The following is a 279,486-nucleotide window of genomic DNA, read 5'->3' as shown; positions in this document are numbered from 1 at the left end:
GCGGCGATCTACCAAGACATCCTCCGTTGGTTCCCTTATAGAAGAAGCACAACTTGTCCTTTCTAATTTTCCAGAGCGTTGCGTCAAATTGGTGCAAGGATCGATCACTGGTAGGTACTTGATCTGGTTGGAATTACTTCGTTCCTTAAGTTTCGCTGATTTGCCTTATCAAGTGATCTAAAATTAATTAGATTTATAGGTCACGCGTACCCCAATCATGCTGAACAAATTTATCCGATTGCGTTTAAGTTTAATTTGATTTTTACGTTAGTTATTCAATTTTTGTCGTTATCTTCAAATGAACTGACTTGAATTTTGATGCTTTAATCGCATATTGATTCTTCACTTTCAAGTTTCTTGAACTTCTTATAGGAATCCTCTTGTGGTAGTGGTAAAATGTTCTAGTTTTCAGCACTGTTCAGTTCAACTACTTGTTAAGGTTTTAGTTAATACTAAGCAGAGGTTAGTGTCTTATCACTTGAATAATGTGTTCCGATAGGATTGGAATACGTGCTTAATTCTGACTGCTCGCTTCCTTAGTTTAATTAACGATATTGAGAATGTAGTTTTCAATGTTAATAATATGTTCTACGTTTTATAGATATATTTTTGTATACGTCTGATTTTGGAAATAATTGTTCCAGATACACATCATATGTAAAGTTCACTTCTTCAACACAATATCAATAACACTCTCCAGAAGCTGATCTTGCTTATTTAAACGACTGTTTCTATACCAGTTTTTAGCTTGAATGTCCTTTTGATATCAACGGTGATTCTATTATGATAAGTCTCCACAAATTCTGCTTTTAGCGATTTGGCATGTAAAGTAGTAACATTAAAATCTTCTGAATTCCCAAAATTGTCCACAGATATCGTACAATGACTTCACTTGACTATATTTTCTGCTGTTGCTTCATTAAAACTGCTGAGATTTTCTTCGGAACATTGGTTCAGTGCCTCCCTGCTTTTCTTTCCGCCAAAATATCATCTAACCACAACAGTGTACTCATTAAGATGCCTCCACAGTCCTCTAAATTTCTGTGTTCAGAAATGGTAGCTTCGATGGTCCAGTCGATCCAAACTCACAAATTAGACGTTTCTACTTTCACAGAATAGTATATTTCGAACTCCAACAACGTTCTTCAAGAATCCAACAGTGGTATATGGCCAATTAGAGAATCGATACGAAAAGAAGATGGGCAAAATGTCCTCCGAGTGTATTCTCAACGACGGTAGGAAGGAACGCGCGTGAATGTGAAATGAACGGCGGCAGCCCGAAGGGGGACAACAGGGAGTAGACCAGCAAGGGTTGAGAATCGTGGCTAGTTAATCGCAGTCGGACGTTATCGCTATCGTGGCTTCAATTCGAAATTCAAATCTGATTATCTCCTCGATGCAATTAGGTGGGTCGGAAGTGGAAGGAGTGGGGGGAGAAAGGGGGAGGTTAAGTAGCACGGGGATCGTATACTCTCGAAAATTAGAATATCGAAATAATGATTATGAAGTGGTGCGTGCCCGGTCGAAACTGTGAGAAAAGGATGCGCGTCGCGAGGAGGACGATAACAGTAACAATGAAGACGAGGTGGAAACGTCCGCGATGGTTCGCGCGCCCTTCCTTCGTTCCGTAGGATAGCACGTTACGTAGAGGAAAAAGCCGAAACGATAGGAGAGTCGGCCGTATTAGAGGGGCGACCGCTCGCCGTGAGTTCTTGTGGGATTCTGTCCGCGAAATGCAGTTATCCTGGTGACTTCGCGGGGGGACAGAGAGCGTTTAGAGGGGTTGCTACCATGGTAGGGGGTTGTTGCCTGTAACTAGTATCCCCCTTTCACCCCTGTATCCGCTTCGGCAGCGAAAGCACGAGACTCTCTGTGCTTTAGCCCATTGGATGTTCGAGGGGTGCGTTGCCCAGACGACCACCAATCCTGGCCTGCGTACTGCCACTTGCTGCATCCCCACCTTTCTAACAAGATGGCGGAGTTACCAATAAAAATTCGTCCGGAAAATAACCTGTGAGCGATTTTCTTTCCACCCTGCTGTGTAGCTTTTCCAACGACTCACACAAATAAATCATCTACGTATGTGTCACCACTATCAGTTCGCAAGGGACGTCTTTTCTACTACCCTCATGGTGTTCATGTTTCTCATCCTTGCTCTCTACTTTGGACTTGTCTTCGTCATCTTTCCGCACACTCTTATCAACCGTTAACGTTACGTCCTCCTCCCCTTTTTTCTTCTTGGAATAAGTGTCTGCTTTTCCATTATCCTGCAGGCAGCTTTTTTTAATCCCTTCCTCCCATTTTCGGCATTTCATTGTAACATACACTGATACTTCTCCTAAACAATACTTTTATAAAATATCGTGTCGTTTATCTACGAAATGCATGTTATTTGATTTTATAATAAATAGGAAGGATTTATTAAGGTATTTTTAAATTATTTAGTAACTAAGTTTTCAGTAATTTGTAAATCTATGGGAAATGTGTTTCATCTATCCCTTGTGAGCGCACACGCTTTTTTCTTGCCCCTCTTCCCCTTTATCCTCAATTAAATCTCCTACACTTTTTTTCTTCTACCAACATAGCTAGAATTTTTAAAACTAATTTCCATTACTTTATTTCAACAAGCCTTGATTTGAATTCTTATAATTCTCAATTTTTAAATAACATTTAATAATTGTATTATATTTTCTATAGACTTGTACAAAATATTCGACGAATATTTTTCTGTTGTCGATTTGTTTAACACGTCGCCATCAAATTTATGTTTGTGTAAATAATACGTATTTAGTAATATATAGTAAACGAAATAATTACTGAAAATTACTACTATTTGTATTCTCTTAATCAATATATCATTTAATTTGATTAAGTTCAGAAGAAGTTGTATCTACTTCACGTAATTAACAATACGTATACTATAATACTTACATTATTTAAAGATAAATATTATTTTACTTAATGAAATAAATGTACTATAATTTCTGAATGGAAATTTTGTCTTTTATTTTCTATTTAATACTTTAAGATTTGAAACTTATGATCACACAGTATTCTATTCTATTTGATTAACTGCTGTATTACGTCACCTACATATAGTCGCTACAAACAAGTTGCTGTATAATATCGCTATTAATATATGTATGTTAAAGTACTATTTCAATGTTTATTTAAAGAACGATTAATTAAATTGATTATTCAATTGTTTACACTTTAATAAGAACGTTTAGTAATTATTATGTCATCCAAAAATCCATTGCGCACTGCAACATTTCAATTTTAAAAGCGTATCATTTTAGTAAACTACAATTTGTACAAAGAATTTATAAAAAGAAAACATTTAACACAATATCAGACAGATTTTTAGAGTTCTTTTTAATAGTTATTCCAGACTTTCTGAATCATCTAATAATATAAATGAATAATGACATATTTAATTTAATCTTGATAATTGTAAAATTATTAAAACAGTATACAACTTTGTATTTTAAACATATAATCCTTATAATATCAAACATCATCATGTAAGTTCCATATTTACGTACGCGAGAAATCTGTCACATGTAAAAATTTTCAATTTGGAATTAACAAGGTTGCAAAATACTGATTTCACTTTTTTAAATTACTCTCTACAGGATGATTCATATTTGCATATTAATACTTGAAAGGGTGAATCTACACATTAAAATCAGTAGAAAACGTCATATGAACATATTTCCTATGTACAGTAGCGCACTCTTAAATTCCAATACAATTGGGGGATCTCCATTAAAATTCTCGCGTAACAGGTTGAGATCTTGTTCCAGAAAAAAGCTGAAGCTCAAACAGGTTTTAGTAGATTTGGGTTACGCTGACCCTCGAGATAATGAGTAGTGGAGCTATCATTGAAATTCAGATGTAACAACCCTATCAGAATTTAAGCGTGCAACACTGTATCTTAGATTTTCAATTATGAATAATTAAATAAAATGTCCACAATATCCACTTTCTCTCTCAACAAATAAGTAACTCTAGTTCACAGCCAAGATGTCAATTGTTTTCTATTATTGGGCTTTTGGATATCATACTTTCTTCCAGCTTCATTAAATGAATAACTAACTGAATAATTACAGAACGACTTTCCGGAACTACTGGATGATGTGTTCCTGAGTATCAGGCTGAGCTTGTGGTTCATGCGCAATGGTGTTCCGCCTCATTTCCTTCTTGCAGTGAGAACATTCTTACCAACACCGTCGCAAGCCGATGGATAAAGCGAGATGGAACTATCGTATGGCTACCACCATCTCCTGATCCAAATCCATTTAAAATCTTGTACGCATTCCACGCAACTGAACACTGTGCACGATCTGCGAGAAATGGATTTGCGAGTACAGTACGATCTCGATTATCTGAAGTACCATGAGATTCAGACCTGAAGTATTTTCTTTTGATAACTAGCTTTATATTCCTCATTCCTTTATATTCCCTATTATTACGCTACTGTTTAAGTCTCAACCGATGTTCTACTATACTCTTAGTGTTATACCCAATATGTGCAACCCTAAATAACAGAAATTTTGTGTATATGAAGATCTGTTAGTTGAGGTTCTACTGTATTGAAAAAACATCTGGTACTTTTTCAGTGAATGGGAATGCAATTGTAAGGCATGTAATAGCGTGTGTAGATACACAAAATAAACATTTTTAATATTTTCTAGAATCATCTATAATCACGTAAAAATAATGTTCTTTATTTATTTTCGTGTAGAGATTTATTCTTGCAAGTATCGATATGCATTCTATGAATTAGCCTGTATAGCACAGTAGAGCTCTGTTAAATTATCATAATTTGGTCCTGAAAACGCGCAGTCGAGAGATCTCTAGCGTCCTTCCCTTTTAGAATTTCATAACTGATAGTTCACGCTAAGATCAGTTTTTACCTCAATGAGGAAAAAAGTGGAACAAGAATGAAAACAAACTAGTGACTAATAAGCGAGAAGCTTCATTTGAATTTTTGTAAAATAAAACTCACGAACTTTTTGTCCCTGAGGTACCTAAATAATTTGTGATGTTGAGATTTGACAGATGAGGATATCTATAAATAATAGCAATGATCAGTATTATTTTCATTATGCTTCGGATAATTGTTTATTCAAGTTTGCTTAACGCAGATCTTTATAAAGTCTGTAATGATTCTAGGTAAAATTCAGACACACAAATGTGCTCGTATGATCATATACGATAGATGTAATTGATGAAATATAATAAAATGTAGACCAATGACATAAAATACTTGATATTAATAATCAGATCTTTATAAAGTCTGTAATGATTCTAGGTGAAATTCACACACACAAATGTGCTCGTATGATCATATACGATAGATGAAATATAATAAAATGTAGACCAATGACATAAAATACTTGATATTAATAATAACTCTGATATCAGTTATTACTTTTATTCTAATTGTTATTTTACACAAATTTACGTTTAATTGATTTCGTCTCTAGCTCCGTTGTCAATTTCAAACATATTACTCACAATTTATCGTATCTCTCATCTTTAACTGAATGGCATTTCGCTTTGATTTTTGGTTCTATAATTCAATTTTACGCTCTCTGAGGATATCGACACTGGGGGATTAGAGGAAGTCCACGGATTTATTGTTTCTATGCAAGATTATTGGCAGCTATTTACTATTTACAAATTTAATAGATTGTCTCACTCTTTACATAATCCTCTTGTTTTTCGTGTTAATCTTTTCAAAAGCAATTTGAAATTTCATAATCCTACGCCACGATTCATTCACGATTACGCCAACAGCGTTACTTTAAGAATTAATTACTTCTTCTGGCTCAGTGGTCCATTTCAAGCAAATGTTGATTGATTATTATAAACGAAAGTACGCCACCAGATAAAAAATTATACTACAGCATTATCTTTGAGACAAATCTACTCGGCATCCTTTGTTCCATGCCCTAGCGAGTGAAAGGGTTGGAGAACAAGTGAGAATGAAGACGTTAGCGACAAGCTATAGATTAAATAGGTTCGGCACTACTACAGCGTTTGATATCCAACACCACGTCGACGTCATTTATAGTCTCGTTCATTCTTAAATTTTTTCATTCACTGCGACGACTACAAAGAAGTAGTTTTATCTTGAGATAAAATTAATCACATTCAAAAGCAGAAAAAGTGATCACTTTAAGAGACAGTAGTTCCTAAACGAACAAATAATACATGTATCCTATCAATAGATTCTCAAGGATAGATTCAGAATTCTCCACATGAAACGAATCCTATACAAACATTGCCTTGTAACAATAGAATATGTATTTAATTGGTGCATTTATTTACAGTGTATTAATTGTCTCAGCAAAACGTGTAAGTAAGGGGGATGAAATAGTAACACATTCCCAGTGAAGAACTTTATTTTTCAAAGTACTGAAAGAAAATACAACACGTTTTATTACTCAAAATAAATAATGTACGGATCTTCTCTTGTCTTTCATTGCCTTAATACTTAACTATTGTCCCCGAGTCTGGTAAACTCCATGTGATACATTTTTATTATTATTCTAGTTGAAGTATGAAAGGGATTATAATAAAAGTAGGCAATAGATGTCATACTTTATTTCTACATTCCAATTAGCATCATATTAATTTTAAAAGCATTCCCAATGAATAGGTTTCAATTAAAGTCTTTTTATCTTAAATTTGGATATTCGTAGTTGGTGGTATTCGAGTAGAATATAACTATTAGTTTATTGGTAACGAGTGAAATAGTTTTTAAATATAATTATACTTTAAATACTTTAATTAATTCGTTTATATTTTAGAACTGTTTTGTAAACTGCTCAAACAATGCGTTTCGAGCAGTTTTTGACGACATTCAAGCCAAGAGAGTATGTTGATCATCAAAAACGGAATATTTCCAAATGAAAACTAATCTTTAACAGCCTTAGCAAGATGAAGTGGAGCTTTGTCCTGCTAAAAAATGAAGTTACTGGTAAGTGGTGCCATTCATTCGGGCTTGAACGAATACGATAGCAGTCTCTCCAACGTAACCAATACCTATCGAGACCATTGTACTCCATCCACGTTTTTTGCGAGTAGAACCCGCAAGAGGTCCCTCACTGCTCTTCTTTATACGATAATCGCATCTTTTAATAAGGTTTAAACAAATTTTCGGTTTCTTTCTATAGACTTTACAATTTTTATAATTGAGCAATTTTGTTTTTGTGAAAGTGAAACAGTTAAAATTCGCCCTTTTCTAAGAAATATCAAAAAAATTTTAAAGCTGAGTGGCTGCATACATATTGTCTATGCGACTGGAAATGTACATAAAAAGACATTAAGAAATTTAAATAAAATTTTAAGTGTGCTATTACATTTTGTCAACCGTTTTGCATATTTCTTGATAAATATAAAAACCAACACTAAGTTTAATATTGCAATTAGATTTTATACTATTACCAGATAATGGTTATATACAGTATTGTTTCAAATTTTGAGAATTCTGAATCTCTTCCTAAGAATCTAATTACACTGTTCAACACGGGTCTGATTTTGTAAGCGTGAATAAACATTTCTTATAGATTTCGACGTGCTGATTACGAATCTGCAAACCGTTTTTTTCCAGAACGTACAGTTTTTGAAAAAATCAATTTTGAAAAAAATGACAAATTTTCAACTTTGGGATTTTTCTGTGTTTTTGCCGTAGTAGTTATTTAGTTGCTCTTTGCACGAAATGATTCTGTGGACTCTCCCGAATAAAATAATATAAATAGTTATTAGATTATAAACATCGAAATAGGTTTAAATAACAATTAAAGTGAAAAGGACACCCAAAACGCACCCATTTCTGCCGATATTTTTCACTTTATTTCAAAAAGTAAGGGTCTAGGAGAAAATTTGACTATACCACGCGATAGAGCAAACCTTTCCACTAAGGAAAGCATCAAGCGAATGTTCAAAATTATTTTTGTTTTCAATATAGAAATAAAATAGTTTGGCGAAACGCGCGGCGGCGACAGTGGTACTCAATGACGGCGGCGCGCGCCGGTGGACGCCTCGCCTATCGCCTGCCGTTCCGCGGCCCCTATACGCATTGACGTCATTGAGTACCACTGTCACCGCCACGCGTTTCGCCAAACTATTTTATTTCTATATTGAAAACAAAAATAATTTTGAACATTCGCTTGATGCTTTCCTTAGTAGAAAGGTTTGCTCTATCGCGTGTTATAGTCAAATTTTCTCCTAGACCCTTACTTTTTGAAATAAAGTGAAAAATATCAGCAAAAATGGGTGCGTTTTGGGTTTCCTTTTCACTTTAATTGTTATTTAAACCTATTTCGATGTTTATAATCTAATAACTATTTATATTATTTTATTCGGGAGAGTTCACAGAATCATTTCGTGCAAAGAGCAACTAAATAACTACTACGGCAAAAGCACAGAAAAATCCCAAAGTTGAAAATTTGTCATTTTTTTCAAAATTGATTTTTTCAAAAACTGTACGTTCTGGAAAAAAACGGTTTGCAGATTCGTAATCAGCACGTCGAAATCTATAAGAAATGTTTATTCACGCTTACAAAATCGAAAAAAAGTCAAAATTTGTTGAACAGTGTTATAGGACGTTATATTGTTTGAGATCTGAAAACATTATTTTTCAATTTTATCACATAATTTTCTAGTTTTAGATCTCCACAAACTGTACGATAAATACATAGATTTTTTATTAGATGAATTAAAATGCATTTCGTTATTTTGAACAATCGTTTACAGGTAATTTTTTAAGTCTCTTTGATATAAAAATACTAAAGGATTGAGAATAATACAGGTTTTTGTATAACCAAACAAAAACCAAAAAATGTATAGATGTATTTTATTATAATGGACACAAATACAATCTCGTAAAGATTTTCTTTTCAACGTACAATATTTCGAAATTTTGTATTAAAGGAAGTGCTCAAGATAGTTTAATTGTGTTTGATGATAAACTTCATAGTTCCGGGTTATGGATTACCAAACACGTATAAGAGTTTCTTCATCTTGGAATAATTTGGCAAACTTCTAGAATACAATTGCGAAGATCAAAACGATTAACAGGCTTAAAATGGTATTTCGGTGTTGATATTTTATTCGAACATTCTCTCTAATAAGAGCTTTTGAAGTATTTTTTGGAAAATGCTCTCTATACATTTTGCAAGTAAAAATAATTTAAATATTTGTAGATAAGTAGGCTATAGGTAATTCGAAATTCCTGTAAAACAGTAAAATAACAAAACACCATTGCATTCGTTTCGTGTTAATTAGTAAACGCGTTAGTAAACTAGTAAACTCACACTAGTGAAGTTAGGTGCTACTTATAGTATACATATACATTTAAACAAATAACTGTGTAACGCGCTATACATATTGTATTTAAATAGTTAATAGGATTATAATAAGTCAACTACAGTATGCTTATATATATTAATAATACATATATTTAACGAATAAGAAACATCTAACAACATCTGAATTTTGTGATTAATAATGAGATATGTAAATTTAAGAAAAACGAGTTTTTATGTACTAGGTAGTAAAGAAATAAAGAGAAAATATTAAAATATTTAAATTTATTATTGTTTACTCATATGAATAAATTATATAGTAAAGTGGTTTGACATGTGCTCACATACATACGAACTTTACACAGACTTCAAAGTAACACCAAACCACTGTTTGTACATGGTTGCTGTTTGGTGGGTCTACTAATTTGTACGGGGTAGATCGCTTAGATTAGATCATCTCTTTGGAATCGAAAAGCCGTCTTTACGCTCTACATGGACCATATGTAGATTGTATTTCATAAGGGTTCTCTGACTACACTACTTAATCGATTAGATGTAAAAATGAAGATAAGTGTGTTCCTTTTTTAAGAATTCTCTTTTACAGAGGGGAATACTTTTGCTGAAAAGTTATACCATTTGTACTGCTAATTAAAAGAACGTTTTATGTTATTTTCTTTGTTTACGTTTTGTCCTCATTGAATAAATTACAAAATGGCGAAAAAACATGAGATGGGTAAGTTTCATATACCATTTGAAACTTATTTGACACTTTTATACTTTGAATCATTTGATACTTGTGCTATGAATATACATATTGATAAAATATCTTGTTGCTCGTTGATTGAAATCGTGCTTCAGTTTAGCTCGGTAATCATTCTTTGTCCATATGGGAAATCCGCCCACTCATTTTCTAGTGTGACGCATGCGCACTTGCAATTTCATCTGCTTGCTAGATATATGTATGCAGCGAACTGTGTAAGAAACATGCATTTCTATTCTGTACAGATGCTCTGGACCGACTATTTATGAAACATAATGTATGTCTTTTGTATTAAGTATTTAAACAAAATACTGAAGAAACATCATCCTTACTGTGTATTCATATCACATCTCACACATTTGTCTGTTATAAACATAGTTCAAACAATACTGTTAACAATTATTCTACTAGTCAACGCGAATGTTAAGATATGTAACAATATATATTAGTGTCAAAGTTTATATGATAAGTAAACATAAATTTGTTCAATAAAATGTGAAACTTGTAGTTTACCTATTATGTCTTATTACGTTTAATTACACCAATTAGATGTAAATTTAAAAAAACTACAATTCTAACTAAATAAGTATATATTTATAAATATAGATTCAAACACGTATTTATGACTGTTTGTAATATTCTGCGAAATGTATGTATAGTTAGTTCAAGTATATTGAAGTGCAAAGTAATATTCTGAATATATTCATAGACATATGTGTAGCAAAGAAAGAATTTTAGATACAAAACAAGAAAGATGTTCTACGATATTGCGGACAAGGCATCAGTTTGTTCGTGGCTACTGTGACAGATTTCGACCACGCCCTATCGATATGGTGTGCACCCCCTTTTCAGAATATTCCTACACCCTCGAACAGTGCATCTAGAATTGACTAGCTTTGATCTGCGCATAATGCCTCGCCGAAGATCATATGAATCGTCTCTTTTCGGATGAACGACCGTCAAAGATGCCCAAGAACTTACCAGCACAAATTGTTGTACACAAATGATTAGGAAAAAAATGATAAAAGACACAAAAAAGGTTTTTACAAATACCTCAAAACAAGGAAACAATGATTTATGAGATTTTATTTAGATATAGACTTTAAATTTAATAATTATTTATAATTATTAAATATTTCTATTTCAAGAAAAGAATGGCTTTCTAAATAAAGAGCACAATATAAGATAACGTAAAAACTATAAATAATTCTTTAATGACAATTTTCCTATGTTTAAATTTGAATATGAAATTTACATTATTTTCTCGATTAAATATTCCAGCTCTAAAAAATGGCATTTAATTTGCTATAAAACGACAGGTATTTCAAGATTTCATTAGGAAATATTAATCTAATATATAAAGTACTTCTTAAAATTGTCTGAATACAATTAGACATGTTTTGTTTTATGTCAAATGCGTTAAAATAAAAAGTGAAATTTATCAACATAGAATAAAATAAATGTTCCATTCTATTCTTTTTTTCGAAGAATATAGGCGTAGTCTAGATTCTGTTTTCATAATTGGCCTATTCAATCACAAGCAATATTTTGACGTGGTTTTATCGGTGACACGTGCGGTGAGCAAATTGGCAAACACGTGCCGCTTCACTCCCTGACTTTTCGATAATAGACGCTTTTGTTCAATTTAAACTGTCCCTTAAGTGTCAAAATATCGTACCCACTATTACTAAAGATATAATCAGTACATTACTAGTTCTTTTCGATCAATGTGAAATATTGTTCAATCAAGATGCTTTATTAAAGAATAATGTAGCAATTCGTAATTCTATTGTGTGTTGATGTATTCTTCGATACAAAATCTAGAACATATAATACCTTAATTCATAAAGTAAATGTCTGATATTTCTATGAACTTATTTTTTATTTATGTATTACAAATAAGAATAGTATAATTTTTACATGTTATTTTATATTTAACATGTATATCTATATTATATGTTATTAAGCTAATAAATGATTAATATCTACAATAAGATCCATTAACTGAAATTTACATATACTGTAGATATAAAATAACTGTAGACGTATATCTCCAATACGTAAGGAGGCACTTAAATCCACAGAGTAATATTTACTCAAGGAACTGTTACATAGACTTACCAAAGAAAATGTTTTTGAAATTAATATTTTCGTAACAGAAATGAAGTATTCTGCAATACAAAATATTAAATGAAACATGTTAAAATAAAATATAAATTCAAAAAATCGTTTCTCATTCAAAAAATATGAACATAGTTATATTCTTTTATAATTTGATAAACCTTTAAAAATAGTAATTGTCTATGAATATGAGATGATTGCTCCTCCATATATCGTAGTTAAAATTTTATGTTGTAAAATGGAAAATAATGTGTTCAGTAATGTGATACGACACAGAAAATTTTTGCAGAAACACTAATTTCTCCTCACATATAAAGAATCCACAAAACAAATAAAAGCTGTTTCAAAATTCGAGTTAATCTACAATAATTAAAAAAAAGTCTTAAACATGTTAAAACGTTTAAGTAATATTATTAGTATTGAAATATTGAAATCACACTTTTTTGCAAATCCTACAAATGAAATATTTCTTTTTTACAATGTATGTTGATATTAGTATGATGTGAAAATGCAACATTCTTTGAAGTTGATCAATTTGTTATTTAAACGACTCATATGTTGCCCTCATTTTTTCAACAACAAAATCGCTCTATATAAATATATTGCAGAATATGAATCAATTTCACAATAAAGATCGATAATCAACTTCTGGAGAATAAACAGTAAGATCCCTTAAAGATATAATAATTTAAAATCTAAACCGAAATTCTGACTGATAAAAATGATAAAATAAGCTGACTTAACTCGTTGACAATGCTGCAGATATCTATATATACATATATCGACAAAAATATATAGATAGAAGTAAAAAGTCAGAATTGTAGAACTGATATTGTCGTAAACGAAGGTTAAGTTCTATTATATTATTGGGATTAGCGATTCAAACTAAGAATCTGGCAAAGACTAAATTATAAACTCAAATAAATTGGTCAAATGAAAATGAATTAGTTCCCACTGCATGTGCTTTATTATATGATATCTGGTTCGCAGACTCCTGTTGCACTAATCCCACAACAGATAATTCTACTTACCACCTCGGGTAATTTACGACGTCGCATTTCCTCTTTCATATTAACTTTATTTTTACTTCTAAAAGCTTCTCATGCACCATCTCTTCTCCTTTTTACCAAAGCGTTTGCATCACACTCATGTGACTGGCTAAAACAGATTCCTCCATCGATCTTTGTATTTCATATGATCATACAATGTTTGAATAAAAATTGTTTACCGCATCATCGCAAAACAAGTCATTTGGATATTTGTAAAACAAAAAGGAGAAAAGGAATAAAAGCTTTAGAATAAAGAGATGTATTCAGGTGCACATACTGATTTTACTGCAAAAACTTTAGGTTAGTTTTAGTTATCATCATTGAATCCAAAATAACTCTAAACTAACAATTACTTTAAATGTTTAGAGCATTCATTCAACCTAAAATGCTTTTGTTTCTTCATAAAAGGTCACTGGAATAAGTAACCAGTCCACGAATGAATTACTCTTGATTCTGTTGGCAAGTAGTCAAAAATGTTCTGCTTCTTGAAAACCTAGTCACGCAAATCTGTTCTAGATCAATTATTACATAGACTTAGGTATTCTTGATGAACTAGTGAATGGACTCGCTGACGTCTTTTCTACTTCATTTACGTACTTGTCTCAAATTTTTATCGATCAAATGTAACTAACAGTAAACAGAGAATAAGATTCGATAATAATAAACACTGACGATTGTATTTTAAAATTTGAATTATAATGAAAATTAACGTTTTTAAACTTGTGTTACTATATTCTTCATATAAGAGAAACAGGTAAACTGAAGATAAACTGAACTTATATAAAAGAAAACTAGAGAGAAGGGAAAATTACGGAATAAAAGTATAATATATGAATCTTCATTTAATGATGACAAGAATTGCCTTTTTGGTGAAAAAAGCGAAGCAAAAGATCCTGAGAACCTCCGATTCGACGTCTCGACTCTCGACGAATTCCTACCCTTAGGTTCCTCTTCTCTATCCCTCTTTGTCATCATTCTCCGCCTTCGGCTCCCCTTTCTCTCTTCCCAGTTTTCTTTTTTCCTCGCTCACGTGTTTTACCAAGGCCCTCACGGGCGGAAGCGTCACGTACCGCTCTGAAACAAAAACGTAGCGACGTCAAATCCGATTACGAAAGCTGCGAGAGCAGCTCCAGAACGCGGATGCTGCGCTAGGTTAGGTGGAGAACGCGGCGTGGGCGAATGGAGGATACCTAGAAAGTGTGCACCAAGAGAATGAGGAGTGTAGAAAGCAGAGGGTATAAGAAGAAGAGAAGCCGACAGAAAAAGGATTTTGTTAAAACCGAATAATACACATATATAGGCCAAATTAAACAAAACTATTTGCTTCAATTTATATAGAGAAGAATCATTTTCAGAAGACAAACTTTTTGTATTAGCTGCTCGATCTTTTAGAATATCTACGAAACTCTTCGTGAAACTTTTATGAGCAAAATTTATAAAGTAGTACGTGTACATTCTTAATATGTTAATACTCATATAAAGTAAGATAAACCTTTTCAATTTTCGTTTTTATTTAGTACAAGCAACATTTATCGTTATTTTATGCTTCGAGTAATTTTGTTAGATGTTATTAATTTAAGAATCTAAATGGTATTAGATTATTATACTATTAGTGTATAGTAATTTCTCTGTTTGTCACTGTATTTATATTCATTTATATTAAGGTGTGATACTACATAATAAAATAAAACAAAAGCCAAAAATGATGAAAATGTGTTTATGACTTTTTTTCAGAGATATTAGTTGTTGAGGAAACACCCAATATATGCGTGAAATGAGCCTGACTTGGGACTGTTTCTACTGACATAGCTATGTCTGACCGGAGACTTATTTTACTGGCTTTGATATGACTAGTATTTCTTTTATTTCACGTATTTTAGGTGTGTCCTTAAAAATCCATAACTCTGGAACGAAGTCTTAAACATAATTTTGTCATTTTTTATTTTAGTCGTTTTAACATGTAGAATCACCTCTTAAAATTTCTGACACCTGTTGTCGAACACTTTGTATATTAGAAAATATTCTATGGAGTTTCTGCCGCGTATCACATTACATCGTGTAAAATGTTTTCTAGTATTGTTATTGAATTATTGACTAGAGAGACAAAATATTGGGGCTGTGAAAGTTTGCTATTCATCTTTGCGTTCTCTGGATAGCAGAACATGTTTCGACAGGGACAAAGAAAGAGGGTAGGTGAACGGCTATGAGGGGTAGGGAATTGTCATGGAGGTGGGGATGGTCGAGTCAGAGTTGACTCTGCAAGTGTTTGAAGCGATAGCTCAGCCCAAATGTGTGCCCCTATGTGTATCCATACATATGTACGTCCATGGATACTTGCGTGTCTGCGTTTGTGCGTTTGTGCGTGCATGGAGGCGTACGCACGTGCGTGTGTGCGTGCATATATGCACGAAAAATCAATCACTACGTTCGACGCGTCAAGCTGTAGACAGCTATGATTCTGGGGATGTAAATAGGATAGCCGCTAACGAGGTGTTGGACTACGTTTGTAGGATGTCTTGTTATAATCTTAAGGTGAAATAAATAATTTTAATATAAAACACATGAAAAACCAGTGCACATAAATAACCATTATAAAAGATGTATCTACATGGACCTTCGACATAACCAATGCAACAGATAGAAATTTTAGGTAATACTTTATAACTTTGCGTAATCGATAATAAGACAGTGTTCAAACGATTCCATATTTTCACAAAAAGTTTCAACTCTCATGCGCATGCCCAGTTCCTTTGTTTATAGAAAAATATGTGAACACTGGATTTAGTTACTGTTATTACCAAATCAAAAAAACACCGCATCACCTGAATTAGGTGATACAAGTTTAAAACAAGATACAATAAATATAAATATGACATAGAAATGTGTCGTTTGTGCGTACAATAAGGAGAAATTGAAAAATAAATGAAAGAAGGTAAGAGAAATGCATGGTTAAAAAAGTTCACGATCAGTTATGCTATAAACGATATTAATATCTAATTATTATCAGTAAATTCTCAAAACATTGTATATTTATACACGTAGATATAATCGATATATGTGCATGCAAAGTACCTATTCGCATAATAATACAGAGACAAATTGTTCAATAATATAAGAGCAAATTAAGTGAAAATGCAGCAAAGGTGAAAACATGGCAACAGGTATTAAAATATTAAATCCAAAAAATGTATATGCAGAAACTCATGAAAAATTCATAAATTTTTAGTTCTATATGACTTGCACAATAAACATAAAAATTTGAAATACTATAAATTGTACAAATAGCACTACAGAAGAAAGTATTTTAAGTATTTTTAAGACGACACCCGTTAGAATTAGTGTTTCAACGTTGGTGGCGGAGTGATGGTCGCCAAGCCTCCATTAAAAAGTTGTTAAACGCAGCCTGACGGCGCCCTGCGGCAAATTGGAACCCCATCATAAGTCTTCCTTGTATATAATGTATATGGCTGTTAGAGCAAGCTATCTACAAGATAGCGATATCGAAGTAATTAAATATTCGACGAAGACATTTTGATCGACCTTATGGTTAAAAGTAATATCAACGTACAGATGCATGTATATTTAACTATTGTTACGATAATGACACATAACGATTCAAAGAACACTGTTATACAGTTTGTACGATGAGAATATTTAAGAAAGTAGTAAAAGTATTTTCTTTTGTTATATTTGCTTACACCTTAATATACTAATCTTTACAAATATATACTTTAAGAACTGCTGTTATAGGTACACTTTTATATTTACCAATAATAGAAAATTGTTAATATTGTAAATTAATTTTTTCATGTGCTTTGTTCTTTTGCAAAATCTATTGCTTTGTAAGATACATTTCATTTTACGAGTGATCACCAAAATAATATGTAAAATTTTATTGAATTTTATTAAACAATAACGACTAAACATTTGAATATCTTTTCGATATTTATATTCGTAAATAATTTTTAAAACTCGCGCATTCTGTTAAAAAATCACTTTCTTTATCTTCTCATCATTTTTTTTATCATGAGTATGTTTAAATTATTGAACGATGTAATAATTATAAATTGTAGTTGAAGAAACTATCGTTAGCATGAAAAGTTCTTTGTAATCTTTAAGGCTTATGTAAGTTAATAAGTTATAAGTACGGACACTTAAATTCCATTTTGTACAAATTCAGCAGTTTCAAATACTAGTAATGATTACTAATTCCAATAATCCCTATACAAGTCCAGGAAATACTTCAAATGTTTTTATATATTATCTATCTAATTGTATGTGAAATACGAGTGTTCAGAACTGTATATGTGTGCATTCAGTACCTTAGTCCATCCAAATATGACTGATTTGTACCATCACACTAATATAATTTGTCATTCGTTCTTATCTCGAATGAATCGTTCCAGCATTTATATTTAAATTGAAAATTACTGTAATTTCATTAATTTCATTGTGATATTTTCAAGACTATTTTATATTTATAAAAAAATAAGAAATAAAAAGATTATTTTTACAGTTTAGCGTCTCGAAGATGATAAATTTATTTGACATTTTCTTTTCATATCCTTCATCTTCTTCACTACTGCTTTTTCGAGAAAAAAACTTTCGAATGAGTTCAACGTTTTCTACGTAACGCTGACAGGAAACTCTTGGCCAAAGCAACGAGAGGTTCAAAATAAGAGAAAAGCTCAGCGTAAAAAGCTTCGAAGTAGTAGAGGTTCGAGAGAGGGTGGTTTAAAAGTACGTGGAATGGAAGAGGTATACCTTTATATGTATGTAAAGATTGCACATATATACTGATATTGCTGTAAAATACACCTAAAAGTACAGAGACAATAAAGTATTAAAATCTTTTTATGTGGTACAGTCAATGTCAAATACAAACGCTGAACTGAACTGAGGAAACGTAAAATTTCAGTCTGCTGGAATATGGTACGCAAAAGTGGAACCATGTGTGGCCATAATGAGACAACTTTTAAGTAAATTGTGAAAAATTGAGTGAAAGGAGCAATATTGAAAAATGTAAAAAAACAGGGGAAGCGATATTTTTACAATTTCCTCTGTTTTCGTAATTGTAACATTATTTTATGTATAGTTTACGTACTTTTGCATTCAACTGTAACTTGATCTAGTGACCCTACCCTGAAATTTGATCACAACGTCTAGAAAATGAATATGTTGACTTTGGTGGACTGCTTTTTTCCTTTAGTTAACTGATTATCAATTTCGCCAGATTAAACTTTCAAACAAATTGATTCGAAAGGACATAAGGAAATTGAACCATTATAAACTCCATTCATATAGCAAAGGGAGATCAATGTTTGTACGCGAGAAGAAAGGAGAGTGTAAAAACCACGGCAAAATCGAAAAACCGCGATGCGGGATTTTCAGTTCTTTTTACTAGCGAACGTCCCTCTTTTTACGTAAGCACAGGATAGATGGGGTCAGCTTTCAGAGTAACGTGGTTAAGAAAATATTTTTAAAATAATTGTACACTTACCTTGATGCAAGAAGCTGGGTGGAGGAGTGGCTAGTGAATCGAGTCGAAAGAGAACGACAAAAAGGGTACCAAGCTTCATAAAATCCTCCACTCTTTCCTGACCTCGGCCTCTTAGAGACGTTTAAAAAAAGGAAACAAAATAGTATAGATAAGATAGAAAAATGAATTACCTACTTACTGGCATAAATAGTAAGTATATCTCAGAAGATTATTTGATTTCTAAGAAAATTACAAAGTAATCAAATTTGTAACGATATATTTAAATCATTGATATGTTAATTATTTCATTGCATAATCCTGTTACAATTTCTTAGACAATTTGTTACTCCTTACTTAAAAAAGACTTGTATTGTTCGCGGAAATAGTTTATGTATGATTTGTTTATAAAAGGAAGATATTACATTTTACATGACAAGGATTTTCAACATATGTGTTGTTTTCCACATTCAGAATTAAAATGCAAAGATAATTCATAAATACCTAATTTTTTAGATTTTACTTCATTTGTATTCTTAACACGCAAATGTATTTTATCTATGCTTTCTGATTTTTATCATCAAAACGAGCATAGGGTGAGGCACCTAATTTTATCACCTTCAATTGTAAACTGTTTATCGCATGAAGAATGTTTCAAGCAAGTTGTGTAGCGTCCAGGATTAGAATGTAATAGTTTTTTGTTATTTTGTTGTATTTTTGCTGAGATACGGAGATCTCTTTGAATTCTTTGTAATGTGGCTTAAGCACACACAACCGACAATTTTGTCAATCTAACTAAAGACCGATTACAGACTAGATAATCCTCCTTTTTCTATTGAATACACAAGAAGACGGTCGATATATAAAATTCTATTAAGACTGTAGTTGACTTCTAGTGAGATCGACAAAATTGTCGATCGTGTATGCCTAGGGGAAATATATATATATATACACATACACGCACACATATATATGTGAATAAATTAATACGATCACCTTGAATATCTCACTTGGTTTTGGCGGTGGAGGAAATGTTAAGGGTAAATATTTGGTTCAAAGGGGTAAATATTGGGTTGATACATAAATTCATACATTATTTCTTCCTTTTTTCTCCATGAAATTGGTAATATTCATCAAAATATGTTATTATTATAACAGATGTGTTATGTAAATTACAAGTAAACTTATAGCAAATTTTCTTCATATTACAGCAAAATAGGTCTAAAACAAGCGAAAACCCTCGGCTCATATTATGGATTTGCTATAGTATGTAACGTGAGTTCACGTGATCTGACAGTAATATGTTCGCACCCTTAATCCTTCATGAAGTCAGCTGCAATGATTGCAAGACATTGGGAAAATTCTTTACAGCTTAACCTGTTAACCAGGGAATAAACTTTTGTTCAACTCGTTTTACAATGGGGACTTTTTCTTCATAGTTATATTATGACGAAAAATGTCATGCCCATTACAGTAGTAGTTCGTGTATGACGAAATATTTTGTCATACCCAATTAACAGGTTAAAGAAGGCTTGCCACAGCGCGTAATTCGACAAGTATGGCTCGGTGAGTGATTCGGCAAGCCTGTCTGGCTCTGCATAGGAAGCTAGGGCTGCTCATCCAACTCGTTTCAAGGGGTCCCTTCTTAGAAGTGGGGATAAACAAGGTGCATATAATAGTGCTACTTACAGTTAACTGTACCAAAGTTGCAGAATTGCTATGTATCGGGATAAAATGTTTTCCAGGGATGTCATAAAGTAGAAAAGTGGGAGTAACGCACAGTATGTGACTGTATTGTCTGTAGTACCCCCACTCTTTCGCTTTATGACGTCATTGGAAAACATTTTCTCCCGATATATGGCAATACTGCAAAATCGGAACAGTTATCTGCATCCTAAACATCCTTCCTGCAAAAGTTGATTGACCTCTGGAGAGCTATGCTAGCAAGTGTCCATATACACTAATATGGAGAGCTCACGGACGTGGAAATCTTATTCAGAATAAAACTGCGTATAATTTGTAATATACATACAGTGTAATAAAATCCTCATACCTTTCGTCACAATGGTTTCACTTTAAAGAAATTTCACTTTAAAGTTTTATGATAAAAAATAGGCAATATTCAATGTAGACATTTTGTGAGTTAAACTACGATTATTTAAAAACCACTGAATCGATTTAGTTCAAATTTGGCATAGCTATTTTTTACACCACTATGCAATTTTCGATATATTTATCCTTTAACAAGTCAATTTTTTAGAAAATGTCAGATATTTGAATAAATACTTTTATTTTCGAACAAAAAATTTATTAATTTTTTTGCAATAGAAAAACTCAGTATGTTCTATAAAATATTATCTAAATAAATAAAATGTTATAAAATATTAAATAAATCGCGTTTAGAATAGAACCGCCATTGAAGGTACTACTATTACTGCCGGTAATCGCGCATGCGCGTACCGCGAACGCCGGATATATAAGGGGCCGAGGAAGTAGCAAGCGGCACATTCTAGCCTTGCATCAAGTTACGAAAGCACTACGATCTTAGAGGTAACTGATAGGCCTATTCAGTAGGATTAAGACGAATAAAACTGCTTCTTTAGAGGTAATAACTGTTCTTCAAAGATTAAAAATTGATGATGCTCCTTTAAAATATTCTGTTTGTAAAACTGTTTAATGTCCAACTATTACCCCCTGGCGTACTAGGCGGACAACACATAGCTCGGTGGGGAACTGTATAGATGCGTATTTTGAGCAACGTTTTCAGATTGTGTAGGCTCCACTGCAGATCCACTGATCTCTGTAATTGGATACGATACAGAGCTTCTGAGTATTGGTTGATCGTGAGAGCTGTAGGTATTCGCCATTTTGTAAGAACTACAACATGCGCGACGCTTGTGGACGGTCATAGGTACTAAGGTTTCCAATTCACATGTATACTTGTAACGTCATTTAACAACGCTTGACACTATTTGGTATTAACCTTTCTGTAGATTAATGCTGCCTGTCATTTACAGAATTTAAATAGTGCATATTCGGGATTGTATAAATTGTACAGACAAAATGAGCATACATGTGAATTAGAAACTTAGTACCTATGACCGCCCACAAGCATCGCGCTTGTTGCATTTTAACAACGTGGTGGCAAATCTATTCCTCTCATCGAGCTAGACCTCACTTCGTATCCAAATATAGCGATCAGTGTGTAACTCTCACCTAGTTAAACCCCACACTGTATCTAGTTACAGGGATCAGTGATTGAATCTCTTCTTTTACCCTTAAAAGCAAGTGCGTTTTTCTCATTGATTCGATAAAGCAGATTCTTTCACGTGCAAGATACTCCATGTTAAGTTGATAACTTTTTTCGCACGTTTTAACAAAATTAAGGGATTCTGATAATGATTTAATATTATATGGGCTCGCGCGAAATTGCAAGGTAGCTTAAGACACTGTTTAACCTGCCTTGAAATTGAGTTAACCTTTAGAGAGCCGCGTTGGTGCAAGTATGCTCCACTTGGTCCTCTAAAAATTGAAAGCCGAGTCGACCATTATTTCTCTGTGCAATACGAGCACCCTCTCTTAGAGATAGAAGGATAGGCCTGACAGCCAAATACGTTACAACGTTGCTCAAAATACGCATCTGGCGTTGGAATCATTATTAGGAAACTGAATGGTAGATACTTATTAGCAACAGCTTATTCTCGAAGAGTCTCGAAGGCAGATAGCCGGGGCTATTGCACCTTTTGAAGGATGTATGATAGGGACTTAAGATGTGTGACCAAGAACAAGGGTCGAAAGGACGAAACAGTCCTGTTGGCAGACGATGGCTAGTGATTACGTTGAATTTTGCAGCTATCGAGTGTTATAAGATTGTTTAGAGGAGAAGAGAGTTTGAGAATGACAAGCAACCTGACGCTCTATTGCTAAAGAATAAGAAAATTCTATCTAGCCTCGAACTAAGGAAAGCTATGCCTTTTGGTAAAAAGTATGTGATGAACCCTACAGCACTTACTCCAGAACCGTCAATTGAGAACGTGTTCTAAAAAAATTGCTAACATTCTTATACTTAAAATCAGACTTTAGTGCTTCAGATAAATGATTTTATTGTGGTTTTTTACTTAAATGTAGTATATTACCTTCTTTAACTTAATAAAGAAGTTAGAAAAGATTGGGTTGTTGAATGTCTTCTGACTTTCATGTCAGTAGTGTGTTGGGTTTAAACTTCTAGCTTGCGTCCTTTTTCTAATGTTCGGAAATTGTTGCAAAATCACCTATAGTGTCAATACGATCCTGAAACGTGCTAAAGTATCGTTTAGAATCCTCGATATTCCCTCAAGCGTCATGTCTCGGATCTTTGGGCCAAATGAGATTTTACTACCGGTTTCTTTTGTTTGTTCAAAACGCTAAGTCGCGAACTTTGAGGCTCCTGACTGAATTTAGAGTTAAAAATTATATAAATTGATTTGTACTAACGAGATCTTATCAATGATACATAAATCTTACTGCACGCACTTTGAATCAGTTCACACCTTACAGAAATTAACACTGTCCATCATTTGGGTGATTCTAGATACCAAAATAGGACGAAAATCAAGAATAACGATTTAGTGCTTCAGGTTTCACTTGTTAGTTATAAGTGTTTAAAAATCTGGTAGACCTCGAACAGTGGTCTCCGCAAGGCAGTATAGCACTGACACTGATCGTAAAAACGACACTCGACATGGTCGTAGGATCCAAATTTCAGCTACAATTAATTAATATCGCGGAATAACAATAAATTTGTCCATTCCTTGCAATTTAGAGTGTAAGTCAAAACACACGCTATGAGATTTTGGAGTAGGACGTATTGTTGTTTCCACCCTCCGATCAATCTCTTGACCCAAATTCACACGCGGGAAAACTGCACACACCATCTGCTTCAGAAATTGCAAATTCTGCTCCAGAAGTCTTAGAGCAGAATTTAAAGAAAAACTGAATACACAACGGTAGTGCTCCGAAAAAGGCGAATTGGATTTGTAGAAAAAGTTCGCACGCATCACGTTCAGCGTGAAGGTCCGTCGAACAACTAACAATGAATCCCAGGCAGTGTTACGTACAAAGTAGTACAGAAGTAATTTGTGACCCAGGCATCTAATGCTGTCTCAGTTTATGACTTGGACAAGACGACCAACGAATACTTGTATGCCTGACTTAGCAAATTATCTAGACAGAACCAACATTTCGCGGCTTAGACTTAATTGGCAGACCTCCAAGAACACTGTTGATCGACAATACAAAATCATTAATTTAATTGAAAAACTGGATATTCGAGAAACATGTAAGAAATCCAAATCCGTGCAAGGGTTATCCCTAGCGTCACCGCGGACCGCCAACACGCTCAGAAGTTTATCCTATGATGAGCTTATGATAATCACTTATAAAAGTCCAAAAAGAATTTTGGAGCTGACTCTATTGAAAATAAACGTCAAATTAATTTTAGTATCTACATAGATTATATATGTTGTTTTCTGCAAATGAAGTAAAACTCCGCAGTTGTTAATTTAAAAATATGAGTATTCTATCGCCATGAAATACGATATGATATTCTACTATGTATGATATTAACTTGTATTTACGTGTCCACTGACTTCAAATTTCACTTATTTAAAAATAAGAATACTTATTTCAGTAATAAGAATTATTAAGTAATAAGAGTACGTCCAACATTCTAAAAATTTCTTCGTGAATATACCTACATATACCAATTCAAACTTATTGATAGCACTCACTTAGGAAAACATAAACTGCTGGCAACTAATACCAAAGATGTAAACGTTAAGCGAGGATGAGCTCATGTAATTCATTCCATTTTGTTTCTAGAATATCAAACCTTGAAAAACCTTTTTTACGCATTGTCTTGGTTTTTGTAGGGCTTACAGTGAAGGCAAAGGTCCTTGGGAAAGAACCAGGTATCCAACATGACGATGTTGTGGGGGATTCTCAATGAGTTTTTCGAGAAACCACAGTTAGCTTTTCAATGAACCTTTGCATCGAACATTTGTACCGATGTTTGTGATACTTGTCGACTATTCTTCCAAACCCATTTTTTTTCTTCCGGCACCCCCGTTATGTATGCGGCATTCCTCGAAATTCTGCTCCAAAATTACTAGTGGTGTATACTGTTTTCTTACGTGAGGATTTTGACAAGAAAATTAATTGGAGAATGGACATATTAGCCTTTTCTACTCCAAAATCTCATAGAAAGTGTTTTAAGTTTAGAGTAGATAAGTCAGTTTTTTAAAGTAGATAGGTTTAAATATTATTGGATTGAGTTTTCAAACACAGGGATTGTGGTTTAACATTTACGCACGGTAGAATTATGATGTGTGCATGTGCAAAGTGAACAGACAATTTATTATAACGGACGTATTAACCCTATCATAGTGAGTGTCTTGAGTTGCAGTGAGTAGACAAGTTTATTACTATTCGATGATATTAATTAATTTTAGTTGAAATCTAGATCCTATGACCGTGTCGAGTGTCGTAAAATTTCGGATCAGCTGTTCGAATCCTCAGTCCTCAGTGAGTATGTAACTCCTTACTTACGTCGGCGCTACAATGCCTTGGCAGAATGATTTGAATTCTGATCATTTTCACCAGAATTTTAAGCACTTATAAATAAGAAACGAAGTTTGAAGCACTAAATTGTTATTCCTCATTTTGTCTTATTTTGATACATAGAATCACCTCTTAAATTTATTCCATAGCATATCAATACACCCTGGATGAGTTGTCATTCGTTAATGGTCATGCCTATGTAATCATCACGATCCATCGTTTTTAATCATAAGTTATAAGCAATGATTATACAGAGTAAAGCAACGTACGTTTCAATATCTTAAGGAGTGGTAGGAGAGACCAAATGTGCTCGTTTTGCAGTAATAGAAGCTGGTATTCGTAATAGCTGGTATTCACTCATGCGCATGGAATTTCAAGCCTCAGAGTGAGGTTAGTCCCAATTGGCAATCTTTCATTCGAAGGAACATTGCATTTTTATTAATATGTAAACGCATTGCTTATCGTAAATATAGTCCAAAGATATTCATATAAATATTTACACACTTTACCTGTTTTTATCTTCAAACTATAAACATTCTACATTTCGGTAATTACAGTAATTGCATTGTATCGAATTAAAAAAAAAATCTTTTAAATATTTACAATAAATAAATTTATACATTAACGATATTAACAATATTCATGAATACTACGGTAAAACAATAGATGTGTAATTAATCTGTTCTTGTATATTGTAATTTTTCTTATTACTCATCGAAATCTTGCGCTAATTTATGTTTTCAGGTTACTTGGATAACAGAAACTATAAAAATTTGGTACTGCTTATCTGTTATTTGCAATTATTAGACAGTCAAATTGTGCGTGAATTCGGTGCGAAGTGAAATGCGAGATGGAAGGCGGTTATCTAGTAGGGATGGGGGATTTCGAGAGTCATGTTCAACCATCCGGAAGCTATGAATATATTATTTGACGGGCAGTTTCGGTAGTCTCCGATCGGATGGAGCGTCGATCATGGGTGGCGCATCCCTTTGGGCCATTTTGATGCGTCAGAATGCGACATACCTCAATCGAGTGGCTAACATAGTATGAAAAAATATTGTTAATCAGGAAGATACTCTTATGAAATGAAATTGATTTGACTGACATAGATGATAAATCAGTCTGCATGAAGTCAGAAACGTTAGTAACTTCAATCGCTATGTTGAGTGTGTCGTCAATTTTTTATACCATTTTTTATACGGTGTTTGACCTCATTATATATTCACGAATAGGTAGAGAAAGTATACATATCTATTTTTTTATTCATACAATTATAGATCCAGTTAGCCTAACTGACAAACTGGACGTAGTAACAATGAAAAATCATATGGTCTTTCATTACCTTATATCAAAATTTTGATAATTATTTATATGGTATTTGAAGTTATAAGTAATGAAATGGTAATTTTAAACTCGAAGAAAAGATGAAAACAGTTAATGTTAAGTTTATAAATATAAGAATTCTATGATTTAAAATACTTTTAAAATATAAGTACAATGTTAAAGAAACAATAAATTCAATTGTATTTGCAAATTGGTTTATGAAACAAGAAGTTATTCATCCTAGAAGAATGTATAACGCATTTCATTTCTGATCTATTGCAGTACACTCAGAAGTGTATAATTTTTATGAACGAAATGAAAAGAAAACCCATGGATACTACATTGTTAGAAATATAAATGTTTTATATTTATTTATAATAACTAAAGGTGTAGGAAGATAATATTTATGGTAATAACTTAGTAGAATGCAAATAATTAATTATAAATATCATAATTATATTTTACAAAAACATTCAGTGCAATGAATTAATTTTAAGGCGTTCTCTTATATCGTTATATACTGAAAATGTGATCAGTTATATGATTTATCAGATGGTGCGAACTGTTATGTATATTTTATAGTTTTTAAGCAAATGTAATCGAATGTAGTTATATTTTTGTATTGCCCACACTATACTAGTAAGCTATAGTAAGCTATCTATATCTATGTCTACATCTAAAATTGGTAAACTTCGCGCAAAACTTGGTTAATCACGTGACACCATTGCCGGTACAAAGTTCGTGCTAGGAATTAAGTGAAATGAGAGCAGTGATTGTCATAGCCAGTAATCGAGTCGAGTTCTTTAGAATTTTGCTATGTTTGCGTGAAGCGACCGCCTTTTTATATCAGTGCTTACGACAATCGCTGCTTTGTTTAAAAACATTTATAATTCTGTACTTGACAGACAAGCCAGCGTACATCCATTTCTTTCAAAGTTGATTTTTATACATCATCTTATTGCTTTCTCCTTAGTTTGTTAGAATACTAGAAATCTATTTACATTACGTAGTATAAGTTATTTCACGAATAATGTTAACAGATATGTGATTAAATTTGCTTTTTTACTCTTCTGAACAATTACAATAAAGAATTTTGATTGGTTTGGGTTTTGAGTACAGTATTAACAAATGAGGTTTGAATGCAATTTTTGTATTCTTAATTTTTGTTTTATTTTGCTCTCTATTTAGTAAGGGAGATCGGTACTAGTTGATTAATGGGGTAAGTTGACTAATGATGTTTTCAGTTTTTATTTTCAGTGCTACAACCTGTCGATTTCTGACGCGGCGACACCTTCATGGCGAACTAGATATTCGTTTGTTTGAGGCTAATGAATAAAAACATCATCTACCGTATAATGCACTATTTAAACAGAATTGGTCAGCTAGCCTCGGTCTCCTCTACGTGTAGAAAATATTCTTTGTAATGGTAGATTGTTAATCTTTAAATTACTGTAACTTCATAAAATGTTGTACATTAATCTTCCTGGTGTCATTTTAAGGTCCATAGGTCCAAGGTAACCGACGAGCTGATCATGAGCCAAGCAAATATTATGCATACTAGCGAAAAATCACAAATACACAATTACAAATGATAAAATACTATCAATAAATGTTTAATTTGGCTCGTGCTCAGCTCGTCGAGTGTATAAATGGATCTTTAAAGAGCGATCCGTACACATCCCTAAGTTAAATTTCCACGATGTCTCTATACCAAAAAACAGATAGAAAAATGAAGTTAATTTTTCTCTAAAAACTTGTACAAATTCAAACGACTTCAGTTTCCTTAAAAATTGTTTTTGCAATTGAAATCACCATGTATTTAAAGATTAGAGATCCACACCTACAAAAACCTTGACAGAAGTTCGTGTGCGATGTAATATTGCCGAGTTGTTCCACTTTGAACGAACTGGAATACTCGAAGTTAATTTGTATTTTGGATATTCCAATACCAGTAAGCTGACAACACGCTTTATTCCAAGTAAAACAATTCGGAAATAAAAACTCGTACACGAACTTTTATCAAAGTGCTTGTAAATCTTTAAATACATGGTAATTTCGATTGTGAAACCAATTTTTAAAGAAATTGCAGCTGTTTGAATTTTTACAATCTTTTTTTAAAAAAACTAACTTCATTTTCCCATCTAGTTTTTACTGGAGAAACTTTCGCGTGGAAATTCAATTTAAAAATGTAAAAATAGAGAATTCATCCTTTAAAATGACACCAGGAAGATTAATGTACGATTTCTTTTCATGAAGTTACAGTAATTATTAACAATACTTTCTGTACCTATTACACGTATGATCGATCATTTTGTAAATGTTCGTTCATGTGCAGCACAGTACGTTGTATATGTATATCAATAATCTAATCACCGCAAGCAGGGAAAGGTAGAATCGATCCTGGACATTGTTAATAGCATGTTGAATATACTCTGAATAGTTCGGTGGTATAATATACCGAATACGTATTTAAACAATTTTTTAAATTGTGAACAACTGTGAAAGCCAAGCTCCAGAACCACGTTCAAGAACTGTCTACTTCTACTAATTGCAAGTTCGGTGTTTAAAAATTTGATCTCCTCTCTGGTATTCCAAGTTGCCCGAAGGTCATAGCTCAGACATATCTTCATCCACTACAAGATACAATAAAAAAATATATATATTATCTTGCAGAAAAATGACACTAGGATACTCCGAGAGGAGCACATCAGAAATAACCTTTAAAACAATTATATTATTAACAATAGAAGACCTATTTAGGCGTCTTCTTAGCTGGAATACCTTGTATGAGTAAGAAAGAGCAAATTATGGCTTCGATAGTGAAAACAATAGGTACGATACAAATATGTATTATAGGAGGAAGTACCTGTTCGCTGTTGCCAAATATGAGATGATTGAATCGAGAGTCAAAGTAAATTTTTCTTCTGTAGAACAACTTCGTATCTATTTTCTTAAAGATGAAATGCTATTGATACTATTAAACAATGTGTTTTTATAACGTTGTAAGAAAAGATAATTTCTGGCAGTGTGATTTCCTGGTTCTCAAAAGAAATTTGCTTTATGCTTCCGGAAAGCTGCTATCAGAACTATGTACGAACATACATATGAGTTGCACAGGATCAACGTAGAGTATCATTCCTATCATTTGATCTCGTTTCATACGATACTTTGCTTGTCTAGTATTCTTTTCGCGAAGAAAATAAAATCCATTCGCTAAGAACAGTATATACATAACTGTATGGTTAATTAATTGGCAACTACCTGGAAAATATATTCAGTATTGTATTCTTTTCTTATTATTAAGAAAGGAGCATTTAAAACTTCATAAAAGTTCTTTCAAACACATTATTTAAGTAATGTTATCGGAAAAGATCTTAGTATATATGATCTAATATTTAATTATGTGAAATGAATACAGCGTGTTCGACGATACGTATAAAAAATTTTGAGAGATGATTCTATATACTAAAATAAGACGAAAATGAAGATAGATAAAATAGCGTACCAGGCTTCGTTTTACAATTGTTAGTTAATGAAAGCACGCTAAAGAAATACACTGAAATGTGTCTGACTTGGGGCTTATGCTATTGACTTCACTGTGGCTGACCTGCCTAATCCACGCCGATAATAAAATAAGTCTCAAGTCAGACACACTTCACAGAAATTTTAAACAGTTTTGATTTTAACACATTTTAGACTTCAGACAAAGTCTGAAACGAAGTGTTTCAGTCAAATGCAATTTTGTTAGTTTTCATTTCAGACCTATTTTAATACATAGAATCTCATATTCAAATTTCTGACACCTGTTATCGAACACCTTGTACAGTTTAGGTGATTAGATTGTCATAGACTACAATGTTTCGATACACGTACAGAGAGAAGAGGGATTGTCTTGTCTGTATTCTTCTGCTTATAAATTCGTAACGAGTAAGTATGTAATTTTGTATCACATCATGTGACTATAAATACAAAGGTACGCGCTGTTGATGGGATTCAAGAAAAGATAGGTTATAAAAAGAAGATTACATTAGGTCCAATTGGACCTGCGTTCCTTTCGCTGGACGTGTTATCTCTGCACACTATATGTAGTTTTTGAAGAATTATATGTTATGCTTACAAGCGATCATAACAATATACAATCAACACTACATACACATATACCGAATGAGCTAATAGTAAAAATTTAATACTGTGGAATTTAAAGAATCTTAAAATTGGAATTCCCGATTATGGGAATTCCCAATAGTGGAACTTACATCTATTCTTTTCAGAAGATCTCATTTTGACAAGATTAAAATACTAATAATAGCTAATTTCTATTATCAGCGAATACGTCCTTCTAATTTTAAGATTTATATGATACTTGTTTAATAGCTATCATTAATAACAATATTATAAGGATTACAGTACTGACGAATTCTTGAAAATCCTGTATGCAGCTTTTGCAGTTAGTGTTAACAAAGTAGAAATTTGTTCCTATAAGATATAATATTGTCTTATTTAAAATCTCATACTTGTTATTTTAGTAGAAATTTCTACTAATTGTATGCTATTTTTGAATAAATAAAATTACTTCAAATTTGTATTAAGATAATGTACCAAAAGGAATGGACATAATGTGGATCAAAGAAGTAAGGTATCTTTAGCGTTAAATTAACATAATTAAGTAATCCGAGTAAGTATCCGATTTAGTACAAGACAAATCCATTCCAATAAATGATATTTTAAAAAATCGGATTAATCAAATCGAATTAGTAAATATGTAATAAAATAATAAGAAACAATGCAATTTAGATAAAGAATGTTTACTGTATTAAAAAGTAGTTGAAACCGTAAAACAAGAGTTAGATTCATGATTTTTAGGTAAAGGTAAATTTACTTGTATCTGATACAGTGGGCATGTATTTTCTTGTTTCTATATCAACCTAGATATGTTCGTTACTACATGCACTATGCTTTAAGTTATTTATAAAAAATCAATTTTTGCTTGCATACACTGTATGTTTAATAAGATCAAAGTGAATTTCCAATTTATGAGTTGACCTTATGAATGTATTCCTCGCTTTAAACTCGTCGATGAAACATGTGACTACGAACGCGTAAGACACTAACACCCTTGGACACGTAATTTGTAACAAATATATACAAATTCAGAAGTATAAAGTATGGGCATAGAACTTGTAATGTTTTAATTATACTTATCACACATGACCCATTTTATATTTGGCTAATCAGCCATTCAGGTAATCATTGATTTCAATTATTGCTGATCATATAATCTACACCCTACTATGTACAATAATTTCTTACACTGTGTTGAGTTTAAATACTCCGCTACAATATACGACATTTTTCTGTTATGAGATGTCATCAACAATCCTATGAAAACAAATAAATAGTAGGTACATACATGAAAATAAAGTCCCGCATCATTTAGTACTGTTGCTCATTCAGTGGTTCATATGTCTCATAAAATATGTCACTTGTACTTAGCGTCATTATTTGAAACATCTCATTAATTGCAGACATCAATGCATTTATATAGAGATATAATTTTAAGTTTATACCCGTAAGGAAACTTTTTTCATGCATGAAATACGTTCAGGGAAAGTACATGAGTAGAGTCCCTAGATTGCTTGAAAGAAGCAAATTAGAACGTTGAAAAACGGAGGACATTTTGACGGAGTTTGGGCGCGGCTGGCCAGTTCGCAGATACCGGAAGTTTCATGGGCTGGCATCCTGTTCGCTCCCTCTTTCTTGGCTCTACATTTTAGGACTCGTCCGGAATTGAGACATTATCAAACCTGCATAAGGTGGTATTGGCAGCAATAAAAATGACAAATAGAGAGATGCAGGGAGATAAACATTTGTGTATTTACTACATCTAATAAACTACTATGTTGCTACATCTTAAGGATAAGCATAACCTAATATACAGTGGCGAGCATATAAATAGAAATATAATTTTGGCAATATACATATAATACATGTTCTAAAACTGTGGTTAAAATTTCTTTTTCTCTTTTTACATATATTAAAAGTACTTATACTTTCTACATTCGATTGTAGCATAAAGTTTTAAAAACAAATTCTATTTAATTCTTGATAAGGAAATAGGAAACTTAGAATAAAGATGTGCCTGGAGAGCAGCTAAATAGGAAAACACTTTACTTATTAAAAGTATCTCATTTTATAACATAAACAACATATTTACTATATGTAACTAATACTTCATTGGGTTACCTTTCTTTTTCATTATTTCCCCTATTTAATTGCTCTCCAAGAATATTACCGCTAACACAACTGAAACTCTACTGACTGCTCTACTGGCAGCTCTACTGACTGCTTATAAACAAGGAAATGCATCATATGTTAGTATTACATTGTAGCTTACAAACTTATACCGTGTTATATATTCACATAAGTCTTATCCTATTTCTATGTTTATCGTGCTATTTATTCATATTTATCAAATGTAGATACGATCTTAGAGGTATAATGAATTAAAAAGATCGCTGTGAAGTACATGTATAAACAACGAACAAAGAAAGAAGAAAAAATAAATTGCTCTGAGGACATTCGAGGGTGACTGTGACACGCGATAATTAAATTAGGATTAGAGTAGTCAGGACCGTAACAACAGAGCAAACTATGTACGTACATTGAAGAAAATCAGAATATATCAAAGTGTATTTGAGTGTGGTTAGCCAGCACAAGATTATGTGTCGCGGCTGTTCAAATCCCGTCGGAAGGGGTCCTCTTTTTCCTTGAGTCTTGGTAACAGTTTACATGAAATCTACAATAGCTTTTAATTCCCTTTGCTCGATTACTATAAACATGTTATATTAGAAGTAGCATTTTAAAAAGACTCTAAATAATTTACATGAGTTATCAGTAGAGCAATCTCATCAATCGATTTAGTATTTGTGATATAAGATCACTTTGTTATTTATCTTGAAAATAGTTTTGCAGAGCATATTTTTTTCAAAATAGAAGTTTGTTTAACCAACAATAAATTACAATCAGAAAACTTTTTTTATACTTTTTAAATACATATAATGTAGGCAATTTTCAGGCAAGAGATGCGTGCTGAATACATCGATTTTTGACTCATTCCTTTTTTAGTAGTTTTTATAGAATATTTATAGAATTTCAAATATCGCGATGACATACATATGTATGACCTTCAATGGATTTTGCTTTGATATCCAGTACAATGAATATCTTTTGCAGTTCGAAGAACTGCCCGCCCGTTTGCTATGCGAATAAAACATATTCCCTAGGTAGTAAACCGTTCATGCAGACATCACGATAGGAGGTCTCGCTTGTTGTAATCGGGTAGAAAATTCAATCGTGATCAGACTTTCGCATCAGTAGTTTCACTCATTGTTATTGATTCAATTTAAAATAGGTGGTCATGGATAAAAATAAAAGATTGGCTTCAGTTTTCTAGCACCCTGTAGGTCAAAAACTCTATATCAGATTATCAGGTTTATTTTCAATACAGTTGAGCACACGTACATTTTCACATTTAAGAGAAAATCACTATCGTTAAAAAATCATTACTTATAAAATCTTTTGTTTTAAAGGTTCTGTCAATTTTTAATTCTAGATATCGTGTATTTTTTAACAATTATTTTGAATAAACAGGTTTAATGCGATTAATGGCAATTTATTTTCATAAATAATAAGTATCACTTTTTATGAAGGAAAAAATGGTATACAATATACCGTTTTACTTGTTATCATATAGGAGACTATAGTAAATATAAATGTTAAATTGTTATTATTTCTCAATAAGAATGATGTAAAAAAATAATTTTCAGCCTCTTATTTTGTAATAGAAGTTTCGTAAAAAAGAAACCAGCAAACAATTATATTCCAATACTGCGTAGGTCATAGTAACTCGAACAATCCCCCAGACACAAGGAGGACATACGAAGTGTTACTAGTTCCAGTTAAGAGTGCTAATATATAAGAAAAACAAGTAATAGTTGAACCTCAAAAAGAACAGGATTAGTTAAATAGGCTTATGTAGAATATATATTTTTTATACATAAGATTACAACTTTAGACGATCATTGACAAGTGTGCTATTATTATAGTAGATACATCTCTAGACATTTACAAGCGTTCACGAATTATGGCAAATTTATAAAAGCATGCATGTACACATGTACATACTTCAGTAATGTAAAATCAGTAGCAAGTAGCAAATACTCTGATGAATGAATACAAATAACGATTTTTGAAATTCTTAAACAATTTAATTACATCCTTTTAAATAAGTTTAAATTTTAATTTGTTATTATAGAAAATTACTTACAAAGCAAACCTGTTGTATATTAATTACGAACTCCTGTTGTAAAATTTTATTTTCACTAAAATATTTGTAATTATTACGTTCACCTTAAATAGAATTCGTCGAACTTTTATTCCTTGCATTAGCAATTCATAATTCAGGTGTTAAAGTGCTAATGTGATATGTGTCTGTGGATTCTTCTCTTTGTAAATACATACATTTAAGAATTCTTCAAATGATCCTACTTTTATAGGGCACGTGCTCATAGATATTGGTATTTCAAGGTTCGTTAATACCTCACTATTCAGACGGATAGAGAGAGAACAGAGCGAAACATCTACTCCTGTACATTGTTTGCGGCTTGGAATCAATAAAAGCATAGCTTTAGGCGACGGTGGTCGTCATGGCAACGAGAGACCCATCCGTGTTCTCACCCTCTCTGTTTCTCCCTTCCTCCTTCTCACCCTCTTTCACTCTTTCAGTTCCTCTCTGAGCACGCGTACTATCTGTGCTATCCTTCTTTCTCTATTTTCGCATTTCTGTCCTTTCTATCTCTTCTACTCCTGTATTTCTCTTTGACTCTTTGGTCCTTGCACACATGCCATTCAATTTTCTATTCCTCTCCAGCCTCCATTCGCGCATATCTTTCCTACTCGTTTCGCCCATCATCCTCTACCTTTGTCCAATCTTTCACGGTTACCTTTCCTTTTTTCTAAACATTCCAGTTGTCTTTTCATACATATCTATGTATTTTCTTTTGTATCGCATATGATAAATGTACTCAGAAAGCTCTACGTACATAAGTCTAACAAATAACCTTTCTTAAAAAGACATCTTAAGTACGATTAAAAACGTGGTTGTATTATCTTGTGACTAAAAATTGGCAAGATAGATATTATATTAGCTATTACGTTCAAGGTTTCTTCTAAAGCTTTGGGCATTCCTTTTTCTAGGCTCAAACACCTCTTGTTTAGCCTGAACCATCGCCCCAATATCAACAGGAGGGGATCGAAATTTGCTAGCAGATCCTCCTAACTGTATAAAGTAAATGATATACGTAATCATGCTTACCATTTTATCCCAATTTTTAGATTTATACATAGCAGCTGCAATAACAGAACCTTCATATTCAATTTGAAGTAAATTCTCGTAAAGAGCACTTTCTCAGTAACGTTTGTAAAGCTCTTTCCTTTTACTGTAGGAAGTAAAAACTTCTTTAATACGTAAAATCTGGAAAATACTAAAACTGTTCATTTTTTTTACAATCTATATGTATCTCTTGATTCCATAGTCTCTCTCTCTAAAGACTGCACTTAACATTTGTAACCGCCTCATACGTGCAATTGAATTATATTGCTTTTCTTGTTAGTAATTTGTATAGTCTCTTTACCTAATTCCTAAGTATGCTAGTTATAAATAGTAGTCCCCACAAATACATGGTTTGACCCTTTAAGATGCATCAAACTATGTATGTACAAGTTACGTGGCTAATTAATTGCCATAGTGAGTCCCAGTATTAGTCAAGCACTGTATCGCTTACAATTCTAATCTCTTAGCGATTTACTAAGTTTATCAGGCACCGATTCGACTGCTACTGATAGATTCCAACACATAGATTCGGAAACTCCCGTCTTTGGATTCACAGTTAGTTTGATTTCAGTTCATAAGATAATAGGTATATAAATTGATTACATGTTACATGTTGCATCTACGTTAAAAAAGCTTGGAAGAAGACAACGAAAAATATGTATGGTTACTCTAACCATAAACATTTAAATTATTTTCACTGATATTGCGAGTATGACACAAAATGACATAAAAAATATTACAATGAAATTATTACTGCTTTTATGAGGTACATACTTTTATAAAATATGATTGTATATCGTGTGTAGTCCTGAGTCCTGCTGGATCAATTAGGCCCGCTACTTAGGAGTAGAATTAAACGCCCTCGCTATATCTCCTTGGGCGACAATAGATAGGTCAAGGTCTTGCATATGTTGACAATAATAAAAAAAACTCTCTCCTAAGATCAGCTTGAAAGTCATTTCAAAATGATCAGTACAGTTTTCCAGAATACTACTTCTTTCATCAAAACAAGTTCAATAATCTAGAATATCATTTCTTTAAATGACCTGGAAACAGGAAAGCTGTTATAATGAGAACGAAGAGAGCAAAACTGGCTAGAACAGAATGAATGAATCCGCTTTCTTTATCAAGGGTTCTACTAGTGATTCCGCGCCGTGTGCACAAATTTCCGGAATGGACGGCTAAGTTTATGCAAAAAGGCCTTTGTTTGTTCATTGTTGTACCTTGCATGGTCCTTAAAACCGCTTGAAAGGATCGAAATTCACTGTAAAATTCACTTCCTTCGCAAATCATAAGCTGTTTTTCCAACTGCACATAAAGTAATCTAAAAAGATGGTTCCGTTTTAGAATGATTATTCATGTTACGAAACACACCATTGTTTAATAACAATAATAACAATAAATATAATGATATCATGGCACGTTTCTGTGGCCAAATGAAACGTCGGAAACTGACTTTGTGAAACAAAGGGTGTGTACACTGCAAATCAGTGAGCTCTGGATTATCCGACTTCTTTGGAAGGCAGACATTTTTTCAATCGAAATTCGTCAGATTATCTTATATATATTTCTCTTTTCTACGCATAAATATATTTCGATGATCGAGGAAGAAATACACTTTAGCTTTCATTACGAATAGTAACATGTAAAACGTAAGAGTTTATCCACGAAAAAAATCGCTTTTGTGGCAGAAGCTAAGCAATTTCACCGTTTCATCAGGAAATATGTAGATTAAACTAATACATTATATTGTTGTGCCAAAAATAACAGTACCTACACATTGGACCTTGCGTCAAAACATTTATTAATCAATAATTATGTAAAACATTATTTACAATTTTATTGTCTGTATGTTGTTTATATTATATTTTTATTAATGCATAGTCATAAAAACGATAATATAAAAAATGGTTCATACAATATTAATTAAATTAAATGTTTACATACACACGTATTGCAACTAGATCAGAACTAGGTTCTGATTACATCAGATTTCATCACCAACTATTCAAATGTGATTCTTTTCATCATAAATGAAACACGCCATGTAATTCATGCCTCTTGAGAAGTCCTTTTGAATGTATTAAAGACAATGCTTTTCAGGGGACTTCTCATGGGACACGAATAATACCTAGTACTTACATGATAGATGACTCAAATGTGTAAGTTTTCATATCAAACAACCAAAATATGCTTCTGTTAAGGCAACTTTTTACATGTAGTCCTTCTTGTCACTATAAACGAAACCTGGTATTTCGCGTTGGAAATAATTGCAATGTAAATTTTGATTTTCGTAGTAAAAGATAATAACATACTTCATTTTGTACTAAACCGTGATATTTCGAATCACATAGAAGACAAATGTGTTCTTCTTCATGAGACAAATGAGATATGCTATTTGTTGTAACGCTCATCAGTATATAATTATACTGCTATTTCTATATGTCTTATCAATTTTATATTTAAAAGTGTCTCTTCACGCCACCTTTCAATCTTAATAATATTGCTTTTGGTAAATGTAGTCATTAAATTCATGTTTGTTAGTTATTCGGGAGAGTTAAAGGAAAATTAGTCGTGATATAATTGTTCTGGACAAAAATAATAAAGACAAATCGCCACACACATTATATCCGGTTTACAAGTTTATACACGATTAACTTTCTAAATATTAAAAATACAAAAAATGTTTAAGACAAAAGTTGTATAGCATTAAGGGGCAAATATGGTGATGACAATTATTTGACCTTGAGATGACCTTGGAGAGCCCTGTAAAGTTATGCGTAGGACTGTAATCAAAACCTACATCGAAATGAGCCAGAACCGATATATTCATAACATAACATTTTTTCGGTTCTTCATAAGTGTTTTAGTAAGAACCGATATATAGTAGTTTCAAACAATTACTTTTAGAACCACTTCAACCCCTGCAATAGGTTAGGAGTTAAGACTTACTAAACGCGATAATAAAAAAGAATTAAAGTCAAAATCAGTGACGCAGACCGGTGAAGACCTTATTTTTTCTCACATTTATCCTTCGTTTACATTGCCCCGCGTGAGCATCAATGCTGCCAACTTAATCACTTTTACACCGTATCTAGTAGCTTCCGATGTGTTTCTTTTAAAAAAATTTAATATTTTAATGTTTGATAATATTTTTTGTGATTCGCTTTGTAAATTTGGTGAATATCTGATGATATGCTATTTAAAAGTGCACCACATAAGTCTTCAGCACTTTCATACATGTCCTTCTTTTTGTTGAAAATGATGGATAAATGAGATCCGTGCAATGTGTCAGTTCTCCGATTATTTATAATGTCTCTAGCAAAGTTGGCAGTATTGTTTACAAAAAAACTTCGACTCACTGGAATACCAATCGTATCCTAGCTCAGAATAATCGTTATGATCAAGTATTTTAATTTTAATTCAATAGTACGACTTTACGATTAACCTTCTTCGCCAATTAAGAAAAAATCTGTACGTCCTTAATTTTTTATGGCAAGTGAATGTATTATCAGTTAAGAATACATTGAAGATTACCAAACTGCTGATACCTTCTTTATTAATATTAATGGGATACGATTCTAATGCAACTATTGAAATAAAAAATCCGTGAAATTCGGTTTAATACTGTAAGTGGAAAACAACAACAAGCAAATATTAAATTGCTCTGGATAGAAAAAGTAAAAATTTAAAAATGCGATAAAAGATAATAAATTTGATATCCTTGTTAATTTGCATCATGTTAGTATTGCCTCACTGAAATGCCGAAAGTTGAAAGAATCTTTCTGCTAACTTACCAGCTGTATACAGCGACTGCCTACATAACCTACCAGGTGTGCCTCTACCTTACCGATTAAGTGATATGTAGTTTGTGTAGTTTATAGTAAGTTTATAAATATACAAGTGTTTGACGATAGGTATCGCAATTTTTAAAGGACGTTTCTACACGCTAAAATAAAACGAAAATCAAGAATGATGAAATTGCGTTTGGGTCTCCATTTAAGAGTTATTAATTGTTGAGAAAATGCCTAAAATTCGTATAAAATGCGCCTGACTTGAAACTTATTCTACTGCTTATGTGTACTAGCCTGTCAGATACAGTAAAGTCAGTAGAATAAGTTCTGAGTCAGACACATTGAAGTCAGTAGAATAAGTTCTAAGTCAGAGACACCGACATCAGGAGAATAAATTTCGAATTAGGTCTAACGAAATCAGTAAAATAAATCCTGAGTCAAACATAATGAACTTAGTGAAATAAGATTTAAGTTTGACACATTTCGTGCAAATTTTAGATTTTTACTCAACAGTTAATAACTTTGATATAGAACCATAAACGCATTTTTATTATTCTCCATTTTAACATAAAGAATCATCCTTTAAACAAAACAAAATAAGTTTATAATTTAGTTTATAATTTAATTTTAAACAAAACAAGCTCTAAAATCAGTACTTGCAGTACTCAAATATAAAATTTTGATTTCACATTCACATGAAATATTTCGTATATTTTTGCTTTTTTTGCAGCGTTCTATTGTCTGAAGTAATGTACATATTCTTGTTCATACTTAATGTGTTATGAAGCCATAAACACTTAAGTAGTCTTTATATCGGAAATTGCACGATCTATGTGATTTAACACTTTATAGATTTAGTCAAAAGATAGATCAAAACAAATATTAAAGAATCAATTATGAGCCATCCTTTTGTGATGGAAACATCGGAAAAATCCCTTTTTAATGTTGATTAAGTAGAATACACTATTCCGAACAATGTGGAAACGTATAATGCAAATTAAAAATCATGTAAATACGTTATTGGAAGAATGTTAATTATATGCATACTTTGAAATACTCCTTCACTGTGTCTTTTTTCATGTAAATATATATAATAAATGTATAATAATAAATACTCTATGAATACGATTTTCTTCCAGGAAAATACGTATACATTTTTGTAATGTATACTAACATTGCGAGTTATACAAATATATATTTTATTCGGAATATGATTTCTGAAACAAAAATAAAACTAAAATTCCTGATACTGAAAAGCAAAGTAACGCGCTTCAACGAAAGGGTAGTTCTGAGCAACTCTTCAAATACGCAAACTCTATGAAGAACGTCGATAAATGTCATGCGTTTTCCCCATGAGAAGAAGCTTAGCCGAAAACACTGCTCGAAAGATTAATACAGAAGAATCAAAACACTGTTTGAATTGTATTTGGGACTCAATAATTGACTGATTGACCATACTGAATCAGGTAAGAACACATTCGTTTATAAAATTTTCGAAATAATTATGTGCTCGATTAGAGTCGTACTGACGGTATTCAGCTTTGTATTGACGCTAGGTTAGGATAGACTAACCTAACTGATCCCGAAATGGATATGGTAGTAGTTATTCTTATATCAATATTATGTATATCATGCACTGTGCTCTTATAGTTGTAGCTCTTATAAAACACATTTGTTTTATGTAGATATGTTATGGAAAAGAAGCTGCGAAATTTTTTAACTGAAGTAATGTCTGAAATTTTATAAGAGAAATGTTCGAAATGCACTCAGTGATCATTAAATCGAATTAAAAATTGGTTATTAGGTATCTGATAAGGGATATGTATTTTGTGCACTTTCTTAAAGACAACGTAATTTAATTGTAGAATGAAAATTAAGGGAAAAGAACATAAAACATAAATAACAATAGCATCGATTAATATAAAAGATTAATTTTTGCTATTTTGTATTAACCAACCGTTACTTCTTCGAACCTTATAAAGATTCCATTTAACCTTTTTTTTGTATTTATTTAATTTAATCAATTATAGTTAATAATAGCGAAGAATAAGGTGAACTACCTTATTTACAACCGATTTTTTCGCCTTCAGTTACCTTCCAGTTAAAGTTAACTGGAGTTACAGTGAATCTCATCGATTCACGGCTCCCTAGGCTAGTTACATCCTAAAAATATGAATATTGAACTGTTGCTTCAAAGAAAAAATGTTGAATATTAATATTAATAAATGATCCTTATTCAAAAATCTATCAATTCAGTTTTGGAGCAACAGTTTAATATTGTCATCTTAAGCGATGTAATATAACTAGCCTAATAGAGAATCGCAAATCAATGAGACTCTGTATCTCAATCTCTAGCTAATTTCAAGTGGGAGGTTAACGGGAAGTAGAGAAATCTCAAGCACCACTGCAAATGCAGCCAGGGGTTTGGAGGCCTACTCGCGCTGTTTGTAATGTTTGCAAGCTGCAAAAGTAGCCGCAGATGCGCTGACTATACGGCTCCACTTCTGTCACTCACCATACTGGGTCCTTCGCTGACACTTTCTGTACTTTCATTGCATTGGTATGGTAATTCGAATGGATTGTGTTTATTCGTTCAATAATACGACAAACGATATTGTCTTGAGAATTCTTCCCGGACCTATCCTCAGGGCTAGATTAAAGGTTACTGAGGTTCACGGCTGAAGTGAGGATCAGGGCTGGATAACGTGTGAGGAAAGGAGATACTAAGCTGAAATATTTCCCATTTTGCCAAAAAGTTTGGACTAAAGTAAATTTCAAAGCTTTATAGTAAATGTAATTTAAAAAAAAAAGACATTCATAAATCAAAAATCAGTTTTTTTAAAATGATTGTAGAAATTTTTTTTTATATCAAAGTGAGAATTGGAACTGTAGCCCCCCTCCGTCACACAATTTAGACTTGCTTCTCCAACAGTAATGTTTCCAAAATGAAGAAGAAAAGGAAGATACAAAGCTTCAACCAATTAAATTTTTTCTATAATTACATATGTTTGTAGATTAAAATGTCTTCATATTGAGAAGTTTTACGTTCATAAATAACATTTCTATGCACGAAGTGAAATATGGGGTATAAGTGATTTGTTTTCTGTAATCAAATGAAAGTTTTGGTATCTTTAGAGAAAGATAATATTCAAAATTCATAAAGACCTCCACTAGCCGTAAATTTAATAATAATAAATAAATGAAATTTACTTGTCGTATCAATTTGGAGTGGTATCGAGGTAAATGATCTATTTTGGAGGCACAGGGTCCTTGGAAAACTTGTGTCAGATTCTGAGAGTACACTCAAGCAATAAAACAATAAAACGATCTTATGAGTACGATCAAAAGTTAACGTCACTTTTTCTAGCGTCTATTGAACAACTATTGCTGTCCAATGAACATCAGAAATTCTTTTATTACAAGTGCAATTGCATGAAGGGAAACGTAGAAACGCGAGATTTCAGAAAATTCTTCTTAAGCTCGAAGAATAATAAAACACTAATATAATTGTGTCGTTAGAAGTTGAAAACTGATGATGCTTTTTCAGTGTGTGTTTAATAATCGTTGGCTTTATGCATTATTATTATCTTGTTGTATTTACGACTACAGTATATTCTGGAGGTTACTGAAAGAGTTATTGCAACAGGATTTCTGGCTCAGATTTTTTTTATTTCTAAAAGAAATTTAAATAAATGTCCCGCGTGAAGGTACTATTTAATTATTCAGGTATTATCAACTGTAAATTTTGTTTCTACAAAGTTAGGACGAAATTTGGTGTAGTAAAATTCAAACTTCTATATTATTGACAAAATTTAAAAGTAGCAAGATGAAATGCCTTCATATGCATAAATGACGAACAAAAGGAAATTGTCCAGTGTCATTAACAGAAACAAAAAATGGTACTGACCATTCTACCCCAATCTTCCCTATATTACATAAGTATACACGCGGCGTTTGGTTACAGGTGGGAGAAAGTTCAAGGTCTGGTTCTAGATATAAAAATGAGACGGAAATGTAGAATAATGAAATTACAGTCGAGCCTTTGTGTCTTATCTGTCTGAGTCGAGTGCCATGGAATTTCATCACAATTTTGAAAGCGAATGTCCCTTAATCCTCAAAGGACGCATCTAAATAAGGCGCAACCGAGTCATTTCTGACTCGGGCCCTAGATAACCGTTGTTCCTCTTCTGAGAGTTTAATCAATGAATCAATGATGTTAAATCATCTGTACCAGTTGCTGATTCCTTTAAGGGATAAAATTATTGTAACAGTGATTTTATTTGAAAATAGTGGAAGAGTCTTTTTATGTGCTTTTTAATGCTTAGAGTTTCAAAAATGATGTTTTAAAATACAAAAGTAAAATTCGCAAGGCTGACAAAGATACAACAGTTTTATTAAATGTATCGTAACGCTCCCAAATACGTAACTGCTTGAAACTTTAAACATGTTTTTCTCTAAACTATGCATTTGTAAGTGAGCGGATCGATAACTCATGTCAGTTACTTTTCACCTGAATTACTTCAAATTTAGGGTGGTTTACTTACTTCAAATTTTATAAATTATAGTTAGTTTTTGAATAATGTTAAAAGAAATACTGACTTTTTCGACATTTTTTTTTAAAGTTCTATTATTTTTCAACAAATTTGTCTTCTTCTTAATCCGTACGTGCAACTGAAACTATTATGTTATAGTTTAAGAAAATGAAATGATTTCACTTTTGAGAACTTGCAGTGAAAACTTACACAAACACTCGTTTTCAACACATTTTTGGAAAGCCCTCACGCTCATTCCTACTGTGCCTACAATAATTAATATTTTTCTATGAAATTTTTAGAAAAAGTAGCTCAAGAAATGTACTTTAGAAAAGTGTTATAGGTTTTTCACAAAAAGAATGTTTACTTTTTGCCGATAAAAATGTTTGAAAATAGGTGTCTTTTTAGGTGTCTTTCGCCTTAAACGCTTGTAAGTAAGAAACAGGTTCAAACACAAATTTATTATTCTTGATATTCGTCTTATTATGGTCTCTAGTAGCACAATTTTTCCCCCCATCATAGCCCAAGACCCGATGTGTACATATTTAGTTCTGTATATAGTATAAGTAAGTAAATAGATCAACACTTGTAAAGGTAATCAGACAAGTATATTATTATCTTATAGTATATTATTATCTTTATTTAATACTATAATTTAATTTAATACTCCCTATAATTTAATACTATTTTTCTATATTTGTACAAACGTTATATTACCACAATAACATTTAACATTCACGATAAGAAAACAGAGTAAGTATCAAAATTGAAAAATTTCGTTTTGTTTTTTTTATCAATTTTGGTACTTATGCTATTTTCCACAAGAACGCTTCAAGCTCTCAGTGACAGTGTATTAGTTAAGCGAACATTATTCGGTAGATACTGTACCGATTTTATAATAGAAAACGAATTTAGCTGCTTGAATAAAAATAATTTACAATACACTTTATAATACCAATGATATAATCTAGTCTTTTTATCAAAGTTTAAAAATTGTCAAAATTGGGAGGAGGAGTGTTACAATTATATAGTGCGTTACTAAATTTTCCCTATCGAAACATGTGTCTTACGATTAGTAAAATTGTTCATTAAACAAAGTATGTCGATTAAAATTTTCAAACTAATTTTCTTGCAGCGATTAAATGTTTGATATTAATGTTTAAAATTTCATTATTTGATAAAAATTATACACTAAAAACGTTACTGTTGATCGTATTCTAAAGTCAGAGATTTTTCCTTATTCTTCTACAGTACAGTGTATTTGATTTAAGATTCGTAGTAAGGTACCGAATGAACAATATGAAGCGGTCACAGATCCCCTGTAAGGCGAAACAGGTACATATGGGCACTCTTTGTGAATGGGCCAAATGATATAAATTATTTATAGATTTCGACACCAAAGCGAGGAAGGGGAGTTGAGGGTGTTCTGTTCCAACTAGGGTGCGTACCCGGGGGGTCCACTTGCATCGAAAGCCCCTTGAGGCACCCTCAACATATGCATTCTCGCTTAACAGCCATAAGCCTATATAAAATTGATTCGTAAGTACCCCGGATTCCTGGCTATCTCGCGTGCTTTTTAACACCTATCTTTCGTATATAGCATTACGTGCATAGGTGTGCAATGTAACAAGCAACAGCCGTTATTATATCTGCCTTTCTCACTCTATAAATAACATTTTTGAAGATTTATAGAAATGATTATTTCTGGTCTTAACGCATGATGCCTTCCTTGCGATTAGTTTACTATGATCATTCACATATTTCAAGATCAATAATAAAATCAGTTAATATAAGTGAACTCTCAATACAAGATTAAAGCGTTACATTTTAAAAAATTACAGTAAAAAATATTATGAAAATTACAACTTAGCTCTAATTTACTACATCAAATTCTTTTCTACAAAATAAAGCTGTATGTACAATAATGTTTTCTCATTATAGATTATATCAGCAGTTTGTAGTTTTTGAAATCAATTTATTTCTCTTTCTGCAAGTTGGGCCGTTTACAACCCAGACCATTTTTCTTTTTGAATTTTCTTTTATTTTATTTCATAAAATTAAGATTACATGTAGCAATAAAGATTATTGGATGATTTTTAAAAATCTGAAAGAGAATTTATAAATATCTTAGAATTTTTTAAAATATTATATTTCTATTTATTATAAAATAGATGATCCCGATTTCGCCAGTGCTCTCAAATTCGTCACCCATGAGAAATTCATTAATTCATAATTAAAATCGAAAAATAACACTAATGTAAGCTATGTAGACAAAATGAACTTCGTTTTATGGCGTTTCAACCAACAATTACAATAATCTGATGAATAATAAACATTTTTGTAAAACGCGAAATGATTGCATAAGATGTTCAAGATGACTTATACGAAGTCCTCTATTTAGTAAAACTTCTCTTGTCTTACATGTAAATTTGGTATTAGGGAGACAATTTTTTGAGTTTGACTTCGTAGTAAACTTTGAAAAAGAATTCTCTTAAACTAAACTGACAACCCTTTCTATTACGATATGGCAAAATCGTGTACCTCGAGTATGGCAATTTCGCCAGTTGCAGCCTTGTACTATTTTGTTTTTAACTGTAATTAAAAAACCCTTTTATAGATAATAATTTATTATAAGTCTCAGATAAGATCCTATGAAACATTCAATAATTTTTCTACATGTGTATTTAGAAATATTATATAACGGTTTATACAATAGCATTGCGAAATTGGGGTCACTTATTTATATTTGTATTTATTATTAATAAAATACAAAAACGTACAAAAAATATATAGACTCAGTTTGCAACTGGAATGAATAAAAATAAGGTTGCAGTCGGAGAGTTATGTGCAAGTAATTTATTAATATTCTGTCAAGAATATAAATAAGAATACTCGAAATTGAAAAATTTGATGAATATGTAAAACCAGTAACGAACTTGTGGCGTAAGAATACTCGTGCAAACAAAATAATATTCTTTTTAAAATACTACAGAAAAAAGTAAGCTATCTTTTATGATTTTTAAAAAATTATTCAAGTTCGTGACGAGTGATGTGTAGCAAATTCGGAAGTGGACCCAGTGTCGTACACTGTGCCCCCCGGGGTCCAATCTAAATCAATGGGCTTGTGGGTAATCGCATAATAATTACTGGGACCCCCTCTACCGCCCATCTGTCGCTACCTAAGGGCTGTTCAACCCCTAGAAGTGGAATAAGCAATACTACGGCAACATAGACGATGAACATATCCTGGCAGGTCCTATTCTTCTCCAGCACAGTGAGAGAAATATCTTGCTGTGTCATTTGTCAATCACTAAATCCCTTTAAATCTTCACATATTTTTGTCTCATGTAAAAACTATTAAAATTGTAACTTACAAGAACAGTGAAATATTATTTACAATATAAGTAGTAAAATATTTTCAAAAATTTTATCAGTTTTTCTATTATTTATTAATAGTTATGTAATAAGAGTAGAATAATTGACTCGGTACTTGATTAGTATCCAGTAGTCAATCACTTCAATAAATAATAATTTTAAAGTGCGTATATATTTACTTTGCTATTTAAAAAAAAAGGATGATATAGTGAAATATGTATCTAAACTTATTGTGTGTTCAGTTTGAGAAAGTTCAAATAACGCTTTGTTATTATTTATTGATGTTGTTAAAGAAGTCTTTCAAGAAATTAAAGATTTTACGAATTACGAGTATTTTATCTTGTATTTTACAATTATTAAGTCTGCTGTTCTCTTCGTATGTATGTATGTACTAGCATACAATACGTCTCTCTTGACCAAGTTCATATGACAGAATCATAATACATTGTATTGTTTAGTATTGAATGTTCAAAAAAATTGTGCAATTTAACCAAAACTGAAGTTCAATACATAATTCCTGTAATTCCCAACATCTGTATAGTACAGGCTGATTACTCCTATATTTTTTAGCGTGAGCGACTTCTATTTTCTATTTTAATTAATCGACTTATGCTATAACATATTTTTTAAAAACGAAAGCGCGAGAGAACAGATTTATAGATCATAATTTTTATTTCACGAAAGATGGCACAATATCACATACGAGTGATACATTATATGTATAGTATGCATCTTGTAGTTTACAGAAAGTAACACAAAACATAGAAAAAAAATAAAAGAAACGAAGAAAAAATAAAAGAAAGATAATCACTTTTTTAAAGGAAATATTCCAATTTGAATGCGTCAATTTGGGTCAATTTTTAAAATACAAAAGTACTGTATAATTGCAGACCAAAAGTTTTGAATTTTTTCTTACATGTTTAACCATTTTTCAAGATAATATAGCGTAATTTTTATGGAATGGCCTTCATTATTACTCAAATTATTACATATTTGCCTGTTATAATATTTCAATAGTGGTTTGACTGATTTTCTTAAAATTTTACGCATATGTAAAATCCTTTATCCTGCAAACTAGAATTGTGTCCATGTTTGCAATAGTCTCTTTCGGCCGTAGAAATAAACAATTCTATGACGAAAAGAAAATTTTAACTTTATATTAAAAAGATATTATATTAAAGACAACCATATAGCCTTATAATGTTTTCATCAAGAAGTATGAATAATGGAACGCAAAGAACGATGATTTCGTAATCGGCAGGTCCAAAGTTCGAATTCTCTGTTAGTTTATCGTATTTTTTTTTTTCAATTCTTATATAAAATAATTTCAGTTTTTATTTTTTATTTTTTAAACAAAAGTGCTGGAATAAAAGTTTAATAGTTAATTCTATTCTAATCTTAAAATAATATTATCAAAGCAGTATTTTGTCTGTAAAAATATGTGAATATAATGTTAAAAAATTAATCTTGTTTGATAAAGTACGCGCCTCACAAAATTTGAAATATCTTGCAAAGCTTTAATTTTATAACAACCTCTATGACAGAACATATATGCTTCAATTTAAAAATAGTAATAAGTATTTTCTTAGCCTCCTTAAGAGCCGGCTGCGTAAAATTTATCACAGTGTAAATGATTAGCACTACTGTCCCATACAATTAAAACAAAATTCGTGTAAATATCTACAATAGTTTCGAAGATAGCAGTTTATCATGTTTTATGTGCCTCGTTCTATATACCGTATTCCTGAGTTATTATATTTTAGAAAACACGTTTTATTCGAATTAAAACTAAAAAGAACAGCACTACAATAGAATCGCCATTAGAAATAGGTAACTGCGCATGCGTATACTCCGTTTGCCGAGTATATAAGGAGCTGACTGAGCAGCAAGCGAGACATTCTACCTTGACATCAGGTCGCGAATGCATGATGATTTCAGTCTATAATTGATAACTTATAATCAGTATTATCAATCGCCTGATTGGTAACATAACCTGCATTACTGTTTTATTTTGTAATTACAGCCTAGGATTATAACCTCCAAATTAAGAAAAATCGCAAAAAAATGTTTTGCGTTTAACTATAATAAGAAAATTTTGAACGAAATAAACAAAAATAAAATATTTGTATTCAAATGTTTCAGACGTACAAATGATAACTACACTTCTAATTAGTTTATGTGTCGGATTCTCTAATGGTGTTCGTGGACCGCATCATCCACCTGGTATCGCTTCTCATCATCACTACGCCCCGCAGAAAGATATTAAGATAACGCAGGATACGAAACTGCTACAAGATGCTACGTTAGTTACCTATTAAGTTTATTGCTCTACAGTAACAATTTTCGGTAAAAATTATATGTTTGTTACAATTTCGCTTTTAGGACTTGGCTGTCTAGAAATACCCGTGAATGTAGTTACGCTTTTCATTCCGGATTAGAATTATGTATAAATTCTAACAATGCTTTATTACTTCCTAACAAATTATATGCTTTTTGTACTTTATATTAAAACTTCAGAAAAATGATACCAATATATTGAAGGGACTTTCTTGATAAATATGATTTGAAACACGACTATATTTGGATTATTAATAACGATACTAAATGTAAAAAAAGGACTTGCACAATTTTTAACCCAGTTTATTAAATATAGTTAATTTTATATATTTAGTATCATTTCATGATAATAAGTGATTATATTCGTGATCATATGACAATAATAGGAACGTTGAACTTTAGGGTCAATACTATAAATTATTGCTCGAGAAATCTTAAACTCATATTATTTCACATTATAGCGTAATAAACCCTAAAGGATTGAGCTAAAGAAATTTTCGAAGTGTCCTTTATTGCATGTTCAAAGTCATCAACTTTGATTAAATTAACCTGAATTGTGCCAAGCGTTTTTTTCACGTACTTCGTTATATATGTACAAATCTTATTTTTTATAATTGCCAATTAGAATATGTTTATGAATTATAATATACAGGATGTTAAAATATGCTCGATTATCAGAAAAAGAGACTTGAGACATGCAAGATATCCGACACTGTTTTGCTCGATAACCTAACGCTAAATGTATATTTTGCGTGTCTCAAGATTGTCTATCAAATCAGATATTTTTTTCTATTCTTAAAAGCAAGTGACTTGGCAGACCACTATATGCCAAATTGATTCCTTTTTTAAATCGACACGGCGACACGATGCGATATTAAGGGGTAAAAGATTTAAAAATGTTTAGTGAAAAAGAAAGATAGGATAGAGAAGAATATAGAAACAATACCAGTGGAAAAGGCAGTCTTCAGGTTTGCCCGGGTCTTACCGCTAAATATGCCTCATGATGACTAGGTTAATACAAGCCTTGATATACAGTAAAAGAAAGAACAGGAAAATGGAAATTTGAAAATGTAAATGTTAAGGAATAGAACAGGAACGTAGGAAATTGAAACAATGAAAATAAAAAAGAAATGGAATAATGTGAATAACGAAATGGAAAGACGTAGTGACAGTATATTATACGACCACAAGGATTACAAAAATCTCTCAATTTAAGAGAATATTTGGAAAAATATTCGAGACTAATGAAGAAACCAAGTAAGTATTGCTTTAATCAGATATATTTAATCGTATTACCGAAAAGGTAAGTATTGTATCCTATTAAAATACTGTATATTTATAAAACCACTTTATTTTACATCCTTGAGCACAATTTTATTGTCATTGCATTAAATTTGGTTTTATATTTTTAAAAAGATGACAATTTGCCTCGTACTTTGAAACCCCCAATATTATCAAAGCCTTTTTCCCTTTCCTTCGTCCTGCCGTTTCTTCCCATACTCACCACCATTTCTTGAGGCTCATCACTCTTTCGTGTTGCAGTTCCTTTTTAACAGATGTACACACGTATACCAAGCATTCTTTACTTTTTCAGCGATCTTTTGGGTAGATCTTTTGAGGTGTGTGTCTAATTAAAAAACAGCTAAAAAACCAAAGGGTGCCAGGCCTAAAGAAGTGCTTGTGGGAGTGGGAAAATTCATTCCCTGTCTCAAAGCAAGCCGACATTAACTTACACAATAGAAATGTTAGCTTACAAACTTTCATGTTTCATAATGATCCCTTGAAAAAACACCGCTCATCGTGTGCCAAGTGTGTTTTTCGAAAGGTGAATACAGAAAATATGCTGTTTCAAAATATATGTTTATCAGTGAATATACAAGGAATTCGTTAATACCACTAACTAAGGTAAGAGTAGACCTATACTACTTTCTCTATGTGGAGGACGTAAAAGAATATATCTCGTGATTATGCTTGGTCCATTCTACATCCTCGATTTGGTGGAAATCAATGTAAATATGCTGCCACAAAAGTGACTTTGAATGGATTTTTCAGGGTCAAAAAAATTAATTTGCGTTTTCATTGCAGCACATTCTACTCGCCACGAGTATAAACAAGTTGACAAACTTGTCAAAGAAACTACGAGTCAGAACTCTACCATCTTCTTGAAAAATGATGAAGTTTCATTCAATTTTATTTCTCAATAACTCTTTTTGTACAGATGTATAAGTACAATACGATCTGTATGAAAAGACCAATACCATTACAGCTACCTTGTTTTCTCATTCTGCGGAATACCTGGAATCACGGTTTGTATAAAGAAACCAATATCACTTGTACAAATTTTCAAATAACAAACTCTGAAAAACTGCTACAAAATTTCAAAAGACCTATTTTATTGTAATAAGAATGTAACATATGTTTCACATGTAAACAATTGAAGTGCAAAAAATAAAGCAGTTGTTATCCTTCCAAGTTCTCTTTCTACCACACAAGTTTTTCCTCTACCTCAACCATTCTTATTCCATGGAAGACGCATTTTCTAGTATGACCCTTCTTGAATTGTAAGAAATATATGTACTGTGCATGCTTCACTTGATGGCACACGGTCCCACTCTGTCCACATTCTTTCCGCATACCGTCAAGTAAGCACAGTAGATATTAAAAATATATTAATTATAAATGCTTTTTATTTTACAAACGCTTGAGATAAATGTACCGTTTTATGCTACCTATAGATTAATGATACATAAATTAAAACATGAGTACATTCCCATGTGTTCCAATACTCGTGTCCCATGCACCAGACTATATGTATTATGTATATTCATAGATTGAAACATGCACATGAAAGGAGTATCAGAAAATGTGGGACATTTTTGGGAGGCAAATTCTACACACAAAATCCATAAAAAAAGTTCATGTGCACACATGTCCAGGAACACTTAGTTTTTTAATTCTACGCTATTTTATATTGCATACAGTGTGATATTTTCTTTAAGATTTATGATTGTACGCCACTCGTTCAAGGGGCCAGGATATTGTAGTGACTCAAACGTTTTAGTTTTCGTTTACGCTAGCGAATGCTAGTGATGCTAACCAGATGTTGGTTAGCAAGCAATGGCTTGGGTAGCAACATGTCCTTGTCGTCCTAGACGTTGCAAGGGAAACTTTCTTTTTCCTTGTAACGTTTGGAAAAACCCAACACGTGTTTTACGAGGACCCTTTGGTCAAGAGGTTCTAGAGACCTCAGTCGAGTCTTGATCGCCTATGCGAAAAGTTCACGGTTTGGTTCGTACCGTACGCTTGTACAGTATAGTTTTTTATGAGTTGAATTTTAATAAATTTTATTACTGTTACGCAAACAAGGGTATTATTACGTACACCCGCGACGAATCCCAAAATATCTTTGGAGTTATTAGAATCTTAAAGGGGCTAGCACACCGCGTAAACAAAAAATGGGCTAGCGTGTTACAGAATATACAATGGCGTATAACTAAAAAACTACGTGTTTCTGGGCATACGCTATCGTGCATAAGTATGTAGACACTTTCATATTATAGGAAATGCATAAAATACACTTCAACTAAAATTCTTTAAATTTTAGCTACAGACCTTATCTCAGACAATTATTGTATAAGGCTTACAAATACTGATGAGAATATCATTTGATATCCGTTATTATAAGTAAAAGAGTATATGTCATGCATATTCAATAACGAGAAAGTGTTCAAATACTTATGCACGTTAGAGTACATGCACATGAACTTTCTTCATTGTCTACATATCTAGAACGAACCCTGTAGAAATGTCCCACATTTTCTGATACATCCTGTATAACGCCTCAAGCATTTTAAATAATGACCTACTAATCTCTTAGGCCATAGGAAATACACTAATTACGCGTATCAGGGTGTATACGACTGTACGTAAGTTAGAAATTTTGACATTAGTGTCGCCATCCCTGTTTATCATGACTAGAAAAATTGAGGTTCTTGCAGGATATTGTGTTTAGTCTTCGTCGATTTTAATTGGTTTTTTAAGGATTTACTTCTTAATTTAACGACAACAACCTTAGAGGAAAGAAAAGTAATCCAATACGCGTACCAGTACTGTACAAATTTAATTTTAATAAAATTTGTAAGACTAATCTTTCACAAATTATCCCCAAGAAAAATAAGCCGAAACAAAGCAACGTTCTTTCTACATCTTTTTTTCCTCTAAGGCAATAACTGAAGAATATATCGAAAAAAGATGTATTTTAAAATAACAGTGTACTTTAGGCGCCTGTATCATAAACCCAGGCACTGTTAATTTCTAACCCCTATTGTTGTTAGTTTTGAATTATGTAATATTATACAGGGTGTCTCAAAGCTGGTGTTAGAAGTGGAAAGAGGGTAATTCTACATGAAAAAGTAAGTTGAAAATGTACAATAGAATTTTATAATACTGTGATTCATTTCTGAGAAAATTGCCTTTGAATTTTAATCGAGTACGAATGTACCGAAGTACAGTTTTAGACATTTTAGGAGTAAAGAGGGAACAGAAAATGTTCCTAGTTTACAGTAGAGAAAGCCAAAGGTCAGACCGAGAGTATTCCCATTACCCTGTATACTCTTCAAGCATCCAAAACTATGCTTAGGTACACTTTCACTCGATTAAAATTTGGAGTCAATTTTCTCAAAAACGAAGCACGATATCAAAAAATTTTATTCTGTATTTTCGATTTGTTTTTACATGTAGAATCGTCTCCCTTCCGCTTGTATCATCAATTATGAGACACTCTGTAGAAACGGAAACTATAGACACATAATTTTCAGGCACTTAAAAGAAGATATGGGATCTATGGCAGACCACCTGGATTTTTCTAATATGACTAAAGAGGAAATAGAATTCCACTACTTTAAGTATGTTCACAATTCTACCATTATACTACATATTTATAATTATTTATTTATTATACTACATATTTATAAGAATTTATAATTCAAGTTTTTTATTACAATAATTGCATGTGTGCATGTATAATATGAATTCAAAAACTTTTCTGTACACTCAGTTTAATTAATTCGTTCCACCCATGGTTCCACCCTAGGTACGAATAATGACAGAGATTTTCTCTAATTTGAACTAGATTCAAGCGATATACAAAAACATGTGATGCAAATAGTACTGATAATAGCTTCATTCGCCAGTGATATGAATCGAAGTATATGTATTTTGTTCTATTTGTAATACAAACATACATGAATGTATTTAATTAACAACATAAGTTACATTTTCAAAAATGATGATAATAATTCAATAGAAATACTTATAATTCGGATATACAACTTATTGCAAGATACTAAGAAATCTCCTTATTTCACATGTGTTACTATAGCGCGTAAACTAACAAGGGACATTACTATAGTGTCATCTTCCGATTTTGATGATACTTGATACATGAGTGGTGCATCGAAAAATATTAAACACGTATTTTTTTAGCTACTGATATTCATGTGTAGGAGGTGAAAATCACCCATAAATTTGGGCTGAAAAATACATTTTCGTAAATATCTCGAATTTCGTTTACTACTTCTTTTTCTACTTACATTAGTTTTCGAGATATTTACGAAAATGTATTTCCCTCCCCACCTTTGTGAGTGATTTTCAGTGATGTTCCTTGTAAAGCTGGGTCTACAGTACATGTTACATAACACAGTTAACTCGTCAGAAATCAGAAAAGAGAACTGTTATATTTATGCATACTTTCTGTTTTCTAAAAGGTTATACAATTTTTTTATATAAAATGTAGTGTGGACCCAGCTTTAGACAAACTACTTAAAGAAAAAATCTTTATCGCACTTCCGCGTACCTTGGGTGAAACGACTCAATTAGATTGTAGAGAGTAGATAATTAATGAACCGCTTTTGTATTTATTATAATATTCTTATTATTAACAAAATTATTATCATTACTGTATTATTTCTAGAGTTCATGATGTTGATAATAATGACAAATTGGATGGTTTAGAAATTCTTAATGCTATTCAACATACATTTCATGAAACTGAGGTCTCTGATGGTGAACACAAAAGTAAAACTGAAAGAATAAAACATGTTACATATGAAGACGATTTTCCATGGATTATAGGTATTTAAATTTACTATTTGTAATAAACATTCTGAGTTATTTACATAGGATAATAGGTTTATATTATTAAGCATATAATGTTGTAAATTAGACAGATTGCATCAAGAATAGGTTTAAATATTTTAAGGGGTGGTACAGTACTCTAAGTGGATCACAGAATGTCATAATGCAGTGCCCGATCCGCTTTTCTTTCGCAGTTAAAATACCTTAAAATTAGCATTAAAATTAGCATAACTCATTCAATAGAGGAAGGTTCAATCTAGCCCGGTCTGGTCATGATTTCGCTCAGAACAACCTCTAAATTAGCTAGAAATGCTTAGATTTCATGGCTGTGAATTTGTCGATTTTCGGTTTACTTTGAACACTCATATTACTGAACATCAGCAGAATCTGATTAAATCATGACCAGAGCGGGCTAGATTGAACCTTCCTCTCTCGAATGAGCCCTTTCCCAGCTCAAAATCTTTCAATATAAGGACGTAAAGCGTCAGGGCGTAAACATTTGTTTTTGCCTAATTTTGTCGGTAATGTCACCGCCCTGACATATTCAATCCTAGACCCTTAAAGATAGAAAAAGAAATCCGTTCGGCTACATGGTCCGAAAACGTTACTCAAAATATGAATGTAGCGTTGGGACCCTGCCGAACCATGTGCCGGCTGCCTGGCACGCCTCAGGGCTTGACTTTAAAAAATCGAACTATAAGTAAAATAAGAATTCGGATGATAAATAAGAAGTTTTAACACTTTATAGCTCAGAATATGAAAATGGAAAAATACAGCATAAATTCAGTTCAAGTAAATTTGATAACAATCTATATGATAATCTGATAACAAACTAGGAAAATATGGTTTCAATCTGAAACGACTGGGCCGTTCTTTTGAAAAATGATGCTAAACTTTTCTTAATTTTTTAACTGCGTTTATTCCTGATATACAAGGTGTTTCTAAGTATGTAGGACGTTTTTAGAGAATAGATTCTAGATACGAAGACAATGAACAAAGTCCTACCACTCATTCTACCCCACCGGCCCACCGGTGGTTTTTAAATGGAAATTGGTGTACAGATACATTTTTATAAACGCTTAGTTTTTTAGTTGTACGCTATTTGATTTTGCGTAAAACGTTAACCCAGAACACATAAAAAATAAAAAAAAATGTGGAACGCTTTTATCAAGTAAATTCTAGACACAAAGACAATAAAAAGTTCAAATGTACGTATGACCGACAACGCATAGTTTTTTAAATAGATACACACAATTTTGTATTGTGTCAAACACTGACCCATTACTTACCTGCACGGTATGCTATGCCCTTTAAGATCCTACTAGGCCCAGAGATATTTCGACCTTTTACCTGAATAGCATAAATAACCTTTTCCATAAAGTCATGAATCTTAAAGAGAGTTTCTCACCGTACGCAATGTAAAATAGCGTATAACTAAAAAAACTAAGTGTCTCTGGATATATATCCAGATATATATATGCCCACATGAACATTTTTCATTGCTTCGTGTCTAGAATCTACCCTCCAAAAATGTCCCACGCGCGAAACCACTCGTATACTCGTAAGTATCTTACTGGTACAAACTATACAGAACTATTCCTTAGCACGCGAAATATATTGAAATTCGTTATGGAATAATTCAGATAAGTTGCGGACTATTGTGATATTCAATGACTGGTTGAAGATTTCAGCGATAAAAATTAGATAAAACCACTCCTTACTCAACACCGAGTAGATATTTCATTAACAACAATGTAAACTTCGTAGGAATGATTATGATACTTAACCAATATTTAGCGCTGCATGCTACGAAATTATAGTATTCTCTCGATAAATGTGAAACCCTCAGGTCCGAGATTCACATTTATCGCGTAGGTGCTACATTCTTTATACATAGTTTGTCGAACATAGAAAGACACAGCTAGTCGACGAAAGAGAGGGACTGAGAGCCGAGGTAGTTTGGCGGAGATTAAGGATCGTGTATCGGTGAGACAATGCAACAACAAACATTTTTTATTTTTTGTTCTTTTTTAATACAATTTTTTTGTCATATTCGCAATATTTTTCTGATTAAAATAATACCAAACATGATACAATTTGGGTCATATTTATTTATACTATACATATAATATTAAAAAGTCATTAAAAAAAAAGTCTTTTTCGATTACGTAACCAGATTGTGAAGTGATATACGTAGGGAATAATGTGTTTGTATATATATATATAGAATAAAATACTTTTTACTTGGGAAAGTCTGTAGCTTTTACACTTCTTACAGTAATGATGCTCGTACAAGAACAACTCGACATGTCCTTTCACACGAACACTTTTTATTATTAGCGTTTTGCTAAAAGTCTTTGCCCAGTATGTTTGTACATATTGGGACCTTTAATTTTCCGAGGGGGAGTGTGACACCATAGAGAAAATCTGGCAGCCAGCAACGTTTTATTGTATGGTCTATTCAATGGCCTGAAAGCCAACAAGACGTTGCAACTAGCTCAAAATTTTTTCTACGCACATCAGTTGTCACAGATACAAACATCCCTGTTTATATTTAGGAGGCACAAAGTTTAGTCACATTACATACGTACCAGAAGTAATATTATTTTAAACTTTATTAACAACTTCTGCGTTTCTAACTTATTAACAGCAATAGTAAAAGATAATAAATTATGATTTTATAAGTAAATAGAATTCGAGTTATATCACATATGGTATTATTTTAATCAGAAAAATGTCACGAATGTATTAAAAAAATTGCGTCTAAAAAGAACCAAAATAAAATAATTTTGCCACGGCATTAGTGTCGTCTCACACGAATATTCACTCCCGAAAACTATTTAGACTGTTCAGTGATCGAATCTTTATACTGCTATTGCCGCCGCATTAATCGCTTGTCTGGTTCCAAAGATAATTACCTTAATGGTGGGGATAAAACTTTCACACTTAACGCATAAAACTTTTTCACATTTATCAAAAGAATACTGTACTGGAACGCAATTCACGGTTAGGGTATGGATCTTTAGGTTGTCCTCTTACAGAGACATTTGATGTCTTAAGCGTCCAGGTATTAGAACACTTATCTTAGATAGAATAATCATTATTTAAAGGCTGATATTATGTGCATGTACAATGAAGACTAATTGCTACTATTTCTATTTCTGAAGAATTGATAGATAAAGCATTGGAGGAGGACGATTTGGACAACGACGGATATCTGGAGTACACGGAATACGTACTTGGAAGGCAAAGGGCCCACATTGCTAAAGCAAAGAGAAATCAGGCAAGAACTAATAAGGAGCAGAGTCTCGAAAACTGAAATCTTTTTTTGTGAAGAAATAAATTACTACGAAAAATTTGTGCAATGCAAAAATTTATACATAAAATGCATATTTGAAAAGAAGAGGTCCACTTTTTTCCTTTTTTTAATCGATTTATTTATAACAACTTTCTTCTTTTACTGAAATGTATGAATTTTTATGTATTTTTTAATACAGTAAATTTAAATTACTAATTCAGAAGTTTTATTTAGAAATAAATATTTATTTTATAATTTCATGCAGTATACCTACATATAATTTTATACCTGCGTAATCAGTGACATAACTGAAAGGATGGCAACATTAAATGAACAAAGTAAGTAAGGAATATAAAGTAAAATTTATTCATAACACATTTTTCTTAAAAATTTTTCGCTTTAATATAGGTACAATCACGAATGTTCGTTAAACATTTACCTACAATAATATATTAATATTGTCAGCTCATCAAGATCACGTTGTAGTCCTTACCTTTATTTCATTTATCAACTAACCAAGATTTTCCTACTCATACAATTCCTAATTCTAAGTATTCTGTAACCGTAACCGTCCTCCTATCAACTCCTTTAAAAGATTAATCCTTCAATGGTTGTAGAGCTTTCTGAATGTTGCCGAAATTGCTCACATCAATCAAGTCAATGGTTTTTCAGAGAAACTCAAACAAATCTTTTAGACATACCTTCTAAAATTTTAAATTATGAAAATTCCCTCACACCGTATCAATTCAAATGAAACCCCTGGGCAAGATGGTACTTCGACTGAGAGATTGTGTATTAAAAAAATTATTATTTATTTTATAAACGTGAATAAAGAAGTGAGCGAAACCGTCGTATTAAAAAGTCTCATGGTTTCTTTGTAAAAAATTCTCAAAAAGCTCCCTGCTTTTCGTCCTCTTAACTAGAAGACCCTCTTAAGAATCTAATACCTTAAAATCGAACTAAAAATTCTCTAGTTTGAAATCTTGTAGATATATTGAGGAGCAATAGAGAAAAATAGTCTCAATACATTTTGTTGCTTCTCCAACAGTTTAACTTTTATAAAACTTAAAAAACCCGGGATGTTTATTGAAAAAAGCATAAGTAACGCACCCAAATGTAGTGCAGATCAAAAGACTATCGATAGTCAGGTGTTCAAGATGATCCAAAATCCAATAACCGAGAAAGTAAAGACCGTCTCGGAGAAGGTTGTCAGTCCATCCCCACCACTCATGGTGTGAATATTTACTCGGTGCACACGTCTTTACCGAGACTCTTGATACAAAGGACTAAGAAACTTTGTCACAAGTCATAGTACTGAATATCAACAATATGTGGCGTCTTTCTCTCGCTTTAAAAGTAAGGTTTGTTGTAATATATATAATATGTATATCAGAGTTAAGCTATAAATGCACAGCCCTTCCAAAAATTGGTAATATGGATATGATTTACACTGAGTATTGCAAAATACACCACTATCAGGTGTATTTAACTTTAATTTATAACAAATATGGATTTTAATACCTGCTTTTCTTAAAAGCAGTGTGGTACTTTCGTTTGAGATTGGAACGTGCGGTTCCATTCACGGGAATAAGCCTAATGTTTAAATATATTAGGTTTTATTCCCCAAATTTTTATTTCAATAAACAATATCCTCTTGTACATATTAACGTAATCATAATCTCTTATGTATTATTATTATTATTATTATATCACCTGCCATTAGGGCAAATAAAAATATAGGCATTAAATTCATACTTAATTCCTTTTTCATATTATAGGTGACGATTAACGTAGTAAATACTAGTATTATATATACAGGGTGTTCCAAACAAGACGTGGGAGGCCTTAAGTGGAGATTCCTAGGGTGATTATAAAAAACTGTTTCCTTTGCAAAAATCTCCTCTGAAGCTTTGTTAATGAGTTATTAACGAAAAACATCGACCAATCAGAGAGTGCGAATAGCGTTCACTCAACCGACCAATGACGGTGCACAAGTTACGCGTAGCGTTTGTTCTCGCCGTGTTCGAGCCTTGTACAACAAGAAATTCAAGATATCTACGTTTTGCCTAATTTTTCTTAAACTATTAGATGATAAATTATGAAAACAGTCAGGGACACGTTAGTTATCGCGACACAAATTATGAAATTTATTCTGATTTTGAAATTAATTACTCAAGTTGTAAAGAATGAGAAACGAGAGGAAAAATTGAAAAATGTCGATTTTGTATTGTAGCAATACCGGAATAATAATCATATTAATTCAGCAGACAAATATTACTAATACTATTGCTCTCAACGTTTTTCATATTCTTCATTTTGATACATCACAGTAAAAAAAATAAAAAGTAATATTTCCGTAGTTTTTACGGATTCTACACCATTGTTATGCGTATTAAAACATTGGAAATCGTGTCAAAATGTTTGTTTCCTAAGGAATGTAAAACTAACCCATAAATGTCATGTGTTGCAAAATGTAATCCGTAAAAACTACGTAACCAGCGATTTTTATTTCTTTAACTATGGCGTACTAAACCAAAAACTGGCCAAAAAATTCTAGATAAGAGAATAAGTAGACATGCAATTGTTATCTTTGAAACTCACCCATTCGGGGAGAAATTCGCCTGCTGCTTGAACACTTGCTCCACTAGGTCACGCTGTCGATCCCGATCGTTGAGGGATAAAGCAGTAGTAGCGTAGGTCCTACTAATCGTAGGTATACAACGCCACAGAAATACACCTTACGTTTATAACATTTCGACGTCGCTAATACTAATCACTTCATTAAAGGAAGTACTTGATCTCCTAACCATTGATAACCACGGAACGCTCCGAATTAAAAACCTCACGGTCGTGGAGTATTCTGGAACGAGATCATTCCTACGTTTAGAAACAGTGAAACCCTGAAATGTTTCGCGGTACATCCGTTCTGCGAATTCCGTGTTGTCTCGGCACTGCGTAGCAAAAGAAAAGGTTGTACCCTTCGGCGGCGGAAATCATGATCGATACTGACGATTGTTTCCGAAGTCTCTTTCCTCCTGCCCTCGCATCGTTCTAGATGCGACTTCTTAGGGGTGTCACTTTGTCAAAATACTCAAATTCGATTTGTCAGTTGGCATGACCGAAGGAGGGTCTTTCTCGGCCAGACTGTTTTCGTGGAGGTGGTAGTCTCTTCTTCAAGTCGAAGAAGTCGCAAACAAATTCATAAGAAAAAGCAAAGGCATATCAGATCAGTGTAGGAGACGGTAACGAGTGTCTCGCAGATGTGGTCGTTTATGATCACAGGTATTGCCCTAGAAGTTCGAAGAAGCCATCGGTACCATTGAACATTTTTACAAAGGAAAATGTTGTTTAGAATCACCTCTACAATCCCCTTTTAACGGTTCCTACACTTTGTTTGGAACACCCTGTATTTTGAATATTAAAGTTTTACAAAAAGATTTTTTAATATCACAATAAACTTTTATTTTTGAAAACATAACATGATAATACACGTACAGCGGTAATTCAAATTGTAATTCGAATTTTAATAAAAATAATTTATATTAATTTATATTAATAACTAATAATATTATTCATAATATTACTATTAATACTATTCCTGGTGAACCTGTCGATGTATGACGCCGTCACTGATTTTGATGACCTACAAATATGTTCTAAAGGACAGTATTCTGAACAACTTTTTCCTATACATATATTAGGCGATCAGCTTTAGTTTCCGAGATATTCGTGAAAAACCACTGCTATTACCACATTGAATTTCATCTTCATGTATACGTGCGTGACAACGTATGCGTCAGCGCACCTGGAACGCTTGGCTGTTTTTTCCGAAAACGCAGCACGGTGCGACGCAGTACAGCAGCCTACAAAGTTGCATGTAAGTGGTGTATTCGCCAAAAATATACCTTAAAAAGACAATTACATTTTACAACGATTAAAGAGCTAGATCAGAATTAGGTCTGGGTTAGTGATAAATATGCAGATTAGGGTACGATATGTGAGAAAAATCTCAAAAACGAGGTGAGGACGTGGCGTGAAATCGGGACTGAACACACAGACGGGTATTCATTGAACAATTTCCGAGTATAATATACTCGAACACAGATTCAAAGGTACGCGAAAGGCTTCTACGTCGATCTATCCGACTCGAAAGGTTGATTCCAAGTGCGTCCTCGCAAGAAGGTCTGTCCATATCTCCCGCGACGCCGCTAAGGGATGGCCTGACCTCCGTGAGTTTTTCCCGCGAGGGTCCTGGTCACTGTTGCTAACCAGCTGAACGGTAGGCCGCTGCTGGCTGAGGCCCTCGAAGCTTCTCGAAGCTTCTCGAATATTACGGCGCATATCCGAGTTTTCTCACAGATACGAACAAATTTCTACCTGAAGTAGACTAAACATATTGAAAGTTATACTTTGTTACACGTTTCTCCGTTGCGCGCTTAGCACACAAAAACATACAGTGGGTGTAGAAAGTGTTCGTATACCAACTAATTTCGAATAATTTATCGTGAAATTGTATTCTCGAAAATCTGTAGAACAGATACAGTGCAAAAAAAATTAGTTGGTTGAATAATTTGTGAAGTTATAAAAAAAAAAAAAAAAAAAAAACGAAATATCGTTCGAAATATAAGAGCAATAAGTATTCGTACAGTTCTGATTTCGAACTATCTGCAAGTGAGTTTTTAATATAAACATATTACATGATTGTTTACTAGTTATGATTGGCATCGTCAGTATGTTTGAAAACGTTGTCAGCATCAGTCGAGCTCGAGACCGTATACTATTCGAAACTGTCATTGAAAATGGAACGAAAACGTAGGGAAAGTACGGTAGAAGAAAGAAAAATTATTATTAATTTGCATAATCAGTGCAAAAGTTTATCGGAAATTTCGCGGATTATAAACCGACCTCGCTCAACTATACTTTGTATAGTTGATAGACACGAATTACAAAAGAAATTGCAAAATAACTCAAGAAGTGGACGTCCTCGTAAAATTAACCAACATGCCGGACAAGCGATCATTAGAATGGTAAACCAAGATCCAAGGATAAGTGCAATAAAAATAGCTGAGCACCTTAGAGATAATTTGGATATTGATCTCTCGGTCAATACTGTACGTAGTTTTTTGCGGAGTCAAGGGTACCACGGTCGGGTAGTCCGTAAAAAATATTTGGCGAGTGAAGCAAATAGGAAGAAAAGATTGGAGTTCGCAAATAATAATACCACATCAATGGAGTGCTGGAATCGAGTGATCTTTACAGACGAGAGTAAATTTAATATTTTCGAGTCTGATAAACGAAGGAAAGTCTGATATAAAGGAAAAACTGTACTGTATGGAGAAGAAAAACTGAAGAACTGAGACCACAACATTTACGATCTATAGTAAAACATCCGTACTCGTTTGGGGTTGCATGAGTGCAGCTGGTGTTGGAAAATTAGAATTTATTGATGGAATAATGAACCTCCGGGTTTATATTGACATTTTGAAACGGAATCTTTAAAGATAATTTTATCTGTATGCACGATAATGATTCAAAGCATACGGCGTACAATACGAGGCTGTAGGTATTACATAATATGCCAGCATATGTAAAAACTCCACCACAATCTCCTGATATTAACCCCATCGAACATCTATGGGGCTACTTGGAACATCCACTATCCTCTAAAGAAGATTTAAAAAAGAGCTCTTATGGAAGAATGGAATAAGATCTCACCTAGCATAACAGCGAAATTAGTAAATTCAATGCCAAGAAGAGTCGTAGCAATTATAAAATCAAAAGGAAATCCTACTTTTTTATTGCCAAACAAATTTAATTTCCACGTTTTTCTCATGAATTTCTAATCACTTTTAAAAAATGTAGCAGCTGTACGAATACTCATTGCTCTTATATTTCGGTCAATATTTTATTTTTTTCTTGATAACTTTGCAAATTATTCAACCAACTAATTTTTTTGCACTGTATCTGTTCTAGAGATTTCCAAGAATATGTATAAACTCGTTGTTTATAAAAAAGTAGTTAATAAAGTACAATTTCACAATGTATTATTCGAAATTAGTCGGTGTACGTACACTTTCTACACCCACTGTACAACATCCCTCTTTTCCATGGCAGACCACCGAGCGTAGACAGTATTTTCCAAGTTGAACCTTTACTTTCCAAGTAGTGGGGGGTTTTGCCCCCAACCCCCGACCAAGGACTCATTCAGCAGACCAAGGACTCATTCATCAAAACCGGCCCGGCGGTTTTTCACAAATATCTTAGAAACTAAAGCCGACCACGTAGTATGTGCATAGGAAAAAGTTGTTCAGAATGTTGTCCCTTATAACATATTTCAAGTTCATCGAACTCGGTGAGGGCGTCACACATCGACAGGTTAACCCTATTCTTATCCGCATTTTTATCTGCAGAGTTTGAGAAAGAATTTCGCATTATGCTTGTAGGTTTAAATTTCTACAATTAATTTTCTGAAATTAATGAGTCTATTCGGTTAGCTTAAAATAATACGTTATGTAGTGATAGAATGATTAGAGCATTGCACATTTATGTTTCTATTCATCCCATGGGTTAAAAATACATATAGGTACGATTTCAGTAAATAAAATAAAGATTATGGAATGATTATGACGTTCTCTACATACAATTTTCACTGAATATTTAAAATGTTTAATGTCGATACTACATTTTTACCATGATAAAAGAAATAAGTTTAGAAAGTAACAAATGACAACTCATATCATCGTTTCATTGTTATTCATGAGCACTCTACAAGAATGGCTACCATTTAAACATCGGGTTGTACCTTTTTCAATGCATATAAAGTATTTTAAGAATGAGAAAATAAATGATATCCTCAATAATAATCTAACGAGTTATTTACCCTTATGTAAGATTTTGTTTCTATTCACTCCATTTCACGGTACATTACACGTGGTACGTTAGGTACTATAATAAAAATAGCAATAAACAAATTAGTATAATAACCAAGCAAGGAAACCGAAGGACGGTTTCAGCTTACAATTAATGGCAGTGACAACACGGAAGAAACAATAGAACCTTTGTATCTGCGTGCCACTTCAATTTGTAGGGTTCAAATAAAGCTGTGAACTTTTTTAAATAAAAGTTATTTATTGAACTTTTAACTTTTTAATTATTCCTTTTCTGTTTTAAGACAATTTTGCACTTTAATACTTTGATTCTTATATAAAAGTCCAATTTTAACAGTTATTTTGTATTTGATTAAAGTAAAATACGAAAGAAATTATTTTTTTTAATTAATATTGTATAATTAGCATTATTTGAAGAATTGAAAGAAGAGTTAATTTTGTTATATATTTAAATAACAGGTACATCTTTTATTTTTTTTATAGTAATAGAATAAAATGTATATACTTACTACTGTATAATAATAATCATTAACCATTAAGAACAAATATATTTATTATATACAAGACAAAAGGGATAGTAAAAGACAACATTTGTAAAGGATTTGTAAAAAAAAAAAACAATTTGTAAAAGACAAAAGTAACAAATGATACGTAGATATTAAAAAAATAAGATAAACTTATGTATCCCACCACAACAAATTTGCTGGCCAAAACTGAAAATTAAAACTTTTTCGAAGCTAAGTAATTCCTAAGTTCTTGTTTAACTGGAACTTTTTTCTACTTTTGAGAAAATAAAAGTTTCAGTGAATACACTTAATTTCATAACTGTTTTCTTGGGATAAAAAAAAATTACTATTATCTTATAACTACTTCAAAATTGTATCAGTTTCATTTGATCCCTGCTAATTTATCGCTTTAAACAGTGCAGATATCTTGAAAAAAGTTTTTCGCGAATTGTATCGTACAATTTTAGTTATTATTTCTTTTTGTATCTGACATTTGAATTGATTTATTTGTATACTTATTTTTTAATGCAAACATGTTAGATGTTCAAGGATGTGAAGGATATTTACAAGTTAATTATTTATTAACTTGTACGTTAAATACAATACCTTTATTCTCTGAAATTTCCATGTAATGAGACACGCAGTCGATTTATATCCGACAAATTTCTTCGAAAAATGTACAAAAACGCCCTCAAATGAATAGGTAGTGGTGCAGTGACGATCCTTCAGGCTTAGGTTAATTACCGAGAAAGTAATAAAAGTAACGCTGACACAATTAGTCGAAAAATATCGAGTTTCCGACAAATACATATACCCATATATATATACATACTAATGTTGTATTATTTTTATTTTATTAAAATGAGTAATTATGAAAATGTCGATTTTTACGTTAATTCAATTTAAGAAACAATATGTACTATTATGTTATATGTTAATATTACATATTAACTATATGTAATATTGTGTCTAGAGTCCCCGAAAATATAACCCACACACTACTATGAATAAGAGTAATAAATAAGATTCGTTAAAGTAGGAACTAAATGTTTATTTTTTGAAAAACTGTTACAATTTCGCCGACCCTATTTTACATTGTTGCGTTAATATTGTGTAAATATTATATTATTACAAGGAAATGTTTATATGTGACTAAGTACATCATTCGGCGCACTTAAACAATTATGAATTTATACATACATGAATACCTACTTAGCGAAAACATGTATGCTATTTTTTTGTCCGTGAAACGTTTTATTTTCAAATTAAATAACAAACAACGTTTCGTTAATAATTTTTTCATAAGTTTTTCGAAAAGGTAACGGTTGGTTTTGTCCCTGGGTAGCGGGAAACGACAACACCAGCGCACCTAGGTAGAAAAAGTGTTACGCACACTTAAACGATTTGGACTGCGCTGATATTCTCCCTTTCACTTTCTCTTATTCAGAGGCTCTCGTATAAGAGAAAGAGGGAGAGTGTTGGTGCGACCAAAATCGTCTAAGCTGGAATAAGGATGGGAGTTGGGAACTGCTGTGGACAAAGAGTCGACGGTTGATCATAGTAGGAGACGTGGGGGTAAACTGTTTGGCTTGGTTTGGCTTTGGCTCAAGTTCAACTCTCAAGCATCGTTGTCAGCGTAGCGTTGTAAACAGTGAAGAGCTAACGACGAATATTTACCATAGAGGCGTAGCGTGGATGCGATGAAGAGCCGAAAGCACGTGTTGTGACTACTTTAAATTTAACGATTTTTAGTAATAACAGTGTCAGTTAATTACTAAATTTAATTGAGATTATTAAAATCTTCAAACAACTGAACAACTTTTACGGTAAGTTTTGAGATTTTCTAATGCATGAAAACAGGTAACGAAACCTAACCTTACATTATGCCGGTCATATTTGAAACGTTTTCGCGTTGATAACGCTTTTGTTATAATTAATATATGTTTTTATATTTAGTAATATAAAATATTTTTAGTATTCAGTTTTGTGTATAATATTAGTAAGTTTATAATATAATAGTGCATCAAGATTAATGAATTTTTTCACTTATTAAAAAGTATCATTCTATTTAATCGTTTTGCAGATGCTTAAGTATTCTGAACCAATATCAGCATTTGCTATGTATGCTATGAAACGTAAAAATGCAGAGTTATCTTCAAATTCAAAGAAGTTAAAGAAAAAGCATATTCTCTCTGAAAAAAGAATAGCTCTAAGAAGTTGTACGAAGCAGGATATGCAACAAAAATTGAAAGAAGCATCTAAACATGAAAGTATCAATAATACAAAAAAAGTTTGTATAAATAAAGTACAAAATGGGAAAAGGAAAGCTAAAGTCGTACCTAAAAAAATTACATTGAATTGTAATTTAAAAGAAATAAAACCTAAGTCCAAATTGAAAAATAGTCTGTTAACATTAAATGCAGGCGTTGCAAAAATAAAACAGATTAAAAGAAAGCAAAATAAGAATAGAAAATTGTTGAAAGAAGTAAACCAACAATTTATCAATCATGATGCGAAAACAACTGAAGAAAATCACGAAAATCCTTTGAATACAAGTCGTTCAATGTTTGAGTGGTTAATACATCCTATGAAGATAGAAGACTTTTTTACGTAAGTATAAAATATGTATTTCACTGAAATAAACATGTATGGTTTAATTTCTTTAACCATTGTTAGACTACTTGATATGCAAAGAAAAATTGAAGCGAAATATTCATATAGAGTGTTTAATGCAATATAGTGAAATAGTTTTTAAAGAAGTAATATTATGAAAGAAATGTTTTTATAAAAATGGCTTATTATGGATGGTGACATTATGTGGTATAAATATTTTTTCTGTACCTGACATATAATAGAGGAGATTTCAGGGTCAATTTCATTTCTATAAAAGAAACACATTTTTTATTTTGGAATCCTACTCTATGTCAAAATACATACAACTTTTACCTCAGACATTTCTTTGCACAACTTCTATTTCTTAAAATATTCAGAGAAGCAAGTACTCAGCTACTGATTTTGCAATAACATTAAACTTGAATTCTATCAATTTAAAAGAAAAAAATTGGAATTTTTTCATAATTTCGTATCAACTTAAGTAACAATAAATATTAACCATCTTGAAAGAGATGTTTAAAAAAAAGTAACATTGTTTATTGTTCATTAAGATGTTCAAAAATGATTACAATTATTAAAAATAACAATTTTTCTCTCTTGTACTTTATTTTAAAAATTGCTAAAAGTCAAGTTAAAAGTGATTGACGAACTAATAGTTTATTAACTGTTTCTTCTAATACTTTAAAAGATAGGACTTACATAAGACAATAGTTTAAACAAAAGTTGTTAGTATTTAACTGCGATACACTAATTATTCCAAAGTTATTTTCATGCTTGGATAGTTACATTCAATTGTTTGAATAGTGTGCTCCTGTTTCTTCGTATAAGACCTATGAAGAGAAGTGTTAGATGTTAGGTGTTAGACATTAAATATAATAAAGTTTTACAGAGGGTATCCTATACAACAGAAACAAGCTACATCTGTAAACCATTTATAGATAGCAAAAAATGGAATAAAGTTAAGTTGAATAGTTCAAAATGTAGCATGTTCTGATATTAACGCTGGAACTATATCAGGAACAGATCCTGTAATGTCTATTTTTAACAATGTGTAAAAATTACAAATGTCTGAAAATTATGCAATTTACAGAAATAATATTTATTCATATATTTCTATTGTGTAATTCAGCACTAACTGAGAAAAAAATAAAGTTTGTAAAGGATAAAAATGTGTATAAGGAATAATAATCATACCAGTCATTTTAACAGGTCTAGTAGTTTTAGTGTTAAGTTTATACATTTTTATGCATTAATGCATTGAAGCAATTCAACAATACATTTTATATTGTACTCTATACTTCAGAATGCACTAAACTGTGTATTTTTTTCTCTAAAAGAAAATATTATAGGACTTCTATCTTAAAGTAACTAGTGTAGAAATAATTGTAGCTTAATATTTGCTTAAATATATTTTTGCATATTTGCACAGTACTACTTAAATAAATCATGCCTTAAAGAATGTAAAGAAAAAGAAGGCAAAGAAAATGCTTAGAATGTATTAGAGGATTGTTCAAACATTTCTTATATGTAGTGTCAGATTTCAACAACATTTTTAACATACTAGGTATACCAAGTATATGTTGTAATATTTTAAAGGGTAGTAAGGGAGTTCAAATGGGACACAAAGTGTCCAATCTATCGTCATTTTGCAATAATAATACCTTCCTTAAAGTTAACATACTTATGTGCTAAACTAACAATCAACGGGTTCTGTAACTTTAGCAAAAAAGTAGAGACTTTTTTTGATATATTAAGATATATTTTATGCATTTCTTATAATCTAATTTTTATAAAGTTTTAAATATTCAAAATCTGTTTTCTACAAACATCTTAAATTTTTGAAGTTTTATAGAAGTTAAACCATAAGATATACAATAAAATCTATTAAGACCTTTTTACTATATTTCTGTTCCTTAATGTATTCATGAGATTGAAGAATTCTGTGATTGTTAGTTTAGCATATAGATATGTTAATTTCAAGGCATTATTATTGCAAAATGGAGGCAGATCTGATATTATGCCATAAAATATTTTGTGTTCCATTTGAGATCTTCTACCATTCTTTAAAATATTTTAATGTATATTTGTTACATTTTGTATATAAATTCATTTTGGTAAGTAATAAATGGATTAGAGAAACTTTAAATTGTCATAACTTCTAGACCAGTAATGTTAAGGCATAAGCCTTTTTTTATACTTTCTTACAGAGAATAAAAGATTGCTTTAATTAGTAAATTTAAAAGTACAGAGTACAATATAACATATAAATACAATTCAATTGTGTAGATGTACTGATGTATAAAAACGTGTGAAATTAATATCGCTAAATGCTCCATTCTAATCTGTTTAACATTGTTTCGTGACATTTTTTTCTATCTATAACCACTTTCAACGGTTTCCTGTAGGTATATTAAATACAAAATCAATTATTAAATTTTGTTGATGAGAAAAAGTTGACATACTATTAATCTATAAAGAATGGTTTAAAAATGCTAAACATACAGCATGTTTGTACAGGATTTTTAAAAGAAAGTATAGTGGCTAAGGGTTACTTTACCGAAATTTCTCTGGAATAGTTGGTCGTCGCTATCCCCACCACTTCTTGAAAGTGACTTCGCTAAATGTCTTCAGCGTGACAAATTTAAAGTAAATAAGCTTGACCGTCCTGAACGAGACCCTTTACTTATTATGTTGTATATCAGTATCTCACTTGTATTCATTCTATATTACTCTACTTATTTACCCATTTTGGGACGAACGACTCGGGGAAAGAAAATATTTGGGAATTCCTAGAAGTAGACCTCCCGAGGTAGTTAGTCAGATCTGGTTCCGAACCATGGCCAACTAACGCGGAACCACTGTACTATACAGAGTGTTTCGAATATCTTGCATATCTTAATATCATTATTATTTCTACTAATATAAAAAATGTCAGAATATTGTTCAGTTCTATATACTTTATTCTTTTTGTTTTAGAAAAAATTGGGAGAAAACACCTGTCTACATAAAAAGGAATTGTCCACGTTATTACAAATTTCTCATAAATACACCAATGTTAGATAAAATATTACGAGACTCTTATATTATCTTTACCAAAAATCTTGATATTACGTCATATGAAAATGGTGTAAGAGAAACACATAATCCTGTTGGTCGAGCAATTCCAAGTGTTGTGTGGGATTATTATATGAATGGATGTTCCATTAGAATGTTGAATCCTCAAACATATATACCAAAATTACATTCATTAAATGGTAAGTGTTTATACAAATTTTATAAATAACTATTAACACAGAAACGTAAGATTACACGTACATCTGATGTTGTGGGGTGTGTCATAACTTTACTCGTGGTATAAGGAGTAAAGTAGTGATTCTACATGATAAAGTATCTCAAAGATATCGAATAAAATTTATTGATACCATGTTTCGTTTTCGAAAACATTGGATTTTAATCGAGGATAAGAGTACTGAAGTGCACTTTAAGATATTCCAAGAGTAGACGAGGAAAGAGGAATGTTTTAAGTTTACAGAAGGAGATAATTTAGGCGATGTGATTTTTTGATCGATTTCGTAATTTTGCTGTGAATCAATAGCGCAATGTACACACGATTTTGTATCGTCACCGAAAATTTCAATTTTCACGTGTATATTTACTTCCTTTGTTTATTTATACAAAAATATGTGGACGCTTTCAGTTACTACAAATACGGTAAAATTACTGAATCAGTAAAGAAAACTACATCATTTGAACTAAAAGTAAAAAAACTCGATGATCAAACTGTAAATGTTCTTCCGCGTAAGTTACGTTTATATTAGGCAACATTTAGGTTGATCAACTAGGCTACTCGACCAAAAGTTAACTAATGTAAACGTAGTTTTATACCGTGTACTCTTTAAGCACCCAAACCTGTACTTCCATAAATTTGCACTGAATCGTAATTTGAAAACAAAACATCAGAAAATTTTGTTCTATATTTTCGCCTCATTTTTTCGTGTAGAATCACCTTTCCTCGTGTATCATCAGTTCTGTGTTGCTTGAAAGTAATAAAAATAATGAATCTTAATATATACAATGAGTACACTCGAACTTCAAAATCTCGATGAATTTGACTTTATCGGCATTCTATCCAGCAGATTCAAAATATAAAATCCTAAAAGGGGTTTGAGCGTACGGTCTTTCGTTTTCGAATAATAAATTAAAAGCTGGTTAAAGTTAAAATATGCTGTAAAATACATATTTTTACCAAAAAATAAGTTACTGTTTTGTCTTTACGTGAGTTTTGAGCTTTGGTATCGATTACATTTAGCGCGTCTTTGTTCTGCATTGTACATAGACATAAAAAATTAGAGTAGGCACGAGAGAGAGGAAGCGGTATCTCAGCTGTATCATATGATTATTTTTATTGAAAAAGACGAGAATAGGATATTTTCTTTCGTTATAATTTATTTGTCCATCATTAAATCGGTATCACTTACTTTTTACACATTTCGACGAAATCAAACTGTGTCCGATCCAGATAGTTGCAGTAATTTATCTTATTCATTTCTCGCCCTTTATTTAATTTTCTGTTTTATGTCATTAACTACGTCTGCTTATTATTTCAATATGGAAATAGCAAATATGTAATTTGTGTATAGCCTTGCCAATCAAAGCACTTATATAGCATGTTTATATACAGGAAAGTATCCCGATTGTTGTCTTGAATTTAGGAAGATCGATTTTTCAGATTAATTTTTCTAAACAGAATGACGGGTGTCTTTTACAATTAGATGCTGTGTCATATCGGGAATGATTATATATGTGGTTTTATTATGGTGGGTTACATATGCATTATTCAATTAACGTAAGGAAACATTTCAGTTAATTTTTCAAGAAGAGGTGGATAGGGAAACAAGGTTGTTGTTGACTATTATATTTGAGGTTCGTAAGGGGTGCCATTCCTTGCGTAGGTGTGTTTATTCCTTGGGAGAAATCTAAGAGACTTTAGGGTACAAATTAGCTGGTATTTATTCTCGTTAGTAAAGTTAGATCAGTCCAATCAACGTGGGTCACGGATACGTTTCAACCTTAAAAGCTGCATCTTATTAGTTAAGAAGTAACAAGATTTAGCTTGCTACAATGTACACTATCGTGCATCAGTATTTGGACACTCATATCATGGAAATGCATAAAGTACTCTTCAACTAAAATTCTCTAATATAGTTTTAACTATAGACTTTATCGCAGACGAGTATTGCATAAAGTTTATAAATACTGATGAGAATAACATTTGATATCAGTATAAATACTGTATTTCATGCATTTTCAATAATGTGAAAGTGTCCAAATACTAATGCACAGTAATCTATATTTGCAATCTCATATATACGGAGAGAACTGGCGGCAACGATTTAAATGGGAGCGTGTTTTGTGTTCTAAACAAGGATAAGTTGTTATGCTGTAATATATTGCGGGGATGCTGTCTGTAACTTGTGACTTGTCGCTGTTACGTATTTGAGGAATTAGCGATATGTAAAATAGTATAAGTACACAAGTGGAAAACTGTTGCTTACAAATGAAAGAGTTCAAACAAATTTACAGTTTTCTACATTTAAAAATATTTACGTTTTTTATTAAAAAAGAATTTATATTTTTGCATTTCATAAAACCAATGAATCTTGTAAATTTTTTAACAATAACTTCAACGTGTTGATTTGAATTATATTCTTATTTTTAGCTACGCTTCAAGAATTTTTTGGCTGTTTCGTTGGTGCAAACTCATATTTAACACCGCCCAATAGTCAAGGTTTTGCACCCCATTATGATGATATTGAAGCTTTCATATTACAAGTTGAAGGTAAAAAAAGATGGAAGTTGTATAAACCAAGAAGTGAAAATGAGTATTTGCCAAGATATTCTTCAGAAAATTTTACGCAGTCTGACCTTGGTACGCCAATATTAGATACAGTTGTAAATGCGGGAGATTTGTTATATTTTCCGCGAGGAACAATTCATCAGGGTGAAACAATTGATGATACACATAGCCTCCATATAACATTGAGCGTTTATCAGAAGAATAGTTGGGGAGACTACATAGAAAAATTGCTCCCAGATGCTTTGAAAACTGCTATAGAAACAGATACCGAATTTCGGAGAGGACTACCTCTTGATTATTTAAGACACACTGGTTTTGTACATTCTGAGAACCAATGTGATTCGAAAAAGGAATTCGTAAAAACTATTAAACATCTATTTAATAAATTAATAGAGTACATCGACGTAGACAAAACTGCAGATTTAATGGCAAGAGATCACATTCACGATTTTCTACCACCTGTTTTGTCTGAAACTGAACAAGAATGCTCGATTATTCAAGATGGTGAACAGATGACTGCAAATGGAGTTGTTGAAAATCGAGTAGAAATAGAGCCTGACACAAGAATACGATTAGTAAGATCTCACTGCGCACGGTATGATTTATCACATTTTATTATCATTCATTCATTATTGATGTATTAATTATTTATGTCTTCAGTAATTCGGTCTGTGATAAAACTCAAAAATGACGTATATAATCGTGCTTAAGGTTTCGTTTACGAAAAAGACATATAATGCGTTTGACATGGAACTTTAATTTACCAGTGTGTATTAATTATATCAGGTGGCAGGGGTCCTAGTGCCGTAATAACTCAGAAACGAAGCTTTATATGCAACTTTGTCATTCTTGTTTTTTAATTTATTTTGTCATTTTGACAGAAGCACTACTTAAAATTTCTGCTACCTGTTTTCGAACACCGTTTATACGGATGTTGTAACATTGAAGTGCTATTGATATATTCGTTTTGAATATGTTTATTGTGTTTCACGCATTATCTTTAACAGGTATAATAAAGTAAGTAAGTAGTTTAGCCTTATAAAGTAAGGCTAAAATCAAGTATAATGAAATTGAAACTGAATTTTCGTTTGATAATCATAAGCGTTTAACAATGGTTAAAATTCATATTTTTTTAAGCGCAAAATAACCTGTGTTGTATAAACGCAGTTTTTCTTTAATTATTTCACAATTTCGGACCTCGATACATGTATTTCTATACGTGATAATTTATTTTTGATACTATAGTATGCACTAAAAACTATTTGAATCAAGAACTCTAGTCTGACTTCAATATGATAGAAACAATTCTATTATATAATAGTAAAAAATTATGAACAATCAAATGGGAAAGTAACTATTTATGAAATAGACCTCAGCACGCGGACAAAAATTTGCATGAACATTCGTGACGACCGGATCCTTCGGATCTCATAGATGCAAAACGCTCACTTTTTCGGTACTTAATACTGTGTGCCACATATTTATTTTACAAGGGATACTACTGAGGCGTCTAGTGCTAATTTTTATTTATTTATTTATGAGTGAAATCGCTTTAGTGCACAAGATAATGGACAAAATAAAAAAAATCATAACGTAACATAAAGTAAAGATATCAGGTAATTTCTCGTTATTTACTTATTTATTTATTTCATTTTTATTTTTAAGAGATACATACTTTTTTATCATTGCCTAATCTCAATTTTAAGGGATGAAACAATCCCCCAAAGCTTGAAAACCATCATTTCACCAATGTGTTATTTTGCCTTCATAGACATTAAATATTTCGAAAACAAATTGTATTTCAGGGAAAGTACGGTCTATAAGATAAAGTGTCGTTTAATTCATGCCAAAACTAACGACCTATGAATGGGGGGAGATCTTAAAAAGTTGAATGTGTTAGGAATCGTGGAAGTGATTAGCTCGATTCTTATTTAATATTATAGAATCACAATGTTACCGTTATTGAAATTTGTGATCATAGAATTTTTTATATACGGAAACGAAATAGCCTTTTCTCTGCGCCAAATGCCCTGTCTGGCGAACTGCCTCAAACGAAGCGCAGCGAGAGCTGTTTCACAAACAGAGAGAATCACGGTCAGGGAGGCCAAACTCCCATAGGTCATTCCATACCAAATCGATCACCTTTTGACCTTGATGTCAGGGATTTTGTTTAGGATTGAGTGTGGTGTGGTCCACGTGAAGTCGTGAGGAGTTGAGTCGTCATTTTGCTATTCTTGAATTTGTTTACAAGATACAGGCCGTCAAGGTTTTCGGCTTATTTTGGCAAGGTTATCGGTATTTTGCTTATTTTCGTGAAACCAGGATGTACTTAGGAATTTTTATATTGGGAACTATTTGTCGTATTGAGTTGATTCTTTTTTCATTGGAAATTCTTGTTGTAATATGGAAAATTATAAACAAACTTGTCTTTTGCAAATTTTCCTTCGAGGATCGGGGGTAAAAAATTAAATTTTAAAAAAAAACCATATTCCTTGAACTTTAGTGTACAAACCGAAAGCATTTCCGACGACACCTTTCGAAGTCTTTTTGTACAACGGTTACGTCCCATTCGATTAAAAGGATTACAATACCACTGACGCATTGTCTCCGAAAACTCACTCACTACTTTACGATAAGAATAAGAAGTGCACAACTGGGAAATCTTTCGCAGACTAAAAGCTTAAAGAATTAGACAACTCCCCACTATCAAGTTAGTTATACCTGGAAAATACGTGTAATTGTGCTGACGCCTGTATTGCTTTTATATTTTGAAAATATCTACCTAGCTGGCAATAAATTGAAAAGAGGGTATTGAAGGAAAACATTATGTGCCAAAAGACTTTTTGGATACAGCTCATGTTTAAATACGTATAAGAGAGAATATAAAACCACCCTTCGTTTGTTTTTACAATTCAGCAGGGTCGCTTACTTGAAGCAGCCGCGTACCGCTATCTGTAACAGCTCACTGCAGAGTTAGTTTTACGAGTTCCATTTTCGGCAATAACTTGTTTTGTAGGCCTAAGTTTAAGAGATATATTTCTTCTTCTTCTTTTTCTTCTTCTTCTTCTTCTACTTTGTTTTCCCCAACCCTCGATCCTCGAAGGGAAATTTTCAAAAGAAAAGTTTGTTTATAGTTTTACATATTACAAAAAGGTTTCCAATCAACTCAATGTGACAAATAGTTCCCGAGATAAAAATTCCTACCTATACCCCCGTTTCACGGAAACAGGCAACAACTGAAAACTTTGACCACTTATATTTTAAAAAACAAAGTGAGAACAGCAAAATGATGACTTAACTCCCCATAATTTTATGTGGACTACATCATACTCAATTTTGAATAGAATCCCTGACATCAAGGTCAAAAAGTGATTCTTTTGGCGTGGAAATGACCCCCATGTTAAAATTTGAAGTAACGTTTGTAACACCGAGTACCGTTTCGGGGAAAATTAAAATGTGTGAATGTGTGAACAAACACGTATGAGTGTATATATGTATACGCACTGAGTATTTTAAATAAAAATAACTAATAGTGAGGCAAACCAGGGTACCTGAGAAACGCAATTTAAAAGTTTTTCGTTAAAATTGTGAAAATTTGTTAAAATTGCACTGAAAACCTATTAAATTACGTCTGCACCTGCCTTGATTTAGCTCTTAAATTATACAAATGTAATAAAAATAACAAATTAGAAGTGAAAATGCACAACATAGGTATGTACATTAGGGTGGTCCTTAGTTATAAGAGTCAAAAAATTTATAAAAATTTTTTCCCGGTCTTACCCCCTTAAATTATAAGACTTGGCAAGAAAATGACATGTGCAAAATTTCAAAGTGATCGTACAGAGGGAACGCGTGCCGTATTTGAGTTAAAATTTTGAGTTTTTAATGATTTCACCTAAATTTTGAACATACTAGTTTTTCGCTATTTTAGAAGTATTGATGAGTATTTTTTAGTAAAGATAACATTTATTACATGTATAATAATAATATTTAGATATTATTTCCAAAAAGTTTATGAAATTTTTGAATTTTATTTCCAAAGTTAGGACATGACGCAGACTCTAAGCCACTTCACACAGCTAGGTGTGTCATAATCTATAATATTTATTTACAAAAATCTTATTATTTGTATAGTTATCAATAAAACTTATATGAAATACGTAATATATGCATTAAAACTTAATTTATAGATGCATACAGAAAAGAGTACATAGAAAAATCACTTAATACAACTTAAAATAATACATATTTAACAAAAGTCTTTTAGTAAACCAGATTTCGTTGCATCCGGGTAACATTGTCGGTACTCTTCTAATATTTGCAATACATTTTGTTTGTGTTCTTCGTTTTTTGTTAGTAGATCATTGTATTCCGATATTAATTTCACGCCCCGTTCCGCAATGTCGTTGACTATTTTCAAATTTCTAACAACTTCTAGTGCTGCTCTATACGACTCGTTTTCCCAGTTCGACTGGTCTGTTTGTAGAAAGTCCGTAGAAATATTAGATCTAGTAAACAAATTTCGACTTTCTGCTGAAATTAAGTGTTCTATACTGAGATTCATATAATTATCCATATCCTTCAGAACAACTCGTTTGAATGATATTTCTCCTCTATCATTTTTTAAATTCTCAACCATTGCCTTCTTCTTTTCGAAAGATAGACTTTCGTCAAAAAATGACAATGCCGCAGGTTCTGGCGTTATGTACCACAAATGGTCTCCAAATTTTTGTAGTCCTATTCGACCCACGCTTTCATCATTTTTTGTGTAGTCGTACAATTGTTGTAAGAGTCGTAAATCTTGATTTGGAGCTAGTGCCGGAATGGGTGCATTAAACCATGCTTCAGTATATAAATTGGCCATAAATAAACATAAATCCTTAATGCCTAACAGTTCGTCGCCAGTTAATAAAAATTCTTCACGGAATAAATATATTTTTAATGCGTATATTGCTTTAGCCATCCATCTGGCATGGTGAAAAGCTTCAGGAATATGAAAATAATTTCCTCTCGGACAAGTTCCGCCAAGGAAAATAATCATGAGTTCGAGAAGCTCTACATAATCACCTCTTGGTTGCTTCTGTTGAAGAGTATTCCAGCAGAAGTCCAATTTTAATTGTACCTCCTGGAGCTTTTTGCGAACATAAATATCTGCTACAGATGATTGAAAATTCGAATGGTTAATTTTTGGCTAAGCTTTCTGAAATTTTTTAAATAGGGACATTTCAGGCGCTGAAGATTTATACATTTTTTGACGACATGGAAAGTATAATAAATCTCGCCCAACCATCTGCTCTAAAATAACACAGACACCTTGAAATCGTCCCATATTTGTCGACGTTGTGCCGCAACAGATAGCTTGTACCTTATCTACTAGTTCCCAATCTTCTAATATATGGAATATTGATGCAGCTTCTTCCTTTACCAGTACCTTTTACTACAGGAACTCCCAAGAGTTTTTCTTTTTGTTCACATGAAATAATAACCGGCAATCTTTCCACTTGTTCTCTTGCAGTCAAAGAGGGTAGCATTTTTCTACTATACGAGGTGTGTTCAAAAAGTATCGCGAATTTTGTGTTTTTTCAAAAATTATTTATTTATTCATGAATACCTATTTTGTCCCCTTCAAAGTAATCCCCATGAGATATTATACACTTGTGCCAACGGTTTTTCCAATCTTCGAAGCACTTCAAAAAATCATTTTTTTTTTATCTTTTTCAGCTCCTCCTTCGATGCCGTCTTTATCTCGTCAAGCGTAGCGTAACGTCGTCCTTTCATGGGCCTCTTCAGTTTAGGGAACAAGAAAAAGTCACAGGGGGCCAGATCTGGGGAATACGGTGGCTGCGGCATCATTAGTGTGTTGTTTTTGGCCAAAAAGTCGCGCACAAGCAACGATGTGTGAGCAGGGGCGTTATCGTGGTGCAAAAGCCAATTTTTGTTCTTCCACAAATCCGGGCGTTTCTGGCGGATTGCTTCGCGCAAATTGCGCATAACTTGCAGGTAATATTCCTTATTGACCGTTCTACCCTGTGGCAAGAACTCATGATGCACCACGCCCCTGCAATCGAAGAAAACTGTCAGCAAAACTTTCACATTCGACCGAACTTGGTGCGTTTTTTTCGGTCTTGGTTCGTGCGGCAGCTTCCATTGAGATGATTGAGCTTTGGTTTCCACGTCATAACCATAAACCCACGATTCGTCACCAGTTATGACCCTCTGGAGCAAATTTGGGTCGTCGCGGACAGAGTCCAACATCTCATTAGCAATGTTCATGCGATGCTGTTTTTGGTCGCAATTGAGCAATTTTGGTACGAATTTCGCGGCGACCCGTCTCATGCCCAAATCATTGATAAAAATCGAATGGCACGAGCCAATCGATATGTTTAGATCCTCAGCAACTTCTCTAACGGTGATTCGACGATTGGCCAATATCATTTTCTCCACTTCATTAATTTTTTCGTCTGTTGTTGAAGTGCTCGGGCGTCCGGCACGCTCTTCGTCGTTCACATCTTCTCGGCCTTCTGAGAACATTTTGTACCACCGATAAACGTTGCTTCGGTCCAAGGTAGCTTCTCCGTATGCCACAGTCAACATTCGGAATGCATCCGCGCACTTAATTTCGTTTTTCACACAAAATTTGATACAGGTTCTTTGATCCATTTTTTTTAATAGGTAAAAATCGAAGACGATCCAAAACACGTGCAAGCAAAGCAGCTGTCAACAATTAAGTGAACATTCAAAATGGCCGAGCTTGTCGGCATAAGTGAGAGACATGAGTACCAACATAAAGCCACAAAAAGATCGAAATTCGAATATACGTAACCCGCGAAAATTCAAAATTCGCGATACTTTTTGAACACACCTCGTATGTCACATGTTCTGACTGTGGAATAAAATTTCTATCTTCATGATGTCTATTAGCGGCGAACCTCGGATAATATGTAGTATCGTAAACTTTCACACTCCCGACAGCATTGATAGATCTACTGATCTGATCAGGGAACACAACTTTTCATCTCCACAGTTGAATGAAATCGCTTGAGTTTTCAAACTTATGATAACGATTATGTGATAACGTTATCATTGTCTTGCCGCGTTGACAGAACTGTAATTTTGCCTCAAACATAGCTAAAGAAACTCTATACATTTGATAGATATTACCACGCGCTGGTATATTGCGTAAACCAATCATTGCCAAGAAAATAGAAGCTGAGCCAAATCCAATACTTCGTGTTGTAATACATAATGAAATTGCTTTGAGTCTGTGGATGGCTTCTAAGCGTTCAGCGGCAGTCTGTTCGTTCTTCACACCTGGTACAAGGCGCTCCCGTAATGCTTTTGCTAACTCTTGGTCGAGAATGGCGCCTCTTTCGCGTCTCAAACTATCAACCCTTTTTCGCTGGAAAGCTTTCCGCGCGGGTGATTGACGATATTGAGAAGGACAAGGTTGTTCAATCTCCTGAGCGAGGATAGGGATAGCATCCCTACTCGTTGGAGTCTTAACGGCTCCACCGAACATGTTAATAGTCCAACTATTAACACTATCAAATATAGTGTTCAACATTAATAAAAGTTCGGCGGTGGCTGTTGCTTCTGTCGGCATCCTCCTAAATTTATAAGCACTTTCCGTTTGGGAAATGCTCATAAGATCTATTACGGTAGCTACTGAGTAGGAAAAAACCTGTGTGCAATACCGAACTTTCATTTTTTTAATTTTGTTCGAAACTACATGATGTTCTGTGACCTTATCTAAATTCCCAAATGCAGCTCTACTATGATCAATGTAGTAGGCATCTTCAATGTGGGACCATTTTGCAACTTTCTCTGTGCCATCATCTGCGAAATAACGCAGATCCTTTGTTAATAAATTATTACGTAGACATTTTAACAAATGAGGTGGATCAAACAGTGGTACTATTTTCTGATTGTGAACCACTATCAGTCCATCGTAGGCAGTCGAGTCGCAGTTCCTTTTCGTGTCCCTTGATCACATACCGAAGCGACCACTACTAAACCGATGTCATTGCATTTCCGAACTATGGACTTGAATGTACATGCAATCGATTCCCATGAAGCGGTCCCCGTACAAAAAGAATACAACACTGTTTGTTTCCACGGTTTCTCTCCATGTATTCCTTTTAACATGACAACCTGAACATGGATCAGCAATTTCATCTTTTCTGCAAAAACCAAAATCAACTAAGCCTTCTACAAGATCGGCTTTTACGTTGTAGTGAAGCCCAGGACTAAGATTCATTTCGTCAAATAGTAACACGCAATACTTGTCCTGATAATTTTCAAAATTTTGAACTAATTTTTCGATATTGTTGAAGACAGTATCACAAATTCCAGGATTTAGATGTATTTTGCAGTTGATGAAAACAACGAGACAATTACGTTGTAATTCTTCTTGTCCATTTGAGACAGTTGTGTTTCCCTCGTCGCTATCGTTAATACATTACCGCATGCGCTAATCCATTGTAGCCAACGCTGATGATCGTTGACCTTGTTAGGGAAAGCTCTACGCTTTAGGATTCCCAGAGTGCAGTCTCGAACCTCACACTTTTTATGCTCCATTTATACACCAAGTATATACAAGGTGTGATTAATTTGATCTTTTTTTGTTTGAGTTAAAATACAGGGGTATATAATACAGTAGTATTAAAAATAGTTTTTGTGAAAGGTATACTGTAGCGGCAACAATAGAATTAAAAGCGATACTTGTTAGAGCTACTTCGAAAATTTTGCTTACCCGAAATTCCGGCACACGATATATTAAGGTTTTTTGGGGAGATCATAACTTACATGATTGAATACAAGTTTTAATTAAACAAACCTGTTGTTAAAGTCCGCGTCCTTTTATTCCCACGATCCCACGACGATTTCCCCTATGATGATTCCACGTTGATCCTTAATATTTTTCTTATTAGTTGCTGATGCTCCTCTGGGCTGATCTCTACAAATCATTCGGGCTTCTCAACTGCTCCAATTTCAGTAATTTCCCACTAGCGCCAGCTGACGTTAAATTCCGCCAATTCCAGTAATTCCCGCACTGTATAGTCAACTGTAGTTGCTATGCGCCATATAGTGCCGTGCAGCGATACCGGGAGAACTAAAACACGACTTCAACTCCGTATAATGACTTAAATTAATCGTAATTATGAAATATTATAAAAGGTGTGAAACTAAGTTCGCGTGTATGCCTTAAAATTCTACAATACGTATAATGGAAAAAATATATAAAACTAATAGTTGAAGTCAATTGCAATTAACTAAATATTACGAACGCAATAAAGAGGGTTATACATGAGTAGAGTAGCTATCGTAGAAAAGGAGCGCATTAGGCGAAAAAAGGAGATGGTTACATACATGGTGTAGAAAATGGTAACTCACAGTTTCCATAGACTGAGGAATGTTTCCCTTTGCCCTTACTGCCAATGTCGCTACGCAAAGGACATTGACGAAAGTCGAATAAAGTTTATTCCGTTTCTTAGTCTTTATGTCCGGCGACGTGAAAAACGATCTCTCAACATCGGTATTCGAATTGGGGAGCAATCTAATTGAATTAACTAATCTACATAAACATGGATATTTACTACAGCCTTGATCATTTGGGGTTAACATAATCGTTTTCCAGAAATTGTCAAAATCCATATTTACAAATTTTTGCTGACCCTCATTTGCGAAGTCCAGATGCAATTCTGACCATTCTTTTTGCAAACCGTTTTCGTCGAAACCGCCGAACTTTTGTGCAATAAAGAGAACACTTCTGAAGGAAGTGTCTCTGCTAGTAAAATCTAAAGCTGAATGAGGACTAAAAACATAAAGTTTGCTAAGAAATTCGTCATCGATTGGTAATCGATCACGAATTTCATTAGCAGCCACGACGTAAAATTTTAAACAAACTGTACGAACGGTTTCGACGATATCGGGTTTGCCTTCCTCGATCAACCCGCGGAGGAAGTTATCACAATCCGGACCTACATTAACGTGATGAAGTGCGATCTGATTATCGCCTCGCGAAAAATCTATTAATTTTGCTAAACCCATGTGCTTCAAAAGTGCGGGTTTTAAAAAATTACTTGCTATATTATACAAAAGAGTTTCCGCAGTCTTTTGAAGCAAATGAATTCTTGTTTCTCGAGCTTGAAAAAATAAATTAAAATTATTAAAAAACTCGAGAACATATTTTAAAAAAAGCAGATATGCTTTCGCTTCTGGATTTCGCATTGAGATCAACAGATATTCTCCAGACTTTGATTTTTCATTTAAGACTAACTCTTGCAAAAAATGTAACACATTGTCCCAATTTTCTAGAAGTGTAACTACGGATGAATGATGTGACAGCCATCACGTAGTACACAACTTTAAAATTTTGCGGTCGGAATTTTGGAAACATTGTTGAAAATCGCGAAAAATGGCCGAACGTTTGGGACTACTATAAATAAACGTCGCGACTTTGCGAAGAAGTTCTTCGCAGACCTCGGGAATGGTAGCACATGCTGCACGCACTACCAATGCCGAGGAATAACATACACACGGCATGGTAAAAAACGAATTACCGCGAATTTGTGCAAGGTTAGTCTTAAATGACGAGTGTCGTCCTATCATGACAGGTGCGTTGTCACAAGATAGGGCGACAATGTTTTCGAACGGAATTTGTCTTTTCCACATAGCATGCTTGAATGTGCTAAATAATTTTTCCGCGCTACAATCCTTCGCGTCGAGATTCATCAATTCGACTAATTCCGTTCGAATATCCATAGTCTGGGGATCGACATACCGAACAAGAAACGTCATCCACTTTTCATTCGTAATGTCTGAAGTTTCATCTATAAATACTGAGAATTTATTGTTCTGTAAAATACTACTAAGACGTTCTGTTTCTCGAGGACACAGAACGTTCGATATAATGCTACTACACTTTGTTCGACCGAACGTCATTTTTTCCAAAACATCGGGATCTTTCCCGACGTCTTGGAAAAACTGAAGAATCGCTTCTGCCGATTGATGCGAAATATTTCTGTCGGCGATGAGGGCCGCAAAACGAATCTCCGCAGATTTCTTTCGATCAAGAAATGACAAAGGTGATTCTTCAGATTGCGTACTGATATCGTTACTTGACCTCACATATATTCCATTATTTTTACAGTTTTTGATGTGGCATTTAGAATCGGCATGACGTCTAATTTGCGATATACCGCAAGCAAATGATTTATTGCAAACCGAACAAAAACACGAAAAAGGATCCTCGAGGACTTTATGCAACCAAGGCTTGAAATCTTCGATATCAAGCCATTGAGGCATAAAAGTCTTTTTTCTCGAGTCCTTAACATCCATACATATTCGCGAACTTTTTTTCGACAAAAAGTATTTACGTCTCGCAGATTCCGTATGCCTTTTAACGGTCGACAAACCACGGAAAACACGTGAATTGCTTCCACTAGGTTTCTCGAACGTATCCATCTCACCGCAAAAAGCATGAAATAGTAGAAATATACAAGCTATATACACAAGCAAGAAAAGTAAGCTCTAATTCGCGGAAAGGGGGAATTAAAGGGAAACTACAAAATTAGTCTGTGTAAAAAGTTTTACTTACCTAATACAACACACAACAAATGTCACGAATCACAAAACACGCAACGATTAGCCATCGATCTGATCTAACCGTTAACTGTCACGTAGTGCGATCACCCCACTGGGTGCTTCACCACGTGAAACAAAAGAAACGCGATCGCGAATCGCGCAGCATCGTACTTTTCGAATAGATCATTGCATTTACGTGATAATTTCAAAATTTACTCGCTAATATATACAAGAATTTAAAAGAATATTTAGAAGTTCGCAAACGCGTGCAACGTCAACTGTTTAAAGTTTTGTTCACGCGACGAACTTTCGTATAAATGCTCCCCCGACATTAATTCTATATGTCTGTCATCGACAGGCATGGTGCGGCTAGTTTCATTTCTACCTTTCAGGGCTGTCCGCACCACACAGATTGAATTTAATAAGATAGAACCCATTTTATTGCGTTTTTTACATTTAAAACAAATATTTTTGTCGGGGAGCATCAAAAATATCCTTTCGGGCTCAGCATTCGAGTGTGGAAGACATCTGATGATATTTAATAAAGATTTGAGAGTTGGAAAAAGAAGATCTTTAAACGGGGTTTCTTGTTTACAGATGTCTATCTACGTATCGTCGAAAGACATTTTGGCCCACGCGTCTTTTTGGGATTGAGAAGTGCCGCAATACAAAAAATTCCATTCTTTTGGAATTCCGCGGTCTTAAAATTTCCGAATTTATGAGCGACAGCTACAAGATTCCAAAAAGTTATAAATCTGTCGCTATTGGAGAAAGCATTGATCGGTTTAAAAACCGTCAACTGCATTAGAAGAATATCGTCATGAGGAAGACGATTTCTAATTTCATTGCTTACAGTGATATAAAACTGTAAGCAATTTTTGCGGAAGGACTGCACCTCAACTTCCGATAAACCGTTATTATTAAATGCCTCTTCCAAAAATTCTGCGCATTGAGTACCAAGATCCACTTGATTTAGTCAAACTTGGTTGGATTTTGATGAGAAATCTACCTGCCTCACTAAATGAAGGTGTTGTAAAAGCAGAGGTTGCAGAAACCTGTGCAAGAAGAATTGAAGCAGCCTTGCTGAAGAGAGCTGCAACTCTTGAACCATTGTTTTCCTACTTTGGAAGGAGGCATTGAAACCGTTCAATACATTTAGAACAAAATCTAAGAAGTAAAAATATGCTTTTAAGTCGTATCTGCTAAGCAATGAGAGGAATTTTTTAGCGGCTTCGGACTTTTCTGAAAACGCCTGTTCGGAAAAAAATCGGACTAAATCGTCCCAGATGAGCAAAAATCTTCGAACACACTGGTGTCTGACAAGCCACCGTGTCTCAGATAATTTGATCAATTTCAAGGGAGAGTTTTCATGACTCTCATAAAGCTGACGAAAAATTGCAGCTCGTTTGGGACTGCTATTTATAAAAGATACTACACCCCGAAGTAATTCGTCACATTCCTCAGGAAGTGTAGCACAAGCAGTACTTGCCGCCAAGGCTACAGAATGGCAAACACACGGCAGTGTAACGACATTAGGATTTTTCTCAAGTAGCTTTGACTTGAAAGAAGAATATCTACCTGTCATAACGAACGCGTTGTCACTGCTAAAGGCCGCGATGTTTCTCAGTAGAATTTGCTTTCTCGGCAACTGATTTTCAAAGGACTTGAAAATCTTTTCCGCTGAACAGTCACTGGCATCCAGATGAATTAGCTGCAATAATTCTGTCTGGCTCGACATATCTCACCGCTAATGACAGTCTCTTATCATTTCTTTTTCATAAACAGAATTCTTCGTCAGGTTTCTTCGTCATAAACAGAAAATTTTGTATGTCGTACATTGTCGTTAATGCGTTCCGTTTCGCGAACGGATAACACGTTATTTATAATTTGTCTGCACTTTGTGCGACCAACTTTCATGCCCTGCAACACGTCCAGTTCTTTGGCTATATCCTGCATAAGCAGAAGAAAATCAGACGCGACCGATAATGCGATATTATGCTCGTCGAAAAAGGCCGCGTATCTAATTTCAGCAATTTTAATTTTTTCGCCGAGCGTAAATGAAGAAGTACTTCCCTCAAAGTCGGTTTGGCTTTCTGATGCAGGATCTTCAATGTTATTTAACATTTTCTGCATATTTTGAATATGCACCTGCCTAACTGAGTGCTTACGTATTTCTGAAAGCCCACAATCGAAGATCTTCTTGCAAGTTTTACAGAAAAGCTTGGAGTTGTCTGAAGGAACTTCATCTAGCCAAACCTTAAAACTTTCGTCAACGTCATACCAGTAACGCTTAAACCTATTTTTGTATTTTTTAGCGAATCCACTATCTATTATCACAAAGGTACAATTCCCTAACTGGTGATGTCCCCTTAAACCGAAACGCGATACATCAAAATACGTCTAATACCCGCTATACTAATCCCACACAATAAACAAAATACAAAAGACAATACACGACGAAACAACACTGCATATACGCGGTGAAAGTTACTTGTGTAGCGGTTATGGGAAGAAAATATCTTGCTGCTACCACTGGTATAGAGAATCGTGTTTGATTATGTTACCGTTCTATAATATCAGTCGTTCTGGATGCAGTCTTTCTTCTAATGAAAGTTTCTATTTCTCCTTCTTGATTTCATCGAGAAACGTACTCGAGCACCTCCTCACGCGTACAATCGATCAGTTCAGGTTTGTTCGTCTTAACGAACAATTTACAACCCAGTCCACCGATGTTAACTTGTAACGCATTGTAGCACTTTTCTTTTGTAAATCACGTGGAGGAATGTCCTACCGCACACCCTGTTGAGGCTCCCAGGGTGGTGTGGAGCTCTCACTCACTAAAACCTCCACGGGATCCTCTTCTAACTTCCCTGGTCAGATGGGTAGTTAGTACTAGGTTTCCTCAATTCTTCGCCCCATGTGACTTTTCTTGGATCTTTTTTCTTCACTTCAGTGTTTTAGTTCTGTTAGTGCACTTCTTGTTTCTATTACATTATGTAGTTTTCTTCCTGAATTAGAATTTGTCTTAAAGCTTGTCGTTTACTCTTCCATTAATATTTCCTTACTCTTATATTTTGATTCGTGTTAGGTTTTCGTTTCTATTATCCGTTTAGTCGATGGTAGTGATCTGTCATTTGGGTTCTGTTATAATGATTTGCTAGTTTCGTTATGGTTTTTAGCTTCTAAGTGTCTTCTAAGTTTATGTATTTTTTTGGAAGTTATTATTTAATTTCACGGTTTACTGTTATTTATATTTTAGTTAATTTAGTTGCATTACTTCTAAACTCTTCTAACCCCTTTAGATTACATTCACTAGTAAGGACTCTTATTGTACTAATATTGTTGTAATACAATATATCACGTTTATTGTTTCACAATCTCTCTAGCACGTGTGTAGTACGTGTCCCAACAGATGTATACACACTGTGAATGGCGAAACTGTCTGCATTTCAGTTATGTTTTTACAGTTCCAGTAGCTTTTCAGGACAAATTTTCGTTGTTCAAAGTTTAGTCTCTGACTAGCCAGTATTTTAAATTGATTTCGCGTAAAAAAGAATTAGTTATTCAAAGTGTGTGTACATTTTTTTGGTACACCCTGTACGATTTTTGTGAAACTATATGGAATTATACAAAAAATTAAAGTACAATACATTTAACAGAGTGAAAAAGTTTTATCATAAGAATAGAAAAATATAGAAACAAGAATACATGTGCGAATAAAATGCTTTTTGTTAATTGGTGTCTTTTTCTAGATGGTAATAAAATTTCTTGAATTAGAATATTTCCATACGCATACAATCGTATATCTATATATTTTGTACAAATTGATGAAATTAATACTAATCTATGTGGCCTTTCAAAAATATCTATATTTTCGCACTCAAGATTCGCAAATAGAGTATTATCCAACGCAAATTTACGTTTTACTGACTATAAAATAGATAGTCCAATATTAGTTGATCTGTGTTTTTTAAAATTCTTTGTATAGAATTGAATTTGCTTTTCAGCTTCTACAACAATTCTACAGGGTGTCCTAAACTATGGGACAAGCCGAAACATGCATACTCTTCATGCAAACTCTTCATGCAAATAGAAATCGAAAAGTTCTGTACCATTTTGCACTCTGGAGCTTCGTTTTTGAGATATCGGTGGTTGAAATTCAGGTGTCGGACTTCCGGGGCGCGCTGTTCAAATCCCAGTCACATGCGACAACACATGCGAGTTCGGACGCGAGAAGTACGTGTTGGTGAACATACACATTCGTATACTACTGATGGTATTGCTGCGAAATACACCTCCATTATATGAACCGAACAATTAATTAACTTCCACACTAATTATTGTTCATAACAAGCGTTCGAATACATCTCCTATCAATATCAATACACTTTTGAAATCTTAGTAATGAATCGTGTACATCAGCTCACACTCCCTCCAGTTTAATTTCATCGAAGACATTATGCATTCTTTCAATATCGACCCTGTAAACCTTTTGCTTTACATACCCCCACAAAAAAGCCTAAGGAGTGACGTCAAAGACCACCGTGGCAACTATGTCATTGGACCTAACAGAAAAAGACTCTGTATTATTTGTTATGTCGTTTTCAGTTTTCATACTATCTATTCTATTTCTTTCGATGCATGCTGACTTTCTTGTTTGGAGTATAACCGTAGCGCTTAGCGCGTACCCAACACTACCGCGGTCGCTCGGCTGGTAAACTCGCGCTATCATTGGCTGATGTTTTTTGTTAATAACTCGTTAACGAAGCCTCATCTAACATTTTCGCTAAGGAAAAAGTTGTTTCAAATCAGCCCCTAAATCACCTCTTTCAAGGAACTACAACATTTTTGTTAGAATAACTATAATATAGTAGGAGTCTTTAAGCTTAATCCAATAAGTTGAGCACTCCAACGTAGCAGAAACCAATCTGGATAACGAACCATGTACCTATAAAAATAAAAACAAGAATACATCTGAAAATGAATTAGAAACGGATCAAGCACCAATTAGCGAGATACAAACAGATACCGATGATGAACCCTTAAGTGTTAAATCCACCCAGATGTAGTTTTACATCAGAATGAATTTGCAATTTTTCGATCCTAGAATAGGTTCGGATGCAATGGAAAGCAACATAATGGTTATATTTACGTTCCGGACAACCTAGGCTTCCATTTGAGACATTGCTCAACTGGATCGGACAGTTAGGTTCGCCGAATTCGACATCAGAAGCATAAATGTCAGAATGAATTAGCAGTTTTTCGATCCTAGGATAGGTTCATATGCAATGGAAAGTGGGGACATTGTTTGGCTCTCTCGAGTGAAAGACATTACTGTGAAAGGTTCCTCATTTTTCAGGGTGAAATGATGGAGAAATAGTTATATGTGGCACAAACTTGTGAGCGATAGTACTGATATATTTTTTCGCGATAACTAAGACACTTAAAAGAATTTTTTAAAGTGTTATTTGTACTAGTGCAAGCTAGGTTAGTCTCTGACGATAAACGTTGAACTTATATGTAAAATATATAATCATCTAATATCTATATATAATTATGTAATATATAATTATCTTATATAAGTATATTAGAGCTATCGGATTTCAGATTAGATATAAGGAAACGTCGTTTTCACTCCCTGTATATATAAGAAATCTAGCTTACGGAACTTAGGATAAGAGTATAAATATAAATTTAAACTCAGATACAAACGAACAACAAATTGAAAGTTAGTTTGAAATTTATACGATAGAACTTAATAGATAATAAGAAATAAACTTACATCAAAGGTTAATAAGGAAGTAACTAGTAAAGTTAGATAAGGTCCATAATTATATAAAATAATATTTATTTCAATCAATAAAATAAATCATTAATCTTATAATAAAATTAAATTAATCATTAGTCATTAAACGCCTTCTGTGTACTAGCAAGATTTCCACCCATTTTGGTAAAGATCAAAGTAAGAAAAGAACTTCATGAAATAAAAGAAAAAGATAAAGCTAGAAATAGTAAAATTAAAAATTTAGCCAGAGTAACAAGGAACGATAATAAATTAAGATGTTACAAACCTCGTTATTACGAAGAAGCACACACAGATGAATTAGTTAATACGAAATTAAAAGAATGTTACGTATCTAGCCTTACGCAAGGGAAAGGAGAAAATGAACAAGACCTGGAAAAAGAAATCAAATTAATTAATCTGAAACAGGAATCTGGACTAAAAGGCTGATTAAAGATATTGAGAAATGGGTTACAAGAAAGCACGGGAATTTAGATTTTTATACCACGCAAATATTTACAGGTCATAGTTACTATAGCCCATATAGGAAAAAGATAGGTAAAAGCCAAACCGGTCTCTTCTGGTACGGCTGTCAAACACGAGACGATGCGCAACACGCTGTCCTTTACTGTAAGAAATGGAAAGATCAAAGGCAAAAATTAATCAGAGTCTAGAAATTAATGTACAATGCGAGCCTGATAAGACAGTTGCAATTATCCAAGACCATAATAAATGGAACGCCTTCCAAAGTTTCTGTCCAGAAGTACTGAATAAAAGACAGGGCGATGAAAGACTAATACAAACGACTGAAAGAGAAAACACTACAATATGATAATCTGTTGTACTCTAAGAATAAGATACATACCATCTGTGGATAACAAGTTAAAAGTAAAACCCTCAGGAAGATAAATATAATATAATTTAACAGAAGCGAACCCAAACCTGAAACAGGAAAGGAATATTAACCGAATTAAAATATAGATAATAATTTACGCTTAATTAAAACTAGAGAGATTGTGAAACAATAAACGTGATATACTGTATTACAACAATATTAGTACAATAAGAGTCCTTCCTAGTGAATGTAATCTAATGGGGTTAGAAGAGTTTAGAAGCAATGCAACTAAATTAACTAAAATATAAATAATAGTAAACCGTGGAATTAAATAATAACCAAAATAAATGGAAGCATTCCAAAGTTTCTGTCCAGAAGTACTGAATAAAAAACAGGACGATGAAAGACTAATACAAACGACTGAAAGAGAAAACACTACAATATGATAATCTGTTGTACTCTAAGAATGAGATACATACTATCTATGGATAACAAGTTAAAAGTAAAACCCTCAGGAAGATAAATATAATATAATTTAACAGAAGCAAACTCAAACCTGAAACAGGAAAGGAATATTAACCGAATTAAAATATAGATAATAATTTACGCTTAATTAAAACTAGAGAGATTGTGAAACAATAAACGTGATATACTGTATTACAACAATATTAGTACAATAAGAGTCCTTACTAGTGAATGTAATCTAAAGAGGTTAGAAGAGTTTAGAAGGAATGCAACTAAATTAACTAAAATATAAATAATAGTAAACCGTGAACTTAAATAATAACTTACAAAGAAATATATAAACTTTGAAAAAAAATACGAAACTAGCAAATCATTATAACAGAATCCAAACAAATGACAGATCACTACCTTCGACTAAACGGATAATATAAACGATAACCTAGCACCGCACAACCCAGGCTTTGAGTTTTTTTTGAAGTGTTATTTGTTAATAAGTAATATTTTTGTGCTACTAGGGGATGATCATTTTCCTCTGGCCAGACCTAGCCAACTGTAAAAGTTTTTTTAAATACAAAAATGAAATTACAAACCTTCATAAAATAAATAATACTTAGAACAATACAAAACTAACTTACCTTTCCTTTTGGATTTCTTGTAAAAACAGCATTAGATGAACTCGGTGATTCATCCATTTCGATGAAACAGATGATATCACAAAAGTAATACAAATATAAACGAAATAATACACTAAAATACTAATAATGAAATGAAAAAAAAAAACTAATATATAGAATAAAACAATAATATATACAGTATATGGCCCACGAAATCCTGGACAGTTGATTATTTGGTAACCTAGTAAAGATACGAAAAAAGTTTTTATATGAAATTTGTTGTTGTATTAAACTCACACCACTTACTGAACGAAAGAATATAATTTATTCTTTTACATTCACTCATACACAAAAAACGTGGTACTCGCGCTCGAGACCGTACAGCACCTTCCAGCATTCGCGCACGCTGCTCACGCTACTTCCGCCGTGCTCATCCTGCGCCATCTTCATGGCAGAATGGCAGAGTGGCGGAATGTTTGAATTATACTTCTTTTTCTGCTCAACAAAATTGAATGGCAAGAGGGGGGCTGATTTATTGGCCGTAACAATTTTTTTTATCATTATTGCTTACAGAGATATGAAAGTTAAGTTTGGTTTTTTAAATGGGATTATATATTTTTTGTTTGATCAAAAGATAATACGTTTCAAGACGAATTCAGCAAACGTTAGTGTATACATTTTTTTTCAAATAGTTTTTAAGATGTTACGCGTAAAAGTTTACTGATTTTCGGTACAAGAAAATCTACGAAACCAGGAACCACAGTAGGACGTCTCGATTCTCGATCACACTTAAAATGCTACGGGTTAAACCGTGCCTCTTGAAACCGATACGTAGAGACTGGGGTAGGAACGGAAGGCCTAAATTCTACACGATGAAATTCTAGCCCGAAGCATCCCTCTTTATATATTTCTAATTTATTGTGTTGTGATTATTTTTTATTGACTCAGCCGAAAGGCGGAATTTGCAATACGTTTCTGACGCTACGATTCGCATCTGCGTCCAGTGCACATATTGCGAAGACAATGAAAAAACATGCAGTAGATCATACGTATATCGAAAACCGTCGTGTGCGTTTGAGCGCAGGTTTGAGCAAGTCGCAAGTGTCAAACGTATGTAGGAAATGCCACCTTAACCAGTGCTTTGTTGATTACAGTGCCTTTTTTGGCTATTTACAAAGGGCAAAAGCCAGTGTCGCTCCAGACAGATCATCATTTACTTCTGCAGACTCAATGCCAATGTCTGTGGTCGTCACACCTTTTCTTCTCTTTGATAACCTTTTTTATTTATTTTATTTTTAATTTTTCTGCATCTCTTTGTAGTTTGTAATTCAATACTGTAAAAAAATTCTTTCGTGTTCCCTGATTCAGTACCAGTACTAGGGTATCAACAGGAACGCTAAACGTAAGACCCTAAAGCAAATAAATGACATTTAAGTATACGAGTCACTTTATAACTTACTACCTTTATATACTACCGCCAAGGTAGTATCTCTGAATATCAGACTCTTAACGTATTTACATATGGTATTGCCATTATGAGTATATTTCTTACATAATCGTTTGTTTTTGGTGAATGAAAATGATAATGAAAAAGCTCGTAAACTGAGTGGATACAAGTTCCTAGACACCATTCTATTTTTTTATTCCGCATATAACGTACAAATATTTTTAGTGGAGAATTTTTTAAAATAGCAAAGATTCTTACTCAATTAAATTCCTATCGTCTAATTTGCATACCACGTCTCTCAAAGAGACCACAGTTTTCCACAAGCGTTTTACTCGTTGCTTTAACACTCGAATTTAACGTTCGTATTGCAAACACTATGCAAAACTCTGTCGATAGAAAATAGTTTCTTTGTATGATTTGAAGCCAGCTTAGAATAGGTACGGTCAATATGCGCTATATTTACGGTGCGTGAGGATTAATGTTCATACTAACTGGTACACTTATATCCGATATCCCTGTATGAAAACTTATCAATTTTAACATGATGAAGAATATGAATCGTATATGTGACTTACGTCTGTTTCTTTTGTAAATTCATTGAGACCGTTAGGTTCAAATATTCCTGTACACACACAGTTTTATGCTCATGTTCTATGATAACGTTTTCATCTACAGGAATTACATGTAGTATATAATTAACACGTTCGTCGCCCAGCGCGATTCGGTTGAGTTTCTCGTCGGGCCCAACTGAAAATTCTATGAACTTTTCAACAGGAATGCCTCCGCGGAAGCATACTCGACATTCAGATATGGGTGACGTGGCGACGAACGTGTTAAGTGAAAAATTATTTATAATTTCCACGCAAATGATTGAAATATTGTCTAATAAAGATCTGTATACTAGTATACTAGATGTACATGCAACTTCATGCTCATATTTGATGAAAATATTGGCATTGGCGAAAACCACAGTAAATGTAAAATTGGTCATAATTTCCATAAAAGTTGTTGAAGTGTTATTTAGTAAATGCTATATACACAAGATATATGGTATTGTGGTATAAACAAAGTTGACACACTATCCTTTTTCAACTTGACACAATCGAATTTTTCTCTAAACAATCTGATATAAATGAAATGCCTAGAACGCACTGCAGCGCCAGCTTTGGGATAGTAGTTCTTTTTGCCAATCTGAGTGAGCCACAGATGCAACTACTTCACAGCTTTTGGTAATCTAAGCAAGAATGTATTATTCAGTTACGAAACTATGTTTTTGTATATTTTTCTTTTTGTTTTTGTACTTCATACCGTATGTTGCATTCGACGTTCTCCTCATTGAGAGTATTTGTTCACATAGCTTGAAACATGCTCGTGAAATTATTAAAATTATTAAACATTATAAGCATTAGAACGGGAAAACAGAGCGTGTTAGAAACTGCGTCAAATGCTCTACTTTAGGTTTAAGTCTTTAGCTGATAATTACTTATGAAAGAATGCGCTCTTCTTTTTTACAACTTCCGATACTTAACCACATTTTTGTACTTATTTTTTCATCGTACCGAATTCACTGTATACCTAACAACGTTGCTGCTAACAAGTAACGCGTAAATTTTACGATAAATCCTAGTTGGATAGCTATAAGACAAAGAACTCCAAAAACATTTGCACACTACGTTGTCTCGAAGAAGAAAAATGAAATTATTTTTTTTCATTACAAAGAATTTAAAAGAACACTATAAAAGCCATAAAATGCAAAAACGCATTTCCTACTTCTTACTGAAGAGTTGGTACAAGTGTAATAGTATCAGCGCTACCTGAGTACTGTTCTTTGAACTTGACTGCCTACAACACTTATGCTGTCCATACCCAGAAAATGTGCCAGTAGTACCTCAGTCGCTATTCAGGAAGCACGGGTGTTTATTCTTCAAACATGTCAGCCTTATAGATTCATAACAGCTACATGCTTATGCCGCATCCAGTATATATCGCAACGTCCACCGCAAATCCGTGAGAGGTCGTGCTCATACACCTGGTGGGACCGCTGTCACATTTCAGCAAAATTAACACCATACTGTTAGTGATTGCAAAATAAATTCACGAAGTGGATCGAACTACAACCACTTCGCCAAGAAACCCTTCCCGCAATAACATAAGGGCTTCCGAAAAACAATGGTACTAGAACGCGGATGCGCCTGTTAAATCTTCACGGATAATGGAAAGCAATTTAAAACTAGAAACTTCATAACGTTCCTACGAAGTTATGCCATTAACTACTGGAAAACATCACCATATACCTCGCAGCGCAGTTCTGTTGAAGATCAAATCATCAAAACCATGATCGCGTAATTCGTGGAAGCAAATCAAATCACTGCTCCAGGGGTTCGTGACTTACTGAACTGGCTTTTGTATACATGGTTCTACACTATTTGACAGGACTAACATCAGCCTTTCTAAACTAAGGGCAGAAGCTGACAACACCGAGCGGCTACTGGATGGGCACTGGGAAGATGGACAGGGTGAAACAGAGATCTGTATACAATGAATGCTTTGACCGACTGAAAGACGTCATAGAATTTGTATACCGGGCGACGACGTAAGCCTTCGAAAAGCAGAGCAAATAATACAACCTGCGTCGTTGAAAGCAACAGTTGAAGATAAGCGAAGATATAATGCTGCAGAAGTATCGGCTCTCGTTCATGTAATACCACTTCAACGCAAAACCAGTACAAAAATTTGCAGGTCCTTACAAGATAAGAGAACGCTTCGATCTCAGTATGGTATTTTTCCAGAGTCCACACGGTTCACACTAAGCTGTGCTTTCCGAGCGAGATGAACGCCACGCTACTTTCAAAAAGAGAATAGTAAGTTGCCTTAGAACTTACAGAATATTCAGTGTACAGAAGGACCAATGGACAAAGTACAGTTGATAGGTAGATCTTCGGCAAAAGGGGACCACTATCAAGAGTCTGGCCTTCTCCACAGCGACCAGAGACAAAGATCATGCCTCTATTAGACGTGGCAGCGGATAAAGTAACAAAAATGCAACCGCTAGCCATGCAGCGTTAGGCGGCTAACGTCAATCGCCACCAACGCCGAACAAATATTTTCGGTCATTAGTACCGAGCAACAGTAGCCGGCTAAATAGCTTAGCCAGCAGCAAACCAACAACACCGACCGTCTCTATCAGCCGACCGTCACAGACTATGCAGCACTGATCACAATCGTCAATCAACCATCGATTATCTTGGTTACAACACGCTCAAACGTTATTCAAACAACAGCCGATCTGCCATCTGACCGCCGTCAACCGTTCCAACATCGCACAACATTGATTAGCAACCAGCTAGCACTCTATTGTGGGCTACAAAACGGCAATCAGCAGAGCAAAGTGCGGTACCAAAGAACGTACAACTGTTAATGAAATAATACCGACATACATCAGCACCATCAACACAGATATTGACCGAACTTAGTTACGACAATGGGCACCCAAACATCCATCAACGAAACCTCCCAAAATAATATCTGCTGAAAGGAAGGGAACAGAATGGGTTACACTCTAAAAACCCAGAGAGCTTCGAATGTGTCGAAAAATGTGTGTAAAGGGTAGACCAGACTCAATAACCTTACCGAGAGAAAGGGTATTCAAAACAAAAAGATTAAGGCCTGACCAACTATGGAGTATATAAGTAAGAATAGGATTAAGTTTCTATAGATTTTAAGACGTAACATAAATGTTAGCATATATGAGTATTGGTAGACAAAGAGGAATGTACAGTCAGTGATGGAACGTCACCCGCAACTGGTGCTTGTCTTCTCAGTGAGGCCTTGCTGGTGATCGGCGGTATGACTATAGAAAAATTCCCTATGGTCTCCTATGCGAGACGTATGCAACTCACGCGATAGTCGACGTGTTCATAATAGGCTATAAGATTAGTTTAAGGCAATAGACATAGTACATAGTACATATAATAGTACATAATATAATATAGAGAGGGCGTGAACTCACTCGCGTGCACTCCAACACCGTACCGCCATTCTCGTGAGTTAATTAACGCCGCCACCGCTAGGCGGCTACCGTGTGATCCGTAATTCCCACAACAAGATTCACGACTCTGCGAATATGTATATATAGTTTCTCCGAACATGAGACATTTTCGGAAGACATGTTCTTAACACATACATCCAAAAACGCTTTTTTTTTTAGTTATATAATATTCGGTTTTGCGTAAAATGGTGGCTTAAATCCTGCAAAAGATAACAAAAAAATGAAACGCTTGTGGAAAGTAGGTTCTAGATACAAAAATAATGAAAAACTCCAGTAAACGGGATACCTTAAAGATATCTTCAAGATTTCATGTAAAAAAATCTTTAAAAAGCTTTAAACCTTAGCATTTAGCATCTTCAGGAACAAATTATTGTAAATATTACTCGATGAAAACATCAAAACCAATGCTTGTAGAGCTTGTTACTTTGTCATCATCAATGATTCTTTGTTTTGTATCAGCTTTAAAACTTCGTGGGTGTTGCGATATTAATAATGACTGTGATTGTAATTTGTACTGAATTATGTATTTCAGGTATATTTTTATATAAAATGAGTGCATGTAAAAAGATTTGTGCACACCTCTTGAAAAATATTTGTCACATGTCGAAAGAAATGCAGATGATGTATGTTTCAAGACCGTATTTAAAACAATGCATTTAAAAATATCTTTATTAAAGAGAACTTGACTATCGAAGTTAAAGACATTATTAAATTAAACTATTAAAGACATCGAAATATCATTCTTTAAAGATATCGTCAAGATATCGAAACAGTTCAAGAGTCTCTTAAAGACATCTTTAAGAAGATAAAAAGACGATATCTCTTTAGATGTCCTGTGTTTACTGGGAAGTTCAGATGTTGTTTAGTTATATGCTATTTTATATTACGTAAAACACTTGCTCATTACTGTGCAGAACTGGAAAGGTTGCATCTAGGTCCTTTGCTGAATCTTACCTTCCGTGTAGAGTTCCTTTAATTACCGGGTAATTAGTAATAATGAAGACATAAGAAGGAATCAAAATATTCCTCTGTTTTGTGTTCTTATGACTCTGAATACTCACTTAACTGACTGAGAGGTTTGGCGACCTTGGTGGCTATGGTATTGGTCCACCACGACCTTTCCACTTATCGAGAAGAACTCTATCTAACCAATTTATGACTTTCGCAGAGTAGTATGGTGCAGCACCGTCCAGTATTTAGAAATTGTAAATATTCTTTGTCCTGTCACTGTTCTTTGGAACAATTAGTAGTTCAGAAAATCGCATAAAAAAACATTTAGAAAAATTATTATTAGATTGCTTTTCAAAATTTCAGTTAAGTTTTGGGAAAACTAGATTTTCGAGCACGCTTGGACAATGCTTGGCAAACTAGCAGTTTGTTCTTTATGTCTGCAGTGTCTGCACTAGTTCAGTCTAATGCAGAAAGATGAACTGACAAGTGCAGCTGTGCAGTGCACAGAGAGAAAGAAAACGCTATAGTACAGAATGGTGCAGAGAATGCTGTAAAACAAAAATGCTGCAAGAGTTAATTCTGAGTCAAATTTTCGATTCTTCAGATGAAGAGGAAATGGTACTTTTACCACCACCTGCACCGATAATAATTGAAGAAGACAATTACAACGGTATTATATGGAGCTTTAATATTGTTGAGAGTTTATTTTCTAAACTATACTTTCATACAGTACTTAAAATTCAACTCCTCCTGTAAACATGTAACAATCTATTGGTGTTTTTATTTCAAAAACTTGTAAAAGCGATGTGCAAATATCATTATTAAAAGACCTGATAAGCAATGCGCAAATATCACTATTAAAAAACTTGATTAAAAATATAGTCAACATTTGTCTATGTTAATAATAATAATGATAATAATGATACGTAATGAAACTTTCATAACATTTTTCATACCTTCACAAATGCAGGTTATATAACCATTTTCATCGATAATTACATTTCCTTTTTCATCTCTGCGAATGCTTGCCATTTTACTGTTCAATGACATCTTTACAGCCTTGTCCTTCGGGCAAGTCCTCGTTTTCCCCACTCTAAGAATTAGAATTATGAATTTGAATTTTCGCGGCTTACATGAACTTACTAGCTTTGCACTGCCTGCATTAACTCCAGACACAGTGCAACCAGTTCACTGCACTACTGCACTGCACTGACATAAAGAACAGCGTTCTCTGCACTAATTCTGTAGAAAAAAACGCCTTTAATCTGCATTACTCTGCACTTTCTGCACCAGTTTAGTCAGTACAGACATAAAGAACAGACCTTAGAAATATCAATAGGGAGTCTGGACGTCGCTGTTCGTATCAAAGATGAGAGCGAGGAATCGTTCAGAAGTGTGCGCTATTCTGTCATAACGCTTCGCATTTTCGAGAACGAACATTTGCACAAATAGGTTGATCCGAACATTGAGAAAAATCGGAGCGTGAAATTTCTAAAACAAGGATACGTCGATTCATCCAGAATTTTGAAGAATTCGGCTCCTGTTTCTTGCCTCGTTTTTTTAACCCTTTCGCTACGGAGTGCTTGTGACAAAATGTGATTGCTATGAACGGAACGCATTACTGAGTAGTTGACACCGAGGTACGGAATGCTACGAAGTAGAAGTGGTTTTTTGTTCTCTAAATTTTACAATGTTATTTATTCTGTTGTTTTATTTTATAATAATAAACTATTTGGGGCATGCAGCATTGCCAAGTACTCGATTAACAAAAGTATCTCGTATAAAATATGAAATAAAAGTATATATGGTATGAACGTACGATGTGTGTTCAAAAAGTATCGCGAATTTTGTGTTTTTTCAAAAATTATTTATTTATTCATGAATACCTATTTTGTCCCCTTCAAAGTAGTCCCCAAGGCAGCCGGAGTCCCCACTGCCGGAGCCGGATGTGGAAGATGTACCAGTCCCGAAAAACGTGAGGCATGCTGCGACATGGTGGCACGGTGGATGAGCGCTTACCGCTGACCGTCCAGAGGCCCGTGTGTTCCACCACCAGCGTTTAGAAAACAAATTCGAAAAGAATTTTCTATGTTCTTCTTGACTGAGGGGGGAAAAGTACCATGGAAAAATAATTATTAAATTTCAATTAGTTGTTGCATTTTAATAATCAATTCAGGTTTCGATATGGTTTGTGCTGTTTCATCACGCTTGGACCACGACCTTTTTCGACTAATATTGTTGTAGACAATCCATTTTTCATCACCAGTGATAATTCGTTTCAAAAAAGGATCGATTGCATTACGTTTGAAATGCGTATCTCAAATATTGATTCATTGTGTTCAGTGAATTTCTTTCAATTCATAGAAATCCAAACCCGGAACCCAAATATCGAGCTTTTCAACAAGTCCAAGACATCTTATGTGATTTTCAATTGTTGTGTGTGATATATTTAACCTTTTTACAATCTCTCACACAGCTATATGACGATTCGATTATGGTTTTCATTTTGTTATCATCAACTTCAGAAGGTCGACCAGATATGACCATTGGTCATCTTTACTTTTTTTATGTTGTTATCATCATTAATGGTATTTAAAGCTGTCATCCATCCGTTTTTCGACATCATTCATAATTCTAGAATCAAAAAAGATCAATGGTACCGCTTCTAGTGCCAAATAACATAAATGGTTACAAAATTTTTTTAATGCTACGCAACTTATGTTTTCATTAATTGCGTTATATGCATATAAGTTTTGTAAAAACTCAATATTTTGCTTAGAAACTGCTGCAGCAAACTGGACTTTGGATCCATGCTTTCAAATATAATTTTACATTAACAATACAAATACCACGGATTCGATTTTCTTCATTCTTTGTTAAGATAAATTCGTCTCGAAATATTGGGTATGGGAATAAGTTTCCGCCCTTTTTCAAACAAAGTTAATATTTATTTAAACAATGAAATATTACATCATATTATGCGAAATATGCACCATTGGAAGCGACAACTTTTCCCCATTTTTCAGACAGCATACGGATTCCTCGAAGAAAAAAATCAAGTTCTTTCGACTCGACCCATTCATTGAGCCATTTCTCGATACTTTCGTAAGAAGTAAACCGCTCTCCAGTAAGGGCTGACTGCACAGATCGGAATAGATGGTAATCCGAAGGTGCAATATCTGGGGAGTACGGCGAGTGGGATAAGACTCCCCAATTCACTCCTTCCAAATATTTTTTCACAGGTTGAGCAACGTGTGGCCTAGCGTTGTCATGCAGCAAAATGAGTTTATCATGTCTACCGTCCCATTCCGGCCGTTTTTCTTCCAAAGCTCGATTCAAACGTGTTGGCTGCAGTCGGTAATGATCGCCAGTGATTGTTTCGGTCGGTTTAAGGAGTTCATGGAGTTCATACTATTGCCATTAATTCTATTTTCAAAGCATTTTCAGATACAGCTTCACCTTTTGACTGTAGCCATTCCATAATATTCGCTTTTGACCAACTCTTTGTTGGGCACTTTTCTTCCTTCGCTGAGTGGTACGATGCATTATTCATCACGATGACAATTTTCGTGACAATTTTCTTCTAATTTTGGTAAAATTCCTTTAAACCAGTCAAAGGTTTAAAAAAAAGGCTCACTGTTCATCTCGTCATGGAAATCGACGCTGTGTTTCCTCGACTCGAAGCATAGTAAACCTCCAGATTATAGCGGGCGTTTGACGTTAAATGAAACCATTCACACTACACCGACGGTGATCGGCTCCATTCGTCCGTTCACACTACACTTGTGCCGGTAGGTCATGCAGTTCTGTAGAATTAACTAACTGCAGATCCTGCAGTATCGTTACTAACACAACTAATAGAATTATTTTCGTATTTGTTTATAAAATTGTGTAGAATACACATTCATAAAATTATATAATCTGCTGGCGAAAGTGCAGGTAACAGATCCTCGTAGGCACACTGCATTTATGACACTTGACTAACTGTTGTATGACAAATAAAAAACAAGGCGATGAAAGACTAATACAAACGACTGAAAGAGAAAACACTACAATATGATAATCTATTGTACTCTAAGAATAAGATACATACCATCTATAGATAACAAGTTAAAAGTAAAACCCTCAAGAAGATAAATATAATATAATTTAACAGAAGCACACTCAAACCTGAAACAGGAAAAAATATTAACCTAATTAAAATATAGATAACAATTTACATTTAATTACAAATAGAGAGATTGTGAAACAATAAACTCATATATTGTATTACAACAATATTAGTACAATAAGAGTCCTTCCTAGTGAATGTAATCTAAAGAGGTTAGAACAGTTTAGAAGCAATGCAACTAAATTAACTAAAATATAAATAATAGTAAACCGTGGAATTAAATAATAACCAAAATAAATGGAAGCCTTCCAAAGTTTCTGTCCAGAAGTACTGAATAAAAAACAGGGCGATGAAAGACTAATACAAACGACTGAAAGAGAAAACACTACAATATGATAATCTGTTGTACTCTAAGAATAAGATACATAGCATGTATGGATAACAAGTTAAAAGTAAAACCCTCAGGAAGATAAATATAATATAATTTAACAGAAGCAAACTCAAACCTGAAACAGGAAAAAATATTAACCCAATTAAAATGTAGATAATAATTTACGCTTAATTAAAACTAGAGAGATTGTGAAACAATAAACTGATATATTGTATTACAACAATATTAGTACAATAAGAGTCCTTCCTAGTGAATGTAATCTAAAGAGGTTAGAAGAGTTTAGAAGCAATGCAACTAAATTAACTAAAATATAAATAATAGTAAACCGTGAAATTAAATAATAACTTACAAAGAAATATATAAACTTTGAAGACGCTATCAAAACTAAAAACCATAAATGACGAAATTAACAAATCATTATAACAGAATCCAAACAAATGACAGATCACTACCTTCGACTAAACGGATAATAGAAACGATAACCTAACACTGGACAACCCAGGCTTCAGCTTAAGACGTTGCCCAACTAGATCGGGCAATTTGAGGCCGCAGAAATCGACTACGGAAGCGTAAAATTCAGAATGAATTAGCAGTTTTTCGATCATAGGATAGGTTCAGATGCAATGGAAAGTGGGGACGTTGTTTGACTCTCGCGAGTGAAAGACGTTACTGTGAAAGGTTCCTCATTTTTCAGGGTGAAATGATGGAGAAACAGTTATACGTATCATAGGATCGAAATACTGCTTATTTGTTCTCAATTTTATGCTTCTCAAGTCGATTTCTACGGCCCTGATTGTCCGATCTGGTTGAGCAGCGTCTGAATCAGAAGTCTTACTTCTGATCGATTGAAACGTAAATATAAAATGTATAATGTGAATGCCGATATTGCTTGTGTCAGCGGTGACTATTACTGTAAAGATAGTTAGTTAATTGCTGCGTCAAACAAAAACCGGTAACACAAACAGTATCGGCTAACCTCCCTTAAATGCCCATAATTTTTTAATTACTCTCATATATTTATTTGTGATAGAATATTAGCAGGTTAATAAGTAGATTAAACCTAATCAAACCTAATCTGTTGATGAAGGACTAGTGGATCAACGGTTTGAAGACAATCCACCTCTAACCACTCTAGAACTCCATTTCTCGGAGTATACGCTCTGCCATGTCCTGAGGACGCAGCTCCCTGATCCTACGTTTACAGGGATCCCTTATGGCAGCCAGATGGGCTGTGAGCACTCCCTCAACTGTGACTCCAAAGTGGTTGGTGTATTCTGACCGCATCTGGTTTGTCATTACGTTCGAGTTATAAGAGGCGAGATAGTAGGACCAAATTAAGTCAAGGAGAGTGACTTCATCCCTTACGTGCAAAGCATTGTCCACTAAAATCGCTAGAAGCACAGACTGAGGGTGCAAGTTAACCCTCTCCTGTTGATTAGCAAGATACTATATTTTATTTTCACACGTGGTTGCTGCGTGAGCTCACGGACCAGAGGCTGACCACCAAGACAGTCAAGATAGAGGGCGCAACGATCAACATATAAAAAGGCTCATTTCCAACTCGCGCGTTAAAATGAGACGGTGCTCCATCATGCATGAACCACATGTTTCTTCTTACGTCTAAACTGCTGTCCTCTAGTAGAGAAGGTAAACTGTCCTTTAAAAATTGTTCATAATCCTGCCCTGTTAAGTGACGTGGCAAAATGTACGGACCTACTACTTTATTATCCAGGACTCCAAGCCACACATCAATACGAAATTGCACTTGATGATTATTTGCAGTAATCGTGTGGGGGTATTCGTCGGCCCACGTATGCATGTTTTTAAAATTAATTAAACGTTCGCGCGTAAAACTGGCTTCGTCAGTGAATAGTATCCTTTGAAAGATACTATTGCCTTGTTGCCACTTTTCTTGCATAATTCTACAAAATGTGACCCGACGAGGATAGTCCACTTCTAACAATCCTTGCACACGCTATCAATGATAAGGGTGTAATCTCTGCTTTTTTAGGTAATTGTTTAGGATTAGGGCCTCCACACCAATTTTTTTTTTGCGCCGTTGCTACATTGTAGATTTTGATGTCTAGATTAAGAATAGGAAAGAAAAAATTGTCGCTCGCTTCTCGTTTTTGAGATATAAATGTTTATATTATGGTGCAAGCGCCACCGTATCAGATATACAGTACTGGCAGAATGGAGCTCATGCTCATGCGCATGCGCGGGTTCTGCGGAGTCATGGAATGCTAGCAAAAATAGTTTACCGCAATGGCAGGATATTCGATGACTCAGATGATGAATAATCCTTGGCTATTACTTCAAGATTTAATTGGAAATGCGAGTGAGTGGCCCTTGTTTATTCGGCAAACATTTTGGAACAGAAATCTCAATGATCGCAGCAGAATGATCATTGTAAATTTCTGTTACCGTAATGGAGTTGCCAAAGACATCCTCCATGAGGTATTACAATTTACTTTAAAAGAGAACTACAGGACAAGAAGGCGATGTGAAATAGAGGCTCGGTATAAATATTTGACCGATGTAACATATGGAGAAGAAAGAAGGAAGCGTCGTGTGTATTCCTATTCGGTGTTTCATAAGAGAATGTTTTACTTAAATTGGGATTCATATCTACTTTTAAACCTAGCATCAATGAAAGTGCTTCTTCTAGGAACATATAAACGTATACCGTAACATGCAGTATATGTAAAGTATGTAATATCTGTTCTCTGAGTAATCGTTACTACGTTCAGATTTGGTGGTCCTGAAAAGGGCCGTTTTGCAAATATTCTTCATAATAATATACTAATTGATGTTTTTAATTTGCGCCACTTGTACTGGCACCTTCGACTGCATCTGCCGGTTGATTATTCGGTGCATATACCAGGGTGTCCCAAAACTATGGGACAAGCCGAGACATGCATATTCTTCGTGCAAATAGAAATCGAAAATTCCATGGTATGAACTGAACAGTTACTTAACTTCTTCACTAATTATAAGTCATAATAAATGTTCGAACACATCCCCTTGTCTATCAACACACTTTTGAAATCTTCTTAATAATGATTCCTGTACACTAGCACACACTCCGTCCAGTTTAATTTCGTCAAAGGCATTTTGTATTCTGTCACGCAGCATGTCGACACTTTCAATCTCGACCCCGTAAACTTTTTGTTTCACGTACTCCCACAAAAAAATGTCTAAGGGAGTGAGGTCGGGAGACCTTGGTGGCCATGCCACTGGACCTAATCGTTCGATCCAACGATCTTGGTATGTATTATTTAAAAATTCACGAACACTTCGTCCAAAATGAGCTGGTGCTCCATCCTGTTAGAAAAGCATAGTATTCCTTACAGCTAATGGAATATTTTCCAATAGCAAAGGCAGCTCATTTTGTAAAAACTCCAAGTACGTCCTGGCTGTTAATGTCTCCGGGAGAACAACTGGACCCACAATGTCATTACCTACTATTCCTGTCCAGACGTTAAGTTTCCATCGATAATGGAAATTAGTGGACCTTGTCTCATGTGGATTTTCATAACTCCAAACATGAGTATTGCTTGTATTAAAAGCACCAGATCTCGTAAAAGTGCTTTCGTCTGTCCATAGAATTCTTTGCAAGATATTCTCATCTTCTTCGTGTTTCTACAGTAACCATCTGCAGAAAATCATTCTCGCCGGTAGGTCAGCAGGTTATAGAGACTGCACACGATACATGTGGTATGGATCTTGTCCTTCGTCTTGTAAAATTCGATGCACAGTCGAGCGTGGTATCCCAATTAATCTTTCCATCTGTCGTACACTCGTTTGGGGGTTTTCCTCCGTGACTTCATTCAATTAGGAAGTATGCTTTCCCATTCGATGAAATTTCTCTCGACACGCGTTGCGAGTCACCAGAGGCCCACTTAGGCCCAGAGACCTAGTTCTTTAACAGCTCGAAGCCTCATCGAATCCCGATCACTGACCTTAAAAGGGATGGGCTATTGTTACATTTTATTATTATTTTACAAAATATAAAACCGCATATAACCAACAAACTAAGCTTTTCCAAGAATATTGCATATGAAGTTTTCGGTTTATTTTCTTGTCTTCTACCTACATCTCCGAGTTTTCCCACGATTTTAGAAACAACCTGTATAATATAAAAAAGTGTAAAATGTGAATTATGCATAGAATGGATCGAAATTAGTGGTATAAAATTAGAGTACAAGATCAGGCAGATTCCAGAGCCCAAAATAACATGAAAATAAAGAATAACAAAATTCAATTGGTTCGTTTTAAAAAAAAGTGCATTTTTGAGGGTCAATTGAACGTGTGAGAGTGTCTAAATTCTCGTGGAAAAACTCAGCGTCTTTGGATGTGGTTTTCGAGAAACAACCAAATCTAATTTTATTTCATTCAGTCAAATTCTCAAATACTCGACAGGCTTTCAAATACTTTATTTTCATTTCGTTTTGAGTTATGGAAGCTCCCTGACCTCGCTTTTACCACTAATTTTAGCCTTCCCTCTATAAATAAACATGAATATGGCAATAAAAAATATTTAAAAGATCATGTTGCACAATTAATTCGATCAAAAATTGTACGAAATCGATGAATTATAAGTTTTGTAATTACTTTCTTTTTTGAAATATCTAACTAGTTCTATATAAATTGAAATTGCTACCGTAATTTGTTCGTGTATATATTGAAAATTGTAAATTGTATAATTATCTCTCTTATAGATTAATCAAAGAGGACCACACGTTTAAATTATATTATTCGACTGAAAATTCTAAAGAATATCATGAATATGAACCGCAATATCTAGAAGTTAATGAGGAATTTATACCTGCAATACGAGAAATAATATTACGATATCCTGAATTTATACGTGTAGAAGACTTACCTATCGATGGTGAAGATAATAAGGTAATTTAAAAAAATATATTGTATGAAATATTATTTCAATGCAAGAGACCAATTAAAAATATTTCTCTTTAACAGATACAAATAGTTAAAGATCTTTGGGAAAAATGTCTTCTTGTCACAGACAATCCGTTATGTACCTTGGAATAATTTTGGAATAATTGTACATTTTTGAATGACGTGTAAAAAACAGCCAATGACATAATAAACGTTAACATTTTAGTTTTCATATACTTTGACTGTTCCAATGGTTATGTGCAAATGATGTATATTTACATATTCTATGCATATTAATAATAATAGTGTGCCTGCTTCTGTTAAAAAAAGAGCCGAATGAATGAATTAGAGGTAGTTGTAATAACGACAGATCTTTTACGTATGAGAACATGCTATAAATTTTAGCAAAAATGTTGGCAATGTAGGAATTTACGTAATAATATATATTGCTTGTATAACTACATATCATTACCAGTCCTACACAAAATCGAATTATTTAACTTCGACAGTTAAATAAGGTTGAGTTGTTCGTAATAAACGAAGTTCCCAAAATATTTTTTCTATTTTAATGATGTATAAAGTGTTAAACTGATAGATATAATTTTTGGACTAAAGTCAAGGTGATTCTCCTCGCGCTTGTCTTCCCTAAACGTTGTTTCATGCACTACATAACCATACGATACATTAGTGAGAAATGTGTATTACGCGATTGTCACGGCTCATGGTACTCGTAATAGTTCTTCCGAAGTCAGGATGCGTGCATCCCTTAGGAACCAATCGTTTAGGTCAGGGATCAACAAACTTGTTTTGAAAAGGGCTAGATCGTAAAATTTTTAGGCTCAGCGGACCAGCTGGCAAATTCGAAGATATTTACATGGGTAATTCTACTCATAGAGCAAGAAAAATGAAACAGATTCTGTTGAGTTACAATGAAAAATAACTAGTTGATAGCACTGTGTATTAGATGTCTGTAATGGTCGAGTACGTTATTGCATCACCGTTCTCTATTGTAACAAGTTACAAGTATGTTTAACAATCACTCATTATTTTATTAATAAGTTCAAATGTATTCTTATGAATACATACATATACAGGGTGTCCCACATAAGGTGGCGGAGCCGAAAAGGGGAGATTCCTGAGGTGATTCTAAACAACCTTTTCCTTTACAAAAATGTTCTCTGAAGTTTTGTTAACGAGTTATTAATGAAAAACATCGACCAATCAGAAAGCGCGGATAGCGAGCGCTCGGCCGTTCAGTGACAGGGCACAAGCTACGCGTAGTGTTTCCTACTCGCTGTGCTCGAATCTTGTACAAGAAACTCAAGATCTCAATGTTATTGCCCAATTTCTCTTAAACTATTAGATGGAAAATTATGAAAAAAATCAGGGACACGTCAGCTATTCCGACACATATTATGGAATTTTTTCAAATTTTTAAATTAACTATCCAAGTTGTAAAAAATAAAAAACGAGGAAGAAGAATATAAAAATGCCGATTTAGTAAAGTAATGCTATAGTAAGATAATAAAAAACAATGTTTCCGTAGTTCCTACAGATTGTACATTATTTTACTGGGTATCAAAACATTGAAAATTGTACAAAAATACTTATTGCATAAGGAATGAACGAAAGTTGGACATATTAGTTGCTGCAATCGGTAAAAAGTACGGACACATAAGTTTTCATTTTTTTAATTATGGCGCAACGAATAATAATTAATAATAATTATTATTATTATCGGTAAAACTTACCCATTCGGAGAAGAATTCACTTGCTACTTGTACACTTGTTCCACCGGGTCACTGCACCGATCCCGGTCGTTGGTGGATGATGGCCGGTAACGTACAGCACAAAGTCTGCTGATCGCAGGTATACTACACCGCACGGAGCCACCTTGCATTTATGACACTTCGCGGTCACTAACACTGATCACTTCACCAAACAAGCACTTGACCTCTTAACGACCGACAACCGCGGAACACACCGAATTAAATACCAGAATTTTAATCTGGAACGAGATCGTTCCTACGTTTAAAAAATATGTGGCCCTGAAAAGGGCCGATTGATTATCAGAGCAGGTGTTCGAATTGGCCTCCTTCGGCCTCTTGCAGGGCGCGGAGGCGACGCACCATATTATTGTGAACTTTTTCCAGAGTTTCTGTAGAAATGTTGGCCACCGCCGCGTGGATTTTCGCCACCAGTTCTTCGGGGGTCTGTACCGGCTGACGGTACACCGCATTTTTTAAATATCCCCAGAAGAAAAAATCCAACGGATTGATATCCGGTGACCGCGGGGGCCACGCGACAGGTCCGCCGCGTCCAATCCACCTGTCCTGGAAGGTTTCAGTCAGATAGGCCCGAACTTGTGCATCATAATGGGCTGGCGCTCCATCGTGTTGATAATACATGTTCCTCCGAACCTCTAATGGAACATCCTCCAAGAGATCCGGAAGAACATGTTGTAGGAACGCCTTATACGCGCCCCCATCGAGCCTATCAGGTAAAAGATAAGGCCCGATGATTTGAGTGCCACAAATTCCGGCCCATACGTTGACGGACCAGCGGACTTGCGTATCGCACACGCGAATCGCGTGTGGATTCTCGTCGCTCCACAAGTGGCTGTTGTGGGCATTGAAGCACCCTTCTTTCGTAAAAAGTGCTTCGTCCGTCCACAATATTTCCATATAAATACAATCTTATATCTATGTATTTTGTACAAATTGTAGCAATTAATATTAATTTATGCGGCCTTTCGAAAATATCTGTGTTTTCGCAGTCAAGATTAGCGATTAGAGAATTATCTAACGCAAATTTACGTTTGACTGACTGTACAATAGATATGCCAATATCAGTTCAGCTAAGTTTCTTAAAATTCTTTGTGTGGAACTGAATTTGTTTTTCAGTTTCTACAACAATTCCATATATGGAATTCGAAGGTGCATATAAGACCCCCCCCCCCCCCCCCCCCTGTTACAATGATCTAGAAATTTAGAAGCTTCTGAACTATGGCTATAATTGTGTTCTGTATTTGTATGCAATGAAATATTACTTGCACAAAATGGACATTTTAAAACATTAACTATCTTCCTAACAATATAGCCTGCTATATAATATAAAATATTATTTTTTAATTCCATTATTGCTGGACTGAGTAATGGCTCAAATTCAGGTATATGCTCTATTGTGTTGTCCATATTACCCTCTTCATCTGTTAACATATTGTGCTCTTCTAACTCAGGAAAAATGTTACTATTTTCGGCTAACTCTTGAAAAGCTTTAGCAGCTAAAACAGCAGGGAAATTCTGTTCTACGGGAGGTTTCTCGGAATTTATATTACATGCCCTTCGAAAAAGGGATTCTATGGTCATACAAATTTGCTCAACACTCAGCGACGATACAATTAAAAAATTACGCGTAATTGCTTTAATATATGATGTTGGGTTTTTTTTGTGTACAGAAATGTTACTTTTATCTATTTCCTTACACGTAAGTAAACATTCAATGCAATTTATTTTGTTGTTTTTTTAAAGACAAAATTACCCAGCCAGCGATATATCCAATTGCTTGCTGGGAAAATTCACTTATATCTGGGGACTGTGCCCATGTGAAATTTAAAAATTCTGTAATTTCGGTGATATAACCAATATGTTGTACATGTTCACTGAGCCCGTACTTTTCCTGTATTTTCAAATTATGTACCTGGTCATATACTTTTAAATCGTACCTATCTATTCTTGCACGTTTCTTTTTTTTTTTTTTTTTTTTTTTTTTTTTGGTTCACTTGAAACATTTAATATTTTAGTATTGTCTAATGCCTTTACGTTTCCTGTGTTAATAGAAATGTCATGTCGCACAAGCAGTCGCTTGTACGCGGAAACAAACTGTGAAGCTGTTGGATTTGGGCACCACCCACTTCTACGAGGGTGGATTGAAAATGAAGCAGCCTGAGTAGGAAAAAAACCTTTTTTTTTTTCAAAAAACAATTTATTTCTCAACATAGTCTCCTTCTAGCTCGATACACTTAATAAGACGATTCTCCAACTTTTTTATACCATCTGAATAATACGATTTCTGGAACCCTTCAAAATACGCATTAGTTTCGGCAATCACTTCTTCATTTGAGGTGAATCTTTTTCCTGCGAGCCATTTTTTCAAATTTGGAAACAGGAAAAAGTCACTAGGGGCTAAATCTGGACTATAAGGTGGATGATCAACCAGTTGGAAGTGTATTTCACGTAATTTTATCATCGTATCTAATGCTGTGTGAACCGGTGCATTGTCTTGGAGAAAGAGCACTTTTTTCCTCTGCAAATGTGGTCGTTTTTCCTTGATTGCGTCAACCAATTGATCTAATAATGCACGATAATACTCTCCTGTGATTGTGGATCCTTTTTCAAGGTAGTCGATGAGCAATATTCCATGTGCATCCCAAAATACAGTGGCCATAACCTTGCCAGCCGATTTCACTGTCTTCGCCTTCTTCGGAGCACTTCCCCACCAGCTTCCACCCATTCTTTCGATTGATTTTTGGTTTCAGGTGTGTAGTGGTGGACCCAAGTTTCATCAACAGTTATTAATCGACGCCAAAAATCGACAGGATTACGCTTTATCATGTCCAAACACCGCTGTGAAGTGGTTTGTCGAACTCGTTTTTGTTCGACACTAAGCAAACGCGGCACCCATCTTGCCGAAAGCTTTTTCATATGCAAATTTTCATGCAAGATGTTGTACACACGTTCATATGAAATGTTTACCATGTCAACAATCTCACGCAGCTTGATCCGGCGATCATTCATAACGATATCGAGGATTTTTTTGATATTTTCTTCAGTAACCACCTCTTTTGGCCTTCCTGTTGATGGTACTGTTACAGTGCTTGTCCGGCCGCGTTTAAATTCTCCAATCCAATATTTTACCATGGAATATGACGGAGCAGACTCGCCATAATGTTTATCGAGCTTTTCTTTGGTTTCTTTCGCCGTTTTCCCTTTCAAATAATAGTGTTTAATCACTGCACGAAATTCACTTTTCTCCATTTTTCAAAAAACACAAAAGTTGTCTGCTTCAAACGACTACAGCAACTGAACTAATCGACGAATTTGGGTGAAATTTTGACGGGTGCCGTTTGACAGATTGAAGTTTTTGAAAAAAAAAATTATTTTTGTTTGTGCTGCTATATACCGTTAGGCCGCTTCATTTTCAATCCATCCTCGTACTTATGATCCGAGAAGGAGATGTCGTTGCTCACTCTCCAACCTTTTACCTTACCGGCTAGGCTTTGCGAGCACATCGTCACGTCTAAGACTTCCTTCCTGGTGGCTGTTTCAAATGTGTGCCTGTTCCCCCTATTCAGTGTCACCAATCCATTTGCTAAAATAAACTCCATTAGTTCCTCACCTTTTGTGTCTGTTACCGTGCTTCCCCATCGTTTATGTTTGGCGTTTACGTCTCCACCAATCAGTACTTCCGCTCCTTTATCCTGCGCAAATTCCATAAAACTCTGAACCGCAGCCCCTGGCCTCTTCTCTTTCGCGTTCCATGGTGCATATATTGATACAGCATAAATTGTTCTATCTTCCTGTCCTTCCTCTTCCTTGATTCCTATACTCACCACCGTTATATCTCTTGTGTTATGTTGCCTTATCGTGCTTGTATTTAAGCCCTTCCTAGTTAATATACACGTACGCGATTGTTTATTATTCAACGCCCATACTTTACCAACCAATCCCAGTCCTCTTATACCTCCATGTGCTGTCCATGGTTCTTGGATTAGCGCCACGTCAATCCTGTCCCTGGCCATGGTCCTTACTAGTGCTGCTGACGCTGCCTCGCTGTGGTGGAGGTTAATCTGAATAAATCTTAGGGACATAATTGACGGTCTCTTTACAGAGCTCGAAGCACGGCGGCCTGTCGCGTCCCTTCGCACTCGCTTGCCTGGATGTCACGATAAGGCACTGCGCACACAAAACAAAAGAGTCCAAGCTCGAGTGATTCTGTCACATTCAGTGTTCAGAGTTCAATAGAAGAAACGCAATGAGTATTCACAGAGAAAGAACAAATAGTCCAGAGAATGTTCGCTGATGCTAGCGATGTCACTACACAACAACAACACACTATCGTTCATACGCAAATACTCGACAGAAATACTTCGGATGCTCGTGGTATGCTTTCGCGTCTGAAGACTGGTCAGCACTGATCGGCGCCTCCACCGCTGCCTCCGGCGGAGGCCGTGCTCTCTACCCCCCTCTCTATTCTCCAGGTGTCGAACTCTCCCGAGGGTGCACACGACACTGGTACCACCCTTTCTCCGAGGAGCCGCCATTTTGAACATACCCTGACTGTTCTCGTTCGTCGCTTTCCCTCCACCCACGCCGACGAAGAACGTGGCGTAGAGGGGACGAGACGAGGTAGCCAAGCCACGTGTATAGGAAGATGAAGTCGAAAATGTCCCGTTGCCAGGCGTGATTTTGCCCGAGAGAGAGAGAGTGTTAATGATGCCTCGTGAAAAATAAACCGATCGTTCCTTCGTATTTTTAGCTTGAGAAATTTTTCTTTTTCGACCTCGCCATTGTTCCACCAGCCCTTCAGTCCACCCTCCCCCTCCTACCCCATGTTCTATTCCATGTCCCAGGACAGGCGAACAATTCTTAACGGCAAACAGATGACTAGTTTCAACAATCGGGCGGGTGACGACGAAGAGCACGTGGCCACCCTTACACGATTGTCTCGTAAACTTTTCCTTGCCGTTCTCGAAAATTCCTCCACTCAAAGAAAAAGGAAAGTCTCCTCGAATGTTCTCTTCATTATTTCTCGCACGTGTTTTCGGACATGTGCAGTCCTTCACGAGCGTGAAACTTCGAACGGACTTTACAACTTTCCCTGTTCTTTGTTTAGATTTTTCCTTTCTTTCAGTCTTAGTCCTTGAGAAAATACGCGTACCCTTCGACTTATTCCGCACATCTGGTCAACATTCTATCGTCCCTACATTTTATCGTTTTACGATTCGTTTTTCCCCGACGCCTTAAACATCTCTTCTACCACCCCTGACTCTCGGAATTTTTACGAATTTCTACCCGTTTCAGTTCCTTGATCCTTGGACAAAAATATCGTTACCAACAGCTAGAGGAGAGGAGGGACTCGACAGAGTCGCTCGGGAGAAAAAGAGAAGAAAAATAATACTTTGTCGCAATCGCGCGAGGCTCCCCGAAAATCACTTCTCTTCCGAGAAGAAATCGTTTTGGGGCAGCCCCCGTACACGCGAGTATCGAAAAAACTTATATATCTCACGGGGAGCCTTATTTCCACTCTCCCCGCGAATCCCTCTCACACTTGGTGGAGGGCCTGTCGACTAGATGAAAAGGAATCGCTTATATTTTGTGAGACTCAAACGAGAAAGAGTAACACCATAAAATTCTTACACGAAACAACACCTCAGCCTCTGAGCGTGCGTACGTACGCGTTCACCCATCCCAGGGTGATGCCTCGGTGCATGCCGCTTAACCACGGCTACCCTCAGCGCTCGCCTCGAGCCCTGCAAACCGACTCGGCCCCCGTGCTTCACTGGCTCTACCTGACCGACTATCGACTAGAATCTTATTCGTACTTGAAGAAATTCTCTCATATTATGTTTTATCTCTACTGGTCCCTAATTATGTGTTCAATTTTTTCCTTTCTTTTCTCGGCGACTTCTAACTTCAATTTCTGCGACTCGTATCACCTTCGAAGGGTAACCGTACGGGTATTCGATGTCCCACCCTTCCATTCCCTGTGTACTTCAGTTTTCCCCCCCGCCTACAGAGTATTGAATTTGAAATTTTTTAATCTGTTTCAGTATTGTCCTATTTTCGAGTGCGCGGCCGTTCGTCTTTTCCTCCTTTCCTTCGTCCGCCCGCGCTGTCTTCCTATTCCCGTCCGAGAATCCCCTTACGGCGCTACCCTCGATACCGTCGCGCCTCCCTTCGGCCCTCGTTACAACATTTCCGCACGCGTCGGTATATTCGGTTTCCCGCTAGTGATTGACCATCGTGTAATTTACCGACTCTATCTATCCTTTCTCGCGCTGACGGTCCTTTTCTCTCACGCTTCGTCTCTCTCTTTCTCTCTACCCCTCTTGCTTTGTCACGCGACGCTACCTGTCTTCCCGCCTCGATCACGCGTCTCTACCGCGATTCCCTAACCTCTTCCGTCAGTGACAGTTCTCCTCGTATGCCGCGTATCGCCAGTCTTCCCTTACATTAGACTCTATCGGTTATCATTCGTTCCTACGATTCTACCCCGTCGTGTCTTGCGATTGATGTGTATGCAGGCCAACGCAAGTGCGACGTTAATCGTTCGACGAAACCACAGTGCGTGAGTTTCTGTTTTAAAATTTTTCAGGTTCCTGGTCCACCGAGGGGATTCGCAGAGCATCCTCCCCCCAGCTGAACTGTCGACCAGGTAGGGTAATTGTTTTACTTTTACTCTATCGAACGTACGTCGCAGTCGCGTCCGCGTGCACATTTCGACGCGTTTCCTCGGCGCGACGCATACCTCGCGCTATTCCGTACGTGTTCGTTTCCTAACCGCGCTCTCTTCCCGATTGACTCGTCTCATAATTCTGTACCATTTTACAACGCTTACTTTTATTCATTTTCTATTCCTAATTCCGCCTGTCCCGCTCATGCCTTTATTCTCTAGTTTTCATTCCCTCACTTCTCCGTGTCTCGAAAATAATTTCCTAATCGTTTCGCGTTTATTATCTTATTCTTTACGTACCGACGAGTGTTCGCCCCTTGACCTTTCCGTATACCGAGTACCGTTACTTTTTCGACCGTCCCTGCCCCTGTATTGTCTACCGATCTCCCTTTTTACGATCCGTATTTTCCGTTCTTAACTTTCAGTTATCTGACTACGATTTACGATTCCTACTTTCCCCGCGTGACTAATGGCTGTACCTCGCATGTTTATTTTTCCCGACAATTACTTTTCCTTTTGCCGAACCTCTATCGTCGCCACTTCACCTTTTTTATTTATTTATTCGACCGTTGCTTGTATTTTCGAACCGTCCTAAGTCTATCGTATCGTCTTTTCTACTTCGCGTCTCATTAGCTTCGTTCATAAATATACCCATCCCCCTTCCATATTCTGACCGATTCTTTTGATGACTTTTCCCTCCCCCTCCCCCCATCTTCCAGTTGATGCGTACATATTCTCACTTGAATTTTCCATGCAAATATCAAAATCAAAGTCAAACTCAAACTCTCACTCTCACTGCAAATCACGCCAAACTCACAATAATTTCTCGTGTTCCCCTCCCCCTCAGCGTGTCGTTCGCCCGGTTTCTTAACACCGTGGCGATCGATTCAATCGAACAAATTAACTCATCGACTAATATTTTCTCCCGTGAGAGTGCTTCACCCCGTGCCCTCTCTTTCTTCCATCGGTTGAGCTCTCTCCTCTCCCCGCTCGTAACCGACGGAAGTTCGCAACTCTACTGTCTCTATAGTTTTACAAACGACCTTCGGAACAAAGAGATGGGCAACGTCTCTATTCGCGTGCCTTCGGGCACCAATATGAGTCTGCCCCCCAGCCTCCCTGTCCTCAGGAGCTCTACTTCGCGCATCTATATATTATTTTCTTTTCTATACGTTGCATTGATTGATGAATCAGATTTTCGTGCAAAGTTACCGCGTCCTCGAGATCATTTCCAGAACAGCGCCCTATCTTTCTAACACGTTAGGCAGCGTAGTATGGTTTCGCCATCCCTTCAATGTCTCGTGGTTTTGTTTTACTTTTCTGCAAGTTATTCTACACTCTGCTCTACTTTTCCTTTCGCTGAGAAGGAACGTCGCACCAGCTTGAAAAATGCAGGAAAAGTGATTCCCGTGAAAGACTCGAGCTTCCCTCGTTCCAATACCTCAGGAGCTTTATCTGTATTTTTACGAAGATATTCTTATCTTCCTTTCTGTTTCAGCGAGAGCCATTGAAGACGACTCTCACCCCAGCTCACACTCAGTCTCGGAACTTCCTTACTCGAGTCCGCCCGAAAATCACCTCTCCCTCGTAAAGGGGAAATCGTCCAGAATGAAAAGAAATAAATGGAAGCAATGAAAGAAACGAAGCAATCGGGAAATGAAGAAAGGCCTTCCTCGGGGACCCCGTCATGCGATCCGACTCGGCAATAGCACGAGCGGATAAGTCTTGATCGCACTGTCCCCTTGGCAGGCGGGCGTGTACGGGTGTGTCGCGGTTCTGGTTGGCGGATGAGTGTGATGTCGGTTGGCTCTACCGCGGCGAGTGTTCGAGAAGAGATGCACGAGGAGGCTGTCGTCGCGTGATGTGTGTCGCGGCGCGGTTGAGATTGACGTCGCGCCCCCCTGTCGCTGCGCCCCGCGCCGTCGGCGAGTAGCCCGGTGGGCGTCGTCCCCGCGTGACTCTACGGCAAGTGGGTGGGCGAGAACTCTACCGCGTGCTTCTACAGGCTAGCCCCTCTGCCATCCGCGGATCCAGTGATCGAGACTCTCATCATCGAGGTGTGCGCCTTCTTTTGTAAGAGGACGACGCCAGTTAGTGTTTGCGAGAGGGAGAAATCCATCCTCTCTTGCGAGCGAGTCCACGAGATCGTCTCAGAAGCAGCGCCCTATCTCTCTAACCCTTTCGGGCAGTGCAGTATGGTTTCGCCCTCCTTCGACGTCTCGCGGTTCTGTATTCTACGGTCTATCCCGGGATCATCTCCGAAGCGACGCCCTATCATGTTAGCCCGTTCGGTCAGTGCTGTATGGTATCGTCACCCTTCGACGTCCCGCGACGGGTAGGAAATGAAATTGAAGCTACGCTACTCTTTCGAAAATATTTTTGCCGACAGAACGCTTCGCGCTGGAAATAGTGAAATGTCGTCTATGTGGTGTCGCGTGAATTTTCTCTCGGTGGTATTCTTTGTTTCGCCATTCCTCTCCGCGGGTGATTCGAGTTTTTCTCCTCCGAGACACCGCGGGCCCTACTACTATCTCTACTCGGAAGTCAACGCGTCTACGTTCTTTTCCCCTTCCGTTTTTCTAGCTTTTCCAGCAAGAGAGAGAGAGCCGTGTAAGACGACTCTCCCCTAGGCCCGTGGCGTCTTCGTCGAGGATTCGTCTGAGGCTCCCCCGCGGCTCGATTCGACTATCGACCGTTTGATCGCGAAAACTAATATTAATCTAACACAGAAATAGAAGAACCCGCGTGGAGGGATGGATGGGCTCGAGAACTATCGCGTGTCTGTATCGTTGTTGCCCCCCCCCCCCCCCCCCCCCCCCCTGGTATCTTTAACTGTTCCGTTGAATCGCACGTTCCCGACTCATCGTTCGCGAAGTGACTCTGTTCTCCTACGCACCGCGCACTCGTCCCAATCGCGATCTCGTAGTTTTACTCAAGGTATTCGGCTCTTTTGTAAATTCTTTTTTTTTTTCTCGTAGGTGTACCGACGAGAGAGAGAGAGAGAGAGAGAGGGGGGGGGGGGGGGGGGGGGGGGGGGGGGGGGGAGAGATCGAGAGGGAGAGAGGGAGAGAGGGAGAGAGAGAGAGAGACAAATGGGGAGACGCAGAAGAAGAAGAAGAGGATGCTGACAATGATAGTAATAATGATAATAGCTTTGCAGAGGACGAGGCGTTAAGGAGACGAAGAATGCTCCTCCTCGTCCGCGAGAGAAAGTCACTGAAGGCGACTCCCTCGTTTTTCTTCGCGTTAATCGTTGAGATTGGTAAGTGGTCCTACCTTCACGGAGCTTGAAGCACGGCGGCCTGTCGCGTCCCCTCGCACTCGCTTGCCTGGACCTCGCGGTAATCACTGCGCACACAAATACAAAGAGTCCAAGCTCGAGTAATTCCGTCACCTTAAGTGTTCAGAGTTTTAAGAAAATAGAAGACGAATGCAATAGCGTCCAAATGAATTCGCTTCGCTGTTCGCGCCGCTAGCTATGTCACTACACACACACGACAAACACTTAGCGTTCATACACGAAGGACTCGGAAGTCGAAATACTTTGGATGCTCGGGATGCTTTCACGTCGGAAGACTGGTCAGCACTCTAACCCAGACCTAACCCACACCTAAACTGTCCAATAAATTTCCTCCATTATAATCTATGTGATTACAATTCTATGCTACGTGATGAGCATTGAAATCTCCAACTATTATGAAATGCCCTAACTGTTTTAATTTTCCAATTAGTTTTCTCCATTTAGTTACATTTAGTTTATTCCTTGGAGATCTGTAACAAGTTACCAGGTTAATTTTCTCTTTGAGGTTACATATCTGGATGCCACAACATTCATCATTAAAATCTTCACTAATTATATCCTCTACTATTTTGTATTTTAAATATTTGGCGACTATTATTAATATTTCACCTCCTCTCATATTTATCCTGTCTTTCGTTTGTTGGATTCCGGATTAGGAATAATACAACACTCTTTCGAAATTTCAGTATTGTTTAGTATTGTTACTAATCCTCGACTATTATCAGCATCAAAACGGGGATGAAGAAACACATTGATATTCTTGACCTCCTGATGAAGCTAGCTGCAATGCTGACGAAACGTTGGGAAAATAATTCCAGAAGAATACGGCTTACACTCGAAAGCCTCAACAATGAGAACTGTATGATGCCGGGCCGTGAAAGCCTCAAATCTCTGATCGATAAAGTGATTAGTAAATCCTTTGAAATCTTTCCCTTTTTCCATTTCAGCGTACTCGCTATGGTCCAGGTGCATATGCCAGGAGCGGGGCCCCCGGGGCAAAGCGCTCCTCTCCGGCGACGATCTGTATTCCCTTGGTATCGTGGAGACTTCCCCAGGACTTCCTATGGCTCCTGCCACCTGAGCAACGATCTCCTGGCTCGCTTCCACCCTCGCCTTTCTCTTGAGCCGTTGTAGAAGAGCAGCGCCGCGGAACCATCCCTCAGCTCGTAATTGGCAGATTTTCCTTTGGCTCCTCTGGTCCTCCGCGGAGGCGGCAAGTCCCTCAACTCCGAGGGTGGATGGCCCATGTACCATCCGGTGTAGATACGGCGCACAGTGGGGTATTTGCCCCGTAAATGCGGTCAAAATTCAATTTTAAAAATTGTTCGTAAATTGTAAAATTTTTGTGTCTTGAGTTAGTCGAATATCTAAGGAACAATATAGTAATGTTCGTTTTTTCATTCGTGTATCCATAAGACACTGTGATTTGTCCGAAGTTAACATTCTGGTAACACGCTTTCTTTTCTCACGAAGTTCGCCTATTAGTAATATCAACTTATTTACATGAATTAAATAGATTTTTGTTTGGTAAAAGTTTTTTCAGCTAAGTCTACGCTACACTTTTAAGGAAATTTTACTTGTGTGCCAAATATATTTTTATAATTATTAGTATTTGAAGATAAAGATGGTTCAGTAATTTTATTTATGATTCTAAGACTTTGTCAATGATTTTGTTATAGTTATGGGTACGGCCCGGTGTTCATTTTGGTGTCATTGTGTTCTATGAAGCGGGTCTACTAATTCTTGCAGCTTTATGTCTGCAGAAGTGTCACTTACGATAAAGGCTTCTTGAACAGGATAGCAATTTTTCTTAGCCTTCTATAATACAGAATATGATGGAAAAAGTTTTTTATCTATTGTACGGACAACTTCGTATTCTTGTCTGGATAAATTTGCTTGCACAAATATAAATAGGGCTTTTAAAATCGAGGACTGTTTTGTTTCTGTTTGTTGATCTGTAGAAAAAAGATCCCTGCACTTGTTTGCATATGACGGGCAGTTTGTGACATCCCGAAGTACTATGGAAGCGTCCACTTGACCACAAGACCTTAACTTCGACCCTGCAGCAAATGTCAATTCCTCAGTGCTAATAGTTTTTCGGATATCTTCTGTTTTTCTTCTTTTGCTTCGCTCAGACAATTCTGTAAAAGACTTACGTCGACGTCCTGGCTGGGATGATGTTGTGGGTATTTCAAATGTTCCTTGAAGCCAGTTTAAATTTAATCGCTGCAACCAACGCGATGTTAATATGTTTTCGTTCACGTTTGATCCAGCCAACAATTTCATCTCCCTTAACAATTCTGAAGGTTTCCTTCCGTTTAATTCTACTCCTGATACTGATTGACGAAACTGCGCTTCTCCGGAAGACGCCAGACGGCTGATTAGTGCGTCTTCTATTGTTTTATAAGAGTCCTCACTTTCTAGACCCGAAATTACATCGGCGATTATTCTTGTGATGCTGTTATCTAAGTGTCTAAGTACTGCTACACTTTTTACTGCATCAGATCTAATCGAATACGCCGCGAATTCTTTTTCCTTTTTCAAAGCCTGGTATCATGCCGCCAAAACATAGGTAGCCTTACGCTGCGAAAATCGCTGGCGTTCACTTTCTTACTCTCTTTAGCTTCTTCCATCTTATGTTCCTTAATTTAACAGGTTTCGGCACCAATTTGTGGCGGATATTTTTAAATGGAAGGGTATTATTAACAGAAGCGTCGTTTTCGTGTCAACACGTGTTCTGTAACTATCATTTCTATCATTCCAAACATTTTCATACTGCAATTTTCTTCTTAAACCTTAAACTGTAGACTTAACCTAGAACATGAAAGTACTGACTAACTTATACTGTAATATTGCACGAGTAGAGTACTGTCACACTAGTGTGGGGTTGTTAGAAACCGTGCTCTCCCACAAAAAATAATTCTTTCGCGATTTTCAGGATGGAATAAAATGCGCCTTTTTCTCTTTTCACTGAATGTACTCAACACGTGTATCAGGAGTCTTGGTAGAGACTCGCACCATGTACGTTCACACCACGAGTGGTGGGGATGACTGGCGAGAGGCTCTCGCCGAGACTATCTATACACGAGTGAAAAATGAGGTGATGTTGAAACTTTGAGCTTCTTTAAAAGTATCTTAGAAGATGTTTTTTTCATGGAAATTGATTAATTATAACTCTGTGAACCTTCATCTACGTACTGATGCAAATATTAGTGAAATTAATGTATGGATTATCGAAAAAATTGCATATTAAGCGGCTCGTGTGCCGAAAAACGTTTAGTGAATTCTAGTAAAATGTCTGTGAGAACTATATTACTAGCATTGTTAGAGAGAGAAAGATAGATTTATGTAAATTTGCGCGAACGAGGAAGATGCCAAATACGATTTTTGTAGTTCTAAATCAATTTAACACAAAAATGTAGTATTATCATTTATTATTGCATAATAAATTTTCATTTATTTGATAAAAACGTTTTATTTCGTTTGATTATAATATATAATATATTTTATATTTACTTTACTATTATATTTCACAAGTACTACTATATAATAGTTCAATAATTTACAAATATTTATCAGGTATTACTAATACTTCACTATATACTATAATAAATATTGAAATGTATCAGCGATGATAGTAACTGGTAAGTATTAAAAACTGCAATTACAGAAGTTGATGACATGTCTAAACCCGTATTTTTTCCTACAACTTCGAAGAGTTCCTTATAATTTGCTACTCGTCTATTAATTTCAGGTAAGTTTCTCACCCTCTCGTATTCCTGCGTGTATCTGTAAAAGCATTTAAACATTAATTTCTATTTCTAACAATATTGTAAGTGATGTTGGAACAATAGCAGGTTTGCCCCTTTGCATATACAATCTTATTGGTTAATTTATTATATTCGAATTAAACTAGATATATATACGTATAAAAAATAAATTTCTCCTATGTCAAACTAACAATTTGATTAGTTTCATGATTAGTAATTTTTCAATTTAAAATCTGTTCACGTGCATTTTATAGAATTGATCAATAAAAAAGAAATTAATTAGAATAACAGTATACATATTAATTTTCATTAATTGAAATTTGTAAAAGTTGGAGAATAAATTGGTATGGTATTTAAGATTATATTTTAATGGAATTCAAAGGATTCTTATGAAATTGCATAAAGAAAAATAGTGTATGTAGAATACAAAAGAAAATTTAAAGAAGATCAAGGACAGTGATAACATTTTAATTTTAAAACACAAAATTCAGAATTCAGAAATTCAAAATTATGAAAAAAAAAACTTCCTACAAAATATCTCTATGTGATGTTCAATAGTATATATGTATTGTGTAACATAACTTATACAGGGTGTCCCAAAAATGTTGGAGTTCCTTAAAAGGGGTACTTCGGGGGATGATTTGAAACAACTGTTTCCTTAGCGAAAATGTTCTTCGAGGCTTCGTTAACGAGATATTGTGCGGGATTGATCTCTTAACGTCTGCAGCACCATCCATCGACGTCTCTCCTCCCGCACCCTCCAACCTGCACGGCGCCATCGGCGTGGGGGTTCTGTAATTAATAAATAAGCTTATCGATAAGATGCTTTTTATATGGAATGTCATGTAACTGATGGTGCAAGCAGAAGAAAAATGGTGATTGTACATGAAAAACTCGATTAAAAATATACAACGATATTTTTTTATACGAGGTTTTGTTTCCGAAAAGTATGTCTTTGAAAACACGCGACAAATTTTTAAAACCATTTTTTCCCGGAAACAGCCTCGAATAAAAGAATTTCATTCTCTATTTTAATTCAGTTTTTTTCATGTAAAACCACCACCTTTCCGTCTGTACCATTAGTTATAATATGACAGCCCTATATTTTTATTTTTGTCTCTTTTACGATAATATTATATTTTCTATTAAAGTATGTCTATTACTTACGATTTTCTTGGTCTGAATTTGTTTCGGATTCTGGCTGCGGTTGTGGCTGAGGTTGTGGCTGTAGTTGTAGCTGAGGTTGTGGCTGCGGTTATGGCTGAGGTTGTGGCTGCAGTTGTAGCTGAGGTTGTGGCTGCGGTTATGGCTGCGGCTGTAGTCGTGGCTGTAGTCGTGGCTGTAGTCGTGGCTGTGGCCGTGACTGCGGTTGTGACTGCGGTTGTGACTGTGGTTCTGACTGCGTTTGCGACTGCATCGAAGGTGACAGTTCTGCTATTTTTATTTTATTAATTAAAAAAACTCATTATTTTATTTTTATCATATTTTTTTTATTATTTTTTGCTGTATTATATTATTTTATTTGTCTTATATTTGTACTTAATAATAGTAATAACACTTACTAAATTCTGTTTCCAAAAACTCCACTTCGTCCAACATGTGGTCCTGAAAAAATGAAAAACAAATTAATTAGAATAACAGTATGTATATTAGCTTTCATTAATTAAAATCAAACAGTTCCGTTACTTTTACTTACATCGTTATTGTTGTCAATGTCCATGGTTTCTGTTTTTGCGTATTTTGAACCAGAAGTCCCGGTATTAATTTAATGAAAATTTGAAATCAAAAAAGTAAAAAATTAATAAAACAATAATAATATAATATGATATAAATGAAATAAGTATCATTGATTATGTTGGAGAAAGGCGTTTATTATAATAGAAAAACTTATTCTAATACACAATACTGTCTGTATGTTCTATAATGCTAATAATATATGAAATAACTCGCACGCGATGCACGTGGCTACGCATATCGTATCCGCCATAACCGAACAGAACGGAAACGCACAAAAAAACAAAGACGCGGAAATTAACCATGCGCTACCAGCGCCGTTCGTTAGAGTGGGCAGAACAATCCTTCACATTATATAATTTAAGTTTTCTTCGAAAAAATGTATAAAATTGGTGATACATACCTTTTGACCTCTTCGATCGTTTTGCGTCTACTGATTATCGTGATTCTTCGCATTATTTAGAGAATTGGCGGGATGATGGGATCCAGCATCGCGGCTGCCTTTCCTCCCATTGTCTTCAGTGAAAGATGCATTATGTTGACCGCATCTTTCTCCTGGTTGCGTTTCGAACTGGAACCTCTACGTTGCAGCTTCGTTGTTCCGTCCGTGTCCGTCAAAATTTTTAAATCCAAATGCACTAATACATTTTTTCTGATGATTAAATCGTAAGACATCACTGTGTTAGGTACTACCAGCAGGTCCAACTTCACAGACACATCCTCGGATTGTATTAATGCTGTTGTACGGCCAGTCGTGTCAATTGTAGCATTTCCCACTCCTCGTACTTCGCTAAATAATTCTATTTTACAGTTCACCTTTTTAGCTACCGAGTCCTTGACTAACGAACATGTTGCATCGTTATCAATTAAACACAATGTCACGAGAGTGTTTCGTGACAAGACTGGTGTCAGTTTATGTCCCACGGAATAACATGCATTAGCCTCTGGTTTAGTTTTGTCCTCAGGCTTCATGATGCTGTTGTTATAAGAAGCTCGTTGTTTAAACCAACAGTGTGATTCCTCATGACCACGCTTTGAGCAAAATCCGCAGACAATGGTCTTTTTTATAGGCTCCGGATTGTCTTCAGCCCTCGGTTTCTTGGGGCAATGGGCTATTATGTGGTCTGTCTCATTACATCTAACATCACCAAACATCGCTTTAGGAGTCATGCACAAATTGACAAACATCGTTTTAGGAGTCATGCACAAATTGAAAAATTAAACTTAAAATGTACTTGGCGTGCGCCTTTTGCGAAGAAAATGTTTTTATCAGGCCCTACAGGGATTAGGAGAGACTAGAAGGATTATAATTTCTATATAGTACATCAAGAGTTTCGGTAGAAAGTCTAGGTTTAGAAAGACTAAGTCAGCATTCTAGAACTGCATTTTTAACAGAGTTTGATGAAATTAGTGGGAGTCTGTATACGTGTGTAATGAATGCACACGCACACATATTTCGTTTTGCAACAATATAACTGATATACAGGTACTATTTAAATTTGTTCAAAAACTTGCTTACTCTTAATTAAACTATTGTGGACTATGATTTCGATGTAAAAGGGCCCGCCAAGTACATTTTAAGTTTAATTTTTCAATTTGTGCATGACTCCTAAAGCGCTGTCTCTCTTGCAAATTTTTTAGAGCGCACATTGTGTATGATTCCTAAAGTGATACTTATGTGGCAAATTTTTTAGAGCGTACATTGAAGTATTCACATAAACTATAAAAAGTTAATGTACTTAGCTTTATTATTTGATTTCGATACTTTGTAAAATCGGAATAATCACGATTTCTGCAAATGTACTGGGTGTACATTTTTACACCGACGATGTTTTTGCTGGGATATACCGATAGTGTTTTTGTTAGGATACATTGGCTACGTTTTTGTTGGGGTCGAAATAATCACGATTTTTGTGAATGTACTTGGCGCATATTTTTACACTGACAGTGTTTTTGTTGGGATATACCTTTACATTTTATCCGCTATACTAGCGGCATAACTAAAGCCATCTAACGGCAAAAATATGAAAGCCAGAAAACCACCTATCGACAAAAATGTGAAAGAAGTATCCCCATCGGACAAAAAATTACGTAAAATTAATATCTTGATATCTCAGTTCTTTTCATCTCAATTTACGTATGTGAGGGCTTATTTTACGCGCGCGGTAATACTTAATAATGTGGAAATCGTTAAAACTTATTACACACTTACTCAAAAGAATGAATTGTTATCAAAGTTTTTGGACATTTTTGTCGGAGAAAGTATACACTGCTAGCGTCACGCGCCACTCAACTACTTGGCACGAGACGCTGCCGCGTCTCCTTGTTGAGAACAAAAAGAAGTATAATTCAAACATTCCGCCACTCTGCCATTCTGCCATGAAGATAAGCACGGCGGAAGTAGCGTATACAGCGTGCGCGAATGAAGGAAGGTGTTGTACGGTCTCGAGCCCGAGTACCACGTTTTTGTGTATGAGTCAATGTAAAAGAATAAATTATATTCTTTCGTTCAGTAAGTGATGTCAGTTTAATACAACAACACTCCTGATATACACTTCTACTTGGTACTTAAATACTTACTAATACTACACACTATATTTACAACACTTATTAAATACAATTACACACACGTGATGTATTTAAATCGCTCGTTATGTATTGCGCTTTCTACAAAATACACTTTTTGGAGCAGTGTGACGCCCACTCGCTTACTGTAGGCTTCCAAGAGATATTTTTAATTAATATGATAAATATAATCAGGAAACTCAGTAAAGCCTTGCACCAAGTAATGCAGTAAAAGTGCGCGTGAGATGACGTCCCTTTTTCGCTACGAAGAATCGGCCAATTTTGAGCATGAAAACTATGTAAAGAACATTTGTCGGCACAAATGTAAATTTAATAAGTTATATATTTATGGGTTATGTCATTATTATATACCTACAGTTTATAAAACAACAGCGCGATCTCTGCGACATCTACGTTCTGTAACATTTACGTTTAAAATAACATGTTTTAGATATGTAAAAAGAGTTATATAAAATTATGTTTCGTGTGACTTCAAGATGACTTTCTCAAATCTGTTCATGAGTAGTGTTGCTACTATGTTCTATTTACATAGCAAGTTACATAACATATAACGCTCATATTACGTAGCATTTACATATTATGTTGTGAGTGAAACAATTATGTTCTCAGTTTTATCATATCTTCATATTGTAACGAGATAGTATTCGAGTGTAGATAGCGATAAGTAAACTAGCGTAAAGTCGCGCGGCGATGCGACACGACGATGTGACAATCCAGGTAAAAAGGATCTGTTGGATATCAAGGTTTTGTCCATTCTAGTTTTCTTTTATGTTCTCATGTTGGCAAGCCTGTTGTTCACGTGTGGCGCTGTGTATGGCTGTGGCGTGGTCATTTTTATATAAAGAGTGTGATATTTTTGTTTTATTATTATCGTTAAGTAAAACGTTGTTTTACTTGTTACCAAAGATTGTTTCTGTTTTCTTATTGTCACGGCCGTGTACTTTGGGTAACGCCTAATAAATAGGTATTGTTGTTTTGTCACGAAAATTCAATTTCAATAGGATCCGCTCGCGTACAAAGGTAGCGCGCTGCACCCTCATTGGTTGACGCTAGGTGCAAAAATAGGTATAAAAGGCGGCAATTAACACAAAAACGAGATTCTTAACAGAGCAGACGTGGAGCACGGCACTCCGGTCAACTAAACATAGGCCAAAACCAATCCTCCCTAGAGGAAGACATCACTACGCACGGCACCTCTAGGTTTCTGTAACCCAAAATCGTACAAGCAGGTGTAGAGACGGCTCTTGTGCGATTTCCCTTCCATAAGCAACCTATCCTCAACCAAAATCGGGATCATACTTGTCGCGTCACGGACGTTCTTTTACCTGGAAAAAGCGAAAGACTAAAAAAATATTCTTTTCTGAATCGAACTCATTAAAGTTAAGTGATTTGTGTATAAACCAAGTGTAAAATGTTTGTTTAGGTGTTTCTGTTTTTTTTTAATAAACTGTGTTAAAAAGTGTGTACAATATTTTATTGTTGCTTTTGTAGTATCAATAGATTGTTCGTAGTACTTACCCTTAGTAGAGCATACTAATATATGTACAACAACTTTCCAACAATAAATATTGATAATTTATTATTGTGTATACAAAAATATTTTGAGTGGCAAAATATATTAATTTTAGCGAAGCAAAAATATCAGATTATAATTTTGGATGGAACGAAAGGCATCGTACTAATATATAAAACAAAATAAAAGTGGTATACAGGTTTGATGTAATTAGAGTCAGTATAATACGTAAACTGATGGGTACAATAATATACATAAAAATACCGTATAGTGATGGATATGGTCAAAAACAAGATGGTGGACAAAACGGTATACATGGTGGCGGACACATCGGAATACATGGTGATGGGCATGGTGGACATGGCGGACATATTGGTATACATGGCGGGCATGGTGAACAACATAATGGAACACATGGTGGTGGGCATGGTGGTGGGCATGGTGGTGGACATAATGGAACACATGGTGGCGGACATGGCGGACATGGCGGACATGGTGGGCATGGTGAACAACATAACGGTACACATGGTGGACACGGTGGTGGGCATGGTGGCGGACATGGCGGTGGGCATGGAGAGCATGGCGGACATGGGGAACATGGAGGGCATGGCGAACACGGCGGGCATGGCGAACACGGTGGGCATGGCGAACACGGTGGGCATGGCGAACACGGTGGGCATGGCGAACACGGCGGGCATGGCGAGCATGGCACACATGGCGGGCATGGCGGGCATGGCGAGCATGGCACACATGGCGGGCATGGCGGACATGGCGAACATGGAGGGCATGGTGAACACGGCGGACATGGCGAGCATGGCGGGCACGGTGAACAACATAACGGTACACATGGAGGTGGACACGGTGGCGGGCATGGTGGCGGGCATGGTGGTGGACACGGTGGCGGGCATGGTGGTGGGCATAGTGGTGGGCATGGTGGTGGACATGGTACGCAGCAATTGTAAGAAATACAGGGTGGTGTGCAGTATGTAACACAGGGCGAGCAACACTGTGGTTGAACGCAAACAGGCGGACAAGGACTTGGACACTTGATTGGTGGACATGTACTACCTTGATTACAGACTAATCTACAATATGCAGCTAAAGCAGCTTCTCTTGCTTGATCAGCACAGTAAAACTTTTTCAAAGCTACTTCTGCATCGCCTAAATCAGTTAGTTTCAGTAGCGCATTGCGACCTGGACCACACACAGGATACAATTTCGTCATGCATTCCGGTCTTCCCATGCAATCCCACATCATGCATCTGTCTTGTAAACCGTTCCTTTTGATACATTCGCATCTGTATATGATACTTGCTCGAAAGTCGAAACTTTTACAACATTTTACTGGTATCTGAAATTTAAAATAAATAAAGGAGATTTTTGTTAATTGCAGGATAATATAATTAAAGATGATTCTTAATTTATTATTGTGCTTATATAAAATAGTTTAGGTATTTTGTAAATAAATTAGGCAATTTTAATATCAAGATCGATATGTAGTGCGCAGTCCCCCTTGAAAATTATTGGGATTTTACGTTTTTCAGAGTATTCATTGTTATGTCTCTGTTACTTTATTTGAATTTACCCTAACAAATTAATAGAATTGTGAATAAACAAGGAAATACGTACTCCATATCAGTAATAAACTATAAATTGAGGAGCTGCTCAGAATATAGGAAAACAGTGTTTTAAGCATGACTCTTGAGCTTTAAAATTCAAAGTTGAAATTTTCTTTAATTTATAGAGCCGTGATATTAATAAAGACTCGATTCATGATATTAATAAGACCAATTCTAAATGAATCTTTTTGTTAACATCAAATGAAATAACAGCAAAAACAATTGTTTTACTAGCGCTAAAAAACGAAACGAGCTATAACTCTATTTCAAATGAAGTTAAGAAAAACGATACAGGAAAATTTTGCACTGCTTTACATGTTCTGTCATACTACTGTAAAGTATTTTTCATAGACGTATCGGTGTATTGTACTTTTTCTATAATCTAACTCTACGATTTTCTTACATAAATTAATTCCTCGTGTTAATTTGCATATACAGGGTGTCCGTCCATAAATGTCCAAACAAATATCTCGTAAATGGTTGAAATTACAAAAAAGTTAAATAAAAGAAATTTACGTGGCTTTAAGTCAACCACAAGATGAACGAAAATTATTTTTTTTATTCGTAACCTTTTCCTAGTTATGACGATCAACTTAGGTTTTTAAATGGATATATATAATGTTCTTTATATACATAATTGGTAGAGGTCACTTGCAATCAAAATGGTATCTTGTTAAAAATTGCTACTACGCATCGTTTAAAAGATAATCGGCATCTTAAATAATGAAATAGTAATTGTGGTACTGCATCCTTGAGTTAAGTTTGAAATGTTAATGAATTTAAGAAAGTAAATTTTCTCAGCAAATACGTAGAACGACCAAATCCTGTAAAACTATCGGTAAAAATAAAAAGGCGAATTAAAAGTTTTGACAACTTTAAAGAAATCCAGCTTGCGATTGATGGTGTAGAAGAAAACGACGCTCGATCTAGAGAACGCACTGCCATAGAAGAGCAATACGACGACCTACTCACAGCAGCAAAGATCTTAAATTCTAATAGGAACAACGCGCCTCAAAATTGCATAACTCCAGCCTCAACATATGTAAGAACACCCGGCGTAAAAGTTCCCGATATCTATGTACCTTGCTTCGATAGCAAGCAAGGTACGCAGTATAGAAAGAACTTTTTTATATTTTTAAGATATTTAAACTGTATATAGCATTATTTCACAAATACTGCAGTTGTTTTGTACAAATTTTAATTCGTAAATGGATATCTTAAAAATATATTTGAATTTTTGAATGTTTGTAAAATACTGTTATATGCAATTTAAATATTTAAAAGAAGAAAGAAAAAGTTGTTTCCAGACTAGGTATCGAACCTGAGACATGTCACTTACAATCAAACTATCATTCGCAATTTGTATACTTTAAGTCAATTCTGGGTGTTCGTTAGCCCAATATAGTTTCGCGTAATTTGTACGATCCGTGTCGTCTGCGATGCATCGATACGTGGACTTGTACACGAGGTATCATTAATGCCGTGCATCGTGTTTCCGCGTTACGCAACGCGTTATAATTATTAGTTTAAGACTGTCAATAAAGACTTGTTACGAACATTCATTCGATTGATTATTCCACGTACCGCAATCAAAGACACGCACTTCTCGAACGAGAAAGGTTATGAGAGGATTCTGCCGTACCAACAGCTGTGCTCCCATAGCCTTTCTAATTAGGCGTCACCTGGTTCACACATGCTCAACTAAATGTGTCATATGTTTTACTCGATTTTATTGATAATCCAGCAAAGAGCAATAATGAAGCATCAGTCTACATCCTGACACTTTTTGTCGTTATTGGAGAAGATTTTGAGCTGGACAATAGTTCATTTGAAAGAAAAAAGTTCAATACAGCGCGATCTGGCATGATTTCGTTCAAGACATTCTTTAAATTACATAAAAATGCTTAAATTCCGCAGCTGTGAATGATCGATTATTGCATTATTTTGTAACCCTCGTATTACTAAATATCAGCAGAATCTCGTTAAATTATAACTAGACCACGCTGCATTGAACCTTTTTCTTTCGAATGAACCCTTTCCTAGCTCAAAAACTTCTCACATAATGACGAAAAGTGTCAGGACGTAAACCCCTTGATTTTGCCTAATTTTGTCGGTAATGTCGAGCCCTGATGTATCTGGATTTACTCCTTGGAGGAGGTAGACTAGGATATGGCAGAGATGTGACATTACCGACAAAATTTGGCAAAATATGGGTTTACGGGATCTAACTTTTCGTCATATGGGAAGCTTTCGAGCTGGGAAAGGGTTCATTCGAAGAAAAAAAAAGTTCAATGAAGCATAGTCAACTAGTGATTTAACGAAGTTCGGCTAATATTTAGTAATACGAATGTTATAAAATAGAGTAAAAATCGACCACTCACAATCGTGGATCCAAGCACTTTTATATAATTTAGAGAGTGTTTTGAACGAAATCATGACAACGCTCCATTGAACTTTTCTCTTTCGAATGAACCCTTTTCTAGCTCAAAAGCTTCTCATATAAGGACGAAAAGTTAGTTCCCGTAAACCCATGTCTCAGCATTACTTTTTTGTTAGGTTATCGGTAAAACAGAGTAAAATATGTGACAAGTTTAGTTGGGCTTATGCACACGAAGCGGCGCCTAATTAAGAAGGCTGCCGATGTGTAATCGAACTCCATAATACCCAAATTAGCGACATGAATTATTGAAAATGTCCCCCTCCATTACACACACTACCGAATCAGCTGCGTATACGTAAACTCAATATTTCGGTCCACTTCAGACAGCTTCGAAAAGTAAAAAAAGAAGGCGAATTCAAAATGAAGCTTACTCTCTCGCTCGTAAAACTCAAACGCTATCCAAATTGCGGGCAAGCGATGCGAGCCAACTTACAGTTAGAAGGATACTCTTCAGTATGATCCTCAGAAAGTTGTATGAAATTCTGAGAAATGAAACAATGACATTTTGTGAAATATCTCGTGCTAATGCATATTTTTTGGTAACAATTAAAATAAATTTATGCACAGACTGTAGCAAGATTTATGGTACAACCGGGAAAGCATATGTGTATAAAATAATGACATTAGCACCGCTTATCCTTTCATACATGTATGAAACTCGGGGGTAGTCAAATACACATATATAGAACGAATCTTTAAATTCAATTTTCCCGAAAACTAAGTACCTTATACAAAGATTATGTTCTTTACTTTCAGTTTCTCCCAATCACCTTCTCTTCAGTTGAATCATACGCTCTGTCATATCCTATATATTGAGAAGTTACTAGTATTCTCAAAGTAAGCGGTTGGGTAATTGCGAATAATAGTTTGATCGTGATAGGTCCCAGATTCGATACTTAATCTGGAAAGAACTCTTTCTTTTTTTAAATATTTAAATTGCGTATAACAGTATTTTACAAACATCGTAATTTCGTTTTCATTCGTTATTAATTATTAATAAAAAGATTTGAACTTTTTTCTAGACATAGCTACCCAAGAGCCTTCATTCAAAATGCTATTATTAATTTCCAAAGATATGTATATAGACTTGTTTTGAGTGTTCATAACAAAAAATGTATAGAGATATTCCACAAAATATCATCACTCCTAGCCTCATCCCTAAAAATTTTATAAAAATCCCTGGGGATCTCATCAATAGCGGATTTACGCACAAGCGGTCACCTCAGAACCCGTAAGACAAGATCCCGAAAAATGTCTACGCATGCATTATTTTACCAGAAATTCTGTACGTGCAACAATGCAATTGAATAAAGTACCATTAACAATAACTAGTAAAAATTAATGCTATTCCTGTAACGAAAACTGTAACGCCAGATACCGACTTGGAAATCTCGAAAAGTCACGTGACTAGACTATTTCCTTAAAATATTAATCCGACCCTGAATGAAGTGTTACAAATAACATAGTGTATGTTAAATATTATGATAGAAATAATCTATATAGTCTTCTGTATAATTATTATTGATTAAATAAATGGTTAATCATTTATGTGATTAATAATTATAATAATTCATGTATTAATAATTATAAATGATTAATCATTTATTTAATTACGATGACTAAATATTTATAACATATGCGCCCTGTTAAGACAAGATTAGGAGAGTCTACCAAATTTAGCGACATTACCATAATTTTAAAGATAATGACTACATAAGAAATTATATAACATTGTTTCTCTCATAACATTCAACATTCAACATACGGCAAAAGCCGAGTTAGACATCTAAATGCAACAATTCTGCCGCTTGCAAATAAAGTACATAGGGTGTTCGACAAAAATAAAGCATATAGGTGTCAGAAGTTTTAAAGAATGATTCTACACATTAAAATAAAACGAAAATAAAAAATGATGGAAACGTGTTTAAGATTTCAATTATTAATTAAGTTATTAATTATTAACGTAAGAAGGTGCCTAAAAATACACATGAAATGTGTCTGATTTGGGACTTATTCTATTGTAAACGTGCACTAGTCAGATCAGATACAACGAAATCAGTACAATAAATATTTAGTTAAACACATTCTAAACAAATGTTAGACATTTTCACAATTAATGACTCTGGAAAGAAACTTTAAGCTTAAGTTTGTTATTTTCGATTTTCGTTCTATTTTAACATGTAGAATCACGTCTTAAAATTTCTAACACCTGTTGTCGAACACCGTGTATCTATACGTAAATATTATTATTTAACCCATAAATACCTATAATGGAATAGAAATCTGCAGTAAAGCATCATTAATTAACAAATTTACACTTACACAACAAGGATCGCAAGGATTGCAAGGTGAAATAGGACAAACAACAGGAGGTGGGCAAAACGGTTCGTCCCATTCGCATGGTTTCCTGGAATATCCATATAGCTTGTAAATTCATCTATACTTATTTGGTTGAAAGTGAAACTTACTTCTTTTCCATAGAGCTGATCAAACATTTTAGCTGTGCTAATAATTCACGCCTTTTGTCACAGTTGGGATTTTTTCCATCACACGGCATTTTTACGAATGATTAAATTTAAATGATCATATACAAAAATTTTGAATTTAGATGTTTTTAAAAATATGGGATATGTATGTTTTTTTATATTTTCATAGCGCAGATTGTGTAGTTTTCACCCAATGAATTTATTATAAAACATAAAACTAAAATCAGTAAGTTCAAGACGAATGTATAATCTGAATATATATGTATTTAGAAATAACAATTGAAAACCAATTTTATTCAAATTCATTTATTTAAAATTTTGCACAGGATCAATTATCAAAATTTGTAGTATTTACGCCATTTAATTCATTACATTTTACAAAACAAAAATTACAGTTGAAACAGTCAAGAAAGTCAATGTAAAAAAATAGCCATAATGTCGTGTGGAGGAAGTCCCTGTTCCACTCCACCTTGTTATGCACCATGCCAGTATCGATCACCATCCTGTCCATCGTGTGTATCTTATTCATCTTGTCCGTCACCTTGCATGGCTTGTCCGCCACCATGTAAAATTACAATATGTACTCCACCAGTGCCGTGCGGACCTTGCCCGCCGAAATGTGTTCCGTATTGCCCTACACCATGCACAACAAGATGTTTAAGCAGGGTTGCAACACGTCCTCTAAAATGGACCATATTTTTTTAAGATTGTCCGCTCGGCACAAAGTAGCAACAAATCATTTTACTGTGACCACACTTCAGTGTTTGTTGTTCTGCTTCTTTAACTTGCAATATTTAATTCAAATATATTTTAACTTTCAACAAATGAATAATACACTATGATTGGAAAAGAAAATCATAAAGAACCTACATGAATAAGATTTTACCAAACAATAATAATGAATGAATAATGCATGTGTTAATAGTAGAATACACGTAAAAGTTATCAACTAATTTTGTTAAACAGATTCTACAAGGTCACTATACCTTCAGCACCTATTCCACCATCAAAAATGTATATTCCTAAACGACCTTGCTGCAGAACTGATTGTTATCATGTCTCTGGACCAGCTTGTTGCTTGTATTTATATTGGCGTTTGCCATGTAAAGCAGATTGTTTTGAAGTATAAAAATGTTTAACTAGTAATTTTAATAAAGAAAAATAAATTTATTGTATTAAATAGTAATACGATACAATCGATAAATTATATAATCTGAATGTCTGTATTTTATATTTGCAATAAATTCACATTGTCTTTCGTGTTGTAAACTTTTTCATTATTTATTGTCACAAAATAAATTTTTTCTAAGAAATGAACTGGTGATAAACTTTTTCCTCAAAATATATATTATATTGTACTCAAATATATGTACAAGTGTTTACTGCTCCTGAATATTGTTAAGGAACAAATTTAAAAGTGTTACTACCAGTTTGTAATAAAATGCCTTGTTCATTTAACTTTGAAATGAATTGAGAAAAATTCTTTGTTGCAAACTTTCCTGTTAATGCAATTTCACGTAGACTTTCCATGGTAAATGTTTTTTGTCTATCAAAAAATGTTTCCTTTCTTAGTAATTGTATAAATCCATCAAGCTTTAAAATAAAATTGCATCATTATTTCACCAACCTTTACATTTTATAGACACATACAAAAGAAATTACTAGACTTACTTTTCCAGTAGTTCTTCTATTATTCCCTACTACCTGCCAACAACTGATTTTATCAAATGTATATCGTAGAAGTTCTATTACATCAGCAGCGTCTACTTCAGTTGCTTCTGTGCGTAATTCTAACTTTGCTCTAGCCTGTATATTAACATTACAGATTCTAAAATACTTGGGATTGGAATTATAAATCAATAAAAATATAAAAATATCGTACTTCAGTTAATCTTATCATAGCTTCTAACTTTCTGTTATAAATACACAAACCACCGCATTTATCTTTTCTCTTTCGGAGCTCTAAGTAATAATCTTGTAACATTGCTGCTGCTTCTTTAGTTAATTTAGGCTTAACGTATCGTCGTGCATATGAGATATACTTTTGAAGCACTGACTGTGGAAGAGCACTTATATTTTCATTTACAGAAGACGCAAGTCTGCTTCTATAAAATTATTTGTTTTAGTATCAATACTAATAATTTTACTAGAATTAATACTTTAAAGTTACCTCAACGAAGATCCATCTATGATTGATGTATCTGTATGTTGATGAATATTTATTTGTGCTTTATTGATTATATTTTTGCGAGTGTGATATAACATAACATGTTTACATAATAAATCATCTTCATGCTATGCCAAAGAAAACATTTAATATTACTGGACTGTTATCAAACTATTTCAAGGACAGTTACTTTTATTCTTCCTAAAATAACATGTAGGTATATGTACCTCATTTGGTTCATCAATCAATAAAAATATTAAATCAAAACGTGATAATAGAGGTGGAGTCATTTTCAAATTTTTTATTAGTGTTTTACTTCTATTAAATCGACCATTAATTGGATTGGCAGCTGCAAGAATTGAAGTTCTAGTGGGAAGAGAACAAACTATTCCTGACTTTGCAACGCTTACACATTGCTGTTCCATGGATTCTAATAATGCCTATAGTTGAAAAGAAGTAAAGAACTTTTTAAACACGGATCTTTAGAAACTTTAAAAATAATTATTTTTAAATATATTACCGCATACTGCTTAGACATTTTGTCGAATTCATCAATGCAACAACAACCTTTATCAGCCAAAACTAATGCACCTGGTTCTAAAGTAAAGTTGCTAGTTTTACTACCTTTTGTAAGCGTTATTGTCAGTCCAGAAGATGTACTCGTATTTCCACAAACATATACACCTATAAAAATTACAATAATAAGATATTTAAACTTATGTTTTAATTGTAACATTATACCTTTCATAGCTACTTTTGAACATGCTTGTAACATCTGTGACTTTCCAAGACCTGGGTCACCAACAAGTAATGTATGTATACTATCTCGCTTTGAATGTTCTGGATTTCCACCAAATAAACTTAATAATAATCCAGCTTTAATCATTTCATGACCATATATAGTTGGACAAAGGGAATGCACCAGAAGTGGAAAAATATTTGATGTATTATATATTTTCTATTATACAATTAATGAAAAATATAAATTTAATGATAAGAACAACAATTTTTAACTTATAATGAAACAACAATACATTTCATACCTGTATTGTTATATAGTCTCTCATCGACATTTCATTATCCATACTATTTCTACTTTGAAATCTCTGTTTATTATTAATTATAGTAACAGCTTCCATATATAAACTAAATGAAACTTTTTTACGTGATTTAGTGTTACTGGCTCCCTACATTAGATTACAAGAAAAAGATTTTTAGACAAATTGAAACTTCAACTATTACTTCAGAATTTCTTCACGAATTTGATAAAACATTCAAATACATATTTAAAAATGAAATAGTACATATTTATAAAATATTCATTATAAATATATAATGTATATGATTAAAAACAGTAAAATAGTAAATACAAAGAAATAGTAATTATATCTATATTTATTATAAAAAGGAAAATAGTTAAATATAAAAATAACTTATGAATTTCCTTAAAAATGTCAAGTAATTATATTTTTAAATTACAAAATGTATAATTAACTAAACCTGAAGTAATAATTACACTCCAAATTTTTATGCACTTATAAAAATTTGAAATATCCAAAAAGTTATAGAATACGTATAACATTCAAAAAGATAGAAAATTTGAAAAAAAGGGGAAATTATAGAATTTGAAAGATGAAACAAGTTTTTATTTAGATTCTATTTCTTTAAATGTGTTTATGAAAGTATTAAATTACATAAAAATCCGCAATCTAGTAATATAATAATTTAATGTAATTAACAAAATAGACAATTAAAATATTACAGTTTAAACTGAATAAAATAAGAAGATTCCATTTCTAAGCATTTAATTAATAAACTTAATGCATGCATTTTATATTTTACTATTTAAGAACAATAATAATATTATTCAGAACTGTTTCTGTACAGATTCCAATGAAATTGGAGATGGAAGATTTAAAAAAAGCCTAAAATCTTAAATTTCAAATTTCGAATTTCGATTTTTAATTTTTCACAAGAGTAAACGTTTGTTACCTGCCCTAAAATTTAAATGAAATTGATATAAGGCAGTTCTGATCCTCTCTGTCTTACAGGTATATTAAACAGTTTTACAATATGTCATTAGTTTTGTACTAAATACAAAAAAAATTAGAGCAATTTTTTTCATAAAAATCAAATTTTGTAATAACATATAGTTCAACAATGTATTCCTAAGTGATATTATTATAATATTTACATTAATTGAATGTACTTATTAGAGAAAACTGCTAGGAAAAGAAGCAAATTTATAATATTTGTTATACTGTTTAAACATATTAAGGACTTATTATGACTTACCTTTATGATTCCTGTTACAGTAATATCATCCCCAGGTATGCAAGTATTAACTAAATAATCCATTAATTCGACATCAAATACTCTAGGCATACCGCCTCTATTATTCTATAGTACACAAAGTAGATAATATGAATCATAACATAGTTTTATAAAAACTGAAATAAATTTGAGAAGTTTATAATAGTAAGATTTTAAATGAAAAAAAATAGAAACCTGGTCATCGTTTAAAAATTCTTGTATTTTAAGCGTTTGAAAAAAAACAGTTTTCATTTGTGGTGCATCTAGTATTGCACGAAATTTAGATGTTCCACATAGACTACATTTTTTTGGGACAGTATAAATTCCTTGTGGCTGTTTAACGATTTTTTGTAAATTACATTTACGGCACACAAATACAGTCCATTCTGCAATATGTTTCACATGACCCACTCGTATTACAGAACCTCTAACAGACACTAGCTTGCCTGATAAATAACAGTAAATAGTTAAAAATAAAATTATTTGAATACTCAACAAATGGTATGTACGTACCATAAAAATTTGTTTTCAGATCTTGTAAACATACAACTGATTCACAATTCAATATTTTTAATCTTACAGTAGATAGTGAATTTATAATTGACATAGGGCTTGTTAAATTTGTTTTTGGTACTGTACCCAATATTTTCTAAAAGAATTAATTCAGTAATCACATATATTACTTTATAAAAAATCACAGTCAATAAAATATACCTGATGAATAGCAAGTTTAAAACAATTCAATGTATGTTCTGGATTTTCAAAAATACTTTGCTTGAAATCGTACCATTCATTTAAAAATGTTGTATCATTGTATAGTTCACACATATCGATTGTAAACACCATTCCATTCTCTAAATTTTCCAATGAAAATAAACATAATAAATGATGATGTCTATCTAGAAAATTCTCTATTGCTTGAACTTTTTTAACAGTTTCAGAATCTTGTTTATATTCTGAAAAACGAAAACATATTTTCATTTAATTTAATAATTTTATGTATTAATTCCTTAACATTATTACAAATATTGGTAACAGTTAAAAGCTTAAAATATAAAGAATTTATTTACCTTCATCAAAAAATAATTTCCATCCATAATAAGGAATAGTAAGGTTTATATGAGTATCATACGCATCCAACAAATTATATGCTTCAATAGGATCAACATGTTGAAATGTTATTCCAGTATCTTTATGGTTATTATTTTTACGCTCTGCAAAATTTTTATTTTGTATATAGAATATTTAACTTATATAAGAAATATTTCCATAAATTTTCCATGTTAAAACATTGTATGTAAGATACGTTTAGCGTACTTTTATAGATTACAATAAGAAAGTTATAACTTATAATATTAAACGCAAAAATTATACATATAAGTTTACAAACAAATTAAACCTACTCACTATAAAACTTTGTCGATTTCCCTTTATTTGAATATGGTTTTTTCTTGGAAGGATCTGTTGTTTTATCGCTCATAATTATAAAAATTTATTATTATGACAAATATAGCGGATTCTTCTCACATTTCCACTCTAAACTACAACGGCGGGAAAAGTTTCCCTCCCTCACATTTCAAATCATAGTAATTACAACACAACAAGAATGATAACCACTGATCTGTATACAAGATGCCTCTACATGTATACATTTTTGGCAAGGAAGTTCTAATGTTGCGACACATGTTGTAACATCCGTCGCAGCATTACTTTATTTTACAGAAAAAGGTCACACGAGCAACATTTGTCGAATTTTACATCCCTGTAATGCCAACAATGCGTTAAGTAGCAAAACAAACGCTCGTGTAATATAACACGTATCCATCAAATTTGACATCTGTTGTAGCATTCGCATTTTCAATGCTCATGTGATCCCGACTTAAGTGTGGTGACTATTTGAACTACGCCACCTTTAAGAATTGCGCCACCTGAGCGAAGTAGGTAGCACGTATGGAAAGGTAATATGTTGTATATTGTATAACTACATACTTCAAAGTACTTCGTAAATTAACGAAAATATGACGTAATTTTTCTCATCGCTTTAGTGAGGTGATTAATAGTGCATGTAAAAATGCCACTCTGGAATTTTATTCGTGATATATTTGGTGGAAGGAGTTCAGAGGAACCAAAAGCTGAAGGGTAAATGTTTCGTAATAACATTTGTTTATTCGCTTGTATTCCATGATGATTATTTTGACACTTTGTGGTTATAGCTTTCATGTTTATTGCATTGCAATAAAATCCATTGTTATTTTAATTTTGTTTCGATGTTGAATATTTCAGATTTTTTGACTATCGAAGAGAGTATGATAGAGATAATTTCAGAAATCCAATTTGGCAAAATGATGAGGATGATGATGACATTGATGATTTCAGGTGACATACACTTCACCTTTTGTACATCTGATATTATTTTATGTTTCAAGATTTTGTCATTTTTATGTATGATTTATAGGCATTCTAGGAGAGGCATGCAGTTTCCTATATACAGTGATCCATTAGAAATTACAAAATATTTCGAATCACAGATGGATAACATATTAAAAACTTTTATGTTTGGATTTAACGACAGAGGTACATTTTTTATGTATATATGCATAGATACATACAGGGTATAACAAATATATAGGGTAAGGCAGTATTAAATGGTATTAAATGATGTACAATCTGGATATAATTTTATGCATTAATGCATCGATTCAATTACATCTTTTTTATTAAATGAAGCCCTATAATTTTTATTTCATTATTCGATGCAATTTTTTAATCTTTACAAAAGATATTAAAATACTTATGTTCTAAAGTCAGTAGTTAAAAAATTATTACAGTTAAAAGTTTGTTAAATGATTTCTTTGTATCTGAACATTTTTGTTGAAATATTTTTGTGTACTGTTATGCATTAAATTAAACTATGCATTACAATACTTGTAAACATGAATTCATTGCTAGTATCAACTATTGAAGATTAATGTAAGCTAGCATTTCTATTGTTAATAAGGCTTAAGAGCCATGAATAATGTATGTATTAGTGTATTAAAGAAATGATTAATGCAGACAACAGATGAATATGGACCTTCACTGCTAGACAGTGCTGTTTTAAAGTATTTCAACGTATACTTGTTACACCCTGTTATTGCCTAAAAATTGTTAACGTGTTTACTACAGTTATATGCCTAGCTTATGGAGCAAAGTAAAAGTTTATATACAGAATGTTCTGGACACAAGATATTTTTATACACGCACAGGTTCAGGTGCCATTACATTGAACAAAAAGTTACATTTTAGTTGCAGCATTCACATGACTGTTATATTTTGAAATATATCAAAATAATTTTTAAATAATTCTAGGTTTTGATTCATCTGTGAATGTATTTCCGTTTGCACCTCCCCAAAAAGAGAGTTTACGAGATAGAATGTTAAAATCTGGTGACAGTAATTTTAACCAACCCGAACAAAAAAGGGATACAGATCTTGACGGAAAGTTAGTAAAAAATTGTATTAGAACAATTGTTAAATTAAATATTTTGAACTGCTTCAAATATGTTTATTTATTTTGATAGAATTACAGCCAATAACTTCTCTAATATTTGGGACAAATGTAGTGAACCACAACCTATAATTGGAAAATCTATAATTGGAAAATCTATAATAAAGGAATTTATTCGAAGACACGATGGAACAATAGAACAAAAGCAAATTTTTAGAGACAGTGAAGGAAATGAGGAAGTAAGTATATCTCAACAGATTGGTGACAAAATACATACTGTTATCACAAAGAAGGACAAGAATGGAGTGGAAACTAAAACAGAAAAATTCATTAATATGGATGAAAGTGAGTAAATTGTACATAAAATCAATAAAATATATAATAAGTATATTAAATTATACACAGAGTGTAAACAATATACGTGATAATATTTTAAGGGCTGGTAAGGGAGCTCAAATGGAACCAAAATGTTCTCTGACATGCAACAATAATGCCTTAAAGTTATCGTACCTATATTCTAAACTAACAATCAGAGAATTTTGTAATTTTTTAGATACATTGAGAGGCAGAAATAGAACAAAAAATATTTTATATATTTTGTTGTATCTTTTCTAGTTTTATTTTTATAAAGCTTTAAAAATTCGAGATCCATTTCCTACCAAAATCTCGGATTTTTAAAACCATTTCAGCTCTCCTATCACCCTTTAAAATATTACCACATATATTGTTTACACCCTGTATATTGTAATTTAAACGTTAATTATTTATATATATAATAGGTTAATCTAATATATAAATACAATTACTTGAATTTTAGGTGAATTAATAGGAAACAAATGGTTACCATCAAATAAGAATAATAAGAATTCTAATACAGACTTAAATTATTTTCCATGGGAAAAATTTTTTAAGCCAGATCCAAAATTATAATGAGGTTTAATAACTAAAGTTTAATAGTTTTTCACATAGATAACAAATATTACCAAATAAAATATTTCTTTAAATAAGGAAGTGAAATTTAGGATCTACATCATATTACAATATATAATAAACCTACTTTATTGTTAAATATTATTTTGGGTTATTACTTTAGTCAATATTATGTATGTTTATATTCACAAGTATATAATTTTAAGAAAACTTACAAAAATTTAATTAAATCTTTGAATGTTTACTGAAATAAAAAAATATTGTAAAAATCAATGTCTACTATTTTTATTATTTATATTACTAATACTTACTATAAATAATATCAAAATGTATTTTTTTCTACTTAATTCTTATTTTTAAAAGAATTCTCGTAAATAAGACAATAAGTTTTATAAAGTATTGATACCTTATACTTTTACCGAATTATCAACTGAGGATCGATCACGGACTTTAAATCTATAATATTGATACATCGATACTAGTAGCGACAATGACGCATATATACTACATGAATAGACTTTAATATGTATGCTTGTCAAATGATATCAAAAAGTGAAAAGAGAATGATAATTTTCGACCTCTCAAAGTAAAGTTTACCAATTTGTAGAAATAATTCGAAAGTTTTAATTGCTGTTTTTTAAAAGGTAAATTCTTTTAAAATTCTTTTAAAATAGTAGTTAACCTATAATCTGAATCATAGTAGTAGTTATAAACATATTCCCTAGTTTAAAGGTTTTAAATTATTTATTTTATAGGAAGATATTTTAAATCAAATTTAAATGGTGCTAAAAAGGAGATAATAAAAGAATATATAATAAAGAAAATTTGTCCTTTGTCGTTTCTTTTTATTGTAATGTAAAGGTTAGTATGTATGTTATATTTTGTGTTTCACTTCAAAATTTTATGATGTGAATTAAATATAAAATTATATACTCAGTAACACTAATTAAAATTTAAATTCAGTCATTCAAGTCATATAATCATTTGACAATTTTGAAAAGAAATTTACGGTTACAAAACTATAGATAAAATGATTTATTATATATTATGATGGAAATGCTACATATACAAAGTTTAACACATATATTTCATGTGAAGATCCAAAATGTAACAAAATTTCTATAACAAAATGACATGTATGTCTGTATTTTATAGTAATATCACATTAGCATTGATAGCATGATTTTGAGACAAAGAGTACCTTATATACAGAGTGTAACATAATATGGGAGACCCATTTTAAAAGCTGATTATACACTTAAAAAAGATGAAGAAAGTTCACATAAATATATGTTCTATCTTTCTTCGTCTATGACACGTAATGAATTTTGTAAGCAGATGCTCTGCCACATTATAGCAGAGTAGCTAGACAATTTTTAAATGAACGCTTCCTAAATAAACGAATTAGACAAGGAGGCTCTATTGCATGACCTCCTTCCTTAGCTTTGAATCCATTGGATTTTTACTGGTGGGGATATTTAAAATCAGTTGGGTACACAACATCTATTGAAAACATTGAAATACTAAGGTTTATAATAGAGCAAGCTTTTCAAGAAGTTCAGGAAACATTGAAATTCATTCAGAAGGTAATTAGACTTACGACAAAATATCTACAAACTTGCCTTGAAATGCTAGGTGGTTATTTTGAGCATCTCTTATAATTAGGTAACACAAAATCAGTGTAAAAAATATATGAAGAGAGACAGAGTACATGTTTATGTGAACTTTTTCTTTTTAGATGTATAATTCAGCTTCCGAAGTGGGTTTCACATATTACATTATACCCTGTATATTGGTGACCAATATAGTGGAAAATGTGACTATTAGTTTAATACAATATTTCATCGTTATATTCTCATTGGTACTTTGCTGTATTTTAAAGTTATTCAGTGTGAAAGAATTTTATTATAGTACATTGTTAATCACAAGTTTTGGTAAGACCAAAGTGGAATGTGTTAAGCATGAATTGATCTCAAAAGCATGTCCTACAATACTCTTGTCAGCTAACAGTAAGTTTATGTTGAGGAAACATTGTACATACGTATATTAGATTTAAAGTATCAATACTGCCAACAAAAACAAACATGATATTTTGCGTTTCATCTGAACTTCTTTAACACTTTTGAAAATATTTCAACATAGATTTGTTACACCCTGTGTCTATTGGGTATTTGTCAAAATAAAATGAAAATCAAGAATAACTGAATTGTATATCCATGTGTACTCAAGCTTCTATTTGTTAATTACAAGCATTCAAAAATTGGTAAAATCTATTTAAAATTCAATAAATGGAATGGCAGCACTGGCAACAACTGCTTTTTTTCAAATGCTTAGAATTAGACTGCGAGTCTTTATGCATTTATGGGAAATTTCAATACACTAAGACCTACAGAATTTATATAATATAGGAAAATGCACAAAATATCCAAAGTTAAGTACATTTATTTTATAGTACTTGAAGGCTCAAATGAATCTTTACTTACGTTTCACTTCTCTAAATGTATTTAGATGTCTGCAATTTACTTATAATTAATAAATGAAAGGTCACACAGCTTCGTGTTTAAAAGAAGTGATATTTTCAAGAACTCTTAAATTTTAGTTTCAAAGTTTTTTATTTAATTTTCTGTATGCTATTTAAAAAATTAAATGTGATTGGTACTAATAATGAGGAAAAGTACAGTATATCCACCTATAATACTAGTTTATAGTCAATAAAGTGAAAGTTTCATTTGAAACATTTTTTCATAAAATAGGAACTAAAGTTTTTCAAAAACTAACTTACTATTTATATGTAAAATGTAATTTTAACACATTAAATCTCTGTTTATAGATTGAAACAATTACACAATGATGATACAATTTGAAGTGGAGAAGATAATCAAGAAGTGATAATAAAGGATTTAAAAAAATAAACATTTTTTTAACCCATTATAAGCTAAAAATAATGAATAACATTTCTGGACAATTTCGTAAATCAGTATGGGATCCCTTTCTTATAATATCTCAAATAGTTGCTGTCCAAAGCATTATGTATTTTTGCCTTGGATTATGGATTTGGATCACTGCTTCGTTTTTTGGATCAACAAAATCATTAGATTATGCTTTTCACTATAAGGAAATACATGTACGTGACTTTGCTGGTCGACTTGTTATAATTATCTTCATTGTAAATGCATTAGTTGGAGCTTTTGCATTATGGTGGTTAGTACAAAGAACAAAACAATGTATGGATTTTGCATGTACAGCACATCTTATACATTTGTTGTGTTGTTGGATATACAATGCAAGTTTTCCTTCAACCTTTAGTTGGTGGTGTTTAAATATCGTATCACTAAGTATAATGTGTGTTTGTGGGGAATTTCTCTGTATGAAGACTGAATTGCAAGCAATACCATTAGGTATGAATAACCACAAGACAGCTTTGTAACATACATATTTCTATACAAATATTATTTATATTTGATTATAAAGTTATAAATAAATTATTAAATTTAGTAGATACTACCATTTTTAAAAATTAAATAGTCTAAATATTTTTTAAGTATTTCAGTATATTTACATGATTTATCATTTAATTACACACTACTTGTATCATAGTCTGTTACTCAATGATCTTTGTAAAATCGCAAACCACAATATCCACATGCATGGTTGCCAGGTTTATCCTAGAGAAACAAACAAGTTATATGTAAAATAAAATAAATATGTACATATTAGTATTATTGTTTTTAATACATACTAAGTTGATGTAGACTTTAGGATGTCCTAAAGGTCCACCACCACCATCACATGCTACAATTTTCTCCTGTACAGGTGAAGGTGGAACTTCATCTATTAACTTAATAGCCCAATTGTCATTAACTTCTTTTGGTCTATCTACAAATCTTACATTACGATAATCATTTTCATCATATAACTATAACATAAAAATATATGTTAACAGATAAGAAATTTGTATTGTGCAATTACAATTAATAAAAGATTAAATTTGTGTTATTTTTTTACCTGGCCAGTATGTGTCACTTTTTTACTAGAACTCGAAGTTACATCATGCACATTACGTACTATTATATACGGAAAATTAGTTTTAAAAGTTTGAATTGATGTTCCAAAACATCCAACGACTTTTTTACACGCCATGTTTCCTGTTTACACTGTAGTTTCTCCTTGAAGTGGCGTATTGATTACGTTGTTGCACTCATGAACCTAAAGGACGAAGCCTAAACCGTAATTCACTGTAATTTCAGAGGCGAAGTAAAAGTTCTGCGCAGAATATCGAGGAACGATTTTCAACCATCTTGTACGGCAAAAGTAGTACTGCCATCTATCTCGCGTCGCGGCAAACAAAACGCAAAAAATTTAAAAAGAAATTCCAGTCTAGGAAGCTACAAAAAAGGTCATTTTTAAGATGTTTTTCTGTAACAAACTAAACAAGATGACAATTTGTGGTTTTCGGCATTTTATTATGTATCTTTTGAGCCTTGTCAAAAATCGTATACATCCTTTTTTATTGTACGAAGTACATATTAAGAGCTTCCGTACCGCGTTCCATAGTAGTTTTCTAAAAATTTTCTTTTCTCTATTCTTAACTCTATGAAATCGAAGATATTTGTTCCTCCAATTCGAAAAATAGTTTTTAGAAAAAAACGAGTATAAAGTTGAGCCGCTGATAGTGAGCGGCTGTTGCTTAAAAGCCTATAACTTTAATACTTTTTAAAATTTTGAGATATCCTTTTAACTATATTTTTGAAATATCACAGAAGTGAAAAGTCTAAAAAATCGAATTTTTGAAAGTTCTAGACTAGAACTTCCTCTTAAATTTTATTTGCGAATTGTGTATCAACATCGATGAAGTATAGGATAAACTTATCATTCAATGTATTTCTGTATCACATGATCGGGACATTGACGAAGTATATTTCGTCTCTGGTATCAATCTTGTCTGTAGGTACAAACATTCCTGTTAAATTTTGTTGTGCAAGATTGTTTTATATGTATATTCGCAAAGACTTTTATCCAGATAGCACAGAAATGTCTTACAGACATCCAGTAAAGTCCTAAAAAATGTCTACAAAACATGTTTGTGATGTCGGAAATTATAAATCAGTATGTCTTTAAGATGTCTTATGAACGTAAATTTAAGACATCGTTACGACACACGCTCTCGGACATATTTAAGACGTCTAAATTACATCGTAAGATGTAATTGCCCTAAAAGGGACATAAAATAGACATCTTTAAGACAGTGCGTGCTATTTAGGTGTAAGTAATACAATTTTGATAGGGATGGAGTTAATGGAATGAATTAAATATAATTAATACGTTCAGATGTACGCGGTCCAAGAACAAAAAATTCCATGGGTAGAACGAAATACTTTGTCATCTTTATTAATGACCATTCAAGAAGGGTGACTGTTTATTTCATGAAACACAAAAGTGAAGTTGTTGAAAAATTTATTAATTTTAAAGAATTAGTAGAAAATCTGTTAAGTAAAGAAATAAAAATTTGATACCCTTGAAATATGTTGTCAAGGTCATAAAAAATATGTATATTCATACATCCAATACCATTTAAGTTTAAAACGGATCAGAGTGAGCTTTAATGATCTTTACCTTGATACACATATGTTATCAAGCACATTCTCTTGACAAGTAACTCCCGAAAGACTTTAATAGTTGTTAATTATTTGTTAAAAAATATTTTTCATTCTTTCGGATCAGTGAAATGCGAAAGTAAAATATAGAACATCCTGTCGACGGCCAAAATTATAATATAACCAAAAACTACCATGACTTTCACATGACCTTGAGTTTAGAAAATCATAAAAATTGGGTAGGCGATGTAAATAATGAAACACTATAATATGTAGTAAGATCTGTGAAAAGGAAAATTTGTTTGAACAAGTATAGAAGGTGTTGTCCTTCGATTTTATTACATTAAACTTCTGGATTTCTTTTTTTAGGGTGCGATTAAATCAATAGTTCGACATTTTCACATAGTAAAATATAAAAGAACGTATTAGAACTGCTAATATCAGTGACCAAGTTATAAGGAGAGCTAGGGAATCGTTTATTAATAATTTATACAGGATGTTCGACAACAAGTGTTAGAAATTGTAAGGGGTAGTTCAACATATTAAAATAAGTCGAAGTTTAAAAATGATAAAAGTACGTTTGAAGCCTCATTTCAGAAGAGAACGTGTAAAATTTACGCGAAATGTCCCGGACTTAGGATTTATTTTACTGATTTTGCTGTGTTTGATCGGACTAATACACATCGGCAATAGAAGAAGTTTTAAGTCAGACACAGGTCACACGAATTTTACGCGTTTCCTTAACAAGAAATAACTCTAAAATGGAACCTTAAACACAGTTTTATCATTCTCGATTTTCGTTTTATTTTGTCATGTAGGATTGCATCTTTAAATTTCTAGCATCTGTTGTCGAACACCCTGTAGAAATATACTAAAGCTGAAGTAGTATACTATACTAATGAACTCTTCATTAATCTTTTTATCATAGTATTTTACTATTTACATAATATACCACATTTTTATGAATTTAACACGTCTAGGTCTTGTGAAAGTCATAGTATTATAGGTCGTTGAATTTGTTTTGACCTTGTCTAATATGTTGCGATTAAAAAAATATATAGTTCCATCTAAAAAATATCGATGACCTTGAAATCTTGATAAAAACTTTTTGCCCATTATAATATTTGTCTTTTCAAAACAAACAATGTTTTTCTGTAACATTGTTTCATATTATAAAAAATGAAAAAGATATTTCAGGTGGTCAAGTTAGGTGGAACACCCTGTATACATATGCATACTGCTTACACCCCGTATACAAAGTATTTGACTAAAGGTGGAGAAAAATTCAGAAATTGATTCTGGACAACCAAATGAGACGAAAGCCAAGAATATAAAAAAATTGCAACTTAGCCTTCGTTTATTACTTATAAACGTTTAAACACTATTGTTAAAATCCGCCTGGAAATCGACTTGACAGCGTTCACCCTTCACCTACTACAACGCGAAACTCGTGATAGGGGTCAGGCCATGGGGAAGCAATGATTAGCATCGCCACTGTGCGCGTCGATTGTCGTAGACGGATTGAAATGGAATTTTTTCCATCGCAGCTGTATAAGGCGAGTGCGTCTTTTACCTGTTTAGTAGTTGACAGCCACTGTTTTTTAAATGCTTATAATCAATAAATAGAAACTCAAACGTGATTTTGTTATTCTTGATTTTTATCTTATTTTGATGTGTAAAATAATCGCTTAAGTTTTCTTTTACCTATAACTGAACACCTCTGTATAGATTTAGTTTTAATTTATTAAAAATACAAACATTCATTGGTATTATCTCAATAGAATAAATAAAAGAAAGTTTATATTTTATTTATTATAAATCAGTTTATACAGGTTTACAAAATTAATACATCTGGAACTTAAAATAACAATGGATGTTCATAATATCGGAATTGTTACTATTTTGGGAGCATTTGGAGCTGCAACTGGAGCTATTTCAGCTGTTATCGTTTATGCAATTTGTGTTAACCACAGACGTTTATCTCCTATTTTAGGCAGAAGACCCCTCAATTGGTATGTATTTTTATATAATTATATAGTATTCAGATATCTGATTAAATAAGTTAATATATAAATTTTAATATTTGTATTTACTTCAGGTTTGAAAAAGATTTATTGAATAGAGTAGAAACACAAGAATCATTGAAAGATGACTTTATTGGTTCAAAGTCTCATGTTATTTCAGATCAAAAGAACAATATTTTAGAGCAAACTGATAATAACTTTGACAATGAAAAATGGTCATTTAATTATACATATGATAGCATTACAAATGAATCACCTAGAGGAGGTGAATATCTCTTGTACATGAGTAAAAAGAATTTTTTTTTGTTAACTATACTTAATAAATTATTAATGTCACGATATTTTTCAGAATCTGATGACATTTCTGTGTCATCTATTAGCTCTTTTGTACCCCCTCTACCAGAAGGAGCCGTAGTTGCATTAGAAAAACACATGGTAATAGTAAAAACACCACCAAACGTAGCTGATGCATGTTTCAAAATCAATAATACTGAAATTAGCACACTTTCAGATTATAAGGTATAACAATTTTTTAAATATTTAGCATTATATAAGCAATTATACAGTTATATTTTAATTTTTTATGTATTTAAGATGTGTCCTTCATTATCAACTTCTTCATCTGAAGAAAACAAAGGTGAATTAAACATAGGTTTAATGTATGACACAAGTACTAGTATTCTTACTGTCAGACTTGTTGAGGTAATTTTTTATAATATGTTTGCCTTTTAAATATTTTTAAAAATTAGTGAACTGAAAAACTATAAAAATGTTTTTCTTTGTAAAGGCACGTAATCTTTGTGCAAGAGAATTAAGTGGCACTGCAAATCCTTATGCTAAGATACGTTTGCTACCTGATCAAAATAATGTATGGCAAACTAAAATACATAGACGGACTTTGGATCCTGGTAAGTTAAGGAGAAACTAGTAATAGTAGTTAAAAAATAAGTACATTATGAATTTTAATCTAATTTGTAATTTTAACTATGATTAATAGTATTTGATGAGGACTTCGTTTTTGAAATTACACCTGAGTTATCACTAGCTGCGAAAACATTGGAAATTTTACTTTATGATTTTGATGCATTCGCCAGACATTACAATTTGGGTTACGTGCAACTTCATTTATCTTCAGTGATTAATCTCTTACATTCAACCTTCACCTTTATTACAATACCAATTCTTTATTATGACGCCGAAAGTGAGATTAAAGTACCACTTCAAGGGAAGCTTATGGTTTCTCTATCGTACCAAAAACCTATAGAAAAATTAATAATTATTCTTGTCAGAGCAAAAAATTTATCTCGTGTTAATAACTCAACGAATACAAGTTTGTATGTAGAAGTAAGTATAGACCATCTATATATTTATAATATAAATAATTTAATTTATAGATTTCTTAAATATATCAATTTTTTAGGTGAAAATTATGCAAGATGGCGAATGTACTCATAAAAAAAGATCTAGTACACAACATGATACAAATCCTGTTTGGAATGATATTGTAGACTTTGATATTCATGATAAGCTATTATCTAAATGTATCATAGAATTTTCTATTTTACAAGGAAATGGAGAACTTGTAGCTAAATGTGAAGTATCTAACAAACATCAAAAAGACCTTTTTCATCGTGTATTGGCAGGAAAAGGTGCATCTGCACAATGGTTACCATTATTTAAACCAAAAATTTATTCTGATGATCGTATTAAATTCAAACACTAAAGATTTTATGAAATACTCCCTTACTCCAAAATCAGTAAAATAAGATCGCACATTTTAACTAAGGAAAGATCGACTAAAAATTAAGATTATTGATCTTAATTAATCATTTCATGGTGAAATTATTATCACAATGAGCACATGTCTGGACATATGTATATTAATGTATATTATTTACAAATGTACTTAATATTAAAATTTTGATAAACCAAAACAGTGTCTTAATAACTGGAAATAAAACTTCCTAATGTATGATTTATGCATGTAACTTTTTCATATGTACAAAATTTTACATCAGTACAATGTTTTGTTATGTAAATTCGCGGTAGCGTTCGTAAATTTCTTGGAGATCCATACGATTGAAAAAGTACTCTAAACAGCTGGGAATACCCTTTCTAATGGGTCTTCACTCATTCAAGGTGTTAAGACTTTAAGACACGCCTTTCCACTTTAGGCAAAAAGGCAAATCGATTTTAAGTATCTAATAAATAACAATGTAGGTAAAAATTTTGGTGTAACAGAACATAATAGATAATAAATTGAAATAAACAAATTAGAGTAAACTGGAATGAACACTCGAGAATGTCGAAATTTCACCAATATGATGTAAAAACCGATAACCGTTCTACTACCTGCGGTTTATGATTTGAATTTTGCGTTTCTTGGATATCGTATTAGAAGAAAGAATCCGTTTTCTTTTTACGTAATTACTATTCTTCGTGGATACGGTAGCAGAAGATATTTTTTAAAGGGTGTGCTTTATCTTAAAGGGCGTAATTTTTTCTGTTCCCAAAACATGGAAAAGAATTAATTCAATAAGTATGTAAGTACCTCCATCATTTTCTTTATCCTTACCACCAACTTCAATTGTAAATCTTTTGTTGACAACTCCTTGTAGTACGATAGAATAATAATAGTGCAAATAATTGAAATAGTAATAACCGAAGTTTGGCAGAAATCTAATTTGACAATGCACAAGCCAATGTGTAGCTATGATCATGTTAACATGTATGTATATACAACATTATATGTACATAGATATATTTCAATTTGTTTAAAGTGCTCAATAATTAAAGTTACTTTTAAAGAAACAAAGAATTATTAGGTCTTATTTTGAAGTTATTTTATGATAAAGCGGTTCAGCGTTGCAACCGAAAAAATCGTTCGAAGGTATGTAACACAATACAAATAGGTATCGATAGTTTTTCTCGAGTTCGAATGAGTATCGATATTTTCATTCAATAATTCAATACAGGTATTGCCATGGCATTGCTCGTGTATTTTACGCTACGCATGTTGCAGTTAATTGTTAGATGACAAAAACATAAAGTAATCAATCATTAACTATGCATATACATGCATATATACATAATTATTATAAGTGAATTAATACATCAATAAAAGAGAAAGAAAAATGGTGCAATTAGTTATTATTATATTATAGTTACTGATTAATACTTCAACTTCTTTTTCGATAATCGATTGCTACAAAATTTGAAATATAATTCATGTAATAAGTGGATATATTTGAGAAAGGTTAATAAGTTTTTATAAAATGTTATTAGTACTTTGATTGGTAGTACCTAATTTTTTATACTTCACAATCCATACTTATCATTTGATAGTATCAAACTTTGCTGTCATTAGTTTCAAAGATATATAGAAAAAGTTGCTTTCTTACAAGTTGTGACATTGCTTTTAATATTAAGAGAGAAATTGAATAGATTTTCTGTTATCAATGAACAAGTAAAAGGCTATCAGTATCAGCAGAATTTTCTAGGAGAATCTGATTGGCTAATTATTAAATACAATAGATTTGAAAAGTATGACTATAATAAAAAATTTGATGCTGTTTACATAAAATATTATTTATTTACAAATAGTATAGGAGTAGTTGAATATAATTATGGGAATTATGCTTAGAATATTTACCTGTTAATAAAAGCATTATTAATAAATAATATATATATTTAATAACAGCTATAGACTTAAATAAGCAAGTTATAATATCTTTTTTGGAAACTTTTAACAAAAAGTATACTTAAAATAAGATTTCTAATTAATAATTTTCATTAGCTAGGAAATAGAATAATTTCATTTAACACTACTGTAAGAATAGTTTATTAACAAATATGGACAAATATTTAATTACTGGCAAAATTGGAGAAGGAGCACATGGAGTAGTATTAAAAGCATATGATATTGTAGCAGAGAAAAATGTTGCACTAAAAAGATTACTTCTGAAAAATATTAAAAATGGTATATCTACATCTATTATACGTGAAATAAAAATTTTGCAGCAACTAAAGCATTGTAATGTATGTTTATTTTGTTTTTTATACGAATAAATTTATAAGATTGAAAATATAGATTATACAAAAATGAATTTCATATAAAGAAATCATTTCATTACAGGTAATAGAATTGTTGGATGCATTTCCCATTGGTTTAGACTTTATAATGGTTTTTGAATATATGCCAACAGGTTTATGGGAAATAATAAAAGATAATGAAATATCTTTAACATCAGTTCAAGTAAAGACATATACAAAGATGATTTTAGAGGGTGTTGCATATATCCATGGGAAAAATATAATACACAGGGTATATTACTACATAATATGTAATATTTACATTAAAAAGTTAAAATAATATTCTAAATTAATAAATTTCTTTTATGATTATTTAATAATGGATTTTTAGGATTTGAAACCTGCAAATTTATTGATTAATGAAAAAGGAATTTTAAAGATTGCTGATTTTGGCCTTGGAAGACTAATGTGGAAAAATAAGTTAAGACCGTATTCTCATCAAATTGCTACAAGATGGTATAGAGCCCCTGAGTTATTATATGGAGCACGATATTATACATCAGCTATTGATATGTGGTCCATTGGTTGTATTTTTGGTGAACTTCTCAATAAATCACCACTATTTCCAGTATGATTTAACATAAAATTGACCATTTTTAACTATTTAATGTGATCTTACAATATTTCTTGCAAAAATTTAAATTTTCTAAGAAATATAAAATTCTAGGGAGAAACTGATATTGAACAATTAGTTATAGTACTAAAATATTTAGGATCACCTACACCAGAAACATGGCCAGAATTAAGTACATTACCAGACTTTAATAAAATCACGTTTCCATATCACAAAGGAATAACATGGGAAGATATTATAGAAGATGCAGAAGATGAAGCTATTGATCTTATTAGTAAAATCCTTATTTATAATTCCTCAAATCGTCTAACAGCTAATGAAGTAAGTATGAAAATAGATACAATCATTGAAATTAATAACTGTAAATAAAATATTTTTTTATTTTAGGCATTACATCATTTATATTTTCACACTAAACCTTATCCCAGTTTGCAAAGTGTAATAAAACCAATAAATAGTCATCGTAATGAAATAAAGCAAAAGGAAATTGATACAAACATACAAGCTACTGTACTCTTTGAAAATTTATTAACCATTGCTTAATGTATATCTAATTTTTGTAAGACAATTCTGTAACTTTGAAAAGATGATATTTCTGTTAAAAAAAATACATACAACACAGACATTAATATTTTTGTTCAGTGAACAAAATGTGAAATGACGAAATGTGAAGTGAAATGACCCAGACTTCAACATTTGAGAAAAATATCTTCAAGTCATCGCTTATAATGGCTTTAGGTATGCCGTTCACTGTCAGTTTCAATTATTTTCTGTAACTTCTTACGATTACATCGCTATAAACGCGTTAATATGCATTTGATAATTGTTAAAGGTGAGCCTATAATAAAGACCAATACAAATTACCGATTTTTCAATTTCATAATAAAAAAAAGGAATTGAATCGTCTTTTATTTATTAACTTTAAGTCTTTCTAAAGAAAATTTGTAGGGGCCTCATCTAGTCAAAAGGGCTCGTTGAGAATTATGTTTGTCGAAGGAAGATCGTAAGACTTCACAATAGTGCCTCTATTGCTTGCGGTCAATATACCACGAGCATTGCAGTTTCTTGTGCATTGAATGCTAAACATTGTACTGGTTGCTTCAATAAATTTTGTAATGTATATAATTAAACAATCAAACGAACTTACTTCTTAGTGAAGTTATTAGTGTAGTTAAAGAGTTAAAGTATTACTTTGGAAACTGATCGAGGCTTGGGGCTGTATCTGGCCAATTTTGAAGGCTGATAGATATTCTAAAACAGCAATGCTCAAGTACCTACGAGACGAGTGCGAGCGGCCAACAATGTCTGGAATTGCTCGTGAGTTGTTTCAAGGCCGACTTCAGCAACAGAGAGGGGAGCCGTCCAAACTACTCTAAGACCGTTTCTCAAAGAGTGGGGGAGCCGTTCGTGAACGATTTCGAACATTGCCAAGCACCCGCGGACACTATTCCCGAGTGCCGTTCGTCGTCCGCTATGTCATTGTCGGAAGATCAGTGGTACTTGATTGACGGAATCTATCGCGGTACTTTCTTTCTACGTCTCTGTTGATAGATGAAACAGTTTTCGAACCAGCATTAATATCTTATTATTTCCATGCAAGTTGAAACATCATCCCAAGGGTAGTTAAGTTTAATGGCAGGCAAGTTATTGGGAGAGCTTTCTTAAAAAGAGATGTACCATAGAGATGCTTTATATCACGCTACCATCATTAGCAAACACCACAATAAAATAATACTTACATCATAAGAGAAAGACTACATGCCGCGACATGTAAGTCGCGAACATACAGCTCGGGAACTAGGGTTGCCAGGGCATTCCTTGCTGAGAGAGGAAAGCAAATCCATTGCACATCTCACACCTTCTAAATACTCTACGGTAAACTTCCACTCTCGATGAGGAATTCCCTGAGAACTCTGTCGGGAACAAACCTACTTAAAGTTTGTTTAGTAGGTTGTCGAACTCATTCAACTGAACAAAACAACAGAAAATCAATGAAATCCAATGGAATCATTGGATCCTCATCAAGTCACTAGTACTGGATGTCTGACCAGAAGTGTCATTTGATTCTTCCAAACCGTGGATGATAATGTTGGAGGCTCGCTCTTGCCTCATGGAAATTTCTTGAATAATCTCTTCGGTAGTGGTTCCGATAGTCTACGAAATGAGAAGAAAAGTAAAAGAATGTGGTATAAAGCAAGGAAAAGTTAACACTGTATCAATAATTGCACACGAGATACTAGTAAATGCTTGAAAGGCCTAACGAAGCAGTTCAAACACCGATATCCTCGACGAGTCAATGTACAAATTTGAAGACAGTAGAAGTAGGTGGAAACACGTCTATCGCTCTTGACTGCCAGCTAATATCTTAATTTTTGATAGCTTTTTCGTTATTTGTTAATGTTAATTACGCTGTAAAAATAATTCTTGTGCTGAAGTTAATATAGAAATCAATAATTAAATTAACTATCATCGACACTTTACGCTGGTATGTGAGGATTTTATACCATGTAAACAACAGTTTGACAAAATTGAGAAATTCTGTGGCTATATATTTTAGTCTATATTTTTAAAATTATTTTCAAAAATGTCGAATTAAAAATATACAAAACAATATTAAAACATACTCAGGATTTTTATTAAATAAAAATTGTACAAATCCTTTTCAGTAATAATTTTTTATTAATTATAACATTCTTATAACTCATTCATTTTTATAAAATGCAAGAAATCTTCTAAAAACGTCGTTATTATAGCCTTTAAGTGTCGGTTTTCCACATTCATACTGAGCCATGTCATATAATTTTATTGATGGGGTCGACCACCAAAAGTTTCTTATTCCCTGTGTACCATCAAGCATTAAAGTATTAAGTTGATATACAGAAAAATGAAAAGTTTGTCCATCAGATTGTATACATTGCACAACAACTGGTTCAGGTAATTCTTTCACATTTAAACCAAACTTTTGTCGAGCATAAGCTACAGCTGCAGTAAATGCTTTTATCATTGCACGTGCATGAATTTGACTTTCAGTAGTTGGCAACTCTGTTAAATTCTTAACTTCTTCAGGATCATAATTTAAAAATATGGTATGGACATTCATCAGCGCAGAGTTTGCATTAATTGCTATAATATAAAGTACAAATTAAATTTTGAAGCTATGTTTGACGTAAACACTTTCACGGCCGGGCGTTTCAGGCAATAAATAGTAATTATACCTTTTTATTATTTATAAACATTTGTTATTAAGGTAAATTATACTTACTATTAAAGACGAATTTAACACCCGTCGTGAAAGTGGTAAAACAAAAACTTACGGTATATATCCTCAGTTTTATAAGTATTTGTCTGGGTTAAACCAATAGTATGATGTAATGGATAAATACTAGGCATATCAAGTTCATTAAATGCATTTGCATCTGCTATTGGAGTTAATGGCTTTAAAGATGTCATCAATAGATCCATTTTTAATTCAAACTGTAGACGCTCCATTTCTTTATCTAAAATTTAAGAGAACTCAATTTTCACCAATATTTATTATATATAGATGTAGTATACATACATAATAAGGTGAGATAATAAAATATTTATGACCCTTAAAATTTTTTTCCGTAAGATATGTTCCGGAATTTTGAATATCTACATTCATTACTACGTGTATGTAAAATATATTAAACAAAAATGTAGATATTGCATGGATCAACTATACTTTATAATTCTTTCTCTCTAACGATATATACCTATGCACATAGACATAACTCCATCATGAACCACTGATCGATTTTGCGCAGTTCTTAATCCAACTAGGGACTCACACAGTTGTAAAAATTTTCTTGACAAATTATACCTATAATGAGTTTCTGATTTTAATATAGAAATATAAATTTACAGAAGTATAATATAAGTAAAACAAACAGTATGGACTTACACTTTTTTTGTACTTGTTATTCCATATGCTCTAGGAAATATCCAACTGGGTCTATCGGGATCTTTTAGTTTTGGTAGTACTACTTGTTGCGCATCATATATAGTAGATGAGTATACAATTCTAAAGCAAAAGCAATTCTAAATTAAATCAAATTAATATTTGTTTTAAATAAAATATGTACTATACAGTAACAAATACATATTTAAATATTTTAAACAGTAGTAGTAGAAGAGTTCACAAATAAATTACAATATTCTATAGCAAAATATTCATTTTATGTCTTCTTTGGAGTAATAATGTCTTAAGAGTATAGAAGGTGAACAAAAAAAGGATTCATAATTTTTAGAGTACAGAGTACTCACCAAATAGAGTAGAAAAGTCCTAATAAACATGGGTTGAAAAACTAATATTTTCAAAACTATAAACAATTTTTTGTTTTCATTTAAGTGAGTGACATTCTCTCTTCAACAGCTATTGAATATAAAACACAGGATTATTTTATTACGAGACGTGTCATAAACAAATGTTAGTTACATGTCTAGTTAACTATAGTACGTGTTGTGTAAAAAACAACGAAAATATAGAATACAATTTTTTGATATTATGCTCTATTTTCGAAAAAATGGACTGAATATTAACCGAATACAAGTGTACAAGTACAGTTTTACATCTTTGAAGGGTAAGCGGGAAAAGGGGAATACTTCTAACTTATGTACAGAAGACAATCAGTGATCAGACCAACAGTGTTCCCCCACTCTATGTATATTCATCAAACACCCAAAACCCTACTTTCATATGCTTATGGTTTGTACTTATATCTCATCACAAACTCAAACTCAATTTCCTTAAAAACGAAGCGTGATACCAAGAAAATTTATTCTATATTTCATCTTATTTTTCCATGTAAAATTATCATCATCCCTTTCTCCTTTTATACTACTACTTCTGGGACGCCCCGGAGGGCAAACATAGTGTTCTTCCTACGACTTTTTTATGATGGCACTATCTTTGAGTCTTCAAATCGGAGGATGAGCTATTATATTGCTGCAGGGTCGCAAATCGTGCTGCGGGAATCGCGAGTTGCGCGGTAGCCGCCTAGCGGCGACAACGGTAATTGTCTCACGGCGTGATGTGACGATAGTCATGCATAAAGACCTAATGTGAGTAAAGTATCCCCTACACGGAGGGTTGCTTTGAAATTCTTGGCCGAGAAAGTAGTAGTGTTAAAGTAGTAGAGATGAAATTAGGTTTTGCATTGATCACTGGACAGTAGAACTGGTAAGAACAGCTGCATCGTATTGCTAGAGCCATACGTCCCTACCAGTCCCAATGGTTCCCTCACTAGTACTTCCGAGAGTTCCGAGTTAGCGGTAGAAAGCAGTAATTCGTTAGTAATTTCGTGCATGTGAACATGTGGATAGTTTGCTTTTTCCTCACGCCCAGAAATTTCAGAGCAACCCTGTCTATACTATGAGACCTGCCTGAAGGTACGTCACAAGTAAGTTACAACGTGTAGGAAACACTTAAAGAGTTCGCGTCTTTTTCTATAGTATGATCCTCTCGTTTAGGGACTCAAAGACGGCACTGTCGCAAAAATATCACAATGAGAACACAATGTTTGTACATACGATTTGTCGATTTTCAGTTAAGAAACTTTCTTAACTAGAAGTGGTACTTTCTTACGTTATTACTGATCTTAAGTCACAATTTAGTTTCTCTGCGATGTTTTCTTTGAGTCCTCTAGTAAGATGATTACTCTGTATATTTGTTACACCGCAATATTTCCCTAGTATGAGATTTTCATTTTTTGTTTCGTCAAGCTCATTACTTCAATAAGAGTTATATTCTGTATATCGTAACTTTTATTTAAGCCCTAATAAAACTTGTATGTTTAGAAAACTAAATTAATTTTTTAACTCTCACTATTATATAAATTATAGTTAACTAATATTATAAAAATAAAATTATTACTATTTAAACTAAACGTATCAATGTATGGATACCTTTTTGAATATACTACACTTGTACAATTATATTAACAGTTACTATACCTTTTTACTAAATTATCTACACGTTCTGAGATGTCAGTTTCCAGATTTTTTATTTTTTCTGGCATTTCATTGTCAATTTGTACTGTTTTTGTTAATAAACATGCTTGTGGCACACCTTCTTGAAGAAGATTGTGGTCTTTATATGTCAAGCAACTTTCTTTCTTCCAATCTGGGTCTACATTACTGCCAAATATTTCTGTCAAATCAATCCTAGTATAAAGTAAGGGAATATTAAGAATACTGAAGTATTTTTTAACAAAAATAAAATAATATTATATGTATAATAAAAAATAATACTTTGTTCTTTCTTGTTTTGGTTGGATAATTTGTACTGCATCTTGTACGGTGAAACCCATAGATGTCAAAATTTGTTCTGCTTTAGTTATTATTACAGGTCTTTCTCGATGATGTTGCCAAAGAGACCGCATTGCTCTACCCAAATGTTGTTTGTGTAATACTTCAGTAAATTTCATTGTGGCACACCTGAAAAATGATTACGATTATAAACTTTTAAAAGTAACTATTATATTATAATAAATTTGATTATTATTTAGAAGTTTGTTCTCCTCATAAACTTCGATGACCTTGAAATATGTAGTGAAGGTTACCATTCTGAACAACTTTTTGCTATACATGATACCGCCGCTCGGCTGTAGTTTTCGACATATTCGCAAAAATGTTCTTAATATTCTATATTGCATTTCTAAGATTTGATATAAGTTTGGGATGTGTTTAGAGTAGAGCTGCCCAAGTGAGGACTCGCGAGCTCTGTGGGCTCTCCCACTCCCACTTTCGTCGTCAAAAACACCACACGATGCCAAGATGGTCAACATGATATATTAATGGCTCTGTTTATAAGAAAGTTCAAATACTACGAGCGACGTATGGGTTAGTAGAGTAACAGGACGATTGGAAGGGGAAGCAGGTAGGTGAGATGCCCCTACGCTGGACAGCACTGGTTTAGAATAGGTTTGAGTTGGATTTGGGCAAGAATTAACAAAAATAGTCATTCGTATAAAAATTTACTCTATATTATTTTATGATATGATGTGAGTTGTATAATGAGTTTTACACGTTAACAAATAATAAGCTTTATTAAAGTATTAACGCTTATATTATGTAATTTATCGCAAAACAAATACTGAACTACCACGTAAAAATCGAACTGAGCTCATCGACGATCAGGATTGTTTTACTGTTCTTAGGCGCCTCGAAGATCAAGGGTCCTTGCAGATCCACATGTTTCGTTTTTTCCGAACGTTCCAAAGGATAAAAAGAAAATTTCCCTTGAAACGTTTAGGACGGCAACGTGTTGACACACAAGGCCTTGCACATTTACTATGCGTCTGGTTTCTATTCCTTCGTAGAATAACACAATATATAGAAAACAAGTATGAAAACTTCTTATAAACGTATACATAGAAAATGATAGTAAAATTTACGCTGTTTTACATTAAAAATGTATATACCACGCTAATCGCCGCATAATTCTCTTTTACATTCAGATGTGACCGATGAAGCCCATGAGCTTTTCGAAGGTCGAATGATTGCTTGTCTCAACATCAGGTTAAATTCGGTCTTCCCTGCTTGTAGTCGATCCGGTGCAAGTCACCTTGGTTTGCTATCCATAGGTGATCTGGGAGTGGTTTCAATGTAGTGCTCAATATTATGCTTAATGTTTTCTCACTCAAAAACAACTGGTCTAATTAGATCGAGGTATTCAGTAAGAAGCTGATAATACACTGAATTATTAATAATAGTTTTAATCGACGAGATGTTTTTATCGACTGACTGATCGATCACAAATAAGTTAGTCGTGGTATCAAGCAAACGCTTATTGCTTGGATTTGCCAACAGATTATAATGTGATAGCAAGTCCATGCCAATAATAGGTCTATCAATATCAGCCACTACAACACGTCAAATGAAATCACGTCGCAGTGAAAAATTTTAATTCATTGCTGTGGTGCCATACGTTGCAATGCGAGTACCATTAGTTACATAAAGTTCGTGATCGCACTTATGCAAACATCCACTCACTTGTGCTTAGAATATCGGTCCGTAACAAAAATACGGCCTGTTTTGGAACCATCGGATCCTGCCGCCTTAACATGCGACGGTCCTACTTATTTTCCGGCTTGCTTTCTGGCTTGTTGCCCGTCCAATTACAAGGGGAAACATATTTGATAGCTCTATCACCAAAATTATGATGATACCAGCAAAGATCCCGAATACCGCTACCATCTCGACGATTTTTACTGGAAGACCGTCCCCGAAATTGACGCCGCGCAGGTGATCTCTATCACTGTCTTCGGGAATCATGTGTAATTGCATAAACTTGAATGCGCATTTACTTCAATTCCTCCCGTAAGAGTTCCGCCTCTGAAGTATGAGAGGTAGCAACAATTCTTGTTCTGTCGACCGGTATCTCATGGACCCAATCCACGATCTCCACTAATTTAGCTTCTTCTTTCTCTGATAGAGCTGCTAATACTAACTGCGTCTTGACTCGAAGACGATTCTTCCAAATTTGAATCAAGAATTCATCGTTAACAGCTAAACCTGCCAAACCTTGCAAATGACGCCAAAATTGTGTAGGTGTCCGATCGCCGATTTCTTCTGTTTCCAATAATTTACGAACTAGTGTCGTGTCCGAATTTAATAACCGTTTAATACGCTCACTTTTAATAGCCTCATACTTATTACACTGGTGGATTGCAAATTATATCTTTCACCTCTTCTGCGTATTTTCTATCTAGCTGAGAGACTACATAACCGAATTTTGTCTCATCTTTTGTAATCTGGCCAATAGTAAACTGAGCCCCTAATTGTTGAAACCACAAGGCTACCTTCTGTGGTCGAAAGGTTGGAATTCGGATTGGCACAATAATCACATTCATTAGATCGCGAAGCACATCATTTTCATCAATCGACACTTTTGGGACCGGAACTTTCATCGTATTTTGTGCTTTTTACTAACGTTTACACTAGCACAAATACAACCCACAGTATCCTATTTTATACCGATCACGTCGGAGTCACCATATTATTATTAGTAGAACATGGAAATATTTCATCTATCCTGATCATCCCAAATTCCAACCCAAAATATGTTTGGGTTAGGTCCTGGATTAGGTCAATTATCGTATTCTACCACACTTCGATCAGTGGTGGAACAAAGCATGAAGTAGGCTCACTTATCATATGATATAGGTGTTCTCCGAGCATAGTTACTTCGGGGAATATCTGTGTCACATAGGGAAAGAGGTGACAAGGATTTGTCACCAATGCGAAGGAGACCAGGGCACGACATTCTGCAGCTCACGACGGGTAACTTCTAGCATGTGCTGTAGAACGCCGTGTCCTGGTACAGGAAGTAGGCCCTAACCATTCGCTGGGTGTAATAGTTGGGAGAATGGTCACTACCAACCCGCCAGCAAACAAAGAGCGAGACAGTCATCACTGCTCGGCTCCAGCCACTCGTGACAAAATCGTGAAAATGGTGACCCGATGCCAGTCTGGCCCACTAACGGATTTCTCCTGTTCTTGAGGATAGAACCGGCTACGGACCATTGCAGGGCCACTGGCGATTTGACCGGGGCTCGAGTCACCACGTATAGGGGTCCGAGATGATCGGTAAATCTCCACTCTCTTCTTGAAGAGAATGCGTCAGGGAGGAGGACATCTTCCCCTCTTGCACAAGAGAAGGAATGTCATTTTCCTCTCTCGAGACCGTGCCTGGTGCACTCAACGTGTAGGAGACACCGTGAAGGCTTCCGAGTAGTCGGTAAAAGTCCGACAGTTCATTAGAAAAATGTAGCTCATCTGTTTATATTTTATTTACATTCTAAATCTACATTTACGTTTACAATGTTGCTGTTTATCTATTTATTAAGACTATAAAACGTGTACACTTTTATTGTAACGCCTTGTTTAACAAGGGTGTTCCAATGAAAAAGACAGCAGAAGGATTTATGGGGTCTAGGGACATAGAGTCGACAGTAAGTCAAATTGAGGAAGTCTCACATATAAATCGCTCTCCCAAATATATTATATATATTACACAATCATTCAGCCTGAATCACAACCTTACAAAACGTTTGCTCACTCTCTCATCACTTGCACACTCTTAGGCACTCTGCCGTATTTTCAGCTCATGGCGGCGATTATATTCCCACGGTGTGATGAATCTTGCTGCAAGAACCCAGATCACGTGATAGCCGCCATGCGGCCGCGACGGAAATTAGCCTCACAGATCTTGCAGCGCGAGCGCGACAGTGAAGTACGCGCGAATGGGGAATTCCCATCCTTTTCCTATATTTAAGTTACACATTACAAATGCCAGAAAAATACTAGGCGTGTTACGAAAACATTGTGAGAAAAGTGCCCATTTTCATTCGTTCATTCATATCAACAAATATATTGTCTGATTTATCGACTACAATCTATTTTTACAGCCAAAACTCAAAAATTGTAACAGTTATGAAACAACTAATTGTATAATTTAGCACTACCCGGCACAATCATGGCTTTGCTCTAAGCGATATTTTGGGACTAAGGAGTGAGGAGGGGTCCGTTTAACCCCACTTCTGTCCACCATAGATTTCGCTCTCTACACGATTCATTGTCGATCTTCGTCACTGCTTACAGACAATACATGTAATGGCAGGTTGACGTGTAGGACCCCTGTACTGAAGTGGATCTCTACACACCAATTGGACCAACAATCTATTGCGTAGCCTATTTCTCACATGAGCACTGTATTCAGCCAACCATGTTCTATGGTGGAATTGCGCATTTTTCTGTGGATCTGTTGGTTACCGGAACAGTTTCATTTATGGTTTCTTAGTGCACAAAGGGTTAAACTAAAATTATTTTGCTTTAGTAAACCTATATCTTCATCATAAGTACTCGAAAGCTCATTCTCATGAATTTGCTAGTTCAAGAGTTATAATTTTTTTAATGCTTTGCATTATATTTTGAACAGCTAATCAACAAAATCAACAATTTTTAAAATTTTTAAAAATCCTTAGAGATACCTTTAAATATTGCTAAAGACTACATATATCAAAATTTCAACAAAATCTGAGATGATACTTTAAAAAGTATCAGATTTTTTAAAAAATAATTTATTTACAATTAACATACCTAAAAGTTACTTATATCCAGTATTAATTAACAGAAAATATATATCAACAAGTCAAAGCCACACCTGTTGTATCTCATATTTATCTGATTTTGCAGCTTCGAATTTTCATTTATATTGATCCTTGCATAATTTTCTTAACCAAAAGGAAATCAAAAATTCAGAAAACTATAACAACGCCTTAGAAGAATTTTTCATCAAAAAGATGAAAACTTTTTCATTGATAAATTAATGAAGCTGTTTGAGATACAGTTGTTGTCAAACAAAAATGTCTTTAACCTTCTTTAAGAGATGCAAGACCTTTTAACTAATCTAATACATACATAAAACCTTCTAATATTCTTTTTATATTATTGCCTTTGTATTAATTTTAAACTTATCACTACCATAAGTAACACTTTAATAACTGCTATAAGATCTACACAATCTTCTTTTAGTGATTAGTATCAATCATTTCATTCATGTTTGCTTAGATTTAATTCATAAGTGAAATATTTATTAAATTGTTTATATTTACATTACTTAGCAATCGTGTTTCTCACATTAATCTTGTATTACAATTTGCAATCTCAAAAACAGTCTGTGATTCATTAATATGAATCCAAATAACTAATTTTAATAGAATAGGATGCATTGAGTATTTTGATGATAACAAAAAAATTCTATTACGTTTGAAATAATGTAATAAAAACTGTGAGTTTTATGAAAATGAAATTTGTAAACAATCTTGTTGTCTGGAAAAGGTAGTTCAATATAAACTGGGAAACAAAATTATTTTATTTAAACAGTCCAAGCGATCTTGCTATAACTTCAAGAGCAATGAAACTTTCTTGTTTACAAAATATTCAGATCTGTAAAAATACTGAAGATTTTGTTCAAAGATATACAGGTATCAATGTATTGAGATCAATGTAAAATTAAGTATACTTACGCTTCAAGTCAACAGGTGTAGAATCCCAATTTTATAACATTAACTTTCACAATATTTTCGTTTCTCTTAAAGCACAATATAATGTAAGAAAATATTAAAATCTTCACTGATCATACATATACGACGGCATATACACTGCTGAACAAAACACTTAACCACCTAACCTAATCATGATCTGTCTTATCCTTTCAAGCTTTGATTATCAGTATTCCCATCTATAACATCAGATTCTATGGCATAACCGCCAGATCTACCAAGTTACGAGCATGTTGTGTATATTCCTATCTATGATACGATATCTCATAGTGCAGTTCTATGGATTTAGGAATATCTAGAAATACATTCCTAGATCCAATATATTTCTAGATATTCCTAGATCCATAGAATTTTGGTATTGTAGATCGGAATACTGTTTTTTGAAGTATGTTCTTAGTATCCCCAGGTAGGGCAAGAATTGGATGGTCAAGTATTTTGCTCAACTGTGTACACAATTGGTCAAAAGTTTGGAATCATTTTATAAATTAGGAAAAATAAATCTATTTAAACATAGAATTTAAATAAAGATCAATAATTGTATTAGTTTATTCGTTCGTTCAAAAACCGAAAGTATTGCAGTTATGATTGAAAACTTTAACTTTAAGTTAAATATATTTTATCATAGAGTATAACTTTAATGAGAATTAGTAAGTAATATCAAACTTTTGGTTTGTGGTGTATGTGCATAAAGCAATGCACATGCACAACACATTTATGGTCCCTACATTCAGTTTGTCTAGTGATTTGCATATTATAAGATTCCTACCTTTGACGTATGAAAAGATGGTGACCTACTGATAAAGAAGTTCTGTGATAACGAAAATTGTGAGTGTTTAAAGAACTTTTTTTAACGCGAAAATATTTATAATATAAGTAAAAGGCGATGCACTGGTGTTGAATGTATTTGAAACAATCCATTTTAAGTGTGTCCGTATGTATTGCAATGCATTCGTTCATTTGTCAAGTACTTTGCTGCTCAGTCGTCTAGAAAAGTGGTAATAACATGACTTTAATTTGATACCAGTAATATTGCAGTAATGTGTTATTTAATAATGATTTTGTCATTCTAATTTTGTAGTGTAATACTATTTGTCTGTTTATTTTTACGAAAAAGTAGCTTTAATATAGAGCTTTCCATTTTAGAAATTTACAGTGGTATAGCAAAATTCAATTATCAATATGATTTAAATAATTTCCTTACACAATATTGATTAATGGAGAACAATATTTCTAATTTTCTGCAATTATATTTTTAATATCCAATTACCTTATATAAAATAAGTACATTACATATTGTAGGTAAAAGAAATATGAGAATAATAAAAAAATTATGAATTCTCAAAGATTACCGCATTGAATTTTCACAATGTCTCATTGTGAAGAAGATATGTTATCATCTGGTTTTCACCAACTAAGTATTACAAGTAAGTAACTTATAATTTGCATTAAATGATTAAAGCGTACAAAAGGATATTCAACAATTTATTCTAATACTTTATAATTCTTCCCTAAAAAATTATATTAAACCATCAGTAATATTATAAAAAATATTCCAATATATTAATAAAACATCTAAAACTATATTAATAAAATTGTTTATATTTTAGTTGAAGGTGCTATATTAACAAGTTCAACTTTTCTGAAACCTAATCCTTATATTGAATTTTCTGTTGATGATAAAAGTCCACGAAAGACAGAAGTTTCAAAGTCGACATATCAACCAAAATGGAATGAGAAATTTACAATACTTGTAACACCACATTCCCAATTACACTTTCGTCTATTAGATCATAGTACATTTCGAAAAGATACATTAATAGGAGAGAAAAGAATAAATCTCTCCCAAGTACTATCTCATTATAATGGGAAATTAGAAAATGTAGAAGTAACCTTCGACTTAATGAGTGAAAATAAACATGATTCTCAATTGTGTAAAGTTGGAGAGCTGATTACAGTATTCGATGGGTTGAAAATTAGTATGCCAAATGTACCATCATTAAATATTAATGAACCATTATGTCAGACACAATGTATATCTTCTGATGGTAAGAAATTTGACTTTAACATATACTAATTTTTGAATATTTTTATGAAACAAAACTCATTATTCGTAATAATTAAATCAAAAAACAAATTTTACTGTCAAATGAAGTGTATGTAATGTAATTGTTTATATTTTATATAACTTCTACCATAATATTTATGTAGTACTTACATACCGATTAATAAATATTTTTCACTTATATGTAAATAATTACGTTTTAGGTATCTTGAATAACGATACTCCTAGTAATCGAAGTATTCTCAATGGAGGAATACGAGCACGTATGAGATTACATGGACCTGAAAGTATCGCATCAAACTCTTTGTCAAATGGACATGCGGTATCACCCGCAGATAAAACTATTATCTCCTTATCTGGTCGTCACACAGCTTCTTTGCTAGATGGCCGTCAAATACCACGAATAGAACATGTATCCACATCTGGAACAACAGATGGACGAATTGGTGCATGTGCAGAACAGTTTTCAAAAATTTCTGTTTCTGAAGGCCGTAGTAATATCTCACCCATAGAACAATCAATACTGCCTGGAACAGTTGGTATAGCTCGAGCAGACCAGATAGGTGTAACTAATGTAGATGTACGGTCACATAATAGAACAGATCTGCCTGCTTCAATTGGACGTGCTACTCGAGCAGAACAGTTAATGACTACTCCACATTCAGATAGTTTTGGAACCTTGAGATCAGATCAATTAAGTACTCCTTTGGTAGATGGATGTGTAATTGCCAGAGTAGATCAACCTACAACTTCTACTTTGACAAGTAATCAAGGAAATTCTCAGGCAGAACAAGCTGCAGGTTTTACATTGCCAGATGGAACTTGTATTTCTCATCCAGAGCAATCTGTAGTATTTCCAAACAGTCAAAACAATTCAGAACAATCTACAACAGTACCTATGGTAGAAGGACGTAGAATTCCTTGTTCTGAACAATCTGTGTCAAATATTCGCCCAAATTCTCGTGTGGTACAGCGTGTAGCTTCTTTAACAGGGCAAACTGCTGTAATACCTAGTCAATCAACTTCTCAAGCTGGATCTTCAATTATTCTCGCAGAAATTGAGCCTACGAATCATTCAGAAGATCCTTTACCACCTGGTTGGGAAATGAGATACGATACTTATGGAAGAAGGTTGTACTACTTTAAAAATGTTATATTTTTAATAAATGTATCATATTTTTTCTTATTTCTTTTGTATGCTTTTAATTAGGTATTATGTTGACCATAATACCAGAAGTACCTCTTGGGAAAGACCACAGCCTGTGCCACCAGGATGGGAAGTTCGTCGTGATCCAAGAGGTAGAATCTACTATGTGGATCATAATACAAGAAGTACAACATGGCAGAGGCCAAATACAGAAAGGTTACAACATTTTCAACACTGGCAAGGTGAAAGACAGCATGTGGTACAACAAGGTAACCAACGGTTTCTTTATCCTCAAGTAAGTAATAAATACTTTATGGTATAAGAATAAATACTACGCAGAATGTTCGACCATTGGTGAAGGAAAATTTAAAAGGTGATTCCAAATGTCAAAATAAAACCAAAATCGAGAATAACAAAATTATGGTAGAGCCTTTAGTTGGTAATTATAAATGTTTATAAAATGATAAAATCGGTCAGTAACTCAGCAAACCATGTAATGCCAACGCGAAGTGAAGAAGCAGGGATTATCATAGTTATTACTCTGGCTAAGTGAGTGTTATAAAATTTTATTGCAGTTATATGAAACAAACTTTTCCTTACATCAATGGCAATGATAGCCACTACTTCTTCCGAATATTTATATTTAATAAATGAAGGCTCAAATACATTGTTTTTACTCTCGATTTTTATCTTACTTTGATGTTTCAAGTAGATCTTCAGTTTTCTCCTATCGGTTGTTAAACACTCTGCGTATGTACTGTTATTGTTTATAGTTTCCTTTCAATATTGAAAATACAGGAGTTAATTTTAATATATACAGGCACACAGTGGTCAAACAGCTATAGCTGGACCTTCAACGTCAACTGACGATGACGATGCTCTGGGGCCATTGCCTGCTGGCTGGGAAAGACGGCAACAACCAGAAGGAAGAGTTTATTACGTGAATCATAAAAATCGTACTACTCAGTGGGAAGATCCAAGAACTCAAGGACAAGAAACTGGAATCGATGAACCACCATTACCAGATGGTTGGGAAATAAGATTAACTGAAGATGGAGTTCAATATTTTGTAGATCATAATACAAGAACAACTACGTTTCAAGATCCAAGACCTGGAGCGCCTAAAGGGTTTGTACAGTTTTCTTAAATATTCATTTTTCTTGTAATTCTTTTTTCTTCCTACTTTTTAATATATCGCTCGTTATTATGTTATTACTGTTTAGTCCAAAAGGCATTTATCGTGTACCAAGAGCATATGAAAGATCATTTCGATGGAAATTATCGCAGTTCCGTTTCTTGTGTCAAACCAATGCATTGCCAAATCACATAAAAATTAGTGTTAATCGACAAACATTATTTGAAGATTCTTATCACCAAATAATGAATGCAGAAGCTTTTGCATTAAGACGCAGGTTATATATAATATTTAAAGGAGAGGAAGGATTGGATTATGGGGGTGTATCAAGGTAAAAGTCAAGAAATCGATACAATTATTTCTTATTTAAAAAATTCTAATATTGAATTTTGATTTCAGAGAATGGTTTTTCCTACTTAGCCATGAAGTATTAAATCCAATGTACTGCCTATTTGAATATGCTAATAAAAGTAATTATAGCTTGCAAATCAATCCAGCATCATACGTCAACCCTGATCATCTACAGTATTTTAAATTCATTGGAAGGTTTATAGCAATGGTACATTACTAGTAATTTCTATCTCCGAACTTATTATTTTTACTATTGCATTAATATAATGAACGTTTATAGGCGCTTTATCACGGACGATTTATTTATAGTGGATTCACTATGCCATTTTACAAACGTATGTTAAATAAGAAATTAGTAATGAAAGATATAGAATCTATTGATCCAGAATTTTATAAATCTTTGGTATGGATAAAAGAAAACAATATTGAGGAATGTGGCCTCGAATTATATTATAGTGTTGACTTTGAAATCCTGGGCCAAGTAATACACCATGAGTTAAAAGACGGTGGTGACAAAATCAGGGTGATTGAAGACAACAAAGAAGAGTATATCAGGTATTACTATTAATATTTATTGAGGTTTAATATTGTAAGAAAAAACGATTCATGATTTATTACTGTTAAATAGATTGATGACAGAATGGAGAATGACAAGGGGTATAGAGGACCAAACTAAAGCTTTTTTAGAAGGTTTTAATTCCGTTGTGCCACTAGAATGGTTGAAGTATTTTGATGAACGCGAATTAGAACTCATGCTTTGTGGTATGCAAGAAATAGACGTCGAAGACTGGCAACGTAATACAATTTATAGACATTATACACGAAATAGTAAACAAATTTTATGGTTCTGGCAGGTTTGTACATGTGAATATAAATTTGATAAAGAAATATAAATGTTACTTACTTCATTTTTTCCTATTTTAGTTTGTAACGAGAACAGATAGCGAAAAACGCGCCCGATTATTACAATTTGTAACGGGTACATGTAGAGTACCTGTTGGAGGGTTCGCAGAATTAATGGGTAAATGTCATATGCTAATAAATACGAATAAATTATGTTTTATATTTGTCAGTGTTTATTTTTATTTTATAGGGAGCAATGGTCCTCAAAGGTTTTGTATAGAAAAAGTGGGAAAAGATACCTGGCTACCGAGATCACATACATGTTTCAATAGATTAGATTTACCACCATATAAGAGTTATGAACAGCTAGTTGAAAAATTAAATTATGCAATCGAAGAAACAGAAGGTTTTGGTCAAGAATAATCACAGCTGTTGATAAGTGGTATATCCAATTGTATGTGAGATAAAATTTAGCGTAATGGTACAAGATTATATTTTCGTTTATTTTATTTTCAATAATAATATGTTTTTTTAGTATCATTTTCATAGAGTTTATGAATACAATAATTAAAGTATACTAAAAATACGGTTAATTCCATGTAAAATTATTCTAGCAATTTTAGTTGAAAATATTTTACTTAATTTTTTATTTCTTTTAATTTCCAAACTACAATTAAAAATTGTAAACTTATAGAAAATATCAGTGAAATATATTTAAATCATATGTAACACTTAAAAATCTTTTATATGACCAAAATAAATGTAATTATTTTCTCTTAATTATCTAATTTTAGGATTTTTTAAATTTGTTTTATACAAATTAATAATGTTAAGAAGTTCTTATTTGTTTATAAGCTATATTTCTTAAATTTATATAAGTGCATCTTATTGTGTATAATATATAAAAATATTAATTTTATATTATTTTAATAATATTCATCAGAATATTTTAATTGAAATGATTCATTGATATTTTCTATGATATGTTCAGGATTTTGCCTAACTATACAAAAATTATAATAAATATTGTACATACTGAATTATTAATATGATGGTGTATATTATGAACAATTAACAATTTCATGTTTTATCCTATTTATCTAATCATAATATATTAGTTTCTTTTGTACATATCGTACAATAAATATTTACTTAATTGTTACAAAACTATTCATTAAAATGGTAAAATTATTGTGTGTATCTTATAGTAATTCCAATACTTTATACCATGAATTAGATTCGTGTTTGTTATTACAGATTTTAGTACGATGTATTCTTCTTGTCCTTTCAATGATTCTAAGATAAATCCTGAAGTAACTTAATATCTGTGATATCAAACATGTTTAATTCTTAGGATTATAAACATGGAATCTGTTAATTTGTTTATGGGTAATTTGTGTGGTATATACACACATGTATATATAAATAATTAACATACACACCAGATACATGCAACATAAAATTGTATATGTGTATACACAAATTAAATACATGAACTGCATATTACAACACCAATTTAATATTTGCAAATGAAAATATGAAAGATATACATGTTCTATTTAAAAGATTAAATAAATTTAATGATTCGTTTACACGTTTTTTTTTTTTTAATTTATAAACAGTTGTATCATATTTTGTGTAGTATGTCTTTTAATTAAATTTTATTATTTCATTAATAATATATACTGTCAATGTCGTTTTTAGTATTAAGTTTGAAAAAAATATCACTAATTCTTTTAATTAAATATAAAACTTTAAATTTTACTTTGCTGCTATAAAATTGTAAAAGTTCTTGCATATGTGACATAAAAATAACAGAGAATTTACTTATCCGTTTTAAAACTTCTATCGCAAACGAGGTATTGGGTAAACCTTACGATCAACACTACCTTTTGCTCTGTGGCTTTGGGATTCACAAGCGCAAGTGAATACTCGGCTATCCACTTAACTCGAAAAATCAGTGAGAATACACGAAATTAAATAGCAGCAGGGCCACGTGTATCCCTACTTCTTACTATTACCGCAGATGGGGAATAGACAAGTATAGAATAGACTAAACATTTTGGACAAGCAATGCCTTTTTTTCTCATGTTATGAGGCCTATCATGAACCCCACTATCATTTTTGCGTCACGTCTATCGTTAGTAGCTATGCATGAAATAAACGATTGATAAGAATTAAAGATACAATAACGATGAGAAATTAAATACAGGGTATCATTCTGACGTGTTAGTTTTAATTTAGAACACGTTATTTAGGAAGTTAAATGGTCGATAAATTGTCCCCAAAACCTAAAATTTGTTTCTTTTAATTATTCATGTTTTCTAATTATTTTAGAACTCTTTAATAAATTATTTTTTGATATGAGTACATATGAACTTCTTGAAAAAAATGTACATCCTATCTATTATTATTTTTTATATTTTATTACATTTATAATTGAATCTCTAATCATTCACAGTTTACGACAAAGTTTATAATTGGGATAAAATAAATAGTATAAACTTGTTTTAAAAAATTGTTAATATGTTTATCTTAAGAATAAACTTTTAAAAATATTCACGTATTACTTTTTATAAATGAAATACTTATTTAGAAAAGGAAAAATTTAATGAAAGAGAAATTATAGAGATTGAGAATTTCTTTGAGAGTACAACATTCGATTTTCATACGAGCTGCTGTAAAAAAAATTCAGAGTTGTTAGACATTAATACTGCGCAAGTTTTTTGAACAGTGAAGAGTTAATGTTTATATATAATTCTGAGATTTTTTTTGGAACAATGCATTTTTAATATATGCACATTTCATGCGAAATACTTACCTAGATGTTAATACAACGTTACAGCCTTCCAAAAATTTTTTTAGACAAGTATAAAAGTAATGTAAATAAGAAAAAAACACGAAGAAATCGTTTGTATCATTGATAAGGAAAAATCATAAGATAAATATTAGTAATATAATTGTACGAGTGCTTATAGAGAATGCAAGACAACTTCACGCCGTCCACGTGTGACTCGCGTTGCTCTGAAAGTTGCCTAAAATTCTTAATAATTTTCATTTATGTATCAGTTTATCTTACTTTGGTTAGTATTAATGACTGAGGTACTTAGAACCATCGTTGTGAGATTCGACACGTGTATACGAGACGTTACAAAAAACGCTTGACAACAATTAGGAAAAACTTGAAAAGATGATTTTAAACACTAAAATAAGATGAAAATCAAGAATAACAAAATTCCATTCAAACCATCATTCATTGCAACTGACGTAATAAGAAACTCACTTTACAAAATGCGGTGAAACTTAATACAGATTCTCTCTTCTACCGCAATTACTCTATTCTAAACGTACACCTTTGTTTCGAAGTCTAAAATTACTTCTTAAATTCTCTCGCACCTGTTGACGAATGCCATATATATGTATGAAAAATATTAAATTATCTTATCCGTAATGATAAAGGCTAAAATATATAAAAGTTCGGTACTTCAGTTGGAAAATATTTTATTCATTGTACAATATAACTGTACAAAAAATGGTTGGACCGACAAATTGTGATCCTTTATTTTAGTCAAATAAACCTGTAACAAAAAATTATAATTAAAATGAATTCATGTATCGCATGATACAATGTAACTAAAACAACGTTCTCATTCTTAAATATCGTCATGTAAGATCTCAGTAGCTAATACATAATATAATAATCATTGAACAGCACACATCATTGTTTAATATAATTAATAAGTCTCTAATATTATATTTACCAAAGCCCATATCATCGTCTGATTCTTCTTCAGGTTCTTCCTTTTTCTTCTCTTCCTTAGCAGGTGCAGCTTCTGCAGCAGCAGGTGTTGCAGAAGTTGGGGCTTTAAAATATAAAAGAACAATAAGGAAACACTTCTATATATTATGTACATTTATATATAAAATATAGATGCTATACAGGATATTGAAAAACCAAGTACTGAATTTTTACGAGGTAATAAGACAAGCTAATAAAGTATTTTTAGATATTGAATTATGAACTGAAGGTAGATAATTATTTGTATAAGCACCTAAAGGTCAAGTTGTATATGATATGAATAGTTTAGAAATTATTTATTTTAAAAACAGAGTATTATCATTTTTCTTTCTGGATTCTTCAAAACTTGAATTTTGTTTACTGGACACTATAACTATTCAGTTGTATATATGAATTTCACAATACTTATACATCTACAAGATTATAGCTCACAATATTTAAGTTTCTACAACAATCATTATATATTTTCTACTCATAATCTAAAAATATTTGCTCAGTTTTTCATATCTAATTTTTTTTTTTTTTTGTTTTTAGTTGTTGCATAAAAGAATACAAGTTATATATATATACATATAACCGATAACATTTTTTATACTGTTTTCTTTTTCCTCTTTTGCTGACCACTTTAACAATTAATGATGCATAAGTGGTGGATGTAGAGGAATTTAAAAAATTAAATGTATAGAATACAGAATTTTCAGCCTTTCAATGTTGTAATCGTTAATTAATTTAGCTGAAATTGCAGATTTATTTTACTAAAACATAATATTATATTAGTTCTTAATCTAATGATTACATAAAATTAGAAAAATGTTGGACTGTTTTTATTTACTGACATTGAAAGGCATACAAAAATCATGTAATCTATAGTAATTAAATTTTATATTGCCCTCTTTATTTTTGGGCTAATAAGTATACATAAATATAAAAGAATTAATCTTGTTAACTTTATGAGCTTTTAATCTGTCAAATCATGTATACAGAATGTCCCTCACAGTTAAATCAAGCCCTAGTTGTAAAAGTGAATGGTTTCAAGTGATGCATTACATGATTCATATGTTTGATCCAGAAATAGATGCATTTTAAAAATTTCAAGATCACCTCTATCTTTTAAAATAGGGTTACATATTTTATGTACCAATCAATGTGTTCTTTGATTGTCTATAAAACTGTAGTAAGATATTCATCTCATTAAGTTAAAATATTTTTTAAACTATTTCATTTTCAACCACATAAAAAGGTATTAAAGTAATTGAATAGATGTATAAAGACATAATTTCATTAAAAGAAAAGGTGACTTTGAAGTTTTTAAAACATCTATGCTTCTAAAACAAACACATCCATCATGTGATACAACACTCAGAATTATTTAATTTCGCCTAATGAAATTTTCATCTATCTTCTACTGTTTTAAAGCTTTGTTCAGTTAATGCACTGTATAACAAGTTTGCTTCAAATGGGTAAGCACACAAATTTCGTTGTCTTAATGTTATACTTTTTACATGTTACTGTTCTCTATTAGTATTAGAGTGTTCACATATTTCACTACAATATTATACATATTAGCAACAATTGAAACAATGAAATTTATAATATCATGAGCATTTCATAAATGAAATTATGCTTTTACAAGAATTGTTCTTAAAGAGTATATCATTTTGAAAGAATAATTTATTGAGACATACTAAACAATAACTCATCTTATGGAAAACTTATGGAAAAAAGAGAAATTCAGATATTTACCCATTTAGCAATGCTAGTTAATAGAGATTGCTTTTTTTGTTACAGTATTTTAATGATATGTACTGAATGTGTGATGTTTGGCCTTTTTTCAAATAGTACCAAAAACTATTTAAAACTTTTTTACATTGAATCTATGAGATTGAATGCTCATGCAGACAACTTGATTAAAATTTGAAGATTCAAGAATATTCTTTATAAGTAGACTAGGTATGATTACTAATCATAATTTTATAATTAATAAATATTACTTTAAGTTAACTTATTATTTCACTTATTAAAGTAATTAACAAATTCTTTTCACTCAAAATTTAGCTGTGGCCACTATAAACTCTGTTCTGAGTAAACAGTAAGTTACAATAGAACTAAAGTAACTGAATTAAAATATAAATGTTAAAATTTACAACCTGCTGCTGGTGCTGCTCCAACACCTGATCCAATGTTTGTAATTAGATCTTTTACATTAACACCTTCAAGTGCTTTTGCAAAGAGTCCAGGCCAATAAGATTCTACGTCCACGTTAGCGGCTTTCAAAATTGTTTGAATCTTCTCGCCCTAAATAACAAATAAACATTAATAAAATTATTTGTAATACATCTAAATATTTATCACAAATCTTTCCCATTATACGAATGCTTTTAATATTAAAAATAGCGAAGACCAAACTACGTAAATAGTATTCAAAGCGTGTAGTATTATACACAACACATACTTACAGTTACAGCAATATCGTCGTCGACAAGAATTAATGCCGAATAAACGCAAGCCAGCTCAGCCTTGGTACCCATTTTTCTTGTTTATATATTTTATATTAAAGCTGGATGAGTAGCAATAACGGTGCAAGTCGCTGATACAGCCTTAGCTCCGCAGAAGAGAACAAGCACCCAACTTTACTCAATCCAATGGAAAGGAAAAGAGAACCCACACGCCGGAAATTACGTATTTCCTATACCTTCAAGACGCATTTTCAATAGACTGACGAAACTTATGCCGTACTACATGAGTCAGACTACAGTTCGCAAAAATATTCTTTAACGCAAAATTATTAAATTACATCTCAAAATATATTCCTTTTATCTATTTATATTGTTACTATTATATATTTCACAACATATAAATTGATATCTAATGGATAAATATGGCTAACAAGTAGACACGTGTGTGTCCAGCTTAAAAATATATCTAAGAAATCGTCTCATGAAATAACTACCTTGATTTTATATTGCGTTGTGGTTACGTTAATATATTTATCAATAATAAGAGTATTATAGAAAGTATTATACAAAGTATATTATATTTTGAAGGATGAGATTTATACAAAAAGCAAATATACAACACATATTGTATAATGTGTGTATATGTTACATGTGTATAGGTCAACCACACAAACTTGAGAATTGTCACGAGCTGTACAATCGAAAACTATACATAGAAGAGTGATACTGATATGAAATTCTCATGGCCACAAGTGATTTGCGCATATTTTCCATTTTTCTACAAAAGTGCAAAACTAGATTCAATTGTTTGCGTTATTTTTATATAGTAATATTTCCTAAAATTTCTTTCTACTAAAATGTATACAATCAACGTAATCTCTTTTGTTCTTAAATAGTTGAATAACAATAAAGTCGAGTCGAGAATATTATCGCAATACATGTGTTATATATCTTTATTACTGTTGATATACTTATTATTATATGTATATATTACAAAGAATGTTACCACCTACAGTAACTCGTTATTTATCCTAAGAAAAGTTATTTTATGTATAATATAGTGTGTTCAATGATATTCGTAGTACATAAACGTTTTCCTTTTCTCAGTTTCATTATTTTGTGTAATCCACTTGGAAAAGTCTTAGAGAACGCATCGAGTTGCTATATTTTAACTAGTGAAAATTTTGTACAAAGAAAAATTTGTGAAAGAAGTGGTGGATAGTTTATTTCTGAAAGTTAAGGAAATTGGGAAAGGTAGGATGTTTCAATACCCACGTTAAAACATCCTGTTGCTTCATCTTCTTCCTTAATTCTTACAATCCAAAATTACTGACCGTAGACTATTCTATTCTAATGGTTCCCTGCATAGATAGAAATTTATTCTACACAAAAATACTACGACCCCTCCTATTTACAAATTGAAGTATATTTTGCGTAAAATAATACGTTAATAATTTTAAAGCTACGATGAAACAAATGCTTAACCGCGACAGCTACAAAATCACGAATTCAAGCATGATTCAAGCGAATGAGAACCCAATCGGTGATAGTCACGTGATCCTTATTACGTGATAGTTCGTTTGGGTAAGGTTAGTCAGAACTCAAGTTTGCGTGGTCCTACCTATACAGACGCATATATTTCTTTATATAAATAGAGAATGCCAGTTTTCATGAAAATTAGAAGAGGGCGCTAGATGTTAAGAAATTTAATGAATAACTTATGCGCACATATGTACTCGATTTCTCACAGTGATATCGAGGTGGTACGAGCCGACGTTGCTCGTGAGTCGTAAGGTGCGAATTGATTAGTGGTGTAGTGTGCGTAACTGTGCCAGTGATTCTAGTGATTCTGCAGACATATTATAGATCGACGGAGGATTCGTGTTCGTTTCGACTCAGAAGAATGCGTGTCAAGACGATGAAGCGCAGAATTCCTCGTTCTATGCCTGCATCTTATTCTTACGGGAACTAGTACGGCAAATGTTTTCTTGCGATACGTTGCTATGTACTATGTAGTACCGGTGTAAATGAAGCGGCGGCGTATAGCGTGGTCGCGTGGTAAAGGAATACCGCCTGTGGGGGCGATGGGAATGGCGCGCAAATGTTGCGTGCGTAGCTGTGAGGGCGATGTACAAGAAGCGCGTGCTAAAGGCTTGCCGCTTCACAAGTTTCCGAAAGATATCGGCTTGAGGAGCAAGTGGTTAGCGAGTGGCGGATTCGAAGCGAGCTTTAAGCCCTCTCCGGGTCAGGTTGTCTGCCACAAACATTTTAAACGGGCAGATTACGAAGCCGCCAAAGGACATAAATTACTTCTTCGTAAAGGTAGTGTTCCTTCTGTTTTTGCAGACTATGATAATCATCCAGGTACGTACAGTACGATGCAAATATGATTTTTCTATTTTTCGGTAACTGGGATTTTTAATGCGATAGGGAACTATTCAACTATCTTTATGTATTTTCTATAGGATACTCTACTTCACTTTTGATTTATTCTTTCTCTTTTGTTAATTCGGAATGTTTAGCTTTACATATCGCATTTTATTTGTTTGTACTTGAGTTCGAAATTACGGATTACAAAAATTCATCTTTGTTTTTTATTTTGAAAGTCTTGTTGTTTTTACAGTGAAGCCTGAAATGATATTTGTAATTTATATTGTTTATATTAATACACGATTTTAAACAATATAAAATTTGATATATACGTATCAATACATACAATTCTGTATTATTTTATTTCATATTATTTCCAATTAACGTGTAATCTATCTGCTTGTTATGAACGTGCATAGGTCTATATATTCCTTCTTTGAGAATTTATGTATATATATGTTTTATACGATAATAGTTTCATAGTTTTCATAAAAAATGTAGCAGAGAATTATAGCGTTATTATTCTATTTATGAGTATTTTGTAAATAAATATTATAGAATATAATTGAAACATGTAGGGTGTTTCTGAACATGTGAGACATTTTTTAAGGGCAGTACTAGGTACAGAGAAAATGCAAAGGGTTTCTGTGAAGAGTAATTCTTTTACTTGTGCATCTAAAGACAATACCGTTACTTAAACAGTGTACCTAAAGACAATACCATTGCCTAAATAGTGCAGTGGTAATTCTATGTCTGTATAATATGATCTGTCGAAAGATCTTTCATAGGCATATAAGTGGCTAATTTTATCCCTATGGAAATGGTTGTGCGCATGTATTCGTGAAATGAAAATTAAAGTTCATTGACAAAACATATATGTATAGACATAGAGTTATCGCTATATTTACTTTGGGTCCACCAATGAAAGAAGTACTCTTGTACATATTATATCCTTGCATAAAAAGTGACACAACTCAGAAAAGTATGTTTATGAAAATATACTTTGCATTATACTACTATACTGTAGTAATTTGTAAACTATGTTTCTTGAGTTGTGTCATTTTTTAAGTGAGACTGTGATATATTTCTGGAAATACTTATTTTTTTATTTATATGCTATTTTCTATTGCATACAGTGTGATATTCTCTTTAAGATCCATGACGATGTCCTACTCATTTATAAAGCTGAGATATCTCTTTAGGCCTAGCAGAACCTTGAAGGGGATAGCACACTGTACAAGCAAATACTGGGTTAGTATTTTATGCAATATAAAATATTGAATGACTGAAAAACTAAATGTTTCTAGATATATGTACACATGAACCTTTTTCATCGTCTTTATATCTAGAACCTACCTTCAAAAAGTGTTCCACATGTTCAGAAACACACTGTATTTATGATGAACCTTTTAATTGATTATAACTTATTATAATGTATATATAATATATAACTAGATTTTTTTATTTTATAGATCCTGTAATTATGTCTGTAAAGTCATCAACTTCTTATGCACAAGAAGACTTAGATCTTATTAATTCTGAGATATTAAACTTGGAACAATCTATTTCACCACTATTGTCTGAGGCAAGAACACCAAAAAGTGATAGTTATGGAGAAACATGTTCTTCACGACCAGAATCAACTGATTCTGTCAATTTATTGGACTCGACAGAATTACTTGACAATGGATACAAAGGAGTACCTTTAAAAGAAAGTATCATTCCTTCATCAATAAAACAAGAGAAAAATGAACCTTCAGAAATGGAAGTAAACACAGTGGCAGTACAATTAGGAATTGTAGAATCAGATGTTGCAATAAAAAATATACAGAAAGATTTGATCATAAAAGATGAGCTAAAAAATATTAAAATGGAAGACGAGAAAGTATTTGATAAGCCAGAGGAATTAAAAACGAAAATTCTAAATCGAGATGGCCTAATGTTTTTTCCTGGAGCTAAATTAGAAGCAAAAGATTTTAATGAAAAATGGTAAATTTATAAGGAAGAAATTGGTTAAACATATTTGTTACAATAAATGTTAAGAAAGTTTATAAGAATATATATTTATTATTGTTGTATCATAGGTATTCAGCTAAAGTAGTTGAAACTGATTGGGAGGAGAGAGAAGTCTTAATACACTTCGACAAATGGAGTTCAAGATTTGATGAGTGGATACCTATGGACAGCTCTAGATTACGTGTGTTACAAAGACAGTCAAAGTGAGTAGAGAATTTAGGATTTATTAATTATTAGTTTATGCATGCTTATAAAAAGTGAATTTAATTCAATAAAAAGAGAAATTAATAAAAAGTTCTACTATTAATCTGTAGCTGGATTTATTTATATTAAGATATATTTTGTGTAACTTGAATTTCTGTCTTTCTTTTTTTAAGCGAACAAACTTGGGACCTGCCATCTCCGTAAGTGGATATTGCATAATTATCAAATAGGTGAAAAATTTGTAGTATCTGTAATATTCTTTAATGCTTATCTATTAATGAGTTCTTTCATTGTTCAAAATGGTAGTCATCAAAAATTCTTTTTTTGTCATTCTTTCTTTCAATACATGTTTATAATTCTACAACTTCAAGTTATTATATATGCTATTTCTATCTTTACAAAACATTTGAAATATAAGTAGTAAGAAGAAGGGAACATTTTTCTTAAAGGCTATATAATTTTGTGTAGTTATCCATTTAAATTTCACTTCTGAATTATATATATTTTTAGTAATATCATTAAGGTTGTTAATTGTGGCTATAATATATTAATACTCAATGTTCTGTTGAGTATTAAAAAAAGAGTGTTTTGAAGAATTCAAATTTGCAACATCTCCTTTTTTTCGTACTTTAAAAGTAAATATTAGTATAAAACAAAGTATATCAATACATGATTGATATCATGTAAAATATAAAATTGGTACTATGACTATAATTTTCATAAGGTCACATATAGATTAAAGTACAATTAGGATAAATGTGTATAAATATAACATTTCTGTAACAATTTAATATTATAAAACAAAATAGTTAAGCAGAAAAAATTGAAAAAAAAAAAAAAAAATTGTTCTTCTAATGTGTGATATTAATCGTAATGGCCGCCAATATTTTTTCGCGTGTGATAACAAATGGATTTAATGTCTTCAGGGAAACAAAAATGAAAGACTTTTCAGTGGGAGAAAAGATACTGGCTACATGGGCTGATGGCAGAAAATATCCAGCCAAAGTAAATGCAGTATTAGGCAATGGTAAGCGACCTAACCTGAACTGCGCGTGTGTGAGAGAAATAGACTGTTCCCATTTAGTTTGACGTTTCCTACTACTGGGACGATATTTGTTATAAAAAATTAGTGCCTTCTTAATGTAAAATCAATTATTTTTACAGACAAATACGATGTACTCTTTGATGATGGATACGCAAAAACTGTTAAATCGTCGAAAATGACAAAAATTGCTACGACGTCCACAAAGGTATAAATTTTGTTTATGAGGTTATGTTTTACTATGATTAATATGGAGTTCTACAAATTATATTTATCTTCATCCATTTGTTATATTTCTAGTAGATTATAATAAAAACAAATTTTCCTCTGTATCTTGTTCGTTTGTTTAAATATTGAAGGAAATCCTAATTAAATATAATTTCTATGACCTTATAGTTATTTGCATTTTAAAAATATGTATTGAAACATTTTGATATTTATTGATCAAACATCTAACAATGTAATTTTAATTTAATGAGCTGAAATGTATTATTTGATACATTTTTGTTTTAATTTTTCATATAATTTTTTAACAGTTTTCATATTATGGAAATGAGAATAATAAATAAAATAACTTCAATGTTTTGTTTTCAATATAATAATAAATTAATTAAACATAGATAGCAATTTATTTAAATGATTAATTTAATTAATTCTATATTTTAATAGCAACCCAATCAAACCGAAGAATATATAGGAAGCAAGCAGGAAAGAAGAGATAAGAAAAGGAAGCATACAGTAATGGAGTTGTTTCATACACATTCTAGGAAAAGAATAAAAAACGAAACGGATAAATTAGTGAAAAAAGAAGGAACTACAGTTAATGAAAATGAAGAATCCTTTACGGAAAACAAAGTGGAAAAAGTGGAATTAGATGGTACCTTGTTTGGTCCATGTTATGATCCAGGCACAGATTTACTACGAGGATTTGATACTAATGTATCAAGAATGAAAACCTATACCAAGAAAAATAAGAAAGAAGTATCCAAAAATGATATAGATCAAGAGCAAGATGTGGGTCCTGAGTGGATAGATGGAGAGCCTCAAGGAACTGAATCGTATATAGTAGATGGAAATGACGGTATATAACAGGAACTTTTATTTTACGTCTATTGCATATATATATATATATTCATCTTTTTTATGAATACGTATTTATGTTTATAGGACCACGTCGTTCCATAATAGTTGCAGATAAAAGGTTACCACCAGGTTGGCAAAAACATTTTACTCAAAGGAAAGCTGGCACATCTGCTGGAAAATGGGATGTCTTGTTTCTTCACAAATCAAGTGGGAAAAAGTTCAGGTCAAGAAACGATATTAGGGCATTTATGGAAACACAAGGACAGTTTGATTTCGACCCTGACAAATTTGATTTTTGTATTCATCGGAAGAAGAAAAGCCATGCACAAAGAGTAAAACCGGACGTTGTTGTAGATACGCCAAAGAAAATTAAAACTTTATTACCTAAAATGAAAGCAACGCCTGTGATAGATTCTTCAGTACCCATATCAACAATTGCACCTGTTACAAGTTTGGTGTCTACAACAACAATAACAACAACAACAACAGCAGCAACATCTATTACAGATGGAGGTAAGATACTATGTTCCTTTTCTCCTTTTTCTGCTTTTATTTAACTACAAACAATATTTGTTATTTCGTTAAATTTTTTTCATGCTCATACATTAGGACTGATTTATTGTAAGTGTTCAACGATTTAAGACATTTTAATTGAAATTAACTATATTTTAGTAAATAAGTATACAAAATGTTTTATTTTTTATGAGAAACTTCAATATCTCTGGTATTATTAACATATTTAATCTAGTACACAATCGTTTTAAATATTTTTAAACCAGTAGATCAAGACAAATTGAATGTACTAAAGATATTATAAAATATATGATTTAAGGGGGTATCGTATAGTTTGATATGGTGACTACTACAGTAGCAAGACAATTTTTTCTTGATAGCCTATTTGTATCCAAACACTGTATATGCAGGGAGAATCGAGTGCATATGTGTATTTTAGATAAAAATGGAAACAATTTTAAAAGTTGTTTCAACATTATTAATGTTTGTTTTATAGATTCTATTTTTAGTCATAATAAAAAATATTAAGGTATGCTTATCAGCTTATAATATTACATTGAAACAGTCTCAAGGACAGTACAGAATATAATAGACTATTTGAAGAGATAAAGAAAACAGAAAGAAATTTCAAAGTGATCAGTTGTTTTAAACAGTACCCATAGATTTTTTAAACTCTTATAAAGGGCAAAAAGATAAATTCAATAAGTATAATGACGTTTTATTCGGATTGTCTAAGTTAAAAGTATTAAAAATCTTAAAATAACTTGTACTCATATCTTCGTGAAACGCCATCATAATTTTTAAAAGATGTTGGACTGAATGTTAGGCAGTGTATGTGGTTGCATCATGTTGATGGCAGTTCAGCATATTCGAAATTTGCAAGAATAATATTAGATATTTAGATTTTTACTAGCCGTTGGATTAGACGACAAGGAACTGTGGAATCCATTTGTTAAATCTCATTGAATTAAATTTTTATTTATAAAGTAAATTAACAAATACGCTTTGTGCAGACAAACCTAAAAATATCGAACAGCCATCATTTTAATCATCTGAAACTGTAAGAAGTGTCAATGAAATATACATGTATCTTTAAATTTTTCTTTTAATAATAGCTATTCTTAAGTCATGTGTAAACTGGGATGCAATCGCCGCAAACAGACGACAGGAACAATATTCGTCCTTTTTTTCTCTAATGGTATAGAAAAAGAAAAAATTTTGTCTTCGCCTGTTTTCAGTAATCATATCTCAGTTTATTTTGATCTTTATATTTCAACATGCTATTTTTAGGAAATATTATTTATCTACAGATTGAAATATTTTCGATTTAGTTGCTAAATCGAGCGACACGAGCGATATTGTGACGCGCGATCGTGTCTTTCCTTGTTTTTTCAGTTGAAAATATCAGAAACATATAATAACGTGGAAAAAAATCGTTCGTTCGCATTGAACCTAAAATAATGAAAATAGAACATTTAGAACTTTACATAAAGTAAAGTGTACTGTTCAAAGTTCAACTTCATACTGTTCAATCAATTTTTAAGAAAATTTCTATATTATTTTGTAATTCTTCTAATGAATAAGAAATTCAACTTAAGACACTAATAATTACCAAATACTATAGAAATTTTCTTAAAAATTGATTGGGCAGTATGAAGTTGAACTTTGAACAGTAGACTTTACTTTAAGCAGTTTTTTCTTATACCCTTAAATACAAAAATTGATTGATACTCTTTTCACTAAGTTAACGTAAAGTCATTAAAAAAGTTAATTGATTAACACTAACATCAATGTATATTTGCAAATGATACATAGATTTGTCTTAAAGATTTTTCTTTTATATTATTGATAACATTTGATGCATTTGTGATTGTATGACAAAATAATAAATAATATGTTTTCATTTTGAAGATATTGGAATTTGTATTTTTAAATATTAATTCTATATAAATTTGTGCCTGATTATATTCTTGTTTCTAAGACAAAGTCTCTTTTAATTGAACTTATTTTTGGAAAAATTCCATCTCTTAGATCTTATTTAAAATATAAAATTAATTTCTTTAAAAATATAATTTAGTTTTTAAATGTTTTGCTTCGTAACTGCAAATATACAGTCATATGCTGCTAAAATCTTCTGTTGTACACTGTAAATTAATATTCTGAAAAATAATTACATAGTATAAAATCAAACGAGGAAAATAGGTTGTGAACAATACATGTTCCATTTAATAATTATGAAAATTTAATGAGCATTGCATTAAAAACTCTATTTTTTTAATTCCTTTGTGACTAGTGGAACATAGATGTCCCACTCAATATTTTTTGGTCCGTCAATGGGTCTACTTAACAATAAAAAATAAAAATAGAAGATTCTTAAGAAAAATTATTTGGTCACAAAAGGATTAATACCTTCTATCATTTTTAAGCAACCAATAATACATATGAAAATGTAGGTATTACTCGTAATTTATAAATGTGAATTTATTGTCACAATGTTATTTATATAATTAGGATTGATTATGATAATAATATTGTTTATTTTAACTCATTTTCCTTTTTTTACTAATAGCAATGTTACACATTTCTGCTTGTAATTTCATTGAAATGAAGTGTGAAATATGTATATGATTTCTGGCTTGATATTTCATTGCATACTTATTTATTGAAAAATTGCATTTACTTCTTAGTTATAGATATTTTCATAACAATTAAATGTTTTAATAATTTGTTAAAATTATCCAACATTTGAGTGTATGTAAGTAATAGACTTATGTTAACAATTTCTACGTAGGATAATATAGAAAAACAATAGTTCATAAATGAAGTTTCTAAATTAACTAAAAGTTGTAAAATGATTTAACATGAATTTAATATTTTTATGATTATGAGTTGCTTCATAAATGAAGTTTCTAAATTAACTAAAAGTTGTAAAATGATTTAACATGAATTTAATATTTTTATGATTATGAGTTGCATAGTATTATTGGTTGCTAAATTTATTTTGATGTTTTAGTAAAACTTCTGTTCTGTACTATAATTTTATTGCATTGAATAGTGTAACTTCTTCAGTCAATTTTTTATACATAATACTAACAGAGATATTTAAGGTTCTCATGACCAATGGAGTGTGCGTGATGTATTTGAATATGTTATAATTATATTGTGCTTTATTATTAAGTATTGATAAAATCGTTTCTACTTTTCATTTGGAAACAGCTGTTTTTATCGGTGGTCTTCGTGTAGAAATGGAAGATAGTGCATATAAATGTCCAAAACAAGGATGCACTAAAACGTTTAGAAAAGAAAACCTATTACAAATGCATATAAAACATTATCATCCAGAATATTCAAAATTCTTGGGATCTACACCAAATGTTGCAGACTTAGCATATGCAAGAACAATTGGAGAATCTGTTGAAGATATTATTCCTAGGAAGTCAAATAGTTTATTAGACAAATATAAGTTTAGTAAGAAAAGATCTGTTCAAGACAAGTCAGTGTGCGTTGCATCGCCATTAACGAATTCTGTTCCACCTACATCTCCAACAGTGTCTTTGCCAACAGTCACAGAAATGGAGGATGAAGTAGACCAAGTGGAGAAATGTAACGATGCACAAACAGAAGATATTAAAATAGAAAGAGTATCTCCAGTTTCTAGTCATAGTGTAGATATGGATGACAATGAAATTGAGAGAAAACGAGATGAAACATGTGCAATGTCGCCTGGAACATTATTTGATATGAAAGTTAGAGAAGAAAAAACACAGAGTGGCATTAAAACTCTTTTCCCAGTAAGACCAGCATCATCAGAAATACAAAGGATTGACAGAGCTAAATCTTTAGACGAAGGTATTCATTTGGATAAAGCAAAAGGTCAGAGGAAACGACAATTATCAGAATATAATTCTGATGTATCAAATAGGGGTAAAAGACGACACGGTAATGATATATTCCATATTTGTGAATTCCTTGGGAAATTAAAAATATATAATGTTCCTTTGTGATAGGTATTCAAGACCTTCCGGATGAATTTGGTGATTTAGATGACAGTGCTATGGATGCTGAAGAACCACTTGCTCTCATGTATAGATACAGTCGCAGAAAATCAGATTCAAGAAGCGATGAAAATAGTCAAAGTAGTAAGCCTTCTTTACACACAATTTGTAAATTCTAAAGTGCAATTTTACTACAGATTTGTTATACTTAAGTTTTGTGTATAAATCATTTGTTTATTTGCCATACGAAATAGGTAGTGTTCTGCTTCTTTATTATTCTATTATTCTCTAGGTCAACTAACCGATAGTCGCCTTGAAAAAGGTGATCTCTTGAAAGGGGATATTGCTAAAAGAGGTACTAATAATGGTGGGGAAGGTACATTCTATATTTGTTTTAACTTCATTTTGTTTTATTAAATATTTATTTATATTGAGTTCATATAAATGTTTCTTTTCCATTCAAAACATGCTTTTTCGTTGTTTTAATTTTGCTGTTTGAATAATACTTAATTTACAATATTTCAACTTTGAAAAATGCATAAGGATGTATAAAAGTTTAATTCTTTTCTTCAAAAATTCATACATTTAATTTGCAGAGAATGAAGGAGTTATGATGATGATTAATGGAGAAATGATAAAAGTGGAACAACTACGTAGAGAAGAAATAATAAATTGTACTTGCGGGTTCATGGAAGAAGATGGGTTAATGATACAATGTGACCTTTGCCTGTGTTGGCAACATGGTCATTGCAATGCAATAGAAAAAGAGAAAGATGTACCCGAAAAATATATTTGTTACATTTGTCAGAATCCATATCGACAACGAATGTCGAAAAAGTATTTCCATGATCAAGATTGGATAAAGGAAGGAAAATTACCAACATTACCTAATCGAACAAAAAATCAGTACACGATCAATCGAAGAACAGCCATGTTAAAGCGATCTTACGATTTAGTAGCTGCTCTCTTACAAATACAACAAGTTCTGCATAGTTTAAGAGTAAAAATTAATGTAGCTCAGTAAGTATTAAAAATAATATGAATATTGATCATATACAAATAAATTTATTAAACGAAAAAATTTGATTTTAGAAAAAAAGATCATCCAAAATTATATCTTTGGGCGAAAAATTGGGAGAAAATAAAGATACAAAAGCCAGATATAACGCCAATTCCAGTTATGGAAATTACAAAAGTCGTCAAAGAACCTGAAGATAGTGTAATTGATATATCCCGTCGACTTGATCTGAAGTTGGAAACGAAATTCGCTTCAAAAGATGATCAAGACGAAAAATCAATTGCTTCAGATTCAGAGTTAATGAAAATTTTAGAAGAAGACAATACTATTTCAGATGAAATGAAAATGAATTATAAGAAAGAAGATGATCAAAACAAAAGTCACATTCTTCTTGATGCTCTTACAAAAAATAATACTGTAGAAGAAAAATATAAAGCTTCAATGACATCGAGCGTCAAACCAGATACAGGTAACGGAACAAATAAATATATCTTTAAACAAGGAAAAGATAACAACTTGAACATTTCTTATATCTAGATTTATTGTCTAATCAAACGACTGTGACTGAAAGTGATTTGCCTGCGTCAACCATATCAGTGAATCCAATGCGTGAGGAATTAAACGAATGTGAAGTATCAACGCCATTACAACCTTTTATACCACAACCTGAAGCACCGATTGATCCAGGGGAATGTCGCATGCGATTACTAGAACATATTGAGCATTTTCAGAACCATATAGATGCAAGATTAACATCTATCGAGGCACAAGTTTGTGGTATGTATCATTATTTAATTGTAGCAATGAATGTTACAGCTTAATATTTAATACATAATGTTTAACATGTAATTGCAGCTTTAGAAGCTATGGATCCTGAAGATGTGCCTAGTCCTGATGTGCAACCTCGAACTAAACAAACAGTTCAAATGCTTCTTCGAGACTTGAATACAGTACGAAAACTAGCTGCTTTGTGTTAAGTAGCTATGCCGATGAGAATTACAACACGATATTTAATTCATAGCATCGACAGTTTACGGTGCAATAGAAAAGCGATATTTCGTAATACATAGTCGCCCCTTATAACATATGTATAACAAAATGCTGAGTTGAGTGATCCGTTGTACCATAAAACTATTTGCTTCTACTTAACCGTGATTACGACTGAACGGATTATTAATATTATTTATAATTATGTTATTGTTACAACAGAATGAAATATTTTTTCAAGTAAATACAATAGTGTGGTACCCTTTCTGTAAACGTTAACCAAATGAAAACTAATACTATATAAAGAATGTAATTCTCTAGGGTTTTAGAAATTATGATATTACATATATAAAATATATTTATTTATTAAAATAAACTTCTCACTTTTCTTAACATTTCCCTGCCTCCCCTATTACCACCAAAAAAGTAGAACAAAAATAACTGAACTTTTTATGCTTAAAATGTACCTTGATAAATTTTATTTTAAAATACCCTATGTAATGAAATTAATTTTAGTATTGAGTGTTCAAAGCGAAGATGTAACGAGTCAAAATAGTATATATTAATTTGAATCATGATTATGATTGAAAAATTGGGCAATTTGATAGAAGGTTGATTTTTAGTTGATCTTTGACAAGTGTAAAAAAGGGAAGGGGATACATGGGGATACTCGCCGCCATCATGGTCTAGCCTGGCTAGTGACGTCAGAAGTAGCGGTGTACAATCTTGCCGTATAAGAAAAACAAAGACGGTGAAAATATTTGTTCTGCATAAAGAAGAGAGAAAAGAAAAGTATGTGTGCGCACGCTTAAGAACGAAGAAGACAGAGCAAGATGAGAGAGTGCAAAGGAGGGAGAAAAGAGGCGTGCAGCAAACAGTGAGACAGGACGTAGAACGGCCGCCACCGTTGTGTTTGGGCTCGGCTCGGTTTGGTTGTGCCGCTTCCGTTATGACGATATAATAATCCAGCGCGTAGCGCTGTGACCGAGTAATAAATTGTTCGTGATTATGCGTAATTGACGTAATCGTATTTTATGAAAAACCACGAAGAAACGTGATGGAGGTGTATATCTTTTTTCAATTTAATTGGTAGACTGACCCTTCGTTGATCGTTTCTTATACGCCATGTGCCATTATTCCGCGTGTGTTTCCTCTTTCTGGATTATTCTCGGTTAAGTTTCTGTAAAAATAGTGTGCAAGATCGTTCCAACAGGAATTACTACTGCTGATCTGTGCATCGTATTAGTGCAATAGTGAAAAGATACTTTTCTCTTTTTCTATTTTATATATTTTTGTCCGGTTTCTACCGAGAAAGTCAGAACGAGAAGAACAGAAGTAGGGAAGGAGATAGGCGGTGGATTCGGTGAGCCCGAGCAGGAGAGATAACGTGAGGAGCGCAAGTGGCGTATCAAGATGGCGCATAATTTGGCACCAAGCGTCAACTGTTCGCTCGACGACATTGATCTAAACGCTTTGAAGGTGTGTAAATATGATACATGCATTTCATTGAACTTACTTAGCTACACCTTATACTTGACACTTGTTCATTTTCAATATGATGCTTTCCTTCGACTCCAGACGAGAGTAATGCTCGGTAATTAACCTCGTAAGACAGATGATGACTATTTCTTCTTACGTTAATAGAGCGACGAATGGGAGGAATAATTTCTCTTTCATTGTTTTTATCATTCGTTATGCATTAAATGAAGTTAAAAATAGTTAGGCACGTCACAAATGCGATTTATATTTTATCGGCGATGTCTCTCGGAAATAATTCATGAAAATTGTCAAAGTCATTGATACACTATTGTGAATAGGCGTTCCCATGTAAACGTTTATTCAAGATTGTTTATCGTGAACATAATGCACAGTATAATATTAGACAGGAGATACGTAATTACATTATTGTAGTTATTTTCTTTTGTGTATTGTGTCCAAAACTTGAGTTTATTGGACTTTTCAATAAGTAGTATATTTAAAGTATTTCTTAGTATTCTTTAATATTTGTTTCTACTCTGTTTTTAAGAAAAATGTGTATATAAGCCAACAGAAAATTATATGAGATATCTTACATGACACGTTCCTGTTTTTACTTTTAACGTAGCTACATTAATTTTGATTAAGTTTAACCAAACATTTGATCTATTAGAATAGTTTGAATTATATTAATTTAATGCTAATGAATTGTATATTTATACAATCCATTTAAAATATTGAAAAATATTAAACTCTATGACGACAGAAAAATGAAATATTCAATTTAAATGTTATAGTTTACGAGGTTAATAAGAGTTCAATACTAGCTTTTAGACCATAATAATCAATTAGTTAAATATATTGTTTTCAATTAAATTACTGCTGCTTTGTATGTAAGTATATTTAACAATTAAGTTGTATTTTGAGTAATTTTGGTTGACTGATAGATGTACATGTATGAATTAAATATATGTAGAGTGTTAACAATATAAATAGCAATATTTTAAAAAGCTTATCTAAAAAGTAAGAAAACTTAAATAGGACACAAAGTGTTCTATGATATTATGTCTGATCATTTTGCAGTGATAGTACCTTTAAGTTAACATGTCTATATGTTAAACTAATAATCAGTAGATTCTGTAATTTTACAGATGCATTGAAGAGTAGCACTTCAACAAAAATGTCTTAATACATTTTGTGGTGTCTCTTAGAGTTTAACTTTTATGAAGCTTTAAAAATCTGAAACGTTCGATCGAAATGCATTTTACAATTTTAAAGCTTTATGAAAGTTAAATTGTAAGAGATGTAACAAACTGTATTAAGATTTTTATGCTCTATTTTTGCTCTTCAATGCATCTATAAAATCACAAAATCACAAAATCCTTCAGTTGTTAGTTTAGTATGTAGGTATGATGTTAACTTTAAAGCATTATTATTGCAAAATGGAAGTAGATCTGACATCATGTCATAGAACATTTTGTGTTCTATTTGAACACCTTATGTATTTTACATATTTTTAATATACATTTAATCATATATAACATTTACGTGTTGTTTCTAATTTAAAGTTGCATCAATATTTTAATTTTATAGGAACCTGCAGGTATCTTTGAGTTGATTGAAGTGGTTGGCAATGGGACATATGGACAAGTTTATAAAGTAAGTGGATAAACAAATATTGCAAATATCGTTTTTATATTTTATCAGCTTCAACACAGATAAATTAAATGTAGAATCATATGATGTCGAAAGCTATCATTTGAAATTCTGATAATCCATTAGGTATATTAAAATGCAAATACAATCGCCTTTTTATTTTTACATATGTTATACATTCAATTGTAGATCATTAGATGAGTGTGTGCCCGTCCGTAGCGTATGTATATGCACATGCGTGCGCACGCGAGTGTCTCGATGCATATACAGGATTGGGCGTAATTCGTGATGTGCATTTGAAAAAGAATGCATTTCGTGTACAAAAAGAAATGAAAATTAGGCAATAGCTTTTTCATTTTAGAAGATCTAATTATTAAGCAAAATTGACATTATTATTATCATCATCATTATTATTAACGGGACAAACTTATTTTATACAAAAATATTACAGTAATGTACAATTAATTGTATGATCAAGGAACCAGAAATATTAAACATTATACTGGTATTGCGCTCCTTCATTGATGAGCGATTCCGTACAAATTTTTCTAAGAGATATTATAGACTGATGTATTTAATATGTTTATTAAAATTCAGTTTATCTAGCATGTTTATTTATTACTTATCGCTTCTCTCCGTGCCTTAGTATTCGTATGGCGTATAAAATAACAGTATTTCGATCATACGTCTTTTAATTTACTGATAAGGAATACTCAACTGTGGCATTTGTAGGTAATGAAAATTTATTTCAGTTTAAATGCATAGAGAAAGAATTGTTAAAATAAGCAGCAGTGAAACCATTTTACATTTTTTTGGAACCTTTTTTTATACTGTATCACCTTTCATATAAACTCAAGAGATTTTTGTATTTAATATTTTTTATATTTCTAATAGTTTTCTACTTATGTAACTAAATAAATATTTGACCCTATTGTGAAAGGGTTATTGTTTCAATCGTAAAACGTATATGTCGAATATTTTCACATAATGTACTATTATACCAGAATTTATTTCATAGTTGAATGATACTTATAATAAGGGATCAAAGTGATTTTTGTAAGGGTCTTTCCACGGAAAATTGGACACTTTTTGGAGTATCATTTGGAGTATCGATAATTGTGAAATCAACTGCTTAGTGCTAACTTTTTTCAAAAAATTACAATTCATAAACTAGAAGAATGAGTTTTCAGGTATTTACAATAAAGACATAGGGATATTAAATAAATATTATTTCAGTTTAAGAAAAGTTCTTCAAATCATTTTTTGAGATTATTTTACAATTGCGATTTTAGGTATATTAGCAGAAATATATTATATTAGCTATTTGTTCCGTTTATAGAGAAATTTTCAAACACCACGAGCACTTTAAAATTGACCATATGAAAATTGATTGAAGTTCACGCTGCGTCGCGTGAGTGCAGTGTCCGCGACCCGGTTGGGCTGCACTAGTGGCTAGGCGACTATACCTGCCATTATTAACCTGTTAGCTGTGTATGACGAGCATACCAGTCACGAAGAAATGGCAATTTTTTGGTTTTATAACGAGTATACTCGTCAAGCAAAAACAGTAACTACTATTTGCTATTGAAATTAAAACTGCAATGAAAGCTAAAGCATATTCGTAAATCTCAGATATTTTCGAATATTTTGAGGCGAGAACGAAGTAACAAATAAACAAAAAATTAAAAAATTACTTGAAAATAAACTGCACACTCTGTGCTCGATAAAATACTTATAAATTTTTTGAGCATACATTTTTACTCTTTTTTCTCTCAATTTTCTATCTGTTATCTCGTCGGGTATTTGTTCTATTTTTTGTGAATTCAAATTCCTTCCAGAGAAGATAAAAAAGTTTCTTACTGTCAGAGGCGCACCTAGGTATTAAGAAGCTTAATCATCCTTTGCAGTGTTTCAAAAATAATATTTGAAAAGAATCTAGATATTGGTGCTCAACATGCGAGATCCCACTATGTGTCGTACCTTGTTTGAAACGGTATCATTCTGCAAAAAGACGTTAAATTCTTAATTTATCATATTTTACAAGTATTTGATTTTCCTTGTTTGTTCCCCTTGCAATAAGGAAATTATGCATATTTAACATCAATGAATTTGAGCGATAAAATTATCGATTTTACAAAAAAGTCACCAGCAATTTCATTGTAATTTCGTTCAATTTGGCGGTAGTTGCATATACTTTGAGTTTCACAAGTATATTCGTTATCTCTTTATTTTGCGATACAACGTAGATAGGGTTGAGGTGACACGAATGGGACATTGTAAATATCGCAAAAATGATAAATTTTCTTATGACGAAATTATATTTCTTTTGAAGCCATTTGTTCAGTTATACGTAATTTGAAGTTACTGCCAGGTCATGAGAATATAACGGCAACGGGCGATCAACTTTTTTCGTGCTTCAAATAAAAATTTTTATTTTCTCGAAACGTCTTGTGAAGTATTGAATAGTGATATAAAGAGGAAGGTACCGTTTTTAAAGTAATAATTAAACAAGTTAAATTTCCAACGATGTTATATTCATGAATGGGTCATATAAGGAATCTTAGTTATTACGGTACTGTTACCCAAACTGAATTATTTTTTAGTTTTGTTATTAAGATTTTTAGATTATGGATTATTTTTTATTAAAGGAATGATCTCCTGTTTTTGAATTTTAACGTTTATTTTTTATTTCTAAAATATATAAATTTAATGTACGACTTAGTGCAGTAAGATTCTAATATTTATGTAATTTAAGAAAAAATAATAATTATAAAATTAATGATAATATTATTTTGTTTTATTACACTGTCCCATTCAATGCAACTCATTTCTGAACAGGACAAAATGCACTTTTTAAAAAGTAACAAATAAAGTTGGTAAATGAGGCAAAAAACTCACTGGTACTGTGTATTATTATAGTATATTAAGTGATCTTTTTAATAGCATAAATTAGAATTAGAAAGGGCGTTTACTTTTCTTGCTAATTTGTCTGAAATAAAAGTGTCTCGTTCAGCCACCTCTGTCTACATATTTTTAAAATAGATATAGACTTCTAGAGAATCTGTGATTGCTGCTAGATATAATATGTTTAATAAATATTTAGGACTGATAGAAAAAGTTCAAAGTTGTATCAAACAGAACTAGTTCTCGAGTGTTCAGCTCACTAAGCGCTTTATATTCTAGGGTCGCGTGCGTCATTTCATTTTATAATAAAATAGAACAGAAATTGTTAACTAGTATTGTATTACCCTATTGTGAGTTAACAAAAACGCTAAGTTTTACTTAAAATATGGAAAGTTTTGAATATTATTCTTACGTTTAAAATATTATAAAGCTTTTCAAAAAGTAATTTACGAAATCTAACTTAGAAAGGAAATGTTTCGCATACTATCGAGCAAAATTTTATTAAAATTTTTCCTAGATTTATTTATTCGAACGTATTATCCTAACTCATTCATTTCATCCTTAACTATTAACATGGAGTCTGGCAGACTTCACGTGATATATTTTTATTATTGCTCTCATTTAAATATCAGAGACTTTATAATGAAAATTGGAAGTATATGCCACACCTCGTTTCCATGTTCCAATTAACACCATATTAAGTTTAAATACATTTAGTATTAATAGATTTTAATTAGACTCTTTGTATCTTAAAATTGAGTGTCTGTAGTTAAGGATTAATAAGAAAAATGAACTTCCCTTTGTGGCGTTTTATAAGTTTGGAACTTGTTTTATAAGTTGAAATTTTACCACGGAAAATACGTTGATAAACTTCAAGAATGTTGTTTTTCATTATCAAATAGAACATTCAAATTGAATGGAGTAGATCATTGATAGATATCAATTAACTAAGGCGGTCTAACCCTTTAACCTTTAACTATAAATTGTACATACAAAATACGCACTACCAATGAAAAATAAGTAGTTTGTATTAATCATGTGTGGAAAGTAATTTAACGAGAGGCAAAGTAAGTAATAAGCAAAATTTTGAAAAACAGAAAATATAGACTTAGAACACAGTTTGATATTTTTGATTGTTTATGTCTTTCGGGAGCTTTTTTGATATATTTTCTACTAATTTATTAACTTTCTACTTCAGTAATTATATTTTTAACAAGCAATCTCTATATTGCTCAACTATATTTCTATTCAAATAGTCCTATACAAAATTTTTTCCGGTAAAAATGCTTTGTAATTGTACACATATATTTAGAATCATGGTCCTGTTGTAAGATAAATAAGTCCCGAATATTCATTTTTTTAGTTGATTGAAATTTTCAACAAAGAGTTTGAAATTTTCTCTCACATTCCTTCATACAAACAGTGACGGATTATACACAAGGGGCGTGAGGTGCGCACTTGAAGGAGAGTCAAAATTGACAAAAAATGTATTCCCTGTTGGCATAGTTGAAAATTTGGACTATGATAAAAGGTTATTAACAATTTTGCAAAATGAAAATCCAGGAAAAGTGTTATTTAAATTACTTACTTTATGTTAGAAAATAAATAAAAAAATTTTACATAAGAGTATTTTTGTATTAATTACTTTTTCGCTTTAAAATAAAACCTTTTTAATACATAATAGCCCTCTTTGTCTTAGTATTAGGAATTTCAATTTAATATTGCGCCTCAGACTCCACTATAGTTTAATACGTTGTTACTAGTCTTCTCGTATTTGAACGAACTTCAAACTTCGACGTTTGAACGTTTTTCCAAAAATATATTGTTTTATTCAGAAATTGTTTAGTGAATGCTAAAAGTCTCTCATATTTACTAATAAATAGTAGCTTTCTTGCTGATTGGCCATGAAATCTTGTTTCTTTTATTCGTATACGAATTTACATCTCTTAGGTCTGTAATTCAGACTGTTTGAACACCTCTCTTTCTATAATATGATCATGTCTTACTACAGTTTTCCATCGACGTGCTGATCTTGGAAGATTTTCTACAATGTTGTTGTTTTTTAGACGTTTTGCTATCTTCCTAAAATCTGGCGTAATTTTTCTAAAAGTGTCTCCTTTCTTTTATCTATTAAACATTTGTGATCTAGCATGTGTAAGTTCACAAATTTTTAACATTCTAAAATAATATTGCTTCTGAAATATACAAATGTAAATTTAAAATGATACAATTAATATTATAAAATGGAAAAAGGATGATTTAAAGTTAATTTTTAAATTAGAACTTGTCAACTTATTTTCGTTACGGTAGTAAATAACTTGTTAACAACATACATTTGTCTGTTATATTAAAAACAAATTTCGACTGTTCGTATCATTTTAATAAACGCTGATGAAGTATTTTAAATAAACGAAAACTGCACGCATTTTGTTCTTAACAAAGTAAAGTCTAAAATAGACATTTTGAAACGTGTCAGCATAATTTTTACTGTAACTATCGATCGACTATGTTGACCATATACAATTATAAATTTCAGCGTATATCCATGTTGATAATAAAAAATGGCAAAAAAATAATATATATAATTACACATATTCAAGAGTATAAACACAACATATGTTTACTTGCACATATTAAAAGATAACTCGCAACAAAATTCTAAATAACTAATTAGATATTTTTTTTTAACAAAAAATGTAATAGTAGGGTCATTTTAGTGCAACAAAATTGAACGTACACGTGTAATTAACAATGTTATTTATAAGCTTATGATATTCTAACTTAGCTTTTTAATATTTTGTGGCATAACCTTTTGTATTAATATCGGCTTGTAAGCATCGTGGAATGAATCGAATACATTTCTTAACAAAAAAAAAAATAGTATAGATAGAAGAAACGTGTTTTGCCCTTAAACACAATGGCGGACAAAAAAGTTTAAGTAAGATATTGCTAACTTTGGTGAACCTGCAGATTAGTCACACCACCACCGATTTCGATGATCTTTTGATATATTGTAAGTTCATCATTCTGAGTAACCTCTTTTTATACATATAATAGGCGGTGTTGCTACTACTACATTAAATTCTGGTTATACATATGCGTCACTATGCGGTGTGCCAGTAGCTTTTCTGCTGTTTCTACAAATATAGCACGGGCCCGACAACTAATATTATAAGGGATGGACTATTTAACTTTAACTATCGAATTCGAGCATTGTTTTCAAAACCTTTACTTAGTAGAATAAGTTGACCCAGTGGACAAGTCCAAAACAAAATCCCCTAGGCGATCCAACTTCTCCTATAAGGACTCAGTGGGTCTAAGTTGAGTCAGTGGGCAAAGGTAACCTAAATCTATCTTGCATTCTATGTTTCAGAGATAGTTCAGTGTGCGTTACCTTTTTCCACTGGGTCCTTATAAGGTGTAGGGTCTGGGAGATTTTTTTTTATTTTTGATTTGCTCACTGATTACATATTATATATGTAGGAAAAAGTTGTTAAAAATCTCGTCGTCTATAGTATATTTAAAGATTATCGAAATTGGTGGTGATGTGATTAGTCTGCAGATTCACCCTAACTTTTATAATAGATATTTTATTTTATATTGATAAGATTTGTCCGTTTTGGGATATCTTCACATTCTGTATAACATACGGTGCATGTACCAGCACTTGAACGTGTAAAGAAGTTGTTTAACTTATATAGATTATATAGATTATAATCTTATCATTTGACTCTTGTTTCTATTATTTAGAAATAGTATGAATCATCCTTTCAAAGAAATAGTAATAAAGCGTAAAAGAATTGATTTATGTAGCAACAAAATTAAATTAATCAAGTTATAACATAGCTGTTATGGCTCAGCGCTTAAACAAGTGCTTTTTTAAAAATTTTATTTCAATCTATGTGTAACATATAACGAGCTACAAAATCTTTGTCGAATAAAAAATTTATTTTGCGTATTTAACTGAACCCCAAAGAAGTTTATGCTTTTTTAAATGTTAATTGTTAATATAGCCATTCAAATGACGAATTTGTTACTTCCTTCAAAAACTATTTTTTTGTTTTCCGTATTTAGCGTTTACAGAGCTTTTATTATGATAATAACATTTAATATTTTGAATATCAATAAACAAGTTTATTGTAAGTCGAAATCCAGTAAATGTTTACGTACAAGGACATGTTTAACGACTGGAACATTTACCTCAAATGCTGAATAATTTCATTCTGTAAAATTAGTGTTTCGTCGTTCTTGCTTTTTAAACTTCCTTTTGTTTGCCATTCTATGTGTATTTGTATTAATTTTTCCGCTATTCTTCATTACCAACATATGTATATGCTCAATTTTGTGAATAACTATATATTCATGTAAATGTAAATATTTGATGGTGCGTTGGTCAAGTATGCAGAGGAGGATATGGTTCTTTTCACACCTGTACTTTAAATCGGAGAAGACAATGATTCACCTTGAAAAAAATTCTCGGCGATGTCGTCCTTGGATGGACAACCGAGCGTGAAAAACAGTCGTATATAAAAGGTCGAGAATCTCAACCGGAAGGATGTGAAATGTATATTATGCGTTATTGAGACTTATGAATAAATGACCTTGTAGTTTTACGTTGCACTTATCATCAGTATTGTCATTAATGGGTTCTTTATAGAATAGATTTCAGTAAGTGAGTAAAGTTCATTTTTTGGCTTCACCGACTTAGAAAAGAGAACCTGACTTTATGAGAATATTTTCAGTCACCCATTTACTTTCATCCACTTCTCTCACAAAACGACACACTTATTCTATTTTTTTATGTTCTACTTCTATATCATATCTATTCTATCTATTAATTATTCTATTCTAAATTTAAAAGAACTTTTTTCATTAATACATTTCCTACTTCTTTTATTGCTATTACTTCGTCCATTTTCTTAACTATTTTATTATTTTCTCGTTTACTCTCCCTGCTAGTGCCTTTTTTATTTTAAATTCCAATCTTTCAATTTCAGTACAGTCCTCTGTTAGGTGTTCTAATGTTCTCTGCCTAATTAATAAGTCCTTTATATGAAGAAGTGTTATTCAACGTTTTTCTGAAATATATATTGTGTTTTACCACTTATTTTGATACACAACGAAAGTAAAAGATGTATAAAATATTCTGTTACTGTTGTTATTAGTCAAATTCATGTTCATTTATAGCGATCACAGGTTGTAGCATAATTACCTGTTTGCTAGTTGCAAGTTAGGTTATGTGCGATACACGTAACGATGTATTTACAGATTCAATAACGCAGTGCAAACATTTTTTCCCCCTAGATTACTTGTGTAGTGTTACTAGTGCCTTCGAATTAAAATTGTTTAAAAAAGAAGAATTTTTATTAAACATGTGATACTTTCTTTTTATTCTTAGATGTAGATAAGTAAACTGAAATTCTATGATGCCACAAAAAAGTTCTTCTTCATGACTCTTACAGTTCCAGCTGTTGGAGTGGACTGAAAATAAAAAAACTTTTAAAGTAGCTCTTAGCCAACTATGCTAGTTAAATGAGAATTCGTTGCTAAACGATGAATATAAAAATGATATGATGCTATATAAATTATAATTTTTAATACTATTCAGATTTATTGAAAAAAGTTAAACGTTGATATAAATGATTGTCATGTGAAAATGGGATATTCAATTGACTGGTGTTTAGCTACAAATCACTAACTTCATTACAATCGATAGAAAAAATTTTTACGTAAATCTCTTTTTTCACTAGCAATTACGAAAGTATTATACAGACAGATTTATTGAAATTAATACATTCGCTTCATAACATTTCGATGTAACTTTAGAGTTCAAACATAAAAATAGTCAAGGTGTTAACATGCATTAACTTTTATTAATGATTTGTCGATAACTATGCGGTAAATTGATTCCGTATTTTACACAAGGGTGTCTTCTAGACCAAATTGGTTTTGTTCAAAATTTGGACGAAGTCCTGAATTTTTACGTTTAGCTAAGAACTACCTCAATCTGTATGGTGACTATTGCAGATTGCAGGTATCAGAATAGTTTGAAAATCATGAAAGAGAGAGAAATATAGCTGTGTTAAAAAACTGTGTTTATTTAGCAAAAAAATGGTCAGTTTCTTGGCTGCCTAAATTCGAAATAATTTTAAATCGAAAAAGTTTTGGTAGGTGTGAAAATAACACATCTACTGAATATTGAATATACTTATAAAGCCTGAAGTGAATTGGTTAAACCGTTAAGGAGTCATCGTAGTACCTATTGAGAACAGCTGTTTTATGGCGGTGTGCTAAAACTCTTAATATATCTGTTTTTTGCTTGACAAAAATTTAAAAATAATTTAAAAATGCTAATAAATAGTCCCATTAAGTTTCGGGATGATATGTTGTATAATTTTTGCAAAAAAGGTTCTCGAGAATTGTTTTATTTTCGGACCGCTACAGGATGGTTTCATACATAGAAAAAATAATTTCTCAGTTTATGTATAAACGTTCTTTTGTTATAAATGATTTTAATCATTTACAATTAGGTATGATTAACTGTGCTGATTTTAATCTATCATTTAGATTAAATGATAATAACTAATAACTAATTGATATTGTCTTTAGCTTGTATACTTTGAAATATTTGTTTGTATTGAAAATAGTACTTTATTGATTTGAAAATGAGATGATGTTACTGTTACTTTTATGTATCTGAATGAGCTTGTACACGACTTAAAATATAGGATTTTGCGAAGAACAATCATTTTGACTAACTTTCATACTAACAAATTCTAAAAAAGAAAAGAAAAAGAAATACGTGATCACCCCTTGGTTTTGCATAGAAAATATTCTATACAATATGTCTATAACAATGTTCAACAGGAAAATCTTATACATGTCCACAAAAAAAAGAGTATCCTGTTTTAAATATTAAGAGACATGTCCTGGATTTCAGTATGATTTTATCGTGCATGTCGTAACTAGCATAGATGCAATGAACTCATAATCAGTCAATAATTAAGCCTCTCATTTGTCACATTGGTTAACTCCACAAAACAACAATATTTATCTTTATTTCAAGTATAAAAAGTTAAGTCTCAATCAACTGTTTTGGCGCTAACATTTTAAAAAGTTCAAAAAGTGAAGTTAATCACTTTGGCCTAGCTTACATAGCGAATTCAAACAATTGATCTCTAAAGAATCATCTACTACATTTTGAATCTGAGGAACAGTTAGTTGCTAATCGCTGTTTACTAGAAGAGCGGTTTAACTTCTATTGACTTGTAAATCAGCTACCTCTGAGATAGTGATGTTCACACAATTTCTAGATTGGAATTTGAGGTCAGGATTTCGTACGTTTGACGTATGCGATGCAAGCCCTCAGTCTCCCAAGGAGCATTAACTACCGTTTTAAATCGCTGAGAACAGTTGCTGCCTGTTAGAAGAGCGGTCTAATTCCTTCTGGATAGGTATATCAGCTACCTTGCGAGATTTTCGTACTTACACAACGTGATGTCAGAATAGAATCCGTCGTTTGGTGCTTGTGCAGTTCCTTTTAAACTTGAAAATGAGGATGGATGCATGCGCAGTACCTTATGTTTAAAGGGCCCTCTGGATTTAGAGAACGTAAAACAAAGGGGTTTTGGGAATTTTTTTCAACAATTTTTCAATTGTTTTCAACATATTCTTTTGAATTTTCGAGTATTTCTACATTTACTATTCAACAATACGTTAAAAGAATTAGTTTAAAATGTTTATTATAGGTTTAGTTTTATGAGTGGTACATGGGGATCCTTTCAAAAAAGGAAACCTTGGCGCTAGCTTAGCTCAGGATGGCCTGACACAAAAAACCAAAAGAATTTATTGAGAGGAGAAGAAGGGAACAAACCTCAAATTTGCTAAAAATTGAAAATTCACAAAATGCCCGCAGCTTAAATTATCGCATTTTTCAAAAATGACATGTTTGACCATTTTCAAAGACAAAAGTCTTCTTAATGTTTATCTTTCTCTAATTTCGACATTCTTAACATGAATTATTATGAAATATATAATATTTTATAAAATATACAATTTAAAGACAATAAAAAATATAGAATGACGAAAGTTATATGGATGTACTCAAGTTTGCAATCGGTTTATAACATAATGGATATATTTTGGAGAAAAGATAATGGACATGACATTGAGGATCCATACCAGTATAATTCCAAATTTTGAAAATTTGAGTTAATTCTATTTATCCAATTTTAAAGATTTCATCTAACTGTCTTCAAAGGTAATTAAAATATAGGGTGTCCAAGTTGAAGCAGGCCACCTAAATACTTCTTCTGTTTTTACTAACATGAAGTTTTAAAAAACTAAAAAAATGATCCTACACAAAAGATTATTCTTTCACGATATTTTTCCTTCGAAGTCATTCAAATTATGACATGGACGATTTTCGTGCCATTAAAAACAGGAGATATTAGGTGGTCTGCTTCAGCGTGGACACCCTGTATAGCTTCATTCGTTACCGAGAAACGGCAGTACTCTTCTTTGTCATTAAACAAAGAGAATAAATCGTTCAGAACGAGTGGTGTAAGTCCACCCTACGCTCTTCTGTTCTGAATCGATATTGACTCAATATTCTGAGCACGTGCTTAAGTCGTTCAACATGCAATCTTTAACGTTAATAACTAACGAATTATGAGATTATGTAGCGTATAGTGATCATAGTAACGATGATCCAGACTATTATTCTTGAGAAAGTAATAGGTATTAATGTTATGTTGAAAAATTTAAATGCAGAAGATGATGAGATTTACGGACATTTATACATACTTAGGAGACGGTCATTGTAAGCGTAAAAGAAAGAAGAAAGTATAAATAGTTGTCACAAAGAAATTTGGAAATTCTGGAGTTTCAAATTCTGGAATTTGTTTCAGGATTTTTCTTTATAAAAAATAAATAAGATGCCAATCTGTGGTTTTTGACATTTTATTATACAAACATATTTTGAACATATAAAGAGTTGTATAACCTTTCATTTAATCTAAATATTAACAGCGTCCGTGTATTATAGTAGAGGTCAAAAAATTCTTTTTGAACAGTGGGACATCTAGCTCCTTGACTGTAAATTCGAATAAAAAAATCGTTTTTATACTACATGAAATTTTTCAGCCAGCGAACTTTGAAAGTAAAAATGTTTTTTATCACTTTTTGATACATTAAAGTTAAACATAATACTAATTAATACGATATAGCTTCGCGAAAAAAAATTAACAAAAAAGCTTCATTTCTGAAAAAGTCCACTATGCTTACTAATTAAAATATTTAAAAACATAGTAATATCAGTCAGCATTTCTCAAACTTCTTTGCCCCAAAGTAAACATTTAGTTTGATTTCATTTATTTTTCGTTATGCTCTAGAGATCAATTTTTATAGCAATGAAATACAATTTTAATGGTTTAAATTGTAAGTAGGTTAAAGTTTTATCTTAAACAAGTTAAAATTATAATGGCACAAAATTAAAGAGGAGCTTTTATTGCAAATACGTTATAATTTAATGTGATGAGCGAATTGCGTCATAGTATGTAACACCATGCAGATAACGCAAAAAGGAAGGAGTGGGTTGTCATAATGATAAAAGAGCTACGGTGTAATGGTAGCTTAGGGTTGCAAACGAGCAGTTCCTAATGTTAAGCTTTGTTCATTTTTGCCATAACTTATTTCAACTCTTTTTGCGTTCGCTTGTGGAACCCCTGTAGATATAAGATAGAGTTCTAGGATTCTGCAGAAAAGGTACAGCTTGAGAAATGCTGTGAGTCAATCTTAACCCTGGAATGATACGCTGGAGTCCTTCAAGGCATCAGAGATATATTGACTTCTGTTATTATACTGCAAAATGATTGAAAACAATAAAGTTTTTTAATTTCTTTTAAATTATACATTTAAATGAATGTTAGTAAGTTTTTACAGAATTTTCTTTTATATATTCAAAATATGTGAAAATCACGCCAAAACCTGAAAGACCCAGTGTGCTGTGTGGCAATAAAAAATACAGTGTACTATTTTAGAGTTAATCGACTAATTCGTTTCCAGATAGTATAGAATCCTTTTTTGTACTGCTGTTTTCAGACATCGATACATTCTTACATTTTCCTGAACTTATACTGCCCAACTATGAGGAAAAGCAGTATCTACTAAAAATATTTTACTTCTAATTTACACATAGAACAAGACGTACAATGTTCAAAAATATTCAAAAAAGCAAAAAACTTAATTTCATATTTTTCTGCAGTTTCTGCCTTCCTCCATAGTTGGGTAGCAGGTATAGACGTACTTTTGCACACGGAAAGAAAAATGATGGCGGAGAAGTATGCAAGCAGTGGATTCAAGACGATCGTCATCACATAGAGTGTACACACGCTATTCTACCGTGGTGGCGGAGTCGTATCGGCAAAATATCATGTCTACGCTATGACGACTATCGCTTGGCTCCATTGGTTGCGTACTTCTCTGCTGCCATTTTTCTTTCTGTGTACCTAAACGAAATTGAGATTCAATATTCTTGGAAACGAAGCACAATATCACAAAACTTTACTATCAAAAAATTATTAGCTTTTCGCTTGTACTACCACTTCTGTGACACCCTCTATACATAGCAGAAGAAAGGAATAAAAAAGGATGGAGAGAAACATAAGTGATAAATCTCTATCTAACACCATAATTGCTTGAAGTGTTATATTACATAATAAAGTTTCTCCAGGAATAAATGCATATTATGTTTACATTCGTTTTATCGTGTTGTAATTATTATCCAGTGATTCGTGCACCTGGAACAAATCATCTCTGTTTTAATTGAAATTAGAAAATGCTAAAAGAATAACAGACGCCTTCTAAGTTGGAGATGGCTTAATACTTTGAAAATTATTGTGTATTCATAACTGAACATATCTGCTTTTTTAGAAAATATATTAAAAATATTCTAATGTATGTTTGTAATTTTTTTTTGGCAAAATGTTGATTGGTGGGTACGTATTAGTCTCTGTACACAATAGATTGGGCGTAACTCAACGAACAAAAATCCAGAAGCGATAAGCATGAAAATGGTACATTGTAATCAAGGTATTCTTCCACCGTGATTAATCCAGTACTAATACATATTTTTAATTTAAAAAATTTTGTATTAAAATGCAATAGAAAAACTATTACATGTAGCGATTGAAAAATAAAAACTGTAAAAACTATGACTCTTGTGAAAGTGTCCATAGGAATTTCCTAAGATCACAGTTCGGTATGTAACAACGTGGACACCATTTTCAATAATTGTCAAATGAAAAGGAATTACTTCGTCTTATTCTGGCACCTCGTAGTATGATCCTTACAAAATATACTGACAAATAGAAATGTTTAAAAACGTGAATAAAAATAATCTAAATTTAAAATTAAAATTCAAATCTGTTAACTTGAAATTCGATCAAGTATAAGGGCAGTCGGTAAACTTTCGAAATTACTTTTCTAAGAAACAAAGTTATGTATGAAAAAATTGTTGTTTATGTCTTTCGTCCAGTTTTCATGTAGGTTATGTGAACACCATAGTAGAAAATCATTACAAGTCACGTTTTCGAGCTTTTACAGAAAAGTAATTTTAAATTTCAATTATTACCGAGCTTGTTGTTATTTGGTTTTGAGGTTAAATATTTTTTTCATTCTTTTGAAAAATTCAAGATACTGATTGTCATCATGTTAGTAATTTTTTTTCAGCTAATTACTCTAGTAAATACATATACTTATTTAACGTTGGTGGCTCAGCGGTAAAACGTTCAACACTCACATATTTACTTAACAAAGTGATTTACAGAATTTTATATTAACTTCGTTAAAAATAGCCTAATGTACATAGTGTTTAGTATCATTTTAAGATGTTAGAAGTATAGATAGTATCACTTTCATAATGATACGACAGTAAATACCTAATGAGTTTGACTTTCCGAAAGAATGCAACTGTCGAATTGCAACGTCATTCCAAGTTCATTAATATACTGCATTTGAACCTCGCTCGGTGTGACTACAGTCACTCGGGTGTTGAGTCATTTTAATGCTGTCTTAGAACTATTTGATCACTGTTTTAATGTTCAAGGTTATCTGAAGATCGTATCTTAGACATGTTCAAGTATATCTTTTCATCTACCATAAAATGCAATGGAAAAATGTTTAAGAAAAATGTTGACTTTAGTGTTTGACGCCATTCAAATTGTATTTTAAACATTTTCCATTTTGTTAAAAATAACATTAGAATTTTGTTTTCATTTGAAAAGATATTTAGTAATTTTTTTTACTCTCAGTGAATTGTACTTGAGATTTCTACGCAACACCTTTTTCTACTGTAGAAAGGATTATGTACGTAGGCACTGACGCTTTGATTCTTGTATCTGTTTTCCAAATAGTTGGCAATCAGCTTGGTTAGACGTATAGAGCGATCCCAGATGAGACTCAGGCGCTAAATCGTTTCGAATGCTTTATTTAGATCGAATAGGAAACATCTCAATAATCCTGTTGTTGTTGAGCTTAACAAAAAATCTACTCTGGTACCTTAATTAATTGATATGTGCTGGAGTGTTTAGGTCGAAATCTGAATTTTTTATTGGAAATTACATTATTCTCTCTTAGGTGTATTTGAAACGATCTTGTAGGAAGTAGCATAAGTGCCAAAACTGAATAATTTTGTTTCTTATTTAAAAAATGTTCTATGTAGTATACTATCATTTTTTAACAAAAAGCAAAATTTTTCAGTTTTGACACTTACTAATTTTCACGAGAACGTTATAATTGTATTTACTGTTAGAATGTGTTATTCAAATACATTCTTGACTATACTTATCGCCAAAGAGCTAATTGAACTGCAATTTTCCGGGTGATTGCAAATTTGCTTGATCTTCTAATTGAAATGACTTTGGCGATTTCCCAGTAATGAGAAATGTAGGCATGAAATTAGCCAAATATGAAATGATAATTTTTTTTGGACATTTCTATGAATTTTGGCGCGATTGTTTACTTTTAATATGAAGTTTTTGGATAATGTTAAACATCTACATATACAGAAGCAAAAAGAATTGTTATGTAAGGAGTTCGAGTTTGTTATAAGTAGTTCTGAAAGTTTATGAGTGGTTATTTGAAAGTAACATGAGACGGATTTCAGTTTCATTCAAGTCTGTATGTCATGCTTGATTTTAATGGTTAGAGAGAAAATGTTTGGGAATTTATGTTCAGTTGCTTCATATGTATTCCATATGGAGTTGTCTTGAACTTTTAGCATTTACAATTTTTCCTGTCATGTGTTCTTGACGTACATATTCGATATTTTTTGATGTTGAGTTTCTTTAAAGATAGTAACATGGTGATCCTTTATTTTCTAGGGCCGACACACTAAAACTGGTCAGTTGGCAGCCATCAAAGTTATGGACGTCACGGAAGTAAGTACATTGGTTGTAAATGTAAGGCGCGATCCACATCAGCGATATTTTGACGCACGATCTCGTTGCGACCATATGTTTGTCTTCGTCGTTTGTGATTGGGAAAGCAGAGGAAAATATGATCGCAACGAGATCGTGCATCAAAATATCAATCGTGTGTATTGGCCCTAAATTAAACGTGATTCAACTGTTTACGAACGCAACTGTCTGATATTCTCATCGAAGGTATTAACAAAAATGTAGAACAATCTCATAGGATATGTTGCAGATGTAAATATAAAGAAAACAGTATACGTATATATACATACAATAAGAGTTAAAGGTGAGCATATATCGTGAAACAGAGATGGGCAAAAAATTATTCAGATGTAAAATAAAACACATTTTATCTTTATTTGTTATTGTAGCTGCAGATAATTTCAGTATTTATCTGTAATTTTTATTCGTGCGAAGTTGACTCTCATTAATCATGACCTCCAGTTAGTACTGAAATCTCAAAGCAACACAAAATGTAAGCCATAATATTATGGTGCTTCATACGTGAAAGCATTTATTTGTATAATGTACGAACTGACAACGTCGCATAGAGAAAGATGACCAAATTATTCAAAATCACGGTAGAAATAACAAATAAAAACTAACGAATAAAAGTTACAAATAAAAATGAGAATCAACTCGGCACGAATAAAAGTTAGGATAACAAATAAAGATATAATGTGTTTTGTTTTATTTTGCATTTAAATAATCTTTTGATCATCTCTGTCGCGTAAGCACAGAATTTATTCAATAAATCTTACATGTATTAAAGTGTTCATAATGCCACTAAGCCTTAAATAAAATACTATACACAAATAGTATACGAACTTCATTTTCATAAGGTGTATGCTTTTGACTCTTACTGACAATAAGATTTTCTGGTAACGTTTCGAATGCACTAATATTTTTATGGTAAGTTGATATCGACAGATACTAACAAGGAACTGTCTAAAGTGATAATATTCGATCTTGATGAAACTTGTCAGATTTATAGAGTAGCTGAAAATATTCATTACGTATTTTTTTATTGGCTATTGCACATGTCAATGAAAATCGTTCCCAAAGATGGCAGTGGAAAACATATTTCTCCTAATGTCTCAGAAATCACTGGATATAGAAAGAAATCTCGAAATTAGTCAATTCTGTATTTTGAAACGATAAACCCATCGAAGTATGCAACCATTTTTTGAAAATATCTATTTGTCTGAAGAATAGACTGAAGATTGACATGTTTCTGATCATTTTTGAGGTAAAATGTTTTCAATTATTTCACAAATTTGGAAGTGGATACTTTAGACCAAAATACAAGATATGGATATTTTTCGATTAAAAGTTTTTGCATTGTAAAAGAAATAATTGCGTTCATAGTTTATTTGCGTTTCGTTTACAATTAGCTTGGAACATATTATTTTAAGAAATAATAATTTTATGCTATCTCGATTATTTAATTTTGTCATGTGTCAATAATTTTTATAAAATAATAAAAAAACCATAGCTTAAGATGACCGACGAAGTGGTGTTTTCATCTTGAAGCGTGTGAAAGACTCAAAGTGCAAATAACCGTTGTATCGACTAATGCATTAGATAAAAATAGTTTATTGAATGGTTTCTGTTGTTAGTAATTGTTTATAAATGAGGTAACTTCTTTCTAGTTATAATTTTATAATAGTATGTTGCAAATTAATATTGTCTAATTGTAAGAATTAAAACCATAAATAAAGAAATAATATGCGTTACAATTAAGAAATATACTTTTAGAACTTATTCTCTTTCCCAGGTGTGCTTTTTACTATTTTATAAAAATTAATAACACAGGATAAAACTGAATTATTAAATTACAATGAAGATGTATAATTTTTGTAGTAATAATTTGTTCTTGGGTAGTTTCACACGAAATACAGATAAGGTATGAACACCACTACTTCTTTTTCAACGCAAAAATTCGAAATTCCAAAATATCCGTATTTTGGTGCACTTATAGTATGCACATGCAAATTTATGAAAAAAATGGGAAACAATCTGGAAACATTATTCTAAGAATGACCAAAAATTGTCATATATTTTAAACATATAGATATTTTTAAAATCCATTTGCACAGATGAATTCGACATTTAACAATACTTAATTAATTAATCAAAATTTCTTTCTACACCCAACGGCTTCCGACGAAATATGTTTTTCATTTTCAATTTTGGGAGCGGTTTTCACGCCCTTAACATGTATAAAAACCAATAAAAAAATACTAAATGAATATTTTCGGCTACTCTATGAACCTGACAAATTTTATCAAAGTCGAAAATTATCACTTCGTGTAGTTTCCTTGCAAGTGTTTGTCGATAACTACTTAGTAAAGAAATATATTAGTGGTTTCTTATAAGCTTACTTCACAAAGTGTATTTTTAAAAAGATATGGCGTAATTGTAGGAATGTAAGGTAAGAAAAAAATGTATCACTTTTGATATGGATTAAAAAATAAAAGTTTTTCATGTAATTTTTTGTACACAAAAATTAACTAATTTATCATATAAGTTTCAAGAGTAAAGATAAGTAAAATAAATATGAATATTAATATTGGTATTAAATAAACAAACATTGTATTTTATATGTGATTCCTGTGGTAATTGGTCATAGTCCTTAATAATAAAAGTAATAGTATTAAAAAGAAATGAATTTTTAAAAGAAGCCAATAATAAAAAATCAAGAATTTAAAAATATAATAACACAAATCTTCAATGAATACATTAAAAACTCAAATAGAAAGTAATAAAATACAAAGTAAATAAAACTCAAGCTCAGAATGGACTTTGAAAGTTTGGAGTCATTTTCTGTCATGCGGAGAGTTGTTATTGTACCGATGAGCATGTGCTTGAACCATTTTTTATCGTACATATATAAATAATTTTGGAAAGCAATTCTTCTGAGACTGACTTGGAGAAGCGAAAAGAAGAATATCAGATAAAAATATCAAAAAAAAATATCAGAAAAAATATCAGAATTATGTCATTTTATTAAACGTTTAAACTATTGGGAACCATTGACGGAGTGGGTTTATGTATTTTTTTTTACATAAAACTGTATGGAGAAAAAAAACCAAAGAACTAACTAGTAGATTCTAGACTAGAATTTATGTAGTAAAATATTATGGTAAGGGAGGTAGTGATAGTGTGTGATTGCATGGCAATAAGTGAAGTCGTAAAACTTACTTTTATCTGTGTATCTATGTATTATTGTACAAGTCTGAAAATTGATAAATCCTAAGCTTTACCAGTAAATCCTAGCATTTACCATAGAAACTTGCCAAATCAGTTCGTTAAATGCTAGATTTTTCTGGTAAAATCTAGGATTTACCAATTTTTGGACTGTTACAGTAACACAAACTAAGCAAACTAAGCAAATGAATAACTGAAATGAAATGGTGAAACTAGCTCGGACTACAAATGGGTAATGAAATGAATTAAGATAATTTTCTTAACGTAAAAATGTCCTATATTATTTTTGTATTTGGAAATGCTTAGCGAATTTAGTAGCAGTTAGACGATAATTATGATGACCTTCATCTACGACTAATAACATATCAACACTCATATCACAGTTAGTCATTTTAAATATTTCGTCCACGAGGAAGACGGAAATACTGAAACTATTTGTTTATCTTCCTAGCAAATTTAAACATTATTAACAAAATGTTCAAAAAAAATCATTTCTTTTATCACCACTTAGAGCTAAAAAGTAATGTTTGTAAACAGAATTGAGGTAGCTCAGAATAGTCAAAATACTTGTCATTAAACATAATTCTTAGAATCAATTTTAATTTTCACTATAACTTTTTAACTATGTATAAAAAGAAGTAATGGTTCAAGTAAATGTTATGCACTTTTATCAGAGCTATTCGAATAACAAAAAAGGATACAACTGTCCACTTAGAAAATGTAGACTTTCGTTTTTCCCTAACAGTCTCCGCCAAAAACTTGAACTGAACTGTTGAATTTAAAGACAAAACAATGTGGTTGTTATCTTCATTAGTTTCTGAGAAAACAACTTGTATCGCTTTATTTGGGGCATCCTGTGCAATGCAATCTTGAACGATGATGATTCAGAACCGTCACCTTGTCTCGAGATGAGTAGTCTATTTAGGTTTAATGTTCTTTCTTTCGAAATAACTGAGAAGAATTGAATATAAGCGATAGCTCGTAAGCAACAGTCAGTACTGCTAGCATTATCTGTCATAAAATAGATAAAATATGATGCTTTATACATATTCACTCATTCCCAATTTTCCTTCTTGACCACAGAATACGATAATGTGAAAAGTATACTGTACTCTGTATAAACTAATAATTTGAGGTTTTAGCTATTATCTTTTATCTGAGAAGTAAATTTTGCATCTTCTAGTTTCCTGCTTCACTGAATTTTATAAGGTTTAAAGATTTAAGATTAGAGGATTGTAAAGAAGATAGGAATAGACACGAAGTAACTCAGGATTATTATTGGTTTATAATTTATAATTGGTTTATAATTTGTTGTTATGCAATAGTAAAATAGTCAAAATTACCTCGAGAATAGTGTTAATACTTTTAGAGATATCAAAACTAAATGTTTATCGAATACTGACATACTTCTGTTAGTTACACGGTGTTTACGATGTCATCAATGTATTAAATACACATAGATAAAACAAATTATTGTGATAAGTAATTCACTATAAAATATATTATGCAATTTGATAACTTCTATTGGAAAAAAAAAGATAAATTACTCCTTTTATTTTTTGTGTATCTTTGGTTTCATATTTGTGTCATGTATTTTATTAGCTTTTTATTTTTTATATTTTTTACCAATTTATCTATAATATTTATGAATAAACTTGATATATTTTTTCTGATTTCACTTTCAGTACTTTTGCTATTTCTTTTTTTTGGACTTTTCTTTCTTTATTAATTGAATTTCTAATCTAATTTTCTTCTTTAATTATTTTTCCTCCTTAATTTGTAATTTCCTGTGTACATTCGCTTCTTTATGTTCTTGCCAAGTTCTGAAGTCGAGTTTGTTTGCCCAGAAGAAATAGTCTCTGAGAACTTCACGTACTTTATTGTGCATACAAGGAGATCTTTATTCGTGAAGTGTATTTTGTAGATCACATGTTTGTATTTTTACAAATATCAAACAGCTGTCGATTGAACCTGTTTTACTTGTAAAGGTCGGATTATATTCAATCTTTTCTTTTGTATCCTTCAAATTATTATTTGCTGCAGATTCTAAATTATAATTATTCTAAACGTTTTCACAGTCTTTACAAGTTTCGTTATTATTTATCATTAACTTAATTCATGTAGTGTATTATCTGGCATATGAGAATAATTTTCAACTACAATAACAGTCGTGTTCTTATCTACAATGTGTTTATTTATCTGGAAATGTGTAAATATCTGATTGGATATGATACAGAAAAATGTTTCAGATAAATGTTGTATGGTATCAAGAGGATTATCATTTAAACGCTTAATTATAGAACCATTAAGAAAATTGTTATTAATCTCCTATTCTAATACATTTGGAATAGAATTTATTAAATTGCATTATATCATTTTTTATATTATATCAAATGTATTGTATAAAATGTAGCAACACATCAAACTTCAGTTAAATTTTCATGTTTGCAATTTATCATTGGCAAAGAAATTTTGTACATATAATCCTTATTAATCTTTTGTTGTCAAACCTATTCTATAACAGAAGATTGTCAGACTTGAATCATCTAGACCCGGTTTAATTTGTAAACAGCTGCTGTTGAAAAAGTAACAGTGATATTCGATCGAAACAATTTTGGATTATAGTTTTAATATTGTAGTATTTATGTGTCTCGTTGATAAAAAATTAACAAATGAAGTGATATGTTCAAAAAAAATTTAGAATTGTAAGTTTTGAGATAATATAGACTTGTGGAAAAAATGATAACTTTTTCATATCTTAATCGGTGTAGTTAAAAATGTAGATTGTAGTTATCAAAGTGTGCTGTAGTTTAAGAAAAGATGTAAGTAGATTTTTAGTGCACATTTCAAAGAAAATATTTATCTTACGTATTGAAAAACAGAAATTTTTGAATAAGAAAAGTGGTGTAATTATATTCACAACGAAATTAAAATTTATTAGCAGAAATAGTACTAAATGTTTTTTCTCTTTAATTATTGATATGGATTGTTTTAATTTAGACAATCCAAAACGAGTTTATAACACGCGTAAAATGTTTCTAACTAGGGACTTATTGTATTGACTTCAGTATGTCTGACCTTAGCCATGCATGTTTCACTGCATTCACTTTTTGCTCTTAGATGAATCAACAACCCTTTTCTGCTCCTTTGAGTGGATTAAACTTATCATCAGTTATTTGTTGTTGCATCGATTACTATTACAAAATAAGTGATAAATTCTATTTGTTTATGCATAGTTATGAAATTGCTTTATAAATAATAATTATTTTACTGCTATACAAAAAAATTATTGAATGACCGAAATAAGAGCAGTGAACAAAGTCGATATGGTTGTAAACACTGTTTAATGGATGATAAAGGGTGAAACAGAGTCACACATACCAGTTTTACGTGATGCATTGCGTTTAAAACATTTGTTATTTGTTTAAAGATTTATACAAAATTATATCATTGGCAAAATTTCATTGATAATTAATTGTAAGCGTGTTATAATATGATAAATTTTTTATTATCACACTGCAAAAGATAATTATCTAATTCATTTTCTGAGAAAACACTATGTACTAACCCCCATTGCACAAATATATCGTTTATAAAAAAAATGGTTATAAATGTCAGGTTATAAGTATAGCATTTGTAATGCTGATTTTCATAAGTGCTATCATTGAAATTAATATTTTACTATCATAAAAAAAATCATTAAATGTTATAGTATTTTAAATTAATTTTGTATAATATAATACTTACATAATGTTACTTTGTATTTCAGGATGAAGAGGAAGAAATCAAATTAGAGATAAATGTATTAAAACGAGTGAGTAATTTTCATTAAATTTATTCTAATAAAGTAGTATTGTATTGTTGAAACTAATACGGGACTGCGTCGTTCATATTGCAGTATTCAAATCACAGAAATATAGCAACGTATTATGGTGCCTTCGTGAAGAAGTCATCTCCTGGAAAAGATGATCAGTTGTGGTTGGTTATGGAATATTGCGGAGCTGGCTCCGTTACGGACCTTGTCAAATCGACTAAAGGTCAGAGTTTGAAAGAGGAATGGATTGCGTATATATCCCGAGAGATATTGAGAGGGCTTAGTTATCTTCACAGCAATAAAGTTATTCACAGGGATATAAAAGGACAGAACGTCCTGTTAACCGATAATGCTGAAGTTAAGTTAGGTATGTGTTTCATTTACTATTTACATATAATAATTCTTTATATATTCGTTTTTGTAATATGTATTAGGCCTGCTCAAGTTGTTCCTCTTTGAAGCACTTCTGGGCTAGCAAGAGTAAAGAGCGTTTAGAAGCGTGCAAATGTTTATCGAGTATTGATTTACACAATTGATTTAGTCAATTCGTTCTTATATTAAAGTTATACTAAAACACGAAATAAAATCTTTTACCTACAGATTTTTGTAAAAAAGAAAAATACGACAGTAAACGGGTAAAATTTGGAATAGGGACATCAGGATATTTTATCAATACAAGGGACTGTCCTGGGAAAAGAGGGACGAATGGAAACCTCAGTTTACATATAAGAACTTGATTATCAAATCGCTTTTACTCTTGTGAATTCAGCAGTTATGTAGGCTTGATGTAAATACATAGAAGCCAAAGAAAAAAATCCTCTTTCCATTTGAATTTTTATATTCGTATCGTTTTTATCCATGAATTGGTCGACTATGCTCAAATTGCTTATGTACTGTATACGGCTGGTAAGTTGGCAGTTAGGATAGCGCTAAAATCCATGTTTGTTGCCGCTACAAGCATTGATTAGTAGATATGACTGATTCAGCTAAATAAAGAAAGTCTACGTGGCCCGACTATATGATTATGGCTGAGTGGGCTGACTTATTTTGCTAGAATCAATTAGATAAGCATTTATTCCGTTTGTTAACTTACCATTTATATACATCATGCTATTGTGCGGCATCTTCCATTTTGCTCGTTTCTGTTCCTCCTTTTATCTGGGTACAGGCTCCCGGAACAAAATTGTTTGTTGTATGTTATAGTTGATTTTGGCGTTAGTGCACAGTTAGACAGGACAATAGGTAGAAGAAATACATTTATTGGTACGCCATATTGGATGGCTCCAGAAGTAATAGCTTGTGATGAAAATCCGGATGCCACATATGATAATAGAAGTGATCTTTGGTCACTTGGGATTACTGCTTTAGAAATGGCTGAATCGCAGCCACCGCTTTGTGATCTTCATCCAATGCGAGTAAGTATTCAACATATTTTCGAATTTCTCTTCCATTGTGTAATACTGGGCAGGCCAAAAGTTGCTTTCTGATTTCTTTTAACTCCAAACTTTTTTAAAAATAGATGGAGACACAAAATTTAATTAGGAAATTACTTATTAACCGAAATAGTTCTTTTTATAGTAGTTTTCTTTTAGTTACGGAAAATAACATCCATTAAATAGTTGTCAGGGCAGCTATCACTTCGTCTAGAATCACCAATTGATCCTATCTCTTTAAATTTAGCCATCAACGCTCGAATGCAGGGTGCAAACGGAGCATTTGTAGTCTTAAAATCACGAGAAATTTTTCTCTGAGTAAAAATAATTGAACAATTATTCTTAAAATAAATTTCTACAATACAGCAGTACATGCTTAAATTCCAACATAGTTGTTGCACCTAAATTCCAATAATCCAACCCTACTACTCATTATTTTGAGGATTAGCGTAATCCAAATGTGGTGAAACATATGCAAACTCGAACTTTGTTCTGAAGTCAAATTTGGATCTATTATGCGAGAATTTCTACGTCGACCTCTATCTCTATAGAAATTTACGCGTGCACTACTGTATCTATGTGTTGTTGAGGTGTATATTTTTCCATCATAAAGTTTTTGAATTAAATTTTATTTCTGAAAAAGAAAAAGTACAAAAGTTATTAGGAACAGAGCATACGATTTTTTGAAATGAGAAAGTGATTTTTTAGCTTACACTGTATTACCGTCTTAAAAGAATAATATTTAATTTTTGCAATTTACGTTTAATTCACATAAAAGGCCCTCTTTCTAATACCACGTAATCCGCCACCAAGACTCAAATCGAAAAAGTGGGCGAAGAAATTCCACGGTTTTATCGAAACAGTTTTAGTAAAAGATTATCATCAACGGCCATATACAGAGCAGCTTCTTAAACATCCTTTTATCCGGGACCAACCGACTGAAAGACAAGTGAGGATACAACTCAAAGATCATATTGATCGTTGTAAAAAGCGTAAACAAGAAAAAGGTATCATCGTTGTTTAAGAATCTCATAAATAAATTGTAAACAAATTGTTCCTATGTTCTTTCTTTTATTGCAGAGAGAGATGATTATCGATATAGTGGTAGTGAAAATGAAGAAGACGAGCCAGCATTGGCCGGCGAACCTTCATCCATTGTTCAAGCTCCTGGTGGAGATACTTTACGTAGGAATTTCCAACAAATTCAAGAAGGTAGAACTTTAACTCAAGAAGTAGCTCCTCAGCCATCTGCTGCTAAAGAGAAGGCGAGTAGTAGATCTCAAAGAGATATACCAGAACCTGGGCCACCCGCGAGACCTGCCATTCCTCATAGGCTAATAGGTGTGTTTGATAGAATATCGATATTTGATTTCGTTTTTACTTTTATATATCTCAATTTGGTAATAAAACTATCATATTGAAACAGAGTATTTTTGCTTGTGAATTTCATAGTTATTTTCTATGTTTTGTAGTAGTTCCAGATCCACAACCGCCATCTCGGCCATTACCTCCGACTCCCAGAGATGATCCACGACAGTCACATAAAGTTTCTACACCACCTTCTAATCATCAGCCACCTGTCCTTGGAGGTGCTAGCGGGAACTCTAGCGGTCAAGCTGCGTCCCAGAGGAACAGCCACGTGTTTAAACCCATGGTAGGTTTCTTCAAATCTATATATAAAAAAAGAATTACATCTGTTTTTTTTCTTTCAATTTCTTATTCGGTATTTACTTCATGCTAACAGAAACTAATACATGTAGTCAGAAAACTATAATGGGTTTTGCGAATTGCAGAAAGGCACATAAGTTTGTTTTAATTCGCCATCTTATGATTTCTTACCAACTTTTCGTATTGTCTGTCACTCTCATTCTGTTACATCTGTGTATACTTGATCTTCTTTGCTACATTTTTGTAATTGAAATTGCACGCTGAATTTCTTTCTATTTTGCTCCTATTGTGTTACGCAAATAGACGCTCAGATACAATTGTACAACTACTTTTTCTTGATATACGCACATGCAATACATCTATGTTGTCGGTGTACACGTATGTACATACATGTGCACGCGGAAACGCACAAACACAGACAGACAGACACACGCGAGCACGCGAAATACTCAAATACTCTAAAATCATTCGGTTTTTATTTTTTTTTCATGTTCACACGTACCGTAGCTGCCGCCAAGGAGGCCAGAGGTAAGAACACAACACTTATTTTTCTTACATGTTACACTTTCGACCCACATTTATACATACGATCACAATTATTTTTCTTTTCACACAAAGCAATGCTAATCACATACATGGGTCATTTACAAAATAATACTACATGAACTATGCAGCAAATCTTCTATTAACATATGTCTTAATTTCACGTATGATGGTAATCAGTCTAAAATGTTCTAGTATGCTTGCAGGCGCCTAAAACTCTGCTGCCAATAATAGAATGGCATTATGATTTTATTTGATCTCATATGATGCTTTGTCAAATGTCCTTACATGTAAAATGGCACATCATACAAATTGTGGCATACTTTATAATATAAAGCTTTCAAATTTTTGAATTAATTAAGTATGTGTATATACAAATTAGCATCTTCTCATATGCACTAATGATCTTATAACAAATTTCACTTTTATTTATTTTGTTCATACCGAATTGCTAAGAAACTAGCGTATTTCACTCAATATGGGAGGCTGTCAGTAACGTCTTTTCCGTTTTCTGAATTTATAAACCTAAATAAGACAGTACAATTCGTTCGACTAAATTTATAGATTCTACTGCACATACTTAGCCAAACAGTGGAAGTGTATTCTTCATTCTACAGGTTGTAACAAGTATATATTTCAATATTTTAAGGTGTAGTAGCATACTCCAATTGCATCACAAAATGTCCTACAACATAAAAATTAAACTATGAGGGATACAGCAAAATGTATTAAAACTTTTTTCTTCTACTGTTCCTTCCTAATGTATCTGTAAAAGTATTCAATTCTCCGACTGTTAGCTTACCGTATGGACATGTTAATTTTAAAGTATTATTACTGCAAAACAAAAGCAGATCAAATACTATGTTATAGGACATTTTGTGATTTAATTGGGGTATTCTACCACTCCTTAAAATATTTCAATATATACTTGTTACAATCTGTATATTTAAGAAAACTATTCGATACGGATTTTCATGCAGATACGAAATAATGTATACTTGTTCCAATACATGCGTATAGTTTTTGATTTATTGATATTGTATGGTATAGTCTGTACCTCAAGCAAACGTCCATTATAGTTTATAACTTTATATATACGCATATATACAGTTTTCTCGAAAACATTGAACAAAAAATTTTATTTTATACTATTTTCATATTATTATTTTTTTTATATAATGAATCACTTGGTGCTCGCCTGTATACAGGGTGTTTCAACAGATATTATCACCTCGATTTACATCATTATTAGGATATGTAGCTAAAAATGTTTCAGATAGTGTTGAAAGGTTTCAAAACAGACACATTCTGATGTTACTAGTTTTTTTATGTGTACGCGTACAGGGTACATGAAGATATTAACCTATTCATGACCTCCTATTTAATGTTAGCCTTGTTTACAATTGTAGTCCACTATGTTGTAAAGTGCAAACTTTTAAGAGAAGTTCAACTATGTTTTTATGTAAAATTTAGCCGCTTTTGGATATTTTAATTTACATTAAAATCAAAATATTTCCTAAACTGATGATTTTTAGTCATAAATAGGTTAATACTTTTTTGTAAAGAATACCAAGCTGTATTGATTGGTGCGATAAAAAATATATGATCTCATTTAAAAAAAGACATTAATGTCCTCCATATGTCCTATGCACGTCCACCAACAAAAAAATTCATAACATCAGAATGTGTCCCTTTTGAAAGCTTTCAACTCTATCTGAATTATTTTTGGTTGTGTATCATAATAATGATGTAAATCGAGATGGTAATATCTGGTGAACCACCCTGTATAACTTCAGGGCTCATTCTGTATAGGTTGTCTCGTAATACGTAGGACCTATGTCAAAATTGATTTTGCATCTGAAAACAACAAAAAAGCTCATATAAACATGTGTCCTGTTTTGTCCTTGTTTATAAGATATAACGAGTGTTCTCTTTTGTTATTTGTTATCCAATTACCTTTATAAAACATGTTTGAAATGACTATCTTAATATCGAGACAAGCTCATAGACATCTTGGAATTAATTTACTCACTCTTTTAAGCGTTTTGCTTTACTTACGATTAAATTTCAATTCTAATGTACCTCATAAAAAAAAAGAGAAGAAATAGTATCATAAAATAGTATATTCAGTTACTGAGATGCAATTCAAGTTTCGGAGCGTACATTCTTAGGTTATCCACTTGCTGAGACATGTGACATCTTATGCATCCAGGTATTGGGACATTTAGCTTACACACCGATCTATACTGTCGTCGTCTAAAGCTGTTATCGATCAAAATTTTTGTCGGTCAAATCTGGAATCGATGAATTGTTGTCAATGAAAGTAAGTGTCGGAAAAAACTGGATCAATGATTTCAATGGGTTTCATTTTTACATTGGAGTACAACAATGCTTTTATAGACAGAATGCATTGAATTGATCCACAAAGTATTAGGATAGAATGTCTACAGTCATCAAATGCCCATATGAAAGATATCAAATATAGTTTGTAAATAGGTCGGAAAGAGTAGAACTTAATAAGAACGTTTATATGAATTTTTTTTTTTATTTCAAAAGCTGAATCAATCCTTGAAGTAGGTTCCACATAGTATTAGACATTCTATAAAAGTATAGAATTAATTCTGTAGACTTCTGGTAATCGTCAGTTGAATATCTTATGAGTTTTGTCGTTGTTTTTGCCCAGCTCTATTAACCTTTCCTTCAATCTTGAGATTTACTTGGGTAAATAGTGTATCACAAGGTTCTTAGTGTTTTGTAAGGTACTGTAAAATAGGATACATACACATCATTATTCTCGCCTTCATGTTAAGGCTCGTTGAAAGAGATAAGACAGGCATTAATATTAATATAGGTCATTCGCTAATACAGAATACATTCTTTGTCTTTTGCTCTATTTGTATATAAAAGTTATTAATATTTTGGCAACGCTTGCTTGATGAGAATACAATCAACTTAATGTAAACGATATTGCATTCCATTTACAATAACAGTAATGTACATATGTACATAGCACAATGGTGCTCGCTTAGCTATCCTGATTCTTGGTCATAAGAAGACTGCAACCCCTTCAGAATATCGATTTAAAGTTGGTGGCAACCAAACAGGCCGATGAAGGCTACTTCCTACTCCTGTAATTGTCTTTCCTCCACGTTGCCCTGCGTGAGCTTGCATGTTAGTGTTGTTTCGATACAAGTTCGATGGAGATTCAAATTCCCTTGAAACTATTTTTTCAATTTACCTTCTCCTTGACTTCGAAAAGGTAAATTTAAGCTGCTAAGGCGTAAACTTAGAAATAAATTTCTTTCATTCCTTGTACATGTAAGTGATTGAAAGTAATGAACTTTTATTGAGGCAATACTGTACGACGACATATACGACATATGAAGGAGCGTGAAGGGAAGACACATCTGAGAGATAAAGGTAGTTTTCATCGACCTACCTGCCTGGCTGTCATTTTAGTCCTTATTTTGCCTCCAGTGTCCGAACCATGTCGGTTCCGTGAAAGTTGAACTTTTCTCACCACGATATCTCTTTTTCCACTGAAAGGTCTCTTGAAATCTGTCGAAGAAGACCATTTTTTTATCTTTTGGGTACTCGAGTCAGATCCTCTTACAGCGAGGGTTCCAAACACCTCACATATAAATACAAAGATAGCAACAGGTCTTTCATTAGTGAAAGTGGTGACTTCTATATTTCTCATTGGGTTTTCACAGGAATTTCTCCAATTGATTCTTGCTGTTTTTCTGATGAAAGTGATTCTAAATATGATATAACTCTAAATATTTTCAGTATTTATAATAAAAAGAGAACTTGAATTTTTTGCGATATATGGCGAATTACCGAATGTATGTTATTAATGATAAATGTTAGTGACGAATGGAGCGGGGGTATATGTTTCAACAGGTACTTACATGCGGAAGTCGGAATGCATGAGCCACTTGCAGTTCCAAAGTAATTATGAATTATATCTACTCTTATAACTAAAATACAGGGCGCTAAAGTAATTAAAAGAAAATGTTAGAAGAAGAAAAATGGTTCAATGAGTATGATATTTGTAGGACAATATTTTTCGTACGTACAATAACGAAATTGTACATTTTTGCACTGAAACATTATCTTTATTCGACATAAAAAAATATACAGATAAATTCGCAAAAAATTACAGTATTGTACGAATTAACGTAAACTCAGGTATTTTACTGAATTACTGTGCTGTACATAAAATTAATTTTAGGTAAGGATGCAATATGTTATGTTGATTGTTCAGAAAAATGTGTTCACTTTTGATATAAATGAGTTTTTATACTCATATTGACATGGAATGAGTTAATGTTTGTCATGTGTAAAAGTCCCAAAGAATCTCTATGTTCACATTAATTCGCACAATACTGTATTAGTTGAAACGCTTCCATGTTACATTTTATACATTTCATATAACGTTTATTATTTTTATTATTTATTCGGAAACAGGATGAAGTGTCAATAGAGTATAAAAATGGGAAATCAATATAGGTACAAGAATACCAGTCAAATGGCTAACAGACGTGTTACATAGCTTTATAATATTCTCAATAATAAATTTTTACAAGAAATCTTCCATTCAAAAAGTTGAAGTGGCCACAGAGTATGTTCATGTTTTGATATAGATGCGCGATTTAAAGACTCCGAGTTACTAAATGTAGTAGAGTATCTCTCAGCTTCCTTGAGGGTGCAATAAAATGTATTAACAAGAGAAGTTGCTGGCAACTAACAAAATCATTGATTAGCGTGAATAAGAACATTAAATCAGCAACAGTTTTCTTTGATTCAAGAGGTCGTATATTAATTTTATTCATTATTCATGTATCATGATCTTATAAGGGCCATTCTTTGATCCAATTTGAAAGCTTCTAATTGTTTTTATAACTGAATGAAAGTGATTTCCGATTATTATTACACACTAAAACCTTATCTGTTCCATTGATTCTTTACAGAATTTATAAGATGTGAATATACTCTGCTCTTTAAATAAACTTGTAGGAAAAAGTTAAAATATTAGAGTACCTTTACCAATGAATTGTTTGCCATATTGTTTTTTTGGCATCGACATCCGAAACAAAATGACAAATTGTTATACTCTTTGATCCATTCATCTTCATTATATGGTATTTTTTTTTAACAGCTCTGAAAACGGAGATATAATTTTAAACCATGGTATATACTTTCCTACTGATATGGAACGGACACTGAACCGTTACAGAACGATAGGTGTGAATCTAACCAAAGCGTATGACTAGTAACAGACGAAAAAAATGTACAAATAAGATCTTCGGTTTATCAATTTAACTGAAACAGTTCGAACAGTTGTCTGTTTCGATATTCTGTTCGAAGAATGTTATAGAGTCAAATACAGGGTAATTTAGGATAACTGGTAATAATTTCAGAGATCATAAATTAAAATTTATTTAATGAATTTTAATGAAACTATTTTTATTAATTAATATTACCGATAGAATACAATGTTTTATAAAATATGTTCGAAATGACTACCTTTACAGTTAATACAAAGCATCAAGATGCTTTTTAACTATGATCACACACTGTTCTACGGTTATTTCACTCCAAGCTTTCTTCAAGGCATTTTAAGTTGCTCCATAGTAGCGTGCCTTGAAGAAGAGATTTTTTACTCCAGGATCGACTACACAGAATAGTCCATGGCATTAATATCAGGAGAGTTTAAAAGTTGAGCATCTTTGTCCAGAAACTCCAAAAACAACTTTTTATAGATCTGCATTGAAGATTTTGCCTTATTGTGCAGGTGCTCAGTATTGTTGAAGTATCCAAGGGCTACTCTGTGTTGTTGATTCTGCAAAAAGGCACTTCTTCTTTAGAGTATGTTACTGTGAAACAACTTAAAAAGTCTTTAGAGAAAGCTTGGAATTAAATGACTGGAAAAGTAGTCGAAAACTTTAGAAAGCATCTTGATAATTGTGTTAATTGTAAAGGTGATCATCTTGAACATGATTTGTAAAACATTGTATTCTATCAATAATATTAATTATTAAAAATAGCTTCATTAAAATCCGTTAGTATTTCGTGAAATTATATGCTTTGTAGTTATTCCCAGTTATTTTAGACCATCCTGTAGTCGAGATTCGTGTAATTGCACCGAGTCGAACCTCTAGCCGGAGCAATTGAGCGAGGCATATTGCAGTTTCACAAAAAGCAGACGAGAGAGAAAGTGTAATTAAGGAAATAAAAAAGCCTCTTGATTTCAATAAGCAGATTATAAATCTGTTCTTAAAGTAGCTTCGTGTAACTAATAGGGCCCATTTTCTATTAATACAAAGAGCAAAGGTGGTTTTGTACACGTTGCATTATTTCTATCTGGCATAACGCTCTTATACTGCCAAATATTCATTACAAATATATCAAATATGTAAATTGAATATTTATTGTGTCGAATAGGTTTTCCTCGGTAGGTTATATTTTGTATCGCTTTGCCTTGTTTGGCTGTTTGGTGGCGGTCGTAAATAAAGTTTTGGAGGTATCTCGGAACAGTGACTAACGGGGTTGTGCGTGTGTGCGTGTGGGTGGTAGGACTTGGACATGCTGGCAGCTCAACTCAACGAGCTTGGTGTGTCACAGGGCCCAGAGGCCCCGCCAAGGCCGAACAGGCAACATAAGGGCCCTGCTGCATCGTCAACATCGAATTCTGTTCAGCCTGCAAGCAGCAACGATCAAAACAACAAACAGATGCCGCAGTCTTCCAGTATTCTTGATCAAGTAAGCGTTATAATATCATACGAAACATGGCTCAGATAAAGTTCCACACTTTCTACTTTTAGTCTTTGTAGGGTAGTGTCTACACTGCATGAGTCATTTTATTGTAAACATTTCAATATTTTATATTCGATACAAGTTTTGCAGAATTATTCAAAATGTCAAGTGACAAAAAATCGAGTTCACAGAAATTCAGCAAGAATGCGACGAAAGCATCTTCAAAAACAAACTCGAGCAAAGTTTATCTGATTGAATCTTCATTATTTTTCTGTTTCAAAATCTGAAAAAGAAATAATCTCAAAATAATTTTAGTTCTTGCGGGGTGTTACTAGTCATAGTATAGAATATCTGATTACTTATTGTTAGTTATTTTAGTTAGCATAATAGTTAATTTGAAAATAAGGCAGTTATATGTCAAAAATGAAATAATCACAGAATAAAATAATAGGTCACTTGGAACTAGACTACTAAAATATTATTTAAAATGATTCCATATCTGGTCAGAAATCGTTGTTTAAGTTATTCTAATTCACACGAAACTCACATAGAATTGTGAAGGTATTATTTAGAGTTTACCTCAGAAATACAGTACTTGTGTATGACACTGGTATATCACACTCATACTGTGTATGACAAATACTTCTTAATCACCACAATAGCATAACTAGAAACTTCTTGAAGTGTAAGCTTATAAGCTAAATTTCAATCCAGAGGCACATGTTGTATGTCATTTTTCGATGCTACTTGTGTTACGTATATTGTATATTTAATGGTCATCATATTTAGTGAAAATTTCTGTTTCTAATGGTTGAATGTAATTTGGAGTTGTACTTGCAATTTAAAGTTTTTACCCTGAATACAAGTATGAAATATACATATAGTTTACATAGAATGTAGACAATATATGTCTCTACATTGTAACTATAGTATAATAGACTGCGGGTGTTTATGTAAAATCACGTTTTCATAAATACGACTAAAGAAATGGAACTTAGGTACAGATCTTGTTTGCTCTCAAAAAATAATATTATAACGTGTACTTTAACTATTTTGTATGCTTTCACAAATTATGTGAACTCTCTATTATTTTGCAAAATTAAATTTTAGGGAAACTCAAATGTAACACGAAATGTTCTATGATATTGTATTTGATTTGTCTCCATCTTGACGTATTATAATAAAATATAGCTACAAGGTTGTATGCAAAGTTGGCATTTTGAAAGAAAGCTGTAGTTAGACTTTGGTTCGAGATACCTTAAATGCTCGTATCTTATGTTATTAGTCATTCTTCACATGATCCTCTGATTTTACGGATACATTGGAAAGCACACTAATAAAGCAGAAATTTAACAGAACACATTCTGTTGTGTCGTCCACGATTTAATCATTATCGAGCTTCAAAAATCAAAACTGTTCCTAGAGACGAGATTTGTTGCTCTGTACGAGTGTTAGATCTGAAACTATAATCTACAGATAGTCAGACTTGTCTATTACAATTACAAATGTTTATTTATGTAAATATTAATATAATTATTAATATGTAAATATTTATTAAAATCTTAACATGCTTAGGTGGAAGCTCGATTTTGTAGATTCTTTTTTACTCTTTGGTGAGTAAAGCTGCTATAAATGTGTTAAAAAGCAGTTGACGTCTTGCGTAGTTTTTAAAGTATGAAAACATTTTGATTGCATTATGTAGTACAGGTATTTGGCTATACATGGATGCAATCTTAAAAAGTGATTTTAGACGTGAAAATAAAATGGATATAAAATGCGCTGAAATTGCGTTTAAGCTTTTTGCTGGGTCGAGAAATTTAGAACACAGTGTTCTAAGTCGCAACGTTGCCAATTTTTAGCTTTTCATCTAGGGGGAAAAAATATAAAAAAATATTAAAAAATCTGGATTTTTTGAACATACCTTTAAAAAATGATTTGGAAAAATATATTATTTATTATTGAGTCTGCGGCATAGTTTATTAAAATATAAGTCCTACATTGACAAATCTACATTTAGTAAAACAAAAGATCATCCTCCTCAACTTCATCAAAGATTAAAGTAATATTGTATATTGTATGTGAACGCCTTTTTTATGTAAAATTTAGGTAAAGGGGAACTCCCATTAACACTGTACGTTACTGGATTATTAATTTTTCCTATGAAGTGAGTGATACTTCTTTCTTCTACACTGCTTCTTCATCTCGGAGTTTTACATCTTTCTTTATTTAGCGAAACTGATCAAAGTGCTTTTTAGTAAATTGGAGTGCAATTTGGACAGGGATGAATTATACCAAATTCTGCTCCATCTGAACCAATCTACTTTTAGCTTGAACATTGTTCAATAAAATTGACAGTTTCGAAGATGTTCGCTATTCATACATTAAAATGGATCACTATGTATCTTGCTATTTATTTATTTTTTTTTTGTGAGATACAGTTAAACGTTTATTTTTATCATTTTTTATGTTTTTCAGGATCAATATATTATGATATGTGTACATATTAAAATATATTTTGCATAAATGAGACAGTACATTTTTAAATGTGCAGATAGATAGATATAGTATCTTAAGATTAAATTAGAATATTATTTTTAATGTAATTAATTATATTAGTATTGAATCGAACGTATTTGTTTCTTTTCCAGGCTTTATCTGTTGAGAGTGACAGTGATGATGACCTCGAAGATGCAGGAGGAAATAATACAAGGAATGATGGCACACTACTTGCGAGTGATCCACCGAAACCTTTGTGAGTAGAAACCAAAGTTTACTAGTATTGAAAAATTAGAAAGCAGTTAGTATCAAATCAATATGCAGTATATTTTGTAATCAAAGGTATAAAATAGATAAAGTGAATGTAGAATAAGAATTAAGTTTAAAATATAAAATAAAATTGCAAAATAAAATAGGAAATAAAATATTTATATAAAATATTTATATTTATATAATAATAAATATATTTATATTTATATAATAATAAATATAAATATAAATATTATATATATAATAAAATATTTACATTTATATAAATAAAATATTTATATAATTTCGTTCATAATTTAATTCGTATAACTTCGATTTACTCTTTTACGCAGAATTACCATTTTTTCCTATGTACTATGAATTACAAAATATCCTGTAGACAGTGTTCCTTAAATCACCTAGTAATTGTTCCCTCGGTTACACTGATAAGGGTTACAATCACCCTTAACAATGTTTTTCAACTTGAATTATAAATTTTCATTCACAATACGTTTAGAAATGTTAAATAATCTTTGGCATCACTTTAAGAATGACCACATTAAAGATTAAAGAAAAACTATTTGCAGAAGAAGTATTTATGTTACAATTTTAGTACAGTAAAAAAAAGTTATCGTAAAGTTATTTTGTTTATTATACAAATATCTATTGGGTATTTATACAAAGAAGGCATATGTGAGTGTCCTAAATGTCATTTACATCATATAATTAAAATCTATGTTAATATCTATTATGTGTATGTTTTGAATATTCAACTAATCGTAAGACTCCCAGCCTCTTTTATAAAATAATCCTAATACTACTGTTTTGCTTACTTAAAATGTGACAAGTTTTGCTACCGGACGCTATACGCCTAGAAACAAAAGGTAAATGCCAAGTTCTTTATTTTTTATCGCATCTTTATCTTTTTAAATTAGACTATATTTAATAAAGTTATCTTTATAGATTCATAGATCACATTGCATCATATTCATGTCCTAGTTTTTATGATTCCCTATTGCTGAACCTCCGAAATTCATAAAACGTTGTGAATTGGAACCAACAAGTGTACGATATTCCTCTACTTCCCTGGTTAGAAGATACCTGGAATTATCAAGTGATTCGGGGAACACTGCATTTTGAAAAATATTTGTGTTTTAATACTACTAGTATTATAGTATTACTAATAACAATAACATAATAATCATAAGTAGAATTGGTAACGTATTACTCCTTTAAGCAAGAAGAAAATATTAACTAGTCGAAAGAAGTTATTTATATCCTTTTAAAATATCTTGTACAATTGGCATTTAAAATTGAATATATCCAGATATAAACCCTTTTATTTCTTATGTATATTTTGCTATAATAAATTGCTAAAATTTGTCACAAAGCTAAAATCTATTTACTACGTTTAAAGGATTGAGAAATACATGTACTGTTGTTCGAAAAAATATAGCAAGTTTGGAAAAGCAGCGGAAGCTCTAAAGTTTAGAGTTCTGAGGTTTCGGAAGAAAGGCGGAACCAACAATTATCTAGTATAAACGTATATTTATAATGTTTTACCTGCTTTAAATATTTCTGAAAATGTAACAATCGAAAAGAAATTCGGTTAGAATCACTTGTAATACATGGTATTGATCAAGAACAATTTTTGTGATCAAAAATAGTTTCAAAATGTTATTTTACGTCATTGATCTCGAACTGTGTTGAACTAATGGGGTACTGTTGCAGAATGTCTTGTTGTTAGAACTGCTGGTAGAATCGGAACAGTAGTGATTCTACATGTAGTAATGAACAAAAAATATAAGATATAATTGTTTCATCTTGTATTGCATCTCATTTTCCAGAAAACTGACTTTGAATTTCAGTTGAGTACGTTTACATTAATTTATAGTTGTTTGTGCTTAAAGGGTGAGGGGTAGGTGTGAGGTGAAGGGATCTATTGATCCAAATTCGAATTTACTTTACAAAAATGCCTGATTATTCTTGAAACCTCAGGAACCATCTCCTGAACTTTGAACAGTACTTACCCTATGAGTTGTGGAAGCCCTGTAGAAAGGACAGTGCTAGACTTTGATAGTTGAAAGTATCAAGTTCTACATTCCAAAAAAAATAAATTAAACATGAATTATAGATTCCTATGACATTATGCCTGTAGCAATAATAATCCATATACTCCTATCACAGTTCGAGTTACGCCTTCATTTGTAGTTAGTTCATTCAGTAATTTTTTCATTATCAATTTACCACCTGCATTTGTTTTGAACTCTTATCCTTTCAGAAATATTTAAAATTAAATAAAACATTATAAATGTAGTATTTTTTCCGTATAAGTATGTACATTGTTTGAAAACAATAAAGGTGGGTCTACGCTACGTGTTATATAACTTAATTTATATAAACAAATTTATATAACTTTTCAGAGAAAAGGAAAGAGAAATGTTATACGTATGTCTCTTTTCTGTTTTCTAAAAAGTTATATAACTTTGTTATATAACATATAGTGTAGACCCACCTTAACGTTGCTAAGTTTGTGCTATTTCATAAATTTAACGAAGAAAGTTTTAAGTGATTTAATACTTATGATTATTTAGTTATTTTGTACATATCGCTTTGAAAATAGTTGTACTAATACCATTCCGTTTCATCTTTCATTATATTTCAACCCATTGCTTCGCATCGTCGTCTTCGTCGCATCGTCACACAACGTACGCAACGCATTCTGTCCACCTCATGTGCCATCACGTCTCTCCACATTTGTACATTCGTTGCTGCAGACCCGAATTTTCTCCTTTCAGACCTTCTACAGAAGCTTCGACGACGTCGACGCACAATGCCCAGAATTCGCACCACGAAGGTAAGCTCAAAGGTAGGACATCACAAACGAGTTTTCTTCTTTTGCATCTGCTTTACAAAATACGGAAGCATGACTTCTTTTCTTAGTTTAATTAACATGGACTTCTTGTAAGCCTTATTTAAGTAATTTTACGATTTTTAGTTATTCTAAGAACAATAAAAAATTTTTAACACGTTGATCGCTACGCTGAATTCATTAAAAGTTTTACTATTTAGACAGTGATTACAATTTGAAAAAAGATTATTTTTAATTAGTTTTTGTATGTAGGTATTCTATAATGTTGTCCTTCTTTTGGTTAACTGTTGCTATAATTTTTTGTTAATATCATTCATCATTGTCTACATATGTTAATATTACTTGCAATTATATAAAAATTGTCACATATAGATGATACATGACAGTCAATGCATTAAGAAATGTAATCTTGATCAAATTATGTAGTAGCTGTGTTTGTAAAACCTGTGCAATTTATATGGACAAACGACAATATTATGCCAGATATATCTAGTAAAACTAACTAGATTACGAGGTAGTGATTTATAATTAAAAAAAACGGTAATCATTAAGCTAAAATAGGACACGATGAAGATGTACAAAATTTTTTTTCAGTGCAGAGTTACTTCTGCGGGATGACGTTATTCTTTAAAGTTATCCCATTTTTTTCTTTTCTAAATATAGCTTTTGTCGTAATAGTACGAGATAAATCATAGTTTCAAATGTAAATATTATTCAACTTTCTAAAATTATAATAGTTATTTGTTCCAGTGATATTCCTGTTATTGTATGTGCTTGCTAACCCTTGGATCAACAAAGATCTAAAATGTAACCCTTATTGACTACTAAAATATCGAAAAATCGTTACAAAAATAATGATTTTTGTAATGATTATTTTATTCATTAAATTGACTTCTATTTGTGATGGGATTACTACAATCTAACTTTGGTATAAGTATCAGTAATAAAATTCTTGTATTCTTCCGATAAAAATGATTTTAAACATAACACCATTCGGATTATTTTCAGTCATTCGTAAAACGCTGTTTGAAACACCCCAATTAACATTCTCTATAGCGTTTTGAAAATCTGTAATATTTATATAATTTTGCTGTTCTAACTGTAGGCGTTGTTATCGAAAGAACAAAAGAACTCTTATGTTTGTAAAAAGTAAATCATCTTTTTATAATTCACACGTGGAAAATGAATAATGAATCGTACAAACATAGAACAACCATTTAAAAGAACCCCCTTAGATGGCAATAAATAGCAGGAAATAGCAGTTCACATATGAGATACGTGTGCAGGGATAAAATACAGCATGATACAGTATCCAGCTTAATACAGGATGAAAAGAAAAAAAGGTTTATAACTTTTAGGGTAGATAGTATTCACCAAACAAATAAGTTTTAATAAATATGGCTCGAAGAATTAGTAGTTTCAAAGTTATAAACAACTTCTTGTTTCCGTTTGAGTGATTTGCCAGCGCCAAGGCCTGTCGTATCGTATAGAAATTATAGAAGATCTTATTCCAAAATACCACAGGATTATCTTGTTTAAAATATTTTGTATCCAGAAAATATAGAAATGATAAAATAATTCATTATTTCCATGCAATACAGACGCTGTTGAAGCGAGCAAGTTATTCACTTAAGCGGAAATAAAAAATTGTTTATAACTTTGTAACTATTACTTTTTCGATTTCTTTTACCCATTTGATTAAGATTTTTTGTGTTCCGCATGACGAGTATTTATTCACCATAAAACTTATGAACTTTTTTTCTTTTCACTCTGTATATCGCTGAGTGTCAATCATTTTCATTTTAATTATGATTTCAATGCAATATAATGTGCTGCCTATCTAAGTAAAGAAGTCATTTTCCTAAAAATAATAAATAAGGTAAATGTCCCAGCAACTGACCATGTCTCGATACATGGATACTAACGCTAATAAGTTTAAACTTAAATTCTGATAAAAAAAATAGTACTACTAATAAAAAACAAAAAATATTATCATAAAACTGTATATGCAGTTACAGGAATACAATTCAAGTTCTGGGATATGTATATTATTTTTTAAGTATTGGGACATTTACATTAAATTTGTACTTAAGCATTGCTGCAATAATAACATAACTCAAACAATAACTGGTTTTGAATTATTGTTATAACGCTTTTTACACGAAGCGAAGTTACTGCCTCATTTGTAAAAAAATTGTAATTTTTGAGTTATGTCATTGTTGCAGCAAATACACAATATATTATTATTATATTGTATTACTAAGTTGGCGACGAAATTCACAATTTTACGTTTGATGACTTTCTTTTTTTAATCATAATCAGCTATTTGTTGATTATACTTGTTAGTATGTTTACGTGTTATACAAAATCTCTGATCTTTACAATTATTTTAATATATAAATTGTTGTTTGTTAAGCCTAAATCATTTTGTTTAAGAAAATGTGAAAGTCGCAAACCTGGTTCTTAACTTTTTTTTTTATTTACTTGGAAGGTGTAAAAAGTCAAAATATTATTTTCAGGCGGCGCACCAAATCGGCCACTTCCACCAACCCCTGACGAGGAAGAATCAGGAGATCGTACACTAGTCATGAAACGTGTAAGTATTTTATTTGTGCATGTAATGCAAGTTAATGTTCAGTTTTTAGTCATATTGTTTTCGTGTGTTATGTAAAATTCATCGACTTGTATTAATAATGGAATGAATCGATATACGTATCTATATACTGACTGGATGTAAGTTTCTCTTTCACGATATCCAATTATGTTTGAATAACGCAATTGATGTTATTTGATAAAATTTCATAAAATCAAGATTCAAGTTAAGTACAAACAAAAGAAGGAAAAAAATACAAGCGATTGCATGATATATTCGTTCTTTTTATGTATTAATTTGTATGCTTATTAATATCCAGAAATAAGTCAATAATATTTGTTTATCTGTATTTCATTAATTCATTACAAGTTTGTATTGTAACTGAATTTTATGCAATTTCGAGACACTATGGTGCGTCTTATGTACATTTGTTGTTATATGATACATTTGTCCATAGTTGTCTAACAAGAAGAATGTACGTCGTCGTACATTCTGTTGCTACGGTGGTGAAACTTGAATGAAATGTTACGATAATGCAGAAAAAGTAAAATTTTACTGAGGAAAAGTAGTATGGCTAATTTATGTGCAATGAAACATCCGATTAAGATGGTCTCAAAGCAATTCAGTAAAACTTTGCAAAAATGGAGTAACTATGACTGTATGATAGGCATCAAACTTGTTCAATAGTTCCGCGATTGAACTGATTAATTATGAGATCACCTCCGTTGCAAACATAATTATATCAATTTTATCATTGTATTGCACTTTCATCACAGCTACTTCACCTTATGTGTATCGCAGCACGCCTTTTTTCTTGTTTTTGTATGGTTTTTTTTTTGTCATCATATGATTATCCTCGTGCGCGCTCCCTAGAAACTTAGTCAGATGTCAGATGATCGCACTACGGCTATGAACAACCGGCATTCCGAGGCATACGAGCAGCTTCTCTTGAAAGAGTGGGATTTCACCCGCTTCTTCCAAGGTTTTAACGAAAGGTTGGATAAAACGAAACAAGAGCATCTGTCGGACACGCCTGATAGAAATAAATCTGGTAGCGAAGACTTGTCTTCATCGTCTGCTGAGAGAACACTGAAGAGGCAGGAACAAATATCTCGTAGGAAGCACGAAAATCAGCAACAACAGCACCATAAAAAGCAGCAACAATTAAAGCCAGTGCACAGACGGCAAGAAAGCGATTCGAAACTCGGCAATACATCGAGCGCATTTGCACGCGCTTTTCGCCGTGAAAACTCAGACTTTTTCCCTTCCGCGAGACACTCGGCATATCTGCAGAAGTCGGACTCTTCAAGGTCGAGTATATTCGCAAGCGGTAATCGTCGCGGAAGCGAGATCAGTGTTGCCGGTATCGCTGGTAAAAAGAGCAATGCCATCAGTACTGGTGAACCAGTCCTCACAGACTTTTCTTTTGACCGTGATGGTCTTCAGAGGCCTAGAAGAGAAAAGACCGAGAGCGAGATTGTTTTCGGTAGTAGGCACGAGGCCAGAAAGTTCGACTTTGGGCGTGATAAAGACGACACTACGAGGAGACGCAGTTGTAGACCATCAGATGCGGTTTCAGCCGCGGTTGACGAAGCAGGAACTATAAAATCTACGGCCAGTACAACGGCTAGCGAGTACAGCCCCATTGTCACTCAGGTCAGTCCCCCCTACAAGCCCTGCCTGTGTGCTTGCCTGAGAAATACCTACCGCATCACCTGTTTTCTATACCTTCAGTCTGTACCCTTCATCAATTTTAAATTCCATCTCATGAATATCCATGTCCTCGAGGTGTCTGTTGGTATATTGTCATATTCGAATCTGTTCTCTAGAAAGATATCAAATTATATAGTTTGGATCATGAATTATATATTTTCAAGTTTTTTGAATTATAGCATAAAACAATTTTATTAAATATTCGGAAGTATATGCATTAAATGTTTGTTCTCACTGTTCTGGAAAACTTCATTCAGTGATTGAATATATAGAATTGGACACTTAAGAAACGAAGCATTAGTAGTAACTAGTGAAATTTATTACAGCTGAGCCAGTTATAAAGTATTGAGAGGAGAATATTGACAGACATCTTTTTCATTGAAACCTTATTTCCATTTTCCGACATATCTAACAGCATACGAAAATCAGTATAGAAAGCTAGTCAGCTACGCTCGAATTTTAGGCGCATTTCCCAGTTATCTACCCTGTCTTCATTGTTTTTTTCACATTTACAGACATAAGTAGGATCAATAAATAAGTATTAGTGCTATCAGTATTATTATTGTCTTTTCTACTGTCTTACTAGAGCATTCTTCCAGACAAAGATGCATACAATATTATAGAGAAACATTTCAATATTATTATACTTTCGTATAGTGAAGTAAACAATATGTTATCACAGTAATATGTTTTTATTATCATAATTAAAGGAGTAATAAACTTTTATCCAGTTAACACAATTTCTCATACTACTTGTTTAGATTTAGGGTAAACAAATATCGTTTTGAAACTATTATAATATATGCATTTAATCATACATATTATACATGATTTGTTATAGTTCTTCTTACATCTTTACGATCCTTGTAATTTTTACTAAATTTCAACAATAGATTTGTTACTTTCTCTTTACTACTTCCTTCATGAAGTGTTATATTCAATATCAAATTTTCAGTACCTAATGGCATTTGGATTTTTCTTATTTAATTTAGTTGTACATTTATAGTTTTTTTTTAAGATTTTTGAAAACAATCAACTTTAATATGAACATACATATGTAGCAAAATGCGTATTGATATTCGATATCTAATAAACAAGAAAGGTATCTAGATACCCTTTGGACTCTTGCTTAATAAGGAAATTTATGATATGGTTATTAAATATGTAATGTACCCTGTAACTTGTAGAATCATTAAGAAATACACCTGTTTAAATTATAAAACAGTATAGTGAAATATTTAATACATAGATATAATTAGTGAAATTATCTTACAGGAAAAATGCCTAACGATTTTGTAATTAAACTTTAATATGCAGCTATGAATGGTTAAAACTGTTTTGAAGTAATGTTTACTATTATAATACCGTTGCAACTAGTACTTCTTGCTTCTACTGCTGCAACTGCTATTACTGATGTTACTATTATTGTTAATATCATTATAACCATCACTTTTACTTCTACTTCTACTTTATGTGTTAATATTACTATTAGTTTTATCTATTATATTACTATTGCTACTACTATTATTGCTACTTTCTACTGCTATCAGAACTTCTATTACTGCTATCACCACCATCATCATTATTACTATTATTGTTGTAACACAACAAATATAATTTCATATCTCTGAGTTTTATTTAGATTGAATTGAAATAGTTTATTTTAATTTAACTTCTGAGAAAGTAAATAAATATGTACTAATTTACAGGAGAATTAATATACTAGAAAGCAATTGAATTTAAAATTTATAGTTGAAAGTAAACAAGATTATTGGGCATTCTAGATTGCATTTATGCGTAAGCATAAAGATTGTCACTTTCTTAGTACTAATAAATCCTTTAATTTTTTATTATAGTATGTATAGGTGAACATACGAAAATATTAAGTAAACCTTAGTTTAGAAATTATCGTGCTTCTGATATTAAAATAAAAAAACTGTATACCGCATATATCCTACATATAATTTGATAAAATTGAAAACATATTTGTGATAGCAATGATTCTTTGTAATGAGAAATATTAACTACGATTATAATTGAAAGAGTAAACAATGGTATAACTTCAAAAGCTTAAAAAAATTAAGTAATAGATCAATACATGTTTCTGAAATTTGTATTATTTTAATTAATTGATTTGGTATCTGTCTATGTATAATCTATATCATATTCCTATCAAGTGACGAACGTCTTACATTCTAATGTTCTTCATAGAATGTATAGTTAGAAGAGCGTAGGTAGCATTGCTTCCAATTTTAGGAAGTTTAGATACAGAGTATTCAACAAGATGTCTTAGAAATTTTAAGTACTAGTCCTATGAGCGAAAATGAGATGAAAATCAAGAATGACAAAATTGCATTTAAGATTCCGTTTCCAAATGATGAATTCTTAATTATTGTCAGGAGTATTTAAACGGAGTTTTAAATACAATTTCATCATCCTTATAAGTCTTTATTTTGACATGTAGAACTACTTAAATTTCTGACACTCGTTGTGGAACACTTTGTAAAAAAGCTAAGATTGACTATCTGCGGTTTGAATAGGGAATTTATCATTATAACACCAATACCATCACTAACACTATTACCATGAAGTTCACCACTAACATCACTACTGTTACCGTTCTTACAATTGTGTTTCTTTTGAAACTAATCCTCCCTTTCTTTCCGAGTGATACATCTTACTTATCATGCAAAGAAAGCCAGGCCATAATTCTTCAAGGATATTCTATTATCACTGCAAATTCCGAACATAAAAGAAGAACTAACCGCATGGAAGTAATTAAGGATATATTCGTCTTGTTTCTACGTAATATCGTCATGTGTGGGGAAAACTGCTACTGTTGATGGTTCCAATAGAGCATTACAAGATTTGGACGAAAGTGACTAAAATTTGAAAAAGCTTATCCTTGAAAGATGTCCTTCTCATTGTCAGACTCAGTACAGGTTCAAGTATTTCAATATACGTCTTGTATATAGGTGTTTTGAGCTAAACGTTAGTTATATAAATGTATCAAACTTTTATTTGTCCGTAAAATGTTTGAATATAGAGAATATTTTGATAATTGGAGAAAGAAGTAATAAACATTTATTTATGGATAAATGTACTTTTGTTAAATTTAGTTAATATTTACATTTGTATGTTTTCTTATTATGTATATAAACAAATGTGCAGTTTAATGATTATTATATTTTTCAGAGGATTTAAAGGGTCTTTCTCGTTTCTATATCTTAAAATGAAGTAATCTTTATGTTTTTCCCAAAACTTAAATATCAGTTACGCACTATTCAAAGTTTCAGAGTAGCTGTATTAACATATTAGATAGATGTTTGTTTTATACATTTAAAATAAAAAATCTATGTACATCATTACCTTGAACAAAGGAACAGTTTCACAGTAAAATGAATTCCAATAGCGGAGTGTACTTAGAAGACAAAGACGAATGTCATGCAATAAGTAAAGAGATACAAATTCTAGTTCAAGTAACTCGAAATGCAAATAAGAAATACAATGCTTTTAGAACCATAAGTGCGCATTCTTGTAAATTTTTAAAATAATTGTTTATTATTTCAATATGCGATTGAAATCTATGTCTACTTGACACGTAGAACATTTTTTTAACAAAAACCAAAATTTTTCAATTTTGGCACTTACGCTACTTTCCACAAGAACGCTTCAAATTCTATCATTCAGTTAACAATTATATAAGTCCTCTTGAAAACTATACTTTAGGAGGACAGCGTTCTTTTATAAAATTGTTTGTTTTCAAAAGTGTTAAATCGCGAGAAATTTACTAGTACTGAAACAATATGCTAAAAGTTGCATGAATCGTGCAAATTTTTGCAAGTGGGGGTGTATTAATTCTGTAGTATTCAAAGGGATGTTACTGATATGCATACATAAACTTATTCTTGATAACAGACGAATTACGGTAACAAAAAATGACTCAAAATTGTAATATATCGTAATGTACTATTTGAAAAGAATGTGTAGTCTATGATACAGAGAAAACGATGAAGTTTACAGAGAAAAGGATTGTTGTTTCTTACTGCACAACCAATACAGTAGAACTCTATTTATTCGACATGATGGGGGGCGAGGCTGTTCCAATAACTGAATCTGGCGGATAAGAGGAGTCCACTGAAATCATTAAAAAATTAGCGTGGGAGATTTCGATAGTGTAAAATGTTCCGTGAAATCGTTTATATTTAAATTTGAGTTTATATTTCAATATAAAAACTTTTATGGAACATCTTGTATAGATCTCGCTTCGTCAAATTTCTTTCTGTTCGGAGTCATGAAAGAGTCAAAACTGTATCAGACAACATGATAAACAATTCTTGGTTACTGGAATAAGTTATAAAAAAGCTAGTAGAATAATTGGGCAAGTGTGTATTAGTGTAACAAGAGATTATATCGGAAAATGGATAAATTATAACATTCGTTTGATAAACCATATTAAAACAGTTTGTGTTTTTACTTATTGAATGACCTTCGTAGGCACTATTCGTGTCTCATGGGACACGTACAGTGCGTTTGATACATTTCTCATTTGTAAACTAGAAGTATGACAAAGTAACACATTTGAAAGATGCAATCACAAGAACGAAAATAATCGTTTTCTTTCTCTTTTACAATTAACAATGAAGTTTTCAATACGTTACAATTCGTTACAATAGTTGTAGTTCACTTCTTAAAAATGTGTTTAGTTTATTTATGGAAATTTTAAACTAAATTCCATAAATAAATTTCAGGAAGTTCTGAGTTGTTGTTCAACGAGTAATTTGAAAAATACGATACACAGAACAAAGGCTATCAAGTTTATAAATGTTAATCACACTTATTACTAGTTACAATACATATACGGTTGAATTTTACAATTTTTAAGTAATATCCTTAAGGCTTCAAAAATTTGGAAAATGTAAAAGAAACGAAGAAGATCCTTAAAATTCATCTGGCTTTTGTTATTATCTATTCTAAAAATTAACCCTTTAATGCATGGTTTTCTCGTAACGTTACAAGAAGTGCTTGTAACTGTCACGGGCGTGAGTGTTAAGGGGTTAACATAAACAAAATATATTAAATTGTTTTGTAAAATTAAATTTCTGTTAATGGTTTTATATACCTATATTTCTTGTAATTGAGTTCAACATGAGAAAGTCGACATGCTTTTTTGTTGATATTTGACAACATAACGATAGTGTACTCATTGCTTTATTTCTCTCAAGTGTTTTATGTTTACGTAAAATGTAATTAAAGAGAGAACTTTTACACTTTGTTTTGTTGCATGTTTATATAAAAGTTTTCTGGTATCAAAAGAGTGTTAGAGTGGAATACTAAACTTCGTATTAATAATGTACACTACTTCCTGAAACATGCTTTTTGTTTCGAATAATTTTCTTTCGCCTTGCGAGAAAAAAAAGAACAGGAAACAGAGGAAGAAATAATTAATTGTTGATATGGAATGAATGCGTGTGTCCTGTGTTAACAGATTTTAATATCGTCTGCTTGAAAATTGCACGGCTATGAATGAAGAACATTCCAAGAGAAAAAGACATCTGCAAGCAACAATACTCACAGAGAGATAAAATATTGAAAGAAAAAGAAGTGCGACAGTAGAACCAGGATAGCATCGAAAAATACTAAACTGAGAGAAACGAAGAAAAATATATACATTTATATGTATATATACATATATATGTATACATGTATTTTATATATCTTACTGTTTATTTTTTAATTGAATATACTTTATATATATTTTTTAAATGGATACATACATTATGCATATATTTATATTATTAAATATAATAATATATGTTTTTAGATCGTTAAACTATCATTTTGCATGACGCTTATGACGTATATGTATAATATGTGTGATGTATACGTAATATAGAAGTGTTAGCACACTGATAATACAATTAGAGAAGGGGTGATTATATGAAAAAATGAGTGAAAAATGTAAAATAATATTTTTCGACGCTGGAATTCATTAGATGGCAATGCTTATGTATATATTTAATGGAGTATTTGGTAATAAATTATGTACACGTTGTATGTTCACATTATTTGAAGTGGTAATATGAGTTTTCCGAAAGTGTCGATGAAAACTGATTTTAAAATTGTATAAAATACGCGTACACTTCGTTAGTTCAAAGCTGTGTTTTCGAAAATGAAACCTCATTCAATTGTGGTCTACTTTTTGCACAAACAATTAAGTATTTCGCTTGGAATTGTAGCGACTATTCATTATATGCACGCATGCTTAACGGATAATGTGAATTGAACTTCAATCAAAGATGAAGATTTATGTCCAAAGATATTATTGTACATTTGTGAGTAATTTTTTCTGTCTAAGATCAACCCACTTCGTAGTCTTGTATTACCAGTTCGCTAACACGTCATACAATATAATGTGTAATGTTATGCTGTAGCATGTGCAAGGCTACATGTGTGTCAAATGCTTCATTTTATGTGTTTTTGCTCATGTTGCGTATCTACTAGTTCTTGTCTTTCACCATTATTCGTAACAGTGGCTGAATGTTTTTACATCGTTTATAAAAAATTAATACTTTAAAATAGAATTATTTATATTGCATAACGTAATATACATGTATATGTTTTTTTTGCTGTGTTTGTTTTATTTATTTACTAAATCAGTGGTAATAATTTATTCTTTAAATGTATGGTAACGTTATGTGTTTATCACCGATACTTAACGGTAGGTGTCCACTTTTTGGTTACGCATTAAATGGATACCTTAAGAGTCCCTGGACCGACCTACTCCGATTGAAATAAATGCACGAGCATTTATGTATAGTTACTTAATATTTAATTTTCGAGTAAATTTTCAATTATTGTTGCGCTTTAAGTTTGAATAGCTATTTTCCATGTCACTCTATAAAATATCTGTTTGTTTTATGGGTATGTCGATTGTAATTAAATGAGCTAGTCACAAATACAACACTGGAAGTCATCAAACGAAGAACGTAACCAACATTAACTTTATAAGACAAAATAATGTTTATATATTAGAAATGAATGCACAATGCGGTATTCACGTAAGAAACTTTATGTTTTACCATGTTGCACGCTTTATTATTTTTGTGTACGTTAGAAAGTAATTGATGTTACCCATTATTAGCCTTTCTCATTACTTTGGCAAATGTATACTAACAAGTAATTATTTACGAAGCAATTCTCCTTGCCAATTTCAATGACATGTGAAGAAATGTGTTGAAATATGCCATTAAGTTCAACATCCTGAGTAATTTTGTTCCATACTTATAACTGCCGCTCGACTTTAGTTTTAGAGATATTCGTAAAATTATTTTCAATATTATGTAAAGTATTCTTTTAAGTCTTGAGATACTTCTCCGTTAGATTTGGGTTAGGTTTAGTTTAAATCAGTATTGCCAGATTTTAGGACAAAATATCTTTCAGTTGTGACGTAGTCAAGTAATATACGGTACCCACTCTTCCAATCTATGAGTGGAAGACATTTGGTCCTGGTATCTGGTAATACTATAGTTTAGATTTAGGTTTGTATTCATTTAAAAAAGAAGTTTTACAATTTGGAATGATATTAACTTGTTATGTTGGCTAGCACCATTATGTCTATTTGTTGAAAATGTTAGAACTATTTCATTGACGCTGAATATCGATAGCTAATTGTAATCTATAAAAGAAATTTCATTGATCCGAATAGTGGTGTATATACTCAAAATTTGGAGCATGTTTAGTTGGAAATTAGAACTAATATTGGAATCCATGAATTGAAGAACATTAGGTACAAGCCTTCAGATAATCTCAAAACTATGTCTGGATCCTAGAGCTAAATTGTATCAACTCACATAGAAGATAAGTAGACTTAATACACTCTGGCCTTGGGATCCAGATACATAAAATACACGGAATAACATATTGATATTAAATATATCAAAATGTGGTTTTCGGGTTTATATTGTTCTTTAATTCACTGATTCATTTCATGTTATGGAACTCGTAAACAACATTATGCTGGGTAAGGTAAGTGTCCCAATACGTGGACGCTTGAGATGACAAATGTCCCAGTGAGTAGATAAACTTTTTATGTATTTTTATATCGTCAAGAACTCAGTTCCTGATCAGTTAAAAAGAAGAAGCGTGGTTTTTCTAACGTATTCATGAAAAAATTCACAAATCTAAAAAAATGTATTTATTCATACACATAAATCTACGTGTCATCTTCAATTTGTTATTGAAAAAAGTGCGAAAATAATAATAATTAAATCATAATTTAGTTTTTAAAGTAAAGTATAATATATATAGCAATAGCTGATCACTTAAATTATCTCTCACTACCAGCTATTAAATTTCACGTATAAATGTCAAAAGAGGTAACAAATATTTACTAATTTTTTGAAATAATTTTAATCTAAATAATATCTAAATACTAAACTGATCAGAAATTGGGTTCTGATTAGCAACTAGGTCCTTGGCGGTACCTGCCTCGGCACTTGAATTGTGTCCCAGTAGCTGAATATATTATTTTTGGTTTTTATGAGCTACGTTGGAATTCAAGTTTAAAATTAAATAAAATTGGTGTTGGTATCAAGCACTGGCACATAGTTGACTATTGGGACATTTACCTTATATAACGAAATTTTTGTTTCGTTGGCCATATGAGTGTGGTGCCGTATAACTATACAATATAAAGTTTAATATTGTGTGTAATGACTCCTGGTTTTTAAACCGACCAAAACTGAACCCAAACCCTAAAATTATACAAGATACAGTATTATAAATTCCGTTTCGTATATCTCGGAGACTAAAGCCGAGCGGCAGTTATATGAGAAGCGAAAATTATTCAAAGCATTACCATTGATATCATACCTCAAAGTCACTGAAATCGGTGAAGAAGGCCTCTTTTTTAAATAATTACTGCGTATTATTATATGTGTTGCGTAGAAGATTGATAGAACGATATTTTAATTAATCCACATTTTGCATGAATTCATTTCATTTGCGTTTTGCACTGTATTACATTTACGTGTAAGTTGTTTTGTCCTATCGTGTGTATATGCGAAATACCAAATGTACATCATATTTTTAGGCCATCGCTACATATATCCGTGAAATTATTTACATTTTATCTAGTACCTATTCTTTTACTTGCTTCTTCACATAATCTTTAGTTTCTTTTCGCGTTTGTTCGTTCTTTGCTTGTGTCTTTGGTTTTCCAATGGTATTCTATTATTCTCGTTGTCTTTCATTTTACAGTGTTCCCTTCCCTTTTGTTTTATAATCCTTTACGTCTTTTTTGATTTTTTACATTGTCCGTTTACAAGTTATTTCCTTAAGTTGCGCATACCTGGCGGAATTAAGATCTGAATGTGTCAATAGAGATGCAAAGTTATTCGTTTAAAACATGAGTGAGCTTAATAATTGAAAAGATGAAGAAAATTCAACATGAAACGATAAAAGAAGGGATGAAAAAATTGTACAGTGATGCAACATTTTAAATAGTAAAACGAGATACTTTATCGAATGAGATATTTGATAATTTCATGTTTGACCATTTCTTATTAATCATTTAATATAATCCAAGATACACATATTTATAGCGATATGAAATATGACATAATTGTACAAACAATTATTATGATTATTATAATCTTCAATCACAATGATAGCCCAAGAAACAGATTTAGATCTTAATCCACTGGTAAATGTTCTTAACTGTTTGGCATGATTCACGACATACAAACAATCTTTTTAAGTATTGATCGGTTGCTTTACAGAATCGAGAAAGCGGTGATCGCCCAAGAGGTGGAGGTAGCGGTGGCGACTTTCAAAGATCAGATTCGTCTCCTGGTTCACGACCGAGTTCTGTTCTACCTGATCTTCTAACTTCATCGCCGAGTCAACGGCAAGACAAATCAACAAGTGAGGAGGTTAGATACACTTTCATTTATTCACTTCTATATTTTCATTTATACACTTCAACAAATTTACACATGTTTAATTACATTTAACATATTTAATATCACTTGGATTTCTGGTAATCCTGGTGAGATGATTAGAATATTGGAAAATTATCAATGTGCTTACTCAAGCAAAAGATAATGCAAAGTAAGCATAAATGTGACGTTGTTGAATAGCTATATTTATCCTATTTTCGTCTTAATGATTTTTAATACTTTCTTATATACTTTTATCTTAATACCATCTAAAGTTTGGTTAATGTTGTGTTTATGCTAAAATTAATAGGCAAAGTGAGATTTTTCAAAACATTTTTCAGAGTATTGCTACTTTTTTATACGATTTATTGTAGCCTGAGGTATAAGTTTTGTTTAGATTTTTTTTTATAATTGATACAACTATCTCACAATCGTTCTAATCGATTCCTTTATTTTTTGTTTTGTCATGCATTCTTTTCTTCTTGTAGTTGTAAGAAACATGTTAGAATTATTACTTTCTATTGATATTGCATTTAGTTAGAATATTATTGGTTGCTTTTAAACTTGCGAGGAAAATGTCTAAAGTGGTGTCACTATTTTCAGTAAACTTTCATTACTGAATTTATTACAAAAAAATGGGATTGTGTTACGTAATTTTCTGTTTTAAAAAATAAAATATCCGATTATGTATTGATTATTTTGTTCAGACTTTCAAATTGATATGACAGGCTCAATACCAATATAAAACTGATACGAAGTTGCATCAGAAGGAATATAAAATTAATATAGTAACAGGTTACAGAACCGTAACTAGAATCGATATTGGCTAGAACCTTTTTTCTACTCATAACAATTATAACATCATTTTGATTCTTCACTTCATAACTGGGTTCATAACTGTTTCAGTCAGAACCTTTATATAAGAGATATTAATAGTTATTTGGGGAACATTTCAATCCCTAAATTTGAAGCTATCTTTCGAGGTGACTCCATCTGAGATTGAATCTAAAATGGTATTACTCGATTCGTTGTATACAAAAATAGCTGCACGCTCGTAGGCTAGTGAAATACCTATGGACTTGATTATTGCCCTTTATACTTTTCCGCCCAAATTTGCTTATGTTTCTATACATTATTGGCATATCTGTATTTTTAATGTATTACTATTAATAATTAAATAACGTGACAATACTATAAAAACGGCATTTGTTATACCACTGCCGTTCACACAGTATTATTTCTTTAGATGTTGTATAGCTAAGAAGCAATATGGGTATAATGAGTAGTCATGACGAAAATATTGCTGCTCAAGAGATCATTTTTACTTTTGCGATGGAGAAACAGCAATTAATGTACATATTTCAGATTCTTAGCGCGATGCAGTAACTCGTTGGATACATTTTAAGTATAATGTGAATGATGACAATGATTACATCGTTCTCTCTATGTAAAGGTGAATTTAGACTTTACACTTTAGATCTTCATCGTGGATGATTCATCCACAGTGAGAGGTGTAAAGCTTGTTTTCAGCTGCATTTCATCCAAAATCAACAGTGAACGAAGTACAGCGAGTTTCTACTTTCGATCAATTCAGGGATGCCAGGCAAGCAGAACTTTCTGACGTCACTAGTAACAGAGGGAATAGGACTCATTCCCCTATTTCTACTTTTATTCCCCTATCTACATTATTCGTTCGTAGGGAAGCGGTAATCACAATTTGAAACTTTTCTGAAAGTATCCAGACACAAATGAATAGCTGCAGTTAGCCAATTGGATTTTATTTAAAAACTAGTAAAATTCAAGTATTAAACTGGTGTAAATACTTCAGCCTTCATCTTTCACATTGACTGTGAATGAATCATTTGCAATGCAGATCCAAAATAAAGAAGTGTAAATTCGCCTTTAGTCTTGTCAATCGCTAAAAAGCTGTAGTCGCTGCAGAAATAAGTGCGCGATTTGTATTATTTTTCATTACCAATGTAAACATTTTGTAAATATAATCACTTTAAGAGCTTTCGTTGCGACCCATAATTTTTTTGAAATTTTTGACTTTCATGAGAAGTAGATTATGGTAAGACATAAAATTTGACCTTGACTTTCAAGGTGAAGGACAATTTTTTTAAAACTTTCTCCAGTAGATATTCACCAATTGAGAAGTGTAGAAATCCCTATGTGGAAGTCGTGACATATAATTCTATTTATTTTGATCAGCGAAGCGTATTGATAGAGACATATTACAGTAGCGTTACATTTAATTGCAAAAAGAATATAACAGTTATTTATATTTATATATACCCATACCTATTGCTGTATGAGCTTGTTGATTCCTAATGAGCTACGTAAATGAAAGTCTGCATTTTAAAGAAAAATGCGGACATAAAAGCTAAAAATCGGACTAAGCCTTAGTAATTGCAAGTATCAAATTGCTATTTTATCAATTCTTTGTGGGTTTTTAAATGAAAATTACATCAAATACGATACGATTGAAATGATTTATAGTAGAGTTATAATAAATACAAAGAATAATTTACACAATTTCAAGTCAACTTTGTTAGAAGTGATTCTATTTAAGATAAATGTACCAGTAGCTGACTATGTCCCAGTAGCTGACTATGTCCCAGCATTTGAACACTAACACCATTTTTATTTTAATTCTAAATTTAAATTCTAACGTAAATATTGTAAAAAGACAAAAACTTGTGTCGTGAAATAGTACATTTAGCTGTACTGGAAAGCAATTCAAATATTGGGGCATGCATTTTTAGACTGTCAGCTGACTGGGATATTTGGTATCTTAATCTCCGTATCCATTTGTTGCGTATCATTTAATGATACGGTATGGTAACGGTATATAATTTTATTCTCTATTTTCCTTACGTATGCTAAAGGAAAAAATTATGCACCATTACACCGTATCGTAGCATTGAATAATACGCAACAGTGATACGATACGCGGATGCGTAACAAATAGATACGCAGCTTTAAGCATCCACGTATTAGGATATTTACCTTATACACATAATATTCGGTATTATTTGATTCAGGAGAATTTAATCGAGATTCTATCTACTTAGATTTTTAATCTAAAGATTCTATTCTCGCGACGATACAGTGCGTAATAATTAAGTTGATATTTTATGACATAGTCATAAACTTTCATAAATGCACGTGCCGCTCAACGACGACAGATGCCAGTGCAATTAGCTGAGACATTCAGTATTACGTACTGAAAATCTACAGTTCTCATTAAATCTTTTTTAAACTAATATCGCTAAGTCTCTCTATAAAAACGACAGCAGACATAATTATTCGTTCACATTACTCCATCTGACTGAACTTATAAAATGTCTTCTAGTGACGTCATAGAGTAAAAGAGTGAGTACAGTCGCACTGTATCTGACTGCATTGCATGCGATACACCTACTCTTCTACTTTATGACATCACTAGAAGACATTTTATCTCGGAATCTGGCAATGCTGTGTTCACTTAAGATTTTCTGTAAGTAACAGTGAATGTTTCACCTGGTTGCACCGACCTCATTCAGATCATGTGATACTTAACGAAAACATGAAGTATTTTTCTAATATTAGCATGCCCCCCAGACGACTATATCGGTATTTCAATGTAAATAACTTGGGCTAAAATTCAAACTTAATTTTCTCGAAAACTAAGCACGATTCCAAAAAATTTATTGAACAATATGAAGAATCTATCGGTGTCGCCTGCATATTTATAAGCCGACAAATAAGGAACATAATAGTAAATTTATCGAATATTGAAAGCTGTATTTTAAAAGAAAGAAACATTTCTCTTTCAAAATATGGAATATCAAATAACTTAATGCAACTGTTAGTTCTGAGGCACGGTGGTATAGATGGTAGATTTGGAAACAGGGGCGATTTTCAGTGGCGAGGGAAGGCATCTTATTTAGAAGTTTTCTTAGCACTATGTAGAAGTTGTAGAGGGCGTTAAGGTACAGACGCAATTTAGTACGTATGCGTACTTGTTCGTATTTTGTTGATGGGGATAACGCTCGTAAGCCATAATTCCAGCAAATACTGGCTATTATTTGACTCTATTCGAACGCGTATAAATCATTTTAATTGCCATCAATGCTAATAATAAATAAATTATACAAATTATTAAAAAACACGCATTTAATATTGAATACTTAAACAATTTTTGTGTTTCGAGTTCTCCACCCCGTCGTGGAACTTACATCATCTATATCTCGGAAATGTTCATAATAACGTTCCTGTGTGAGCATAAAAGTCAGGAAGTAGTTAACAAAATAATAATAATGGATTTAAATCTTCAACGCTAATTACAATCTGAAATTCTGCAGTTTTTATGTAATATAATACATATAACCCATTACTTTGTCAAGACTCAAGGAATTATGTAATGTTTCAAAAAGTAATTTTAGGAATTGACGAAAATTAATGGAGATTCAACCAGTAAGTAGTTGAATAGATAATCATCACTTTTGCTTTTCTATAATTGCAACAGATGTGATTAATTTGATAAAAATAAGTATAAAATAAGATGTGTTAAGTAGAATAAAGATTATTTTAAATAAAATAAATACATAAGATTTTTTATACACAGTATTAGTTGGATTAGTTTACATTATTTAAAAAATATTTCTTATTCACAAACTTAGTAAGTAATTCAATTATTTTCAGTTTCAATTTATTATATAATGTTTTTCATTTACTGTATTGCTAGAGCGATATGTGGAATGAAAATCACAAATTTTATATCAGCGTACCGAGTTTTCACCTGCACTTCAACGCCCTCTATACCTTCTACATCAGCGATGCTCAAGTACCTATGAGTGGAGATGGGACTATTAATACAGATATAAATAAATATCAATAATATCGAAATGTTATTGATGATTTGATACATTGATAATATCGATGAGATATCGTTGAGGTGAATAACCGCAGGAGGAACTGAAAGTATTATTAAGACAAGAACACAATAAAACAAACAAAATATAGCAGCAAAACGCTACAATAAAAATATAACAATTCACAATGTATTATTACAATCACTCTCCTTCTAGTCGCTCTGTTTGTAAAACTCTGATATTGACTCATTCGCTGTTTTTTGAAGACTAATTCTGCAGCTTTGACTTCATTTTAGAATTAGATAAACACGCAATTCAGTAAACTCAGATTTTCAATATACAACTGACAATGAGCAACAGGAACAATATTTTAGCAATGGATGTATGCAGATACATAAATAGCAGCGTATAGATTAATAGAGTAGTGAAAAATGTAAAATGTAAAATTGATTACAAAACAAAGCTGCATTAGTAAAGTATGAACTAATTCAAAAAATATGTATGTATATACATATACATTTCTCGAATACAAATATAAAAAACGTGTTTCGTTTTACTTCTGTTAACATTAATGTAATACTCTCTATTCGTTTGATCTTAACGATATTATCGATATATGGGTGAGTATCGTTAAGATATCGATAAAGTATCAATAATCCCTGCTCTACTTACGAGGCAAACGTAAGCAGGCGAAAATGCCCGAAATCGCTCGCAAGCAGTTCCAAGGCCAACTTCAGTAGCAGAGAGGGGAGTCGTCGAAACTACTCTATAGCCATTCCGCAAGGAGGGGGAAGCCTCTCGGGCTGAGTCACTCGCTCGCGACTTTGAGCATTGCTAAAACGCCTGGGTACACTTTTCTTGAGTATTACTGCTCTACATAGTACTACGAAAACTTCTAAGTAAGATGATTTCCCCGACCACAGATCTTTCCAGACCTGTCTGTCTTTCCAGACCTGACCCAGGCAGGTCTAGAAGAACCTGTGTATATGTAGGAGGACTGCTAGGAAATTCTTCATCAGCGGAGAAAATTAGACTATATCACCGATGTGTGACGTTTTAGGGAGCAGATAGGATCACAGCCGACTCTAGTACATGCTGTACGAAAAACAGCAACTGCGGGAGTCCGATTTTGCACTTGATAGAAAGAGTACGCAGCATTGTGTGTCTCTATCTATCCAGTGCAAAATCGAACTCTCGCAGTGTTGCTGTTTATCGTTCAACATGGCTAGTACTAGAGTCGGCTGTGACAGGGTATAAGTTAGAGTCAGTGGTGGGGAACTGGGACTGAGGATCAATATTGCGACATGCTGGGACAAAATGTCTTCTAGTAACGTTATAGAGTAGAAGAGTAGTGGGTCTATTGCACGGTATTTGACTCTTCTACTTTTTGATGTTTCACTGGAAGATCTTTTATCCTGGCACATCGTAATACTGCTGGGGATTGTTAAGACGCTTCCCCCCAATTCCAATTGCTTACCTATGAGTCCAACTTGTTCCCTCTCTAGTCTCTACCTCACAGATCGGGGACGTAGTCTAATTCTCTACGCCGATGAAGAATTTCCTGGTAACTCTTGATATACGACCGTGTCCTGGGGCAGTTGAAATATTTGAAACTCGACCTGAATGAAAGTCACATATTCTAATACTTCACTCAGTTCGAATATTCAAGTTGTATGAAAGATCGGTTCGTTTTCCCATATATTCAGATAGGTTTAAACGATGCATATCGTGAACTACTTTCTACGCCTTTTTATAATGCGTAAAAATCCGCGAAAGCAATCGTATTGCGTTTGTCACCGTGACTAATTCAGAATTCTGTTGTGTGTTGTGGGACACGTGGGAGCTCTAATCCGAAGGGCAGGGCTCTTTCTACTGACCATCCCAATCCCCATACTAATTGCAATGTAAGTATTCATTTATCCGTTTATAATTCAGTGTTATTTCCGTTTCCACTTATAAGGGTATTTCTGTTTACAGAGGAAAGAAAATACAACAAATATCCTTTCTTTACCTTTTTAACTTAACCGGCCGATACCATAGCTAAGAGATCTATAAGTTTTATTACTTATCCGTCGCTGTCGTGCTTCGCACCTGGTTTGTCTTACAGATCTGAACATTTTTGCTATTGCATTCTTTTAACATAGTTTGTGTGAACATTTTTTTACGAATAATATGCTCCTTTTGTTGATACCATTCAACTACAATTAAATAATAGTATTCTAAATCGCTTAAGAGGATACATATCTTTAGGGCCCCAAGGAAAAGAATATTTTCAAGAATTTATTACAAGAAAACCACTGAATGAATTGATTTAATTTTGCTTGTTGGAAAAGGGTTTCATACAGATTATTTAAGAAATTTATCTGGACTATATGTCAGCAAACATGGCCAAGAAATTAAATTACGCATATGCGTTCGGAATGTACTATCGATATGATAAGTCTGTCAATTTTCGATACTTTTTTATGAAATTTGATGTACATATAGCTAGTAGGGTTATCTTTGGTACATAGGGCTGTTTTTATGATCCTATAATGTCTCAGGTTTTTGTGAACAAAAAGAGAAAATCTGAGAAATCTGAGAAAATTTTTACATAAGATGTCACTTTCTCATTTAAAATTCCGCAATTTTGGTAATTTTTCCAAATCTAGAAATTTAAGCAATCTAAGAAAATACCGTTTTTGTCAGATCGAACGACTGTAAGCCTAAATTTTGCCAACAGTGAAGTTTGCACTGTACGCATGTGCAGAAATGAATTTCTTGGCCATTTTTACTGATATATAATTTAAAAAATGTTTTTCAATAATCTATAATGAAACCTCTTTCCAATAAAAAAAGATTAAATCAATTCACTAAGTGGTTTTTCATTGTAGTAAATTCTTGAAACTGTTCTTTTTTTCGCAAACCTAGAAGTATATATGTGGCCCCTTAAATGCGTTTAGTATTCTTCTAATTTTCACTTTATATGTATGTTCACTTAGTTCATTTGATTTTGACTACATAAATATAAATGTGAAACGTAAGGGATTACATCGCTTTGGCCGCCTGAAAAGGAAAACCAATTTTGCAATTTTTCATGGAAAACGTACACGTTGTCATGATGCTAAGGTTTCTATGTTAGTTGACAAGGTTTCTCCTGTGCGTTTTATTTGAAATTGGCAGCTCAAATATGGCATTAAACTAGGTATTTGTCTTTGTCTTATAGGAATTTTAGGAAATGTTACGATTTCGTCGACAGGGTGTTTGAAGGAGACAAAAGAGAAATATTGAATATTTTCTGTATTTTTTTTTATAAATATATATATATATATATATATATATATATATATATATATATATATATATATATTTTAGAGAAGATTCTAAAAAAATACATTCTGCCTATATTTTTCCTCAACCACCACATATTTTTTTCGACGATTGTTATGATTTTAAAAAAAGTATTCGATTGATTGATCTAAAATTCTTACTATACTGTATGTATATTGAAAAAATATCGCTTTATTGCTTAAGGAATGAGAAAAGCGATACGTTATACTTATATTAGTTTATTACAAAAAATTCGAGTCATTATTCAGAGTAAAATCGACCATTTAGTTTTGACAAAACATTTTTTTTCCCAATATTTTTGTTTTTTATTATTCTTCATCACACGATAACTACACATATTGTATAAAATAAAAGCCATCTTACTTTACTGTTTTACATGAACTAGGGGAACAATGTTACGTCAACTAGTGAAATTGGGACATAGCTGTTACGAAAAAATATGGGCGAAAAGTTTAATAAAAGCTTGTCTAAAAAAATCTATAATTACTTGAACATATAATGAAAATATGCAGAAAGACTAGAAATCATTTAGCATATCATTTCACCAGTAAACAATTAAAAAGAACATCGATTGTTTAGTATGAGAAAAAGAAATTCTCTCCTTCATGAAGATTCCCCATCCTACTATTGCTAAGTATTTTTCTGTAATATTTAAATTAATCGCTTTTTGGCGTAAATTGGTTAATTCTTTTTGTAAGGAATAGTGGACTGTATCGAATACATTAACTACGTTAATGTTCATAAGTTAACCTTTTTAAGTTCTCTAGATACTTACAATAATAAAAAAACTACATCGTAATCACATCATCAATGATCTTAGGGATCAGATGTACATTTCATAATATAAAGTCGTGTGTCATTTTCACCGTCAAGTCCAAAGATAATGTTCATTGATTCTCTGTTATGGGCGCCTGTGCTTATAGTGTATTTCTAAAAATAAAATTTGCAGATAAAGTTTTAACTTGACTATTGAGCTGCAAGACATAACAAAAATTCATATATCGATTATTTTTGGAAGTTTTCACATGAACTTAAATGGACAGCATTCTAAAAACATTATACTTTAAGAAGAAATATAGCTACAGAAATAGATTTTTGAAACTCGATGTACAGGTTTATCCCCTTAATCGATCATTTACTATAAACAGGTGTATAGAGGCAATCCTGGATATTTGTATAGGTGTGCATTTTTAATTTCGTAGTCAGAATCAAATAAGCTGGGCATACATATATTGTGTCTGTAATATAAACATATAGATGTTCGATAACATAATTTTATAAATCATTTTGCATAATTCCTTCTAAGGTAATGTATGTAAAAGTTTTACGAAAGTCGTTTGTATATCATACAAAAAATATGAGAAACATACTTTCAGGTGTAAATTTACAAATCGGATTAATTTAGTAAAAACTCTATTAAACATTTTACTTAAAATACTTACTGCCTTTGAAATTGAAGATGGAAAGTCTTCTTTATTTAATTCTATTTTTAATAAATAGAAGATATAAAATGTTAATATACATAGATGGGGAAATCATACTATTAGTATTTTTAAATAAAAATATATGAAGTCATTTGAGTCACAACAAAAGTAAAACGTGCTGTCTACACTGACAGCTGTTACTATAGATACAATTCTTTTTTAGTAAATTTATTCTTATTTAGCGTCTCGAGTATCGCGAGTGATTGTGATCAGTAAAGTTAAGACAGGATCGCGTGGTCAGACTACATTACACAAGAATAACTACAAAATGTCACAAGTTATTGAGTTGTGAGTATGATGGATTTGACATCTGTGGCACATTAAGTGTTACTTTTCAATGACTTCAAATTTATGTATACAGTTTCAGACAAGAATCTTCAGATCTTGTTCAATAGCTGTGGTTTTACACTTGCGTTCTATTTATGTCTCTACTAATGTCAACATCGTTTAAAAGAATATAGTATTTTTGCAGTAAATACTTATAAAGATTTCTCACTTTTTAAAGCAGAACTCTTTGATTACGAATTTCTCAGGTAAAAATTATTTTGTGCTAAGTACTTGTAACCAATTTTTACATTTCCTGATCTGTAAATTCACCCCTGAAAAATTGTCTCCATTAATTTGTTTAAACCTTGTACTTATATAAAAAAGACTCTTAAGTAATATCAGAGTATGAGTTCACTTTCTGATAGTCTGAAAATTTACAACATCCAAGGCAAATTATTTGGGGCTGGAGTGCTCTCCTTAGTTCCAAGTATTGAGGGAAGGGTCTATAGCGGACTAGACATCATCGCGAATGTAAATGACTAGGAAGAACTGTAGTAGTGTGCATGTCAGACCCTCTCTATAAGTTAGGGCTTTGTACTTTGTATTTAAAGTTTCACATATGGCCTTCACTAATTCCAATGAAATTCAGCAGAATGGTAGAACTGTGTATAACTTACAATAAGTGTATAAAGTAATTGTAGCTGCAGATATCGAGTAAATTTCGAGAAAGTGTAAAGTTTGAGAAAACTGTATAGTCCAATATATTCGAATAAGGGACTGCTTATTTCAATAGAGGCTGTGGCGCAGTGGCAAGCATAGGAGTCATTTAATTTTTTATACCACATTCGTGTCCCATCGTGGAATCTTTTTGTTCTTAGAACAATTACTTCAAATATTATGGAAATGTCAATTATTTGATGTAAATACGAATTTAATCATATCTTCAATTCATATAATCAGTTTTCCAATTTTCTAATAAAACTTTTTACTTGTCGATAAAAGTATTTGTCATATGATTAACAATAGGAGTTATTATCCTGTTCTACTTGTCGAGTATATTTTAGGAGAATAAAGTTGATATCTACAACTATAATAATAGTTAGTCTTATTTTTGGTGTTACCATTCTGTCGAATTTTATTAAAATCATTCGAGGTTACATGTGAGACTTCCCCTGTAAAAGAGTTAAGATAGACACATTAATATCATGTCATGTTTTACATATTCTGTAAGAAATTCTTCCATTTTTCAGCTCACCACTTTCACACGTAACAATACAACAAATTTGAAACAATCACATGAAATTGCATAATAACATGTAACATGATATTAATGCGTTTTTATCTTTAGTTTTTATATTCCGATAGCTAAAATTGTCCTGAGGTATGAAAGTGCGTTTTAAACTGAATACATCTGGTTTACAGTGTTCAACGTTTATCAAATAGTACTGCAGCAACGTATTTTAGGAAAATATAAGCAACTAAAAATATGATAAAAATAAATCTCATACTATCGAATGAATTGAAAATATTACAGTAATAAATTCATATCTCCTTATTGGTACATATAACTTCATGTACAGTAACGCATGCTTCAATTCCAATAGAGTCATTTCATTTAAATTCCAATGATTGTTTGGCGAAAACAGTGAATAGACATAGCATGGGTAGGTGAGAATGACCTCTTGTCCAATTTTTTTAAAGAAGATCCCTGAGGCACAGTGCGTACTTTGAGCAACCTTATCAGATTCTGTAGCAGCTTGGAACTCTTCTGTAACCTGTTCTAGGTTTGAGTTGTATAAAGTCAAGTTGGCTACTATTTCTATAACATGAATTCTTTTAAATCGGCAACACTCTTGTTAACTGCCACTGAAAGAACCTGAGATGACTCTAGGAAAAAGAAAAGATGCATACGCCAGACAAAGATAAGAAATAAGTGAGGATCAGTGAGAACTCATGACTAGTCAAATCGTAATTAATTGGTTATGTCCTAAGGAATATAGAAAGTGCGTGTTCTATTCGAGAAATACCACTCAAGAGTCAGAGAAACAACACCACAGCTTTAGAGCCCCAGCCATCAGAGATGTTCTGTAAAAAATCAGACAATAATGTTTCGACCAATGACAACTGTGTCTGTGCACTTCAAAGGCATGTCGCACACATTACAATAAAATGTTTACTTATAAAAATTTCAATAAATCTTATGTTATTTCAATATTTATTTCAATTTTAAATCTTATGTTATTAAAAGTGGTATCAATGAATTGGCGACGTTTTCACGATGAAAGTAAATCCAAACAAGATACATATATCAAACTGTAGTTTTAATTCGATTCAAAAATACCCTCTTAGTGCTTGTTCTTAATCATTTCTAATAACACAACATTCTGAAATTTTTGCAAATTACTGAGGTAAAGTACATAGCAGTAATAAACCAATAAAATAATTTCTAGGAGCAAACGTTTGCTTACGTCCAAACATTGATTATTGCTTGCAAAATTAATTCAACGTACCTTTGTCATGTTTGGACTCAAGTTTACTAGAAAAATCTTATCGATTCATTGGTACTGTTTTTATAAAGATAAAATGAGAATAATAAGAAGATAAATTTTTGCAAGTGGAATACTTGCGCCTTTCTTGATTGATTTTGTTAGTACTTTTTCCTTGTCAAGTGGTTCGAATATTGTTAGAATGTTCGACGCTGTTCTAGTTATCAACGATAGAATATTAATCGATACCTGTTACATGAGACTTACAATGCAGATCCTCGACTCTGTTGGAATTTAAGCGTGCGCATCTTTGTCATAATCTACATAATATTAAATTGTTGAACTTGTAATCACAAGTAATTAAAATATTTAGGAGAGAAGCAAATCAGTATTAAAATTATAATCATATTTATACCGCTGACTTACTGTTATTTGTGACTATGTATTTTGTATATCTATATACTTATAAATAGGTATATATAAAATCAGCACATTATACAGGGTGTTCATTTGAAAACTTTAAATCAAAATATCTCGAAAACAACACATTTTTGGGAAAAATGTTAAATACAACAGTTACTCGATTTCAAGGGAGAAATACAACTATTCTAATTATTTCTTTTTCGATGAACGCTGTGAAAGTTGTTTGAAGGGTAACTTTGTTTTTTTAAATGAAAACCTATATTTTTGTTTACAGATTTTTTTTCTATGCGAAAAAAGAAGCAACTTTTGTATGAAACATTCTTTAATGAGATTTTATCTTAAAAAGGTATTTAATAATCTAATGATTTTTTCAATTATGATATTTCGAAAATAAACAATGGAAAATTAAACCATAAATATAAACGAAACTTCTTTATAATTTGTTACAACCAAATGATGATAAATGAATAACAAATTATAAAGAAATTTCGTTTATATTTATAGTTCAATTTTCCATCGTTTATTTTTGAAATACCATAACTGAAAAAAGTCGTTAGTTTATTAAATACATTTCAAAGATAAAATCTGATTAAAAAATGTTTCATACAACATTGCTTCTTTTTTTATATAGAATAAAAATCTGTAAATAAAAATATAGGTTTCCATTGAAAAAAACCAATGTTACCCTTCAATTAACCTTCAAAGCGTTCACCAAAAGAGGAATAATTAGAATAATTGTATTTCCCCCTTAAATGTATTGTTTTTGAGATATTTAATGTTTTCAAATGAACACCCTGTATACAGTAACATAAAGGTGTCCGTTATGTTTTCAAATAATAACAATTATGAAGATGAAACGCGACCTGTTTTATTTCTCATACGGACCCAATAAGAGGTGAACATATTCATCCAAAACGTACGGCCGGTTAAGTGCTAACTTTTAATCTTTTAACCGCGTAATGCACGTGGAATGTCAATTTCTTGTATGCGATTCCTTTTACCCTCCTTTTGGTTTCTGGACTCTTTTCTTGATGTCGCGCAATAAACGATGTTTTTAGCGCGGACACGCGCACACATCCCACACACATGCGCCGCATCGTTTTCTTAGTTTTACATATGATATGTGATTTGTTTGGGGAATACCTAAAAACTGCAAAATGCAAATTCCATAACAACTTTATAATCGCTTGGATTTACACTGAATAACAGATTGTACATGTTATTGATAATACGCATACTGTATTTATGGGTTTTTGCAAACTTTGTAGCATTTACAGAATGTATTAGCGTTACAGCTTATTCAATTATATTCTTTTCACATAATATTGAACTAGTTTCTATGAACTAGTTAATACGAGGTACTCTATATAAGTGCTTTTGTTACTTTGGTAAACAACGTTTGTGTACCATAATTCGTGCATGAATCTTTTATTGGTCTTGATGCATGCCTTTCTATACATTTTTTTTATTTTTCCCTCTTCTCTTGATTCTCTTTAGTTAATATCTATAAGTAGTCGTGTTGGATTTGGTTATTTCGTATTACTAAGTAATGTAACACCATTATTCCCTTATACTTTTATGTGTATTATAGCCCTTATAGATGTGACTTCAATCTCGGTGTTTTTTGTTGCAGTATCGACAAGCTGTTAAATCTCCTCCTCCATTTGCACTTCAACAGAAACAGAGATCTTTCCTTACTTTTGGATTTGGGGCTGGACCAGCCAGGAGAGAATCCCATGTGAACGTTAACGTGACGCCCACGAGTCATGATCTTGCGTCTGATACACCCGAAATACGGAAATATAAGAAACGCTTCAATAGTGAAATACTTTGTGCTGCGCTTTGGGGTACGTATGTAAGAATATAACTGACAGAAACTGTATGTCTAAACTAACAAAGAAGATCTCAAGGTGTAATGCTGATTTCTTTATGAGCTTTCGCTTAATGGTAGACCTTGAGAAACTGAAGCAATGATGTTTAGCTCTGCGAATAGCGGATCAATAGTTTGTGAGATATTCAATATTAAAATTACCAGCTTTGTTTAACTTGTGCAGTGTGACCATATTTATTAGAAGTGATCGTGGCGTTGTCGGTGAGGCGTCGGTTTGCAAATTTTTCTTTTATTGCGGGTGGGAATCTCGCTAACCTTAGAACAACATCCTTCTATTTTTCGGCGTAAGTAACACTGTGCGGACGACCCCCCACCCCCTGATATCTTAATATTTAAAATAATATTTATTATTTTCGAAGAATTCTTTTCTCATCTTCTTTGGGCATCTTAAAAAAATATAACTGCACGGTCTGATTTCTGTTTACAGAAAAAGAAATAAAATTTTTAAGTTGTTTCAAAGTGCATGCTAGGTTAAATACGTATATGATCTATACAGAGTGTAAACAATATCCATACGTAACAATATTTTAAAGCACAGACATTGTTAAGGTAAATACATTCAAATAGGATGATGACCTAGATGTTTCAACTGTTTGACAAAGGGGTGTATGTTTCGAAAGATTCTTAAGAACTTCATAAACAGCGCATTTGTAACTGTTGTAAACAAATCAGATTCCCACAGGATTGGAGTTCGTGCCGTAGCAGTAGAATAGGGTTGCTCTGAAATTGTTGGCAATGAGGAGGAATTTGTATCAGAATAGCAGAGAAGAAACTGGGATCAAGGTTGCAAGGAAATTCTTCAGTAGGATAGAGAATTATACTACACGATCTGTGATGTAGTACAGAGTCTAAGTAGGGATTAGGGTATAAGTTGAAGTTGTAGGGAGATTGGGGATTGTCAAGCATCTACGTCCCCTGAAGTTCCCCTCTACTGACTCCAACTTGTTCTCTCTCTATTCCCTACTACGTCGCAAACCGGTGACGTAGTCTAATTCTTTACGCCGATGAAAAATTTCTTGCCAACCTTGACTGGGACTGCTAGGGACCAGGAATGGCATGAAACCTGCTACTCGGTGACGTCATGAGATACAAAGGGAACTTTTCCAATGGGGTGGGAATTTTTAGTAATTATTGTTGGTGAGGTTGGTAAGGCAAGCCTCACCTCATTCAAAAAGATCCCTTTCTGCCTCGTGATGTCACCTGCCAGCAAGTTTGATACCATTTTTACTAGGGACAGTTACATAGTGTTGCTAGATGATGCGTCCTCACCAGTCTCAATGGTCCCCGCACTAATGGTAGGGGACAATAAAGAATTCGTTGATTATTTTTGGCGATTTTGGATGTGTGGGGCGTGAGGCTGTTCACTTTCTCCTCATGCCCAAAAATTTCAAAGCAACCCTGCAGTAGAATATTACCTCGATTCGAGTCCACAGCTTGGAGAAAAAGGCGAAACAGTATTGTGAGTTGGATGGTACTCAGTCTGTTTTTTTTCTTTATCGCGATAGGTGTGGCAGACTAAAGAGAAGTGGAAGGTCCGCGACAGGTATAGGGTATAGTACTTTACTAACAAGAAGAGCCGTGGCAGGAATGCAACTCTATTGGTCTAGTGCAATCCTGCTGCTGAGTGACGTCGCGAGGTACAAAGGGAACTTTTCGAATGGGGTGGAGATTCTTAGCAATCGGAATTTAGTGGGTTAATTACTATCTCATTTGAATAATTTCCTTTTTGTCCCGTGACATCGTTGGACAGCAGATGTTACACCATCTTTGGTTCTGAGGTTCTTCTTGCTAGCGCAGCATAGCACAAATCATTTTCTCCATCTCCTGTTACAAACACGCTGCTGATGCTGTGTCGAGCGAAATTTTGAATTTGCAGCTGACAGCATCGCGTCAAATTGTCACCAAAGTAGTGGGGATAGTGACAGAATTGTATCAAGAGCTAAAAAGTGGCCTCGTATTGAGGTAACACTGTAATATCGATAATTAAATAAGTGTTATGACAAACTGTTGCCGTGACTTTAATAGGATTGCTACTGGTATATGAAGCAAGCGTGAGGTCTGGACATAGTGTAAAGTTTATGGCCTAGGCCTCAAGTTTGCTTGGTATATCTATACAGTAAGGGATTCCAAGTCTTTTTGTAACTGAATCATTTTAAACGATTGACTGCTGGAGTGTCTCATAGACTACGCTTTATCAGTGTGCGTTCTTTGCTCTCTTTCATATGAACATCTCCAATTTTTAAAGTTTAATAAAAATTAAATCGTAAAAATGTATTAGTATCACAATATGTGTTCAATATGTAAAATTACAGATTTCTCTGACTGTTAATTTGACGTCTAGATATGTTAAAAAATAGAGACAGATTGAATGTTATGCCATGGCGCATGTTGTATTCGATTTATACCTTTAATATACATTAATTTATACCTTTAATTATACACCCTTACCAATCTTTAAAATATTTGTATGTTTTGTTTACACCCTGAGCAAATACATATGTGGTACTAATTATGAGGAGCTTTCTTAAACACTATTTGATTATAAGAAATATTTAATACAAAGGCATTTATAAAATGTCTATGGACGATATATGAATGCACAACAATTCTATGCATCATATCAGAAGAGAATCATTGACCTCTGGATCATGTCGTAAAACAATTTTACATAGTTATAATTTTATTTATCTGCAGTATATGTCCCAGGTAGTAAATGTGAAGTTAAAGCTACAGTTAAATATAGTATTTTCAAAAGAACTATGTACAGATTTATTGTAAATAGTAAATCACCATGTACTGAAAGAAAAACGAAAATGTTTCGAAAAAATTGCGTACAAGGGATTTGAACTAGGAATAAAAGAAAAAAAAATTTAATCGCAACCCGACGCCTACAAACCTTACGGCCACTACTTTTAGCAAATGTAATCACACATTGCAAACTAAGCAGTACATACCTATAATTTTCGTATTAAATGTCTTATAACTGGTAACTATTTTCTCCTAAAATTGAGTGTCATTAGCTTCAGGTTTTCGTTTTGCTATTCTGCAAAAATTCATAAAAAATTCTGCAATACCTAAACCTTGGAACCCTTTCTTATAAGACTCGCATAATTGTACTACTCGTAAGTTCGACCTAACTAATTGTTTTTGAAACATGCACCTGTTGTATATTTACGACTATATATAGGGCGTGTTGATCTCTCGAGAGCTAGGCAAGCAAGTGTCGAATACTTGGAGAACAAAGTAGCAGTAAAAGTTCAAGAATTAACTAACCATTACTAACCGCAAATTTTTATACAAATATCATGAATCAATTTCTATTGTTCTCTTGATTAAAATTCTATGAAATACTACCTAAATGGAATTATTTTTAACACAAATTTGCGAGAAATCGTTTTGTTCATAGAATTTTGTCATAAATAATCCAAATCGTATCATATTTGGTAGTCTTTTATTGGGACAACAGAAGGAATTGATTAATGGCACTTGCTTCAAAATTTAACAATAAACGTGGAACTTTGACATTTTCGATTCCTAAGATGTAAAGCTATCCGTTTTATGGAGTTTTTTTTCTCGCACATTAAAAACTTTGAACAGATTCTAAAGTGTACATGTACAGGTTCGCGTAATTGCACCCGTTCGAATCCATAGTTGTAGCAATTATGCGAGACTTGCTGTATTTATTTTTTCATCTACACCTTTTGTATATATTAATTTGTATATTTATTGACTTTTTAATAGGAGTTAATCTTTTAATTGGTACGGAGAATGGCCTTATGCTATTAGATAGAAGTGGTCAAGGTAAAGTTTATCAGCTAATAAGCAGAAGAAGATTTCAACAGATGGAAGTTCTGGAAGGTCAAAACATTTTGGTTACAATTAGTGGAAAAAAGAATCGCGTACGCGTATACTATCTTTCTTGGCTTAAAAGTAAGATTCTACGGACTGATGGGCATAGTGATGTAAGTATTATAGTTTTCATATAATACATTATGTAGCAGAACATATTTCATTTATTTTGATTTTCACTTTGTAGCAAGTGGAACGACGCAATGGTTGGATTAACGTTGGTGATCTTCAAGGCGCAGTACATTTTAAGATCGTTAAGTACGAGAGAATAAAGTTTCTTGTTATCGCGCTGAAAGATTCCATAGAAATTTACGCCTGGGCGCCAAAACCGTACCATAAATTTATGGCATTTAAATCTTTCGGTGAACTCGCCCACCGGCCACTCCTTGTAGATCTAACTATAGAAGAAGGCACAAGGCTGAAAGTTATTTATGGTAGCGCTGATGGTTTTCACGCTGTCGATTTGGATTCCGCTACGGTTTACGATATTTATCTACCAAAACACGTAAGGAAGATAAAATACAAAATTATTTGATAATGTTACATAATTATATAACATATTTGATTTTTAATTGCAGACTCAGGGCCCTATTTGTCCACACTGCATTGTTGCATTGCCCAATAGTAATGGCATGCAGTTATTGTTGTGTTATGATAACGAAGGTGTATATGTAAACACATACGGTAGAGTTTCTAAGACAATGGTTCTTCAGTGGGGTGAAATGCCCACAAGTGTTGCTTACATTGGTACAGGACAAATTATGGGCTGGGGTAACAAAGCGATTGAGATTAGGAGCGTAGAAAGTGGACACCTTGATGGTGTGTTTATGCACAAGAAAGCTCAACGGCTCAAGTTCCTTTGTGAGCGTAATGATAAGGTAAGTGGAAGTTCATACAGTGTAAAGCTAGAAAGAAGTCCTACTGACGGTATACAGATATGATTGATCGTAATATAACCTCTTATCTCTGATCTACATACTTTTTCTTGTATCAAGTAAATAACCGTGTTCTTTTATTTTGATAGCTTAGTACCTATGTGTATTAATAGGAGTTCGAATCTCAAGTTCGAAGCGATTCGAAGTTTTTCAAGATTATGAAGAATCGATTCACTTCGAATATGATTCGAAGCTTAAAATTCTTGAAAGTCTTGAAAGACTTTTCGAATTTTTTAAACTTTCTTTAATAATTTATATTAATTGCACTGCTTAGGTAAAAGTACATACTAGAAATGCTTTTGAAATATTGAATTATGATCCAGCTCTCAAGATTTATCGAGATTTTCCTCTTTTCTCCTTTTCTTCTTTACATGCCTCATAGTTTTCCCACAGGATCATATGTCATATATAGTTTCCCTTCAGAAAATCACAGTCTATAGTTTTCCTTCAAAAAATCACAGATTATAGTTCTTTTCTAGAATCACATGCACTATAAGTTTCGTCTAGAGCATCACAGTCCATAGTTTTCTCCTAGAATTTCGGTCTCACCATTTTCTCCCAAAATCGTTCCTTTACATATTTCTCTCCTAGAATCTTTCCTTTGTTTAGCTCTCGAAGCATATTGAATGTTTTAAAACATTTAAAACTATCAAGACTTGTAAGCATCAAAGCCTCCAAAACTTTCAAAACTCAACACATATGCAACTTTAAGATTTAAGACTTATTAAGACTTTCACGACTTCTAACCTTTGAGATATGTTCGAAGTGATTCCAATTTTTATCACTAATTTGTAGGTGGAGCGATACAAACAGAGCCACGCGATACACCCCTTTTGTCCTTGTACTGTTTCACGAGAGACTTCTTTCCAGTTCCATAGAACGAATAGTTTCCATAGAACGAATGAATAGAATTTGTATATCCTCCGTGCATTTGCTATGTACCCTTTTTATGTTATAGGTATTTTTCTCGTCAGCAAAAGGCGGAAGTTCGTGCCAGATTTACTTCATGACATTAAATAAACCTGGCATGGCTAACTGGTGATCTCCAATGAGGCCAAGTCTGGCCCTACAGTTATCTTCGCGAATAACACAAAATCTACCACGTGTATCAGAATATTCATCTTTGGTGTTCATGATAACTCAGTTTTCACTGCCAGGATTTGAAAATGCTATGGAAAATAGAAAATATTCGCATTGCAGTCAACATCGTCATCAGTATAATCTTCAGTTTTATTATAGCCGTCGTCATCGTCATCATCATCAATATAATCAACATCATCATCACCGTCATCATCATCCTCATCATCATCATCACCATCATCATCACCACCATCATCGCCATCATCATCATCATCGTCGTCATCATCGTCACCATCATCCTCACCACCATCACCATCATCACAACCACTACTACTATGACCAGCATGTTTCTGAACAAAATCATTATAATCAGCATCAATATTTTTGCTCTAGTAATTGTATCGTAATTCAAAAACATGAAACCTACGGCGAGAAATCCCGACAGTATCTGCAACAGATGTTGCAAAGTACACGAGGGACATTAGTATTTGTAAATTTTCTTGTAAAAAAATTTCTGTGCTTAATTAACTGTTTACCCCGTGTAATACAGTTTGTGAAAGCACATAAAGATTTTTTCAAAATATGGTTCCTTCCTCACACTGCATCTCATTTCATAGAGGAAACAATGTAGACACGAAACGTGCACAAAATTCTACTGTCCTTTTGTAATAAGATTTCGTATGAATTTCATCATTATTTCAATTTCTACTGTTATACATTTCTTTTTATCCTTGGAAGACCCATTCATACCGAAAGAAACGTTATATAATGAAGTTTCGAAAATAAAGAAAAATGGGTCATAAATCGAATACTTAATTCGAATCAACAAACAATATCATCAATAAGTACACATACACGATGAGTTATTAGTAATCTATAATAGAATCATTGTACCGTACTGTTACTATGGATGCAACAAAAAAATCGTGCAATATCGGTGCTTTGATCTGTATAAACAAGAAGACCTTCCGAAATAAGTTTTTACTGAGTGGTTGAACTTTTTTATGATAATAAAAGTAACGTAAAAATATCTTGGTAACTCTAAGTGCAGATATGCCAGCAAAATGCGGTGTGAATGAATGTGCAATTTTCATTGACAAAAGAGATTATAAAAAAACGCGCGCGCGCAAGCGGGAAGAGAACTGATAAAAGTTATAGTAGTGGAATATATACAGTTTGCGTTTTAAAATTCATTTCAAGTGTAAATGTGTTATTTTATAAACATATTTGACACGTTTTTAACTTATTTAAAAACAATTAGCTATAATATGGTTTAAAATCGATTATAAATGAGGAAGGAAGCAAGCATTAAAATGGTAGCGATCGTCTAGTATGATACGATTGAAATTAAAAGTACGAAGTTTATTGGTAATAATTGCTAAATTGATTTACTTCTTAGTTAAAAGACTTATGGATTTATTCCTGCAATATAAGATGATGATACGGTAACCAATTGCATAACATTAGACACATCGAATTTTTAAAACCGTTAGATTCGTAATAACATTGTTTAAGATTGCATGTGACTGAATGTGAAAAAAACTATTTTTTTTTCCTTCATAAGAAGTATTCACGTAGTTATAGGTATGGTATATCATTTATGCTCAATAATTGACGTTAAAAAGATACAGCATTTTCAGCCTTTACAAGGAATTTACAAAGTAACGATATACGCAACAAAAGGATAGTCTTCCTCTGTTTACTTTCCTTTAGTTGTTTAATAAATATATGTATTGGGAAATGTTATTTGTTTATAAATATAAAATATCATGCATAAAAAGCTTCAGGAATTACACTATAATAGGTAATTTTATCAGTTGAATTATAATTGCTAAAAGAGATATAACGTAGTCCTAATTATACCATTCAGAGATGAAAGCAAGTGATGTAGCAGAGTTCAGAGGTCTTTCTATCGTGATATTATAGGATACGACAAAATAAAATGATAACTCAATAATAAAATATAAATCGTATTCAGTATTTGGGGCATTTCATGGTTTATTCTGTATGTCACAATTTAGCAAAGAATGACTATATTAAAGAAAATGAAATGTATTTCTTATTTGGCAAAAATGACAAACCTCTTATTTTGTATTATCATAGGTTTTATGACTACGCTATATCCTTTTAGCTGGTATAGATTATCTTATGACTGACATAATTAGGATATGGTTTGTAACTAGGATATAACGTAGAAATGCAAAATGTATTAACTTTGCATTATTAGCAGTTTAATGATATGTATTATTACACACCATCATATACATCTTCGCGTGTTTTTATATTAAGAGAAGAAATGCAATTTTAACAATTATCTGCTGCAATTAATTTTGAATTACATTGAAATAAAGATCGTTGCATTTTTAAGAATGTATACTTTTTGTAATCGTATTCATAAATATGAACTGTATATTTTGTATGATATACATTAAGTGAATATAATTCATATTAGCAGTATGTAATGCTTCTTTATGATTATAGGGTTTAGATACGATATATTTCCGATTTTATTTTGCATATACAACTTTATAATTGTAGGTTACATATTTTTACATTATTTGTAATTTTACATTTATTTGTATATGATTGTAAATGGAACGTAAGGAGTCTGCAGTAAGAATATATATTAATATGAATAGTTTTCCATCTTTTTACTAAGCATGTTATGCTGTATATTCATTTATCTATTTGTACGGTAAGTACTGAATGTGGTACGTAATAAATGTGATAAATGAATGATACAACATACTTATTTCGAAGAATGCGTTACAAAGCTTTTTATGCGTGTATAATCAAAACGAGATGCCAATTATTTGCAATGTCGTAAAACGACTACGACAAATGTAACAAATAGGTACAACGAGGAGGACATCTGATTGATGCAAAAAAAGACTGTTACTTGAAAAAGGTAAACAATTTCGGTTTCAGTGGATTAAAAAAGGCATGAAACAAGAAATATGTTTCAAATGCGCGCGCGCGCGTGTGTGAATAAAAGGAAGGGAGAATTTTTAACGAATGCTATATGTATGGACGATTATTTACGAATGACAGGAACTTTAATGTTATAACAATAATACTAATTGTGAACGGATTCGCGAATTGATTTTATGTAAGAATTTCTCATATTTTTGTTTCGTTCGGATTTCCTTGCTTCTACGTTCCCTTCATTGTTTTACTTTATTTGGTTATTTTGCACATCGTTTCCCAAAGATGGTAGTGATGATTTCTTAATATTATAGTAATTATTATTGCTGTAGTTTATGATTGCATTATTGTTACAATTATTATATCTATCTGTATATCATTCTGACCATCATCATGCGGTGTATTATGATTACAATGATTAAGATTACTAGAATCATTATTATTAGTAAAGTCAAATATACCGACAATTTGTAATTGATAATAATTATTTTTGTTATGTGACCCATTACGATTAATAATATATATACATTAATATTTCAGTTTTAAAAGTAGGTAGTTATTTTGAACACAAAAGAACTATTCGAGTTTTCATAACGCTCGCATAGGAAAGGAAACAAACAAGAAAAGTCGGTAAAGTATATGATTATTGTGAAGATAAAGTCTTCCCACTTTCAGTTCGTTTTTTAATCAAAATCCTAGGTCTTTAAAGCAGATTAAACAAGTTTAATAAGATGTGATGTAAGAACCTGCTGTCAATATCAATACAGATCTTGGATAGTCATCGAGATACCTTGTCGAAAACTTAAGTTTTTTCTGCACGTTAATAAAATTGTTGCATCTTGAAAAGCTTATTTTAGAGGGTGAGCTTTAAAGAATTAAGTACAATTCAGTGACATTCTTTTCTATCTAATTCCAGAAAGAGACAAGTTCCTTTAACTTCAAAATGAGTATACTATAAAACTACTATAAAACAATTCTAGAGAAGAGAAATCCCGGTCTTTTTTACGTTCTAATTTGCAGTAAGTACACGTCTCTGACGGGGGGAGTGTCATTGTGACTGGAGCATCAGAATACCGTAATATAAATAGTTAAATAAAATACATTTCAAGTGTATTTTTTGGAAAATACACTTATATAAGTAAAAATACGTGTATTTTTTGGAAAACGAAACTGCTAATGCAATTCTATTATTCTTAATTTTCGTCTCATTTTAAGCTGTAACCTATGTACCCTTCAAGTACCCAAAACTGTAGGTACGAAATCAAACAATTTTATTCTGTTTTCATCTTTTTACAGAAGGGTAGAATTCTCACCTTTCTGCTTTGTAAGTGCTAGTGTAACAGAGCAAAGTAAGCTTGACATCTTGATGGAACAGAGTTGTGAGGCACCGACAACAGTGCTTGTGATAATAAGTACGTTAAAACAATCATATCATCATGTTACCTATTATTTTCAACGTTATGTTTTGAGAAGGTTGTACGGTGGGTCGGTGACACTTACACGTCACCTCTTCCTTACACGTGGGAGAAAGTAGTGGATGTTCCTGTTGTATTATACTAATTTAATCAAAATTTAATTATTAGTATTGCGAAGTGATCGCCCGCTACGAGTCGTGTTCGCAACCGACGATCATGCAAAGTCGTGACGCACGCTCCTCATGATGTGAATTTCTTTGGGGTGCTAGACATCTTGCGATACCAACATAGAAAGCGTGTTTCTAAAATTTCCACGGCCCGGGCTAGCTGAGTTCTTTCAGGCGAGAAAGTTAGGAACGGATGATAATTACGAGTGCTCTCACGGCCAGATCACCAGTGAACACTTAATAATTGGGTAAAAGATGATATGTTTCCGAGCAACGTTTATAAGGTTTTCGGCTATGATTACACTCGGCAGTTCCGTAACTGCGAAGCCGTGAGGACGATAATCGTACGTTACTCGCTGAATTCGTATTTACAAACGTACGAGATACGAGGTTGGTTCGTCAACTAATGATACTTGCGTGACAATGATTTTTCAAACGATATTCCCAATTCTAACCCCTCGAGAAGCCGCGGATGTGATTTTTGACTTCGTCCGCACGCTACTGATAATCTGGAGTCGCTCTACTTCCTGTCTCTAAGGCGTAGCGACTACTAGGAGTCAAGCGATTACAGTCTACGATTTCGATCTTCGTTTGACGGAATCTCAGGGGAATATTGGGGACGCAATTCGGAAGTCTCGAATAGGAGGAAGAACGAGGCTTACGCGCTCGTCAGAATCTTGTCACGTGGTCCTTCCTACGACTTCTCTGATTGATTCTTGCGTGTCACGTTATTTGTGGCCAATCCATACCGGTGAATTATCGATCGGGATTGATGGTTGCCGCGAGCTACCCTTTGGATCTCACAGGCACGGCTCATGGTTGCGATCACGTGAGTAGCACCTCGGTTTCCCTCGCCGCCATCTGACGTCGATACGGCGT

The 279,486-nt window shown here is 32.6% G+C and overlaps 17 protein-coding genes across 50 annotated transcripts; 9 read left to right on the top strand and 8 right to left on the bottom strand.

Annotated features, from left to right (window-relative positions):
* The first annotated feature begins 41,164 nt into the window (after positions 1–41,164).
* Positions 41,165–59,613, top strand: LOC143187080 (multiple coagulation factor deficiency protein 2 homolog). 3 transcript variants are annotated; one of them, XM_076391035.1, is made up of 6 exons: positions 51,034–51,332; positions 51,670–51,900; positions 52,161–52,717; positions 54,893–54,979; positions 56,047–56,207; positions 59,378–59,613. In XM_076391035.1, the coding sequence occupies exons 3-6, from the start codon at positions 52,659–52,661 to the stop codon at positions 59,527–59,529; spliced, it is 459 nt and encodes a 152-aa protein (XP_076247150.1). In that variant the 5' UTR covers positions 51,034–51,332; positions 51,670–51,900; positions 52,161–52,658; the 3' UTR covers positions 59,530–59,613. The 3 variants fall into 3 exon arrangements, with proteins under 3 accessions (XP_076247148.1, XP_076247150.1, XP_076247149.1); XM_076391034.1 differs by having other exon boundaries at positions 51,670–51,980; XM_076391033.1 differs by lacking the exons at positions 51,034–51,332; positions 51,670–51,900; positions 52,161–52,717 and adding exons at positions 41,165–41,297; positions 49,881–50,040.
* An 8,816-nt stretch (positions 59,614–68,429) lies between these two features.
* No66 (Bifunctional lysine-specific demethylase and histidyl-hydroxylase NO66) lies at positions 68,430–123,251 on the top strand. Of its 2 annotated transcripts, none has more exons than XR_013003103.1 (6): positions 68,430–68,727; positions 68,985–69,511; positions 72,491–72,768; positions 75,234–75,966; positions 81,093–81,371; positions 123,206–123,251. XR_013003103.1 is itself a non-coding variant. In XM_076390519.1 (6 exons), the coding sequence occupies exons 2-6, from the start codon at positions 68,985–68,987 to the stop codon at positions 110,654–110,656; spliced, it is 1,797 nt and encodes a 598-aa protein (XP_076246634.1). In that variant the 5' UTR covers positions 68,430–68,727; the 3' UTR covers positions 110,657–110,957. The 2 variants fall into 2 exon arrangements, 1 of the variants encoding a protein (XP_076246634.1); XM_076390519.1 differs by lacking the exons at positions 81,093–81,371; positions 123,206–123,251 and adding exons at positions 110,323–110,509; positions 110,585–110,957.
* On the bottom strand, positions 81,069–82,031 carry LOC143187192 (protein GVQW3-like). The gene is made up of 2 exons (XM_076391257.1): positions 81,632–82,031; positions 81,069–81,214 (listed from the first exon to the last, which is right to left on the bottom strand). The coding sequence occupies exons 1-2, from the start codon at positions 82,029–82,031 to the stop codon at positions 81,069–81,071; spliced, it is 546 nt and encodes a 181-aa protein (XP_076247372.1).
* On the bottom strand, positions 112,573–113,187 carry LOC143186686 (uncharacterized). The gene has a single exon (XM_076390395.1). The coding sequence runs from the start codon at positions 113,185–113,187 to the stop codon at positions 112,573–112,575; it is 615 nt and encodes a 204-aa protein (XP_076246510.1).
* On the bottom strand, positions 114,967–115,443 carry LOC143187189 (protein GVQW3-like). The gene has a single exon (XM_076391255.1). It carries the CDS (start codon positions 115,420–115,422, stop codon positions 114,967–114,969), a length of 456 nt encoding a protein of 151 aa, XP_076247370.1. The 5' UTR covers positions 115,423–115,443.
* Positions 123,252–131,953: 8,702 nt separating the features above from the next.
* Positions 131,954–138,477, bottom strand: LOC143186941 (uncharacterized). Its single transcript, XM_076390827.1, has 3 exons — positions 138,389–138,477; positions 138,243–138,327; positions 131,954–133,212 (listed from the first exon to the last, which is right to left on the bottom strand). The coding sequence occupies exons 1-3, from the start codon at positions 138,475–138,477 to the stop codon at positions 132,145–132,147; spliced, it is 1,242 nt and encodes a 413-aa protein (XP_076246942.1). The 3' UTR covers positions 131,954–132,144.
* A 1,264-nt stretch (positions 138,478–139,741) lies between these two features.
* On the bottom strand, positions 139,742–144,072 carry LOC143187063 (DNA helicase MCM8-like). 2 transcript variants are annotated; one of them, XM_076391011.1, is made up of 13 exons: positions 143,957–144,072; positions 143,601–143,842; positions 143,400–143,535; positions 143,082–143,332; positions 142,869–142,973; positions 141,617–141,760; positions 141,315–141,531; positions 141,094–141,257; positions 140,801–141,013; positions 140,577–140,701; positions 140,289–140,511; positions 140,078–140,212; positions 139,742–139,999 (listed from the first exon to the last, which is right to left on the bottom strand). In XM_076391011.1, the coding sequence occupies exons 2-13, from the start codon at positions 143,730–143,732 to the stop codon at positions 139,805–139,807; spliced, it is 2,040 nt and encodes a 679-aa protein (XP_076247126.1). In that variant the 5' UTR covers positions 143,733–143,842; positions 143,957–144,072; the 3' UTR covers positions 139,742–139,804. The 2 variants fall into 2 exon arrangements, with proteins under 2 accessions (XP_076247126.1, XP_076247127.1); XM_076391012.1 differs by lacking the exon at positions 143,957–144,072 and having other exon boundaries at positions 143,674–143,794.
* A 796-nt stretch (positions 144,073–144,868) lies between these two features.
* On the top strand, positions 144,869–147,447 carry LOC143187064 (uncharacterized). The gene is made up of 6 exons (XM_076391013.1): positions 144,869–145,025; positions 145,170–145,262; positions 145,342–145,460; positions 146,235–146,367; positions 146,447–146,718; positions 147,191–147,447. The coding sequence occupies exons 1-6, from the start codon at positions 144,958–144,960 to the stop codon at positions 147,301–147,303; spliced, it is 798 nt and encodes a 265-aa protein (XP_076247128.1). The 5' UTR covers positions 144,869–144,957; the 3' UTR covers positions 147,304–147,447.
* A 361-nt stretch (positions 147,448–147,808) lies between these two features.
* On the top strand, positions 147,809–150,802 carry Sys1 (Sys1 golgi trafficking protein). 2 transcript variants are annotated; one of them, XM_076390835.1, is made up of 3 exons: positions 147,811–147,947; positions 148,059–148,164; positions 150,134–150,802. In XM_076390835.1, exon 3 carries the CDS (start codon positions 150,248–150,250, stop codon positions 150,728–150,730), a length of 483 nt encoding a protein of 160 aa, XP_076246950.1. In that variant the 5' UTR covers positions 147,811–147,947; positions 148,059–148,164; positions 150,134–150,247; the 3' UTR covers positions 150,731–150,802. The 2 variants fall into 2 exon arrangements, with proteins under 2 accessions (XP_076246951.1, XP_076246950.1); XM_076390836.1 differs by lacking the exon at positions 148,059–148,164 and having other exon boundaries at positions 147,809–147,947.
* A 32-nt stretch (positions 150,803–150,834) lies between these two features.
* Nd-13a (NADH dehydrogenase (ubiquinone) 13 kDa A subunit) lies at positions 150,835–151,609 on the bottom strand. The gene is made up of 3 exons (XM_076390837.1): positions 151,309–151,609; positions 151,043–151,219; positions 150,835–150,968 (listed from the first exon to the last, which is right to left on the bottom strand). The coding sequence occupies exons 1-3, from the start codon at positions 151,441–151,443 to the stop codon at positions 150,909–150,911; spliced, it is 372 nt and encodes a 123-aa protein (XP_076246952.1). The 5' UTR covers positions 151,444–151,609; the 3' UTR covers positions 150,835–150,908.
* Positions 151,610–154,027: 2,418 nt separating this feature from the next.
* LOC143186946 (synaptotagmin-9-like) lies at positions 154,028–157,089 on the top strand. 2 transcript variants are annotated; one of them, XM_076390834.1, is made up of 8 exons: positions 154,028–154,453; positions 154,730–154,909; positions 154,996–155,186; positions 155,271–155,440; positions 155,516–155,623; positions 155,709–155,829; positions 155,919–156,265; positions 156,342–157,089. In XM_076390834.1, exons 2-8 carry the CDS (start codon positions 154,767–154,769, stop codon positions 156,642–156,644), a joined length of 1,383 nt encoding a protein of 460 aa, XP_076246949.1. In that variant the 5' UTR covers positions 154,028–154,453; positions 154,730–154,766; the 3' UTR covers positions 156,645–157,089. The 2 variants fall into 2 exon arrangements, with proteins under 2 accessions (XP_076246949.1, XP_076246948.1); XM_076390833.1 differs by having other exon boundaries at positions 154,721–154,909.
* A 696-nt stretch (positions 157,090–157,785) lies between these two features.
* LOC143186966 (cyclin-dependent kinase 20) lies at positions 157,786–160,645 on the top strand. 2 transcript variants are annotated; one of them, XM_076390861.1, is made up of 6 exons: positions 157,786–158,177; positions 158,722–158,959; positions 159,057–159,245; positions 159,345–159,581; positions 159,681–159,908; positions 159,975–160,645. In XM_076390861.1, the coding sequence occupies exons 2-6, from the start codon at positions 158,774–158,776 to the stop codon at positions 160,128–160,130; spliced, it is 996 nt and encodes a 331-aa protein (XP_076246976.1). In that variant the 5' UTR covers positions 157,786–158,177; positions 158,722–158,773; the 3' UTR covers positions 160,131–160,645. The 2 variants fall into 2 exon arrangements, with proteins under 2 accessions (XP_076246976.1, XP_076246975.1); XM_076390860.1 differs by having other exon boundaries at positions 158,718–158,959.
* Positions 160,646–162,243: 1,598 nt separating this feature from the next.
* On the bottom strand, positions 162,244–171,783 carry Mrpl37 (mitochondrial ribosomal protein L37). 2 transcript variants are annotated; one of them, XM_076390583.1, is made up of 7 exons: positions 171,641–171,783; positions 165,861–166,046; positions 165,564–165,773; positions 163,513–163,632; positions 163,325–163,431; positions 162,902–163,084; positions 162,244–162,710 (listed from the first exon to the last, which is right to left on the bottom strand). In XM_076390583.1, exons 2-7 carry the CDS (start codon positions 166,034–166,036, stop codon positions 162,289–162,291), a joined length of 1,218 nt encoding a protein of 405 aa, XP_076246698.1. In that variant the 5' UTR covers positions 166,037–166,046; positions 171,641–171,783; the 3' UTR covers positions 162,244–162,288. The 2 variants fall into 2 exon arrangements, with proteins under 2 accessions (XP_076246698.1, XP_076246699.1); XM_076390584.1 differs by lacking the exon at positions 171,641–171,783 and adding an exon at positions 166,148–166,276.
* A 632-nt stretch (positions 171,784–172,415) lies between these two features.
* Su(dx) (Suppressor of deltex) lies at positions 172,416–177,945 on the top strand. Of its 2 annotated transcripts, none has more exons than XM_076391165.1 (12): positions 172,416–172,501; positions 172,976–173,100; positions 173,284–173,721; positions 173,942–174,869; positions 174,949–175,180; positions 175,706–176,013; positions 176,109–176,351; positions 176,420–176,579; positions 176,652–176,926; positions 177,000–177,225; positions 177,296–177,392; positions 177,465–177,945. In XM_076391165.1, exons 2-12 carry the CDS (start codon positions 173,043–173,045, stop codon positions 177,635–177,637), a joined length of 3,138 nt encoding a protein of 1,045 aa, XP_076247280.1. In that variant the 5' UTR covers positions 172,416–172,501; positions 172,976–173,042; the 3' UTR covers positions 177,638–177,945. The 2 variants fall into 2 exon arrangements, with proteins under 2 accessions (XP_076247280.1, XP_076247281.1); XM_076391166.1 differs by lacking the exon at positions 172,416–172,501 and adding an exon at positions 172,516–172,671.
* A 2,753-nt stretch (positions 177,946–180,698) lies between these two features.
* Positions 180,699–183,671, bottom strand: Rplp1 (ribosomal protein LP1). Its single transcript, XM_076390502.1, has 4 exons — positions 183,470–183,671; positions 183,161–183,308; positions 180,976–181,077; positions 180,699–180,792 (listed from the first exon to the last, which is right to left on the bottom strand). Exons 1-4 carry the CDS (start codon positions 183,539–183,541, stop codon positions 180,779–180,781), a joined length of 336 nt encoding a protein of 111 aa, XP_076246617.1. The 5' UTR covers positions 183,542–183,671; the 3' UTR covers positions 180,699–180,778.
* A 1,514-nt stretch (positions 183,672–185,185) lies between these two features.
* Positions 185,186–197,067, top strand: Mbd-r2 (PHD finger protein MBD-R2). 7 transcript variants are annotated; one of them, XM_076390869.1, is made up of 15 exons: positions 185,186–185,833; positions 187,312–187,828; positions 187,924–188,058; positions 188,233–188,259; positions 188,986–189,086; positions 189,224–189,309; positions 189,771–190,182; positions 190,269–190,697; positions 193,914–194,621; positions 194,705–194,836; positions 194,985–195,068; positions 195,289–195,712; positions 195,785–196,179; positions 196,248–196,487; positions 196,566–197,067. In XM_076390869.1, exons 1-15 carry the CDS (start codon positions 185,497–185,499, stop codon positions 196,685–196,687), a joined length of 4,149 nt encoding a protein of 1,382 aa, XP_076246984.1. In that variant the 5' UTR covers positions 185,186–185,496; the 3' UTR covers positions 196,688–197,067. The 7 variants fall into 7 exon arrangements, with proteins under 7 accessions (XP_076246984.1, XP_076246987.1, XP_076246986.1 ...); XM_076390872.1 differs by having other exon boundaries at positions 185,188–185,833; positions 193,914–194,570; XM_076390870.1 differs by having other exon boundaries at positions 185,190–185,833; positions 193,914–194,636; positions 194,985–195,047.
* Positions 197,068–197,462: 395 nt separating this feature from the next.
* Positions 197,463–277,191, top strand: Msn (serine/threonine-protein kinase msn). 19 transcript variants are annotated; one of them, XM_076391582.1, is made up of 23 exons: positions 197,463–197,760; positions 198,013–198,176; positions 199,767–199,832; positions 216,116–216,172; positions 223,188–223,232; positions 223,317–223,599; positions 224,436–224,647; positions 225,444–225,672; positions 225,746–226,006; positions 226,138–226,319; positions 226,841–226,861; positions 233,456–233,641; positions 236,284–236,387; positions 237,229–237,264; positions 239,179–239,249; positions 241,772–241,848; positions 242,719–243,501; positions 253,341–253,493; positions 267,979–268,192; positions 271,978–272,198; positions 272,273–272,590; positions 272,664–272,963; positions 273,979–277,191. In XM_076391582.1, the coding sequence occupies exons 2-23, from the start codon at positions 198,111–198,113 to the stop codon at positions 274,060–274,062; spliced, it is 3,969 nt and encodes a 1,322-aa protein (XP_076247697.1). In that variant the 5' UTR covers positions 197,463–197,760; positions 198,013–198,110; the 3' UTR covers positions 274,063–277,191. The 19 variants fall into 19 exon arrangements, with proteins under 19 accessions (XP_076247697.1, XP_076247698.1, XP_076247706.1 ...); XM_076391583.1 differs by having other exon boundaries at positions 197,463–198,176; positions 226,141–226,319; XM_076391591.1 differs by having other exon boundaries at positions 197,463–198,176; positions 233,504–233,641.
* The last annotated feature ends 2,295 nt before the right edge of the window (positions 277,192–279,486 follow it).

Source organism: Calliopsis andreniformis, unplaced genomic scaffold (assembly GCF_051401765.1).
Source record: "Calliopsis andreniformis isolate RMS-2024a unplaced genomic scaffold, iyCalAndr_principal scaffold0022, whole genome shotgun sequence".
In the NCBI taxonomy this organism is placed as follows: Eukaryota; Metazoa; Arthropoda; class Insecta; order Hymenoptera; family Andrenidae; genus Calliopsis; species Calliopsis andreniformis.
The sequence above is the reverse complement of the archived record's forward strand: the minus strand, read 5'-3'. Positions and strand labels throughout refer to the sequence as shown.

Coding starts and splice junctions, on each gene's coding strand:
- LOC143187080 (XM_076391033.1), top strand. CDS start 49,889: ATGATAACTACACTTCTAATTAGTTTATGTGTCGGATTCTCTAATGGT. Junction 50,041..54,892: donor AAACTGCTACAAGATGCTAC/GTTAGTTACCTA, acceptor CATAATTTTCAG/GCACTTAAAAGAAGATATGG. Junction 56,208..59,377: donor CGATTTTCCATGGATTATAG/GTATTTAAATTT, acceptor CTATTTCTGAAG/AATTGATAGATAAAGCATTG.
- No66 (XM_076390519.1), top strand. CDS start 68,985: ATGCTTAAGTATTCTGAACCAATATCAGCATTTGCTATGTATGCTATG. Junction 72,769..75,233: donor AAAATTACATTCATTAAATG/GTAAGTGTTTAT, acceptor TCTTATTTTTAG/CTACGCTTCAAGAATTTTTT. Junction 110,510..110,584: donor TCGATGGTGAAGATAATAAG/GTAATTTAAAAA, acceptor TCTCTTTAACAG/ATACAAATAGTTAAAGATCT.
- LOC143187192 (XM_076391257.1), bottom strand. CDS start 82,031: ATGGATCAAAGAACCTGTATCAAATTTTGTGTGAAAAACGAAATTAAG. Junction 81,215..81,631: donor GCATCGCATGAACATTGCTA/ATGAGATGTTGG, acceptor TAATGATGCCGC/AGCCACCGTATTCCCCAGAT.
- LOC143186686 (XM_076390395.1), bottom strand. CDS start 113,187: ATGGAAATATTGTGGACGGACGAAGCACTTTTTACGAAAGAAGGGTGC.
- LOC143187189 (XM_076391255.1), bottom strand. CDS start 115,422: ATGGTAAAATATTGGATTGGAGAATTTAAACGCGGCCGGACAAGCACT.
- LOC143186941 (XM_076390827.1), bottom strand. CDS start 138,477: ATGCCGTGTGATGGAAAAAATCCCAACTGTGACAAAAGGCGTGAATTA. Junction 138,328..138,388: donor ATCAGCTCTATGGAAAAGAA/GTAAGTTTCACT, acceptor TGGATATTCCAG/GAAACCATGCGAATGGGACG. Junction 133,213..138,242: donor ATCCTTGCGATCCTTGTTGT/GTAAGTGTAAAT, acceptor TTTAAATTTCAG/ATACCAGTAAAATGTTGTAA.
- LOC143187063 (XM_076391011.1), bottom strand. CDS start 143,732: ATGGTGTTTACAATCGATATGTGTGAACTATACAATGATACAACATTT. Junction 143,333..143,399: donor TCTGAAAACAAATTTTTATG/GTACGTACATAC, acceptor GTTATTTATCAG/GCAAGCTAGTGTCTGTTAGA. Junction 140,213..140,288: donor CTATGATAAGATTAACTGAA/GTACGATATTTT, acceptor GTTAATATACAG/GCTAGAGCAAAGTTAGAATT.
- LOC143187064 (XM_076391013.1), top strand. CDS start 144,958: ATGCCACTCTGGAATTTTATTCGTGATATATTTGGTGGAAGGAGTTCA. Junction 145,026..145,169: donor GAGGAACCAAAAGCTGAAGG/GTAAATGTTTCG, acceptor TGAATATTTCAG/ATTTTTTGACTATCGAAGAG. Junction 146,719..147,190: donor ATTCATTAATATGGATGAAA/GTGAGTAAATTG, acceptor CTTGAATTTTAG/GTGAATTAATAGGAAACAAA.
- Sys1 (XM_076390836.1), top strand. CDS start 150,248: ATGAATAACATTTCTGGACAATTTCGTAAATCAGTATGGGATCCCTTT.
- Nd-13a (XM_076390837.1), bottom strand. CDS start 151,443: ATGGCGTGTAAAAAAGTCGTTGGATGTTTTGGAACATCAATTCAAACT. Junction 151,220..151,308: donor AAGTGACACATACTGGCCAG/GTAAAAAAATAA, acceptor TTTATGTTATAG/TTATATGATGAAAATGATTA. Junction 150,969..151,042: donor CTAAAGTCTACATCAACTTA/GTATGTATTAAA, acceptor TTGTTTCTCTAG/GATAAACCTGGCAACCATGC.
- LOC143186946 (XM_076390834.1), top strand. CDS start 154,767: ATGGATGTTCATAATATCGGAATTGTTACTATTTTGGGAGCATTTGGA. Junction 155,624..155,708: donor TTACTGTCAGACTTGTTGAG/GTAATTTTTTAT, acceptor TTCTTTGTAAAG/GCACGTAATCTTTGTGCAAG. Junction 155,830..155,918: donor TAGACGGACTTTGGATCCTG/GTAAGTTAAGGA, acceptor TATGATTAATAG/TATTTGATGAGGACTTCGTT.
- LOC143186966 (XM_076390861.1), top strand. CDS start 158,774: ATGGACAAATATTTAATTACTGGCAAAATTGGAGAAGGAGCACATGGA. Junction 159,582..159,680: donor ATAAATCACCACTATTTCCA/GTATGATTTAAC, acceptor ATAAAATTCTAG/GGAGAAACTGATATTGAACA. Junction 159,909..159,974: donor ATCGTCTAACAGCTAATGAA/GTAAGTATGAAA, acceptor TTTTTATTTTAG/GCATTACATCATTTATATTT.
- Mrpl37 (XM_076390583.1), bottom strand. CDS start 166,036: ATGAAATTTACTGAAGTATTACACAAACAACATTTGGGTAGAGCAATG. Junction 165,774..165,860: donor CCAAAACAAGAAAGAACAAA/GTATTATTTTTT, acceptor ACTTTATACTAG/GATTGATTTGACAGAAATAT. Junction 163,432..163,512: donor ATAACAAGTACAAAAAAAGT/GTAAGTCCATAC, acceptor AACTCATTATAG/GTATAATTTGTCAAGAAAAT.
- Rplp1 (XM_076390502.1), bottom strand. CDS start 183,541: ATGGGTACCAAGGCTGAGCTGGCTTGCGTTTATTCGGCATTAATTCTT. Junction 183,309..183,469: donor ACGACGATATTGCTGTAACT/GTAAGTATGTGT, acceptor TTTGTTATTTAG/GGCGAGAAGATTCAAACAAT. Junction 181,078..183,160: donor TGGAGCAGCACCAGCAGCAG/GTTGTAAATTTT, acceptor TATATTTTAAAG/CCCCAACTTCTGCAACACCT.
- Mbd-r2 (XM_076390868.1), top strand. CDS start 185,497: ATGAAGCGGCGGCGTATAGCGTGGTCGCGTGGTAAAGGAATACCGCCT. Junction 188,059..188,232: donor GTGTTACAAAGACAGTCAAA/GTGAGTAGAGAA, acceptor TCTTTTTTTAAG/CGAACAAACTTGGGACCTGC. Junction 194,837..194,984: donor CGATGAAAATAGTCAAAGTA/GTAAGCCTTCTT, acceptor ATTATTCTCTAG/GTCAACTAACCGATAGTCGC.
- Msn (XM_076391582.1), top strand. CDS start 198,111: ATGGCGCATAATTTGGCACCAAGCGTCAACTGTTCGCTCGACGACATT. Junction 226,320..226,840: donor GCCACGTGTTTAAACCCATG/GTAGGTTTCTTC, acceptor CACGTACCGTAG/CTGCCGCCAAGGAGGCCAGA. Junction 226,862..233,455: donor TGCCGCCAAGGAGGCCAGAG/GTAAGAACACAA, acceptor TGTGGGTGGTAG/GACTTGGACATGCTGGCAGC.